At 41.9% G+C, this 256,191-nt stretch overlaps 19 protein-coding genes and 1 long non-coding RNA gene across 33 annotated transcripts in view; 11 read left to right on the top strand and 9 right to left on the bottom strand.

Moving 5' to 3' along the window:
* Positions 1-12,738: 12,738 nt before the first annotated feature.
* On the bottom strand, positions 12,739-22,715 carry nfil3-5 (nuclear factor, interleukin 3 regulated, member 5). Of its 2 annotated transcripts, none has more exons than XM_030423313.1 (2): positions 22,128-22,715; positions 12,739-16,767 (listed from the first exon to the last, which is right to left on the bottom strand). In XM_030423313.1, the coding sequence occupies exon 2, from the start codon at positions 16,213-16,215 to the stop codon at positions 14,344-14,346; it is 1,872 nt and encodes a 623-aa protein (XP_030279173.1). In that variant the 5' UTR covers positions 16,216-16,767; positions 22,128-22,715; the 3' UTR covers positions 12,739-14,343. The 2 variants fall into 2 exon arrangements, with proteins under 2 accessions (XP_030279173.1, XP_030279182.1); XM_030423322.1 differs by having other exon boundaries at positions 12,739-16,763.
* Positions 22,716-26,893: 4,178 nt separating this feature from the next.
* On the bottom strand, positions 26,894-30,759 carry LOC115595488 (nuclear factor interleukin-3-regulated protein-like). Its single transcript, XM_030440097.1, has 2 exons — positions 30,231-30,759; positions 26,894-29,538 (listed from the first exon to the last, which is right to left on the bottom strand). The coding sequence occupies exon 2, from the start codon at positions 29,457-29,459 to the stop codon at positions 28,236-28,238; it is 1,224 nt and encodes a 407-aa protein (XP_030295957.1). The 5' UTR covers positions 29,460-29,538; positions 30,231-30,759; the 3' UTR covers positions 26,894-28,235.
* An 8,967-nt stretch (positions 30,760-39,726) lies between these two features.
* klf1 (Kruppel like factor 1 (erythroid)) lies at positions 39,727-47,420 on the bottom strand. 4 transcript variants are annotated; one of them, XR_003986227.1, is made up of 5 exons: positions 47,061-47,417; positions 44,687-45,545; positions 44,327-44,556; positions 41,747-41,909; positions 39,727-40,919 (listed from the first exon to the last, which is right to left on the bottom strand). XR_003986227.1 is itself a non-coding variant. In XM_030435972.1 (3 exons), exons 1-3 carry the CDS (start codon positions 47,133-47,135, stop codon positions 44,491-44,493), a joined length of 1,041 nt encoding a protein of 346 aa, XP_030291832.1. In that variant the 5' UTR covers positions 47,136-47,420; the 3' UTR covers positions 43,935-44,490. The 4 variants fall into 4 exon arrangements, 2 of the variants coding, with proteins under 2 accessions (XP_030291832.1, XP_030291815.1); XR_003986226.1 differs by having other exon boundaries at positions 41,747-41,880; XM_030435972.1 differs by lacking the exons at positions 39,727-40,919; positions 41,747-41,909 and having other exon boundaries at positions 43,935-44,556; positions 44,646-45,545; positions 47,061-47,420.
* Positions 47,421-50,593: 3,173 nt separating this feature from the next.
* c1h22orf23 (chromosome 1 C22orf23 homolog) lies at positions 50,594-53,711 on the top strand. Its single transcript, XM_030421891.1, has 7 exons — positions 50,594-50,751; positions 51,312-51,405; positions 51,534-51,596; positions 51,789-51,965; positions 52,114-52,251; positions 53,152-53,252; positions 53,518-53,711. The coding sequence occupies exons 2-7, from the start codon at positions 51,312-51,314 to the stop codon at positions 53,659-53,661; spliced, it is 717 nt and encodes a 238-aa protein (XP_030277751.1). The 5' UTR covers positions 50,594-50,751; the 3' UTR covers positions 53,662-53,711.
* A 138-nt stretch (positions 53,712-53,849) lies between these two features.
* On the bottom strand, positions 53,850-69,654 carry micall1a (MICAL-like 1a). Of its 2 annotated transcripts, none has more exons than XM_030421831.1 (16): positions 68,628-69,654; positions 65,103-65,151; positions 61,969-62,110; positions 61,662-61,762; positions 60,316-60,464; positions 58,932-59,521; positions 58,777-58,837; positions 58,164-58,594; positions 57,002-57,393; positions 56,786-56,920; positions 56,533-56,659; positions 56,342-56,432; positions 55,966-56,039; positions 55,601-55,715; positions 55,449-55,495; positions 53,850-55,355 (listed from the first exon to the last, which is right to left on the bottom strand). In XM_030421831.1, exons 1-16 carry the CDS (start codon positions 68,771-68,773, stop codon positions 55,219-55,221), a joined length of 2,787 nt encoding a protein of 928 aa, XP_030277691.1. In that variant the 5' UTR covers positions 68,774-69,654; the 3' UTR covers positions 53,850-55,218. The 2 variants fall into 2 exon arrangements, with proteins under 2 accessions (XP_030277691.1, XP_030277698.1); XM_030421838.1 differs by having other exon boundaries at positions 57,002-57,351.
* Positions 69,630-80,359, top strand: LOC115584442 (ADP-ribosylation factor-binding protein GGA1-like). Its single transcript, XM_030421868.1, has 17 exons — positions 69,630-69,782; positions 70,544-70,628; positions 70,841-70,916; positions 71,078-71,176; positions 71,401-71,524; positions 72,308-72,408; positions 72,643-72,723; positions 73,434-73,571; positions 73,660-73,741; positions 73,860-73,970; positions 74,056-74,199; positions 74,599-74,642; positions 75,127-75,317; positions 75,404-75,651; positions 75,747-75,916; positions 76,089-76,199; positions 76,951-80,359. The coding sequence occupies exons 1-17, from the start codon at positions 69,737-69,739 to the stop codon at positions 77,059-77,061; spliced, it is 1,962 nt and encodes a 653-aa protein (XP_030277728.1). The 5' UTR covers positions 69,630-69,736; the 3' UTR covers positions 77,062-80,359.
* Positions 80,360-80,390: 31 nt separating this feature from the next.
* On the bottom strand, positions 80,391-88,626 carry LOC115584431 (probable ATP-dependent RNA helicase DDX17). Of its 2 annotated transcripts, none has more exons than XM_030421851.1 (13): positions 88,316-88,626; positions 87,030-87,189; positions 86,684-86,780; positions 86,324-86,457; positions 85,777-85,842; positions 85,518-85,659; positions 85,219-85,379; positions 84,924-85,096; positions 84,649-84,759; positions 84,471-84,532; positions 84,174-84,233; positions 81,806-82,042; positions 80,391-81,664 (listed from the first exon to the last, which is right to left on the bottom strand). In XM_030421851.1, the coding sequence occupies exons 1-13, from the start codon at positions 88,372-88,374 to the stop codon at positions 81,156-81,158; spliced, it is 1,971 nt and encodes a 656-aa protein (XP_030277711.1). In that variant the 5' UTR covers positions 88,375-88,626; the 3' UTR covers positions 80,391-81,155. The 2 variants fall into 2 exon arrangements, with proteins under 2 accessions (XP_030277711.1, XP_030277717.1); XM_030421857.1 differs by having other exon boundaries at positions 81,809-82,042.
* Positions 88,627-88,758: 132 nt separating this feature from the next.
* ntan1 (N-terminal asparagine amidase) lies at positions 88,759-93,014 on the top strand. The gene is made up of 10 exons (XM_030421880.1): positions 88,759-89,014; positions 89,894-89,996; positions 90,180-90,245; positions 90,339-90,447; positions 90,536-90,609; positions 90,703-90,756; positions 90,855-90,908; positions 90,993-91,090; positions 91,233-91,346; positions 91,652-93,014. The coding sequence occupies exons 1-10, from the start codon at positions 88,934-88,936 to the stop codon at positions 91,850-91,852; spliced, it is 954 nt and encodes a 317-aa protein (XP_030277740.1). The 5' UTR covers positions 88,759-88,933; the 3' UTR covers positions 91,853-93,014.
* Positions 93,015-93,640: 626 nt separating this feature from the next.
* On the top strand, positions 93,641-100,427 carry LOC115591188 (mpv17-like protein). Its single transcript, XM_030432948.1, has 4 exons — positions 93,641-94,299; positions 96,925-96,995; positions 97,380-97,409; positions 97,975-100,427. The coding sequence occupies exons 1-4, from the start codon at positions 93,996-93,998 to the stop codon at positions 98,215-98,217; spliced, it is 648 nt and encodes a 215-aa protein (XP_030288808.1). The 5' UTR covers positions 93,641-93,995; the 3' UTR covers positions 98,218-100,427.
* A 1,285-nt stretch (positions 100,428-101,712) lies between these two features.
* On the top strand, positions 101,713-117,044 carry bmerb1 (bMERB domain containing 1). The gene is made up of 6 exons (XM_030398061.1): positions 101,713-102,011; positions 105,849-105,969; positions 110,176-110,249; positions 113,026-113,140; positions 114,516-114,598; positions 114,725-117,044. The coding sequence occupies exons 1-6, from the start codon at positions 101,915-101,917 to the stop codon at positions 114,841-114,843; spliced, it is 609 nt and encodes a 202-aa protein (XP_030253921.1). The 5' UTR covers positions 101,713-101,914; the 3' UTR covers positions 114,844-117,044.
* Positions 117,045-117,102: 58 nt separating this feature from the next.
* Positions 117,103-132,870, bottom strand: marf1 (meiosis regulator and mRNA stability factor 1). 4 transcript variants are annotated; one of them, XM_030397698.1, is made up of 27 exons: positions 132,751-132,870; positions 131,958-132,168; positions 130,613-131,503; positions 130,272-130,428; positions 129,789-130,003; positions 129,241-129,358; positions 128,976-129,148; positions 128,112-128,630; positions 126,982-127,136; positions 126,464-126,625; positions 126,130-126,316; positions 125,823-126,001; positions 125,615-125,695; positions 125,245-125,478; positions 124,943-125,062; positions 124,664-124,842; positions 124,319-124,539; positions 124,065-124,207; positions 123,772-123,905; positions 123,488-123,690; positions 122,746-122,973; positions 121,714-121,953; positions 121,347-121,595; positions 121,110-121,176; positions 120,820-120,924; positions 120,440-120,604; positions 117,103-120,105 (listed from the first exon to the last, which is right to left on the bottom strand). In XM_030397698.1, the coding sequence occupies exons 2-27, from the start codon at positions 132,111-132,113 to the stop codon at positions 119,894-119,896; spliced, it is 5,493 nt and encodes a 1,830-aa protein (XP_030253558.1). In that variant the 5' UTR covers positions 132,114-132,168; positions 132,751-132,870; the 3' UTR covers positions 117,103-119,893. The 4 variants fall into 4 exon arrangements, with proteins under 4 accessions (XP_030253558.1, XP_030253627.1, XP_030253796.1 ...); XM_030397767.1 differs by having other exon boundaries at positions 121,116-121,176; XM_030397936.1 differs by having other exon boundaries at positions 131,291-131,503.
* Positions 132,871-134,081: 1,211 nt separating this feature from the next.
* LOC115593776 (pannexin-1) lies at positions 134,082-139,535 on the top strand. Its single transcript, XM_030437476.1, has 6 exons — positions 134,082-134,518; positions 136,358-136,479; positions 136,584-136,783; positions 137,991-138,492; positions 138,572-138,726; positions 138,826-139,535. The coding sequence occupies exons 1-5, from the start codon at positions 134,338-134,340 to the stop codon at positions 138,713-138,715; spliced, it is 1,149 nt and encodes a 382-aa protein (XP_030293336.1). The 5' UTR covers positions 134,082-134,337; the 3' UTR covers positions 138,716-138,726; positions 138,826-139,535.
* A 788-nt stretch (positions 139,536-140,323) lies between these two features.
* Positions 140,324-146,488, top strand: LOC115579626 (nuclear distribution protein nudE homolog 1-B). Its single transcript, XM_030413181.1, has 9 exons — positions 140,324-140,484; positions 140,865-140,985; positions 141,116-141,269; positions 141,741-141,889; positions 142,057-142,193; positions 143,270-143,440; positions 143,546-143,631; positions 143,744-143,898; positions 144,175-146,488. The coding sequence occupies exons 2-9, from the start codon at positions 140,900-140,902 to the stop codon at positions 144,266-144,268; spliced, it is 1,032 nt and encodes a 343-aa protein (XP_030269041.1). The 5' UTR covers positions 140,324-140,484; positions 140,865-140,899; the 3' UTR covers positions 144,269-146,488.
* A 7-nt stretch (positions 146,489-146,495) lies between these two features.
* Positions 146,496-174,837, bottom strand: myh11a (myosin, heavy chain 11a, smooth muscle). 3 transcript variants are annotated; one of them, XM_030413174.1, is made up of 43 exons: positions 174,684-174,837; positions 170,806-171,170; positions 170,382-170,538; positions 165,249-165,276; positions 161,166-161,265; positions 161,011-161,037; positions 158,881-158,973; positions 158,723-158,786; positions 158,161-158,259; positions 157,727-157,870; positions 157,529-157,624; positions 157,273-157,391; positions 157,000-157,152; positions 156,707-156,880; positions 156,373-156,546; positions 156,070-156,184; positions 155,581-155,774; positions 155,213-155,334; positions 155,051-155,120; positions 154,796-154,956; positions 154,483-154,591; positions 154,263-154,394; positions 153,838-154,044; positions 153,550-153,687; positions 153,337-153,460; positions 153,055-153,226; positions 152,717-152,929; positions 152,326-152,470; positions 151,968-152,174; positions 151,779-151,883; positions 151,473-151,625; positions 151,052-151,300; positions 150,674-150,886; positions 150,337-150,549; positions 150,079-150,240; positions 149,741-149,869; positions 149,567-149,655; positions 149,352-149,475; positions 149,055-149,263; positions 148,791-148,899; positions 148,464-148,636; positions 148,080-148,112; positions 146,496-147,602 (listed from the first exon to the last, which is right to left on the bottom strand). In XM_030413174.1, exons 2-42 carry the CDS (start codon positions 171,145-171,147, stop codon positions 148,088-148,090), a joined length of 5,832 nt encoding a protein of 1,943 aa, XP_030269034.1. In that variant the 5' UTR covers positions 171,148-171,170; positions 174,684-174,837; the 3' UTR covers positions 146,496-147,602; positions 148,080-148,087. The 3 variants fall into 3 exon arrangements, with proteins under 3 accessions (XP_030269034.1, XP_030269032.1, XP_030269033.1); XM_030413172.1 differs by lacking the exon at positions 148,080-148,112 and having other exon boundaries at positions 174,684-174,836; XM_030413173.1 differs by lacking the exons at positions 148,080-148,112; positions 161,011-161,037 and having other exon boundaries at positions 174,684-174,836.
* Positions 174,838-183,083: 8,246 nt separating this feature from the next.
* Positions 183,084-185,486, bottom strand: cep20 (centrosomal protein 20). Its single transcript, XM_030434844.1, has 4 exons — positions 185,389-185,486; positions 184,484-184,681; positions 184,053-184,137; positions 183,084-183,618 (listed from the first exon to the last, which is right to left on the bottom strand). Exons 1-4 carry the CDS (start codon positions 185,414-185,416, stop codon positions 183,492-183,494), a joined length of 438 nt encoding a protein of 145 aa, XP_030290704.1. The 5' UTR covers positions 185,417-185,486; the 3' UTR covers positions 183,084-183,491.
* A 774-nt stretch (positions 185,487-186,260) lies between these two features.
* abcc6a (ATP-binding cassette, sub-family C (CFTR/MRP), member 6a) lies at positions 186,261-213,116 on the bottom strand. The gene is made up of 31 exons (XM_030434829.1): positions 212,673-213,116; positions 209,375-209,551; positions 209,069-209,194; positions 204,094-204,231; positions 200,860-200,982; positions 199,625-199,686; positions 199,359-199,490; positions 197,656-197,862; positions 196,191-196,368; positions 195,789-195,950; positions 195,618-195,710; positions 194,865-195,068; positions 194,105-194,251; positions 193,926-194,013; positions 193,296-193,365; positions 193,085-193,211; positions 192,810-192,986; positions 192,547-192,714; positions 192,146-192,329; positions 191,914-191,998; positions 191,678-191,795; positions 190,841-191,048; positions 190,446-190,756; positions 189,979-190,178; positions 189,666-189,792; positions 189,350-189,451; positions 189,081-189,227; positions 188,810-188,968; positions 188,481-188,647; positions 188,173-188,367; positions 186,261-187,685 (listed from the first exon to the last, which is right to left on the bottom strand). The coding sequence occupies exons 1-31, from the start codon at positions 212,712-212,714 to the stop codon at positions 187,577-187,579; spliced, it is 4,533 nt and encodes a 1,510-aa protein (XP_030290689.1). The 5' UTR covers positions 212,715-213,116; the 3' UTR covers positions 186,261-187,576.
* LOC115592264 (uncharacterized) lies at positions 191,941-192,950 on the top strand. The gene is made up of 4 exons (XR_003986099.1): positions 191,941-192,078; positions 192,187-192,365; positions 192,501-192,705; positions 192,839-192,950. It is a non-coding gene; the product is annotated as an uncharacterized LOC115592264 (long non-coding RNA).
* A 16,285-nt stretch (positions 213,117-229,401) lies between the features above and the next one.
* Positions 229,402-233,075, top strand: coq7 (coenzyme Q7 homolog, ubiquinone (yeast)). The gene is made up of 6 exons (XM_030424763.1): positions 229,402-229,607; positions 230,213-230,391; positions 230,873-230,987; positions 231,316-231,455; positions 232,537-232,605; positions 232,819-233,075. The coding sequence occupies exons 1-6, from the start codon at positions 229,523-229,525 to the stop codon at positions 232,894-232,896; spliced, it is 666 nt and encodes a 221-aa protein (XP_030280623.1). The 5' UTR covers positions 229,402-229,522; the 3' UTR covers positions 232,897-233,075.
* Positions 233,076-242,847: 9,772 nt separating this feature from the next.
* On the top strand, positions 242,848-251,358 carry notum2 (notum pectinacetylesterase 2). Of its 2 annotated transcripts, none has more exons than XM_030411973.1 (13): positions 242,848-242,901; positions 244,469-244,750; positions 244,889-245,312; positions 245,497-245,549; positions 246,118-246,213; positions 246,609-246,669; positions 247,249-247,361; positions 247,505-247,607; positions 248,002-248,190; positions 248,346-248,446; positions 249,053-249,200; positions 249,502-249,549; positions 250,059-251,358. In XM_030411973.1, the coding sequence occupies exons 3-13, from the start codon at positions 244,891-244,893 to the stop codon at positions 250,360-250,362; spliced, it is 1,638 nt and encodes a 545-aa protein (XP_030267833.1). In that variant the 5' UTR covers positions 242,848-242,901; positions 244,469-244,750; positions 244,889-244,890; the 3' UTR covers positions 250,363-251,358. The 2 variants fall into 2 exon arrangements, with proteins under 2 accessions (XP_030267833.1, XP_030267843.1); XM_030411983.1 differs by having other exon boundaries at positions 242,851-242,901; positions 244,687-244,750.
* A 1,789-nt stretch (positions 251,359-253,147) lies between these two features.
* Positions 253,148-256,191, top strand: part of rps15a (ribosomal protein S15a) — a 4,358-nt gene continuing 1,314 nt past the window's right edge. Inside the window, exons 1-4 of one of the 2 annotated variants that reach the window (XM_030435534.1) lie at positions 253,148-253,280; positions 254,198-254,335; positions 254,608-254,687; positions 255,093-255,178. In XM_030435534.1, the coding sequence (XP_030291394.1) occupies positions 254,203-254,335; positions 254,608-254,687; positions 255,093-255,178 (299 nt within the window). In that variant the 5' untranslated portion in view covers positions 253,148-253,280; positions 254,198-254,202. Of the gene's footprint in view, positions 253,281-253,347; positions 253,372-254,197; positions 254,336-254,607; positions 254,688-255,092; positions 255,179-256,191 lie in introns of those variants that run through there. The other variant, XM_030435540.1, reaches the window with a different exon arrangement.

Here is a 256,191-nt window from a genome sequence, read left to right as displayed (position 1 = left end):
GGCACATTCAGGTTCAATTCAAAGACAACCGCCCAGTTTATCCTTCACTCAAACATCAAGTCTTTTCAGGAGTGTCCCACAGTTTGTTCAACATAAAGCGAGTTCAGATAAATGTATGTGGGGAAACGACACTGTCGCAGAGGTTACTGAGAATAAAACACAACTGTCACTGTGACTAATAAAGGGCAGCAGCTAGAAGTGAGTGACGAGAGAAGAGGAGGTCAACGGGTTGTTCTCCTGCCTATGCCCCCTGATGGGGGAGGTCAAAGTTCATGGTGACAGATGTGTGTGTGTGTGTGTGTGTGTGTGTGGTTGTGTGTGTCTGTCTGTCTGTTTGTGTGTGGTGGTGGGAGGTTGTGACCTGTCTGGCCATTGCTGCAGGTTGTCTGACCTCTAATTTTCTCTTAACCTTAACCTCCACTCACTAGGGGGAGGGGTTAGATTTGAACTCACTACAAAGGCTGTGTGTGTGTGTGTGTGTGTGTGTGAAAAATATAGTCCCTTATTTCCTCTTCGCTGTTTATCATTTTTACCTCTGCTAAGGAGGTTAATGTTTTCACCCATGTCCGTTTCTTGGTTGATTGGTTGGTATAACACAAAAGCTACTGAACAGATTTCTATGAAACTTCGTCGTCCATTTCGATGCAGATCCAAATAAAAATCTGGATCTAACAGATGGAATCATGATTTTATAGAAGGTAGTTGGTTTTCTACGCCACTGTACGGTAACAAATAGCATATTGGATTGACTGAGGTGAAGGGAACTGTTTAGCCATGGCGGAGGTATGCACACTACTTGGTGCCATTCAAGTTAACCGTGTTATTGATTCTTATTCTTTTCTCTACTCCCTGTCTTTGATCTGCAACTGCTCATTTACAAGCTCTGAGTGCTTCCTCCACCCACCTCCGCCTGTACAGTATGTGTGGTATGTTCACAATGCAGTGTTGAGACATAGTTTGTGTTGATTAATATATTAACATCCACTGATGAACACACCCATCTTTATGTGTGTGCTTACCTGTATAAGTTACACTTCAGGTGCGTGCTGTTATTACATTAAGGCATCCTCGCATGTTTGGTTTGCAGTTAAAAGCGGTGTTGATTTTTTTTGAAGCATCCTCTCTTTCTTTACTTGTGGTCGTTTTTTTCATGCCGTCCTCGTCCGCCCCTGGTACCTCGTGGCTAATTGAGTCTAAATGACTCCCAGTATGTGCAGGGCCAGATGAGGCCACTTTCCTGGCATGAACTTACAAACTGTTCAGTCAATCGATAGGCTGACGAACACTCAACTGGTATCATGTGAGAGCAGAGTAGAAATTAGTCTCAGTTCTGCCTGACTTGGCTCCACTCTGGGCTGCTGAAAGTAGTTTTTACATGAAATGTGTTCCTTAGAGCGTTTGTTCCTTCAAATGGCAGGAACAAGGCCTGCAGCATAAATCATCAGTAGTCTGGTTCAGTAATAGCTCGACTGCAGATATGCAAATAATAATTTGTTTGGGAACAACATTTCAGACACGTTCCACATTGAACCTAAAACCGTCTGGTGAGTGGGACCGACCAAAAACTGTAACCTCAGGGTCATTACAAATGTTCGGGGCGCAGTAACGAACATCACAGGAAGAAATAAGGCTATTTCAAATTGAGCATGTTGTTGCAGTTCCAAATATTAGTGAAATGCAAGCTGTTTATATGTTCACTAGTCGTATATATTGATTGAAAATACCTTTTTTTTGTTTTACATGTATTAACAGTGTATAATGCACTGTGATACATGTGAGAACAGCATACATGTGGAGCTGGGCTGTGCTAAAAGAAAGATGCTTTCTGATGACCCTGAAGCTGCTGAGATATGATTTTATTTACAATATATTTCCACTAAATAGGCACATCATGGGCATAGATTTTGCAGCCGGCTGCAGGACATCTTTCAGGTAGGTGGTTGAAGTGCGTACTAAAAAGCAGTTGACCTACACCCGACCCCTGCAGTATCTCCGTGCTAATGAAGAAGTTGGATTTTTTCCCCCTTGACCCCGACACATTGCACTCTTGCCCTGAGATAATTGTCAAACCACTGGGAGGAGTGAAAAACTGGAACTGGAACAAGTTTGCACTTCAGAACATTGTGGTAAACAGTGATGAAAGCTTTTTTTAAATCTGAGAAGACTGCTCCCACAACATGACCTACATCCAAAAGACCTTTTATTTCATTTGTCCTTTTGTAGCTTTTTTCTTTATTGCTAGCAGATGTCAAAACCAATTTTGGTGAAGATTGGATGGGATTTAAAGGAAGAGTGGTAGAAAAAGCGTGCCTAACTAAAAAATCTTTGTGCTAAAAAGGGTGTGGGCTATTTACAATGCAGATAAGAACCTAAATCGAGGGCATTTTGCATAATTTTGCAAACATTTGTCCCAACAAACTGAAAAATGTTCCTGACAATTAACAACAGGCTGGTTGACACCTCACAGGATGAAACAAGGATAAGTTTTTATGTAATTATATAGTTATTATTTTGTTCATTTTGAGTGAATCTTTGATAATTTTGCTGCTGAGCAGGAGATAACAAATCAGGAAAATGTGCACTCTGGTGTACAGCTTTCTTTAAAACCTTTCTTTGGGTATTGATCATCATAAGCTGAAGAAATTTGAAAAAAAAAAATCCCAGTAAAAAGATATTTATGCATTTTGATTTGTACCTTTAACAGTCAGGAGCAGGTATAGACTCAAGGTTCAAAAAAGACTTTTTATTTTGGAGTTCATTCATTACCCTGAGTAACTATTAATAATGTAGTATATTATTGCCACCAGCCAGGACTATACATTTGAGTCATGAACATTTTTTTTTTACAAATTTTACTGCATTTGTTCTGCACTTCTTCAGTACTGTGTCCAACTTCCCCCTCCCATTCAAAAGTTGCTGAACTCGCCGCTGTCAACAGTGTCACACACACAAACACACACACACACACACACACAGTGACACACTTATACATTTAGTCTAAATCCCTCTGTACAGACAGCTGTGACTGAAGTCGTGCGTCACTAACTCCACCTCATTATGTCAGTACTGTACATCGGTCGCATGTCTCCTGTTCACTCAGCTGAGAATAATAACCAACGACTAAACACACACTTTAGTATTAGTGTGTGTGTGTGTGCGCGCGCGTGCGCGTTTTCTTGCATGTGAGGCAGAGGCCACTGTGTGTGTGTGTGTGTCTACAGTAGAATGTATGTGATTGAGCAAGCTAATGATAAGTGTGTGTGTGTGTGTGTGTGTGCTTGTGGTGTCACGCAAAGATATATAGTGCAGTAGATCAGAGGGTGAAGTTCTGCTCATACGCTCTTGTGCCAATACTGTTTTGTATATATATGTATATATATTTTGTATGTATTATGTATATACAATTCTATTTCTATTTCTGCTCTAGCTCTTAATCTTACCTTCTCATCATATTATTTATTTTTAACTGTTATTATTGTTTATTGTTGTATTGAACTGTCCTTTGGCTGCTGTGACGCTCAAATTTCCTTGTTTGAGGGACTAGTAAAGGAATTTCTGATTCTAAACATACAACATCTCTGTGTGGTTGTGTGTGTGTGTGTGTGCGCGCGTGTGTGTGTGTGTGTGTGTCCTGTGGTGGTTGTACACATGCGGGTCTGTGGTGTAACAGTAGACAGATGGGAGAGATGGCTGAGACTAATCTGAAGGGGTTAATCCACTTAATAACCACCATGAAGGACTGTAGGTTACCTCACCACAGCTCCAACATGTTGTTTGTCCGTCAGTTTGCTGGAGCTCCAATAATTTCGGCTTACAGGGGAAATACCGACTGTGCAATATTCCTGATGAAGCAGCATCAGTGGTCTGTACTGCATCTGCAGGAGAGCATCGACTTAATAGAGATTTGTATGATGAAGGATAAGTTCAGATTTCTTGAAAGACTGTCCTGCTAAAATACTCACAAGCCCACGTGTGCATGTTTGTAATCAGTTGGCCTTTCCACACTGGCCCAGAGAGATCCCTTCCTAATGTCATTTTAAAAAAAATCCACAATAAAATGTATCTGATGTTAATATGAGGCTGTGTCACTTAGCAAAATCAAGTGGTTACCCTCCAAATGTAGAGGCCTTTTAGTACAAAATCACCTCTTTGGGATTGCCTTGCATGGCAGCAGACTGAAGGGATAGTAAAACAAAAATGGCATTTATTTCTGAAAAGAGTATAACTGGAAGCTTCCCACTTGTCTTGGCAAACCCAGACTGCAAGCTATGGCTGTGGAAAACAGCCACAACACATAAACTGTATGTAATTGCTTGTTAAGTTAGCTTTGCTCTGCTAAGGAAGCTCACCCCTCTCTCGTGTGTGACATCACCGGGAGTAACCCACTATCTACGCCAAACTTGCCCATTCTGCTCACTTTATTTACATATTTACGTATCAAAGATAATTATGTTATTACGTGATTAACCAAAACTATGATGTTTCCCTAAACCAAATAAAACACAAGAATACAAAACCATAGATTCAGTTACTGTGTCATCTTATGAAAATTGCAGCCTAGCACCTTCACCAAAACAGTCGTCAGACAGAGTTTCGCCCGATGAGATGACGTCAGAGATTTTTAAACATCTTTTGAGGCTCAAGGAAAGTTGAACAAATACTGAAAATATAGAAAACCTCAATGGAACAAAAAATAGAAAAAGAGTCTTAACTGGCCGTGCCACGCCTTGTGGGCTGAGGGGGAATGTTCTGCTGCAATACTGCAAGTGGCCACTGGGTAACATTGGAGGCAAGGTTGAGCAGCACCACTATATCCGGGTCCATAACGTATTCAGGGCCAAAACTCACCAGAATACGACTGTTTCATAATGTCAACAATGGGCTGTTTTTAAAACCATATAATAAAGGCCCTTTTTATCATCAGGCTTTATACTGTGTTGTTGTTGGCAACAGACAACCTGCAGACTACTGACGCCTATTAGCTCAGCTAAAATGACGACTGTGGATTTGTTCCCCATATTTCACATTACAGTTGGCTAGCAAGAGATCTCTACACGTGCCGTGTCAACAGAAGAACTATTAGTGGGCAATAACTCCTTCAATGTATATAGAGGCATGCATGGATTGTACAAGCAGCAGCTTGGAGCCAGAAATAAGTATACTGTAGTATTTTTTTGTGAAAATTCGACACGGTCACTGGGAGGTCAGAGGTCATCGTCACAATTACGGTGTATGAGGAATGTACTCAAATGGCACCTAGCAAGCTAACATTCATATAGATGCAAGCTTGATGACTCATTTGAGACAAAAAATATTCAACCCTTAAATTGCAAACTTGACAGCTTGAGTTAAAAAATTTCCTTAATGAAGGGTGGCAGGTGTTTCACTTGACATAAAAGCAAGAAACTACGTCAGCAGCAAGAGTCCACAAGTGTCCCTCCTGATCCATTAAAGAGGTGGAGCTAAAAAGATGAAGCAGTCTTATAGGCATAACCTACAACAATAAAAGCAGCACTCCACTGATATATGGCACACACCCTGGCAGCTGCATGGATGTTTATATTTGGGAATTCTAATGGCCTATTTCAGTTCAGTAGACCATTTACAAATGCTTTATTCATAATGAGCAAGTTGTCATTAGAAACAACATTTAACCCCTTATTGGCTCACTGTGAAGTGTTGCCGGAGTGTCTCATAAAGACGGGTAGTACTTCCTCTCGGTGTTTAATTAACTTTATAGGTCTCCAGTGATGTTCCACTTCAAATATTTATGGAACAATGTGGCAGCTTGGATTTGAAACTGGGCACTTGACCTGTAATGTGTTCAAAAGCTTTTAGTGTTCCTCTGATGTCAGTAAAAAGTTTGCACTGTACACACAGCTCACAAGCATGAGTCGTTTTACAGGAAAGTAGAGGACAGAGATTCATAACACCTGAGTCAGAGCTCTCCAACAGCTACGTGGGAAACTTTATCTGGAGTCTAGACTGAATCTGCACGATTATGTCACGTAGCTCTTCTTTGGCTGTGTTAAGAAATGTGAAAACTTTACTGAACATTGCATAAAAATGATTATATAAAAAAAGTATAACAGTTCCTTAGTTTTAAATGAATGTTTTGATCATTTGGAAGATGCATTTATTTGCTTTCTTACCTGAGGGTTAGATGACAGTAATGATACTGCTCCATTCAGACAATCTGCATGGTAAATATGTAGCTGGAGCCAGCAGCTTATCAGATTAGTGTAGCATAAGGACTGGGAACAGAGGGTAAACATCTATCCTGGCTCTGTCCAAGGAAAACAAATCTGCCTCCCAGCACCTCTTGAACTTACCAGTTAACGTGTTACATCTTGTTTGTTAGTTCTTACAAAGAACTAAGCGTTCAAAAGACGCATTGTGACTTTTACACTCATCCAAGATTTCTGTTTCTTGGCTGACCGCAGTGGCAACCTGGAGTCTTGTTATCACAGTGAGGTTGCCAAGCAGAAACTCCAGTGGCAGAACCCGTCTTTATGCTAAAACAGAATAACCAGCTGCTAACTGCAGCTTCAAATTCACATACAAACATGAGAGCGATATCAATCTTACCATCAAGAAAGCAAATGAGGATATAACACAAAATGTCGTACTATTCTTTTTACATTTTAAAGCAAGAATATTTATTTTATTTTTTTAACGATTGGTTTAATAAGGTTTCATATTGCACTGTTGTACGTGAACAGCTATACACAGCTGAGCATGGATAACTGACCCAACCTGTTGGGACCCATCAGGCCGGGCCGGGCTCAGACAAGAATGTTAAAATAATGTCTGGGTTTTGGGCCGGGTAGATATAAAATAATCTATATGTACTGAATCAATATCTTTATTTAAAAAAAAAAAAAAGAAATTAAAAAAAAGAAATTTCACAGTAATCTACACTGTACGTGTCAATTTTATCCTAATTTAATGCTAAACTCACAACTTCACATAACAAGTAGGTGCGAGATTCAACTCAATTCATATGGGTTTCACTCCGCTAGGCTGAAGTCCGGCTTGAGTCAGTTTTGAGTTGGGTTCAGACGTAAAAAACTGAACGCCTGTCGTGGTCGGGTCACACTCTATTCTGCTGCCCATTCCTGGAATCATTCTCCTGTGCTAGCAGTGTAAACATTAACAATCTGCTGTTGCTCCAAGCAGAAGTTTGCAGTTTCTATAGCAACAAGTAAAGCTTCTTGTCCATCAGAAAAAAATCACACAGAGTTGATGCAAAGCAGCCAGAGGACAATTTCTCCATAAAACACGGTCCAGTTTCAGCGACATAGATGTTGGTGATGTGATGCCGTAAAGACTTAAAGACTCGCCCAAATCACATCGTACAAGAAGAGGCGTTCAGGGTGCGAAGCGAAGATAAAAAAGGCCCCCTTCTCCTCGTTGCAAGTCAGTGTACCGTCAAAATGATTTTGAAGCTGTTATTCTAAGGTAATGTTGTTACATAATGTTGCTCTGACTTTCCAATTATTCCGAATAAATAAATAAATAAATGAATAAATACTTTAATCCCTTGAAGCTGTCGTGCAGAAACAGTCTGAGGACAGGTGAAGGTTCAGCAGGCTAACAAATTCATCTGGCAGATGATGAATTGTAAAAGTCTAATGCCAAAAGGTTACATAACAACACACACACACACACACACAAGCGCGCACACACACATGCACGCACACACGCGCACACATGCGCACACACGAACAGGCCACTTCCTGTAGCACGAGGGCACAAGATGTGGTAATGGGACCCAAGGGTGGTTGAGCATTGCATAACAGGGAGCTGATTCATCTCTCTCGCACACGCGCGCACACATGCACGCGCAGTTATTCCTACTGGCCTACTTTCATTTCAAAAGTGCACAACTTTCTTGTGGCCTATTTTTACGCTGTGATGTAAATGCATCGGTGTGGGTGTGTCCTAATGTGCTACTGAAGTTGGCGGTCCTTAAATCATTGTCGTACATACACATCTGTGGCAGTGCACACACACACACACACACATCCACTGACCTATTTTACAGTGCTGTGTGGGACAGAGGCAGCAGGGATTGAATGGGTCATGGTATAGGCAACATAACTCTCTCCTGAGCAGCAGCCAGCCAAGCATGTTCAACAAAAGAGTCGTTTTTCCCCCTCACTCTGTTTTCTCTCTCAGGCTTCCTGCAGGCGTGTACCCTATCCGAGCTCCATTCATGGTGGTGGAAATAAAATACATAGCTTTCATTATTTGTACAGATGCCACCCTGCCCGGTGGTAGTAGATATACTTTTATTCATCACTGGAGCTTTGGCTAGAATTGATCAAATTTGAGATTATGAAACATGCACCGCAAAATTATTAAGGTGTTTTAAATAAGAAATTGAGCACCTGGATGATTCAAATAACTATCACAGGAAATAAAGGATGAAATTCAAAGGATGTTCCTCAGGTTTAAAGATAGCTCTAATAAATCTCACTGAGGGAACTTGGGACGCTTGGGAGTCCAGTCATGCTGCAGTGTTTAGCAAATGTTTAATAATTGATTAACTGCATTCCAGAGTTATTTATTCTTTGACTGGAACACTTCTCAGTAACCATTATCCATGTGTTTAAAACCTGTGTGGGATACTATCAGCCTTTTTCATCACGATCAGCCTTGCTTTGGATGCTTTTTCTGGTTTTCGTTTTCAACAAACGCATCACAACAGGTCTCTCTCCTGACTGGTCCCAATCAAATCCAAACTTTCAAAATGTTTTCATGTTTTATTTGATATGATCAGATTAGAGAACGGTCAGAAATATTCACGTCAGCAGACACAAAAAAACGTGTCATTTAGGAGGATTGGATAGTGATCAGCAAACATTTAGCAGATACTCACTAAGTTAATTATCTGACAAAACCTGAGCACACTGGGGAGACTGAAACTTTGCACAGGATGCCAATTGTATTGTTAAGGGAATGTGGGTTCCTTGTACCATTTTGCATCTTAACAATATAGAATGATACAATACAATAATGTAAATAATGCAATAATGTTTGCTTTTGGGCCATCATTAAGGTTACATGGTTTATTTATTCATTTGTTCATTTTTCAAAAAGCAAGGGTTTCAAAAAACAAAATGCAGCACCTTGCCAGTTTGTGATGTTTCCAATAATAGTGTTTTCTATTGCTCTTCTGTAAAAGTAGACCAGAATCTGGCTCCATTTAAGTTTCAGTTTCAGAAATACAAGGAAAAAGGTTTGGGCAACCCTGGACTATGTACAGATTCAAGAGTTTTGTGTTACGCCCCTGATCTCGAGCATCCCGAATCCTTCTCAGTCTACTGTGGGTTGAGCTTCTCTGCCTGTTCACTGTATAATATAACCAGTAAAGGTGAAACTGATGGTGTGATTAACCTGGGTAAATCCTCACTTGGTGCTGTTTATTCAGTCATTAAAACTAAGAACTCTTTCTAATTTGTTTTTATGTTGTTCAGCTGATGAAGATCTTTCTTTTCTGATTAAAATGTTTTCCCCAAAACTGCAAAGTGCACCTTCATGCTCGACAGCGGTGTTATACTCTGAGGTGATTCTAGAGTTTGTTGAGGCTCAAGGCAAAAACTCCCACGCCCACAAAAAACACAAAAACGAAAGGAAGTCCAAACCTTTTTTTAATTTCCAACGTTCACATTAGTAATAGTGGTAATATTTGGATATGAGTAACATTAAAACCAGAGCAATTCAAACCTAAATTAATAACTAAACAGCTTTTATGTTGAAAGCTGGGTCAGATTTGTCTCACTGCACAATCAAGCTGCCGATGAGCAGCTTCTCCCAGATTTCTGCAGTGAGTGATGGTGTTTGTCATCTGCTCGGCATGGAATAAACTGCACATCCTATCGCTGATCAACTGGCTGAAATGACTCACACCTAAAAAACAGAGGTGTGAACACACACCAGCACGCAGTCCAACACACTCCTCAGCCACAGCCTCGTTACCCCATCCCTGCCTCTCCCTGTGCTGCTGACCTACATACTGCAGCATCCCGGTTACATAACCAGCCGAGGTTGTTGATCACCGCAGGCAGCGCAGGGCCAACACCCCCTCCTCTCTCTCTCTCACACACACACACACACACACACACAACCACTACTCGCTACGAATGCGCCAGCTTCCATTAGCTTCCACAAATTGTAGGAAGTTAAAAATCCGCTGCTGTGCTCATACCTGAGACACAGGTGGGTTGTTAAAAACAGCTGGTTACATCACAAGTCGCTGTCCTCCTCAAAAGCACAAATTTCTGCACACCAAAAATATCTCCTCAATCAATTTTCAGAAAGTGGATGAACTAAATCTGGAATAAACTTGAATCCTCGTTTATAAGAGGTCACTCAAACTCAACAGGAGCCCATAAAAAGTGTAAGAACGGTTAATGATTCATCAGTTTGTGTGTTTAGTTTAGTTTTTTTAAATGTCAACTCGATGTAAACTGATACGTCGATGTAACTCGTGTGTGTGTGTGTGTGTCCTACTGACCTGCCCCCTCAGGCAGAAACAAGAAAGAGCTTCTCTCTGACTAGTTTGCTCAAGTTTACACAGTAGAGGCATGTGACGTAACCCTCCCTCCCTCCCTCCCTCTTTCCTTCCTCCTCTCTCTCTCAGCCCTTCACTCTGAATAACCCCCCTCTCTCTCTCTCTCTCTCACCCCCTCCTCTCCTATCCCTCCTAGTTGACCTACTTTTACACTACTGGCCCGTTTTCACAAGCCTCTGCACAATACAAAGCAGCTTTTACAGCTCAAAGATGGGCAGGAAAAAAAACGAGAGAGAACAAGAGACACCGAGAAGAAGAGGGAAGGGAGGGGGTGAGGAAAGGATAGTGCACTACAAAGCACTGCGGTTTTCTCAGGAATGTCACCTTGTTATAGCTGGCTGGTGGGTGGCATGGAGGGCAGAAGTGAGAACACATTAGGAGTTTCATATTTCTGATGAAGATCAGTCGGTCTGTCTGTGGTCAGTCGCTTCCACACTCGTACACTCTTCCTCTATCAACCTGAAACAGAGATGGCGAACAAGCCAGTGTTTCTCTGTTGGGGAAGTGCAGTTGATGCATTTCATTTGCATCCACAAGTGATTTTTTGGTTGACGTTCTGGACCCAGACCTGCTGACCCCGGGATTCTTGAGAATTTGGGTGTTTCTGTAAAATTGCAACACCTCAGTATCTGATAGGCTGTCACTCCTGTAATGGCTCTTATGTAACCACTTTTCAGTGGCATGCTCACCCCATGCCAACTTGTTATTCCCATCAGCTATTGGTCCATTAAAGGCAGGGTCAGATGGAGGCTGCCACACACTCTGTACTCAAAGTCTGACGCAGTTCTCTCTCAAGACAGTTGTGTAACATGTTTTTGCTTGCTGCACTCTGATACATTCTGGGATTCATCTCTCTTCGATTGTCCAACTAAAGCACATCTGTTCAAGTAATGGGCCGTGGCATTGAGTAATACGGGACAACGCAAAACAGAGAAATAAATATGTAGCCTTGTAGACTGTTTGTAACCACTACATTATGTAACACTACTGAATATGTGTGCTTTAAAAGCTTTGTTCGAGACTGTTTTAATCAACTCCCTGATGCACTTATGTAACATTTTCAAATATGAATTTAAAAAGCTCCTGTTTTCTTCTGCTTTTTATTGATAAGTATTATTTTGTTTGATTCACTTCAGGGCTACCGAATGAGGTGTACATGCTGCATTGACATATTTTGTTGCAGAATTTGTTGCAAATGTTTTAGGAAATCTTTGCTTATTGCACATTAGGAAGATACATAGCATTCAATCAGAGTTGTGTTTCTGTCTTCTTGTCAAATTTAAGTCCAATGTGGACTCTCCTTTTGGCTCGATTTTGGTCCCAACCAACTCCTCATAGAAGTGCCTCTGCTAAATACTTGACTAGACTTGAACGCTAGAGGCTAACTTTGTCTGATGTTCAGTGCTGGGCAGGTCGTGGTCTTTTAGCTGGACGAGAGTAGTGAGAGTGAACCAAAGCAGGGAAAGTTGCGGGCCATAAAACCAAAATAATGAGCTGAAAGAGGCTAAAAGTGCTCAAGAACTAAGAAGAACTGCTGAGTTTGTGATATTTTATGTGGGTTAGATTCTACATCGACTCCTTTTATAGTGCTTATCTTAATAACATTATAGTAATCCACTGTTAGTACAAATATTGATGTAGCTTTAATTTTTTTTATTACTGTACATTAAATGTTCTACTAATGCATTTATTTGCCTCGTGCAAAGCTTTTAAAATAATCCCCTGTGCCTCTGCCGTGCTCACAACCAATTAAAGTATTTGTATTATAAATTATTATAATTATCAGTCCAGTCCCTTACTTTTTTAAGCAAACCAAATCAGTATACACATATTACATGAATCCTCAGCCTGAGGTTAAGTATAACCAAGACTCCCTCTTGTACTGCAGTAACACAGAGTCTGTGGGTTGTTCAGATTTTTTCATTTCAGTGAATCCCTGCCAGGAGGCAGCATTAAGTGATGACGTGGTGAACCAGTGAAGTTTTTCTGGCTGTGTCGGCTCCCGCTGAGCTGTACTGGCAGACTGGGATGTTGCTGTCTGTGAGGTGTGAATCAGCAAGTCGGCCTTCTGCTAGAAAAAGGCTGACCTGAATATGTCTGTGTGATTGTACCACATGCACTTCATTAGAGCGACTCAAAGAGTTCAAAAGAGACGTACATGAATTCAACAACCGTTTATTTTTTTCCCCATTTTGAATCTTTCACAATCAAAAAAAAGAGTGTTTTGTAACCATTTTGCATATCCACATGAAGTATAGCAATACATAATCACTTCTGGACAAGCCTTATTCCATTTTTTTTTTTTTTTTCAATTTTTTTGGAAAGTCTTTCGGCAAACAACAAAGGTTATACGATAACACAGAGTACAAATGGAAACTGGGGCAAAGGGCAGCATGGGTAAATACACAGCACAACTAGGAAGAGCATAGAGAAAAATGACACAACAGGATGACAGAAAAATACACATAATAATAACCAAAATAATAACAGAATATAATAGAAAATAACAATATTAATAAAATAATAATAAAATATGACAGCAGTATACAAGAGAGAGAGCGACAACTTTACATTTATACATAGTGGCCAGAGGCAGGCACCAGGAAGTGAAACAGTTAAACTTGTACAGACTACATGATCTAGCAAAAACAACTCAGTGCTGAGGTGAGTGGGATCGTTAAGACATTGGCCAAAATAGGGACGAGGGACAACACAATAAAGAGGCACCTTATGAAGAGAGAGCAGCTTTGCTGGTTGGAAAGCAATATCATTTATTAGACAGACAGTTTGTGTCTGGAAATGAAGATGTATTGATTTCTGTTGAACGGCTGGCAAACAAGGTTTGCCTTGTGCTGTCAGGTTTTGCCAACAGCAATGTGTGACTGCATAGCCTTGACTGATATGCGTATAACTGGCCTAGACTGTTTTGACAGCTTTTAGGTGTCAAAAGAGCTCAGATCACCTGAATGAGGCCCCTGATCTGATCCATAAATTCAAAAAAAGGGTACCTTTGTTTCTAACACATTGTGGCTCATAGGTTTAGTTCATAAAAAAAATCTTCTTTGAGGCATTTTCTAGACAAAAAAGGACTGTACAAGGTGTCTCAACAGGAAAAAAACTCACTTTGTTGAAGTCTACGACTTCTGTTCCCCACTGCTTTATTTTTTGTTGTTTTTGCCACATTTTTCTTCGTAAAATATATACTCCATATATGCAAATTTATATGTCACAGTAATATACAATCTAAGTGCTTCAGAAGTGAAGAGGGTTGTGTGCAGATGTTAAGAGGATGAAAGGTACAGATGTGTTCAGAGGGAGGAAGAATGTAACTCTTTGCCAAAAAGGGAGACGCTAAGGGAAGGATGTGTACTCTTTGGTAAAAGGAATGTTCCCATAATGCCACAATAGACGCTGGCCAGCCACCAAGGCAGTTGGTACAAAATGAATAATTGAATAATGTTTGAATTTTCCACAAAGGAAATATCCCAGACTCCAGCTCTGGAGAGTTTCATTCTGTCCCCTCCCTCGTAAGTGATCTATTATTTTCATTAGAGGGATAGGTGGGAGGTAGGAGTAAAGAGAGTAAAGGGATGGGGAACAGGTGACACAGTGAACTTTATGGTGGAATCACATCCTAACAACAGTTCACACAGATCACTGGCTACTTCTCTGTCTTGTAAGGTGGCGATGTGAATCATAATTGTCTGTCTGTTGTAGATGACAAAGAGGTGACAGGAAAACACTTGTGCTTCCCCAAAATGTCCTTAATCTCGCCTCTTATTGCGCCCACCTTTGCTGCTGCTGGATCCCCTCTTTCCGCCCTCCTTTTTAGCCTCTGCCCGCTCATTAACAAGATGCTTGACCTCTTCTGCATACTCATTTTCCATGTCTTTGCTCTCGCCATTGGTCTGGGCACTGTGAGGGTTGCTGGGTAGAGCTAAGTAAGGGTGTTGAGGCAAATTAGGAGAGGGGGACATGGAGGAGTTAACTGGTCTCTCCAGCTGCACTCCTGCCGCCCCATTGGACAAAGCTCTGTACTTGAGGCGCAGCTTGTGGGGCAGGGCAGTGCCTTTGACCTCAGTTTGGAATTCACTATGTAAGCCAGCAGGTCCCTCAGCCTTCTGGTGGTAACTGCTGATATCTGAGGAGGACGAGGAGGGAGACTCATCATCTGTGGAGCCCTCCTTGTCAGAGCTACGAGGGTCCCCATCACTGGATGAGGTGTCCTTATTGGAAGAGTTCTCCTGGTAAAAACCATCAGCCCGCGGGCCTCCCTCATAGGTGAGCACTGGGGGCTCTTCGTCCAGTGTGTTGAGGTAGCTGTTGTGCTGTGTGAAGGACGACTTGCCCTCCTCAGTGTTATTGATCAGATCAGGGGCAAAGGGGTTCTGGTGGCTTTCTGCATGCTGAACACTGCTTTCCTGACCCTGGTAGCTGTAGTTTTCATGATGGTTCTCACGCTGTTGTTGGGTATTGGACTTGTACCTTTGCTGCAGCTCCTCTGCCAACTCAGAATGACCATTAGAGTATTCATACTGAGGTGAGTCCATGGTCTTTGTCCTCTCTAGCTTCTCAGCGACCTCTGTGATGGTCACTGAGCAGTCAGAGAACTTGGGGGTTGAGATGTTCTGGCCTTGCAGCGGTCTGCCCTGCTGGGGCTGCTGGTCCTCCGGCCTCTGGTTCTCCATGGGATAACAGCCGCTGCTGGAGCGGTACAAGATTACACTCCTATGTGCGGAGGTTGCCTGAGGAGCGGGACTGGAGGCCTCCATGTGGCATTGCTGTTGCTGTTGGGGATGCTGGTAGTCCATGGCACTTTCAGCCAATGAGGTGTTCTGCTGGTGAGTTGAAACCAGAGCAGTGTGGTTGCCATGGTAAGCCCCACCTGGCATTCCATTGGACATCCTGTTAGCGATCCCATTGGAAATCCCATTGCTTTCCAACCTGGCCATCTCCATACTTGAGGGCTCCTTCTTTATGCTGTAACCCATGGGTTCGGGGCTGTCTCTGGAGGAGCCATCAGACATGTCAGAGATGGAGCCCCGGGGAGAGTAACCGTGAAGCATGTTGTGGCGTTCGCCACGGCTTGACTGTTCAGTTTCAGATGAGTCAGAATTCAGCATCACCTGAGATGCACTGGAGTAGCCACTGCTTGAGAGGTAGGCATTACTATTTGGGGTGCCATTGGAGATGCTCCCATTGATCGCAGCATTTGTAGCAGCAGCGCTGTTGGTGATTTGTTGACTCTTCTCCATGTAGGAGGCTGTGCTGATGAGGCCAAAACGCAACTTGAGTTGAAGAAGCTCAGTTTTAAGACGAACGTTCTCATCATTCAGCGCCATGACACGGTTCTCAAGCACCATGTCATTGAGGCGGCGCTTTTCCCTTGATCGCTTGGCTGCTTCATTGTTCTTCCTCCGTTTTTCCCAATAGCAGGCATCTTTCTTCTCATCAGAAATAAACTCTCTCTTGCGACGGCACGCTGCACTGGGCTTGGAACCTTTAGGCTGGCGGCTGACCCGCGCTCCAGCTTCAGGAGTAGGGGATGGGAGGCTTTCGTTGTAGTTAGAAAAAGTATCTATCTCCATGGCATTTTTGTTGCTGGTGGATGGGATGTGTATACTCAGACTTTCCATTTTTTTTCCAGCTGGGCCAGAGTGTAACTCTAGCAAAGGGCAAAGGGGGAGAGGGAAAAGATGCAAAACTATATGAGCCTTCTGTTTTGTCACTAAGGAGATTGACCTATGTCGCAGGATCAGCGAAAACTTCTTGATGAGGTATTTGTGCTCCTCGAAGGGACAGCCTCATTGATTTCTGTTACTTAACTTTCAAGATTAAAATGTTCAAGTGTCCATATTAGCCAAGAAGATTAAAAAGAGGTGGAACTCCACAAAAACCTCAGACATTGAAGTAGTGTTCTGAACAAAGAACCTTAAAAAAGAAACAAGTTTGTTTCTTGAGCGAAGAGTCTTCCAGCTATCTTGGTAAATAGTTCAAAGCGGTCTCTGGCGTCTCCCTCAAGGTGATTCTGAGTTTATCGCAGTCTTCCTCGATATTGAGCAGAGCTTTGATGCCTGTCAGGCCGTTGCCTTGCTTCTCTCAGTGTCTCACAGAAGATGTAGGTCAGTCCGTCTACTTCGGGGCTCCCTGAGGATCCAGCTTCAGTGCTGCGGTTTGCTGACCACTAACTGGGTGAAGAAGACAGGGAGGGAGAGAGAGAGGGAGGGGAAGAGAGGGCGAGAGAGTTAGATTATCTGGAAAACCATTGCAGTTCATTGTGGCATATACATGCATTATATTTCAGTCAGGTCAAACAAGATTTGTGAACTGTAGCACAAGCATTAATGTGGCTCTCCTGAGTGTAGTAACTAAGACTCCAGATCAATATACAGCCTGTTGATTACAATTCAACCTGTGCCAAAGATCTGTGACATAATCCTCCAAAGTTACGTAATGTTTGTCTGTCTTATCTCTGTCTCCTTGGCTTCGCAGAGAAAAGGAGGATGCATGCAGAGCATGAGTAGCTGCATGCACCATGAGTACATAAGGGCTGTGGCTGGGACTCAACATGCTGTAAGTGCTGCTGCTGCTGCTGCTACTGCAGAGCTCTTGCGTAACACCAGGGCACTGTCATAGTCACATAACGAGAACTGAAGCAGGCTGACCTGCTGCCAGCTTGGTAGAGACTGACAGATAGGGGACTGGGGGGGGGCAGAGAATGATCAGGGATTAACTTGATGTATATCACTGTAATCATAATATGGAGTGTGATGAAAAAAAATGTGTAATTATAATACATTTTTCTACATTTTGTTTTCTTTAACGCATCAATGTGGACTAAAATGAGGGAATTGAAAGTAATACATCAAACTGATTCAGGAGTGGCAGAAATGGGGAGTGGACTGTGAGTGTGTGTCCATGGGGGAGGGGGGATTTCCGTCACGACGGCAATGTCTCAGTTTCTCTGGTAGCCGTCACATTGTCTGAAATTACACAACACTTCCCTATGCAGTGTTAATGCTACAGGAAGCCTAGCACGTCCAGCTTATCTTGCACCACAAAGTTAACAACAGTGCAAAGTGCAGCTCGGACGGATGTTGACGCTGTTATGTAATAACTAGATCTGCTGTTGTTTTACGCCTGAGTCTTCTGGTTCTCTCACTGCACAGCCTTACACAGTTGATATGCAGTAATTAATAACACATCATTACACTGAGCCCCGGAGTCCACTGCAAACATGAAAACATGTTTTTATGACACACACACAGGGAATGAAATAATCTAGGTCAGTGTGCTTATAGGTAACAATGACTCCTCTGTTGTCTATTTTCACATTGCAAAACAATTTTTCCCTTGTTTTCCTTAATTTTTCAGGGCTCACAGTTTCTATATGAATATTGGAAACTGGAATCCCAGAACCACAATTAGTTTTTTGGATACTAAGTTGTGTACAGAAATTTAACTTGAATCATAAATCTTTAATAGATTGAAACTGAATTGAAATTAGAAGCAATAGTAACACTAAGAATCTAAGAGAACCAGATACATGCAGAATGTTTCCTGCATCTTTTTATTCTAAACCTTATCAACCCTTAAAATTATAAGAAAATGGTGGTGTTATTACAGTATATAGGCCAGCAGGTGTTTCAGACTGTTGCTGAAGAAATAGCAACTCCTAATACTTATTTATGTTCCTATATTAGTCTCATATTCTGTCTGTATAGTGGTGGCTGGAGTATGAGACCAGACAAGGCGCAAGCAGAGAGAGCAGACCTGAACAAAGAAGCTCCGCTGACTGTTCCCATTACTAAAGCTGTGGTGGCGAGAAGGCAAAAAAAAACGTTCACTTCCCAGGTTGAGTAGAATAAAACTGCTCTAGTTGAGCAAATTTGACTAACATCAACCTTCTTTTACTGTGCTGCAGCATATTGTTCCCATATCAAAAACCACTTGCTTCGCATTGTAGAGTCAATGCCACATAACAATTTAATCTAATGTGCAACTTCTCCAGACTGGTTACAGCATTTCTCTGCTTCCACCAGAGTCAATGAAGCTCTTACATTATCTTACATTAAAGAAAACAGGTTGTGACCTTGTGAAACAGCTTTAATTCTGATTCAAATAATATGTCTATGTCTGTTATGTTGTAACTCAGAGGCAAGTCTAGATAGGCTGCAGGCTGTTCTCCAAATGTGATTTTCCCTTCAGTGCCAAGACAAGAATTTTACCATCCCCTTTTCTCAAGAAACTGGAGTAAGGCTGCGCCAAACAGAAAAGGATTTGGACTCAACCACCAACAGATGTGGAAAAATGTGGGGTCAGCCAGCCCCCCTCTCCCCCTTCCCTGAATAATTTTCATAAAGACTTGCAGGGGAGGGGTAGGCACGAAACAAAGACGGGCGGGCGGGAAGGAAGCACGCATACGTCTGCGCTGTCCCACTGACCTAGAAACGACGCTAAGCAGTAAACACTCCTCCTGTCTTTGACGGTGCGCCATAAAATAGGTCAGTAGGACTGCAAGGGAGGGAGGGCAGGAGAGGGAAAGAGAGTATTAGAGTGCACTCTAAAAATAGAGCGACAGAAAGAGGTGAGGGAGGGAGGAAGCGGGGGGGATAGGGTGACAGGAGGAATTCAGTTTGTGGAAATGAGAGGAATTTTACAGAATCTGCAGCAATAAAAAGAGACGAACTTGAAGACGTCATCTGCTTCAAAAATCTGATCCTGAAAGCCCCAGTGACTTTCATGCAACATTAACCTTTGTTCGCTCTATAAAACCTGATGACACCATTTGCTGCACGTAACAATATGTAACAGCAGCAGAGGAAAAACAATAGTGAGGGACAGGGAGATGGCATTGACGTCAGAGCACACACCCATCGCTGCAGCCAAATCCACACATAACAGGCTCTCTCTCAGGACTGCAAGGGGAGGGGCTGCTGTTTTTGCTCGTAACGTACGTGCTCTGAATTTCTCTTGTTGCGAAGCGAAGCTTGTGTAACGCATGCATATTACATAGCAGCAGAAGCTACAGGTTAGTGGCTTTGAATGTCCTGCAATCTTCCCATTCCGTATCCTACCAGTGCAAGTTGTGCTTTGATAAAAGCAAAGACTAAATATAAATAAAAATACAAAATAAAAATATAAGTACATTGTGCAACTGGCTCTCTGAGGGAGGCTAATTTCCTATTAAAAACAAATGATTAATTGTAGCTCCTCTATCCGTTTGTTTTCAGGGTTTTTGGCTTTTGAAAACCCGACTGAGGTCTGAACTAGTTCCCAGGCACTTGCCGCTCAGGGAGGAATGTTTCACCTCTGACCTCCTCTGAGGCAAGTGTGAGTAAAACGCATGGCATCCTCTTCCCCTCCTCCATCTTTTAAGTGATCCAACACCACACACGTGGAGAGGCCCCAGCTAGGAGTCTCCATTTTGTCCTACGGCTTTTGTGTCAAGAACTAAAACTAGGAGACAGGAATCCAGACATTCCAGGTCAGTTAGTGAGACCTACAACTGAGCTCCATTTACCACTTCCTCTAAGTAATAAGTGACTAAAACACTTCGACCTTTACTAATAATTAGTGACAGAATACTTGAGCTTATAGAGAAATGCTTACTATTCAGCGAAGACTGCAAATTTGGTAAAGTGTAAATTAAATATTTGTTTCCCAAAAATATAAGCATGACCTTATCATGTAATAAGCAAAATGTGTATATGTTTAGACATTTGCATAATATTTTGTTTAGTGTTTTAAACCTTATTGGGTCAACTGCTGACTTGTGACCTACATCTTTTACCTACATCTGGTCTACATATTTTTAATTAAATCTGATTTCCTGCAACTTGTTAGCATATTTACTTAAAAGTAAATATTTAATATATCACTTAATAGTAGTGATATTACTATTAGTATCAGACAGCGTGTTCAAAGTAGTCCACAGCTTGCCCTGTACAGCTCATGTCTTTCCTTGCCCAGATACAGGTCTGACCTATATTCACAGAGCTGGCTGGGACGGAGCAATGCAGATGGCTGTGAAACCAGACCAGCTGGCAGCGGGCGGACTAAAAGCTCACCAGGACTCTGCCTGCCTTTCGCCAGACAGGGGTTTCCATGCATTGCATCACATCCTGGCTATTCATTTGTTATTCTTATTTCACAACAACCTCACGCCAAGATCTTGGCAAGTTTTTTACCAAACAAAAAGAAAAAAAAGATTATTGTGTCTGTTTCAGCCTTGTTCTGCTTTTTTTTGTTCCATGTTTTTCTTAGCGGAAAAGAACCTGAGCAATTTTAAAAATAGCTCACTGCACTGAGCAGCTGTGTTACATCACTGATGAATGCACTTTTCTAAAATACAATTCCCACCCATTCAGACTTGCTGTATATCTTTCTGCATTTAGAAATGAGGATTTGGTATTAATCTGGGTATGAAGCGCAGGGTGTGAACGGGAATCAATTACAGGCCGGTCTGTCCCAGGAGAGAGCTGCTGTTTATTGCTTCTCCCTGCTGCGTGCTGGTTATGTCATACCCTCCAACTCCCTCACAGCAAAGCTCTGTGCTTTACTTAACACATCCTACCAGCAAAAAAAGAATCAGCCAGTGACTCACTTTGAATGAAAACCAGACATATCCTGACTTTTTTTTTTCATCATTTGAACTTGAACTATCCATAATTATGAGAGTGATGTAACCTGGAAACAGGAGCAAATACTGTGCACCTCACGAGTAAATGATTTTTTTGTATAAACATTAACATGAATAGAACAGCTTGTTCATTTTTCAGCAAATTTCTGATGCAAAACTTTCATTTATATATAGATATATGTAAAATATTAACACAACGTATCCAACCAAAAAAATTTTTTTTGCATATATTATTTTTCATATTTCTCGTATTCTCCACTCTGACCTGGCTTTATTGAAAATGTGGTATTAGTAATAATATATGACAAATAGAATCCATGTTTTAATCCAGTCTCATGTTTGCATCAGCTGGACCGCCACAAAGGAATTCATATGCAACTAAGGTGATCAAGTGACCTACATACGGCCAACATACACCTACAGACGGTAGCATGCCACGTGCAGTGGCTAACATAGTACAGTGTGGGTCTGCATTAACCAGACAACACAGGGAAGCAGCTGCCCCAGTCCCTGGAAAACACCACCATGAGGGAAATAACCTCGCCTTGACATTGAGCACATAACGTGGGATACGACCGTTCCCGTTTGTTTCCCGTCCGGCTACATGTTTCTACTTAAGGTCAAAAGCGACAATCGCAACAAAACTAGCTTAAAAACTAGCTTAATAGCCCCGCGACCGCCGCGTTTAACGTGACAAAAAGCCGCAAAGCGTCTCAAAGTCACGGACGCGCGGATTAGGCGAGAGTCGCCATGTGAACAATAACCGGCCATGAGCATCATGTCCTCGCCTCAACATATTCAGCGGAGACACTTGTGTGTTACAGCACATCGAGTAAAGAACATATTGTGCCACAAATAGACAAAGACAAAGACAGAAAAGCAGCCTTCCGCTCAGTCACAACATACCTTTCCATGTCCTGGAGGAGGGGGAAAAAAGATTCAGGCTTCCCCGACACAAAAGCTGTCTCGCTCCCGTTTCCTCCTTTCCTTGTCTTTTGAGAAGAAACCTCCCAAAAAGGCGAAAAGTTTTCGTCTGCCGGTCGTGTCGGTGCTCTGCTCAGCTGTGGTTGAGTCAGTGGGTCGGGTGGATGCAGTTTCTGTCTCTTGGCTCGAGCTGCCTCTGTGTTGTGCGGCGTTGGACACTTTGCTCCAGTTTCTCCGGCTCCCTTTCTAGAAATATGTGTTAGTAGGTCAGCGGTTGCATAACAGCTCTTAGGCTGCCTAGTCACGTTTTTGTCCTCTATCCCTCCGCGCGAGAGTCTCTCTCTCTCTCTCTCTCTCTCTCTCTGTCTCTCTCTCTCTGTGTCGGTCTCTCTGTCCCTCTCCGTCACTGTGTCTCTTTCTCCTCTCTTCTCCACCCGTCCGTCTCTGCTCCACGGTGTAGTGCCATCTCCTTCACGTTGTTTATAACAAGGGCACGAATGCGTTTACGCAGACACCATGTTGCGTAGAGCTCCAGTAATAGCCGTAACATCGTGTCCTTCAACTGTGCAAGTGCAACTCACTGTTACGTGTTCTGTCATTGCACATCAGCACCGGCTCTTTATTTTCTCCTGGTAGATACTTTGTAGATGATGAAGCGAAGGTCCAAATAATCCTGTAAAAGATCTTCTTACGCCACTGCTGGCAGGTTCAACTTTGGACTTGAACCGTTGAAGGGCACGATTTCAAAAAAGAAAGATCTTTTTAAAGGGGCACTATGTAGTTCAATTCAAACTAATAAGTTTAATATTTACAAGATTAATGAGGTAAAAATACAAACAAGCTGTTCTTGGAGGAAATAAGGTCCTAAGAACACTGTTTGAAGCTTGAATGGTGGCGGGGTCCGCCACATATCAACAAAGTAAATGGTATGAAACTGTTGAGTTTTAAGGTCAGTTTGTTTATCCAGTTTATTCAGTCATGGAAACAAAGAGAGTTTGTTTATTTAGTTTGTTTAGGCATAAAAAGAATCTGTTAATGAAGATCGTTCTCATCTGATTAGAATGACTTCCTCAATACGACGTCTTTAAAAAGAATAATACTATATTTCTCAACTATATAGTCATACACAATATAGCCAAAAGAAAGATTTTTGGAAATCTCCTCAAAAGCACTTCTTGGCAACAACATCAAATATCAAGATATTTTTGTGACACTGTTGTAACAATGAATACTTTGAATACTTATCACAATATAACAAAATCCAAAACCTAACATGATATATACGCTCATATCATGATAACGATACAATATTGATATGTTGCCCAGTCCTACAGTCCTTCTCTGTAAAAGGTCATGCAACAACCCACCCATTCTTGTTCTTTGTTTGATTTTTTTAATGCCTTTGTTTTGATGCTGCCACTGTGGAGCTACACTGTGCACTGAATATTATATCAGAATTAAACAGATTTTTACATAAAACTCATAAACGGCATCTCCTGAGAGCTGCACCCCACCACTGCAATTCTCATCTCTTCAGAGCAGGAGGCAACAGGCAGCCATTCAGCTGGTCGCACAAACAACGCACACACTCCATGATTTGCTCCCACAGACACAAGCAGACAATACAAACAGACATATTGAGCAGAATCAATCTCATACACCTCAAGTGCAGAAGAAACAGGCTGCGAGCAGCAGTCATGCCCACAGCAGCCAGGTCATACAGTACAATTTGCTTCTTTGAATTTAGTGCGTGTTGTACATTGTTGTCTTCTGCCATTTTAAAATATAAGTAAGGTTAAAGGGATGTAGAAAATAGAACCCGATTTATCGGTTGGTTGATGACGTTAGTTGATACTGGCCTTTCACAGATTTATTGATACTGGCATGTTGTCCGATATGTGCTGATATGAATCCCATTTTTGTTTTTCCTTTCTTTTTTAGATATCACAATGCAGAAAAAAATACTTGATTACTTGATCATATATAATGAATAAATACCTAATGAAGTCGATGAAGTTTACTGTTTCTGTGCACTGATTTAAGACAATGAGATTTAAGGTTAAGCTGTGAAATATCCTGCCTCCTTTAGGTTTGTCACAAGTGTTTTATAACCATGTCGACTGAAATATATCGATTTCAGGTATTTTTACCCTCTAATATTGGCCCCAAAAACATCTTTGTTTCGAGTGTATAGGTTCATAAATGTGTAGTTTTATATTCTTATGATGTATCATCATGTGTAGATAAATAAATGCTAATAAACACTATGATTGCTAATTTACACAACACATTTTGTATCTGTGATAATATCAATGTAAATGAGTTATAAGGTTATGTGCTTCTTGTTCAACCATCATGTTTGGAAAAATCTAACATTATTTGGTGACAATTTACAAAAAACATCATTAACGAATAGTACATTTATAGTTAGTAAAAATGTAGTTAATACTCTCATTTATTAAGCATTTTTTTGTAGTAGAGTTGCAGCTGATGTTTATAATACAGTCCAATACTCTATGACTGTGCCAAGTGTTACTGAATGTGTATAATCCCTCTAACATCACGTTATAATGCTGATGTTTTACTATTTTGTTTATTCCAGTTTGACACACACACACACGTAAGGGTAGAAATGCATCCTAACAGGCTTCGGGCTGCCTGTGCCTATCTGTTGGATCAGACCAAGTTAACCAATTTGGGATTGCTGCAGCAGACGTCATAATTCAACCCTTTGTTTATACGTGCAATGTCTTCTTTGTGTTATTATTCTGAAAACATTTCAGGTAATCTCATTTTTATTTTCCTTTTTCCTGCTTTATATGAATTGTGCATTCATCAGGTCTTTTTTATTTCATTTAGCATAATTAACAGTAGAAATAATAGATACTGGATTCCATCTCTGAAATTGTAACCAGTTTAAAATGTGTATTCATACGAAAACAGTGAAACAGTCAAAAACCCACCAAACATTAAACCAAAAATAACCTAGAAAACCAAACATAAACACTGAAATCACTGTCCCTATCCACGGCTGATGAGATGGAGAACAGCAGGAATACAACGTACCTTTGTCACTAAAAAATAAATGTAGCATTGTACCATTATTTTTTAATTTTCACCCTCCTATATTTCTTCTGGGTTTTTTTTCTTGTTTATCTTTATAGCAAATGTGTGTCTATTATCTACTAAGGAGGTTTTCTATTATGACACAAAGCCGTTGTCCCCATCGCCACCATATTTCACAAGCGCTTACGTCAACCCTGTTTTGTATCAGACACACAACCACTTCCAGCCCACTTTCTCACTCACATCCCTTCCCCCTGCTTTGTCTCAATCCACACACGTGCATCCATCCACCACACACCCACACCCACACACACATACACACACACCCACACACATATTCATACACACACTATCATCACCACCATTAAGACCATGTTGGGGAAACGGTGGCCTTGAACTTGTCTAGCTCCTCCCCCCCACCAGTCCTCTGGTTCAACCACCAACCCCCAACACACTCCTCCATCTCTCTGCATGCAGGCATTCCCTTGGCAACTGTGGTGTGGTTGTGCCTGCCTAGCAACCAGAAGGCTCTCACTCCCTCCTATATTGCTTATATGGTGTGGGGGTTTGCAGACTGGGTTGGATAAAGATTGATTGCAGACAAAAGATCTCACGTGTATCTCAGGCTGTTGTTGCCAGGGCCAAAGTCCAAAGAAAGGAAAGCCTCTGCAGGAGCACACCTGGTTTTTCCTGTTTAGCCTCACATGTAAGCATTAACATTCATTTGTGTAAGTCAAGTAAATCCAATTTTTAAGCTCAGGCCTCATTTTTGCATTGCATTGTTTAAATAAAGATGGATAATTTGAAGGTGGGGGTGCCATCCTTCCATCTCAAAATTACATCCTAGCTTGTTGTGCATGTGCACCATGTGGTACTACAGTAAGCACAAAGGATGAGAGGACCTCTGTAGTAACACTGCTGTGAATGAATGAACGACTGAATGAGACTCATTGATCCATGCTGATGAAGGCACTTGGCGCCACCTGGTGTTGACAAAAAAAAAAGACCAACTACAGAAAATGGAACATTTCCAAAATTGTGCTGTAACAGAATGATGATATTCAGTCAAGTGAAACATATTCTCAGACAACATTAATAATTCAGTGTATGTTATGCAGCTTTCTTGCTCCCTGACCCGAATCAGAATTCATTTCACTGCAGCTCTAAGGATGTCCATCTGCAGACGTGTGCTCTCTCCAGGTGTTAATGTATTCTGAACCTGTATGCTACACTTCCATATGGGCCAATCAGTCTCCACCGCAGCTGCTTCAGTGCTAAAAATAGTCCTCATGCTGCTGACGTGATAGATGACTCATGCAGTCTCGCTCTGCTCCCTGCGTCCATACACCACCCTTCTCTCCCTGGCACTGTCCTACACCCAACTGTCCCCACTCATTTCACTAACCTTAGTTCACTGAAGGTGGACTGACACCACAGTGGTATTTCATGTTACGGGAGAGAGTGCAATGTAAATTGTGACAGATTCATACCCTTGTGCAGTGCTTCTCCTCCCTCCAGTGCCACACCTACATCAGTTCTCTCTGGACCAGAGAGGTTAATGTGTTTCACCCACCCCTGCCTGTGATGTAATGCAAAAATGCAGTTTTTTAAAAAAGCTTCAACCACTCTTCAATATTACATGTTGATGGATGCAACTATAACAAATACAAAGCAGCAACATCTTTCAGTTAAGGAGGATTTTATTACTGTAGCTGTCACAGTCATTTCATCTGATGGTTTTGTATCATTATTAGATGCAGACATATTACAGTCATATGATGTCCACAGACAGTGTATCGTGTGTGCTCTACAATTACAGTGAAAATAAATGGAGATGTTATGTAATGCAAATTGCATAACATCTCATTAAAGATAAATGAGAACAAAGATGAAACACACAGTTGTATGTATCTCGCTGTCATAAGATAAACCGCATATGGTAAACAACACATGAAGATTACAAGAACAGTACAAATGTCAAATGTAATTCTTAACAAACCTTTATATCATCTTTGGGGCAGCACATATTTGCATACTTGCCAACACTCCCTGCTTTCCTCCCCGGGTCAGAATTCTCCTGTACTATGACGCACCATTTTCCCCTCTTAGTTATCACAACCTGCTTCTGGCAAAGAACATCGTGTACTGTCCTGTTACACCTTGTTCTCCTCAGTGATGGAGAGACGGTCAGAGAAATGGAGAAGAGAAAGAAATTGACATGACATCCTGAAGAATTCCCATTTTCTGTGGAAAGTTTCAAAGGAAAGTGTCAAGCCTGGTAAATACAGCAGCGTGTAAAGACTGTCTAAGGGCACAAATGAATGAGTAAATCAATTAAATAAAAACAGATTTAAATTTTGTTTATGCCAGATATTCACACCACAGGGGCAGATTATTCTACATATTCTGTGGTATTAAATGTCAACCTGAAGTCCCAGAACGCAGAAAAAAAAAAGTTCTGGGGCTTTAATTTCAAAATCTTTTGTATGTTCCAGGTCTCAGTGTTGGCAAGTATGAATATTTGCGCTACTATTCCATACAGTATTTTTAACACAAACTAATATTGATGTACAATTTGCGGTAAAAAGCCAAAAAAATGTGTGTGTTGCGCCAGAGAAGACAGACAGTGAACATATCTGGCTCAAGTGAACATAGTGAGATTGAACTTTATAGTTTGTATTGTATGTAATATGTTCTTCCAGTGTTTCTGACAGTTCAGTCAAGTATTTAGAAATGTACAGCTTTCTTCAAATCTGAGGAAGTCAACACGATCAGAGGACATGTACTGACTCACAAAGAAATCAATTTCAGTTTGCAGTCAGTAAGCATTTTAAAACTTAAATGTGCTGGTGTTTTCTGGTAGTGGTGTGCTGACTCAAAAGACTCCTAAAACAAGCTTAAAACAAGTTTGGAACACATTGTCCTGTGGATAACAGCAGTCTGTAGGATTGATGGTTCAGAGAGATGTAGTGTGAAATCTGTCTGCTAACTTTGGTTCAGCCTCGATCCTCTTGTGCTCAGGTTTTAAGCAATCTTGGAGAGCAGCTGTTGAGAGAAGAGTCTCTTGAGCTGAGCCACTTCTTGAGACAAGCAGCTGATCTGAGACCTGAGACTGACGTCCTCTGTCGAATAGCCGGTGTCCCTGGAGTTCTGCAGAGAGGAGGAGTTTTGACATCCAGAGGATGAACTCTGATACTGCTGCCCAAATCCACCACAGGCCTCCTCCCTGGACCAAGGAGCCTGACTCTCTGTCCGACTGTCCCATCCTGCCTGCTGGTGGTTCCTCACCTGGATGTTTGGCCCCACTGTGACCACAGGTGGTGCACTATGTCTGGTATCAGAGGATGGAGACAGCTCCCCTCCCTCGCTGCAACCCCCGGGGCCTTTGAAGCGAAGCTTGTGGGGGAGGCTCCTCACAGCCTCGGGTGAGTCCTGCCTGTTTACAAACGGACTCTCGTTGACCTCCAGGGGACAGCTGTGGGAGTCACAGCCCTGCTGCTCCCCCGCCAGCTCCCTCGGAGGAGGCCCGCCACGGTCTTCAAAAAACACGGGGCTGCCCGAGGTGGAGACACCTGAGTCATCAGATACACTATGATTTGACAGAGGCCCGGCTCCCCTCGGTCCATAGATGAGACCCTGCTGCGGAGGATGAGGGTGGATGTGAGGGGTGCTGGTGCTGGGCTGTGTGTTGAGGTATCCATCAGTGTGAGACTGATAGAAATGTGTTGTCGTGGGTGTTGGGTGAGCACAGAGGGGTGCAGAGAGTGGCAGGATAGACATCTCAGACGGGTCCTTGACCAGGCCGAAGCGAAACTTCAGGGCCAACAGCTCGGCCCTGAGGCGGGCATTCTCCTCCAGCAGGCCCAGGACTCTTTGCTCCAGCACCATGTCATTGGCCCGCCGCTTTTCTCGGGACCGCTTGGCTGCCTCGTTGTTTTTTCTCCTCTTGTCCCAGTAGCCTTCATCTTTCTTCTCCTCATTGATAAACTCTCGTCTGCGGCGTGCACTGCTGCCAGTGTCTTCATCGCAGCTGCTGACTTCAGCCTTGGCAAGGCTCTCTTTGCGTTTGGCTGAATAGGTTCGACCCAGGAGGGTGCGGGCCAGCTGGCTTGTAGAGGTTAGTATGGAGACAGCCTCATCAGTGAAGGACCCGGCCCCTCCCAGAGGCCTGGATCCCGGGCCCTCCACAGCCTGAAGTAAAGGCACTGAGGCGTCCTGGATGATGCCTCCCACAGTCTGACCTGTCATGTTTTAACACCTTAGGGAGCTGTCAGGAGAACTTATTGAGCGTGGTGGGTCGGGCTTAAGTGTGCTGTAATGGCTCCACCTAGTGGTGAAAAAACACAAACACAAGTGTGAGGTGACGAATTGTTTACAAAGTTGCAAAACATTAAATTGACATTATACTGCTGCCTGTTGGATGTTGTAAAGTGTTTTACAGCAGTGAAGGTTAATCGTTTTATTAACGCTCTCGTGTTAAATGAACACTAAGAAGCACTGCAGATAAAACTACAATTATATGAGCTCATAATGTCAAAAACGTCTTCTTGACTGAATTTAACCAGTCAAGTTTGAATGTATCACATTTATGGCAATTAAAGTAGCACACAGACAATTCTTAAAGGACGGATAAGAGAAAGAGAGTCGAAATCTACATTTTTTGAGGATTCTTTTAAAACAAAGTACATTTATTTTTCAGAATTTGAGGATTATTGATCATCATTACGAACTACTTGCAACCCCAGTCATCACAAGCACGCGTTTACAATCAGTGCTCTCATTAACAAAACGTTTCCATGAACCCTTGATGATAAATGTATGACAGATGAGCCCTCAGTAGTTTGTTAACATCCAAGTAGTCTGCAGCTCAAATGGAATTCACATGCCTGTCCATCCCAAATGGCACGACAATTAGACAAATAGCTAATAAACCTGATGAAATGCATCACATTAACCTCGCAGGGCATAAAACTAATTAAATCTGCGTTGAGATTCAGGGGGAAATAAAGTCGATCTTACTTGCAGACGGAGCAGCTGCTGAATCCTCGGGTGATGAACTCGTCTGTCACAGACAGCAGAGACACGTGGAGCCTCACAGGTTGTCTGGATGGTTCTGCTCCTCAGCAGCTCCGCATCTCTCCTCGTGTCCTCCCCGCTCTTTGGTTCAGTCGAGGTCGGATCCTCACCCCGGATGACCCTCCACCCCTCCTCCTCCTCCTCCCTCTCCTCCTAATGGAAAGCCAGCTGAGAGAAACCAGCGGAGACGCGCAGAGTAAACAGCGACAAAAGCGAGCTGCTCTCTCAATAAATCCAAACAGCTTTTAAGTGAGAAGTACTGATGACTTGAACGCATTGCTCACATCTGCATCGGCGGTCCAAAAACGGCAGAACGAGGTTGAGATTAAAAAAAAAAAAAAAAAGCCAACAAATAAGTGAGTGTGTCTCTTAAGTGATAATTGAAGAAGAGAAGCACTTTGTGTCAAAGCAGAAATAGCAGACAGTGACCTGCAGTAGCACTTGTATCCCGTGATGTGTCAGTCAGACAATCAGTCAATGACTGCCTCTACAGTAAAATCCGGCTCCTGTGTAATTGGCTCTCTAAAACTTCACCTCAGGAAACCTCCGATACTTTAAACTGTAATTGTACTATGGTGTAGTGCTTTTGTCTCTGTGCGCAGCAATTACTACTCAACGTTAGAGGGAAGCAAGTAGACAGACATGTGAACATATTTAATTACTAATGTAACCAAGAGTTTACAAAACCATTCTAGTGGCTCCTTCTGGTGTGTCCAGTCCCTGGGGGCTTCTAAAAAGCCTTTTCCCCACTGACCACCATTATAAAACACATGTTTGTAAAACTGTTCACAGGACACAAACAACTGCAAACAAGCTCAAATATGCCTCTTTTATATCAGTATTAATTTTTGATCCATGGACCTTTTATATGTGTAAAACTTCCCTCAAGCTGAGAAAAGCAATTCAAGAAACTCTACTGCGCATATTCAATGGGTTACATAACCAGGAGGCAATTGCGGATATACGGCTTTCCATTTTCCTTTCAGTTGCTAATCGATCAGGGAGCGCTGAAATGATCACAATTTGTCAGATTCCCTGGCAGGAACACAGCAGTACCCCATTTTTAATCTTCCCACCCCGAGTGTGACATCAGAGAAAAATGGCCACCATGTGAATGTGGTTTATGGGAGACAGGCACAGATTCATATGATAACGAGGTACCTGAATGGCAAAGATGGCGCCCACTCAAACTAATGAGAACTGCTAGTCTAGGCATACAGCAAAAAAAAAAAAAGAAAAAAAATGTCTCTAGTTTTCACGTTCACTTCCTGGTTAAAGACTAGTAGACTTAGACCATAGTCCTTCTAATAACACATTCACAATCTGAAAAGTCATTAGTTTAATTTCCAACTTGCAATTTTCTCAAGTTTTAAACATGTAGGCCTATTTTTAACTAGTTCATTAGTTCAGCAAAACAGTGGGAGAATTCATCGACAGAGACACACACACACACACAGGCCTGAATCTGGTCAACGTGACATCACACAACATGTGAGACTCAGTTTGACAATTTAAACTGTGTCCTGAACTTTTACATCACTGCAGTAGATTAAATCATCCAGTTTATAAAAGCCTTTTGAGGACAGCAGTCATGGTGGCTTGAGTTGTCCTCATTTGCTCTTTGCTGGTGAGCACCCATGACCAGTTCAAGGTAACACAGGTAGCAGGCAAATATTTATTGTGTAGGTGTCCTCTTTGTTTCTCTACAAACACTTGCAAAAATAGAACATATGATTATGTTTATATATTTTCTTTTTTATCACAACATGAGATCACCATCAGAACAAGACACACCAGTCTTCACTGTCAAAGAGCAAGTGTGAGGATGTGCGACGTCACATAATGAGCATGTTTACTTCGTTTTTCAGAGTGCTGGACTCGCTGTGTAAGAGAAGAAGAGGAAGGAGCTGAACACAATGTGACTGCACCTCTAAGTTAATCTGTAATTCTATTACCATGTGTTGTAAATGAAGAATGTTAAGACATCAGTGAAGAGAGAGTGAGTCACTTGAATGCCAGTTGATGATTGGAATGGCAAAGAAAGCTATTATGCAATACACACACACACACACACACACAAACACGAACACACAAACACACACACACACACAGAGAGAGAGAGAGAGAGAGAGAGCATGTGAGGACTGTGCAATACTGGAAGTTCACTCGGGGTGAGGTTGAGCAGAAAAAAGGAACATTGTTCCATGAGTGATCTGCTGGACAGTGACACTTCCTCCCTGCGCATGGAAATGCTTCACACTGATCTCTGTCTCTGTGTGAGTCTCAATAGTTTGTCCAAAACAAGGCGACCATTAACTCCTCACTCATTTAGTCACAACAATGTTATCATGGACTTGTCCTCTTGACAGATCAATCTGAACATGTTGGTGCGTAGTTGTGACACGCAGTGGTTTGGAAGGATTAAGAGGGGAGGCTGGGTTGAAATTCAGTGAAACGCAAAACTATATTGCTGATCTAAGCGAGCTGCTGACGAATTATATAAGATAAAACAAAATAAACAATATATGTATACCCATATACATACGTATATATCATGTATATTCTATTATATCTATGTTTTAAAAATATCCATCCTAAGTTATTTTTGTTTCCTTAAAATCATTTTTGTCTCGAGCAAACAAAAAACGCTTCATGGCTGAGGTTATTTCATCTGTTCAGATCCAGCTCAATTTGGAATTTTCGTCAATTAAAGTGGCTCAATCTTACAATCATTTCTGTCATATTACCGAATTCAAGCTCAATCAATCCAATAGTGTTTGAGACCTCTCACTCTAAACCACAAATGGGAACCTTTTGGTGGCGCTAGCTGAAAATTAAAAAAACGTGAACGTCTGCACAATATTTCATGTCAATCCATCCAATGGCTGTTGAGATCTTTCAGCCTGGACTAAAGTGGTGGACTGACATTGCCATCCCTACAGCTGAGCTGAGATTATTGAGACACTGTGTTAATACTAGTGCAGCAATTCTGCAGTTTTCTGCTTTTTAATCAATCTTTCTTTCAGGAATACACTTCTCCATCTGGGCGAACTTGTGCGTTCACAAACTAATGGATGAATGGACACAACTGGACACAGTCCATAACAATGCTTCAGAAACAATAAGTCTCCCTAAAAACAATATGGAGAGTACTTTCTGACCACAGTGTTTGTCAGAGCACAGCATGTGATGTTATTCTCCGTCTGTCAGAAAAAAGGGGACATTGGCGCTGACGGTGTTAGGAAAGGTTATTTGTGGAGTAAAGTCATAATTTTTCTGGGGCAGTATGTTTGCACTTTACAAACACTGCACTGAGTCATCGTTGAACAGCACTTACCCTTTATGACTCTGATCATAACCCTTATGAGTTGATGCTTTGACAGTCAACGATGGCTGCATCATTGGACATGCTTCACTGACTCTGTACCATGGGTTATGTAACTGCAATACTGTGCAAAATATGAAAGCAACAGTGTGTGTTTGAGAGAGAGAGAGAGTATTGGGAACTTTCATTTAAATTGTGAAAACAAAGAAAAGGCTCCCAGTGCTTTGGACAGATATAAGGCAGAAGGGTGCATTAAAATGAGGTCGCACCTCATTTTAATGCACACCCACGTGGGTGATGTAATTACAACACATTATTCACACTTTTTTACGGATCAACGATGCGATAACGTGCCAAGAAATGCAGAAATGTGCCAACAGAGGCAGAGAAGAGGAACAATGCAAGCTAATGAACATGGATGTGATAAATTGCAGGTTTTCAAAAAAAAAATAAAACAGCCTTTCAAATGTTTTGTTAGGCAAAAGTCAACATTCAGCACATTTGTCATGACTTCAAGGAGATGGGGGAGAAACGCTGAATGTAAACAGAAACTTAGTTTACAAAGGGGTTCCATGCAAAATGTATGAAACTGTGTGTTAAATGAGCTTCATCCCTCTTATAATGTCTTTTAAGGCCACTTCGAATACACCTAGCAACTGTAAGAACACCTGTTGCAGCTTTGTTTGCAGAAGGTATCCATTTCATCGTACAATGTGTGTGTGTGTGTGTGTGTGTGTGTGTGTGTGTGTGCTAGGTTTTCATGTCTTCGAAGGGCTTTTTGAAGGTTAAAACCTAGTTCGAAAAGGGTTAGGTTGAGATTAGGGTAAGTTTTACTATACTGTTGAGAGGGGCATACCATTTTAGTGTACACATTTTCAACAGAAAGTCTGTCTTATAAATTTGGCACCTGGCGTTTGAAAGACGTCATTGAGGTTCTATCAGAACACAAAATCAAGATTTGTCTTTTGTTATGGTACCCTTTACTACCCCTAAGTTTTAACAGTAAAGGCCTAAATCGCTGAAGACCCCATTAGGGTTGAGGTTAGGTGTAGTGATTGTATTATGTCACCCAGAGTACTCAGAAGTACAGAAGTGCAAATGTTTGCGCATGTGCTTCATTAGACCCCAAAAACGAAGCCAGAAAGTAATTGACTGCCTGAACACAGAGCGGACAGTGGCCTTGTTTGACTTTGTGTGTGTACGATCAAGTTCAAATCAGGCAAATCAGCTCACCCATTCCCTCCCTCCCTCACCCTCTCTTTCTCTTTCCTTTTTACATCCCTCGATCCACTTGGACACACAGTCCCTGTCGACAGTCTCGGTAATGCTGCAGCTTTCACCGGTCTAATCCTGCTTTTGGACATCAGGCCAGGATTCATTCCTGTTATGTGAGGTTGTGTAATCGAAAAAACGAACAGAACGGTCAATAATCCCACATGCCCATACAAAGTTACTCTTAGTTAAATTAGTTCAATCAAGACTTTACTGGGAGTGAGAACAGACAATTTCGTTTTTAATCTGCATTTAGAAATCTTGCCAGTTTGTGTTTGTCCAAACGAATGTGCAACCATTACAGAATACAAATGCAACTTGACACATCCTGTAGACCTCACTTTTGAAGGCTGGCGTCAGTGAGGTCTGAAGGTAACACAGCTTAATAATGCAGAGAAAATCCATTTATAGTTGTTCAGTGGAGAGCCAGAGCTCCTAAAATATTAACGCTACAATATACTCTATAGTGAATGGTGGTGTGTGTTTCTCTGTGACTGTGTGTGTGCAGAGGCTCGATGAACTGAAGTGGCTCTGCCGCGTCACTGCTGTCCCTGCTGTCCCTGCTTCACAGTGATGCTGCTGTTCTGGTGAGTTCACACATTCACTGGTGCGTCACACAGTGTGTCTTTTCCTGCACGATTTCCTGCACAATGCAATGTGTTTGCAAAGAAATTACTTTAATGTTGAACAGCTGATGAAATGTTCTTTTCATTTTAATTCCATAATAGCTGCCGTCATTTTGTATATGGATGACATTAGCAATCTTTATGACGTCTCACCACACACAGTTCAAGGAACGGTAAACACAAAAAATTGATTAACGTTAAATCTTATGTAAAGCGTTCGTAAAATGATGAAGGCATGACAGCTGGATTATCAATATCATCTTCATTATTATATTACCATTATCGTCGTTAGTTCCTGATGTGACCGCTGACTTATCTCCGTTGACTTTCTCTTTCTGCTATTTTTTTTTTCCTGTCTCTTATATGATTAAAGTGTCCTGAAATGTCCTCTGTGCGGGGAAAAGTCTTTCTTCCTGGATTGATTAATCTGCACATCTCCATGAGGGAAAACAAGAAAGAAAGAGGGACTATAAATGCACATCTGTCCCCAGTTGACCTTCCTTCAGCTGCTCAACAGTCAAGTTGTTCTTCTGTGGACGGCACTAAATCTGTGGGAGAAGAAGAAAATGTGATGCATTTGCTCTCATGAAACAATCAAATTAAATGTTTCACTGAGCTTTTTCCATTAGTAATTGCCATCTAGCGATGAGGATTTACAGAATATGTAACTTGCAACTTAACAATGCGGTTGTAACCTGCTAATAAAAGCCGAAAAAATGTAACAAACATGGCATTACAGAAATTGTAAGACTTTAAGCTTCGATTACTACAATGGAATTTTACACCACTGACCCGTTTAGCCGTTGCCTGCAGTTTGAAAACTCAAGTCAACTCATTTCACATCTGAATGCCTACTCTAGGCGAAACCTGTGGAAAATCACTCTCTGTTAAGTCCTTCCTGCAGTTGGATCTACAGCAGAGTCTGTTGTGTCTGTCCATGGTGTCAGTCTTTTCAAACACCTCCAGCACGTCGTGGCCCCAGGTCACAGTGCCCATTTTAACACCAAAACAAGAGTTTATATGCTGGGGTTTTTAATGTCGGTAAACCTACCAAATAGAGACGGATGGAAAACTATTAATGCACCAATGTCCTTAACATATTAAGCGAATATCTGTGTGTCCAGCCGCGTGTCATATCTCCATCTGCCCATCAGATATTAACACATTTTTGCCCAATGACAGAAAAAAACACAAACTGCCTTCCTCATGGCTTTATGTTCATGCTTCTGTGCTTGTTTTCTGGACTGTTAACACTTGGATATTGCAATGAATGCACAATGCATGCATAATACCCTCTCTAGATTATAACATGATGTAAACAGGGAAGGAGGAACTAGAAAGTGGAAGTAAAAAGGGGATTTGCCGAACAGTTCGATTGTTTGTTCTCTTCGGGGCACTGCAGTTCAGAACTCTAACTCTGTCCTCGTGTTACCTCTAAATCCCAAATTACTTACCCATGAACGCGGCGCTAAAATAAACTGCACATGAATCCTCATGACTGCCTCGAATCTGTTAGTGGAGTGCTGCGGGGCTATCTGCTGATATGTAATATCTCATGAAGCAAACACAGTCCCAAAGAATAACAGACTGATAGTGGACAAGACATAGATTTGTAGCACTATAGTCTGTGTACGTGTGTGTGTGTTTGTGTGTGTGTGTGTGTGTGTGTGTGTGTGCGCGGATGTTATGGGTTGACTTCCCAGCTGATCTGCTATCAGGCCATCTTGGGTGAGCAGGTTTAAGAAGCTAATCATAGCTGTGATAGTGCACCTGAAAGCTATTTGCTGTGCCGAATAAAGGTTAATCGCTGCACCTCCAAACCAATGTGTACTTGCCAAGATGGAATAAGTTAAACCTATCAAACCATTAAACCTGCTACAATGCTTTACAAGCTATTGCTGTAAAACCTCTTGGATATTTTTAAAGGGTTACCAGCAGTGCCGTAGGAGGTCCTGTGGTGTACACATAAGGCACAAGGAGCTGCGTTCTGAGACAATAACTGACAGCACCAAAGATTCTCACATATTTGGGCAATATACCAGTCACCTGTGATTTGGTAGAAATGTTGCCCCATGCCCAGTTTTTCTTCTGGTTGTCCTTATGCCAGGCTAGTGCTGTGTTATACAAATCTGGGTACTCAGACACCAAAATTATCAGCTCCTTCATGCTTGCTTCTGACCCACCAGGTAATGCCTGGCAGTTACCACCAGGTTCAGCACAGTGAGCAAAAACTGGGCATGTCCACATGGTCGCCCTTCTCTCACTGAAAAGAGTGTAGGTGGCTGAGGTTCTGCGCCGCTGCATGACAAGGTCTTTCGTCCCAGGTATGGATAAAGCTCGATAAACATCTGGAACCTACATGTCCCGTGATGCAACACAATGGCATCTCTTCCTGCGCCATGGTCACACCACATGGCATGGCAGAGATGGGGAAAATGATCGTGGTAATGAGTTGCAAGCGTTCACTTCATTGGATAACTCAAGAAATTTGTATGATTAGTGTCCTGACATCACTGACAAAATATCCAAACATTTATCACACTTGGGTTGATGTACATTGAAAAGTAGACTCTGGCTGACATGATTGTTGTCCATGTTTCTTCGGTTTTCAGGCACGTGCGTATCAGTGCCAGGTAGCTAATATCAAAACTTTCAGAAAGGTCACAGTTCCCCGGTTGTGATACGACACGAACCCAGCATTAGGCCCCTCTGCCTCCCAAATGCCTTCAAATTAGTTAAACCTCTCACCATCAATCACCAGGCTTTCTGTTAATACAATTTAGTCACAAGCCCAATAACAGAAGACATCATGCAGCTGTATTTACAGGCTGAGTAGTTCTCTTCATGAAGAGTAAACTCAATTTAATGTGTAAAATCAGTGGAAAGCCCCTATCAACCCAATTTACTTCAAAGAAACTTCAAATGGCCCTCTAATTTTTTATCTGGTAGTAATAGTCATGATATAAATAAAATGCCGGCAATATTAAAACACTGCTGCAGGATGTCATCTAGCTTTGCCATTTCTATGAATGTCTGAAAATTTTGAGGTTAATGACTTTACTCAAATTATATTTCATACACAAAACCTCAGACCTGCGTTTTACATGCTGTGATTTGATAAATCGTTTTAAAACATCCGACACTCTGTGACACTTGTGATGTTTTGTGCAACTGAAATGACGTCACACCATGGATCACACTGGGTGTAAACAAAGCTCAAACAGAATCACTCTTTTCTATTCAGAAGGCACATGCTAATTCTCCTCTTTGTGTTATAAACGCAGACAAATTACTGTGCAGTTGTGTTTGTTTTTGTCTTTGTCTGTCCTGAGGCTCTGCATGTTTGTGCATGTGAATGTGGGGGGGGGCTTTGCACCACGATGTGATGACGACCTCCATCATCTGACATGCTGTAATCGGGATGAATCAGTGAGCGCCGGGTTATATAAGATGATTCATGTCCCAAATTCCCCTTCACCCAGATTAGAAACACTGCAGACACAACTGCCAACAGCCTGCTGATCCCATCCTGCAGGCATGAGGGCTGATGTAATAACAGGTGACTGCCATCTAGAGCCCGTAGGCTGGCACTACACTTTGTACTTGTCCATTTCTTGCCCAGCTGAAATTTGCCACTGGGAGAAGAAGAGATGAGAATTTGTGAGAATGATTCAGATGAAAATATCTGAGCCCCAGGAGCTTCAACAGGGGTTCTGCGAATATTAATATTTACATTATAATATTATTATTTATTATTTTTATTTTTTTAGAATTCAAATATGTATGAAAATACACATTAGCATGACTCCACATACAGAGTACAGAGTACTCAAAACTGCATCTATGGTAGTTCCTGCTACAAAAGGTGTCTCCAGGAACACATTATGCCAGGATGACTCAAGCATGCAAAGAGACTCATGTGGCGGGAACAAGACAACGATGTCGCATCTGGTAAAAATGCAAATTTTCTGTTCGAAGCATAGTTTTTAGTTCCAGATGTTTAGTTCCTTCTTGTGCTTAAAGTTCAAATTGAGCAAATAGATACCTGAAAACAAACTGTTGGTTGTAAAAAGCAACAAGTGATAGAAAACGTTGCTCATTTCTCTGTGAAGTTGAAAGGACAGAGACCGATGGATAAATGCTCTTCTGCTCTAAACATCGTATATTGCACTCCATCAGCTCTGTATGCTATCCTGGAATGAAGACAAGACGAAAACACTGTTCATGTTAGCTTATTCATGATGTGAACTCACACTTTGTTCAATGCTTTCATGTACAGATTCAATTCATCCACACAATCAGCAATGTTAAAGAAATCCATCATGATGTCCTTATTGATGATGAACAGGATAATTACAGTTTTATGATACCTCGTAATTTCGAGACAACAACAACATATAAACACATCTTTCCTTCTGTAGATCCAGACAAATCAAACAGGAGAAGGTTATGCGGTCCAGCTGGACTCCTTTCTGCGCCATTTCACCGTTCAGTGACGACTCTATAAGTTTCTCTTCCTGATAGCTGAATCTAGTTTGAACTGAGATGTTGGTACATTTCTCACTCAGAATGTCCTGCAGCGTGTCTCTGACCTCTGACACAGCCGTTGTCACATCCACGTGAGTCTGTAGATTCACTAAGTCCTGACAGTGAGGTGTAGTTGTTAAGAAATTGGTTGTGATCTTCTGTGTGTGAGAGCTGCTCCAGCTCAGCTCAGTGATCTCCTGCTCGAAACTTTCCTGAAGCTCTTGGACTTGATTAACTTCTGCCTCCTGCTGCGGTGTTATCTGCTTCTTCACATCAGAGCGTCTTTTTGCTAGAAGAAACATCAACTCTGTAAAGACCTTGTCACTGTCATCTACTGCTTCAGCAGCAGAGCAAATGATCGCCTCCACCTCCCGTTGAAGCACCTTCACCTCCCGTTGAAGCACCTTCACTTCTTTCTCCTTGTCCTGGATTCTCTGCAGTATGTTTTGTCGACGCACCTCGAGCTCTTTCTGCCTCTCAGTCCTTTCTGCTGCAGCTGACACTGTGTCGTGGCCTTTATGTTCACCCATTGAGCACAGAACACATGTGGACTGCTGATCAGTACGGCAGAAAATCTTCAGCAGATGCTCTCATGGAGCTTCCTCGAGGGCTCCACCAGCTTGTGTTTCTTTAATGCTTAATGAGGCTGGAGGTGTCCTTCACAGTAAGAGGCCAAACACTGCAGATAGGACTTGAGGGCTTTTAGTTTCCTCCCAGTGCAGAAATCACAGGCCACGTCTTCAGGTCCAGTGTAGCAGTGATCAGCAGGAGCAGCTTGGAGTCCAGTCTTCTTCAGTTCCTCCACTAAAACCGCTAACATGGTGCTTTTCATCAGGACAGGCCTCGGTGTAAAGGTCTGCCTGTGCTGAGGGTGCACTGCAACTGTAGATTGGAAGGGGAACAATGAGATAGAAGGTACAAAGTACAAGGTAATATAGTCATCATTATACAACACAGGGTTGGAAGTTTATAAACTGCTTCCTGCTCCATAACTTACAGAACACAGTGCTACAGTGTACAGCACAGTTGATAAATATATGGATGGAGTGACGCCTCTGGGTTTGAAAATAGGAAGAGGAGGGAGGGCTTATTGATTCGATTCGGGAGGAGGAGCGGCTCAGTGAATCCACGTTCCATGTCCAAAGGAAATAAAAACACTCCAAAACACTTCAGAATAAACAGATAGCTTACTGAAACCCTGCAGCTGCACTTCCATACACTTATCCTGTGTAGAGGAGGGCGAGCAACTAACTGGTTCTGCTCTGACAGCATTTGAGAAGAGAATTTGCTTGTAGAGGAAAAACTAAACTGAGCACATTGTCTAAACTCCTTGATTCATTACCTCGAGAAGAGGGTTGAATCACTGAAGGCTGGTAATTTTTTGTTTTTGTCTTCATTTTTAGGGTAAATATTATCCAAACTTGTCCAAGAAGTAGCTCCAGGATAAAGTCAAGCTCCAAAATGCCCCTATCTTTTTAAAAGATTTTGAAAATGTAAATGAAAGTTGTCAGGGCATAAATGGCAACAACAACTTTTGTTCAAGTCTAACAAAAGCATAGCTGCCAGTGCAACCTGAACCTGAAACAACCTGAAATGTACATAAGTATAAAAGTTAAAAGTATCCCTCTGAAGGATATTTCTACTGCGCATTTCAGTGCAAAGCTAACTGAACATCACATCATATTGATATAATTGGAAGGCTGTTAAACCTGAAGGTTGAATCAGTAGGATTTATCCAAGCTGTTCATATGCAGGAGAAAGATAGTTGATTGTCGGGTCTCATCATCAGGATGACAGATAGTGACATCTTGGGTTGGTAAACCGTCCGGAGCACAGCAACAAACTGGGAAAGTAGGAAAATACAGGCATAGGCTGCCCGAAAAATAATCAGTACTGCTGTTCAAATGCATTAAAACTAAAAGCAACAAACCTGTTTTGAAAATATAAGGATTAGAAAGTACAGATATTTGTGTTAAAATGTAGGAAGTAAAGCACAGATACCCAAAAAATTGCCTAATCATTTATATCTTGTTCTTATGGAAAAAATTACTAGCCGATGATGTCATGGCTGGTAAATGATATATTGCATCTCTGCCAATTGATCCCCTTGCACACTGGACCTTTAATTTTTCTCCACGCAGACCAGATTTATCTCAACCGAGTCCAGCACTTAAAAGGTTCAGTAGATGAAATCGTGGCGAATAATGACTTGTACATAAGACTTGAAACTCCAGAATAAATCACCTTACACTATGAGACTGTTTTACAGCATTAGAGTTCTTTATTAGAATTATGACAATTAAAACAACAATTAAAGGATTTTAGAGCACTCTTTCCAGAAATAAAAAAAACATTGTACAATAATATAACATCTTCTGCTGATATAAAAGATTATGTTAATAAATATGCTCACTTTGAGATGATTATAAACAACCGAGAAAGCTGCAGATTATTTACAGTTATACATTCTGCTTGATGAGATGGAGACAAAAGCGTATATGTTTCTTTCTTAAATTATAACTCCCCAAACAAACATATATACATAGCATCTACTGTACCGGCATGTAGCTTAGCATAAACTTTAAAGTTGGTTTCCATTGCTTTTAATATTACACATAACTAGAGCTCTCAAGGAAATTCAGACAACGATATCAGATCATCTCAGCGGTAGTACCGCAAAGCATTGTTAACTCTGTTCTGTTATGTATTGTCTTATAATCCATATTAAACACACGATTGGGTAGGTCATTTGTTAGTGTTAATGTTTGCTGCCTTCATGCCCACAGTGTGTACAGTGTTTGTCCAAGTGGCCCTTCACTGTTGTCAGCAAATTAAATTTACATCACAAGTGTTCTTGTACTGGTACTCAAAAAGTACTTTGGAAAGACCAGCATGACTTTTAGTCCTCAATTCTTTGGTGTGTTGAAGGATAAACCTTGGCATTTAGTTGTAGGGTCAGGGTTGAGGTCAGGCATGTTGCTGTGATGGTTAAGGTTAAAGGACAGGAACAGTGTGTGTGCGTCGGTATGTGTGTGTCTCTAAGCGTTTGTGTCAGGGTCAGAAAAAGAGAGAGTGCCCACTCATTCTTCGTGAAGTCCCAACATCTCACTGAGGAAGTCTGAGTCATCAAGATTATGACTTCGTGATTTCCAATCAGTTTGCGTTTGTGTAATCTAAACTACGGTTGTCACATTAAAGTGAAACTTTAGCCAAAAAGCAACCAAGGCTTTATTTGCGATTGAATATGAGTCAAACCTTCGTGTAAAAGCATATTTACGATGAAAGAGGCACTTTTTAGATTTACCGTAGTTTCGTTTTTGGGCTCACGTTAGCAGTAGCACCTCCGGCGCACCGCCGTCATGGCAGACGAAAAGTGTCGATCCCCGAGTGCGACCTAACAGGCAGGAGAGTAATGGTGGACCGCTCCTCAAGCCTGCCTGTTAGGTCGCACTCGGGGATCGCCGGAGGCGCTACTGCTAACATGATTTGTCCAAAAACCTTCTTTTAGTAAACTCTGTGTACACAAACATTATTCGCAATGCTCGTGTTCATATGTAGAGACCCTGGTGATACTACGAGCAGAGTTTCATGTTGTGTCGAGCCTTCTTAGTATTTTAAAAGTAGCGTCAGAGTGCCCCTGCACCCCACTGAAAATTAGCTTGCCCGAAAATGAAACTACGGTAAATCTTAAAAGTGCCTCTTTCGTCATAAATATGCTTTTACACGAAGGTTTGACTCATATTCAATCACAAATAAAGCCTCGGTTGCTTTTTGGTGAGAGTTTCACTTTAAAGAGGAAGACAAATGTGAGCATGGTCACAGATTTTAAAGAGGGAGCTTTGTCAAACTGCATTGTGGGTAATCAATGAGTCATTATCTTATGGTCGGTCTTCAAGCTGTGGATAACAATAATTTATTTTCAGGGCACATGTACACCTTATGATTTGACTCATGTATGAAGGCTAAAAGCCCCCAAAAAATCTTTGAAAAAGAGAGAAATGTAATATAATTAAGGCTTCTGAATTAGATTAATTGAAATCTGGTAATCCCATTGGTCTTTTGAAGTAGTAAACAAAAATGGCCAATCAAATTAAACAGCTCCCCTCCAGCTTATGGTGCCATCCTACCACTGGCTGTGTTGTTTTGTGGGTCTGTATTGTTAACCAGCCACGTAATCAACTACAGATTTGATGTTCAGATAATATCTGAGGTAACTTTGTTCCAAATTCATCTGTTCGATGTACTGATTTGGCTCAGAATACGAGTCAAATCAGGTAGAGGACTTCTACCTTTTAATTTCTTTGTTTAAGTGGCGGCGGTTTGTGTTTCAGTACGTGTGAGCATCAGGTGTGTCTCTTCATGTGCAGAGCCAGATGGTCCGAGCGCGAGAAGGCCCTCTGACACAGCATACACTCGTAGGGTTTTTGGCCAGTGTGCTTCCTGTAGTGACGCGTCAACTCATCTGAGCGGGCGAATTTCCAGCTGCAGCCCTCCCATGAGCAGTGGTAAGGCTTTTCCCCTAATGAGTAAACAATTGGACAAATGGTTAATAACAACACACGTGTGAAATCACATCCTAAGACTTCAACAGACAGACATCGAACTTACTGTGACAGACTTTTTTTGTTGTTGTTTGTGTGGTAGACTACCTGTGTGGGTTCGGAGGTGAGCCTTGAGGTGTGAGCTCTTAGTGTAGGTCTTGCTGCAGCCGGGGTATTCACAGCTGTGGATGGCGGGCCTTTTTTTCCCTGTAGGCCTTCGCCCACGCTTCCCCTCCCCCCCACCAGGTGGCAGCTGTGGTCCGACCAGCAGGGGCTGCTGGTGGAGGGGCAGATGACCAGTGGGCGGGCTGTGAGCGTAGTCACAGAAAAGGTTGACGTTGTGGTTAAAGTGAGGCATGTAGCTGTAGTGTCGGGGGTCAGGGGTCACAGTTTGAGGTGGGATGAACCTGCTGTCGGGGAAGGTCACCATGGAGGGGTGTTGCATGGGGTAGTAAGGGGTAAAGTCACATGACGGGACTTTACTGAGGTTTCCTCTAGTGTGTCTGTCCACACTGCCTCCTTGATGAAAGCCAAACTGATCCACATTATGCAGACCAGGATATGAAGTCGGACCTGTTTGGTCATCTATATAACCATGGTGGTACACCTCTGGCTGGACCGTCGTCGTGGTTTCAGCTGGGGAGAGGAGATCCGCCATGAGGGTGCCACCGTTCATCTGCGGATGCTCCTGTCCCTGCTGGTCCTTAAACACGGCCGCCTCTTGGTACGCTCTGCTTGGGTCAAACTGCGGGAGCCGTTGATTACTGTTGTCCAGAGGAGCGTTGAGGTCAGGTGATGGGTTGCTCCAATCAGACAGCAGGAACTCAATGTCCCAGGATGCCTGGCTGTCATCATCCAGGAGCTCCTCTGCCATTTGTTGAGAGACCTGCAGCTGCTCAGAGCTGCTTGGTGACAGTTTGCTGCATCGAGCGTCCAGCGGGAGAGGGCTACTCTCGGACTTCCACACCTAGATGGTGTTGGAGAGCATCGAGAAGTGATGAGCAGCAAGGAAATCGTGCTTATAAAAGGGAGATTCCACAAAACATTTCTGGAGCTTCACAGCGAGACAATGTTGCATGATTCTCCCGAAGAACTGAGGCAGATGACTTGCAAAAAAATCAACAACTAAGAAAAAACATTAAACGGCTCCGTAGAGCTTGTCCAACATAATCCAAGTTAAACAGATCTTATACTCCTCTAAACTGTAATTTCATTACCTTTATAGTAACTTATCGGGTTGGTAAAACAATTTGAAACTTCAAACATTTTTTTCTTTTAATTCGTTTCACTTCTGTTTAATGCTTTCACTGAACATAATTTGTGTAGTTAATAGCACAATGAGAACCTGGAAAAACTTGAAAATGCTTAATGAGTGTTTAAGAAAAGGGGAGTCATGATACTGGCTGTAAAGAGACCACTTCCTAATACATCCACAGTGCTGGTTTTATGTAATAAAAATTTTTAAAAAAAAGAAGAGTTAAAAAGAGGTATATATCTTCTATTTAAATGGCTACTTTATCGACTTATAACATTAATGTTACAATCCCTCCACCGTGGCTCAGCAAAGAAACCGCTGTCTGTAGAAATACAAAGAAATGTGTGCTAAAAAAGACTAACTTCTGGAGAAACCAGTTCAACATGTCCAACTTAGACTGTTGAATATTAGAGTCAGGTGAAGTTTAGAAATGATTTTGAAGAAATGAGGACTGTGTATTTTGTCCTTAGGAGGGGATTTCTTTGCAGCCAAAACGGACAGAATAATAAAAGCAGACAGGGAATCCTGGACTGCACATATGGACATAGATAGATGTAAAAAAAAATGTAAACCTGCTGTCTCCTTTAAGAAGTTAATTGAATCAATACATCAAACCCATGTTTCATCCCTGCACTGTCTTCACATTATTACATTGTACACATTGTTTTCTTACGTTACATTAGCAGGTGCTTTTGTCTAAAACAACTCACAATAACTGCATCAAACCTGCAGAAGCACAAGAGTGAGATTTCATCAAATTTGATGGGGCGTCTTTCATTAATAATAACTGGAAGCCCTTTCAATGCCACAGTTGAACCGCAAGAGTTCTCAAGAACTTTGTTACAGGACACGAAATGACTCTGATGCACATGGGTAAGAAAATACTGGATCTGCTGGTCTTTTTCTCAAACTTTTAGTGCCAAGGGAAATATACAAGACTAATGCCGTTAGCAGAAAGTTAGAAATTGGACGGGATATGGGGCAAATTACTAATTAAGCCTCACAGTGCAAGACTGACATGTGTCATTTCAATATTAAGTGAAATAAAGACTTGAAAATGCTCAGCACAATAATTTAGATCACACAAAGCAAAGGATTACATCACCCTCATTATATTCTCAGATACAGAGAACACCTTCAGGTGACACAACAATTACACAGTTCGAATCACGCGTGGCTTCTGTCCCTGTTGAGGAGACAAAAGACTGCAGTGAGCCTGACACTTACTTTCATGTTGTCACTGGGGTGAGCGAGGTTGGAGAAGGAGCTGAAGGACGGCAGCACAGCCTGTGCAACAGCCATCAAGCGCTTTGATATGACAGCGGACTGACAGTGGCGCGACAAAAGCGAGGTTTCTTTTTTTCTTTTTTTCTGTTTCTTTTTTTCTTTTTCTTTTTTCCTTTTTCACATTAGCACCAAATGATCAGAAAAAGAGAGAGTCAAACCCCGGCTCATCCCAGTTAGTGTCCACTCTGCGCTGAAAAGGCCGCAGAAACAGGTTCCTAAAGTTTGTCTCCCTCTCCTCATTCCTCCCCTGCTATCTCTCCCTCCTCTCTCTTGTCTATCTCTGTCAGCTGCCAAGTCGAACTTCAAATCTCTCTTTTTCATGTATGTTTCGACCGTTAGGAGGTGGAGCGTAAGTGTGAGTTTCTTAGCTGGCTCCGTTTCTTTACCCACTAAAGATTGTTCATTTACAATCGCTTAAGAACTCCACTGTCTCACCTGAGACTCATCGTTGTCCTCTTCTGTGGGCTTTCGAGCAAAAACTGCATTTCTACATCAACTCATTAAATGCATCATACTTGTATCCATGTCAAAACCTAAATGTTAATATTATGGACTTCATTTTCCCGGTGTCTTAAAGGTACAATATGTAGTTTGAGGTAGAATGTTTAACCAGAAGAGAAAACGTCTTTTCCAAAACTACGTATTGCACCTTTAATGTGGGCAACATACATCTTTGAAGGTAGATACGCTTCAACATTTGCTGAAACTTGGAGTGACTTTCAATGTTACATTTTAAAAGGGGATGTTGACTTTACACAATAACCACAGCAGCTGAAAGCTACTTATGCAATAATACAATTCATCTGTGGTTATTGTGAACAGTTATACATACCTATAGTTGTAACTCTGTAAGTGAAGAACATAAAATTATAACGATCGAAAGGACAGCAAGGTTACATAAAATAAATTGCAAATAATGATTTCTGTGCGTAGCTGTGTGTCCACACTGTGATTGTTGATCTTATACCTTCAGTCTGGAAATAAACTCAAATCGGTCACCCCACCTGGGTTTGTCAGTGGATGGACGTGAAAGTAAAGGCCGCTTTAGTCAAGGCACTTATCAAACATGGAGGTAATTTAATGTGCTTTACAAAAAGTAAGAAAAAAAAAGGAAAAGAAATGCAATAAAGCAACATTAAATTTCACATTTAAATTCAAAAGCTACATAAACGATGGGAAATGAGAGTGCGTTCATAATGACGTTGCCGTTTCAGTAAAAAGTCATGTAACTTGGTGATGTGTGTGGTGCAGACTTCTGCCACATTCACTCAAACAGATCATCTGAGAGATGATATATAAGTAGAATGAGAGATCATCTGGGACTAAAAAAGGAGGAGGTATTTGAAATGAAATAAAGCAAAAAGGCATTTAACATCTGACTTGTAATTTCTTAAATGTTACACATGAAATGAATATCAAAAATAAATGAAATATTTCTAAAGATTGAAAGTAACAAACAATTAGCGTACAAAATATGATGATTAAAGGCGTACTATGTAGGTTTTGGGTATACATTTTAATCAGAGAAGAAAAAAATCTTTCTTAATTGATTTTTATGTCTAAACTAACTAAATAAACAAACTCTCTTTGTTTTCATGACAGAATAATCCGAATAAACAAACTGACCTTAAAGGGCAACAGTTTCATACTCTTTTACTTTGTTTATATTTGGCGGACCCTGCCACCATTCTAGTTTGAAAAAGTGTCTTTGGGATCTTATAGTCCTCTAAGGAAAAATAGATAGGAATTTGTATTTCCTTATTAATATTGTAAATTTGACCTTTCTGTAATAGTGAATATCGTCTCCAAAACAACATAGTGCTGCTTTTAATAACGAGTAATAAAGATTGCAAGTAATACATCAGTCTTGATAAATAATTAATTTATACCACATTATCAACTACTGAATGGTATCATATTAATGTTAATTAACCATTAGTCATGCTGCTATAAAAATGCTGCTTACTGACCCTCTAACACTGTAAAGTAATGCAGAGGTCTGTGTTATTTTTCATTCACCAGTAAACAGGTCACGTGTGGCCGCTATCTAACAAAGCATGCTTTGGCACAGAGCGTAGAGCACGTTGGTGCACATTCAGTATTTGAATAAACATAAACGCTCCATTACAAAGATCTCAATGGATTTCTCTATGATCTTTTATTACTGCACTACATTACTGCACTACTCAAAGACATTCAGCATGAATACATGATAAGACAAAATATCAGTAAACTACAGTAAACGGGTAAACAGGTAGGTGGAGCTCACAAACAAACACACCGACATGCAAAACAGTTCAAGCTTCAATTTCCAATTCTGCAGTTAAAGCCTCATCCCCTTTGTCGAAGCAATGCTTCTGGTAGTTTTAACACACTCAACACATGCACGTACAGGTCGGTCATGCTCCCCTGACTTCTGGGAAGATCTGTGTGTGAAAGGTGATTATAGTCTGGCTGCTGTTTATCTGTTGACACGGGGCAGAGGCAGGCTGCTGTCTTCCCACAGATAATGGACCTCTGACTGCTGCTGATCCCCGATGACGAGCCCACCACTGATAAGGACGCTCTCTTCACTTCAGAGTGACGACCGTACGCAAAAACATCCACTACACAAGCTGAAAACTGGGGTGGCCTCAGCCTCTTTATGGCCTTAAGCACATCTCGTCACGTTCACCCGCCATCTGTTGGTCTGCCAGAAGACAGCTCTCTTCCAGAGTACCTTGTTAATTTGTGTGTGTATCATGTTAATACAAGACACCAACAGAAGAAGAGGGTAATGTGTGCTAATGCCTCAATAATGCCATATTTATCATGCCCTTTATCATATTAGGAATTTTAAGGGACATACAAACGCCCTATAATGCTTATGAAATTGTTTTAAAATTAACACTTAATTTTGATTTTTAGGCTTTTTAACAGTCTCTTACTGTAGTTCCCACTTCAATATAAAAGGCATGTGTAATTTTTCTGTACATCGAGTGGTTGACTGTTTTCATGTATTCATTGTATTATTTTTCCACATTATATTCCTCTTGAGCTGAGTGTTATCATATAAATAATGTAATGAAAGGAGCGAATGGGGAAAGTGGACATCTGTAGCTGCAAAAGAAAGGGAAAGATTACATCAGCACTGATAGGCCTTATATTCTGTTTTATAGCCTTAAAAAAATCCCCTTTACTGACTGTAAACTTGAATGTGGTGTGTGTGTGTGTGTGTGTGTGTGTGTGTGTGACCTCTTCATTCTTTTTTGGACATGACTAACTCATGTTAGTGTCAAGTATCAGCACAAACAAAACAATATGATTTTGTCTCCATCTAGTGGCCAAAGGTTGTCAACGGTGCCAACGGCTGTAGAAAAATAAAGTCAATGGCAACTTGTTTTATCGTGATTTATACAGAACGTCATATTAAAATATTCAACGTCATGTTTCAACGCTATCATCTGTTTTAAAACCGTGACAGTTCCAATCAAACAAACAAAGGCTGTTTGCAGCAGTTTCTTTAGCAAGTCTTGTAGCTGCTTGGTTGCTATAGCAACAGACTGTTGTGGTCTCGCAGCGATGAAGCGGTGATTAGCTATCGTTAGCATTAACACAGGTGCTTAAGGACGGACTAGTGATAAGAAAAGAGGTAAAGTATAAATAAGGTCTTTAAATTCCTTGTCAATCTAAATCCTTCCTTTATAAACGCTCACTTTATGTAAAGTCAAGTTCTTACCCTTCTGGCGTTCATCAGGTGTTATTGGTACTTACCTAGTTAGCTACTAGCTTAATGTAGCCCTTTAACCTAAATTAAGCTAGGCTATATTGTTCTATTTTGATGATGTTTTGGATTAAGACAGTATCTGCAATTACAAGTGTCTCTAGGCCCACAGTATGAGAAATTTAACTGCTGATAGACTTTTGAACATTGTAGCTAAGATTTTGTATTTGACATATTCCATATGTTATTTGTATGTAGGCCTGACAGTTGTGAATACAGCTGAAATCCCCCCATATCTCACGAGTTAAATTAACATCGTGTCACGTTGGAGCTGTCAGTCACTCAATGTCTATGGAGCAGCTCCAGGATTTTTTCTTAAAATAACACAAGCACCACAGTCTGTGTCTGTTAACACATGTTGTTAAAGCTGTTTCAGTATGAGAGATAACACTGAGGTAAGCCCCAGAGATTGTGTGTGTCTCTTACAGATGGAGCCCTCCTCTCAGAGCAGAGATGGTGGGGGACTGTGGAACCAATCCAGACCGATCCAATACAGCAAGGAGACTCAGGATATCGTGAGATGTGAGATGACACACTTGTTCATATTCTGGTGTGGATGGGAAACAGTTGAGTGATGATGATGTATGTATGTTCAGATACATTTTACAAGTGTGTTTGAAACTGTGATCACTCTCTCTCCTGGTGCTTAGTAATGATGCAGGAAGCTGGGCTCGACGACCTCCGGAGAAACCAGATCAACGATTGCCTCAAAAGTAAGTTTGAGACGTCTGGATGTGTGGTTCGGGGATGCAGTGTGGTGATAATTTGTGTGAGTACCGTATTGTACACAGGGATCAAGTATATATATTTTTAATGTATTGTTAAAAATATTTGAATTTGGTAGACATGTTGTTTTAGTTGTTTCCTTTGCTACTGTATAAACTTTTTCAACTTTCCCCCCTCAGATGGAACAGCTTTACCACGGACCTCTCACCCTGCAGTACCAGCTCCCCCCCCTCAGCCAAAAAGTAGTAAATCTGTCCAGAAATGCCTGGACTGTATGCTTCAGAGACGACGCAGTGCTGAATCCTGTCGTTCTGGGGACAGCTACATCAGAGAACAGTTCTGTCCTGGCCCTACAAGTATGTTCTTGAAGCTGGCACTGTTTTCTAATCTGCGTTAGTACAATCATAGACAGCATAGTGAAACTCACTACTACAACAGGATGACTTTTTTTTTATTATCTGCATCCTGAGAGATGTTCTTGTTTTTTCTCTTGTTTCATCCTAGGAGACATGGAGAAAGAGAAGAGGAGGCTTCAGAATATTTTTGCGACCGGACAGGAAGAGCCCACAGCTGCACAACGTGCGCTGATGCTCAAAAATTTTCGGAAGCCAGAGGTGGTGGAGAAGGACCGATTCCAGGAAGGTGAGGCTGACTGCACAGAAACAGATGATGTAGAAGAGTCACAATAACTGCTGTTAGATAGAGGAAACGTTCTCAGAAAACACACCATATCTGAATCAAGATGTTTTGCGTTTGAGAGCAAGACGATCACACCGAGTCTGTTTCTATTCATTTAGCCTAGATTAAAGGGATAGTATGTTTTTTTAGGGAAATTTAATAAGATACCATTACCATCCAAGCTTAGCAATGCACTGCTGTGGACGGAGGAAGCAGCAAAACGTCATTTAATCCCCCCCCCACAAAAGAAAAACACCTCAAAAAGACAAACAATTTAAGTGTGCAATGTATTTTGAATACCTCCACCGTGTTTGCCTTGCCAACAGACTGCACTTTCCAATGAGGAACTGAAGCCTTTCAATCACTCTCTCCAAAGCAACCAGACTCCTTTGACCAAACACAATAACTTCACCTTGCACAACACAGGAGTTGCTCATCTGCCGCTGCCCTGATCAGTTGACCTCGGTGAATCTGAACTGAGCCTTGAAAACACAATAAAGGTCACACAGTAACACAAATTAATCGCTCGAGGCGTCGTCAGACTCCAGCAACTCCCGTGTTCTCTGAGGAAAAAAAATACTGTTTTTGTCAAAAGAGTCTGGCAGCTTTGACAATGACATAACCGCTTCAGTTTTCAGTCTGAAAAGGCTGTCAGGTGGTTAAAAGCTAAGCAGTGAAACTATTCTTAGTATAGCATACATTTAAACTAATAGACATTATTCATTTTACAGTCAATGATGTAACCCCACTTCAAAGAAACCTGAACTATTCCTTGAAATTCTGTTCCGTGTTGCTCTTGTTTGTCTAAATTTATCCAGCGCTCTTTGAACAAGTCTAATAATAACTTGTTTGTTTCTTCTCTAGTTCTGGATGAGATCGAGGAGAGGAGACAGTTCCTGGCACATATGACTTCTCTGGGCAAGCAGAGGGATTACATCACTATCATCAACACAGAGATATCTCTGGTAAACAGCCGATGGTTTGCATATGGACTCAAATTAACTGCGTTATGGGTTTTTCATTGATTTATCATCATGAATGTTCAGTGTGATGCTCTTTTGAACAATACAAAAAAGATGGTGACAAACATCAATAGCAATGTAAAATAGATCCTGAAAATGGCATCAAAGTACCAGGCTGTATTCAAGAAATGAGGTTAAGATAAAGAGTTTACCATTTATTCTCCCTTCTGTTCAACTGCACTAAAACCTGTGCTGTGTATCAACTCAGAAAATCAGAGAACTGGAGTTGCTGGACAAGGCCCGCAGTGCCAAGAAGAATGCAGTGACATCTGAGAGGAAAGAACCGACCGCAGAACAGACGAACATGAACATGCAAGAGATGGGAGGAGGGGAGACCGCCGTCACTGACTGAACTGTTGGAAATAAAGTGCAGGCATTAAAACTTCACATTCAGATTATGAATGAATGCGTCAAGTTAATTATGATGAGTGTGGTAGTGATGTCAGAGAGTACCCAGCTGACCGGGTGCACTGTGCTTCATTTCAGTTCAGGTGCGAGGGAGACATCAGGTGTTAAAAGCATTAAATTCACCAAAACTAATTGGATTAAGTTATTTTATTCCTCTGCCTTCCAGTGTCAGTATTTTTATTATACCGCTGCCGTTTTAGGACCATGTATAGCTGACAGAAATGTGACACTACAGAAGCCCTTGGTTTCAGCTGGACAAGAGGACAGGCACAGAGCAGAAACACAGACACAACAGAGATTACCATTTAAAATGGAGGACAAACAAACAATCTAACTGACAGAACAGGAACAGAATGAGTAAACATACCGACATTTACATTAGCTTGAACAAATGACGCACATACCCATATGCAGTTAAATAAATGGCACTCGTACAAACAACATTAACATGTTTTTTTTTTTCCTATCCACTTTTAAGGCAAAACATGGAGTAACACAGAAAGGCATGGTAAAATAGAAATGAATGATTGCATACTCCTGTTCCCCCCACTAGTTAAAACTGTTACAAACTGTTTTGCTAACTATGTTAAAATACTTTTGTCTGCCTATTCTAATATCATTATTGCATGTGTGACCTTTCATGTTAATAAACTTCCGAAAAAGATGTCGAACACTTTCTGTTTCCTCCAGACCTCACGTTTTCTAAATCAATCTGATTTTGACACACTCGCTCATAAATACAATGTTTATCCATTTCTTTGATGATATGCATTTACACAAAATACACCATTGCAAAACTATGACTGAGGAAACTAAAAAACAAGGGAACCAACATTATAACGTAGCAGCTGGTAGAGCTTAGGTATCCACTGTTGATTGAGCATTTCAAGGGTAGATGTTGCGAAATTTAAAGCAGAGTTTATCTTCAAACCGTTCTCCTTTTCACTAGTACCACAGGATCAAACCAGACATGACGTGAAACCCTCTCAGATATCCATCTACTGACCTTTGGAATTAAGGAGTGTAAGTCAGGAGCAGAGTAAAATCATTACAAACTCATAGCCATCAGGGATCAGCTTGCATCCAACTGATTCACTCAAAGTGAACTCATGAATCACACCTTCGCTGAGCCTTGATAAAGGCCTACAGGGACAGACACACTGTGCAATGCAAGGATAGTGAAGCAACATACAACCAATCAGTGCAGTTATTTAAAAACCTGCTGGCTTGAGAGGTCTGAGAGCTCCAACGAACACGTCAGCTCATAAAGTGGTCGAGTCGTTACAATGTCTCTTTAAAAGACACAACTGAAAAAAGAGTCAGCAAAGTAAGATGTGAGCAGGGTGTGAATTCTGGGCTGCGCTTCAAGTCATTTTAATGACAGTTAAAGGAGATGTCATCTTTTCTTCTTGACTTGATGTTTATTTTCTCACACCCTTCTGTCTTTTCCTTAGTCTTGTTAAAAAAGTCTCATATCCTCTTGGAGGATAATGTGTCCTTTCTACGGTGTTTTCTCCTTGCGGGGGCTCTTCCCTGGCTCTGCTTTATGGCTCAGCCTCTTGAGCACCTTAATGGGTTTGAACTTTGCCCCTTTTTTCTTCTGCTGTTGCTGTTCACCCTCTGGATCCTTATGGAAGTCTTGATGAAGATGAAAATAAAAAGTAAATAATGTTAAGATACACACAAGTCAAAAAATCGTATCCAATCCTAAGAGCTTACTCTTCTTCATACCTTTTTTCTTCAGCATGGCTCCAATAAGTTTATCCTCCTCTTCTTCCCTGTGACAGAATGACTTTTAGATTGCTGGGAGTTTCAAAGTATGACTGATCAATACACTCTGGGTTAGTGCAGAGACACACGGTTCGCTGCCAGCCATTGATTACCTCTGCCTGTCCTGGTCCATGTTGTTGACAATTTGGTTGCGCTGCTCAATGATGGTTACAAGCTCAGCCATTAGTTCCTGCTCCCGACTCTTGTCCTCCTCCGTCCACTCTTTCTCTGAGGAAGGAAGATGAAAGAAGATACACAGAACAAATTCTTACACTTTTTGACTTATTGAAACAACAGCAGAGCATCAGTAAGTTTAAACATAAATGCAGATCTCAGGTGTTATTGAATCCATGTGCAACACTGTCATTTCATTTGTCAACTTAACCTGTGCTTAGATGTACAAGTGAAGTGCGTTAAGAATTACACAAACTTGGAATAAATTTGACTTTACGTTTTCTGAACATGAGGCCAAACAAACCTGGTTTGTTGAGAAGACACCGCAGCTCGTACTCCACGTCAGCTTGCCTCTCTTCCAGGTTCTGCTGCTTTGCTCTGCAATGAGCAACATTTACACAGTACATAACGTTAGACACAGATCACCTCAAATTTTCTGCTATACTTTAATGAAAAACTCTTGATTTAAAGTTGCAGTTGCAACAAAGAAAACATCTCATCTTCCTTAAATAACTGGTCCTGTTTGATGTTTTTTTCTCCAGACTGTAGTAAAAACATCAGAGGAACTTTGCTCATTAGTTAGACTGAACAAGTTGGCCATGGCTGAGGAGTTTACGACTGGGCCTGATTGGCACTGAAGTAAAAAAAGAATCCGGCCCTTGCTGCAGTGTGATACCTACGTGTAGACTAGCTCAGCTTCTCGTCGAACTAAAAGGTGTTTCTCGTGAATGAGAGTGAACCAGTCCACCAACAGGTGCTCCTCATCCTCATCTGAAAACACAACAGAGTTTTTGTTTTTTATTTAGGTTACAATCCTATACTTTTATTATTTGACCAGAATCAGCCATTTTGGTGATGTGTGATGAGTTACCATTAGGGTTGTCTCTTAGCTTCTTCTCCAGCTCCACTCCCCTCTGCTCCAGTTCATCCAGCTGCTTCTCCAGCTGACTCATCTCCCCGTGGATGTCCTCTACTGGGATGTACTGATCTGACTGCACCTGGACAGATTTTTGTATCATTTGAGTACCACTTCCTCTGTGTTTGACACTGAAGTGGAAACATCCAGTCTATACACTTTTTGAATGCTACAGCATACAGTGCATGTTTGTCTTTAGTTTTTGTACCTTGCGTTTGATAAGAGGGAAGCCATGGCCAGGGGCCGGGGGCCGGGCAGGACGAGGGCCTTTTGGTGGTCTGGTTTTGGATTTGGCAGGGGAGGGAGAGGCTTTCCTGTTGAATGGGTTCTCCTTACAGATCCGCTAAAATGAAGGAAGACATACAATGTATATTGTGCAAAATGAAGTGCTTTATATTGTTTTATTTTGAGTTTCTTTTACTACCTTATTGTGTGATTGGGTGGCTCCTGAGGCCAGTGGGCTGGGGGTTGTCGGGGGTCGCGGTGGAGGTGCCCCGGGCCCTTTGCTCCCTAAGCTGCGACCGGTCTGTGGAGTGGCTGGAGCTGAGCTGGCATTTGAAGGCATGGGCGAAGGGTAGGGGCTTGGGGTGGGATGAGGCAGAAGCTCGGTGGAGGAGGACGAAGGAGAGGCCGCCGAGTCGCACGGTGAACAGATGGATGGCTCTGAGACGCTCTTGGTGAAGGGGTGTTGCTGGTCGCTGTTGGCACTGCCACCCAACGGGGGCTGGGAGGAGCTGTGGTCTGAGCCAGAGGACAGACTCTCTGTGCTGGGAGCTGGAGAGGGAGAGCAAGAGGAGGTCTGAGAGTGAGAGAGAACTGAACGGGAAAGAAGGTTTAGTAAAAAACAAGAAAAGAATTGGGAATTAAAGTAGTTGAAATAGAAAGAGGATGGGGATAGAACAAAAACATTATGAGCATAATTCTGTATATACACAACATCCAACTTTCTTTGTACTCACTGTTTTGGTTCAACTTACACTTTAAACTGAGGGTGTTTGAATCCTCATCAAGTTAACTGTTTAGGATTTGGAGCACTTCACATATGTAAACTGTACATCAGCGTTGAAAGGGGTTTTTTGTTTCATGGTTTATGTACAAAAGCGAAAGCAAAGGGTTGGAAGCTCTTGCAAGGTGTGACTTTTGCACATTTAGTGTGTCGGTTATTGTCGCTCAATGTGAGAACGTGTCAGAGAGGAAGTGGTACTGTTAGTGAAGCAGGCTGTCTATCATGTGGCTGAACAATCAGAGACGGTCAAAGTAATCAAATCAACTGTTTGCTGCACTGTTATGAGGCAAGATTACAATATAAACTCAGCCTTTTGTAGTGGACTACAGATTGTACAAAATGTGCGAGCACAACAGAGCAAAAACACTCCACCGGATGTAGCTGACTAATGTGAAAATACGAGAGGCCATGAGGAGAACCTCAGAGGGTTACCAGAGGACACAAGACATTTCCTTTTCTGCTCAACATGCATGTCATATGCTGCAGACCAAGCTCAACTTACTTGACAAACAGCGAGGCAGAAGAAACGCATTGAAAGAACTGTCTGGTGTTAAGTAAATGTAATGCTAATTTAACTGACCTTGGCTGCCAGCAGGTGGCTGCGGAGCACGCGGTGCTGGTCGTTTCTTATTCTTGGTGCTACCCGGGCTGGCAGAGCGGGACGAGCTTCCTCCACTTGGGGGCGTGTCTCCGCCACTCGCATCAGCTGCCCGACTGATGCTGTACCATGGGTGACTAGCCGCAACTGAAGCAGGAACCGCACCTCCTTCACTTCCCTCTTCCTCCTCTACCTCGTTATTTTCATCGTCGTCGTCCTCATCGAATGGGTTGGCGGGCGGAGGGGGCGTGCTGGATCTGGAGCCATCCCCTTTGAGAGAGGACAGAGAGCCTGTATTGGGAGGTGTTGCCAGTCCAGCGGGGGGAGGGGCAGGGGCTTTCTTCTTCTTGGAATCTGATTGGACCAGGGCGAGCCAAGGTGGGTCTTTGGGTTTATGGGTGCCACTGGACAGGCTGGACAGTGAGATAGACAAATAGGGATGGAGGGTTCACAGGGGGGAAGGCGACAAAATACAGCAAAATGGAGGCACAGAGGGGCACGCAAATACAGTACATGCAGCAAACAGAGAGAGACTATGATGATATGAATAAGGTCGATGAAATGGTGCCAATGAACAGAAAAGGAGCTCAGCTACCTTCCAGGAGACTGTGATCTTTCTCGAGGTTTTGGAGGAGTCGGAGGCTTTTGGTTTTCACCTGTTGTACGAAGTAAAATTGAGGATGAACATCAACAGATCCTATTTTTATATAAAATCATTTATATTCTGCAGTGAGTATGCACCGACCGTACCGTCTGCTGTACGGAGAAGCCGAACACGAGGGGCGGGACGAGGAGGAGGGGTTGCCTCAGAAACCCTGCGTGGTGCTGGGACTGGCCGACTCGCACCTTCAAGATTAGTGACAGGTGTAGAAGGGAGGTCTCCATTTGTCGTTAATTTGGCTGGTGTTTGAGTATCTTCCTCTTTCTCTTCTTCCTCCTCTTCATCGCTCTCATCAAAAGGGTTGGGAGGAGGAGAAGAGCGTGGTTTCTCCTCTGTCTCTTCACTGCCATCCATGTCTTTAGCTTTTCCCGAAGCGTCTCCTTCATTTGTTGTAACAGCAGTCACTGTCACAGAGTCATTAGTAGGCATGTCGGTATCATTTGTTTGGCTTACTGGAGAAGGAGTTTTTGCCTGATCGCTGTCTGAGGGCGAGGCGTGAGGAACTGGGCTGCGACCAATCCTGGTGGACTGAAATCCTACCGGTCTCTTACTAAGATCTGGCCGGCCGTTCTGATTTGCTGAGGCGTGCCTTGCAAGGTGATGTGTACAGACCAACGCCCCGGAGATGCTTTCTAATTTGTAGGATCCAGGAAGTAAAGTGCTGTGACACTCTATGCACCTGAGACAACAACAACACAGGACAACATTTTCAACAGCTCAAACATTTCTGGTAAAAGTTATGAAGTCATAAAGTTGCAATCCTTAAGATGTTCTTGAAATCAAATCCAGCAATCCAATATTTATGGCCAGCGCTTTTTCTTGCTAAGTCCACTGATGTTTTTACAATCATCTTGAAATAGAAGCTTTCATTGGTAGTGGTGGGGTCCGCTATTCACACAGGTTACTGAAATTACTGTCCCTGTCCTGGAAGATTTCAATGTCCCAGACCAATGAAAGCAATTCCAGTCGAATATCATCTGTATTTAATCAACTTGAAACAATGAATGGAGAAGATAGATACAATGCATCACCAGTCCAAAGCGTTGGTATATGGCAACCTGTGAATGAGACTTAACCAATGTACTATATTTCTTCAGAATCACTTAGTGTGATTAATCCAATCAAAATAGTGTCTCAAGGGAAAAATTTTCAATGGACATTATGACCGGAGATATTTTAATGTTGGACTTCAGCAAATGTTCCCTTAAAATTTGTATTTTCCAAATAACAGAAACATTGGCAAATATTTTCTACTGCTGCTAGTTCACAAATTATTGTTTGTATGGCCGCCTGCTCTGTAAACAGATAAACCAGCTGCCCTTTTGTAATAAGAACCTTAAGGATCATCACTTTAAGAAACATTTTTTTCATTGCATTGTCAGAAATGTGTTTTTCTCCACAGGTTCACTCATAGCTTTGGGGGGGAAAAAAAGTCTATATTACACACAAGTAGACATTAGCTGCAGTATTCACCTGAAACAGTTGCGGTGGTAGAGCTTGCCGTCCACCAGAAACCTCTGCACCAGGTGGACATGTTTCTGGCAGGCGGCGCAGGTGCTGCTGAGCGTGTTGCGCTTGACCGCTGCAACCGCTTCCACACCTGTCTGCGAGGGCTGGCTCGGCTAATGCAAGCGACCGGGACGTTGTTCGCAGGGAGGGGACAGGGCGGAGACGTCAGGGGAAGGGGGGAAGATGGAGAGTAATGGGGGAGGGGGAGATCAAACACGGAGTCAGGATTTCAGGATGTGGATAGTTCATTCTGTTTAGCTAGCTAAGTCTACTGCTCATGATTTCATGTGGCTCATTACTGCATGTAATTTTCAGTTCAAAACATCATTAAAAAAAAAGTGTCTTGATCGAAAAGTTTTTATTAGTATCAAAATCCAAACAGCTCGGGTTAGTGCCTCTGGGAGTCACAGATTTCGTCTATGATTGACATTAAAGATTAATATTTTGCTTTCAGGCATTTCATTTTTGGCTCTTTTTATTAGCGTTGAGTAAAAAAGGGGTTTAGCAGCAGCATATCGCAAAAGTTGGCACACAGTGTTAGGATTGTACTACTGTTAATCTTTAATGTACAAGAGGTGGTTAAAAACACTGACCTAACCGTTTTGCTTTCACCTCCTCTAACCCACCCCCACCCCCCATCCTACTGCCTAGGCTCAGGACCAGAGAGTGGAGGGGGGATCAGATGTGAGGAGGAAGAAGAGCAGGAAGAGGAGGGAGTGGAATGGATTTCCATCTGAAGAGGGGGAGGGGGGAAGTTGAGGTGGAAGATGCCAGTACATGGGAGTATTGGGGATGGAGGAAAGAAGTTGAAGGCATGCGAAAGAGAAGAGAGACAGGATACAGAGGCTATCTTTATAGACTCTACCTCTGTTGCTTTGCTTTTCCCAGCTGTGCAACACAAAGCCCACACGAGGAAGCAGTCATTACAAAATCCTAACGTGGATATTGTACATTGTTGTGCTGCAATGGCAGGATGGGATTTGTATTGTACAGATCAGATGACTTAATACCCCCAAATAGCACATGCAGAATGATACTTAATCCAAGGCTTCAGAGACACACCAGTATACTACCAGAAAAATATGTCAGGGTTCAGAGTGCTTATCTAGGCCTCCAAAAGAACCCCATAAACAAAATATTGCTTTAAAAAATACAGCTTGATCACATGCAGCTCAAGTAGAGTATCATGCAGAGATAATGAGTTCAGTGACGCAGTTTTTCGTAAGTACAAAATCAGCCAATCAACACATGCACAGGGTAATTCCTGCTCATCTCTACGCCTTTCTCCTGGTGTCAAGTCCTGTTCTTACCTCAGACTCAACCACTTTGTCTTCCAAAGGGGTCGGGGGCCTTTTCTGGGCCGGCTCATTAAGACCAACAGAGCTCAGCCTTTTCATGCAAGGGGGGTTGGCTGCAGAAACAAAGGGAAAACATCTGTTAAATAAATGAAGAGGATGAGGATTGTGGACAGACTGGATAACAAAAATGCTGACAGCAGATTAGGTAAAAAAAAAAACCCATTAAATTAACAAAACATTAACTGTAATTTAAAAAGATTCTATATTTTTTATGTTCCCAATGCTTTAAATGAAATCTAACTTAATGTACTGTATGCACCTTGAGACTTGTTGTTGAAGAAGTTGTAGTACTGAGAGACGTATGTGATGATGCTGAGCCGGTCAGGCACTTTCATGGACACCATGTCCTCTGGATCCAACAGGGCAGGTATCCCCAGCTCTGTCTCTGCCACCTCAAATGCCTATGATGAAGCAAAGACACAGAAAAAGGGTTGGAAAGGAGGAGGTAGATGTAATAAGTAAGTATCTAAGGCCTTGTATGCACTGTTTTACATACATGTCGCTTAATTATCAAAATGACTGCCAATTGCAACCAACGGCAGTTATCTGATTATTATGACTATCATCACTTCCCCAATATTAATATTTAAACAGATTGCAACATTTTGGTCTGGTTTGCCTCAAGTGTGTTGAGTGACAGGGAGGAGGTTTGTGAAAATATTACTTTTCAGTGCTTGGAGCAGCACAAGCAAAAGTCCATTTAACTTCATTGTATTGGGTTGGCACAGAAGAATGTTATCTGAAAAAACAAAACTATGTGCATGGCTTGATAACAGTATGGGTGAGTGAGAATGTATAGTTTGCTCAGGATGTCAAGTTACGGCCCAGAATTAAAACCTTTAACTCAAACTGAAATCTGGGTATTCACAGAAATGAAGTCATTTGTTTCCGTGTAAACATGCAGAAACTGAAGATAGAATTATGTCCTCAAATGCTTGGCAAAGTAAACCAACCAGCACATGCCTTCCATGGTCCAACTCTTCTGCCAAACACCAATCATTTGCCCATAATGTAATGTTTTGTCCTTTGAGGATAACCCTCAGACTAATGAAAAATTCCACTCAAGAAATGACAGAGCGAGTAAGGTTATATAACAGAGATACAATCGTTGGCAGTCACACAACACTGAAATAATCCAGCCAACAACTGCAACACATGGACAAACAGGAACTAAACCCATATTAATCAAAATGCATTTGACTGCACTGACATTAATCACAGGTTTACAGCTAAAACAGGTCATAATCCTCCAAAACAGTCAGTGTGCTATCCTTGAAAATAACACAACAACGATCAACTTTTTTCTGACATTTTATAGACCAAACAACCAATCATTGAATCGCAAAAATAATTGACACATTAAAGGACATAGTTGCAGCTAGGGCTGTAAACTCCTAGTCGACTGGTTGATACGTTCTGGCTCGGCCAAAATTCTGATTGGTTGATTTTTGGCTTGTTAATTACATGCTGCTATGGTAGTGCATAAACACGCAGCGGGTCCTCTCCATCCAAATGCTGTGTGTCCTGCATATGGCATATTTGACTTTATCAGGAGGAAAGTACCAAGTGCTAATGGGGGTGTTTTCAGAGCACCCCTGTTTCACAGGTAACAGTGTGTTACAGTGTCTATTAGTCGATTTTTAGTCGAAATTTCACAGCTTCGGACGACCAAGGATTTCTTTGGTTGATTACAGCCCTACTTATAAGTGTGCCAAGTCTTTCTCAGTCTTTCTCAGTCTGTCCCTCTCTTATATGTAAACATTAGATTCACTACAAGAAAAGAGTCACACAATCACATTCACAACAGTCTTATAAACTTTGGTGTGTGTGCCTGTAGTGTACCTATTCTTGTGACAGTTTACATGACTGCCGGGAGTCAAATCGGCTACATTTTCAATCAATGTCGCCTTATGTTAGCTTGTTTGCTTTCTATTAGCTTGATTTTCATAATAGAGACATTTTAAACATTCTGTGAGAGTACACTGATGAATGAACAACTGAATGTGAGCAAGCGGAGGGAACTGGAAATGACACTTGTCTTCTACCTACATGATGTAACTCAACCTGTGACGGCAGTCAACAGGGTCAAACATGGGTTACTTGTGGAGAATAGACTCCTGTGAAAATGTCTCCTTTATGAAGGTGTATTGAAGTAATACCAGGACAGCGACAAGTATGACCACATTTAAGGTCACATCCGGCTTGATAGCTGTAAAATCTGACTCAGGTTTGGGTATTTTTCACATTCATAGTCATAGATGTCTCACTCAGGTTAGGCCTTATGGGAACAGGGAATTACTTGCTTTATCTATTCAAAAAAAAAAAAAAAAAAAAAAGGACATCCAGCACAGTGACAGTTGGTATCTGGTGCTACCATCAGCTACCTCGCTTTCTCTGAAGGCTGTAAGATCAAAAGAATGTAAACAGCAGCAGAGAGCTGCCAAAGCTTAGCTCAGACTGAAAAGGAGGAGACTCCCATTTCTTCCACCAATGTTCTGTTGGCTTACAGACGATGTGGAAAAACCCAACAGAGGAAATATGATTTTAAAAAACTTATTTTCTGGTTTCAGTCCACTGACTTGTAATAAACCGCAAATTCAGCACTTTTGCACTTGAAATCCTCTTTACATCCTCTCTCCACAGGCTTATGTCAGGAACTTTTTTGTGTGATCACGAATGCTCTGCCTTCCTCACTCTCCCAGTTTGCCCTCGACAGGCTCCACCAGGATTAAGTAACACTTCTCTCCATACATACAGTCAAATTCACTGAAGTCACACCCGCCACAGCTGCATGCATTCATATGGCTTAATAACTTTACAACTGAATAAAGTAAGGGTGGTGACAGATGCACCGCCTGGAGCTGAGTTAATAATATGAATGAGTTCATGGGTGACCCTCCCTTCAAGAACTGTCACACAAAATGAAACAAATATGCAACACAAGATCATAGGACCGTTAAAGCTATAATCTAAAAACTTTTGTTACATATGTTGTTGAGTTGTGTACATTATATGAAACGTAATACACTGACGTTTCCATGAACCAAGTCAGATAGATTTTCATTTTTTGGCAATGAACACAAAAACTCCCATAATGCCAAGCTACTTTACGTCATCAAATCACATGACTGGCACCGGGGCTAACCCTGATAGTGTCAGAGATGTTGGGTATTTTTTTCTTTTTCAGAGATCCTGATTAATTTGTTTGACAATTATCAACTGAATAAATAATTCAACTATCTGTCCATCTTCACTAAACCCTAACAACAATACTCCAAAACAGATAAAACAAAAATGTAATTAATTCCTGACTTAAAAATCAAAGGTCAAATCTACATGGATCTGAGAATCTTGACACCCCCACAAGACTGTAAAGCTGTAAAGCGGACTCACCAGTCGGTTATTCTCGTAGACATTCTCTTTAGACAGCGAGCTGAAGTCTCTGGAATTACAAGACAGAAAATATATGTTAAAATTCAAAACAAGACAGCACAGTTATATAACTGCAACAACTGCAAGTTATGGTATCCCCTTTTATATCAGGACTCCTGTAGAAGACCACAAAGAAATACTGTAACTGTCCAAGCCATGCTGATACAGGGCGGAACTGTATTTAGCTTGCTGACCTATTTCCACTTATGTTATGAACCATCAAAATGCTATTATTGGCTTGAGTGCATGACGGACAGAAATGGTGAGCAGTTAATCTCACTGACGGCTGACAACTGTTCCCAAACCACACATAAATGATGCCTGATGTAAAAAAAAGGACAGGCCAGGACAAAGGGAAAAGAAGCATCAAACAGGAGTGATGGGCTGATAATTACAAGGCTCTGCTTTGAAATGCCTGCAGCGGGGAACTAAAGCCAGACCTCTCACCAGCAAACATCCTGCAGTAAAACTGGAAAATGTCTGAGGTGTTCTGGGATGAAAGTGCTGTTGTGTGCACAAGTACACGAGTGTTGACACGAGTGTGTAATAGTAGGACAACAGTATGGCGGAAGAAAAACCCAGCGTGACCCTGGTGAGAGCTTGTGGAAACCATGTGGAACACTCAAGGAGGCAAAACCCTGTGAATGAGCTCCGTGTTGGAGCCACACAAAGTGACCTCTGTTCTCTCTAATCTAGTTCCCATGGCCACAAACACACCGTGCAGCAGCTCTAATGTCAAGATCATGTCAAAACAAGTCCACTATGTCAGATCTACCAACACAGATCGAACTGCAGCCACTTTCCCCAAACTGTCGTGAGTAGAGTTCTTGACACTCCCAGAGCAGACAGCACCGGCAGACACTGACATGGATGATGAAGCACAGTGTGTGATCTGAATTGCGAACCTAATCCAATGTGACTCAGAGTCTCACTCTGAGGTTTATTTTGGGAAAGAGGACTGCTGAGGACCAGTTTGTGTGTCTGTGCGTGTGAGAGGCACTTAAAATCCACATGATTAAAACCTGGGCAAACTGGTACATCTACAAAAGCTGGTTCAGAGCATACAGGATTTGGTATTTAGCTTATAAATACATCAAAATCAGTAGTTTTAGTAGAAGACTAATTTCAATGCAGAGAGGACATGGGGAAAACTCCAAATTAAAACTAAATAGATGATGAGACCGTTTGCACTCATACACTGCATGAAAAAGTCTGAACAGGAGCTGGATACATGTACACGGGCTGTGCCAGATGTCATTCTTTTACATTTGAAGCTTCTGTTGAGGTTTTGAAACAAAGATTTGAATGTCTGTCGTCATATTTTATGAAATTGTCACCCTAAATTTGTTTTTATTTTTTTTAAATCACTGTACAAAATCCTTAGATTGAATAAAATGGATTAAGTAGAGCACAGAGCACCAAGCAAATGCAGATATGTAATATTATCTTTCAGCGTTAGAGACAAAATAGTTTATTTATGTATATGTAATTTATAGTGTCGTTAGATTGCTGATAGACTGCTCTGTTAAAGGGGAGCGATTCCAGAGAAGGATAGTTGATTGTTGAGTCTCAATCCCAAAAACAGTCGTTTTGAGTTGGTGACTCGGCCCAAACCAGCATCCGTATTTGATAACCCAAGAATGAGACTCAACAATCAACTACTTTCCTCTAAAGTGACTGAATAGACGTCAAAAAACATTTTTTTCAATTAAAATGTCCACATCATACAGTTTTGAAATACTCAGTAAGGCCCTAATGCACACAAATCCCATTGTTAACAAGCTCATGAGTGATTTCTCTCAGTCATACCACTTCACTCTCCAGTGGGCTGAGTGACCTCTGGCCTTGGCTGAAACTTAGATGAGGCCATTTGCTGTGCTCACGTCTCTACTCTGCATCAGTGGGATGTATCTGGATGAGGAAGCACTGCCTGTAGAGAGCAGCGCAGTGCTACAATGGCCTGGCCCAACATTAGACCTAAATCCAGTTTGACAGGCGGAGGTCTCAGCTGCAGATTAGCCTGACTGACTGTCTGTCTGGATCAGAGCGAGTTCAGTTGGGCCACTGCAGCTTTACAGGAAGCCATGCTGGGCCACAAATTGAAGAGGTAGAGCTTGAAAGCCTGGGTGTTTAGGATTTGCCCACTCTCTTAATTTCAGCTCCACTGCTGTGCTGTGTTGGAAGATATATTCCACTTCACTGACTTGTCCTTCTGTGACTTGTCCAGTGAATGTTTGCTCTACGACCATCCAAGCGTAGTCCAATTTGTTCACAAATGTCTGAACCACCTGAGAGGTCAGCAGCATGGGCAAGATGCTTATTGCCCAAAATGATTCCATCACACCGCGGCATTTCCTCTGGGAAAAACGAGGGACATTACATGTCATTCAGTGGATACTTTTACACAACCCTCCTACAAAAACAAGGGTTGTTGACTTGTTTCTCACGGAATCAAACCACGAATCCTGATGCTGTCGACAGTATGCACTACCCACTCAGCTATGTAGTCACATTGTGCTATACAGGACCAGTGCTTTTCCACAGAGATGCATGTCCACTGTGGGTCATATGAGGGTCAGACATTCTGTGTCCATCGATAACCTGCTGGAAATGTTTTGAATCAAATGATTTACCTGTCTCGATGCTCGAGTTCCAGAAATATATCTGACTGAGACAAACAAAGGCTGGTCACTCACTTATCAAATGTAAGTCACTCAGTGAGTAAGAGATTTTCCGTTTGTGGACTCCACCAAAACAACTGCAAACCCTCGTCTCTATATTAAGTTATGTTAAGTCACCCTGCTACTGTGGTTGTGTTTTTGTGGTATTTTCTGCCCTGTGTGTGTGTAGGTGTGAAATGCAGAGAGGAGGGTTGTGTTGTTACAGACAGGACATAGCTTGTCAGCCTGAGTTAATTACAGCACATTGGCTTCTCACTGTACAATGTTCATAACAATACTTCTACTGGTGTTTCTGGCTATGATAAAATAGACCCCAAAAAACTATTTAAAACACACAACGACGACAAATAAAACGAAATAATAATGGCATGTGTTCTGTTGTCCAACCTCTAGCAATATCGTATTCAGCCATGTTACTGCAGTGTTTTGTAGAAAGCTCTCTGCTTAAAATCTATTTAAAAACAGAAAAACCTCTTATCTTTGTTTACAGGAGCCTGACATAATCCCAGTTCTTAAAAACTTCTCACGGATTAATCTGAGGTACAGATGAGTTCATGATCCGGCTTTGGGTCTGCATTTACAGTATTTGATGAATGGATTAACAAACTAATTAATAAAGTACTTGTACACAATTTCAAAGACAACAGTAAGCAGTGTTTCACTCTTAATATATGTGTCCACCTTCAGCCAGCTGAATCCTGTTTGTCACAGTAATCTATGTTACAGACAAAATAAACCATTGTGAATTGTTCTCTCACTGCATTTTAATTTAGAATATAACATATTCAGGATTCGGGTTACTTACATCAATTCCGGTCTGTAACGATGTATTATGGCACAAAAAGCCAACCCGTCGCGAAAGGACGTTGACATGTCTTTTATGTCCACATCGTTGTAATTTTCACACTGGATCCGACACCACTCCTGGAGAGCCTTCAGAGATCCCATCATACTATTATCATAGATATCCAAGTATTCCTTTCAAATAAAGTCGAGTGTTCTTTGTCCCAGGTGAGACAGGAGACAACACAAAGTATTTTCTTTAGTCATAAACGAGTCATCAGCTGCGTTTCAGTGAAGAGGCGACAGCTAACCAGGCAACACCCGATATTCCGTTGCGATACATTCATTAGCGGCCAGTGAGTCACGTTAACACTAGCATGGCTTGCGAGCTAGCTAGATGTGAGCTAACTTTTGCAACAACAAAATGCATCATGTCTCTCACTTTATCTCCTGTGCCGAGCTATTCAGATAGCGATAACTGCATCTAAACTGGTACTTTGGTCAGAAGCACCGGGCTAAAAACACGACTGATATCCACAGTTGATAACGACAGCTTGCCAACAAAGTTCTTGACGTAGTCAACTTGGCTAACTAGGTTAGCTAAGGTGGATACACGAGCCTGCTGCTAGCCTGTGTGCAGCCTTTGTAGGTTTGCTTCTTTTAAGTCAGCTCGGCAACTGTGAGGGTGGTCTTTCCCTGTTTCGGGCGATGTTATAGTTTCAGTCGAAGCAGAGGTGATAGTTTCCTCCTTGAGCGAGACCACTGCACGGTTTTTGTCTGTTGGTGCAGTGACTGCAAAGGCAGTTTAAAAACGCTGGATGGAGTCTGTCACAGCACGCGCTACTCGAGACGCCCTTCGCCGTCCACCAAATTACAGCAGCTGTAGAAAAAACATCCCGGACAGTCCCGATTAATCAAATCAGCCCAGCGCCGGTGCCAAGCCATCCCAGCCGCATTGATTGAAGCGTTGGCAGGGTTTGGCAGCCTGCCTGCCCACCCTACTCAATGTCACGTTGTTGTTCGTCTCCGCGTCCAACAGGGGGGGCTGCAGAGTCGCTCCTCCAACGTGTATCCACGCGATATGTGAGAAAAATCACGCGATAGCGGCCACTTGTTTAGAATTCCCGAAAGATGGCGGCGGCGCCTCCAGAAGAGGCTAGCCTACAGTCTCGCATCAGTAAGTCATCCCACCGTACATTATCAGATCAACTTTTGACCCTAAGGCGCCGACGCACTGCTAAGAGATACGGATATTGATTCTCCTTTAGAATTTACCGCTGTCGGCCATAGTGCTCTCCATCGGGAATAGATTATTTGGGAGTCAAGAGAGCGAATGTCATCAAATCAAAAGTGCAGTGGTCAATGAGGAGCAAACTCAGTCAGCTGATGAATCACCTTTGCTGTAATGCGCCCGTATATTCTGCTCACATTATAATTACCGTTGACATTTTTAGGTCGGTGACGGAACACGTACACGACATTTAAACTAAAGAATCCAAGTAATGTCCAGCTGAGTGCTAACAAAATGAAGTAGCTAGGTAGCTGCTGACCGTTTCCTCTTCACGGACCCAGGACAAGAGAGTTGAACAAACATAGATCCAGGAACTGCTACTGCTACTTCTGCTATAACACATGATTTCAGGCACTCAGGCTCTCTGCGCCTTCTCCAAAACAGAAAGCTGATAGTTTGCATATTGCGAACAGGCAGAGGTTACAGCAGCTGACAGGGTTCACAGGCGGTCAGGGGGACTTGAGACTTACACATCTCAGAGTGAGCTGTCAGCTGTATCTGACAATGCGAACGACACACCATCAATGTTTGTTTATGTCATGTTCTTTGTTAAATGCATGTTAAAATAAAAGTCCCTAACAAGCAGCAGTTTTAAAATGTATAGAGCAGATGCAGATTGAAGTCTGATGTGTTTCCCGTTTACACAGACAGGGCCACCAACCCTTTGAATAAGGAAATCGACTGGGACAATATCAAAGGATTTTGTGATCAGCTCAACAATGATCCAGAAGGGTGAGGAGATGATGATGATGATGATGAAGGATATCACACTATTACAGAGCAGTTATACAAAATGCAGCGACAGATTGATATAGATTCTGACAACTTGGTTGATCTTGCTTGTTTATTCAAAGAGTGTCATATTTCAAATTCATGGCTTATAGCATTGACTCCTTCCTCGTCCATCAGTAAAGTGAAAGTTAAATTTAGTCTTTGTTCATCAGCCCCCAGCTTGCGACCAGACTTCTGGCCCATAAAATCCAGTCTCCTCAGGAGTCAGAGGCGATGCAAGCGCTCACGGTAAGAGATCTCCCGTCAAAATTGCAATTCAGAGTGACAGTGCAGTGGTGTGCAAAACACAACACCTGAAGCAACTTGTCATCGTTTCTACTGTGAGGTTTTTGTTTGAGTAAAGGCTTGTCTGTACAAAAGCAAAACCAACGGCTCTAAATGATTCCCAGGTTCTTGAGACGTGCATGAAGAACTGCGGAAAGCGATTTCACAGTGAAGTGGGAAAGTTTCGCTTTCTCAATGAGCTCATCAAAGTGGTCTCACCCAAGGTAATGATCGCTATCCTTTATACTGTCATATCAGTTTACTGTAACTACACGTGCAAATAATTTTCTGTAGGGCTTTGTTAACCAGCGAAGGCAGCTTTTAAGTGGCTGTGGAAACCTCACAGGAAGACATAAAGAAACAGCTGTCTGTGTATTTATCTAGTTCTTGTACTTTTTAAAGCATAAAAACTATTTCTTTATTTGGACAAATCACTTATTCTCTGCAGTATTTGGGTGCCCGGGCTCCGGAGTCAGTGAAGAAGAAGGTGTTGGAAATGTTGTACAGCTGGACAGTGAGGCTGCCTGATGAGACCAAGATAGCAGATGCCTATCAGATGCTGAAAAAACAGGGTGAGCCGCTCCAGAAGCTTGAGAACCTGACTAACCAGCTAGATAAAGGGCCTTAAGCTTGTGTCTCATTTCCTTCATGCTAACGTGCGTGATGGACACACGGAGGTGTATGAATGTTTTTTGGTTCCCATATTTCACTGATGATGGTGTTTTGGTTCCTGATATTTTCCTCCTTTAACACACTGTGTTTTGTACAGTCGTATCACTTCCCTTTTTTACAGTGATGATCACATAAGCATGGGACCAATGTCCTTAGTCATGCTGAGTTTAATCTAGTGTGAAGTTACAGGGGCTCTATGTAACTATTTGTCCCAATTTCCAGGTGTTATTCACTTTTTGTATTTGCCACATCTGGGCAGATTGTAACATGATGAGTCTCGCCTGTCTCTCTCAGGCGGTTAATGCTGCTGGACTCAGGTTTTAGTTTCCAGGGCAGTCCAAAGGATGCACGCATTCTCAAAGGATGTGACTTTATGCACGTGCATTCAAGTGCCTCTCTCCGCTCCGCTTGCAGAGAGCACAAGTGGTTATTGTTAGTTAACATAAACCAATGACCAGCTTCCAGCACAACACTGAAGTTTTACAGAGCCCCTTTAAAGATGCCGTTTGAAGTTGAATATGAGTGTCAGGTCCAGTGTTATAGCACCGTGTGACATATGTCATGAACCGTACTGAGCACTGATGCTGAGATGACCTAGAAAAACTGAGCTCAATATACAGTGTAAATATATGAATCTGTGCTGTCGACATGTGAGGTTAATAGGTGTCCTTGTTCTCTTCCAGGCATTGTCAAGCTGGATCCCGTACTTCCTGACGACAAGCCCCTTCCACCCCCTCCACCCAGAGCCCAAAGTGCTGTCTTTGAGGATGAGGAGAAATCCAAGGTATGACGTAATGATGATGACGAAGAAGACGCACCAATGCTTTTGAACAGGTTTCCAAACGGAAGGACTTGTGTATTGCGTCGTCGTTGTGTTAGATTTCTAAAAATGTTCTAAACCCATCGAATCTTTTTTGAAGTGAGCCTCCTGGGAAAACCTTTTAAGGAGCCAGCGGTTTACAAAGTTCTCTTCCTCTTTTCTTTCCTCTCCCACTTATGTCCTATCCTGTTTTTGCAGATGCTGTCTCGCTTGTTGAACAGCTCCCACCCTGAAGACTTAAGAGCGGCAAACAAGCTCATTAAGGAAATGGTCCAGGAGGTGTGTCGTCCGTTTTGTTTACCTTATGTGCTGTACAGTTTGTGGACTTGCATGCATGTACAGCGCACCTGATAATGTAGCATAATAACATTAATGCACCTGAATAGCAGTGTCAAACTTTTCAATTGATTTGTTTGATTACTATAGTGAGCTTTGTACTCAATGTCCTCCAGCATTGACATTACATGTGGAAAGCTGAATATCCATTTAATGATCAAGAGTTTAATCGAACATCATCAGACTTTAGTTTCATGAATAACCTTTTTGTTGAATATTGTCAAAATAGTTAATATAGATAACCGTGTTTGTGTTCTATAGCATGAAGGAGTTACAAACTTTCATTTCCTTATGCATCCCTGTGTTGTATAATGGCAGATCAATCTGCTTGATCCTTGAATAAAAAAAAAGTGAATTAAATGAACATTATTTGAAACTATGATCGTATCTTGCTTAATAGATGTCAAAAGATTTAACTTTTTAAAAAAAGTGCTGCTTGTTATCGAATCGTACTCAAGCAGTAAAGGAAAATATAAACTCAATGGGTGTAATGTTTAAAACCCACTTAACCTTAAAATATTTTCATATTGTAACAAAGAATAGTCTCATAATATTGCCATGTCTCCTGTGTCATAATCACCATGATGAACAAATTCAGTCATATAATAAAGGTCCGTAAAAATGCTGCAACTCTGATATTACTCTTTTCACAGGACCAAAAGCGCGTGGAGAAGGTCTCGAAACGTGTGAACGCCATCCAGGAGGTGAAGGAGAGCGTGAGCCTGCTGAACCAGCTGCTGGAGGGCTACAGCAAGGAGAGCTGCTCCCAGAGCAACCAAGAGCTCATTAAAGTCAGCACGGCTCAGCACATAAAACTAGCTGCAGTGTCATAACTCTGCTTGCGCCGCTCGCTGATTTTTAACACGTGTCTATTTGCAGGATCTGTACCAGCGCTGTGAAAAGATGAGGCCCACGCTATTCAGATTAGCAAGTGATACAGAGGACAGTGATGAAGCTTTGGGTAAGTGTGTCATATTATTAATGGGGTAACTTATGTCCCTATCAAATTTAATAGAATTGGGCTCATTTAAAAACTTACATGAAAGGTGCTTTGCTAATGACCCTTTTTCTGCTTACAGCGGATATCTTACAGGCCAATGACAGCCTGACACAGGTCATCAACCTGTACAGACAGCTGGTAAAGGGCGAGGATGTGTCAAAGGATGGCATAACCACACCCCCAGCACCAGGTAGCTGCATGTGTGTGTTTGTTTTCAAGTTCAGAGTTGAAAATGGCAGTGAAGTGCGATTTAGCATATTTTCTGTCCAAAATAGGAAGCAGTAGCTCAGCACTCGTAGACCTGATGGGGCTCAACGCATCAGCCAACACAGCACCATCCAACCCGGAGCCCTCCAGCCTACAGACCCTGACTCAGAGCATGGGCATCAGCCTGTTGGACGATGAGCTCATGTCGCTGGGTAAGCACAAAAAACTCATCTGGCTTGTAAACACAAAGGTAGATTACTAAGCCTAACTTTTTTTTAACAAGCAAAGAAGGAGTCAAGTCAGCAATGTAAGCACAGCTCAGCCTGCACAGCACAGGTGTACCTTATTTCCATCGGCTAGTGTGCAGCCCTCCTGTCGGCTGATTGGCTGAAACCCAGCATCTTCAGAGGCAGACCACATCTGGATAGACCACAACAAAGCTACACGCACTCACAGCCTTGAATGCATTGCAGTGAACTGTTTTTCCTATTATCTATGTTCAGGATTTGTTTGAAACAGTGTTGAACAGCGTTGAACTTCAATGTGCAATAACCAGCAACATTTGAATTAAATCTGATTAACCCTTTTTTTTTCATCCTGATTTCTTTAAGGGCTGAATGTAACGGAAAACTGCGACTCTCAGAACACTTTTCAGGTGCTTTTTGTAAAAAAAATAAAAATAAAGATATATATATAAATATATTGTACTGGGTACATTAAAGCCACTATATGTAGAATATTGAACTTTGGTGCCACCAAGTGGAAGTTTCATAGCTCAGGATTTGTTGTCAACTTTAGGAAAAATGGCTTTGATTCAAATATACTATGTAAGAAATGCTTGATTTTCAACATAATTTGGTGTTTTATTTATATAGTCATTATGTAAACCTTAAATCTTCAGCATCTTAAACCTGATTAAGTTTTTTTGGTTTAAGTACCTTGAAAGTGCTCACTCAAACAGCAGTATGGACCTGAAAACAGATTCTTCTAACAACAGACACCAATGCCATGAGAATCATTTAAAAAAAAAGCTTTAATCTTATAAGAATTCCACACATATTGGCTTTAATGCTGATTTCACTTTTAAAGCATTTGACATCATCTCTGTCAAACCTCAAACTTCTGTTTGTTCCCCTCAGTCCTATGAAAGAACAGAATCATCCACTCCGTCGGTCCCTGCTGCAGTGTTGCTACCAGCTGTGGTTCAAACATCGCAGGCTCCGCCTGTAGGGGCCCCCACTGCACCATCTAAACCCATGGAAGACCTGGACTCCTTGGGGAAGACATTGTTACAGCAGTCTCTACCTCCAGAGAGCCAGCAGGTCAAATGGTAAGTATGTCTTTGTTGTTTAATATTTTACGCTTACATGCACCCAAAAACACACCAACTTGTGTTTTTCTCTCTTCTAAACGCAGGGATAAGCTACAACCTCAATCCAGAATCTCCTTACGAGATCTGCAGAAGTCCAGCACCAACTCTAGACCGACTCCAAATGCAACCACCAACTCCGCTGGTCCTGTTACGGGGCCCGCGTCCAGTCTGGCCGTCCATTCAGAGCAGCCCGACACTCTCCTCCTCTCCAATCTCACTGTCACGGCTGCGGACCCCTATGACAACATCTCTCTAGCTGACGTCACCGTGCCTCTGGAATCAATCAAACCCAGTAAGCAGAAGAAGCAGTGACACGCTGGGTGTGATCATACTGTAGCTGCAGTTTTATCCCTGTATTTCTCTACATCATTCTGTTTTGGTTTTCAGGCAGTTTATTACCAGTGACTGTATTCGACAAACACAGCCTCCGGGTTTTATTCACCTTTGCTCGTGACTGTCCTCCATCACGGCCTGATGTGTTGGTGGTGATCATCTCCATGCTGTCCTCGGCCCCCAGTCCTGTCACCAACATCCGCTTTCAGTCAGCTGTACCAAAGGTAAGGTTCATGTTTTCTGCTGTACCTGAAGGGCTTCTGGTCCGGTCCTAAAAACAGTCATTTGATTTTTCATGTAAAAATATGAACATTGTCAGGAGGAAAACCATATATTTCAACTGAAATGTTATTTGTCTTAATATGGTGTTTGTGTGGATGTGTCTCCGTTGCCCAGGTGATGAAAGTGAAGCTGCAGCCTCCCTCTAGTACAGAGCTCCCAGCCTTCAATCCCATCCTGCCTCCAGCTGCCATCACACAGATCCTGCTGTTGGCTAACCCTCACAAGGTACTATGCCACAGTGTGGCAGGCTACGCTTGACTATACGACACACATCCCTGATATGTTTTTCCTAACCTTGACCAACTGCTTTTGATACCTTAATCTAATCAATTTGAGGGTGTATCATGTAGTGCTTGTAGGTACAGGGAGTCCACAGATAGACCTACTTGAATATATCAGTTTGTACTGGGGATTTTTCTGACAATCACAAAAACAAAGAAATAATAATAATAATAATAATGATAATGATAATAATGATGATGATGATGATTAAATCTAAAGGGTCAGACCACAATTTCAGGACACCATTAATGTTTAAGTTGCATGCTGTCATGAGCATGAACCTCCTGTCCTAGGTAGGTGCACGCTTACTTCAGTTCTGTAGGAGTGTTGGCTGGGTAGTAGGAGTAGGGTAGAAATATAATAGTCCCCACATGAAACTGCCAACAGTGTGTGGTTACTTGAGTGACCATGTCACGATTTAAGTACGATTTAGCTCCATTATATTCGAGAGAGGGCAGACATCAAATATATTTCTCCAAAATAATTTTGTTTTGATTTTGGGTGAACTGACCCTTAAAGGTATTTGTAAAAAAAAAATTATTTTGCAAATGTTTTTTGAGGAAGGAAATGCATTTGACGTGTTCGTTAGACCTCAATGAAGCACACAATTTCTTTTTGGTGTGTTGTGAGTGTTCTGTTACATCAGCGCTGGTGACGTTAACACTGAACTGAGTTTTTACTTTTTGTGTTTCAGGAAAAAGTACGTCTGCGGTACAAGCTGACTTTCAACCTGGGGGACAAATCTCATGATGAGTCTGGCGATGTGGACCAGTTCCCTCCTCCAAACACCTGGGGGAACCTTTAGTGAGAGCAACCAACCTTCTGTCATCTGATCTGCTGCTTCCTTTAGATTTAGGTTGAAGTTGTCCCTCATCGCTGGCTCGAGGCAAACGGTTTCAAACTCCAGTTTGGTGCTCCAAACGGACATGAGAGACCAGCTGTGGGAACCAGCTTCTACCCTGTGCCTTCCTTCGCAGCCTTCCTGTCCTTATCCAATCATCCCTGTGTTCCTGTGTTGTGCGGCTACTTTTTCTTCTTCCAACAATCAGTTCGATGCAAACTGTCTGTAACGCTGATTTAACGCGGTGACTTTAGAGGGAACCCAGTTGAGCCTTTTATAAAAAAAACAATGTGTGCATTTGTCTGATTTACACACTGTCCAACAATCCGCTCGAATGCCCTGTGTCGTGTGAATCAGATATAACAGCTGGTGTCTCGCATTATTTCCGTTGTTAACAAAACCCTAGTGCTCAACCTCGAGCAAGTGTCTGATGCATTCCTAACTGTCAACAGCGTGAGTGAATATGTTGAGTTTTGTCGCAGTTTGTGCATCCGGAGTGTTCAGAGTAGGGTTGCAAAAAAAATCATTACAATGCTCCGGTCCTTCGATAATGCTTTTCAGCTGCACTTAAAGTCAGTTAAATGCTTAAAGTGATTTGTTATACTGTATGACCAACAGCTAGAACTCCAAGTGTATTCAACCTATGATGTGGAGTAGTGGGTGTTTTAACTGATAAATAACCTAATAATCAGATCTGAAATGTATTTCCAATCAAATGATAAATTGATTATTTGGCTAATTTCTTCAGCACTACTTCACTGTGCATTGAAGAGCACCAGTATTTAAAGGTCCAGTGTGTGGGCTTTAAGGGCAGAAGTTGAATATATTGTTGGCAGAAAATGTATATGATATTCAGAATTATGTTGTCATAAGTATTTAATCACTACTAATCCTAATAATCCTACACGCTGGACCTTTAAGAGTCAAGTGTAATCATGGTGAACTTGCCAGGAAACCACATCCACTTTACACCTTTATGAAAATTGTACTGTTAACGTATCAAACACAGACTTGTATAGGGAAACGTATGCAACTTTGAACACAGTGGTTTTCCCACTGTACCAGTATGAGGAGTTGATCTGACATGCTGTAATAACTGGAAAAGTATCAGGAGAAACCAGCTGGTGTATCCAGGGAGAATACATAACGGATTATTACATAGTAAGTACTGTCTGGTTTCAATGTTTGTGTCAAGCTTAGGGAAATTAGAGTTGGGCAGCGTGTGTGTGTGTCTATGCTGTGACAACAGGATTGTTCCACAGCACACTTGTTAGAATAGGACAAGCACAGGTGTTACTGATAACATTAACAATGGCTCTATTCTGTTCAGTGTGACGGAGAGCCAGTATGAACAATAGGAGGACCCTGAAAGTGAAGCAGCTCAACGGAATCTGGCCACTGTTCATTTACGCTTATGGTTTTCCTAAATGTCAAATTGTCTAATTTAAAAAAGAAAAAAGAAGAAATCTTATGAAGGAAGGGCACTAAATCTCCGCCCCTGTTAATTTAGCTTTTAATTTCTGCACTTTTCTTTGTTTTCAATATTTTGGGACCGTTTTTGACGTTATGTTTCTCTCAGGATTTTGATTTGGAGATTTATTTTACACACAAACTTTCATGTACTTCTTTTGTTTAAATTTTGCACACAAAACCATTCCCTATTACAGTACATTGTCTTTTCTCATTTGCTGCCTTTTCTACTGTTGATTGACCCAAAGAGGGACATGTGAAGTCCTGAGTTGACATTGCTGACATCCGGTTTGATTCTACCACATGTGCCTGGGATGAAACGTTTGATTTTCATTTGCATTGTACATATACGAATGAATAGTTTGATCTTTTGTTTTTGTTGTCAAATGTCCATGGTCCTTATCTGTAAAAAAAAACTCTGTGAAACAAATTATACATCTAATGAATCATCCTTATATCCATTGCCATTGACATGATTAGAGCACTGGTCTGTGTTCACATCTTAGGATCATAAAGACATAAATAAAGGGAGATTGGAGGCAGACTGGTTCCACCTGATATAAAACTGAAGCACATGTGAAACTTCAGATGTAAATACAATATGGATGGAGCTGGAGACTCGATAAGAATTCCTGAGTAACATCGATTTAGTATAATACTTCTACTTGAAAGCAAGTGTTTCATAGGTACATCAATAGTCATCACACAGTGCCATTAATCATTCTGCCATTAATCATTAGGCTGGTTTGTAAGACAATAAATCAGCTATTTAATTTCCATTTAGGTTTGAGCTTTTATTTGTTTACATTTAGGACTAAAAGGAAGTACGCAATAATGACACAAAATAGTAGCTTCACTTAGCATCTTTCAGTTCTTCATCATTCAAGCAGATTGTAAATAATGAGCATTTCTGCTCCCAGCATGATGTACTTAAAACTATGCATTAAGGGGAACTGACTGAGATCAGATTTGTCTTGTAAAAAGTCCACACACATGAAAATATGAGTTTACTGGAGCCTCCCACTTGTCCACAGTATCATTAATCAGTAGACTGTCAAATTATTCGTCTGGCTTTTTTAGAAGACATGGTGAAGATGACAGCGGAGACTAAGGCCTTTCCCTCTTGACTGATGTCAGGTTCAGGTTCTAACTTAGCAGGCCATCTTTGATTTGTCATCCCGTCCGCACTGGTGTTACTGGACTTACTGTGCCAGCTATTGTACCATTCCCACAACCAGAAATATTGCAATTACCTAAAACATGAGACAGGAGACCTGTGTCCTTTAGTCATGCTGTTTCATGTCTGGATATGTTATTAATTGAGGTGCATGTATGTATACACTACAAGGTCCTAGGTTATTGTGGAATTCCCTATTACAGATATAAATCTTTGTTTGGTAACCTCGGTCCTCTTTAAATAAATGTCTAAGCTTCAGTTTGCTGTACTGCAAAATGACATGATCAGGTACTGTGCATGTATTGCTGTCAAAGTGAGTTCAACTAAACTGGATCCAAATTATTAAGATTAATATAAAGATATTAAAGATTGATACACAACAAAGAAGTCCATCAAAACTAGGTGTTGCTGTGAGGCCTGTACAGATGTATTTCTGAGGGAGGGAAAGAGTCTTATCCATTTGTGCTCCTACTGTGAAATAAAAGCTTCATGCCATGATGTATAGTTATCAATAAAAGCAACAAATATGTAAATACAGCTGGGTGCAAAATGAGAATGTACTAAGAAATGTGTATTTAAGGCAAATAAAGTCATTTGTACATGAAATTCACCTGACGTGGAAGTAACTCGATAAATCTTTTGCATAGTAGAAATCACAGCTTTGAGTCATTTATTTATTAGGAAGAAACTTGGAAAAACAACACAATAAATGAAAGAAGAAACAAGTTGACTTAGTCAACCCACATGAAAATTACTCTGCATTGCTGATCTGCTTATCAAAGCAGTATGTGAAGTAACAGGTCTAAGTAAATAGAAACACAGTTTTGAGTACAGGACAGGATAAAGGAAAAGCATGCACAGCAAAATGTGTTTAGGTCTAATGTAACAGTCCATTAAACACACAAAAAAATAGCAAAGTAGTGGTTGCAACCCCAAATCAATGCAAATTTTAGAATATGCTGCCTACAAATGATTCTGGAATGTGATGATATGTTAGAAATCATTTCCCCAGCTCTCTCAACCACGTACCACTAAGGCCTCAGTGTAAGCCGGGTTTCACTCAAAATGCATCCTAAAACAGCTGATAAATGACTCTTTTTGAAATAGAGAGGGACAACAAACTGGACAATTCATCTATACACAAGAAACCTCTATGGCACATGATTGAGAACAACTTTATCAACTTAAAAGGTTGAAAAATTCTAGGGTAAACGTTCTAGGTTTTCCTTTTGTTTGGGTACATTTAAATTCCACACATTGGTTGTATTAAAGTACAAAACAAATAGAAAATATAAGCCCTTACCTTCTTGATATATAAAGCCTTTTTTAAACCCTGCCTCTTAGAGATGACAAGAGTCAGAGTAAAATCAAAGACATACTGTGAACACTCTAGTAGCACAGATTCACCTTTCTACTTTCGGGGAGGTGGGGGGCCTGGAGGAGGAGGGGGTGGAGAGGCAAAAGGGTAAGGCGGTTGCCCCATGAAGCCCATGAGTGGTGGCTGAGTTGCCGCAAACTGCTGAGCCATCAGGGGCTGCAGTCCTCCTGATGGAGGAGGGCCCGGAGGAGGAGGTTGGCCAAACTGACCCTGCGGCTGGCTAGGCTGATTCTGAACTCCTCCTCCACCAGACTGGCCTCCGCTACGGGAGTTGTAGCCCCCGCTGCTGCCGTAATTCTGGTACTGATCTGAGCCCGAGTTGTAGCTATTCCTGCGATCCCTGCTTCTGTCCCTGTAGGAGGAAGAGGAGGAGGAAGTGGAATGGTCTCCATCACGGTTGTTACGGCTGTCACGGTTGTAGCCCCCACGGCTCTCTTTGCTGCTGCCACCACCACTGCCAGGGCGCATGCGGCGATCACACTCTTCCTGATACATAAGGTTAGGGTTGTTTGAGTTGCTGCCACGGTAACGCATTCTGCCACCTGTAACAAAAAACAAATCAGCAACTGTTAATGACTACCTCTCTGCAGATCTATAATCTGAAAACTTCCCATCTTTTCTATTTTACTGTATGATTGACTTTGATGTATTAGGATGTATGAAACGGTGAGAGTCCTTCATACCTCCTCCTCCTCCACCTCGCCCTGAATCCACGAGCTGAAGCAGTTTAGGGTTGATGGCCTGCCGGGCCTCAGCCAACACCCGGACGAGGTCTCGGGCCTGTCGTAAGTTCCCTGGGGTGAAGAAGGTGTAGGCGGTGCCCTTGTTGGTACTGCGAGCTGTACGTCCAATACGATGGACGTAATCCTCAGAGGAGCTGGGATAGTCATAATTGATGACGAACTTGACATCTTCCACATCTTTTGGATAAAGAGCAATCAATTTTACATCATCTCAAGAGGGAAAATAGATTCTGTAAAAAGAAATGCTAAATCATGCTAAATACACTTTTAGAGCTGATAAAATTAAATAAATGAAATTACATATAATACTATATATATATACATATAATCAAAGCTTTTAATGTACATTAAAGAGGATAGGTAATATGTATATGTATGTTTAAATATAATATACTGAAATACATATACATATACATATATATAAAAGATATCTAATTAATACTTTTAAGTAAGAAATCTAAATAATTAGCTTACCTGCTTTGAGTAAAATTCCACACATCCAAAGATTAATTTCAGTTAACCACCATTACAACTCAGTTCTATCAAATACAGTTCAAACTGAATTTGAATTCAGGTTTTTAAGCTCACTTGATTTGTAGCGAACATGATGAGGACCAATGTGAACTGGTCAGAATGTGTGAATACAAGGAGTCTGTTTCTTATTACAAAAGAGGTGGGGCTCTGACAGCACTGCTGATAAATAATTTCCCCCTCCATCATAACAGAGGGAAGCCATTTTATCAACCGTAACCTACTGAGTAACAGAATGACGATATGCCATGATAAGGACTGCTATTTTGTTTTTACTAAAATATAAGCAGGATGGAAGTACCTGGATGTATGGTGAGCTCATGGAGGCGTTAAGAGAAAGGGGTGGTGAGGTACTTACCCCCTTCATGTTGTTTTTACAAAGGTAGTCAGTCCCCCCTGATCAGTCCTGGTTTATAGGGAGGGGCTGAGGGGGATTCATCCCACACCAGCAACGTCAGACGGGAGCAGAACCATTAAACCTCAAGAGACAAGCACACAAGGGCCGGTTCTGTTGCTCTCTCGCTGCATTGCAGGACCCTCCTCAGACCCTGGCCAGGACTGGATCCAGACGAGCCTCTCTCCCCCCTGTCTGTCTGCTTTTAGGGACGGACCGATGAGCAGACATACAGGCACCTCAGGCTGCTCCCAAGGAAGGCTCGTTGGATTTTCAAACTCTGACAAAACTGGGTAGGGGGATCTTAGTTACCCAAGGAGATAAGAGGAGCTTTAATCCCTCTAAAACTAGCAGAGCTTCTACTTTTACGTAGGGGGGCAGTGACAGCAGCGCAGACTGTTACAGCTGCCGAGTGCTGCCAAACCCTGAGAGGAGAAGAGGGGAAAAAAACAAGGATTCGGTCATAGGAATTTTAGCAAGTTATAGACACTTCACTTATCCCCCCTTCTCACAGTTATCCTGCCAACAAAGCACTAGAGATAATTCAGCTGTCAGTGTTCACTCAATGCATCTGCAAAACACATCTGTATATCATTTTGCAGAATTATATCTATGGAACAACGACATAGAGTAATTCATTATCTTCCATGTTGAGGAACATGAGCAGCATCTTCATTTAATTTGTACTGACACCATGAAGGAGAGTTAAGAAAAGGTGCGCAGGAGCATCTGCCCCACACACCCCTCCTTTCAGGCAGCAGCGTGCCAAAGAGCCCCGGTTGAAGGAAGCTTTTTAACTGCAGTAACAAGAAACAGACTATAAACCCAGTAGAGCAGAGCGCCTGAAGCCCCACAGTGGACTCAACTGTTTATTTAACTGTCATGGTATAATGGCAAGGTGCATATATCTTATGATGTACATTAAAGATTAGAGGTTAAACTGTCTTTATTATTTTCACACTTCTACCTGACAGCTATACTACATTCTCTACCAGCTGTATATTATGGAAAACAGCTTATGTGATACCTACTATATAAAAGTAACACATTGTCATAACGTCAACCTGAAAAGGGAGGACAACTCTACACTAAGTGTTATCCTAGAATTGTATTTTTTAACCCACTTATTTTACCAGACCTCACCAGATGGTCTCATCTGTAGTATACTTACCTATTACCTAACTTTACGAACAGAAGCCCCTAACAAAAAGGTGTAGTTGTACTCTTCACATCAGTGTAACTGTGGTGACTCTCAACTTGTGTAACTCATATGAAGTGCGCTTAATATAATTTGCAGAAAATATATAACTCACAGGAAAATGCAGAAAGTAACAATCATGTGAAAAAAGATGCTGTATGAACTATATTTGTGAGCACACATACCCAGACCACGAGAGGCCACATCGGTAGCGATCAGAATAGGAGCTTTACCACTCCGAAATTCTGTGGGATCAAACAAAATATTAGTAGGAATATAAGCAGACACAGACAAAGAAAAGAGCAGGATGAAATATTCAGTAACTACACACAGTAATCAGCTGTCTTTGGAGGAAGTTTTTATTTCCTGATCTGAACTGTTCCTCAGCAGAAAACCAGTTTAGGCAACAAAAACAAGAAAAGAAAAAAAAGAAAAGAAAAAGATCAGGCAGGAAAGTTGCACTACATTACAAGTCTTCTTACCTGTGAGTACCCAGTCTCTTTCTGGCTGGCTTTTGTCTCCATGGATACACATGGCTGGCCACCTACAACACAAAACCACAATGATACGGCAGGATTAGACACACTGAATAGCTTCTGCCCATCAAATATTTGCATAATCCATTCTAGAATTAATAAAATCATGTTGTGTCATTTTCACCCATCACGCCGCATCCTCCTGGTGAGATCATCACAGCGCTTCTTTGTCTCCACAAAGATGATGGTTTTGTTCTCTTTTTCAGCCATTATCTCCTCCATCAGCTGAAAAAGTCTTCAGACACGGAGAGACAATTATAGCACATCCGCAGCACTGATCTCAGTTTCAACTGTGTGAAAGGATGCGCTCACATTCTGTAACACTATTACGGCAGGTAATGAGATAATCATGACATAATGTCATTTTAGGTCAAATATGTTCCCACTGGCTCTCCTTACTTGTTGTCCTTTTCAGTCTCCATGCAGACATCGACAATCTGCAAGATGTTGTGGTTGGCACTAAGCTCCAGAGCGCCTATATTAATCTGGATGTAGTCCTTCAGGAAGTCCTCAGCGAGCTGTCGGACCTCCTTCGGCCAGGTTGCACTCCACATCAGGGTCTGTCTGTCAGGCTGACAGAGACAACGAGAGAGAAAGCTTGCAAATGGTTTCACTGAAAAATACTTGAATACATTAATAAGCCAAGGTAATCGTTTTAAAACTAGTGGTCATGCTAACTGGGCCTTTGTCCTACCCTGATTTGTTCAACTATCTTGCGAATCTGTGGCTCAAAGCCCATGTCCAGCATGCGGTCAGCCTCATCCAGCACCAGGTAGGTGCAGCGCCGCAGGTTTGTTTTCCCAGACTCCAAGAAGTCAATGAGGCGACCAGGTGTGGCGATACAGATCTCAACACCTAAAGCCACAAAAAGAGATGCTTTTTAGATGCTCAGGCTGAACAGGTATGAAGTAAAGAAGATTTCTGATATAAAGGTTTTGAATGTTGACTTTTTTGAGTAGTCCGTTGCATGTGCTGTCTTTTAACCATACCCACCTCTCTCAAGGTCTCGAATCTGTGGTCCTTTGGGTGCACCACCATAGACACAAGTGCTTTTGATACGGGAAGACTTGCCATAGTCATAAGCAACCTGTTGGACCTGCTGAGCCAGCTCTCGGGTCGGGGCAAGCACCAGACACTATGAAGAGACGAGGAAGAGGGATGAGGAAGGTTTTCTGACCGATTGCAAGCCCACACCGGGGACTTAGATCAAACACATATCAAAGATAATAACACATATAGAATTTATACTCACAATAGGACCATCCCCTCTCTCCAGATAGGGCTGGTGGTTGATGTGTACAATAGCAGGAAGAAGGTACTGCAGGGAGCAAACGCACACAACACAACAAAAACACATCTTACTGTCATGCCACAGGAAATGTTTTGTCTTCTAAACACACATGATTTAGACTCTCTTAAATTATCTTAAAATTGTCCTTCAGTTGTGATGCTTTCACCATGTTGCACGCTTCATGTTGTATTTCTTTTTTGGTTTACGTATTTATATTCTTATTTCTCAAGCGAATGTAAAAGAGCATTTTTTTTAATCCATTCATATAATTTCTGTTTTTAGAAGTAGCATAAAGGAACTAAATACTACATTTCATTGTATAACCTTGTGTTATAAAATTGAATCTTATATAATGTACTTTTATTTTTTATCTATTGACAAAATCTGCTATTTATTTATCTATTGTGAAATCTGCTACGTAAATCAGATTTGCTTTTAATAACTTTTTCAAATTAAAAGTTAAGTGTTGTCATCATCATCGTGCAGGATGATGGCCAGGCAGCCTTACAGCCAGTGTCTTTCCAGAGCCGGTCTGCGCGATCCCCACCATGTCCCTGCCGCTCAAGGCCACAGGGAAGCCCTGAGACTGGATCGCCGTCGGCTCCTTGAAGTTCTGGTGCATCAGCACATCAATTACATACTCTGCAAGAAGACACAGGGAGACAATGAGACACTTATATTGCTTTCTGTCTTTTCATCAGAACATCAAAACCCTAATAAATTCCTTTTGGTACCACTATTTCTTGTAAAACACATCAGGTATGTTTTAAATCAACTTTTTCAAATTAATGTCCAATTAAGTTTGCTAATATTTCCCAGAGACCATATGGGCAGTTACTTCAGTTTGAGTAATGTATGATTTACTAACGAGGAAACTGCGCCTGGTGAAAAGCAGCGATCGCTTTTGAACAGCCAGAGCCTCTGATGGTGATCTCCTTCTTCCTGCGATACTCTTCCATTTCATACTGGACATAACAGCCAAGGGGGGGGGAGAAAACAACCATTAGGACAAGGTGAATGTTTTTTTTCTTTCATTCCTTCTGCTGAAATTACTCTAACTTTAAAAAGAAACATGATTACAAGGTGTGACTGTACTTTATCATGTACCAGTGTTTTGTTAACAGAGCTTATGAAGGCCACCGAAAGAGTGGCTTATTGAGTGATTCCGAAAGAGACCACTTATTGTATGTGAGCGTAAGAGAATAAAGAATTACCTGGCTCATGCGTTGGATTTCAGGGTGTTCAGTGTAGAAGTTCTTCTCAAATTTTGGGAGATCGTCTAGGTTCCACCTCTTCTTGCGCAGACGCTCGCCTGGATTCCCAAACTTCATCGGTGGGGGCCCACTGCGACCGCTCATGGCCCCAAACCGTGGCCTGAGAGATAAAGGTCAAGCGATAAAGAGCACTGGGGAATCAGCAAGGCAGAGCTGTACTGTACTTTGGACATGTTTGCTTACATCATGATAATGACTATCAACAGTTGTTGTGGCAACATTGCAGATACTAGGCTGTCACGATACTAGAATTTTAATCATGACACAATACTAGTACAAAAAAACAATATGTCTTGATACCTTACAAGGTAATTATCTTAACTGTACACAGAGCTGGTAGAGAAAAGGTAACTGAACACATACCAGCATCTTTGACAACTTTCTAACCCTCACTAAAAAGGGTTATGTGATGATCATTTCTATCCGTCTTTTGGGTTTGTCTGTGTCCAATATATTTATGGCTAACATGCCCAGACCTTTTATATTTTTTATTCTACTTTTTATTGTAATTTCAGAATGATTATTCTCACTATGTCCATATTGGCAAGTGGCCAAAGCCCACAAGGTTGCTCATGTGGACTTCATGTGGGCTTCTATAATACAGAGCTCTACCAGCTCTACCACACAACTTACACAGCCTGAATGTTTTTTATTGACTCAGACATTTTTCTTACGTATCTGTCTCGTATAAGTTTTTCTATTCGTGTAATTACTATGTAATGAAATGTGGCACTGCATACATATACCTAGACCTACTAACATAATGTGTCAAATATTGCACAACCAGTGAGCATGATGAATTTCAGTGATTTCATGTGACTGTACTATTACTGGAGTTAATGCTCAGCTCAGTCTGCATTTACTTTTTTTTTTTTTTTTGCTCAGTCTGCATTTACAAACCTAATTTTGGTGACCCTGTGACCTCACCTTAGCGCCACCATCAGGCAAACATTTCAAATGTGTAGTTACTGTAAGTCCTGTCCAGTAAATGTCCTTACTCAGGTGTCTGCAGTCTTTATTAAATACATATTGTGAAATGAACAGCAGTGAGGCCTTAAGGTGGCCTGAGGTTTACTGTTGTCGTGTTGTACTTTTCGTGGCCTGCTGCTGAGAGCACTGGAGTCTCAAAACAGCCATGGCTTTGGGTCAAACTGACTGTCTAGACATTATGTAACCTGGACGCTGTAAATAAATATGTGTGTTGTTGCCTCCATATATAAACTTACCTGTCTCTTCCACGGTCCCTGTCCCTGTCCCTGTCCCCATAGGAGGAGCCCCCTCTCATACTGGCGAACAAACTGACACTAACGTTATCTTCTCCGCGGTGTTTGTAACGGCAGCTTTAGCGTTTGACAGCGGCTTGTTTACGTCGTGCGCCCTGATAAAGTGCAAAATAACGCAATAATGGAAATTAACGCTTGCAAAAATATATGTAAACGATAATTACGCGGAAATAAAGGTTTTGGTAAACAATTGTTGTATGCGTCACCTCGCTGAACGGCCGCGGAGCTTTCCCTGCCCTCTTTAGCGACGTAACTTCATCTAGTAATTCTACGTAGCTCCGTTCAGATAGAGCGGACACTACGTAAACATTTACGCTAAGTATTAATGGTGAATTTGATACGTGTGGCCCACAGTCGCGCTTTCGAACAGTTGGTGGCGATGTGAGCCTCGTTTTCGAGGTAACGGTAGAAGAAGACATCCTTCCAGGAAGTTCAAGCCAATTGAACGGTTTTCCAGTGCAGTCTCTGAGTGTTTATTATGAGATATTAAGAACATGAAGTTGCTAGTCTTTTTATTAGTGTGGTAACCTGTTGATTTTTAAGTGGATCTCGCTTAAGGAAATGCCTTTGTTTATTCAAAATAGAGAACTTGGGCGCATAAACTCGACAGCGGAACTGTTCGACAAATGTCCACATTTACAGGTTTGTTCCCAGAGAGGGTGTCTAAATATATCTTGCTGAGCTCGCCGCCGTCGCCAGTTAACGGTGCTTCTCTGTAAGACGTCACATTAAGACGGAGTAGCAGCTAATACTAAAGTGAAATTGTAATTAGTGTTATGTTTAAGGACATGACTGACCCGGACGTGGGGTCAGGCGCAAATCAGTCATGAATGAGACAGCACACTGTCCCATCATGCTTTTCTTGACACGGTAGTGAAACTAATCGTAAGTTAAAATGAAATGTTAAAAACAGCTATTAGATAAGAAAGGAATGGGAATAAAAGACACGCTATGGCTTCCTCAATTGACAACCCTGCTGAAAAAACGGCAAGACCAGCATGTTGTGTTTTGGTGCTGGTCTATGAAAACAATATACACGCCTTGTATATCAAAAATATATTTTCACAAAGACCAGTCATCAAAAGTTTGAACATTTCCCTGCTGAAAAAAACAGCATAGTGACCAGTCACCAGCAAGACCAGCATATGTTGTGTTTTGGTGCTGGTCTATGCTGTTTTTTTCGGCCGGGAAATGTTTGAAACTTTCGATGACTGGTCTTTGTGGAAAAATAATTTTTTGACATACAAGGCGTGCTTATTGTTTTCATAGATGGAGAGTCCTTTTCTTTAATTCTCAGTTGGGTTAGACTATCTTTTCCTTCTATATTCCTTCTGTAGTCAAATAGGACAAATAAAGATAAGAAGCCCAAAGGTGGAGGTTTACAGACTGTAATACCATCTGTGTGCAAAACTAATGAATATCATAGCCCGATAATGTTTTGTTTTTAAGGCGACAAATGCACAAAGCCTAGGATCAATTTTATATTTTATAACTCATTCATCTTAATATCTTTTGTCACAGGAAAATGGAAGAGCATTTCGCTCCAAGCCACTTGTTGATGTCGACCCGAAGTGCCTCCTGTATGTCCAGCAAAGAGAGTTTGCTGCAACAACACCAGCAGACAGTGAGTTAAGCCTGACGACTGATCACCGTCTGTTTCTTCAGCTCAATTAAAAAAATAAAATAAGGAGCTTTAACTTGACTGGACAGTTTGGTTTGAAATTCTACAATTACAGCATCCAAGATAGTACTCCATGTTAACCATTATGGATCATAACTATAACACATGCTTTCTCACCTTTCCCAGACTGTGTTTCCGTAATTGGATCAGATGATGCCACCACCTGCCATTTGGTCGTGCTCCGACACACTGGTAACATTCCTTTTGTCAGATTTTCTGCTGTGTGCTTTTTTTCTGCCTGTGTTCAAGGCATTTCTAACGTCGGCCACGATGGAATTTTATTAGGAAGTGGAGCTGTTTGCCTTGCCCACTGTGATGGTTCCAGCACCTGGTCTGAAGTCCCGCTCCTAGTGAAAGCTGTTACGTCACTGAGTAGCGTCTGTAAGGAGGGCAGGTATGAAACACTAACAAACACAGTTCAATTAAGTGCACATCCAATTCAGATGTTCTTTATTTCCTGTCTTTTGCTTTCTGTTATGCAGACTTGAGCTCCATCTTGTCGGGGGATTTAACGATGAGTCAAAAACATCCCATAAACTCAGCCTAAACATTCTGGGTATCGTATTTAATGATTACCTCGTGTTCATTGTAATATTATTCTGGCTGTATTTGAGCTTTGTAACTTAGGAAGACTCTTTTCACTTTACAGCAGCGTTCCATAAACAGAAAGAAGATATTCATCTGGAAACATGTTGCATCACAGGTGACTTTGTTACTTGTTTGACCTGTTTACTGTTGTTTAAAAAAACTCTACCAGTCATGCATTCTTCCAATTAACCCTTTTGTTCTCTGTTTTTGTAGAAATTAATGACGCTGTTGTTGAGGGCAATCACAGGCCTGTAGTGTATGGAATAGGTAAGTTATAAATATGCTACACAGTGAGAGTGATGCAACGCTTTCATGGCATGTGACTGCAAATATACGTGTCTTTCTGCGCAGGTGTAAATGTTAAAACGGGGGACATGTTCCCTTCATCATTTGCATATAAAGGACCAGCAGAGGAGCTGCGATCTGCAAGGACCTTCACTGGGGGACAGGTACTGCAACATATAGAATTGTTTGGTGCAAAAAAAAAAAAAAATCTTCACGATTTAATAAAAAAACTTCTGATTACACGTTTAAGTACATTGACAAAAGTACTGCAAATGCTGTTAAAATGAATGCTTTGTTGTCTTGCAGATGGCTGATGTATATGACTCAAGTCGTGGACTGGTTAAAATCGGCCCTTGCAAGTGGTCTCCCAATCTGGATATTGCCTTCTGGTTGTCACAAGATGATGACACAATTTTAAAGGTGAGAAAATGTTGAAGTAATTAGTAGACCTATAAAGGTGACCTACTTCATGCTTTGTTTTACTTGTAGTGATCAGAAGACAAGTTAGCCGGTTGGTTGTGTTCACCCGCCACTAGTGTAACAACTCATGAATGACTTGTTTAAGTGGTTCAGAAAGAAAGTCTTGTTCGTGAATCTAATGACATTTCTTTCATTTTTCACTTGCTTTTCATATGTCTCAAACACTCCCAAAGTAAGTATAAAGCACCAGCCCAGACAGTGACATAATACAGACTTTGACCCTGGCATATCTCTCTCATTCCCAGTACCTGTCCACGTCTCCGATGGCTGAACCACCTCATTTTGTCCAGCACATGAAGTCCACCATCCAGTTTCTTTTACAACACCCTGACTCCGATAGCCTGTTCCCCGGGGGTCAGCCACAGCTCTACCACAGGGCTGAATCGGGTGACTGGGAGAGGGTTGACAAGTCATATAGCTCTACCCCTATCTCTTCTCAACCTTAACGTGGAGCCTGACTGTTTTTGCCTCTCAGCTCAATGGAAACACTGTGACCCACCCACCCACCATCTGTTTTCTGTTCATCGTGTCTTAACATTGGAGGTATCCCCACAACTGGACCATGTGTATGCTGAATGGCTTTCCTGACTCATCTGGCTGGTCCAGTAGAGGGAGTAGAGAAAGTAAAAAAAAAAAAAAAGTCTGTTCATGCCTGTAACAGATCATTTTCCCACTCTTATGAGGTGGTATAAAGTCGGTACCTTAAACCATCTGCTTCGTTGCTGTCAGTCACGGTTAATGTCCCACAATGCTTTACTGTTATGATTCTTAAAGGTAATAATTAACATTGTTGTCTTATGTCAAGTTAAAAGTTAAAAACTTTTCGCTTATTTCGTATGTTTTTTTGACCTTCAACAAACTGTTTTTTTTTTCTAGCAATGTGCTACCTTTCATGCATTTATTGTTGAATATTACTACTTCTAATAATACTCCAATCAATTTCAGAATTCAAACTCCATGTTATTGCCTTTTATAATTTTGTCAATCAGTTAATGTTGCCAGGTACCAGGACCTTGCCTATGTCATGCAAATTCTAAAAAAAAACATTACATTTCTGGCAGGTTTGGAATCAATCTACAAATTGGGCATGCTTTGGAAATATAGTATATGCACAATATGTAGTTAATGGGATAAAAATATGTGTATGGTCCTTAAATGTACAGCCTGACCCACTGTTAACTGAAAAACTTTTGGCACTTGAACAGTGAAGAGAATACAAGTTGTTAAGCTCTTCGTTATTGAAAAGTTTAGAAAAGTGTATATTTCTCTACAAATGCACCTTCCTGATGAGAGTGGAATATGAAATTTCATGACGTTCTCTACATACTGCTGTATACTTGGCTCTGAATATGTATGTTTTAGCAAGCTGCATGTGTAAATGCACATAGAAATCTTTCGCAAGAGATGATCGGGATTCTTGTCAAATGCAAAAAAATATGATTTTACTAGTTGTTTTTTTGTTAAAAATTAAATCACTAACATGTACTGTACAAGGCCTTTTCATCAGTTGTGTTATTCAGAATGTTGCAAGGTGCTTAATGCATGTTTGCAATGTGTTACTGTAACATACTGTACCTGTTGATAAATAAATGTAAATGGTTAAATCTAGTTTGAAATATGTCTGTTGATTGTTCAGAGTGAAGGAAGCTGATGGGGGGGATTTAAATTGTTGAGGTTTGCGCTTCACTAGAAGAAGACAGGTTTGGCAACCGCTCGGTTCAGTGCGGTTTGACAACATTGTCATAAGTGGTATTATTACTACATATCGCAATAACCATTAACACCTAACCAAACTAGGATGGGCTGATTTCGTCAGTATTTTTGTAGCCGGTGTCTGATAAACAACAAGAAATAACCGGGGGGTTACACAAATGTCAAGATGTGTTTGAAGTGATGTAGAAACTGTGTCTCCATTAGATTGTTTGTCCACCAGGGCCCACTGAAATAGTCATTTTTCAACTGTATAATGTTTCTTTTAGAACATATCTAGATTTTATTTAAAAGGGACCCTTCTCAAAACAAAAGCGTTTTCATATAAAGAAAGGAGGGCGGGACATAGATATGGGATATGATAAAAGAAAAAGCTGAGAAGAAATCATCTCATTTAATACTGACACACTGTCCGCAGACAGATATTCAGTCATGAAATAGCACGGTTGCACAGTGTTTTCAGACCTGTGCTCCGCCCCTCAGCTGTAGCTACTGTATTTTTCTGCTACGTAAAAAGGGGCGTAGTATATTTACGTAGGATGTGCAGACCCGGCCGGTGGCAGACTCGCAGTCCCGTGCCGGGTGGTAGATGGTGCACGAAAAGCAAGTATCCTAGCTAATACTGTATTACTCTATGACGTCCATTTAACGATAAACATATAACGCCACACTCCGTCGCCGATAAGCTTTATGAGCGTTTTCCATCGAATACTGGACGGAAATGGTCAGTGTTTGTGATAGCGCGGCACGGAGATTTCTGGACAGAGATGATGTAATTTGTCACCTTTAACGTAAGCTAACGTCAGCTAACTCCAACATTAAGCTAAGTATTACATTTTCCTTATACGATATTTTGTTGAACTGGGCGAACTGTCAAATATGCGTAATTCGTTTTTGAGACATGTCCGTCGGTTCCCCTGGGTCACCAACGTGACACTGTACGGCTGTCTGTTCGCCGGAGGAGACTTCGTCCACCAGTGGTTCTCGCGGAGGGACCAGATTGACTGGAGCCACACACGGAACGTCGCCGTTATCGCGTTCAGTTTCCATGGCAACTTCAATTTCTTCTGGATGCGGTTCCTCGAGCGGACGTTCCCCGGGAATTCCGCCAGGATGGTGATGAGGAAGCTGCTGCTGGACCAGACAACAGCGGCACCCCTGGCTACCAGCGTCTTCTACACAGGTCAGCGGGGAGGCTAGTAGGACGAAAGGTCCGGGCGACACTTTACAGCTCCCCTTGGGCACACTGAGAGCCGGCCGGGCAGTTAATGGTTAACTTCAAAGCAGATCGCATGTCTGTCAATTTGTAACTTGACCCAAGTCCTCTCTTTACTCCTCTCTTGTAGTGTAAGGATCAGCAGTTGTTCATTGTCCCGTGAAACAAACCTTGACTAGCAGAGGTCAAATGAAAGGCATGAACCAACAGAAATAGTATTATACAGTCATTTATGCGAAGAGCTTGCGACACAGTTGAATGTTCACTTTATTGTTCCTATCATGTCACATGGTGCTCGTAGTGACATAGATAACGAGAGTGGGCACTCTCCTAAGAAATTACAGTGTGAATGCTGGACCTTGAATAGCTGAAGCTAAATTGCACTGCTGTCTTAAATTAGTAAGTAGAAGCAGGTGAGGGAGTATGAAGAGTAGGAAAAGTGGTAAAGGCTCTGATTAGAGATAGAAATTAAGATACACATGGTAACATGAAAGATCGGACATTTTAACAGGAAGGGCAACTGAGCGTGGGAATGAATAGATAAGAGTTGTAAAAGTATAGAAAGCAATACAAACAGGTAGAAAACTGGAAAGGGGCTTTAAAATGGAAAGATAGTGTAAACTAGGAGCTACACTGCATCGGTGAAGCATATAGTCTAGGCCTGCTCCAATTAAAAAGTATCCTAAAATAACTTGTTGTGAATTGCCACTGTATACATACACCTGACTTGGCAATGCTTGAATAATGGCTGAGAGCTAAACTGTATTGTTTACATAATGTCTCAGAGCTAAGCTTGTTGCGCTGCATTTAATATGAAGAAGCAGCTGAAGGAGTATGTATATTTGTAAAAATGGAGAACAGTATTATTTTATATAAAAAAGTATTAATAGTAATTAAAAGTTGAATTAAACTTATAATTTGAAAGAAGATATGCAAAATTTTAAGATTTTAGAAGAGTTTTTCGCTTAAGGTATAAATGATACAAAATATAGTGGATGCTGGGAGCTGAACTGCATGCAATTCTAAGTGCTGTATCGTAGGCAGCTGGACTTGTTTAAGTTTCTTAGAGATGTTTCGCCTCTCATTCAAGAGGCTTCTTCAGTTCTAACTAACTGGAGGGGAGTTGCAGGCTTCTAATCTCTGTGTGGGAGTGTCCTTACAGAGTCGTTAAGGACACGTGTGAGCTCCAGTACCCTTAGGGCCCCTTGTGGGTCGTTGACCCAATCGGCCTTCATGTGGGTTGCTAGGGTTTGATGAGCCCATGCGTGAATGGTTGTTCTCTGAACTCAGTGCTGCATTGTAGGTGGGTGATAAGTCATGTCTTAGACCACCTCCTCTGTTCAAAGAGGACTGTTCCAGTTTGAAATAAATGGATTCCTTTACTCCTCTTTCAAACCATCTGTCTCCTCTGGCCGAGATGTTGACATTGTTGTCATCAAAGGAATGATTTTTCTCTTTCAGATGTAAGTGGACAGCAGAGTCTTGACCTGAGGAGTTGGCCCTCCTGTGTTGTGCCATTCGTTTATGGAGAGGCTATTTTGTCTCTCCAGTGTACAAATCTGTGCAGTCCTGGCTGCATCAAACAGCATAAACTACATTACTCTGTTTATGCCTGGGTGTTTTGTCCTTAGGATGGACAAGTTTCTGCCTCAGTGTGTTGTTAGGTTTAAAATGAACTGCGATATGATGTTTATTGTAAATCCTCCTGAGTTTCTCAGGTGTTCCTGCAACATAGAGAATGGAGATGTTGTTATGTTTTCTTGTCTCCTCGTCTGTGCCTGCTCTGGATCTTTTAGCGGTTTTGACAAAGGTCCAATTTTGCCATAGGTTTTAAGTGCTCCCCTGATGTGCTTCTGTTCCGTCTTCTTCCCCTCAGACTTAGTGGGCATCTCAGCCCGATTGTTTAGGGTTTAGTTGACCCCCAGCTTGTGCTCCAGTGGGTGATGAGAGTCAAACAGCAAGTATTGATCTGTGTGTATAGGTTTCTCTGCACACCTCAATGTTGAGGCTTTTGTCTTCTTCAGTGTGTACTGAATAGTCCAAGAAGTACAGACTGTCTCCTCTGACATCTTCTCATTGGAACACCATGTTGTTGTCCACAGCATTTATATTTTCTGTGAAGGTGTCCACCTCCCTTGCTCTGATTTTGAACCAATCAGAGCCAGCCCAGTTGCCTACGATACAGCACTTAGAATTACCATGACCTGGATGACTGAGAACCTTCATCAATAAACTACATGCAGTTCGACTTTCAATAAAGAAGCAAATGAAGGAGACTAAAACATAGGCACATCCCATACATATACTTATATGTACATACATATACATCTAATTAATGCTTAATCAAAACAATGTACATGCTGTCATTAGACTGATAATACCAGCATTAGTGTATTAATAACACAGGTTGAGAAATTATGACATGCCATATTGCCATGGTGATTATTTTCCCTAGTCCTGTAAGACACACATTTATACTGTGTTTATGGTTTCTTCAAAGTCTGTCTTTACACCTGTTTACCTTCCACCAGTTGAATAATTTTCCAGCTGAGAGTAAGAGAACAAACTGTCACTTGTCTTTTTGTCACCCAGGTGTCAGCTTCTTGGAGGGCAAAGAGGACATCACGGAAGACTGGAGAGAAAAATTCCTCAACACATATAAGGTGAATAGGAGCAGAGACAGCCTGTCACAACATGTTCTTCCTGTTGGCACCTTGAATCTTGCCAGCATCAAGTAGCAAGTGCTTGCCACTTAAAGAATATGGTGTTAGCTGTGATATCGTGTGAAAAATAAATTGTGCCTGAACCAAAATGTGTTTTGAAGACAGTTTATGTATTGTAGTAGACCCATAGTTTTGTGTATGCAAACAGTTTTTTTTTAATCATGTTTTATTTGATTTTGTACTGTTGGCTCTCCTGATCATTAGCTAACTCTGACTCCTACAAAGTCATATGACTTTCAGTCACCAAAGTTGAAATTGAAAGTAGATGTTTTCTTTTGAACATATACAAATGTTTGTGTGCTTTCTGTTTGTCTCTCTTTTTAGACAGGGCTAATGTTCTGGCCGTTTATGCAGGTAAGAATTAATATCTCTAATGCATAACTGTTAATTTTCTAACCTTTGGAGACAATATATGGTAAAGGTAATCTAAGATCATAGGTCCACTCACTAATGATTCTGCGCTTTCAGTCACATGTCACTGCCTCACCAAAAACCTGATGTTTCTGTTAGTAAGTGGAACTTTGAGTGTGGATTCTCTTCACTATTAAAATCAAAATTTTCCTCACATTTCCATTAGTTCCATTAGCTGGTCATATATTCAAATGGACACAATATTGGTATTTTCGCAATTAATTTTGTCACGCAACCCCTGAAACATTTGATCTGTATCAAATATTTTTATAGCTGTCTGTTTGCCAGAGTAGGGGCTAAATACTGTAGTTAAAATTTCATCAGTCCTTTTTTTTTAGGTGTGGACAATAGTATCTGTTTGACATTTCATAACAATACCTTCAAAGGATTTTTTTTTATTTTTAGAAACTACCTTTCAAATAATAAATTGGAATTATTTACAGATATTTAATGTTACATCCAAGTAAATTAATATAAACACACTATCATCTTAATCTGTCTCCCTCAGTTTCTGAACTTTGCCTTTGTGCCTCTGTACGTCCGGACCACCTTCACCGGCTGTTGTGCCTTTGTCTGGGCCACCTTCCTTTGCTTCTCACGTCAGAGTGGCGACGGCACAGCTGGTGCTGCTCTTGCATGGTTGTTCCCTCCTAAAGAGGATGAAGCAGAGTCTAAGGAGAAGAAAGATGCTCCCCAAGAGGCAACAGTTGCATCAAAACCTATTGAGAAATTAAATGTGAAGAGTCAGTGATAACGGAGAGGGGGACAAAAAATCGAAAGAGAAAGATCTGTGCACTGAACAGGAGACAGCTGGTCCAGTGCAGTTCTGTCCCTGGCTGTTGTTGCACCATCACTGTCAGGGTTTGAGTTCCAAGTCTCACTGTGCTTAAACTAAAAATGTGTGTCCTCATGACGATCTATGGTGCTTTAGGAAACATTGAGCAAATGGAATGTATATACAGCATATTCTGCAATATTCATACAGCACATCATTTCCATGGGGAAATGCAATGCCAACTTTTACATTGCACAGTGAACTATCACCATGCTGCATTTGTCATCAGTTTTTGTTTTTATAAATGCAGTCTTGTCTTATGAGATTTAGAACTAGAAAAGTGCATAACTCTGCCAAGTCCCAATAGTCCCCTTAAACTCAATCAAGCCTAATCCAATATCAAAACAAACATAATTTACTACATACATTTATTTGGATCTGCATCAAATTGTACTTTCTCATAACTCAGAAATAAATTCCCAGATCTGTTCCTCTATTCAGAAAGTAATGAGGTGTAGTCTGGGCCGAGACCCTTCCTCCATCCAAGTTTCATCGAAAACCTTTCAGTAGTTTTTGTGTAATCCTGCTTACAAACCAACCAACAATAAACAAATGTACCCAGGTGTAAACATACCAACATGTAATGATACTGGGATGATTTATGAGGACTTCCCTATCTATGATGGGAGCTGTGACGATGGGAAAATGTAAGGTTGATGTTACAGAGTCCACTGCTTCACATGAAAATGAAAAACTTGAAGGCGAGGGAAAGAATAATTTCCACAATGTGGAGTGGCAGCTAATGAATTAGCTTAGACTTTGAACTTCTCAACATCATATCACTTTCTCTTTTTTAGCACATGTGCTGAGACTGTTATCTGTGAGCGTGACAGAGTGCCTGATCTCTAAGGACTGTCTGCTTTTGTTCCAGTTTACACTCTGTTACAGTGCAAGAAGTGCCAATTAATAATGCGTACAGGTACAATAATTTGTTATATTCTAAATATATTTGTTATTAATGTGTCGATACATTCTTTATACAGGACCACAACGAGCTAAGACAACACAAGATACAATTTACAATAGTTTCCCAAACAGTGCATCATTTAAGACCCAAACACTAAAACATATCTGACAATACATTTTTGAGTTCAACATTTTGACCATCATCCCTTAACATTTCTAACGCTGTAATGAATTACTACTGAAGTTTACCTCGAGTTTGTCTGATAATAATAGATGAAGGTTGTCTCAAACATCCATTTACTTGAATGTGGAAATGCTGCCTGCCTATTGTTGTACATTATGTTAATGTGATACCGCGGAGCGCACTCTGTTGTCTCTCTTTGCAACATCTCCTAACTCTTCATACTGTTTGCTCTTCTAACAATATAAATCTTACCTCTTAGTCACAATGTTATTAGGTTTCCTTGTCTGCAGTGATTCTTGAAATGTAACGTCAGATGCCTCCTTTTCATAAATAGAGTTCAGCTCAGTGCAAGGGCTGACTTTTATTCCTCTATATAGAATTCACAAAGTTTTAGGCTAACTTATCTTTTCCATCTCAGAAAGATAATTAACAAAAATATATTTTCATTCATTTGTGTTGCCATGTATTTCTGAAATTCCTGGTGTCACAGAGAGATGTGTCTTGTATTTTTCTCTTATGGTTGAGTCTCACATGTAGTTTGAATTTGAGACGCTGTGTGATTATAATCTTGATCTGTCACATCAAAGAATTAATACTATGAATAATATATTAATAACACTACAGTGTTTGAATTAGGGTACAGAAAAGCAACTGTTCATCCCTTTTATCAGACTTTAAATTGCATCTATAAGTAAAATAACTTATTATTAGTGTAGTATTAGAGTGTTTGTTTCTAATCATGATTGATATACTGATGTGTTACACTGAAACTGAAGGTTTAAATAAATGAATATTCTGTTTGTTCATATCAGCAAAGGAAGACTGGGTAATATTACTAAAGGTTGGCTTGTTACTTTAACACAGTCAGAAATTTCTCAGTGATTTTTGGACTAGTTTTGATAACACTACTGGTCAATGCTTATGACTGTAATGTACTGAAACATTGATTCGATCAAAGCTTGCACTTTAGTTGCACACTAACTGTGGTAGAGATAAATAATATATATTGTTGAATAAATTATTCCCATCCAGTTGATTCATTGTCTGAGTGTTTACTGATTATAGCGACATGAAACTGAACTCGAGTCCTTGAACACAGAATTGTTTATTTTACAAATGACCCAGTTTTATTCTTATTGCTTACAGTCTATCTGAAATATTACATGCACCTCTGGTATTTTTGTATCAAAGGTACATCCAGGGTGTGTTTTGGCTTGTGTTCAGACAGAAATATTACTCATACCTCTGTATTACTCATCGTTTAGATGCAACTGAAGCTCCAATTCCATCTCTTGTGGGAATATATTGAGCACAGCATGTACTCTGAAAGGCCTGCTGGGTGCTGCTTTGCTTTTTATCTGCAGCCTGTGTTTTTGCTCTCAGTTTTAGTTACTCAGACTATATTTCACTGCTTCTTAAGACTTCAAAAATGAAGCTTCGGGCTTCTTTTAATGAAGTTGTTTCTAAATTTATAACAGTCTGCTCAACCAGACTCCATTTGTCTAAATGTGCCACAAGCAACCAGAATCCCTCATGAGGAAACACCTGCCACTTAAAGGTGCAATATGTCAGAATTGGTCACCTTTAGGTCATACTAGTGACAAATAAGGACAGCATAACCCAGAATAAGTGTGAATTGCTGCTGGCTATTTTTTTTTTTTAACATCCTAGATCTGCAGCTACTGTTAGCTTGTTAGCTCAATTAGCAGTGTAGTTAGCCAGACTACAAGGGGAGTTTTGGTGTGCATACCACTAGGGGCACGTGGGAGAAAGAGGTTATCTGGACCGGGGCCATACAGAAGAACTAGATTCCTGACTGTCAACAGTGTTACAGATATCCCCTTTTATGATGGCGATCTATGGGGAAAATGTTTTCTGTGTCACAGGGGAATTTTTAGTTTGCTGTAATAGAGCGACATCCTCTGGGGCCAGCTGGTTAGCATGCTAACTTCAGTGGATATCTCTTCAATACATTACATCAACACTATTGCTGCTTCACATTGTGTAGATCATTCTAGTTTATTTTTTGGGGTTGTTTTAAACGACAATTCTTGCACATTTCACCTGTAACCTTTGCCTGCCAGAGGTACACTTGAGAGACAAAATGGTTAAGAGTTATTATGACCCCCTGCTGGCTCTCACATTCCTCTGTTAATAATAAATACATGAAATATATCCATGCAGAGCTTTGGCACATTTCAACAGAGGCCAACGAGAAACGCTTTCTTGGACAGGCTGACATAAGAACCCATGCCTATGGGCGCCTATTGTTTTATTTTTAACGTCATCTCGGTGCCAGTGGGTGTCTCCCAAATCCTCACATCCCTGCCCGCACTGCGCATGCTCCCCCGCATCCTCACCTCCATCCGCACGTCGAGGGACTCAAAAGCTTGAATAAAGATGCTCAACGTCTCGGGTCGCTGGAGCCTTGTCACCGGGTGAAACTGAGTTATCGGGAAGGACGCCTGCAGACAGGAGAGCCGCGTAGATTCAGCCCAGAGACTCGCACTGCATCCTGGTTACATGCGCGACATGGAACTGAAGAAATCTATTTCGGACACCGAGCGCGCGCTCAGGAGCTACGGCGCCGTGTCGGAAACTGCATGGACGACGGACAAAGGTGAGCGTCCTGCATCCACACACGATGCTGCTCCACCGCCCGGTGCTCAGGAAGAGCGAGTTGTCGTCCCAGTGTTTCCAGCGTATGTCTCACTCTGTGAACAGAAATGGTTAATATGTGACTCACAGAGGTTCGGGACGTTACCAATGCCGCTCCTCGGTGCTGAAAGGCCCGTTAATTCCACTAAATGAACACTGTGGGCATTGCGCGGTTTGTGAATGAAACTGGGCCGGGGGGTGTAGGCGACCACAGAGACAGCAGAACCTCAGCGCATCTGGAAACTTGTGCTCGTTGGATTCAGTCTGGGCTGATGCAGAAATCCTGAAGCAGGAGCAATATGTGCTATGACTCAGTACCCCGGTGTATAGGCTGTGTACTCTTGATTTCACACTCAGGGATAATTTGAGTTTGTGGCAAGATTAGTGAAAGATGGCAGTTTGAAGTCTCTTTAAATTGCACGGGGGGGGGGGGGTGTGAGCAGTAAAATGACAACACACCACAAACTACTGCCTCAAAATATAACTGTGAAGCTGGACTAACCCTGCTTTCAGTTTCAGCTCAAAATGAGCATCATAAGCTGCAGATCTATACAATGTTATAAAATAAATCTGAAAACATGAATGTGTCAGCCTACTGTCCAAAACCCAAAGATGATCAATTTACTGTATTTTTTTATATGCAACACCAGTAATTGACATTTAATTTTCTCTCAATTGACATAGCAATCTAATTGTTTCAGCTCTAAACAGTCTCAGATATGACCACAAACCTGAGCAATCATAAAATAAACATTATCAGCTGCAGAGCCATTGTATCGGATGTTTCCGTTATTTTGTCCCATTATCAAAGCCCAAGTGATAAAGGCCGATGGATGACGCATGTGTTGACGGAAGCAACCGAGTGATAACGTCCTTTAAGACGTGTCCTAGTCAGTTCCACTGAGGATAACTCATCAGGAGGGCAGGGTGTGAAGAAACTTCCAGATTAAGTCAGAGAAGACGGGGGGGAAAATGCAGAGGATATTTTTAGACACAGATCCAGTCATTGCTCTCTCTCTCTCTCTCTCTCTGTCTGTCTGTGTGTGTGTGTGTGTGTGTCTGTCTACCACAAACACACACACATCCCGACGAAAAAAACAAGACAGGTAAACCAGAGCGAACTCCCCCTCAAGTTTATCTCCTCTTATTTCCAAAGCCAAGACAAATGCTGCCTGTGTTTATATTGCATTTTCTCTTGTGTGCTCACATCTGTATTTTTTCTTCTTTTTGAAGGGTGGGGGTGGGCAAGGGTGGGGGGGGGGGGGGGGGGGGGGGGGGGTTGCGGTCCAGATGCAGCTGCCCCAGCAGCAGCAGCAGCGTGTATACAGTGTGACTGCAGGATGTGTCAGGGGCGTCTGCATTGGCTGTCAGATACAGATGCTGACATTTCCCTGTTGGCGAGCCCCATGTGGCCGCTGCACCAGGCACGATCCAGGCTCTCCTGGCTGTTTATCCCTCATCAAACCATAATCTGATGACACTGATGAGCCAGTTTGTCCTAATGAAACTGGTTTAATTGAAGCGGATGAATTGTGTGTGTGAGGACACTGGTTATGTCTGCAAGGTGTTGTGAGGTGGAAGGCCTGAGAGTTAACCTCACCTGTCCCTGGCGAACGAGCTGCTATTAATTAGGGAGCGTCAACGCGCCTCACTCCTTGTAATGTTTTTAATGCTGAGTATGTGTGTGCAGCTTGTTCAGATGAGAGGGAGCTGTTAAGAAATTATTGCGCTGGCGTGGTGCCACCAGTTCAGACTTAATGCAGCTTGGTCTTATTGATGGGCAGCACGTGGCGGTGAGAGAGCGGGAGGAGCGGGCGAAGAAGAGCAGGACAGACAGAAAAAAGGCAAATAGAGAAATAAAAACTCAGCAAACTTTAGCCCCTGCTGTGTTTTCATGCTGTGCAGCAGTGCCACGGTGTGATAAACTTTGGTTTTGCCGTCTTTTGTCAGCAGACACGTTTGGTTGATGATTCAATATCAGCGAGGCACAAACAAACCAGGGCCCGCCTGTGCAGACTTCTGTCTGCTGTGGTGAGTCAGCTCTGTCCTCAGCAAGCATCCATGAAAAGTACCACGAGCGCAGACTGCAGCTTGTGTTGCTGCAGGAGGGCGAAAAAGCTGATCCAGTCCTCTAATGTGGCAACACACGCTGTGGATGAGTGTCGTGCGTCACATTTGACAGCTCGGGATTAAAGATGCAAATAGTTTGTTTATTCAGACCTTCCAGCTCGAGGACTGGGGATGTTGTCACAGTGCAGTCATTACTAAAAGGATAACTTCACAGCCAGCATGGACAAGAGAAAGGATTACAGAAGATTAATAGATTAGTTATTGATTAATCTGCTGGTTGTTTTTAGGATTAATCAATTGTTTTGTTTAGTAATTGGCAGAGCACAAAGACAGATCCTCTGTGTATTATAGACAAAAACTAAACATAATCAGCGCATCAATCAAAAATATGAGAAAATAACTGTTGCTCGCTGCCTTAATGTTTTTTTTTTGTTTTTTTTAGGAATATGACAGTAGAGATTAGCGTCATGCATGTTTCCATTGTCACACAGTCTCACTATGGTGCATCGGCTGGCTCTGTGAAATATTCATGTTCCGCATAAAAGTTGAAGATAAATGTCAAAGAATCAAGCCTGCAGAGATACCAAGTGCAGTCTTATGTGTCCATACTTGGCAGCTTTTAAGAGACGTGTAAAAAAACACGAACACAAGTAACACAAATAACATGGGACAAAAGATGAGTTTATTCATTCACTCAAGTCTCTAATAGAGACGTGAAAGCAGACAGAAATGGTGCCAGGCTTCCAACTTGATACCTACGCATACTGATTTTTAGCCCCAGGGTTTGGGTGAAAAAGCTCTCAAACCTGCACTTCCCATAATGCAACTTGCCTGGGGAACCTCCATCTCTCACTAATGCCACGCCCCCCAGTTTGGAACACAGGTTTTGTATTGATTGATCCATGATTTGCGATGGAGGTGATTGGGAGTATTTAGTGGAAGGCGCTAACACCAATAACCGCCCTCAGCTCCACACTTCAGATATTTGTGTTGACATATCAAAATCTATACTGTTCCAATTCTGTTGTAATATGTTGGTAAAGCTGGCCAGTATGTTTGCAAGAGCCTTCATTTGCAGTGGCCAGTGCATTGATCTGTCCAGGACGTGTTTGGTCAGGGTAGGAAGTGTTTAGTGGTAGACATGGAGAATGTGAGGTCAGCCAGCCCGGCCAGGAAGGAATGACCCAATCAGCTCATTGATCCATGTCAGGAGGAGGGTATTTTCTGTGGAAAAGGTTCTCAAGGTTTCAGCATGAAATCCGTCTTTTTTCTTTGTGTCGCACGCGTTTTCACATCATCAGCAAGTGATTCTTTCGATAAGAAGTAGTCATTATCACCTGCTGTGACAGTTTAACGTGCTGCTTTCTGCCCAAATATCATGTTCTTGGATGATGTGAGCGGACACGTCACAGGGAGACGAGGTGAGAAATGTGTTTGCCAAGAGGCTGACGCAGCCAGAAAGTTTTCAGTGATAAAAGCAGAAAATTAGCAGCTCTACGATGCATTTGTCACATAAAACCATTTATGATTAACATCCTAAGTCAGATCCACGCGCAGAGAGCTTTTGTTTGTCTGAAGCAGAGCTGTCCTTGTAGAGAAAAACAATACCACTACTACGTTGTAGATGTTTGTTTGTCTCACTCTGCCCTGCTTTTAAAGTCTCCTGTTCACATACTATCTTTTTTTGTTTTTCACCCCTTATTCATTTTTACTCTGTGCTTCCTCCCAGGTCACTCAGATGTGTCTATGGCAGAGAGCACCCTGGATCCCGAGGAGATCGAGGTGGAAATGGCTCGTATCCAGCGCCTGCGAGAGGTCCTGGTGCGCCGGGAGTCCGAGCTGCGCTTCATGTGAGTTGCTGATTTGTCAGTTTTCTGTGTTTTTCTAACACCCAAATCTAACAGAGCATTAGGTTTGCTGCGTTGCCATGCTGGGTGGACGCTGGTGACGCACTGCGAAGAACACACTCGGGTGTTCTCTCCTTGTGACATAAGTTGGCTCTTTTAAGGCTGTCTGAGACCGAGGGAGCCCATTTGTCCATTGATTATGCAGAGGGCTGGACATGCCAATAGCAGCTGAGTAAGTCACCATGATGAACTGTTCAACATTAGCCTCAAGGATTATGGATCAGTGTTTGGAATGACTTACTGTATTTATTTCCTCTCTGTCTGTTCCTCGCCACCTTTACAGCAATGTGGATGTTGAAAAATTGTTCTGACAAAAGTCTAATACTGTGAGCAGCACATTTTGTAAAGTAACATCTGGTGTCTCATACAATGTTACATAGACTGGGTCTGTGTCTTAACATTATTTTCAGCATCACCATCCTCTTACAATATTAATGACCCTCTCACTGTGTTTATTTTCGATGATCTTTATTGCCATCTGCTTTACATGCAGCATGTGAGCAATCACGGATTGAAGAGTCCCGACTAAATACCATATCATCTGATTTCAAAGAGCTGGCCTATGAGCTTTGGGGCGGCTGCAGTTCAGGGGTTATCTACTAATTGGAAGGTTGCTGGTTCGATTCCAGCCCCCCCCCAGATGCGTGCCAAAGTGTCCTTGAGCAAAATACTGAACCCCAAATTGCTCCTGATGAGCAGCTGGCACCTTGCATGGCAGCCTCTGCCATCAGTGTATGAATGTGACAAGTGTTGTTAAACGCTTTGAGCATTCAGTAGACTGGAAAAGCACTATAAAAATGCAAGTCCACTTACCATTACTTGTGACATCACAGATAGGTTAGAACCTGGTCCTGGTCCAGAAGGGAAAGGAGGAGTAGGAGACTTCATGTGTCCGGCACAACTTGATTATTTTTACATCCATTCTTTTTTCTTTTTTTTCTACATAAACCAAGCTAGACATATAACAGTGGATCTTACATGTCTTTGGTGGTAATAGAACGCTAATGCATATCACTGATCGGTATGATTTTCAATACAGTGAAAAATAACAGGTTTTTTTATTTTGACGTCATTTCTGTTTTTTTTTTTTACAATGTATTGATATCAGAATATACAATCACGCATACTGTGAAAGAATGGATGGATTTCCATCGTCAGGATAATCATAAATGTCCTCAAATAAAAAAATTCAAAAAGGCTTCTTAGTTGTTAACTTTGTAGATTACCTGATGATTCTAACCCTAACCATGGCTGACGGCAGAGCTTATTCATGATATCCTCCACATAAAAAGGTAAATGTGTTGAAACATATTCAACACCCACAGTTTTTACTCCCATCTCTGTTTGCACAATATTCTTTCTTCATAACATAAGGAATAGTATTTGAGAATTTTTTAGTTCCATTGTAAGACTCGTCAGCAAAAACACTTGACGATAAATTGTGAATTGCAACTATTTTGTCCAAGATAACTGTGACATGAACATGACATTACTTTAATGTTATTGCACAGTCCTAGTACATGTGAAGAATCAAACGATTTCAGTGTAGCTTAAAAGTTCCTAAACAGTGCAGGTTTGTTGTTCAGCTGAAAAGTTTTTGACGCACAATATGCCTCTCAAAAACTGCTGGAAATGAACCGGGGAAAAACTGCACTTACATTTTAATGAAGCGTCCAATATTTCACCTATATAACACTGAATTGAAAGTGGAAATACAAGCCGCTGTTTGTTTTCCGGTGTTTCGAATTGCCTCTCCACTGTAACATATCGAGCTGAACGGCAACATTTGTGATGGCTGATGAGGCAGGAACACGTCTTAGAGAGCTCACTCAGTTGATAATGTTAGTTCACACGCCCATGTGAAAGGCTTCATTAGGCCGCCACGCTGCTTATTGCTTACGTCTCTGTTGTCAGGCTCTGTTTGACTCAAGACGGCTCATAAACACACACAAACAGACACACACACACACACACACACACACACACACACACACACACACAAACACACTTTCTAACTAGCAGATGGAGTGTCATGTGCAGAAGCTGCTGGAATCCACAGATAGCACGGAGAGAGTGAAAAACGAGGCAGGAGGAGGGAGAGAAAACAGAAGGGGAAGAAAGAAGCTGAAGGGAGGGGTCAAGGGGGAGAAAGAAAGAGAAGGGAGGTGTAAAACAGAGCAGAGGGAGGAGGAGGAGGAGGAGGAGGAGGAGGAGGAGGAAGCTATGGATGAGTCATCGGCTGATCTATCACCGGGAGAAATAATTCTGTGGTGGCTGTCACAGCTCTGCAGAGAGAGAGAGGCAGGGATTTAAGGAAGAGGGAAAGAAAATGCCGAAGCCCTGAGGTCTCAGAGTGCAGCATGGATTGATTTATGTTGTATGTTTTCCATCTGCTCGCTCTCATGGTGAGTGACACATCAGGGCCTAAAGCCGTGATGTCTAAATGACAAGTACAAGAGTGGATATTCACAGGACAGCAGAGGGATTGGTGCCAAAATGATTTCTTGATCTATCAATCATTTAATCCACGTAAGATTAATTCATAAAATTGTTATAGTTGATCAATTGATTCAGTGATTAATTAAGCAGCCAAACATTAACTTTGAGACGTGCGAATGGGAGTATTGGATGCTCTCCGTAGGAGCTGCAAATGAATTGCTAACAGTTTTAATAATTGATTAATCGTTTAATTTTTCAAACAAAAGTGTCAAACATTTGCTGGTTCCATCTTAAACAGAGAAGGATTTGCTGATTGTTCTTTATGATAGCAAATGAAGAGTCTTTATGGTTCTGACCCAAAAGCTTTGAAGATTCAACCGTTGCCATGGTAATAGACGCCCAAATCAGTATGCCATGCCCTCTGTGGTTTTTGTTTGTTTGGTTGTTTGTTTTAATGCATTGCATCAAAAATCCCAAGTAACCCAGTAATAGCAGTGCAACATTATTCATTATGCAGCAATGCTAGCAAGACGTTGAAAAAGTCAAGCGTCTGGAATAACTCTAAAAGTTGCAGAGATGACCACAAATACTGTAAGTCCAGGAAACATGGGGCATATCACAAGTCTACAGTGAGTTTGTCTTATCACACGACAACCGTAAATGACAGCTTAGCCATCTTGACATTACTTTGAATAGTCACGGGTTATTCTCTTTGAAGCTTTGAAGCCCCAGAAATGGTTGTTATTGTCATTGCTAATACTGTATGTAGATTAATTGGTAATGAAAATAATCACACGTTGCAGCCCTACATTTCTCTGATGTAGATTAACTGTAATATAATATATTTGTTTTCAGACAAGATAAGACAATTTAAAGACTTCTTGGCAACTGTTTAACTGGGATTTAATTGTTTTGTGATGAGCAGATTTAATGGATTAGATTAGATTAGCCCTTTCCGTCTGAGGTCAAAAACAGCAATTTAGCTGTACTTGTGTTCACCTGCCTCACAGAGTCTCCGATCAGTTTGTCTATTAGCTTCAAATAGAAAGAAGTTACATAGAAAACCTAACTGCACTTTGGATTTATGATAAATTACACACGTGTAGAATTTTGTTTCACTCTGGGGCAAAAAATCTGTTACAAAATGCATTTCCTGATGTGTCACATACGCTCGCCCATTAAAGAATGGACACCAGTTGATGAATTAAATCATATTATTTGTTACAGCATCCTCAACTGCACACAAGTACCACAGGTGAAAACTGAAAAAGCCTCTTTTCCCATTAAGGAGAATGCAACACAACCAAACTCTGATGTGCACGTGCTGCTCGGATCATCATAACAACAGCAACACGGAGCCATGGATTCATGTGAAAAGCTTGGAATGACACGTTTGACCGATAAACAGACACTGTGATATTTTTGAAATGTTATTTTTTCATCTGTGTCATATATAATTAAGGTAATATTTAGGTCTAAAAAAAAAAATCTCTGTGTTTTTGGCCGCTGAAAGAATTTTTTTCACGTCATCAAAACACAACATTGGTGCCTGACAGCTCGATTTTAGTTCATTTCTTTCACTGTTTCACTATTCAATATAACTTTGCCTAACGTCGTTTCAAGTGGAAGTGGATGCAGCTAATCATATCTGCTGTTCTTTAATCTGATGGAAGCCAGCGATTTACTGTTTGCCTTCTCGTGTTTTTCTAGGATGGATGACATTCAGCTCTGCAAAGACATCATGAGTTTAAAGCAGGAGCTGAGACAGATTGTCACCATACCAGGTACAGCTTAAACACGCACACACACACACACACACACACACACACACACACACACACACACACACACACACACACACACAAATATACGTTCTGTCTTCTGTCAACTTCAAGAAAATCAGCTGTAAGCATATCAGGAAATAAACCACCCAGAATTATCCCGCTGGGTGCAAAACTGCCCGCGCTCCCTGTTCAGACTCCTGGCGGAAAGTGCTTCTGTTTGCAGCTCGCCAGAGTCCCATAACCTGAGCAGGCATCACAGTGATTTATAGGAAGTGTCGTTGCGCTAAACTACGCAGGATTGATCGTAAGTCTCTCAGACGTGGTGGGGTTGCGAGGGAGAGATAATCAAACACACACATACGCGCATGCATCATCACTGTGTGGGCAATATGAGCTGAGGGGAGGCTTTCCAGGCAAGGGGTCCAAAATGAATTTCAGTAAACACTCATTTTTCTTTACTCGAGGGATGTTTTTGTGGTCCGTTTGACGGGCAGGGCGCAGAATCAAACTTTAGTTTAACTCCACGGTCCAGTGTCTGTATCTGAACTACAGTGAGAACGCGCTGAAATGATTCACTGACGTCAGCTGTGTCACACGTAGCGAGGCATACGTGGAGCTGTGCATACAGCGGACCTGGCAACAGCACTCAGTGAGTATTTACATCGGGTGTAAGTGTGTGTGAGCGGGAGAGGCTGGTGTCGTGTTCAAACCAAGGACACACATAGCAACAAGACACACGGATGTCAGTCAGCTGTTAACCGGGGAACCAGCCAGTGATCTGTCAATCACAGGTTTCTACACCACTCTCCAACCCTACGGTGTGCAGAATGAGGGTGAAATAACAGGACACCACAGCAGTCCTGGGGTAAAAACAACTGTTGTGAGTCTTTCTGTATGAATGCTCTCAGGAAGGCACTGATTAACCTCTGTGGTCATTCTTGATCCCCTCAACTGTGGTGTAGTGGATTTGATTCAGCACTGTAGCTAGGATTTTAAAAATACTGAGGCCATGACCCCCCAATCCAACCCCACAGCCCTCCTGCCTAGGTACCCAAAAAGAAAAAAACGCTGACAAGACAATCCCAAATTAAAGCGATCCTACGCAACTTTTCCTGAACAGCAGGAAATGTGTCAACACGCGGCAATTGATATTAAATGTAAACATGTAGTTGAGTCGCATAAGTAGAAAAGTGTCAGAGAAGTGACTCAGTATAATCAGATGCAAAACAAAATCTATTTTAAAGCCATTGTGTGGAGCCGTAGTAGTGCTACAGAACAGTGGGTCCCTGTTCTGTTTGGCTTGAACATGAGTGTTCACGCAAGTCATGCCTAGCCAATGGCTTACATTATTCTGCTTATGACATCTGTGCCATGTTTCATAGCAGCGCACCCAACAAAGGCAGTGAAGAAGATCGCAAGCAAGTCAACAAGGATGTTAACAATTCAGGATTTAAGGGAGCAATGTGAAAGATCGGGCCAGAATTTTAGTTTGAAATGTAAAAAAAAAAAAGCACTAACGTTATCAACAGACTGTGCAGAGATATCTACTCAAGTTAGCATGCTAGCCATTAGTTTGACAGCCCCTATTAGTTTAAACTGGGGGATCTATGCCAGCTTTTAGTGTAATAACTGAACTACATGAACAAGTCAAAAAAATTAAAATTCTCTTTTCTTCTACCTTGCTGACTAAACAGCAAAATACCACCATACACCTTCTGAATTCAAGTTTCTCTCTATACCGAACTAAAACGAGCTTAACAGCCTCGTGTGTTTCATTTGTTATATATCTGTTCGGTTCCATTTATAGTTCAGTATAGTCAAATTTGAATATATACTGAGTTTAAAGTGACTGGAACCTGCCCATGAGATATCCACCACAATGCCCAGGAAGAAAATCCTCATTGTCCTCAATGATTCAGCTTTGGTGGCATTCCAGTAAATCTTATAGCCTCCCTATATGTCGCCCGCTCCTATGCATGTGGGATTACTGGTCACACAAACGACAGCGTCACACAAAAACTGCCCCTCATTGACATTCCCATGAGCCACTGGGGCCTCATGTGTGCAGTTGTTGGGGGCTCGTTACTTAACTCCAGCACAATGAGTCACGTGACAAACGGATCCTGCTGCCTGTCCTCCTCCTTTGACATTGGGTTTGTAGCCGTGCGGGCCTCAGATTGTTCAGCCCTCGGGGGGGATCCACACTGTAGCTGCAGCGCTCCGCTTTATTTCCGGATGAGGAGAAAGAGCTGATGTTTGCAGCCGTTTTTTCAAACCCCCTCTTCCCACCTAGCCTAGATACCAGCAGTTGCAGCTACACACATATTGCAGTCACATGTGTGTGTGTGTGTACTTTGTTTGTTTATGTGTGTCTCTCTTTCTGTGCTCCGGGGTGTGAAGGTTAGGAACGTGAGGCAAAGCAGAGAGGATGTTGCGTTCGTGGCTGTCTGACCGCGTGGATGCAAATTCCTCCGTCAAATGAAACATGAAACAGAGCTCTGTAGCATTTACATAATTAAGTCAGCGCCTTATTTGTCATAAATTATACATGAGGGGGGGAGTTAAGGCTCTGTTTGGGATGTGACTCAAGTGTTCAAGAGCCAGCTGACTTTGCTGTAAGGTCAGTTTGCTCGGGTCAGTTGCAGGTGAACAAACGTATGTAGCTCTCGAGTAATACATGAGGGTTTCAGATCAGAATGCCCCAACCATCCAGTTATATACGTGTTTATCACTTTGTCTGTTTTTTTTTTAATTTTCCTGCTTCCCTTCCCCCCAGAGAAAGAAAAAACCAAGAAGCACAAGCAGCGGGAAGAGGAGCTGATCCTGAAGATCCATAAGCTGGTGCAGAAGAGGGATTTCCTGGTCGATGATGCTGAGGTGGAGAGATTAAGGTAGAGCGCTCCCGCATACAGTCACAGTTCATATCCGGGAGGACGTCTGCGGGAGCTGACAGTCTGTTTGTTTATCCAGACAGTGTTGGGTGGGACAGTTCATTTCTTCATTTGACAGAGATAAGAAACAGTAGGAGGGGGACTCATTAGAGTAAACATGTGGAGTGAATGTGAGCATGACTGAGAGCGTGAACAGGGTCACCTCATCATCGCAGCGCTGGCTGCTCGGTGTGTGTGCCTGTGGGAGGCTTGACTGATGACCGCGGCTCGGCATTGTCATTTTCTTCTTCCTCCCGCTCTGTGCCCACAGATAACCCACACAATGTGACAGAGATAACTCTGTGATATTAAATCGTGTGAAACCACCAGCATGGTTTTAGATCAATGAGAGTCACAAAGAAATCCACGGTGCAGCTTCAACAAACCGTCTAAGCGGCATTTTGATGCGCACAACTACTATGCATCATGTGCTATTTCACACACTGACATAGAGTGAACTGCGAGCAAATCGTGAGGTCTTTCTGAGCAGCTCCAAATGTCAAATTTGGAAGTGGATACAGCTCAGCTCGAAAAACAGCTGTTGCTCAAAAATAATAGCATCACCAATGTCAGTGAGATTTTATGGGAACATTGGCAACCCATCAATAGATATATAATAGTCTATATAATAGTTCAGTCTCGGCCAAAGTGCTAGACACACAGACTGACATGTCCATCTCTTAAGCTATGCAGTGGCTATTATGGATACACATTATTGTTTGCTGCATGATAAAAACGTCTGTTTTTAACAAAAGAGACAAAAAGGTCAGGAATGACATGAATCTTCACCCAATCTGTACAATGTGGGCTAGATATAATATAATGCATTTACACATTTTTTCATCTTGTCTTGTAAAAATACATCTAGGAGATATCTTACAGCTGGCTACCGTCATTTTCTGGATTACAAACACAACTTGGCAAATGGGTTACAATCATTTTTTATTGTGCAAGAGAAAGATCCAGATAACCATTGTAGTCTTATCTTAAAAAGCAACAGATGCGTATGCATGATCCAAATGTAACAGGCTGTTTATTCATGGCAGACATTTTGACGTGTCATAGGAGGAAAATGTGTAGCTAATGACATTTGACAGTGGCTCCGTAAGTCAGTAAGTCATGAAGGTGAGCCAGCCAGCACAGCACCAGGACCAGGAGAATTCAGCCCATGACTGATTTTATCATTTACACATGTGCTTTTCTGACTGCGACATGTCACAATGTCTTCTTTGATAAAGGCCCATTCAGAGACACAAACTGTGGTTAAACTAGCACGCTAAATCTATAAATCATGTGTGTTCAAGTGGCTGACTGTGTGACTGTATCCCAAACTCAGGGAGCGAGAGGAGGACAAGGAGATGGCGGAGTTCCTCAGACTGAAGCTGATCCCTCTGGAGAAGAAGCTCAAAGTCACACAAAGTGAGCGACCATGTTTGGAAACACACACACACACACAAAGTCAGAGAAGCGCAGGAGTGTTGCCCACTTTCCAGTTCCACGTTGTGATCATCTCTTCCCCCCCTCTCTCTCTTTCTTCATAACAAGGTCCTCCAAAGCCCAAAAGACAAATCCCGGAGCCGCCGCCCAACAAACCATCCATCACCAAGTCAGGAGTGGCCATCATTAAGGATTGCTGCGGAGCCACCCAGTGTGCCGTCATGTAACTGACACAGACCTCTTTATGACCCCGCCCCCGTGCCAGAAACAACACACTCACGTCACATGACATGTCAGTCATCCCCTCCTGTGATTCAGAACCTCAGTTAGCTGCGGATTCCCCCTCGAAACTGTTCAGAGATCAGGTTTGTACTCGAGTTTGAGCTCACAAGCTTTCAGCCCAGAGTTTGGGAACTGATCCCTGATCAGTACACGACGGGGGAACCTCACAGTAAGAAGCTTCTTTGAGTGAAGACACGTGTCCGCAGTGTATATGAAGGAAAGGGAAATGTAAATAAAAAAAAAAAGTCCTAAATGAGAATCAGATGGGGTCATTCTATCATGTAACAGTCCTTGAAGATGATAATATGGTCTGTGATCATGGGGTTGATAAAAAGTGAGAGCATTCACAGAACTACAAGCACAATGTCTATAAAGTGAGGTATACATGCTGGGGTTCTCTGTCCGACAGGAAAAAACATCAGTTGCATCCCGCCATGTTCGACAACGGGTACTTATCGTTCCATTTCAGCCCTTTAACACCAACCAGTGAACCTCTTTCACTTTCAGGAGACCCACAACTCAGAACAAAAGATACGGCTGCCTATTAACTGTTGGAGACGGCTGGCAGCTACCGAAGCTGAACAGTATTTTTGACTCCGTCCTTTGGCCAGTGTAGCCATTAAATTCTCCATCGGTGTCATTCAAGGCTTACACAGAAATACTTAGAGAGATCGGACATCAGTGCACACCTGACAAAAACGTACCTGCAATGCTGCTACAAAGCTGGGTCATATGACAATAAATGCCAGGAACACACCGTTTGTAATTTCTGTCACTAAGGGGTCTCTCAATCGGAACAAAATATTGGAGTAGTGTGGGATCATGGGAGTTGCTGCCTTTACTGACAAGCAACCACCACCGCTGATTAAAATCTATGTATGCGACTCGGACAGAAATCTTAACGGAAGACGTAATGTATTAAAGTTTGATCATGCCATGTTTAGTCTCGCCTGCCAGGTTACATGAAACGGACTGTTACCTTGAGTAAATATGCGGTTTCTGGAGTTTGAACTTTGCTGGAAACATTAAGGACAACTTGAGCACCTAACTCAACAAAATACTGAACGAAGGTCGAGTTGTATTTAGACATTTTAATACAGATGTGTTACGTATTAGATATTTTAAATCAATGTGTCCAAACTGCAGGTGAGCGAGATAAATAGATGATCATGTCCAAGGTGACATTCTTCAGGTGAGTCGTCATAAGATGCAACTGAACGGAATATGATGGACCTATACAATTTAGACTCCAGACTCCAGGAAGACAAGTAAAGCAGGACCATTTAAGATTTGATTTGATATGAGGATTTTGAGTTTATGATCCATTTTTGCTAAATAAAATCAAACACTTCCAAACACACCCTGTATGATAATGTGCATCATATAGAGTACTCAGTAAATGTACTGATTTTACATTAATATCTGCAATACGTTTTGAGGGCGAAACATGCAGAGTCGTCTTTATTTAGGGTTATAGAAAGTTAATGGGAATATACTCCGATACAATTATATCTTAAAGATCATTTAACACTGAAACGTGTCAAAACATTTGCGTTTCACTTTTGAGAGGTTGATGCCAACTGGCATACAACCCCATGACCCATCTTTGTAGCAGCCTCTTCACTTGTGATTCGCTGACCTTTCATTATCGTGGTCCACGCCTGTATATGCCAACACTTACACATCATTTCATTCAACATAGTGGCTGGTTTTTCCCTTCTCTCTTTCTTTTTAAATGGTCTGCCGTGTCACATCACTGACATCATCTCAGCCAACAGCTACTGGAAATTACTGACTGTGGTAGTGTGTCATCATTCATAGATATAATGGATATTGCTGACAAACAACTTGCATCCTCTGAATTAAGTCTTGCGTTTTTATGATAAAACACCAGGAAAATGAATGCAACTCTCTTGTAAATGCCTACAATAGACGGTGTATGTTTGAGTGTATTTAGGACATTAGTGACTCATGTCAAGCAAAGTGTTGCCCCCCCGTCACTTAACCTTCCCTCTGATAACTTAGCATTCTGTAGTAGTAGTAGTGAACTTATGAAGGTCCTGATGTTGAATATTGAACAAATATGCAGAAAAATACGCTGAAACTACCTGTACATACATGTTTAAATAAAGAGCATCTTTCAGGATTCTACGAGTACCTTGACTTTTTCATCAACGACCACAAAAACTGAGACGAGGCAGGAGTGATGCTTGTGAAATTTATTTACGGAAATCCTTTTGGTCCCTTCACCACATTAGACTGTTACAGCGACTTCTGGTGCAGTGAGACAGTAAAGCAGGGTGACAGAGGAGGGAGGGGGTGGGGGGCGTCAGTGAGACAATTGTTGATCAGGTAAACACAAATATAGTCACAAGGCAGGGGTTTTAAAGGACACTGCTGAATAAAGGAAACCCGTCATGCAATGTGAAAGCTGACCGAGGTCAGATAAACACAAACAGGTCAATACAAAAATGTGTTTCAATGCCTCTTTTTCTGGCCACTAATTTCAAACATGTATTTCATGAACCAAAACTATGCAAAAGTGCATATTTTGACAGGTACAGTAACTTCTCACTGATGTAACCATATAGAGGAAGCTAGACAGGGAAGTTAAATGTATTCACCTGAGTTAGTTGTCACTGCAGGGAGAGCTAGGGTTTGTTCAAATACACAAAACATAATACATTCTCACTGCCAAAGTTAAATCTACATGTCTTGAGAGCATTTTAATCCCCTTTTTTTTTTTTACCAATTCTAAATCAATAACCTTTCCAAGATGCTCATTCCTTCATCCAAGAGGTTTCCAGACAGTTAGTAAAACAATGCAGGAGGGACCTGAACCCTTTTTAAAAACATTTTCATTGACTTTCTGTTGGCAGGTGGAATGCCAGCTTTTTAAAAGGCCTTTCACACCAAGTCAGAATCAAGTCTTACAAAGAAAACTGCCTAATAACAACACTGCCTAAAGAGGTAAACACTGAAACTGGACAGAAACTGATAAAATGGGCTCTTACCCATTCGTCTAACCTTTTTTCTTAATGCAAACAACAACAACCATCCTTTGACATCAGCGGCGCCTGGATTGTGCCAAACTTCATTTGGTGGCAGTTCGGCAGCCAGCAGTCTTCTAAACACTTGAGACAGAGGAAAACGGAGAAACCAATACACACCAGTAAGTAAAAACTCCTCTACATTGAAATGTGAGGGATGGGGAGGTGCGATGGCAATTCCTTTGGCACCGTGGCAAATACAAGCCATTGTAAAAGCCCGGCAGATTCCAGAGAGCCGCACAGGGTCCTCTGTGTGTACGTCACAGTCTGATCGAGAGGCTTCCCGGAGCCCCCCGTGGTGCTCCACAAACAGCCGACCACCTCCCGTCCCCCTCTCTTATCCCTAAAAACCATTCACCTTGTAGTTAAAATCAAAAACTCAGGAGTGCTCACTGCTCCCCTCCAACTCTTCATCTCAGGCAGCGTGGACGACACCACTGACGCAGCAGCTACCAGCGACAAGGTTAACTTCAAAAACCTTGAGCGTGTAAAAGCCAACTGTGAAGGTGACGGCCAACTCTTAAGATCCTTTAAACATGGTGGAAATAAAAAGCTGATCTTAAAGAACGTCTTCCCATCATCTGTTCCTGTCTGCTCCTCCTGGGCTTACACCATGCATAAACTCATTTATGCACACCATGCACATTTCACACCACCTACTCCAGTGTAAACCACACACACAGACAAAATACAGCTAAAAGAACACAAAACACACCGGCTGCTGGCTAAAGCCAAACAATCAAAGTTAACCTCCGGTCCTGCTGCCCGAGCACACACCTGGCCAGAGTATGAAAGCACCACCTTTCCTCTTTTAGATCTTCATTAGTGGCGCCTGGAGAGACGAGTCAAAGTCTTTGCTATAAATCAAGCCAGTGTGCTACAAGAATACAAATTCCTGAGAGCAGTGCTTGGCGCAATATTAATTAAAATGTTAGCATCCATGTGTGGACTGTTCAAAGACTGTCGGCTTCTTTTAACAAAAGCATCCGTCTGAACAGTTAACAAATGTTTATCGCTTCAGTCCTTCAACATTGAATTGCCAGAAAACACACCACACATTTAGGCTAAACTCCTCCACAGACTACCAAAATACTCTGCGTTATATAAAAAGCAACTGAAAATACTGTCCTTGGGATTCTTTACAATACAAAGTCGAGAATAGACCTCAAAAGAGAAGCTACCTCTTCAGAAAGAAGACTGAAAGAATTTAACAGGCATGCGCTTAGCAGCCAGTTTGGTTGTCATGTCCACAGTTGCCCACAAAGCAAGATCTTTCCAAATTTGAAATGAGTTCAAAATTAATGTCTTAAATTAGATGCTCTGTCTTTGGGGATACAGCAAGAATGTACACATGAAGGTTTATCTATATGGTACATGAACAAAACTTCTCTAAACCTTCTGTTATTTGCCAATCTTATAAACTGAGAATGGGGGTCACTTAAGTTACTGAAGTTTACATAGAATAAATGTACTCATGCCTAGCTTTTCTTCCATCATTACCAAATGCTCTGTATACAGTGACAACTAACTTTTTTTTTTACAATTAAGCAAGCAAGTGCTCTTTGACACTAAACTGAGGATGCTCATTTATGGAAACATCATTTAACTTCCCTCTGGATGAAATCAAACAAACACAGGTTACAGTAGATGAATTTGGCAAATTAAAGAATTGCAGTAAATATGCAAGAAGAAAAATCACAGCTTGGTGAATGTCACTGGAACAACACACTGATTGCAAAAAAAGCAAGCAAAGAGAACAAAGATGGCCGCTGAGCGATCAAGAAGAAAGCAGAAGAATGCACCAGTCTGCTTGAGGGGACAATACCAATGCTCTTCAGAGGTCTCGTCTGTGAAGTGTGTGTGTTCAGTGTAGCCGGTCAACTCTTGTATTTAGAGTTACACTATTTGTAAGCCAGTATTGCTTTGTGTGCATGTGTGAAAAGGATCAGAGGCCTGCTGTGAATGAGAAGTTGGCAGCTATCTTAAATTTACTGCGCGCGGCTCTTCTGCTGGGACTGTCCATGGACAAGGGGGTCTTCGTGTTAGGGGGCGGTGGAGGTTTGGTGACTGCTGAGTCTTCAGAGCTGCCAGGCTGCTCAGGTGGCTCAGATGTGGTGTCAGCAACGGCTGCAGCTGCCGCCTCAGGCTCATCACTCACTGAAATCGCACACAAGTGTCGACTGAGCTAAAACCTCATCAAAGACAGGAGAGGTGCAAACAAAGTGTGATGTACTCATTTAAATGTATTTCTGTTTCTCTGCTCTTCACCTGAGAGCTTTTTTTGAAAACTAGACAGTATTCAATATTAGGAGGCAAAACAATCCTCCATTTCGTTTTTATAGAATTAGGAAATCAAATTTAGCAGCCACTGTCTTTAATCAGTATTTTCCCTTCGTTTATGGACGTTCAAATACTTTATTTGTCAAAAACATTGGGGGTCCTTGCATACAAAAAAAATGTCATGTTAAAACGTGATAAAATTAAAACTGACCTGTTGGTGGAATTTTCTCCTCGAAGTGAATCAGGTCGGTCTCCTGGAGGAGGACAGGGTCAGGGTGTAGCTGAGGTGAGGGGAGGCAAGAAGGCACAGGACCACACAGCAGGTCTACTGGTGATGTCAAACACAGCAACTCTGACTCTGCTGCTGCATCGCCACCTGGCACGTAAAGAACACGATTTGGTTTCATCAGTATCTTACTCGAGAAAGACGGGATGACAGCAGAGGCCATCTTTAAAAACGTGCCTCAGTCGTGAACACAATTACGATTTTCATCCTGTTATTTAATTACGTGATTAACAGTTCTGAATGTTAACTTCACTATCATTTTTTCATCACTTGACCATCTATAGAAATACTGTGACCAGTGTTACCTGGACTCTGGGCTCCAGAGGTTGCGACGCTAATTGGGCTGTCTCTTGGGCTCTCTGTGTTTTCTCCTGGCAGGGGGCTGTTGGGGGCTGAAAAGCTTCCCTTTGCTGAACAAAAACACATTCACACAGACATCGATCCATGTTATGTACTGTAGCTTCCATTCACAGAGTAGACACCATCTAATGAAATCACTTCAAGTATTCTCAGGGAGCACCCACAGTTTAGACCTCTGGGTGAAGTGATCTGTGACAGTGTGTGTGCCAATGATTTCAAGTGATGATTAGCTCACCTTTACCTTTCATATCGTTCTTCAAAACGATAATCTTCTTGCGACCGTGCCCTTTGATCCAGACCACCTGATGATAACACATCCAAAAACAATGAAAATATGCAGAGACAAGATTACAAGATATATCGCCAGATCAATGACGAGCTCTGAAAGGAATCAGGTGTTCGATAAAAGCCCCAAGCACATCAAGATCTCAAGTTCTAGATGTACTGCAGCAAAAATCACATTAATTCCCACCTGTGGTATGGCGCTGAGCAGCTCGTCTGTGCTCACGTATCCGTAGCATCGTGGTTCAAGGCTGCAGCCTGTAAATTTGTTATAAGCCCCGTGGAAGTCAGTCAGGAAGATCTGGTTGTAATGGTAGGTGTGGAGGAGGCCGCGCACGTTACGAGCAAACTGGTAAAGCTTGGTCAGCCTCACCCACTCCTCACCACGACCGCTGGTGCTGCTGCCAGCTTTGTCGTCTTCACCTTCTTCATGGTACAACTGAGGAAGAAGGAAGATTAAACACAGTCAGCCAGTTTGCATCTGTGTGGGAGTAAAGCTACACCCGAGCATATGAAGTTTTTAAGAAAATAAAAACCAAACTCCAACTTCCACTCACCTCCACAAGGTAGGGCAGGCTCTTGAGCAACTCGCTGAGGGAGAGGAACCCATATTCACATGGGTTGAGCGGGGCTCCATAGACAGTCAGGTAATGCTCACTCAGTGCCTCCACTCTGAGACCGTTGGTGACTTGCTCCTCCACTTGGGACATTAGCAGGCTCAGTATTTGGGAGGTCAGCAGGCGCAAAGACTTCCTGTTGATCAGCTGCACTTCTCGACCCTCAGTGCCATCCACCACCTTAAAATGGAAAGAAAGTGGCAGCTTGTTTATCTGTGCTGTACTAGTGTTGTGAAAAACACTAGTGAGTTACTAAATGGTTATTGCGTTGGTTTGCTTTGCAATCACTTCATAGACAATGTAATTAACTTCCCAAGACTTTACTGAAGTTTTCTTCTACAAAATTCATCAAAGTATTTTAATTCAACATTTTGCAATATTTGTTAGGACAACATTTTTTTAGATTGACATTTCATGTCAAAATGCCTGAGATTCCCCTGAGTACCACAATAGGGGGCTCGCGTACCACTGTTTGAGAATAGTTGACTGTTTTTGTCTTTTATTCCTGTGAATTTCTCAATAATGTATGATGGACAGGTTCATTAATTAGTTAATTAGACTTGTGTGTTTAATGTGTAACATCAGGAATATATAGTCTTACTGGATTCCAGATTAGATGTACATTCGAAAGCAGAATATATAGTTAATAAAGAAACAAAGCATATCAACGCCACATGAAGCCTGCATGACCATGGTGCTGTATTAAGGGATGCAGATTAATTTTGGGCATTTTGCGAAATCTAATAAACAGACTTTTTCTCTAAATCAAATAATAGTTGTTTTAACAATTAACTAGACCAAATGTAGCATACGTATTTAATGTCACTCTTCATTAGACCTTGAAGTCTCTCTCTCCAGGATAGATCGTGATCCATTTGCAGTTATCTACTGTAGTTAAGATCTACAAATGCCATTTAGAATTAATGAACAGAAGAAGTGAACAATGCATCTTTGGAGGTGGAGGCTCTTTACCTTGACAACATGGCAGAGTTTGGCGAGCAGTGCTGGCAAGGAGCTGGCATCGTAGTCCTGCAGGCGCAGACCATAACCAAATGTCTTGCTGTACTCGGTGAGCAGCTGGCTAACAGGAATGCTGGAGTTTTTCTGAGCCCGAAGCAGCTTGACCAGCTGAGCCGCCAGAGCCTTGATACGCTCCACCTCCGTCAGAGTCAGCACTTTTTCCTCACCACATTCCAACACCTGACAAAAGGTTGGGCACAGATTTTAAATGAGTGCTCAGGCAGAGACAAGGGAAGAGACATTTATGCTTGTGGATAAAACAAAACAAACAAAATAGTTGCTTATTTTACACAGAAAGTCAGTAGGTCAGTTAATATTCTGTTTTGAACAGTGACTCCTCATGGTTAAATACTTTAAAGGAACCTAAACACCTAAAATGTAGATTTCCTTGATAACAAGAGCAATCACTGCGTATTGTCACTTTGTTTATTTTACCAGCTGTTCATATTAACTTTGTATGTTTTAATCATAATTTGTCACTGCTTGCCAATTTCAACACCAGGAAACAACAAATGTGTCAACTGAATTATTTCATTTCAAACATCGTTAGATTTTTAAGTCTACATGAGTGACTGTGTAGATGAAACAATTAATTTCAAATGAAATGATTCTTACCTTGAAAACATCACCATTTTCCAAACTTACAAGACCTTGCATGGCTAAGGACCATAATAAATCCTGTACAAAAACTCACCATCAGGATGTCGGGGATCGCCTCAAAGAGCTCCATGAGCTTGGTGAAGCCATAGTAGCTGAGCTTGCACTGACGACCGAAGTGATGGTGGTAGGTGGGGATGAATTTGCTGAAGGGCATTCGGCAGTGAGGCTGGTGACGGAGAAGGTCCACCACCTCCTTTCCAAACTGCTTAGTGCGCTCCATTTCCTCCATTGTACGGTCTGTAGGTGAATAAGAAGCAGTTAAATGAAATCTGACCAAGTTTTTCTTTTAGTCCATTCTGAATTATTGCTTTAATGGACCTCTCTTTGGAACAGAGATGACTGTGTCTGTGTCTTGATGTGTAATGGTGATGGTGGTGTCTGGGATTTCCATCAGCAGGTCCATCAGGTCACATATGCCGTAGTCTATTACCCTCCAGTCTCTGGAGAAGCACCTGATATGCAAAGTATAAGAATACATCACAGACACTGACAACACTGATGATCTGCTTTTATATTTAACGCCCAGTTTTATCAGACTATGAGGGGGAAATTAGGAAAACATAAAGGCAATAGGCTGACATTATCTACAGCTCCAAGCAATGTTGACTGACCAGTGGTATGCCTGCATGAAGTCCTTGATTGACACTTGTTTGCTGGCTTGAAATTTAAGCAGTTTGAGCAGGTCTTGGGTGAAGCGTTTCACTTGAGCACGATGGGTTAGTGTTAGTAAACGCTTGGTACCCATACCCAAGATCTGGAGGAGAAGAAAATTAAAACTTAAAAAAAAAAAACACAATATGTAAAATACAAACAAACAGAACAATACGTTTTTTTTTAAATATGTACTATTTATCATCCTCAATACCTGCAGGACATGTGGCACAGCCTCCAGAAGCTCCAGCAGCTTGGAGTAGCCGTAGTCAGAGACACGGCACTGCTTGGCAAAGTGATGATGGTATGAAGGTATAAACTTGCTCATGGGCATGATGCAAGAAGGCTGACTCTTTAACAGGTCAATAATCTCTCGGCTGAACTGGATGAGCTGTGGGTTGCCAACCGGACTCTTACAGCGCTGAATCCAGGGCTCTGCATGAACAAAAGACAATTTTTTACTGTCTGAAATAGGTAAATCTGAAAGGTTGAGAAAGCACTAGGTACTATAGGAACAGGATAAAAGTAAAACAAACATTTTGATTTTGAATGCTGTTACCAGAGTTTGGTGCTGGTGGTTTGTTGTGGATCCACTTGATGACTTTGAAGCCGTTCTGAGCTGTGACTATTGTGATACTGGGAACACAGGTAATGAGGTGCTCCAGAGGAACACCGCCCTCTAGTGTCTCATTGCCCAGCTGCAGAGGGCTGAATTTTGCTGCATAGCAGTCTGGAAAACTAGAAGAAAACAGACTACATTGTAGACTTTATAGCGTGTGAAAACCTGCTCTGTTAAAATTTTAAAAAAGATTAAAAATGAAAATAAAGAGCTGGTCACCTGAGTAATGGAAGAGTTCCCTCATGTGACTGCAGCAGACTGTGCACCTCAGAGGCTAAGGTGCTCAGAGACATCGCAACAAAAGGTATTTTATAGGAGTCAGGGTCAAAGTCAGCCTCACTGGAGAAAAATAAAATAAAGGAGACACAATCAGAGATGAATAAGGGGCGACAGTCGGCTGGAACTGTTCAGTTCAGAGAACAGTGTTTATAAGAATTATAGCTGATGAATCAAAACAGTATATTCATGAAATAAGCATTTCATTAGAAATATAATCTATAAATCAAACAAATTATACTAACCTGAAGTCCTGCTGTGCATAGTGTTGTCTGCAGACAGGTTCATGGTACTCCAGCTCCTCAAACACCACAGGGCTGCCACTGGCAGAGGAGGAGCCCTCCTGGGATTGGGAAGATCCCAGAGGGCTCTGACGGCTACTTGGCAGAAGACACACCAGCCTTGAGCCTCCCTGCTCACGCACTGACACCACCTCTGGTAGCTTGTACAAATCCCCCACCACAAGCTTACGAGAATATCTAGAAAGGGGTTAAAGAAATTCAGACAGTTTGACAGCACAAAACACTTTGAAAAGCATTCTTATACTCAAAGTAGAGAGTAAATATGAATAAAGTTGCTCATATTTGAAATCCATGACCTGAGAAACACACTTACTTTTTCTCATAGATCTCAGTGAACTTGAAGAGGGGAAGGCAATTGGCAGGTGAATCCTGAAGAATGCTGATGATCTCAGTGCTGTACAATGAAAGAATATAGAAATTTACCACCACAATCCAAATCAGAGCAGTTGAATAAATAAATGTAGTTGTACCTTTAATCTGAGAATTCCATTAATTCCTGACTGAAACATGCTTGACTGTACCTGAGCATGGCAAGGGATTTGTTGTTGCCACCGGTGATTAGAGAGACCTGAATGCGCTTGCCTCCGATCTTATAACGGTGCAGGCCACTGACAGCACTTATGGCTTGTCGCAGGTATAACATCTGGATTGTGGCTTTCAGCTGATAGTCAGTGTGGGGGCTAAGCTCCACAGCTTTCACCTACACAAAACAAGCCACACAAACAAGGAGACGTTTTCAGCTGCAAAAAAAATAAAATCTTACTGAAAGTGATCACACAGGCATATTTCATTTAATCAGTGCAGTGACATCAGTGGAGTATGTCTTACCCGACCGTATCGGGAGAAGGTGTCATGCAGTGTCTGCTGCAGATCCTTGCGTGACATTCTGTAGTCCAGGTTGGCCACCTGGACCTCTGCCCCATCTGAGAAAGGCTCAGGAGGACCTTCTGGTAACGGACTACGAGGGGCAGCAAGGAGGGGCGAGGACCGGCTTGACAGGCAGGGGGACACACTCCTTTTGTTGGACATGGGAAGACATAACAACTAACATTACATTTTATTTTATGAGGGTATGAAGAATTGATATGTAGAATCAGCAGCATGTCACATCTAGAACAACTAATGCTCTAGGCCAATGGCTGATTGGGACACAAGATGTTACCTGGATGACCACGAGCCCTGGGACAGGACGAGAGGACTGAAGCTCCTGTGCAGGTTCAACTTGCTGAAGGCAGAGGGTGTGCTAATCTGGAACTCCCCTGAGCTCCTGTCCCTTTGTTCTACAGGGGACTCAGTCACACTGCGAGGACTGGAGTCATCTCGTCTATAGGACAACATGAGAATAAATAAATAGACAAATTATAAAGAGGGACACATGTAACAGCAACATACATCAATCTATTTCATCATTATTTGCTGCAGTTTCTGCAATGCTGACCAGTATGGTCATTCTTCTTGATTATTCTTTCTGTGAGAAATATTTATATTGGAAAAGTACAAATTCTATTCAACTAAAATTAGCTGGTGCAAGATTGGCTGGAAATAAACAACACCAGATATACATTCCCACTAGCAGATATTTTAGGTTACAACTAATAAGAAAAAAAGAAAGTATAGAGAATCAATCAGGCCTTTTAATCAAATGACATTCTTAGTCTAATGTCCCCTTTCTGTTTTTACCTCCTCCTGTACATGGATTCTCCGGTGAGGCCAGGCTTGGTCAACTGCTCGAGGACTCCTGTCTCACCATTACTGTGGGGGGAAGACGAAGCAGCACGTCCTTTCTCTAGGTGTTGGAGGCCCATTCTGAGCTTGCCCTCCAAACCACCCAGCTCCTGGATCACAAACACAAGCAGCAGATGTTGAATGGATGGATACCGTTGATGTGTTTGTGTACAAGCCTTAGTATATGTCGAGTTCAACTAACAAATCATGCAATGGCATAAAATTATGATCTTATGTTTAAACTTGGGATGTGCATGCCAAATAAATAAACTGACTGCAAAGCAGCACGTAATAGTTAACAACAGCTGAATACTAAAATGTATTGTGTGCATCATTGTTCTGTAGAAGGCAGTAAACTGATTTATAGAATTTGTTGAACTTGAGCAGAAATGGCAAACCGGACTGCCAATATCACAGCTGAAGAGAGTGTGACAAAAGAGAATTGTGATTGTTACTTGCCATCATGTGTTAATTTACAAGTGATGTATTTGAGAGTGCTGTACTGAAGCTCTAACTTCTCTTTACTGCCCAACCACAGAGAAAGGTTAAAATGCATATCCCTCGCTTAAGTCCACAATAACATAAATGTATTCATGGGTAATTTCTCCCAAGTCCTCACACTGGTCTTTTTGGTTACAGTCAAGAAGCAAAAGAAGAGCAGAGTTGGTCATTCCAGCCACCATAGGTCAGTTTTATCACAATGAAAAACTGCATGGGCCAAATTCAGACACTAAATATTCAGAGGGATGGATCAGACTTTGGACAAAACACACAGGCAGTATATCAGCACAAATATACTGCACAAAAACAGCAAGAAATAAAGCACAAAAGCAAGGCGCTAATTCATGCACTAATATGATGAATGACCAAACATGCACGACAACAGGCCACACATAAACACACTTTACACATGCTACATGCCAGCACAAGCACATGAAGGTTAGAAAGCAGCCACAAAGCCATTAGTCAAAGCAGCAATTAGAAGGATATTGTGGGGAAAGAAGCTACTGATTTACAAAGCAGCCCACACAAGGATATAGGGCAATGGAGGTTAAGGGGAAGCAGGCACTGACGAGTCTGCTGACCTGATGGGGCTTGGCTGGAGCACCACCCGGAGGCCCACTGCACCCCCTCCTGGGGCTGTAGGGCCTTTCAGGCACTGGGCCTGTGGTGTGGCATGGGCGCGTTGCTCGCCGTGGCCTTCTGGGTGACCTTGGCTTCTCCAGTGGCAGAAAAGAGAAGGAGGATATGGCGGGAGGAGGGGCGAACATTGAATCCTGGTTTTGATACGTTTGGGGCAGAGTCTGAGACAAGTAATAAGGCCGAGACTGAAGCTCAGGCTCAGGACTTGCATCATCTCTGGGCCGTGGGGAGAAGGAGAGGCTGATTCGGCGACCGCACACATCCTCATTTTCCATTCGCTTGCGGGCCCGTGAAGCTGCCTCAGCACTGCCAAAACGGAGGACTGCTGTGCCCTGGGACATGCCCAGCACCTTGCCCCCGCAGTTGTCTGACAGGCGGCGGAGCCTGAGCTTCACAGTGTTCCGCAGGTTCTTGTCACAGTTGACAGGGAGGTTGTGCACATAGAGGAGGTTGAAACTGGGCTGAGGGAGGGGAGGAAGAGACAGCGTGCCTGTCTGGTTTGTATGATTTACACTTATAAAATTTAAGCAGCAGTCTTCCTTGTAGTTGAAAAACTATTTGGAGAATGGCTAAGAGTGGTGAAGACTATGAAAGAAAATTCTAATATCCCCTAATATTCTCATAAGAAAAGTGCATAAATAAATAAGATGATAAAATTAAAACTCCAACGGCCTCACTCTCTGCCATCTCTTTAGTCCTAACTAAAATGAAATCTCCCTGGTTACTTTTGCCAGCACCTACTTACCTTATTTAATACAGATTAGAAAGTAATATTTAAATCCTAATGAAGCATTTTTGGGGCCTACCTGTGCTTTGACAAGCATGCGAGGTGGGAGATCAGCTGTGATCTCCTGAAAGGCCACATGGCAGTGGGCGTGCTGCAGCAGGGCTGAAGATGTATGGTTGCCGTGGACCAGGATTACCTGGAAACCGTGGCGATGACGCAGGTCACTCAGCTCACTTGCAAAGTTGACATCCGCTGTTAACATTAAAAGGATAACACCTGTTATCACAAAATCCTTTACGGTACAAAGGCTGTAACTGATCAAAGTGAATCTGAGCTGAACTCACAGGATACTAGTATGACAGTTGCAGGTGCAGTGTGGGTCTCAGCAAAGCGCCGTAGGCTCTGGCGAAGCTTGTCATCTGCAGCATTCTTGGCTGTGGCGTTGATGTGTGCAACAGTTACCTGAAAAAATATGTATACATAACTTAAGACTTGTTCCCATTTTGCTGACTTTTCTATTGCTGTCTTTTTCCTCAATCCACGCCCCTCAAGTGTTTTCAAGGACCCATATGAACCCTGTTGTTTTAGCTGGGAACTATGTGATTTAATGGACGATAATGTCTGATGTGGAAATCCCCTTGACAACATCAAAGTTGTAATATTATACACACACACACACACACACACACACTATATAATTTGTCATAAAATAAATGAAACAGCACAAAAACACATAATATTAAATTGTAATTTAATTAAAATGCACTTTTGATTTAGCTGCACATGACTGACTTCATAGAATTGAGGCTCAGTGATAGAAAACATTCATTCAGGGTTAGTTATTCAACAATAGCATAACAGTTAAAAAAAATAAACACTTTAATGTTGGTACCTGGCAGTTGTTGAGCTCTTGGATGACAGCTTTACTCTCCTTGCTGATATCACAGACGCAAATGAATTCTGCCTCTCGGTGGCCCTGAAAGAAGCGGCTACGAATACGCTGGACCACAGCTCCTGCTGAGCGTCCGCTGGGCACGCTACAGTTCTCAATGTCCCAGAAGACACCCACCGGAGGGATGTTCTCAGGACCACTATTCTCTGGAGAACCTAACAGAGAGTTGGCAAACCATCAAACACACTTAATGGTTGCAAAGCTTCTCAACAGCTTCAAATCGATAAAGTGACTCAATTGTTGTCAAAGTTAACTTGGATTAAGTAACATGTCATATCAAATTAATTTAAATCCAAAAGAGCTTGCTAATTCAAACAGTCCAAAAAAAGACAAATCCAACATAAAATTACAATACAAATTTTATAATGCCAATATCTAATATTAATATTCATGCAGAAATTCAAAATTATAGAGTCCACTAACCATACTTCTGGCCAGTCTTGCCAAGGCTTGTTGATGGCATGAGCATCATGCCATCAGAGGAAGTGCCACAGCCATTACAAATAGGGATAGGAGCAGTCTGTGGAACAGGAACATTCGGCCACACCTTGTCTGAATCTGATGGCAGACCATTCATGGGCTGCAGATCAAAAAATGTGTCAGGGAAACAAATTTAACAGCAGCAATACTACAAAATGCATTTCATAATAACAAATACATAAAAGGCAACACGTTTATGACTGATCACTGGTCACCCACACATACAGACTAAGTTATCCAGTGATCTTCATGGCACATAACTACAAATATAAGGCTCAACCAACCTTCAGCAAGCATTCCTGGCAGTAGTGCGCCCCCTTCACACACACCGTGCGTTCTACATTAAGGTGCATAGGGTTAGAGCAGAAGTGTGCTGAGGTGGTGGTAGTGGTGATGGTAGTGGTGGCTGGGTGTTCACCGAGTGTGCTTCTCTGGGATCTTCTGGCAGATGGGCAGCAGTCGACACCACAAGTGTAGAAGCCAGAAGAGGCCAGACAAGAGGTGTGCATTGGAGCGGATAGAGAGGAAACACAGGGGAGAGGGGAAGCCAGAGGGGCTGAGGAGGTACACAGGCTAGGTTGGCTGTATGGAAGAGGTACAGATGGGTAGGTGTGCAGAAGCCCTGAGCAGCAGGAGAGGTAGGGGTGTGATGAAATAGGCTGAGAGGTAGCGACTGAAGAGAGCAGCTGAGGTTTGTAAGCAAGACTGAGCAACGGATCAACAACTTCACCTCCTGTTCCACAGCTAAGGTTTTGTTTATACTGATGAACAGATGAAGCTGCAGCGCTAATACTACTGCTGCTGCTGATGATAGGGGTTCCAAGAGAGCTCGGGGCCATATAGAGTGAGACAACACCAGCAATACTGCTACTGCTACTGCTACTGCTACCAACAACGCCTCCGCCACCTAATAACCCATAACCATCTGTCCTGCAATATTCACACTGAGTGCAAATGCTTACATTGGGGCTACCCCCCTCTTGTTGTTGCTGTGGTGGTGGTTGCTGTTGTTGGGAGTCTTGTGTAAGCTGAGGAGGAGGCAAGCAGGGTGGGGGCAAAGGGACAGGGGCCAAAGAGAAGGGCTGGGATGATTGGGAAGAGGGCGTATGGTGCGGAGGTGGAGGGGGGACATCTTTCAATTCCAGCACAGCCTTTCTGTTGTCCATGTAAATGCTCTGAAATGTATTTAAACAAAAAACAAACAAAAAAAACAGCAGATTATTTTAGATCAAGTAACAATGTTCTGAGGTTTTAAGTTATGCATTATGGAAACTTGCTAAATCTTAATACAGACATGATAACATCTAAACCTGAATGGGGATGCGGTGATTTTAACAACATATTCAAAGCAGGAGATTACTGTACTGACAGTCGTCAATATTTTCATTCACATGGCTTGTTATTGCTTCAATTTAAATATAAAATAGAAATTCTGTCCCGTCTCTGCCAACACCTAAAAGCTGAATTTAAGTCTACCGCTGCATCGCCCAATCTGCTGCTGTTTGATTGATATCAGCTGTCATATCTCCAGCCTCAGTCCATTTAACTAATCCAGAGTTCACTATGAAAACTGATTCAGCTTCCTTAGCTATCCCCTAAATCTGTTTACTGCTAATGCAATATACCTACTTCTTTATCTGTGTGATGAAGGGGGGGCGTCTCATTGGTGGAGAAGCAGTCTTTGAGTTTCCATAGCAGGGTTGAGGCCTCTGTTTTGGGGTGACTGAGCCATGGATATGGTCTAGAGCTGCATATGGATCTCTCATTTCCCAGTCCTTCCATCATAAAACCCGGAGAGGTTTTTCACCATACTTTCATCTCTTTCCTCTCTCATGCTTTCCTATTCCAGAGAAACGAAAGATAACATTTTACACTAGTGAGCTCCGCTCTCAGCTCATTACAATGACCACCGTACTTAAGCATACGCCTTCGCATTATACATTTGTGTTAGTAACCTCTTCCTTACTTTCTAATCAGTGATCACGGGTCATTCGAGTGCGTCAGCATAGCTCCGGAGCGGAAGTTTAAACCAACAAAGAGGGCATGTTTGTGTACATCACGTCATTTACACGCTGGGTAAAAAGTTTGGGCTGCTTATCTGAAGCTAAATAACGTCCCCGTCAGGTTTTAACAAAGCGAAACGAGTAAAACTACCGACGTTAAGTTAGCTACAAGCTAGCTGACCTTAACACCGGTTCTCTGAGTGTATTCGTCGTTGTATATAGCGGCATTCGCTGGCTGACTAAAGTTAGCTAGACTGCTAACCCGAAATCAGCTAATTTAATGGTAGCTTTAGATTTAAGCTAACAACAGTCACCATTAGTTAGCTCGTTTTACTGACACAACGCTTGCACTGCTCCTTGTCATTATGGTACAATCAATATTTTTGGGTATTGGCGCAAATACTTGGTTATTTAGATACCTGAGAAGGTCTCGCCTATCACATCTTCCTCAAAGGACTGCTCCCCCCTATTAGTCTCCCTAGAAACCCGCACCTTTTTGTAACCTAGCTTTGCCAGAAAGCAGGCACAGCTGTCGCAAATGTTATTGTTGCGGGGTTTTTTTCTTCGTTTTTTTTTAAATCAACTTTATTTATAACCCACCACTTTCATACAATGTTTTTAAATCAACTGTGGGGTACAATTAACGTCTTCTACTTTTAAGAAATGATTAGATAATTTCTGCTGAAAAAAAAACCCCAGACATGACTAAAATGTTGAAATAGCAAATTCAAATATAAGGAATAGTTATAAAGTAAAGAAAGCAAAACCATTGAAGTCATAATTAGTAAAGATAAGAAATTGAGCACGGGGCTGGAGTTAATAAGTATATATTAAGACAAAAGAATATTGATATTTCCTCAGCCTGCTTCTCATTGTTTTGTTTTTGTTAAACAAAGGAAATTCCTTTTTTGCATTCGGTAATAAGGGGATTTGGCAAAGCAATATTTATTTTGTTATGATGACATTTAGAACGCTTGTTCTTGTAGATAACTCCTAATTTGATAGATTTGATAGAGGAGAAACATCTGTAATGTGGGAGAAATATATATTTATGGATAAGAAGTCAATCATGCAAGGATTTCCATAAGTTTTGCATGCTGTCACAAGCATACAACAGGTGCTCCATTGTTTCTACATTTGCGTTGCATAGGTGACAACTGTTTTCTACATCAGAATGTTATGTTTCATTGAGTGAAGAGCAAATGTAATTGTGTCATACTGGCTTATTGAATTGGCAGATATTCGCAATATATAATTTTAATACAGGTATCTAAATATAATATTTTCAATACACTGCTCAAATGTCAAATGTTTTTGTCAGCTTTAACAAAATTTAATGAATTTAAGTCTTGAAATAGTAATTATTGGTTACACTTACTTGATATTGGGTCACAAAATGTGAAAGTGCTAAAAGATCATGCATTTTATCAATAAACTAGCTATGATAATGTTTCTAAGCTACTGAAGTCTATTAGTACAAACTATTGTTGGACATTTCCCGTTATCCAATGTGGAGTGAAGTGGACACACTCGTATATCTTAAGATGAAAGATGCAGCATGCGCTTCTCTGTCATCTGATATGATTTCTTCTGTAGGGTTAGCTGTAGTAAAGTAGTAGTAGTACAAATAGTAGTAAAAATCCTTTCTCCTTTCACTCTCTTAAAAGAAGTCTTGGGATTGAGCAATTGGCCTCACAGGCACAGTGGCGCCCCCTGGCGGCGGGCGGGCTGGCAGGCAGCCGGTGCCCCCTTGTTGCCTCAGATGTCTGGTGTGCTCTAACGGGACAGCAGGTTCAGCCCTCAGTCCCGTGGTGAATGGAGATGGGTAAACAATAACGCCTCGCTGTGTTATACATTATTCAACGTTATTACACTGCGAGTTTAAAAAAAAAAATAATTTAAAACTCAGACGCAGTTCGCTTTCTACCAATTAAAACAAAAAAAAAAGAGAGAGAGACCGGCTCTTTCATCAATTTGACAACACCGGCTTATTGTTCCCGTCCGTCATGGCGATAGCCCACGTAGCCACCGAGTACGTTTTCTCCGACTTTCTGCTGAAGGACCCCACGGAGGCCAAGTACAGAGGGGTGCGTCTGGAGCTGGCGGTGGATAAGATAGTCACGTTACTGGCGGTGGGGCTGCCTTTGTTTCTCATCTCGCTCGCGTTTGCTCAAGAGGTGTCAGTGGGTGAGTTGTTGGATTTTGTCATCCTCTGGGGGTTATAATCCCTCCTCATGATGTGGAGTGTTAACTGAAGTGAGCTTCTTTGTCCCTGTCCCTTTCTACTATGAAGTACTGAGACACATTTGTTTCCATTAACCACAGTTATATGCAGAGTTATATGCAGTGGCGGGCGAAGTAATGTGATATGCATGCATACGTTCAGTGGTCAGAAATAGAGAGGTGTGAACTGTGCATATGGAGAAGGTGTGGCTTGTCTCCACCCTTCTGCTTCTCTTACGCCCGGACGATAAGGCAAGGCTATATTCCTGCTGCTGCTGATGGTGATGATGATGGTGATGATGATGATGATGATCGTGATGATGATGATGGTGGTGGTGATGATGGTGGTGGGAACTTTGGGCGCATGGGAATGTACAGCCTCACACATTGACAGACACTTCTAAATGTAGTGTAATGAAATAAAATAAAAAAACAACCAACATATCTAGAGCTCCACCAGCAGCCTAACGCATCTGTATACTCTTCTTAGGTGTGTTGTTATCGTGTGGACGCTGCCAGTCCTGCCACAGGCCCCTCGTACGCAAACAGGATGCTTCATTACACCGCAAGCCTGCAGAGAACTTCCATTACAACAGACAGCTTTTCTTATCATGTTACAATCACAAAGTGAATGCACATTTTGGCCCAAGTCCCACATTGATTTTCCTTATTAAATCCATAGCAGTCACAAAGGAGGAGTTGCTGTATGGACTTTACGAGGCAAATGTAGATAAGCCTTTTTCATAGCAGATATATTGACCTGTCAAGCCAGGAAAAACACAGGTGTTACTACTAACATCAAAGATGACCTAGTGATCACCAGTGTTTTTATTTGTGCTTCATGTACTCTGACATGCCAAAATGTCTTGTGGAAAGGCCTTTATGTACAAGGGGACGCTGCCTAGTTTCATACATAAGGCAATATGGAGTTAGAGTTGTGATTAAATAGTGACAAGTGAAATAAAATGATTCAACTAATCAAAATATAGTATTAGAAAATGTTTGAATAGAAACTAAATGGGTACATATCTCCGTGTCATGTAACACTTAGTAAGTCAAGCGAACTGGGGAGTGTTGAGTGGATGATGTTCTTTAAAATGGCAGTAATAAAATGACTCAATGCATAATGAACTGGCATGTCTGTAGATTATGCAGCTGGTTGTGTGGGTGGAAAAGCTACAGTCTTTAAATGATAGCTAGTTTTTAAATTTCATTTCCTGGAAATGAGTGAAATGGTATCTTACGCAGTAGAGGTACTAAAATCTCATACTTAAAATACCCAGTGTCAAAAAAGCTGCAAGTGAAGGTCTTGCACTCAAAGTTTGTAAGTAAAAGTACTTAAGTGTTAGCATCGAAATATACTTAAACTACAAAAAAAAAAAAGTTAAAGTTCTCAATGTGCAGAATGAATAATAATATTGTACACACTTCTGCGTGCAAAAAGATGAGTTGTCACACCATTATGTGGAAGCCCACTGCTTCACCAATGAGAAGTCTGTAGTGAGGATGTGCTCAGTTTGTTTAAAGGATTCGTCTGTAATATTAATTGGCTGTGCTTCCACTCTGTTGACCATGTGGGTCATTTGCAAATTGTACATGCCCGATTGAACTTCCCATTGTACATCCACCATAAAAGGAGACAGCATAATTATTGACACAAAGTATGCTGAAAACAGCCCGCAAACACATGAGGCCATACGTGCAGAGAATCGAAGACTGACACTTGTTGCGGTGTTTGTTTGTCTGTACTGAATCATCAAAGTTCCTGTCAACTCTGACAGTGTCTCCATTTTTGTCATCCAGGTACCCAGATCAGCTGTTTTGCTCCCACGAACTTCACCTTAAGACAGGCAGTATATATGGACTCATTTTGTTGGGCGACAGTACACCAACAATCTGACAGTTCACCACTGTGGCTGCACAAGGTACGGACGTCCCCCCAGCATGCATTATGTGTTGTTTTATCAAAGTTGGATTTTTGTCTTCTTTCTCTAAGTTAGCCTTCTCTCTTCTCTCTTTCTTCACTCAGTTCTTTCCATACATCCTGCTCTTGCTGGCCATCCTCTTGTATATCCCGGCCCTGTTCTGGCGTTTCACTGCAGCTCCTCACCTCTCCTCTGACCTCAACTTCATCATGGAGGAGCTGGACCGCTTTTATAATCGCTCCATCAAGCTGGCCAAGAATCTAGCATCCTTCGACAGCAAGGATGGCCCAGAGGAGTCCCAGAGGTAAACACCTTGTTATCAGCTGCTACTGGATCTACACTACTCGCTAATTTACTCTTATGTTGTTTTTAGCAGGAGTGACATACATTTGTTTTTAAAGCCTATTTCATGTTTCACGAGTGTGTTGTTGGTAGAGATAGGAGATAAAATAAGGCTGCACATGTTTTTATAAAAAGTAGTATGGGCCATCATTTGACCATTAACGGTTGGAAAAAAATGGCAGTACATATAGGTAAAACTTGCATGAATTCATATTTTATCCACCTGGGGGCAGTACAAAAACATAGCATTTAAATATTATCACCCCATGAAGCTCTTACAGCTACTTGTTAGCAAACAGTTGCTAATTTACACGTCCAACAGATCTGACATTAGAATTTATTGTCAACTGTGTTTCTGGCCCTTCGACAAAAATGTCCGATATTTGCTCCGCGTCTAAAGAGAGACGGTTTTTATCTCAAAGAAGCTCCTTTAAAAAACTCTCAGGAGTTTTTGGTCTCCACCAACTCCTAAGAGAAATATTTTGCCCTTAGTTTACCCTCTAGTTGGGCCATGAAACCAAAACAATGAGCTAAAAAATACTAAAATGCTCCATAGAGCTGATTTCTATGGACGATATTCACACAGTGGCTGTTTTTCCTGGGACGTCACACACAGGTTAGGAAGCTCAAATGTTATGCTGTCGAGCTGTAGATTGTATGAACACTTGAGCTTCCCACCCTGAGCCTGATGTCAGAGGAGAATGGTCATTGTGTGAAGGTGAGTCAATGAGTGACATTTACACATAGTTTACCTTACACATAGTCATTTAATCTATTGTTCATATACAAAAAAATTATAAGTGCAACTTGAGGGTGCAGTAACTTTACATAAATTGGAAATGTTCTTTCTTTGGTGCCCCCAAAGTGGCTGTGTCACAGAGATATTATGGCAGGAACAAATGCATGCACCTGCGATCCTGATGAGTGGGCTTGAAACGCAGTTACTTATAAAGCACTTTATAACATTAAAAATCTACACAAACTGGCTTTAATTTGGATTATAAAACAGCAAAACCGCATTGATTAGGCTTAGGAGAATGTTTTTGTTTCATAGGCGAGTAAAAGAAAAAGAAAACTGCATGTTTCTTCATGTATTACCGTGGAAAACTGTATTTCTTGCTTATTTTCACATACATACTTTGGTCTTCTCACCTCTTTTTCTACAACAGTGCTTTGGACCTGACGGAGGGTTGCTTCAAATACCCTTTGGTGGAGCAGTACCTGAAGACCAAGCGCTTCTCCCGCAGCCTCGTGGTCAAGTATCTCACATGTCGGGTCCTGACTCTGCTGATCCTCCTGCTGGCCTGCCTCTACCTCGGCTACTACATCCAGCTGGCCTCTCTTACTGATGAGTTCCCCTGTGACCTGCGGACAGGCGTGCTGCAGAACGACACCCGGGTGCCGTCGGCGGTCCAGTGTAAGCTTGTGGCAGTGGGTGTCTTCAGGCTGCTCAGCTACATCAACTTGGCGGTGTATGTGCTTCTTGCTCCTCTTGTGGTGTACGCTGCTCTTGGACCAGCTCACCAGGGCTCCGGCTTCCTCCGGCCTTACGAGATGCTGCCAGGCTTCGGTGCTCTGGGTGTGGTCACACCCTTCTACAATGACCTCAGCATCTATCTGTTGTTCCTGCAGGAGAACCTGAGCGAGCTAAAATCTTTCAAGTGTCTGCAGGTGGGTCGCAGTACAAATACTAAATGTCCAGTATGGAAGTTAAGATTTGTCATTCGTGTTTGCTTTTGCTTTTTTACAGGTGCTTGAATTGTTGCAAGAGGCTGGTGAGGGGTTTGACACCATGTGCCTCCTGCGAACTCTGGGTCAGGTGAAGACTGATGTGTTAGACAGTAAGAAGACGTGCTCACGCAAGAACAGAGAAGTTAAAAAAGTTGAAGAATGATTCCCTAGGAGGTAAGGGAGAACCTTTAGTCTTCTGATGGAGGCTGTGTAACTTTAGTGGAACTAACCAATGGGTGGATTTAATCTTTAACTTGTTTTATTTTCCTTCAGGGCTGTCTGCCTTTTTACTGAATGATTGACCTGATGAGGGGAATCCAGGCTGTGTTGGAAAAAAAGAACTAGACTGGAAGAAAAACCTGTGCACTTACCTCTATCTGAATTTCTGGTGTGATATTCTACATTAAAAGCAGATTCACACAGTCTGTTGTTTAGCCGACAGACATTTAACCTCTCAGATTTTAAAAAATGTGAATGCTCTAAGAACAATTGTCTCAGGTCTGAGGTGATTTGTAGCTGACTGCTGACCCTTTTTCTGAAATGAAATTCATATGTTTACATTTTTTTCTGGAGTAGATACTACTTTTCTCAGGATTGTAAAATGCCTTCCAATCATAATTTATATTATAATATAAGCCATGTTCCTTGTACTGCCCTTTATGTCAGAATAGGAAATGTTTCTGAACAAAGATTTTAGATGTATTTATAGTATAGTATTGTAAGAAAAACTGGACTAACTATATTTGGAGTCTGGACTGTTAAACATGTGATTATTTGTACTTATTGTGCTGTCAACAACAGGTGGTACACTGTATTTGCATGTTGGGAGTAAAACAAGCCTCTGGCTTGTTTAAACTGATAGAATTTTGCATGAAAGATGTATAGATATTCTTTGGGTGAATGAAACATCAGTGTTAATTATTGTCAACTTTTCTGGCTTTCATGTGCCCTTATGCAATTAAAGGATGTTATTCTCAATGATATCATTACGTTTTTTTTATTTATTTACTAACTATTAGATATTAGAACATAATAAATTATATAATTAATTTTACATAAATATGATATCCGCATAGTGCCACATATTAACATTACAATTTGAGTTTTCCCCAAATAATCTTTTAATGGGAACGATGAAATGAAATTCGTTTCACAAGGAATCTACAGCCTCACTGGTGTACTGATTACCCAGAGTGAAATCATTTAAACTGTGGAGAGCACTGTCAAGTGCGACCCCCTCGATGCCTCCAATAGTTCCCCATCACTTTCATCTAATCATCAGCCATTCCCCGCCACAGACAAGTGGTGAATGACATTTCCCTCTCCCTCTCTTTGTCAGCAATACATGTGACCAGACAATTAGAAAGCCCTGTACGAGTCAATATAATGCAAACAGTTCAGTTTAGTTGAGACTATTCAGTTGTTTGTGTGCTGATCTTTGTCTTAAGTTAATTGAAGCTTTACTTTGTGGGACTGTTGTATTTGGTTGCATTATATAGTGCATCTATTATGCGCCCGCATATATGTACATAAACACCTTACAACAACATGTGCATATTACCACAGAATAGTAATAGCAGCCAACAAACACAATTCTACTTTTCACTTCTTCATCACTTCATTGCACAGTCACAAGTCAACAGGGTGAGACAGGCAGAGCTCAGTGTCATGTGCTGCTGGGGCGCCGCCTTCCACAGCTGCAAGTTCGTTGAGCAACGTGATTGGATTGTTTTTGAGAGCGTCATCTCCACTGTCCAATCACGTTGGAGAACCAAAGCTTCGTTTGTATTTGGTTGGTGAGTCAGGCGCCGTCCTAACGTAATAGGAGATTAGTTTGTACAATAATAATACGGTTGTTGCCCAGATCCGGAAAAAAATTGCCTTTCCTCGAATTACATTCATATCATGTTTTAATCGTCCCCTTATATGCAGGTGAGTCTGTCTGGTTTTTGTTTGTCATTATGTTTGAATAACACAGTCTGGCTAAGTCGCCTAGCAAGCGACATTAGCTTAGCGGAAAAGCTTAGCTGTGGCATATGCACTTTCCAACTCGGCTATTTGCTCTAAAAAGTAGCTAACGCGTTCACCTTACATTTTCACCTCTTCGCGTATGAGAGACATAATTACAATAACACATTTCTGCATTTTTTACTCCCGAGTATACCAGTACAAAAAGCACAGCGCTGTAGTATATAGCTAGCTAACCTAGTTAGCATTTGCTAACCGTAACAGTTGTGTGGTTTGAATGAGGAGTGTCTGTGCTCTTGTGGCAGATAAGGACAGTCTTAAAAGCTACACTCTATGTCTTTTAGAGTCGGGTATATAATCCCTACCATAAGCAGCAGACATGGTAGAGCCATCAACACACAAGTTTGCATCCATGGCAGAGGAGCTGGGCTTCTGGAAGGAGCAGGCAGAGAGACATCAGCAGAGGTTTGACTCTAACATTAAGAACATCCTACTCCACAGAGGTCCTCTAAAAGGCAACTTAAATGATAACCATGCGTTATATGGCTATACACATGTGAGTTATCTTTGAAGGCAAACATTGTGTTGTCATCAGGGCTGATGAGGCTCAGGCGGAGCTGCAGGAGTTTCAGCAGATGAGTCGAGACTATGAGGCTGAACTGGAGACCGAGCTGAAGCAGTGTGAGGGTCGAAACAAAGAGCTGCTTCTGGACAACAACCGACTTCGCATGGAACTGGAAAACATAAAGGTAGAGCACCTTGATTATAAATAGGCCTGGGCCTCTGCAGAGCTGGACTGGCTCTGGTGCTCCAGTTATAGTGAGCAGTGTGATGAAGAAGATGCTACAGTTCCCTCACTCAGGCAGACAGAGACACACCCACACAAAGATGGCCTTCAGCAAACCCAAATTCAGCATATCATTGCCACTGTCACTAGGAAAATTGCTGCCTAGCTGTAAGGCAGCTGACTGCTATTTTTGTTCAGTGGTCCACGGGGAAGAGAAGGTTAATGGGTGAAGTGAATGCAGGATTGTGCTAAAAAACCCTGACGGCTTGAGAGTTTTTTTTTCTCAAACAAGGAGAAAGAACATTCAAAGAGAAATAAATACACAGATCCTCTTATTAAAATATGCTGGCAGCTGTACTGATTAATCTGTGGTGACACTACAAAGCTGGCATCGCCTGTGTCAATTAACTTGATGTCTGTGTCCTGTTTGCAGGAGAAATTTGAGGCTCAGCACTCTGATGCATTTAGGCTCATATCAACCCTGGAGCAAGACCTGGCACAAACCAAAGCAGTGAGGGACCACCTGCAGAAATACATCCGAGAGCTCGAACAGTCCAATGATGACCTGGAGAGGACCAAAAGGTCAGCGTCTCAGATGTCTTACGTTATTATATCACCAAACGGCTTCATCATCGAAGAAAACTGGCTACCTTGCTCTTAAAAAACAAAGAGTTCACTGTAGCACGCTAAGCTGATATGCACAATAAGTCCAGTATTGTTAACCAGCCCGTCCCCGCCTCTTGTCTCAGGGCTACCATCATGTCTCTGGAGGACTTTGAGCAGCGGATGAACCACGTCATTGAGAGGAACGCCTTTCTCGAGAGCGAGTTGGATGAGAAAGAGAACCTGCTCGAGTCTGTTCAGAGGCTCAAGGATGAGGCCAGAGGTATGCACACACACACACACACACACACACACACACACACACACACACACACACACTGACATGCACTCCCTGATGCTTCTCAAGTTTAAAAGAACTGCTGATTTCAACTCTTATGCCTAACTCAGGGAATTTTGATAGCTAGATTAATTTCCAAAACCCTGTGTGTATTTATATCTAGTCTTCCTCTTTTCCCTGTGCCTGATCATACGTGTAGTTGCATCCTAGTATACTGTATATTTGTACAGTCGAACCCCACTAGAAGTATTTTAGGGGCCGTACCTGTGTATTTTCATATTTGAGCTAATAATTCAATAATGATCAGACAAGCATATATTTTTTCCCGCCTTTTGGAGAACCACTGTTTTGTGTTAATACCATAGCTGCTTTTATTGTAATTGTTAGAGCCCTGACACGCCCAAGCCAGGCGTCAACAATCAGGTTCTTTTGAATTTAATTTTTTAATTCTTTTTTTTAGATTTTTTTTTATCTTTTTGGTTTTTTGATGTGCGCCTGTTGCTCTTGGTACTAATCAACTTTTATCAGCCCATTAGGTTGATTAAGCAAGTTAAATTGGTCGCAGAGGCATCAGTAATGAGAGCTGACAGACTTGTTTTGACCTTGCAATTACACATTGGACATATTAATTTGTATTTTGAAGGTTTGAGGAGAATCAGATTCAGACTATGATGGGAATTGTTAGTTTGTCTTCCATGATGATTTTTGGATTAGAAATACTACAAACAGCAGATTTTTTTCATGCATGGGCAGAATATGCATGCGGGCAGCCAGCTTGCTGTCGGCTGCATAGTTTTTTCTCTCAGTTTGCATCTTTGAGAGAAAACGTAGTCTTTGTCCATGCTTGGTCTTTGATTCTGGTTTGGTGGTCGTATTTTGTGGAAATGCAGTTTCTGGTTTGGATTGATTGATTTTGAAGCTGACTTCATAGATTAGATTGCAGTTGATCTTGTTCTACATTATGGATCTTATTGGAAGCTGATGTTGTACCTAAAGCATGTGGTACAGGAATCTTTGTTATTTCACAAAAAGCTGACCTGCAGTGTATCTGTTTGTGCCAGACCTTCGCCAGGAGCTGGCTGTACGTCATAAGGAAAGACGGCCGTCGAGCAGTCTAGGCAAAGATTCCGATCGAGCGGATGTGCCGGGTGCTGGTAACCCTTCCATCCCTGTCACACCCTCCAAACCCATCAGCTCATTCGCAACACCCCCTGCTTCTAGCATCCGACGAGGTAAATATAATAGCTGTGTTACTGGTAATAACTACAGTGATGTTGATTATACCAACTTTGTACTAACATATTATGTGTTGACCTGCTTTTGTCTGCTTGTTTTAGGTGATGGTCTAACGGGGACTCCTCTGACTACGTCGGCTAGAATATCTGCACTCAACATTGTCGGCGAGCTGCTGAGAAAAGTTGGAGTAAGAGATTTCAAAATTGTACCACAGCAGTCATCAATGAATACACTGTTATGTCACTGAAAAAAGTAATAAGCACTCGGCTTGAATGACAATTTCTTGCTTTTCCTGCCAGAATCTGGAGTCGAAGTTGGCGTCCTGTCGAGACTTTGTGTACGACACGTCTGTCAGCAGACCAGCACTTCCGGCTGGCCCTGGTAGCCCTCCTGGTTTAGAAAGAGGGTCTGAGCTCCAAGCTGCTAGCATGAGCCCCCCTCCTCAGTATGACAGGTGAGGAAAACAACAGCAGTGCAGTAGAAAGTCTTAAGGACTGGCAAACTTAAGTTCTTGTGGTTTAATCAATTATTACAGAGCTCAGTTTTTCTGGTCAAGGTGCATCACTCGTGCACCCAACCTCAAAAACTAAACCTCTACACCTGTCAACAAAAAGACAACAAAAAGATTGTAATCCACACAGTCAATGTCTTCTAAAAGGAAATATTGTGTAAGAAATATCTGACTTTTTCTTAAATCTCACAAGTGTATGTATTACGTCTTGTCTTGCAGTTTAGTGAAGCGGTTAGAATTTGGACCAGCTCCTCCGAGAGGAGTCTCCCAGGGCGCCCAGTCTCCTCAGGGAGGGGTCAAGATTCTGCTATGAGAGGAAAAAGATGTCGAACCAGCCCCCATTCTTCAATATCCCGACACCCCCCAATTTATCCCCTCTCCCTCCTTAATAAACTGCAGCAATGGGACTTTGAACTGAGCCGTCTTCCCTTGTCGCCACGTGTCCTGCTGAACTATTTGAACAAAGCCACTCTCCTTGCTCCATGCCCCACATAAACAGTGCATGGACTTGCTGCCTCGGCCTAGTATCACACCATACCTATCATAGGAAGCAGCACTGCAGCTTGTGTAAAATCAAAGAACCTACTGCTCACAGTCTTCTACTTTTCTCTGACACTGTGATGGGAAGCATCTCAAAACCATCCTTCTGTGGTGTATCAGGCTCGGCAGGGCTGTTGAAACACGCTGAGGTTGATGGTTGCTTCGATCATTTACAAGAGCCACTGGATGTGACTCTGATAAAGGGACCAATAACCTGGAGTGTCATTTCTAAGAAGGTTTGATCATATAAATATTGTTCATGACCAAGTTCAAACCAAAGCGTTGATAAATGGAAAAACTACTCAAACATAAAAGTAGCGGGATAGTTTTTTCTTCTGTTAAAATATTTTGCGTGAAACACATGGTTAAACTTTAACAAGTATGTTTTTGTTCTTTTTTCTTTGAGCTATGGGCTCAAACAGTGTAGCACTGAACAACCCTGACATGAATTAACATGTGGAGGAGCAATATTTTTTTTTTTACTTTCAAGCCCCCCCCCCCCCCCAATATTCTTTCTAGAAGAGATTTAATATTGAAAAGATGAGAATGCATTAGTCTCTGCCACAAACTGGCATTAGTATTTTAGCCATCGCTGCCTTCATCAATATTATTACCTCTTCAGTTTTTAGGCCTCGCTTTGCTGTAAGAGTTTCCATTTCTCATGCCATCAGGTTTCTAGAAATGAGATAATATCACCTTTTCTTCAGGCTAGTTTAATCTCACATGGTAGAGTTTAAAGCCATTTTTTTCCTCTTATATCACCGCCCTCCTGCCATTGCACAAACTTGTTTTAGCAGACTAATAATTTTCTGGTATGAAAGGCTTATAAAAGTCAAGTTTTTGAGACGTTACGCCTCAGATGAGATGATGATTAATTTGTCCTGCTGCAGATTATGATTTTGTGTTACTGATAACTTTTATACTGATTAGAGATGACTGAAGAAGATGGATCAGCACATGTTTACTACTGAATGTACAGTAATAATTCCCTAACAGGTGTGAGACCTCCTGTCTGCCATCAGGGATTATATGGTGGGTGAAGGAGGTAAAGTACCAAGCAATAATAGATATTGATGACAGGTCAATGATAAGCACAGTTCATAGTATATTTGTGTAGGTATATAGAGCCTATATTAAATACCCTTTTCCTGCCTTTTTAGTAAGAGATGTTACGAATGGAGAAATGGAGTGAATAACAGTTTTGTGATATCTGTTTTCCTGAAATGTTTCTGGTTAATCTTGAGTTTTCACGATCAGCAGCAGATGCCATCCAGCAGCCCATTTAGCAAATATCACAGTGCATATCTGAATATCATGTTTATACAGTGGTCGCCGCTAGAGCTGCAACGGTTTATCGATTTGTTTGCAGCTATTAAATTGATCACCAATTATTTTGATAATTGATGAATCAATTTGAGTATATATTTTTTTTATAATTAAAAAATGGTTTTAGCTTCTTAAATGTGAATCTCTTCGGTTTTCTCTACCCTTCTTTGACAGTAAACATAATAGGCTTGTGGATGTCACCTTGGACATCGGGGAAACAAACAAAATTTTTCACAATTTTTCAAATTGACCACAAAAAAACGAACCGAGAAATGAGAACATCAACAATGAGAATTATCACTGGTTGCAGCACTAGTTGTCTCTGTATACTGAATTGTAGCCTGCGTGTACAAATTAACGTGTGGTTATCGGAACAGGTTTTCCTGCTTCTCTTCACTGTTTAACCTTCCTTGGACTACCACAAGCTGACTGTAATTGTGATCCACGACCACTGTGTACTGGTTGTCTTTTGGTATGCAGCACCTCTGCGACTGCTTCTGTAAACTGTATGTGCCTGAGGTACTATACCCAACTACTCTGATCCTGTTGGTTTGCAGTTGTATTTTTCTATTGAACTGATCATAGTAATCTGTTGTGATGATCTGGTTTGATCTTTGAAGTTACTGAGTGACCAAGACAGAAACATTAAAAGGAAAAAAAAATCAAAGTTCTTGTTTTTTTGTTGTTTTTTTTAAAGATCTTTATTTCTTGTGCAGGTGGTTCAACAATGACTAGATATGATTGGTGTTTTGTAAACATCTGTTGGTTACATATAACATTATCAATGAGAATGAGTTGGTTTAGGGTGATCAAGGGTCTTCTGAACATTTACAGTAAATAAAAAAATAAAAAATAGAAAAGATTCCATTGTTTCTAAAGGCCTAATACTGAAATGGGGCTCGTGCTTTTATCGTTGGGGTTACCCTAAACCTTGTCTGACCTAACATATTTTGACATTACTGATCTTGAGTAAAAGTATTCTAAACATATCTGGGCACGAGAGAGGTGCAAATAATATAAAACGGTGACAAAAGAAAATGTTAAAACAGCTAAATATTTGTTTGTTGGGGTACAAACGGCAGCACTGACTGGGTGCAGACTGAGTATAGAAATATATCTGCATATCCAATCTGCTGTCCCACTCCAGTGCTGCTCTGAAACACTAACAGCAGTCACAGGCAACAGGACGACAGTCACTGACAATAGTTACAGATCCACAGATTTACAGGATGCCTCTTCTTTAAGTTCGAAGGTGACTCAATGTGGAGACCCGAGGCTTTGCTGGCAGCTTAGCGTGCTAATTAGAGGCGCCTATTGTTGTGTACAAAACCTGGCGTAAGAATCAGTCATTCAGTGCAGTACAAAACAGTGTAAATTTAGAAAAAAAAAATGAAAGGAACAGCAAATCACACATCGGCAGAGCCACCAAAACAACTCCTCTTGGTGATATCAGGTCTGTCTGATTATTGTGTGTCGAGAAAAGGTGCTCTGAGACAAGAAGATAGATCAGTACACTATTGCAATGGGAAATGAGAGACATATAGTGATATGAAAGAATTAGATAGCACAACAGACTACACAAGTTATTCTCTGTTGAAGTGGAAGACCTTGCCCTGGTAGTTATTTCTGATATCTTGTTATCTGATGTCTATTACTCTGCGGACTTGGTTCCATTGAAGTCGCCCTGGGAGTCAGCCTCCTCCTCTGAGGCATCCTCGACCACTCTTCGGCCTCCGCCCATACGTCGAGGTGTGCTGCCAAAGGAGGGTTCATTTCCACGCCTAAAATGCCACAGAGACACAAACATGATGGAGACACAAACACAAAAAACATTGCCAGAGTGAGAGGGGTGGCTATATGACAAGATACATTTCTGAGCTGGTTAAGGTTGTTTGAAAACCACTCGGGGTGTTGAAACACAGATGAAATACAGAATGTACAGGTTGTGCTTTGGATACAGGTTAAGCACGCCGGTTATCTTTAACTCATTTGAGTCCTGGCTCAGGAAAATGAGTTTGGTTTATGGCAATTAAACCAAGCACTGAGAGGAATATGACCACCAGGCAGAAATTGGTGTAATGGAAAAGTTGCCTGTTGTCAAATATTTTAGATTTGTAAATCATGGCAGCTGATCAGTCATATTTCTCTCAGTAAGGCTAAATGGAAGAAACAGCATTAAGAGTGTGCACAGTGGAATGAAAAGTTATGTTAAGTTAATAAGAAATGGTGATAGGGGTAACTTTTAAGCGCAGAGGTACCTGCTGCGTTACTCCTTGGGTTCAGGGTTGCCTCTGGAATAGAGATGGACACCATTGTTTTGTGTGTGCTTTGTCAGACCTCCTTACTGAATCTATTTGAATACTTTCAATGTGTGTTTACAACCCTCTGAAGATGAATGTTGTGACAATGTGCCCTTCAGTACTCAGATGTAGCTGACCTGAGAACTGTTCACACTATCTGAGTTGGCTTGTTTTGCATGAAAAGACGTATAATACCCATATTTTACTCACATCAAAACGTCCTCCGTATCCTGTTGTAGCGTCACATCAATAAAAAGATCAGCAAAACAAACAAATACAAACAAAGCCACAAAGACAGACAGACAGACAGACAGATTCTTTGTCTTTGACACTTGGTCCTACCTGAGTTTGCTCTTGAGAGAGTTGACCTCGCGGCTCAAGGCGTCGCTGGATTCGGTGGCTTCATCCAGCTCGCGCTGAAGCTTCCTGCGGGCAGCTGTAGCGCGCTGCGACTCCTCCTCTGATTCCTCGAGCTGCCGCTTCAGCTGCTTCATGCGAGTATTCGCCTTTTCCGCCTGGTCAGCGAACAGAGTAAATATATAAACTGTACTCTTTTGATAAGCCATGCCTGTGCACAGGACTCCAAATATCAACCAACTCACAAATGTGGACAAACTTCCTTTTGTACAGAGACTTGTGTTTGAGGATGGGTGCATTAAGTAAGTCTACCTGGTCTTTGTACTGCTCTCCCTGTTTCCTTTCGTCTTCCACCTGCATAATCAGGTCCTTGAGCTTCTTGTCCTTCTGGCGTATACTCTTGGCAGATGCCTGCTTCTCCCTAAAAACAAAAAAACAAAAGGGGAGTTCAGGGAGGAATTCTGGAAAAAGTTACTTGTAGAAAACTTTCTCAGGTGAACTATAACATTGGAACCTAAAAGTACTGTTCTGCAGAGAAAAAATACATTTTTATCAGACATAATGTTTGACCCTGACCTGTTCTCCTGCTCCAGCTGCTCCTCCAGCTGTGCCACTTTAGCCTCCAAAGCAGAGATGGAGGATTTGAACTTGGACTTGACCTGGTTCTCCATCTCCTGGAGCTTGGCCTTCAGCTCCTTGTTCTGGCGCTCCATCTGCTGCCGGGCGCTCTCGTTCTTCTGGGAGGTGGTGCGCTCTGCCTGCAGCTCGGTCGTCAGCTGATCCACCTGTGGACGCAAAGCATGCGGAAAGAGGGATGTTTGCTGCTGCTTTTCAGCCATCTAACGACTCAAGCAGCCGCCACTGTCCACTCACCTGCTGCGTGCTCTTCCTCAGCCTGTCGTTGATGATCTCCATGTTGCTTTGCTCTTCCTCCAGCTCTTCCTCCAGCTGGGAGATCTTAGCTTCCAGACGACGTTTCTCATCCGCCAAGGCTGACCTGCAGGTGTGTAGCACAGCAGCAAACAAATGTAACCTCTTCTTCTGCATTCATTACATAGATAACGCAACAGAGTGAAAGCTCCACTCACTTTCCAGAGGAGTTGCTGGCCAGCTCATCGGACAGCTCATCTCTCTCGGCCTCTGCCTGCTTTCGTGCCCTCTCAGCTGCTGCCAGGTCCTAGAAACACATTGGTGATGAATCCTTTATTTCAAGCCTCTGCTCTCAAACAAGTTGTCACCTTGTTAGGAATCAAAAGTGTTACCTCCTGTAACTGCATGAGCTCAGCCTCCAGAGTCTTGGCCTTCTTCTCACTCTCCTTTGCGGTGGTCAGCACCTCCTCTCTGGCAGCGCGGGCGTCCTCCAGCTCCCTCTGATAGTCCTTCATCTGGGCCTAGTGAGAGGAAGACAAATAGGGATGATTAAACATTCTGCGTGTGAATTATCTACCAGGTATATTTACGATCCAGTCCATTATTGATCCTTTTAATGACTAAAGCGGCTCAAGGTACAAAATCATCCGTAGTAAAATTGCAGTTTTAAGAAAAATGACCATGCTGTGCTGAACCTGCTGCTCTAGTTCCTCCATTCCTTCACTCTCACCTGGAGCTTGCGGAGCTGTTTGATGGCCTCATCCCGTCCCTTACTGGCCGTCTCAATCTGTCCCTCTAGATCTTTCATGTCAGTCTCCAGCTTCTTCTTGGCTGCTGTCGCCACGGCCCTCTGCTTACGTTCATCCTCCAACTCCGTCTCCAGCTCACGAACCTGCGGTCAATAAGCATCATTGCTTAGACTCATGTCTCATTCTCTGATGGTTTATCAGATCACATGAGGAGAATGAGATATTCCGTGACTCTTTACCTGCTTGATGAGCTGTCTCTTCTTCTCCTCTCCCATCTCATCTCGTCCCTGGAGGTCCCTCTCGAACTGCGCCTTCAGGGCCTGCATATTGACCTCCAGTCGCAGTTTGGCATCCTCAGCTGCCTGCAGTTCATCCTCTAGCTCCTCCAGCTGTGTCTTCATCTCTTCCACCTGGGCCTCCAGACCTCGCTTGGACTTCTCCAGCTCGTGAACCTGCAATCAAGATATTGCCAAATTCACTACTATATAACAGAGAAATGAGACTAGTCGACCATGGACTTTGAGGTCAGTCCTCCACTCTCATGTGTGACACATTCTGTAATATTTCAGCACTAACATTTTTTCCAACATCATCCTTGGAGCTGATCAGGTCTTCCATCTCCAATCTCAGGGTCTTGTTGGCTCTTTCCAGCTCCTCTCTGGACTCCTGGGCCTCATCCAGGGCTCTCGCCAGAGACAAAGCCTTGGTCTCCTTCTCTCTGGCCTCGGCTTCAGCCCGGTCTCTCTCATCTGCATATTTACTAGAGATACTCTTCTCCTCAGCAAGCATCTGGACACCAGAGAGGACAGAAAACCATCAGAAAGCCAGTTCCATGAAATGTCCTTTTTTAAATGTCTTATATAGACGGTGTACGGTCTGTTGTGAAAAGTGTTACATCTTAGTTTTCTTATGGCAGTTATCTTTTAGCGTTATCAGTATTCTGAGTCAACTGACCTGGTCAAACTTCTTCTGCTTCTTCTCCAGGTTTGACACAATCTGTCTCTGGCTGTCCAGGTCCATCAGCGTGTCCTCGAGCTCCTGCTGCAGACGGTTCTTGGTCTTCTCCAACTTGTCATATGCAGAGGCCTTCTCCTCAAACTGAGTGTTCGCTGCCTCCAAATCCCTCTGCAGACGCTTCTTTCCTTCTTCAAGCAGCTCAACATTACCTACCAATTCCTCTAGCTTCTTCTTGGAATCTGATAACTGTGGACAGAGGAAGACAATAAATCTAGCTTTTGTTTTAGGGTTTGTTCATCCTACAGCATCTATGCTTACTCCTGCTTACATCCCACCTAGAGTAATATGTCACTGACATGTCTCTCCAATGACTTTCAGATTAACCTGCAAATTAGTGACCCCTAGTTTGAACTCTGACCTGGATGTTGAGCGAGGACACGTGTCTCTCCACATTCCTCTTGGCCTCCACCTCCTCCTCAAGCTGCTCCTGCAAGCTGTTCTTGTCATCTTCTGCTTGCCGAAGCTTTGTAGAGAACTGCAGTTTCTGACGTGTCTCTTCAGCCAGGAGTTCCTGTAGAAACAGAATGAAGTGAAGCTCAATGCTTTAAATATTTACCTATTACAAACAAACGTTATTCAGTGTAAGTTATTGTCACAGAAAATATTACATGTGGACTGTTTTTTACTGTTTCAACTCTAAAAGTCGTTCTTAACGTCCAGTTACCTGTGAGTCTTGGAGCTGGGAGGTGAGGCTGCTAACATCTTTGCTTAGTTTGATGTTCTTGCTCTCTGCCTCATTCAGTAGGTTTGTCACACTCTCCAATTCAACCTGTAAGACAACAAAGATGTGAATTCAGGGACTTTTCTATACATCAGTATGGCAAACTTTTAATGGACACTGATCGATATTTACAGTGATCTTAGAACAGCGTTCTCCCAACTCGGCCTTCTGCTTCTCACTGTCCGTGAAGCGCGATTGCAGATCTGCAACCTGCCCTTCCAACTTCTTCCTCTTGTGCTCCCCGTCTTGTTTGGCCTGGCTGAGTGAGCGCACCTCCATGGTTAATTCTGATGTCTCCTTCTCCAGAGCTTGTTTAGCCTTCTCCAGGTTTGACTTGACCTGTGTGGAGAGAAGATAGAAGATCACTATCCTATGTTTTAAAAAGGAAAAAAAGGGGGAAGTTTGTCTTTCAGAATCTCCATCAACTTAAATTAACAAGTGAAATGAAATGTGAGTATTTATAATGTTGAATAAAATGATTCAGGCCTACTCGTTTGGACTGCTCCAGCTGCTCTGTAAGCTCCTCCACTGCCTGGGTGTGTTTCTGTCTCATCTCCTGTATCTGGGACTCATGGGTCCGGTTCTCATCGTCGATGGCTCTCTTCAGCAGGGTCACCTCCTGCTCACGTTTGGCCCTGGAAGGATGGATCATGTACATTTTTGTCTTATTATATTTTGCACATATGCTATCATCTTTGTCTCATAACATGACTGTTTACAAGCTTTCTAGGAACAAAGGAATATAAATGTTCTTAGTTCGCTGCGGTGTTGGTCATCTTTTCTCAAATATGATTGTGCCTTATCCAAAAATTCCTGATAGGCAGTCACTTGATGAAATCTCATGGATACATTTTTGTATATGTCACTCTTGTTTGACTGACCTTAGTTCCTGCTGTGTGGCAGTGGTGTCCAAGGTGTCCTCTAGCTCAGACTTGAGGGCCTCCAGCTCCTCCCCAAGGTCCCGTTTAATCTTCTCGGCCTTGTTCCTCGCCGCCCGCTCAGAGTCGAGGTCCTCTTGCAGGTCGGATATGTGTCCCTCCAGCTCTCTGATCTTCTTCAGAGCGTTGTTTTTCTGAGCTGTCTCATCTTCTAACCTGATAGGAAGACAAGTGCATAAAGCTGACATTATGGAAACAGCATCTAAGAAGTTAAAAGTTGATGTGGTATACAGGTGTTCAATGGTATTGGGTGCTATTTGTGTAACTTCTCATGATTTTACCTGGCCAAGGCATTCTGTAACTCCTCCTCCTTCTTTGCGAGCTGGGCTTTGAGGTCAGCGATCTGGGCCTGCAGGTCTGCTATCTGCTCTTGCATGTCATTCGACTCTGCTTCCAGCTTGCGTTTAGCCTTATCAAGCTCCTGTCGACCTTTCTCTTCTTTTTTCAAGCGGACTACATAACAGAGGAGACAATTGGCATAAATGCTTTCCAAAAACAAACTTAGTTTGTGATATAAAAAGGAGGTGACAATTACTGCATGATGGCCTATAACAGTTGATTACCTTCTAGTTCAGAGATCATTGACTCATGTTTATTTTTGAGCTTGGTGAGGTTCTTTGACTTCTCTTCTTCCTCTGCCAGGTTGGTACTGAAGTCTGCAATCCTCTCCTCCATCAGTTTCCTTTCCTACAAAACACCAAACAGATCGTCTTTCAATACGGTAACTCTTTAAATGAGGGACTGAACAATGGAAGGGCCTGTTTGTCTGTATGTACCTTCAGCAGCTTGGTGTTCTGGTCTTCCATCACCAGGATGTCGTCCTCCAGCTTTTTGATCTTCCCCTCACAGGTGACCTTCTCCAGCTGCAGCTTTTGGCGAGCATCTTCCTCCTCCTCCAAGTGTTCTTCCAATTCCTACATGAGGATTACAGAAGCCTCAGTATTTGTTGTTATTTCGCTACATTATCAGAGCTTACACAGTTCAGCATAGAAAAAATGAAGGTAAACTTTCTTAGCTATATAACAGAAACAAGAAACTATAACTTAAGAATGAGATGTGCAGACCTGCATCTGCTGTTGCATCTTCTTCTTATCCACTAACAGCGTCTGAGCACGTTCTTCCTCATCATCCAGTCTCGCCTCCATCTCATGAAGGATTTCCTCCAACTCCTGCTTCTTCGCTGCCAGTCTGACTCTCATCTCCTCTGCCTCAGCATACAGCTCTGTCTCTGCTTGAAGCTGCTCCTGCAGTGCATTTCTCTCCTCCAAAACCTGAAGAAGATTGACAGAAAAGCATTGGAATCAGCTTCATTTTCAATACATTTCTGGTCAACCTTTACAGGAGCTTATTTTTATTGACTTGGTTTAACTTATATATCAAATAACCAGTAAAAAGGGACATACACGTGTTACTTCCACACAAGTATGAAATGAAAGTGAAGAAAGTAAGAAGCAAAAAAAGTTGCATTGTTGCAGATTTCATTGTTTACCGCTGTGTGTTTCAAGGTGATCTCCTTCAGCTCTGATTCAACCTTTACAGCAACTTCTTTGGCTTTCTGCAGCTCCTCCTCCTTCAGACCCATTTCCTCCTCCTGTCGGGTCACTTGCAGCAGAGGCTTGACCTGTGGCGCAGGAGGACGGGCAACATCACATATTTAAACTGGGCAAAGAGTGGTTTTGTTGCTTTCCTATGCAGAATTATTGGCTGACCTTTGTAAAGAGCCTCCACCACTGCCAGTTCCTGAGTTTGAGGTAGGCAGCACAGTTCCTCTGGATCACTTTCATCGCAGTGAGTTGCTGTTGTCTCTTGGCAAATGCCCTTTAAAAACACAGCAGTGAAGCAAATCATGTATGATGTGTTTTGTATTTTATGAAGATACAAACAGCAGAAAAGCCCCCCTCGACAGTAAAACATAAAGGGCAAAACACAGTCTTGAAAAGATTAGATATACTGACTGCATCAAGAGCACAATTTCTTTACGGCTAAACTAGAGAAAGTGAGAGAAAGCTTGCATATTCATACTTTCTGGCCAAGAAGCCTCTCGCCTGGGCCTGGAAAGCAATGATGACCACAGTGATCTTCAGATCTCTCTCCTCCTCCAGCTGAGCGAGCACTCCTGTGCGGAAGAAGATCTTACTCTGTCCGATCCTGTAGAGGTTGGGGTCCAAATCCAGGTGCTTAATCTACACAGGCAGTAAGAAGAAGAAGGCTCACACATGGTATGAAAACACCTGAAAGAATGTCAGTTTCATTGGAACTTTGATCTTATGTCATTACCATGAGGCAGCAGGCTTGTTTGCCATCCATGAAACCTTTGGGGATAGCGTTGGCAGCCAGGATCTCATAACTACCAGACAGGAAAGAGACAGAGATGTCAAGAAATGTTTAAAGAGATATTATAAACTCTAGTAGTTAGTGAGTCTCCTTAGACACGCTGACCGTTGGCGGAACTCCTGGAAGACGATTCTGTTGGGAAATCCTTGTCGGCAGATACGGATCCCCTCCAACACACCGTTACACCTGAGCTGCTCCAGGACCAGGTGAGCATCCAGCTTCCCTGCCTGAGGACATCAGGTTTTTAGCTTAAATACAGTGGATTTTAGAAAAGAAAAACATATACATACTTGATAAAGGCAGCTGGAGAGACTACGCAAGTGAGAGTTGGCCTCATCTAAAACAACTGCTCAAATTTATAATTTTGTCACCAAAGATACTGACTTTTTTCTCACTGTGTCAAATAGACAGCATCTTGAAAGTAGCTCATCCATAAAAGACACTGATGTTAATGACATTGCACTTGTGTTTACCCTCTTCTCGTGGTTGGGAATGATACATCTGACAAAGTTGGGCTGAGTGTTGTGCAGTGTGGTCATAAGTTTGGCCAGAGACTCCTTGTAGAGCTGTCCCACTGTGCGGAACATCCCCTTCTTGGTCTTTGAGGCGCTCGGCATGGAGCTGTCTGTCATCTTGGCTAGTGTGTCCAGACCCACCACTCTGTCCGCTGAAACAGGCAACACATTGTTACATTAATGGGAAAAATGGTGTGTTCACTCAAATTCAAATGTTTGAAGAGCGTGCTGGATCAAATGTTTTTGGATTCCATTGTAAATGTAAGACCCATATGCGTATGATCATTTTTCAAACGACTTTGATGGCACAATGTTTTGTTTGTGGGAAAATTAGGGAATCCAGGTGCAATTTAAATTTTTTCATGTGTAAAATGGTTTTAACTGATCCTCACTGATAAATGCTTTCTTTATAGATGTAACATTGTTAGTAAGTTATGTTTGTCTCACTGTCTTTCCAGAGGTCTTGCACAAACTGGCTGGAGGAGTTGCTGAGCAGGGACGTGACGTTGTCATTCAGAGGATCCATGTTCTTTGTCAACCAGGATGTGGCGTTGTAGTCCACCTACAAACAAAGCAAGCTCCGTGTTGTTAGAGCTTAGCTGCTTTTTTTGTTTTTACAATCAGCAGTCTTCACAGCAACACTGTTTTGAATTAAAATTAAAAATTATAAAATTATCAATGTACGATCTGATCTCAACAGAGGGCACCATATGATAGTTTATCGTAGTATACACATCCCCTTATACTCACCTTTCCAGCATAATGTAATATAGAAAACTCAGTCTTGTCTTTGAGCTGTTTCGGTTTAGCGAATTTAATGTGGTTCCCTTGTGTGTTCATGAGTTTCTCCACAAAGGAGACATCTGTGGCTTTGGGGAACCAGCACTCCTCATCCAGCAGGGCCAGGATGCCTGGAGGGTTGTTCTGCAGACAATATGCAGTGATTAATCATACTAAAATGTACTGTTTGTGAATTTACTGAATCACAAAACATCTGCGCTAGGCAGGAGAACGTACTTGGCATGACATAGGAACCAACCGGATTTAAATGACATTGTGCTTTAATTGTGTCATGGCCACTCACTGGTCTTTCGATGAGCTCAATGCAGGGCTGCAGGTCCAGGCCAAAGTCGATGAAGTTCCACTCGATACCCTCCCTCTGGTATTCCTCCTGCTCCAGGATGAACATGGTGTGGTTGAAGAGCTGCTGCAGCTTCTCATTGGTGTAGTTGATGCACAGCTGCTCAAAGGAGTTGTCCTACAATTGCAACAACCAAACAGAATAGAACTGAAGAACACAAATCATACATGAACACATTTGTGTTTAATAAGCTACACAACAGCATATATTAGCCTGATTCATCAGCATGTCCATACCTCAAAGATCTCAAAGCCAGCAATGTCGAGGATTCCCAGGAAAGAGGCTCCTTGGCGTTTGGTTTTGTCTAGGGCCTTGTTGACTCTGCCCAGGATCCAGCGGAACAGTCGCTCAAACACAGCTTTAGCCAGGGCTTCGATAGCAAAGTCAGCCTAACAAATACACACAGAGAATATGTCTTATGAGAGATCAGAGTGATGGGAAGTGTTCATTAAATGCAGTAGTTTTTTCATCGTGCTTATCTATTTCACATCATGCTCTTTCTAATGTACCTGCTCTTTGGTCTGTGCCTTCTGCACCACCTCTCTGCCCACTTTGATTCGAGGGGTGAGGATGGCACGGGTGAAGTCTGTCACATTGATGCCCTGCAGGTGACAAACCTTCTGGGCCGCTAGATGGAGAGAATTGCCGATATTTTGTTACACTGATATAAATAACTGAAACTAAAATTTATTTTAGTTTGTGAATTTGGTAAAAGCTGATTAACATGTGAAGAAGTTTCTAATGGTGGAACCATTGCTGTCTAACCAGTGTTGTCTGGCATGGTGGCCTGTTCCTGGTTCCTCTCTTTCTTGAACTCAATGTTTCCCAGCTGCATGACTGTGGAGCACACCTTCAGGATATCTGATACACAAAGAAATTACACTTAAGATGCAGCAACTTCCTTAATCACACTCAAAACAGTTTCCTAATGTCGCCAAGCTGGGGCGTTATGATCACTGATACCGGTTCTCTCCTCTTCGGTGAGGCCCATAATATTCATGGCCTCCATGGTCTCTTCATACAACTCATCGTCTTGCTGGCCAGGGATCTGAACGTTCCCCGCACTGAGGAAGCGGTAATTACTGAAGGACTCAAGAAGAAGCTCCTCTGAAAATATGACACACAAAAAGAAACAGTTCAAGCACCTTTCTCAGATTTGACTTCATTATCATGGTTCCACATCAGTAGGAGGAATATCTCTATGATCTTAGGAAATTCTACAACCTTATGGCCTTTGAAATATTTTTAAAATGTGCGACAGTCAAGCTGAAACCAACACTGACTTCCTTTTTCTCTTTGTACGTTTTAATTTGAGAAACTTGAGACGCTCACATGACAGTAGAATGTGAAATTTCTAATGATATGGAAGAGAGAAAAGCAGTGTTTTCTTTACTGACCACGCAGTTTGTCCTTGGCACCAGCAATCATGTAGTAGAAGATGTGAAAAGCTCTTTCTGTCTTTGCTTGTCTGATACAGCGAGACTTCTCCAGCAGGTCTGAGAGGTTCAGCTGTTAAAGAAATTCATACTGCCCTCTGGGTTCAGGCAAGGTTTGCGTTCAAAGCCACTGTTTGTCTAATTTGCCTCCCTGTCTTCCATTATGTGTATGAGACAAAAAAAGGCACACCAATCAGAATGATTATATACATGAAATTGGCAGCACTGGCAGGACACTTTTTAAAAATGTAGTACTTCAGCTTTGAATTTCATATCTGAAAATACTTTTTTATAAAGACCTTAGATAGTGGAGTGTTGTAAATTCAAGATAAAATTCAAATTCAACAACTAAAGCCGACATTTTTTTAGAAACCTCATTAAATCCTATATTTGATTAGAACTGATACAAAGAATAAGATTTCTGTTATCTTTGTGGTATTTTTCCAAACAAATGTAACTTTTGCCTTTGCCAAAAAAAAAAGCCATTATCCCAGAGTGAAAAAGGCCACACATGAAAGGATACAAGTCTCAATATTGGCTCCAACAATGTAGCCGGTCACATCAAAGTTGATTCGGATGAATTTACCCTGAGATAAGGAAAGAAGATGTTATAGGATTCATTTTTTAATGGAAGTTGTAAAAAAGTTATTCTGGTACTATGATCAAAAACTGCATACTCACAAATCGGGAGGAGTTGTCATTTTTGATGGTCTTGGCGTTACCGAAGGCCTCTAGGATGGGATTGGCCTGCAGGAGCTGCTTCTCCAGCTCCCCCTAGTGAAAACATTCATATACAGAAACGTCACTATTACACACTGACTGGTTGCTGGGGGCGGGGTGCAGTAGGTGGTGGATGGTGGAGATGAAGTAGTTCAGGGTGGGTTTGGGCAGGGGAATATTATCACTGATGATGGACTTAAATTGATGAAAAATGAGTGATGAATACCTTTTCTGATGAGTAAATCAATAAACAGATGTTACATGACAATATAATTATTTGCTTCATCGTTTCTGACTTCCTTCAGAATTTTACATAACACGGACACATGACTGAAAGACTTCTCCATTAGTTTTAAGAGATGTCGTTAAAATGAGAAGAAGCTGCTGATGTTGATGATGTGGAAACAGACGGAGATGGAAGACCGAGGTTCTGTTGGGTCAAGCGAGGCATCTGAAATGACGTAATAACTTTACAAAACCTTTGATGAATCCTGCCACAGTCTTTGCATTCAACGTGTCGGCAAATTAAAATGATTCACAAACAGCTGTGATTTGCTTCCAGCGTGACTGCCGACTGATGGGTGGAGCTGGGCGATGGTCGGTAAACCAAGCAGACAGCCCGTCAGTCTGCATGGAGCTAATCCATTTGATCAAAGGGGTCTGTGTCAGCCTAGCATCAAGGTCAGGTGCTGCAGACCTCCACCTTAAATACTCTCCAGCTTAAAAACACTCCCTTCAGCTATCCTGTAAACGAGCTAAAGCCACCCAGAGGAGAAGGGCACTACTTGTGTTCATAATGGTGGCATGAAAACAATGATGACCATTTGGTAACCTCAAACTTGATTTTCAGTACTTTAAAGATACATTTAAGAAAAAAGGCAGTAATTTCACAAAAAAAGTTTAGTAGTGTGATCAAAAGTCAATCTGTTTAATTGTGGAAGCAAAATCAGGAACATACAGACCAGCTGAAGAGGTGCAGTTCAGAGTTGGCAGAGCAGAGAGGAGGGTCGTGTTCATGAAAGTCACTGTGGGAAAGAAAGGAGAGAAAAGAAGAAGAGAAATAGAGTGCAGCAAAATGGCAAGAAAGTGACAGCTGATGGGAAGGATTGCTCTTAAGACACTTTAAATACAATGCTCAAGCAGATAACTTAGGAGCAGTTGTCTAAGTCAAAAGAGTGCCAGAGAAAGTGAGAGCAGAGAAAAGAGAGTGACCCAGTGCTATTTCTGTTCAAGCGAGATCTGTGAGAGTCTCGAGGACAACATACTGTAGGGCATTATCTCAGGGTTAAAGACTCTAAGGGTGAGTGAGGTCAATGGCAAAGGGAATCATAGCTTTGACCCACAATTTAGTCCTTTCGATAGAGACAACAACGCCAGAGCATCAGCACAATCATCGCCATTTAGTCAGGAGCTGGGACACCATCTTACTCAGGCACGATCCTGTCTGAAGAGCTGTTTTAAAAGGGCGACCAAGCTCGTTTCAGCCGAGTCAGGGCGTTCACAAGTCACTCTAACAACATGGGTGTTTTTCCCCCTGGCACCCTTCGCACCTCAGGGTAAATAGCAGGTAGGAGGATGAGGAAGAAGGGGAGGGAAGGGAAGGGCAGGGGGGAGTAGGTAGTTGTGTTTGATAAAAACAGGAGATGGGCATGCTCACACTGTGCTCGTTGATCTGTGAGAGACCCTTTCACTGCCAGCGAGGCTCTGATTTGCTCTCAGCTGACAGTGAGAGGGTGTTCATAAGAAGACGACACAAAACTCAACATTATACACCACTTTAGGAGTAGACAGCACTAGACGTCCTTCACTAAACATTCGAGTGTCTTCGATTGAGTACTATGATGATGATCATGCAGTCTAAGTCTTGGGTAAGATACAGAAAGGACGAATGTTAGGGTAAAACACCTTCTAACTCAAGAACAGTAAGATTTGGGATCTTGACCCTTGGTGTAAGACAAAACAACTAAAAATAGAGAAGAAAAATATTCTGGCTATCTCAGTGAAACTTTCTCCATGCATTTTTCTAACCTAAGGAAGAAACACACACAAACACTACACACAAAAACACTCCGGGCATTCCCCTTTACTCACGTAGGCAAACTGTGTTCCTGATTGTTGCTATTTGGAGGAAATGGCGATATACAGGATTAAACTGGGCAGATTCCTACACATGGTGAAGAGTGAGGGAACTGGCTGACAGAACCGAAACTCTGAATACAACGTGACCTCTTCGCACAGATACTTACAGCACTACTGTCCTTCTTGCCTTTATGTGAGGAGGCCACAACAGCCAGATACTGGATGACCTTCTTGGTGTTCTCCGTCTTGCCAGCACCAGACTCTCCACTAGAGAGGAAAACAGAGAGAAGAGGGATTAAAAGATGCATTAGAGATAGTGAAAAGGAGAGAACAAGAAGATAAGCAGCACTGACAGGTAGTCTGTTCACAGTTCAACAACAGTTCAACACTTTAATTGAATGAAAATCATGTGCAGCAGACATACTGCAACAACATCTGACACAAACCATAATGTTATTGTTTAGGCTATCACACACACACACACACACACACACACACACACACACACACACACACACACACACACACACACACACACACACACACACACACACACTTGTTAGCTGGCATTTGACTGACATTACTGTAGCTAATTTAAGATGTGAATATACAGTATGTCAGTTGATCAGGTCCTCCAGCAACATATTTTAACCACCTTTAAAATTTGTTTTTCATTTTTACAGAGACAAACCTAACACATAGCTTATGTAAGAACACTTGTGTATCTCACAAACTATTGATTTATTCCTTGAAATAAATGACCACCTGTAAGTGACACAGAACTAATGGCCTCACACTTCAGAAAATCAGTGTGTGTATATAGCTGGAAGAATGTGTATATGTGTAAGGAATGTACAAAATTATTAGAAGTCATGATTGATGACCTTAACCTAGTACAAACAGAAAAAAATCTGTTCAAATATATTTACAACTCAAAGTTTTTCAAACAGGAGCAGGAGCACATTCTTTCCAGAAAATGATCTCAGACACCTAGAAAGAACGAGTTGAACGATACCAGAGACACCAGCCGGCAGTCCAACACACAGACACATGCTCAGACATGGGTCCATAAAAGGCATGGGATGCTCCCTGTGTTAGAGCTCTCAGAGGAATCTAATTACTCTGTCCTGCTCAGGTTTGTTAAGGATTTGCGACATCCAGGCTCCTACTGTAGGCAGCTGTTAGTGTAAAACAAATGCAGAAGGGAGTTTTTCCCCCACATGGTCCATCAAAATGTCTCTTCCTGCGTGTTCTGCTTGCCATCAGTACAGGTTTCAATAATGAGAATTAGATTATTTGAAGGGGCAGAATGGATTACATCATATTTCAACAGAGAGACTGAAGTTCTTATATTCAGATGTGTAATAATGTTTTATTATGATTATTTAATTATTTTTTTTAAATAAAGGTTTCTCTGCTGAAAAAAATTTGATGCATTCATCTCCCCAATGGGATCACGGAAGCAAAGCTGAGCCACTTTATGGCCACTATGTCTATTCCATCAGTCGATTTTTTCACACACACACACACACACACACAATAAATATGAAACCCAGGAAACTGGTGACCCGGCTGGGATGAAATGTCAACATGGATTTAGTCAGCTCCAAGCTGTTTCCCATGGCAAATCTTTGCTACTGTGTGGAGGAATTTTAGGAATATGATGACAGAATGCCAAAATCATTAGAATAAACCCAGTGACCAAAAGTACAATAGAGACTCCTAGAAAATGAGTCAAACAGTAGACAGCCCTGCAATGTATGCTGCATTTTTACATTCTTTATGATTATGTATAAGAGAGGTGTAATAGAAATAGGTGTTATTTAGTTATTTAGTGTTGCTGCAGTTTTCAGTAAGGATGTCAGAAATCCCTCAACAGCCTTGCAGCCAGCTTGGCCAGCATACATGGCTGATTATATGTTTGTTTGTTTTTGTCTATACAGAAGCTATGTCTATGTAATCCTTATAAGTAAAGTTTAAACAGGAATTCCCCAAAATGAGTCTGCTGTGAAAACAAATTAACAAATTCCCACAAACTTCTTATAAACTATAGAGATGTGCCGCCTCTATGATTGACAACTGTGAAAACATAAACAATACAGCTTAAGTACATATGGTGCGGAGGGATCAAACACATGTGTACACATGCAGGAAGAGAATGTCATACATGACATTCCATGTGTCACAGCAGAACCATTTCTCCCATATATGGCTCCGGGCCTAGACCAGCAGGAGCTCAAACTGAAATCCTAAAGTGACTGTGTGGACCCAACTTATGATCCACAGAGAGCCAGGGTCTGCATTTCTGCTCTGTTGTGTTACATCACTTCCAATTTATCACTTAAAAAAACAACCCTTTTCTTTAAAACATGGGACAGTTTTTCTGACACCAGTATTATGTAATGGCCATTTTAATTGCTACCAGCGAGTCCTTTATGATGTAAGCATTATAATTACTTGAAAGGAATATGTCCAAGACAGAGGAATCAGAATACTGTACTTGTGTTAAAACCACATTTGTTGTTGCCATTTCTTTCCAGAAAGTCTGAATAGGGGAGGTAGTTGCTGGAGGACGATTGTGTTATCCAGGCATTCAGCCACTTTAGTTATTTCAATGTACAACTCTTTTTCCCATCATTGTTTCACATAGTGTCTAGAGTCCTTATCAGTGATGTGATGCAACAGTATAACTTGCAGATAAGACCTTTGATGCTTCCTGAGTTCTGGAAACAAAAAACATATGAATAACAATTGGTGGCTCTCTTGGATTACAACCTTGTCTGAAATAGACTATCAAAACTACAATGCACACATTTATCAACAATCCTGCATATAGAAGTGATACCAGAATAGACCAATTGTCTTTACCAATTATCTTGTCACATGCAAGCTATCTAAGCATCTCTTTGGAGTTGGAACAGTTTATCACTTTAACCAATTTCAAAAAAATTCTTCATATATATTTCCTCACGACAGCATTAGACAGTCTTCATTAACTTCACAACTGCTTTTACATCACAGTAAACCATAACCTTCCTGCTGCTAGCAACATTTTCCAAAGTTTCCAGCTGATAAAGAAAGCTTGATAGTTAAGGAAATGGTCTGATGTGACTGAAGAATTTGCTGCATCCTGGCATCGAGGCTATAAATTTAGAGTAGAAATAGCCCTGAGGGGGCAAGCCCTTCCTTCCATTTCCTTAACTGGGACCACTGGATCTGAGCAGCTATGGTGCTACTGTTAACTCGAAGCTAATAAAGATAATACCGCAACATGTATGTGAAGCTGTACCAGCTCATAACCAATAACTTTAAATCACTGCAGTGGACTGAAAGAATGTCCAATTAGAGTTTCTTCTGTTTTTCTTGTTCATATTCAGCCTTTCTATATTTTTATAATTTAATGCATAAAAGTCCTCCCTCTCCTAAGTTGTCCTTCTGATGATGTCAGATGTGTGTGTGGTACAAGTTTAATGGAAATGGACAGTGGATTAACGTAGAATACGAGCATATTAGAAGTAAGGCATGTGAGAGTAAAAATTAGTGGAGATCATACTAAGTGGCTTGATAAAAAGAAAGCAATAGCGAGAATATGAAGTGAATCATGGCCTGGGCATAAATACAAAAGAGGTATCTAAAAGAGGAAAGGGAAAATAAAATTTGTTGGTTCATTAACTTTGTTTTCTATGAATTACAGTCAAGTTCAGGCCAGTTGAAAGATCAGGCTGTTCCTGCCAGACAAAAGAATATCATTTGTCCCTGAATGTCCGATGCCCCAGTCAAAGTTCTCAATAATTAGTTTGAAAGAAAAATAAATAAACAAAAAGGAGGCCAAACATTTGGAGAGCTAATCTGCTGCTCTCATCAGGATGCAGGGCATGCTTCCTGACCAAGGATCTGAGAGGGGAGCGAGGCCACAGCCCTCAGGGAGCGACATTCATCCAGCTTGGTTCCATTTGAATACATTGCACGCTTTATACAACATAATCTAACAAAACCAAAACTTTCTGCATCCAGCCAGGAACAACCTTTATCAGTTATATCATGAAGGATTTCTGCTGGTTTAGGCTGGGTTCTGAGAGAGCAGAGAGGCATCTCATTTGTTTAACTCTGTGTTTACACAAGCATTATGTAACTGTTCTTCAACACATGCACACACACAGTCTTACTTCAAGCATTAATGTGACGTCTAGGAGAAAAGGTTAAAGACAGACGACAAAGGGTGAGTTTGGAGGTGACAGATTTTCACTCACGTGCAGAGAATGGACTGGTCCTCACGATCTGTAGAAACAACAGAAGTTTGTAGTGTTAGACATGTTTTATGACAAGTCATTCACAAATATTCACAATGTTAGTGCCCAGATCACTTATAAAGGTGTTAAAATTATGTGGTATACCCAAAAAATCTGAAATACCCAAAGCATAAATATGTACTACACTGTATTACACTTTATTTGGCATGAGAATATGTGTACCACATGTAAAACCACAGCCCTTTCTTCAGAGATGAAGATCAATCTCGTGTTAAACTTAATACGCCAGCTGGGACTCAGTTCAAGGCTCAGCGGAGGCTGAAGAAACATTGAACTTCCACAAATACTTTTATTTGTAACCATGAAATTCAATTCTGAATGTGCTGAGCAATGAGTCATTATACTGTCTCCAAGAATACTCCTGGGAGAATAGGCTAAGTCCTTGTAAGGCCATTGTGTAACTGTATCCTCAATACAACCCCCCTGCGGGAGTACAGCTAAAAGAAACGATAACTTTGCTAGCATTTTTTAAAAATGAAAACTCTCAGTTAATGTTACCTTGAAGCTGTACTGCAAACATGTGGGAACATGAAAAGTGCAGATCATTCATTTATGTGCAGTGTCATCATTTTCATACATTTTCATTTGAATAGTTTGTGTGTAACAGTGCAACACAGACTATCCTGAACTGTAAAATAGCACTGACTCTGACACTGGCTGCTGTTCCACTGCTTCCCATTCCTCACATACACAAAATGCAACCCGTTCCCTCTCTGCACTACCTAATTAAGGCAGATGGAGAGAGAGAGAGAGAAAGAGAGAGACAGAGAGAGAAAGAGAGAGAGACCCAGACCCAGACCCAGACCCAGAGAGAGGGACCAAGGGAGATAAAGAGAGCCGGCCAGAATTGTGAGCTTTTGTAAAACATCCAAAAACAACACTTAAAGAACAGGGCCAGTTTTTCAATGTAAAATATTTAGGAAGACTTCAAAAGATTGAAAATCTGATGTGTCACTGTCTTCGCACCTGTCTGGCATGTACTGGAAACACACTGGAAACACAGAAAGCAACACATCAGTCATCTCCTGCAAGGCGACAGCAAACTCTCTGCGGGAATTTCACATTTTTATCTCCTGGACATCAAAGACTTAAGCACAATTTCTGAAGAACGGGATCTCAGCCAAGACTGCAGGAAGAATGCTTAAAAGCTTAGACAGTGTTATCTGGATTTACTGCAGTTATGCACCACTTCCACTCTAACATGTAAACTTTTGATATTATAGCACTCAGTGTGTAACATCCTACATCATTAGTCCTGATTTCATGGGAAACCCCACTTATGTATCAACAATAACAAACTCTCTGCCAACCACAATGTATACGGTAAAGGCTAAAATGGGATTCATAGACGTGCAGCTTTGCTCTCACACTTTTGGTATTTGTGGGTCTGTGAAAGCACTTTACTATATCATGACTGTAAGACTATCCCGAAGCTTTACTGCTCTTTGATATACAATATTCTTTAAAAGAGCTTCAAGACTCAAAAACAAGCTTCCCTGTTTTGATCACAATAGGAAACTAGCAAATTTATCTTTGAGCCAGGCATCCCTAAATTTGTCTTAAGAAGTCATTTCGGTTATATCTCTTGCACATTTGAAGTCACATCTGAAAAAAAGTCCTTTTAAAAGATTTACTTTTATGTGAAGGATTTTTATTAAGTGTTAGTACCTCTCTTTTAGAGTTTATGTTTCTTCTTTTGCATGTACAACTCGGAATCCAAACTGCGTTAAACACAAATTAAAGCAGAAAGTTATATTTTTCTTATCCTTTTTGACATACACTTAATTGAAAAGACAGTATATTTAATGTTATATTTAATCAACCTCACTGATTTGTGTAATTATATGCCGATTCTGAATTTGATGCCAGCAGCAAAAGACCTGGAAAGTTCATTCCATAGGTGAATTTGCAACAGGTGAGAATATCATGACTGGGTATGAAAAGGGCATTGTTGAAAGGCTCGCTTGTTCACAAGCAAGGGGGGGATGACTTTCCACCATTTTGTCAAACACATAATCATATAAAGGATTTTGCTACATAGGCTGAGAAACACTTCATAAAACCATTGTCAGTGAACACAGTTTCCTTGCATTCAGCTTTTATTTACATTTTACACAGCGTTCACTTTTGGGAATGTGGGTTGTATTAAGTGGCGATACTGACATTGCTTTTGCTGCAGACTTCACTCTCTTACTTTGTTGTAACAGGCCATGTTTTAAACTTGAAAACTGAATGGGTGGTCCACAAGCTTTACTGTCAATTGTCATTTCATATATCATAGTCTAAGTAAACATCTGATTTGTTTAGTCTAAAATAACTGCAGCAAATCAAGAGACACCTATTTTAACTCACACAGTGTCCTGAATGGTTACAAGTGTAAGTTTCTCCCGTAAACTGAAATGCTCTCCAAGTTGCAGCTGTACGGATTCCTCTGCAGGGATGATCTGACGAAGTGTAATCTAAACACTCACACAAACACAGATCCATCTTCCCCCTTATTGTTTACTTTTGACAACTTGTTTACAAGCAACGGCTGGAGCAGTAAATACAATCATTTCCTGTGTACCAGCCTGGTTGAACTGAAAATCCTCCAATGTAGAAATATTAGTGGCAATTGCATTCTTGAAATCAGGGAGTGCATTAAGCATTAATCCACATTGTAAAAGACCTAAAGCTGATACTGGATATTTATATAGACAATGGCGAAATAATTTTCCGAACTGAGCAGAATCTAAACATTCACTCTGATGTTATAGTATATCCATCAACTGATTGGAGCTGGATGTTGTTGCAGCTACATTTCTTAGTCTCCTGCTTTTCATCTATCAAGAGCTTTGTTTGATATCATTTTAGCACCACAATTCCCTATAATTTATACACAACACATGACCACAACAGAAATGGAACAATTGCTTTTATAATGTGTCTGAATACACTTGCATAGCTTCCGTATGCTGTAGCTTTAATGTTTAAATTGATTCCCTTTAAACTTTGCTTTAACTATGCTGTTAGGTCCTCTATTGGTCAAATCTCTTTAAAAAAAGAGGGCTGACTGGTGAGCTAGTCAATCACTTGGAGAATGACCAGGATGTGACAACATCAGTACAGCAGGTGGCAGCAATATGTTCTAATATATCAGATCAATGATCAGTGTGGAGATAATCATGTATTTTATCAGACCTGAAATACAAATGACATGAAATGCTAGCACGCGGGAACTGAGTTTCCTATACATTAAATATATAAATGATTTTATCCTGACTGGGTGACATAAATGAGTGAGGAATTATATCAGTAACAGTACTGTCCATTTGATTAAAAAAACAAAAACATTTCAAAGATACTTCTACATCTAGATCCCTTCTACATCACTTCTTCTGAAAAAAAAATACATCCAGTACATGTTTTCTTCGCTCTGGAGTAAAATCTCTTCTGTTATATCCATTTGTAGCTGGTTAGCTGGAAGTACCAGTACTATCATCTGTTTAAGGTGTGTATTCAACCTACAACTACAAACCCATCAGCTCGGGCAGCTCTCTCCGCAGCCACAGCGGTTGGGTGGTTTGGTTTCGGAAGATTGGATAATTCCACTTTCTTTTGAGCTCTCTAAACAATGACTTCCTAGCTTTGCTGTAAATCCTGTCCAAACATCCTGCTTCATTGGGAAACTCATCAAACCAAAGGAGAGAAGTACAGTCTACAACCAATTTAATAGGACCTTTAAATGCAAAATTTCTCTTACAAGAAAAAGAATCTTTGGTTTTAAACTGACCAAAGGAGAAAAAACTACAGTTATAAAGTTTGAATGAAGAAGGAGAGCCTGCTGAAACAGGAAACATTTTACTGCCCTCCACCCATCTCTCAATCCAGATGTCAACTCCTCTGAGAGAACATCCTCACGTCAACATGAAGTCCAGTGGGCACGACCCCAAGGAAACATGAGAAAATGAGTCTATGGGAAACCAGTTGATCTGAAGTCGTACCACTCAAAGAGCCATTTACAGTAAGCACGACTCTGCCAAGGACACTATCGTCACCTCCACAAGACACTGACTCTCAAATAGACCATAAAATACTCTTTTGTACTTGTTTCTGTAGCCAATTTACTTTGTAATGAGCTGACAACAGACAGGCTGATTTTGGACTGTACGCAATAACTTACACAGTTCTGCATTTGAAACTATCGAGCCTGACGACGTCGGCCAGTTTGTGGTTTTTACTAAGCACTTTGTCAACATGACAGAGCTAAATGCTGGCGGATGTCATCACTCTGACAGAGGCGAGACTTTTCACAGCTGATACCACAGTTCACCCTCAGCAAGCTCTTAAAGATACTAGCCAACAATTCAATTTGAAAACAGAGGAAAACAATAGGAAAACAGAGGAGGCTTAGTTATTTTCCAAAACTGATTATGTTTTATTTATACTTTCATTTGGTTTGATCAATTTTAGCGGGAGGTTGCTGGACCAGTAGGCTACCGTCAGAAGACAATTTAGACAATTTAATGTATACCATCCCTCGTCCTTGTGCTCGTCTTTGTTTGCAATCTGATTATCAACTTGAGACACGAGAATGGAGTTTGTATTGTTACCAGATTGTTTCACATGTGTTGCAAGTTTCACAATGAAATATAATAGAAAGCTTAATTGTCATCAGACAATAGCCTGTATGTTGTGAAACTGCATTTTAGCCAACCTGTTCTGCCTCTTGCTCTCAACACAAACTGCAACCAAAGTCAATGCTCAATACTAATTGGACTACAAATGGAAACCAGAACCATTTTGATACTTAAATCCTGCCCTTTGCCTACATACTCTACATTCATGCAGATGTTTGTTTTGAGATTGTTGTGAGATTAAGCTGAGAGTAACTCTGAGATTGTTACCTGCACACCACAGAGCTAATGCAGCTAGAAACATACAACTCTAGACAATGTCTTTATGGTTCCAGTTGATGTGATTTGCGCTAAAACCCCACAAAGAGGGGACCTAAAATGATACTGATGCTTCCTCAGAGGAAAATGAGTGTGAGGTAGATTTAACAGAGAGATGGGAGCGGTGGAAACCTCTTACCTTGCATCATGTTTCTGTAGGCATTATCAGCAATGGAGTAGATGTGAGGGGGGACCTCATGTCGTTTCTTCCCTTTGTACATGTCAATGATCTTCTCTGAGTAAATCGGCAGCATTTTGTAGGGGTTCACCACCACACAGAACAGGCCTGAGTATGTCTGAGGGACAGGAGCATTAAAAAATTAGTATGTTTGAGGACATGATTAGTAGCACTTAAACAAAGAAAGCTTGAAATACTGTAAAACCTCATGGAAATCAGGACATTTGGCTGTTTGTGTTGTTTTTAAAGAGTTGCATTTAGGTGTATTTGCATTTATTTTTACACAAGAATTAACACGAGAGGATTAGGTTTAAGGGTAAACATCTGTGTACAGTTACAGATTTTTAGGGTGTGAGGGAATGATTGTGGGGTACTGTATACTTACATAAATAAGGCCAGAGAAGTACCTCTCGCGGATATTGTGCAACACAGAGGCTTCGTTCAGGCAGGTGAGCTCCGCCATGTCCTCCACCTTGCTGAACTTGGGTGGGTTCATCTTCTGGATGTCATCCTTGTTAACCGTCACCTTCTTGGCATTGTCGGCCAGCTCCACCAGCACCTCGTCGCCGTGCTCCTCCTTGATGCTGGCCGCCTCGAAGCCATGCCTCTCTGATGGGATCCATACCAGCTTCTTGGCCGACCAGTCGGCCTGAGCCATGGGGCTGTTCAGGAAGTCTTTGTCGACAAAGAGGAACTTCTCGTCCTCGGTTGGGGCCTTCTTGGACATCTTGGGTTAAGGTGGAGGACCAACTGTTGGATGGAACAGAAGAATTGGATGTTGGAAAAGAGTGAACAATAATGGAAGCAAATGCGGAGGGGACGTGGAAAGGAAGGAAGGAAGGAAGGAAGGAATTCAGTTAGGAAGGAAAAGAAGCATGAAGGAACAAAGCCAAACAGTAAGGCAGGAAATTAGGTTTCAACAGAAGGTCAACAGTTACAGGGCATGATTTTGCAATGATGCATGAATTACAGTATCTTACAGAAACATTTCACAACTCAACCTCTATATGACACATCACAGATAAACAAAAACCCTGCTGCTAGTGTCGTGTTTTTGAGTAAAATGAGAGTTTGTGCATGGGCTTAACTAAACACTGCACAAAGTGAAGACTCCTTGGTATAGGAGACGTGTGACTGAAGTTGCCTTCTGCCTTTGATTGTAAATCAAAGAGTGAAAATGTTTCGCCCACTGGGGAGTTCCAGTGCACAGTCATTCTCACAGACCTCCACCCCCTCTCGACCCTACACTTTCACACATGCCACAGGGGAGACGCACAAACTATTCCCCTCCCTACTTTAGACAGGAAGATTGAGGCTGGGAAATTGATTTCAATTAACTTGAAAAAAAGAACACTACATTTTTCTCATCAGCTTTATCGTAAATATCTCCAAACCATTAATGACTGCTGGAATTAACTCATACCCAATCATTAAGTCACTGCTTAATTGACAACATCCATTTTTTCCCTGTCTTTCCCCTCCATCTCTCTCTCTCTCTCTCCCTCTGTCTCTGTGCTCCGAGGCTTCAGTCTCGTGCTGTGATGACCATATATGGGCCCCTTCTCTGAAGCAGGACTCTTTTTCTGCGGACCTAAACAGCAAGGCAAGTGAACTCCCAAACAAAGCCCATATAGGGAATAGTATGTCTCTGGCTGGCCTCGTCGTTTACTCCAAAATGATAACAGCGAGGCAGAGAGCCTGAGGGGGGCCCGGGCTTTAACAATCATGCTTCTTATGGGTGCTAAGCGGCATTCATTTTTAAATGCAACAGGCGGTGGCTGAATTGAGAACAAGTGTCTGGGACTCAGCCATGTCTGGGAGTGGTGCCTGCAGAGGGAGGCACTGTGAAATGCCAACAGGGGTAGGTGCAGGCATTGTACCTGGACGTAACTTATATAACTAGATTAATTAAGAAATACAGTTTAACCATTTCAGTCATTTTTCAAGCAAAAATATTAAACATTTAAACAGAGTTTTTTTTTTTTTTTTGCCGTTGGTCGGAGAGAAGAAGCAATCTGAAGACGTCACTTTGAACTCTGGGAAACTGTGATGAGCATTCTTTAAATTTTTAGTAATTCAATAGACAAACGTTTATTTGATCAATCGTGAAAATGGTCGTCAGGTTAATTGATAATGAAAATAGTCCTTAGTTGAAGCCTTTCTAGGAAATATTTCAAATGTATCACAATGTTCTGCATCATTTGTCTGAGTCTGCCATTAGTGAGTCAAATATATCACTTAAACCATATCATAACTAATGAATAGAAAGATTTGGTGTTACAACGAGCCTCTCCACTCCACAGGCTTTTGCTTGACCCCCCGTCCTCCTCCTCTTCCTCCATCCCTCTGTACACTGAGGTTGGCACACACTTTAATTGAGTGGGAACTATGTGAGACTCTGCCACTGAGCCTCCTGAGAAAGCCTATAAATGTACCCCAGGGAGCAGCCAAACCAAACCACCCAGAAACTACTGAAAGATATTGCATAAATATTACCTGCAGACAGAGACAAGCACTTCCTATCAGTCAAAAACTGCAGAGCCTGCAGATACGCCCAGTGTGCTGAGGAAAAAAGGAAGGAACCAGCTGATGCTTTGATGATCGATTAAAGTAAACAGGCTTTTCCTGACACCCCCCTTGTGTCAAAGTGAGCGCAGCCAATCAATGTCTTCCCCTTCAGCCCCTTTAACTTTCCTCACCGCTGTGGCTTAATACCTCTAAAGACTCCCCTCTCTCTCTCTATTGTGTCAACACAGCTTTGTACTCAGCCAGCACATCTTGAAGACAGGAGTCTGAGGTGGGGTTCACAGGATAACAGGTTGATACAGGCTGACTGGAAATCTAAAGGATGACAAGGGCTCACATGAGACTAAAAAATCCATACTGCATGATAAAGAATCTGCTCACAGTTCAACCACAAATTCCTGAGAATAATATTAATTGAAACCTACAAATGCAGCACACAAACTGACTTCCCTGCTTAGTTCATTGCAAGCCACTGACTTCACTTCACTAAATGTTTGCCACGATTCTTAAACATATCACAGACTGAGAAGGAGAAAAACAAATCAAATCTATGATGTGTCATATAATATTAATTACTTTGTTTTAGAATCTCTATTCCATATAATAATAAACTAGTGAAACTGTCACCCCAGAGACTGAGTGACCTTTCTATTTGTAGCTGAAAGAGGTTGACCTACAGGGCCTGTGAATGATTTTACTCATTTCCTCTCTTGGCTGCTTCACAAACATCCTTGCTGTTATCATCTTGTTAATAAACCCTGACACATTAGGATTCCCATGCCTTTGTATGATGATTAGTATTACAGCATGTAAATAATTAGATCACAAAGACTAAAGTGAACTCATGACACTTTATTTGTCCCATTAGAGGAAAAGTTCTACTTTGGTTTTGCCTGTGGAAATGTCCATTGAAATACAAATATGACAACCGAATACACTCTGAGCACATGATTTCCTCCTTTAAGCACTGCCTGGATGTTCAATCACAGGTCAAACGTGCAGGCATAATGATTGTGGATATTGCTGAAATAGTCACTAATGTGTATAATCATGCACAGAACAAACGAGAAAGGTTAAATAAACACCTTCAAAGCCAGTACTGATACTGGTTTCACTGGTGATGTGACAACTGTCAGGACTCAGTTCTCACTGCTGTGTTTGCATCTTCAACCACAACAGCTTGTCAGACGAGCAGCTTTATACAACCATATTTGGGAAACAGGAAACTCCACGATCAGAGGCATGCCTGTGTCTTAACGGAGATATTCAGACACAACTTCCCCTTTCATCCTTGCTGCAGCGTGGTGCAGTGAATGCAGCATCACTTTTACAGCGTTAAGAGCCAGTTCACTGTCGAAAACACTTTAGGTAACATGCAAATGTAGTCCTCCTTGGATGACACGTTTTAATAAACTCAATACGTGATGTAAAATACGTATGAGCACCTGTCATTTTCTTCATAGAGCAACTTACAGATGGGACAGAAATTGCAAACAAGGACACCCTGTCAAAAAATTAAGCTAGTAAGCTAACGCTATTTTTAAACGTAAAGAATAATACAGTTCTGCGTCAATTATGGTCCATGTTTTCATATATTATCCGAACACACACACATAAAATAACATACATTCCTCTTCCTCGAACGCAATTAAAGATAACGAAGTGTGAGAGGGATGACAAGTGCACCACAGCATCACTACTCGTGGGAGGAAACTCCAAAGTGAATAAAATACTCACATAATGTGAAGAAATTTGTGTTCAGGGGAGCTTTTGGAGAGTCAGGGTCTGGAGCGGCCGGCGTTGACGACGAGGTACTCCAATAAACGAACAGTCCAAATGACCCCCGTCTCATTCACAGCTTTAGCATTTAAACTGCGCACTGCTGCGCGAGGGAGGAGCCGCACGAGCCGGACCTCCTCCTCCAGCATCGCCTCGCGGCAGGCAGGCACACAGGCAGCATCCAGGAGGCAGCGGACATGCGCAGTGACAGCAGCAGCTGTACAGCAGGTATGATGTGAATGAGGAGCTGCTGACGTTGATAACAATATAAAGTCAGGATAAGTAAATATGAAGGTATTTACACTTTATTTTCCATTTTATGTTACTTTATATTTCTACTGCACAACACCCTCAAGATTTGACTTGCGAGCAGGGACACAGGAAGCAGAGGGTGCTGAGGGGGCTGCAGCGCAGTAGTAAACTGCGCATTATAAAGACAATCACGCTACACTCTTTATGTAAATAGGCCACAGCATACAGCTCTGGGACAAAAAGACACAACGGTTTTTATCTTGGTCATTGAAATCAATAGAAAAAACGTGTATGTGGCGCACCATTTACTATGACATCATTGAATAGGGTGATCTCATAGCACCCCCAAGTGTGACTGACTTCCAGCGTCCCTGCATGAAAAGTGTATCATATATGTCAAAATATGATGTATTTCCATAAATTAAATGGATTCACTCTGCTGCTTAATGGACTTTTGGTACTTCAGATGCTAATATTACTGTACCTTTGGTAAAATTTGATTACAGGAACACAGGACTTGTAGCCTGATGGCATGTTTTTTTTTTTGCAGACATTAAGCATTGTCATGGCAGCACAGGTGTTACTAATAACATTAACAATGGCAACAATCTATTGAAGTGTCCCATTGAGATATGTATGCACACTGGAATTCAGCCATCGTAAATGTTATTATGTGCACCTGTGCTTTAACTACTTTGACATGTCAAAAAGTATTCTGTGAAAAGGGCCTAATGACAATTTCTTTTTCCTCACAGGTGAGGTTGTACATTGTATAATGATGAGGTGCATACTGTATTTGCAGTTTCAGCGTTTATCGTCTTTTTTTTGCTTTGCTCGGGTATGTAGTACATCACATCATGATGTGAAATGTCAAAAAATGTAAAAAGTGCTCATCACAGTTTTGCCAGAGCCCAAAGAGCCTCAAAACAGTCCAAAACCCAAATAATCTTCATTTACTACCATAAATGATGAAGAAAAGCACCAAATCTTTACGTTTAAAAAGTTGGAATCAGCAAATATTTGACATTCGTGCTTGAAAAAAACGAGTACAAGGTAAATTTATTGTCATCTTTAAAAACCAAGGGTTTACAAAACCAACTGCTGTTGGAGTCCTTGAGTCTTGCTATCTCTATTTTAGACAATGGAGTGTTTAGGATGAGTTCAGGAATCTCACAGCTTGGGGAATGAAGCTTCTCCGTAGGCTGGTGGTACGACAGTGGATACCTCTATATCTTTTGTCAGATTAAAGCAGGGTGAACAGACTGTGGCTAGGGTGGGTGTTGTCCTTTATATCCTTTGGGCTCTCCTGAAAAATGACACATTAATCAATTATCAAAATATTTGCTGGTTAATTTTGTAATGAATAACCAATCAAGTAATTGTCCAATAGTTGCAGCCCTACAACAACACAGATTCAATATTGGGTAAAAAAAAAAGATCTAATGACTGATATGATATGATGGAAACACAACCACTAAAACATGTAGTAACTGCCTGCTACAATCCCCACACCCTGTAGTTTTATTTTTTTTTTACATTATGCAATCGGCTCCTACTCCTCATAAGGCAAGCTGTCCCCAGCACAGGAATCCCCCTTTACTGTAACTGGTCCAAGAGGTTCCCCCCCGAATACATAACTCATAATTCACACAACGAATGTGAGTCTTTCTGTGTGTACATCCCACACAAGTCTCCTACCATTACGCACATCACATTCCACTATCCCAAATGGCCCGACCCTCCTCCATCCCTCCCCTGCTGCATCCCTCCTGTTTCCAGCTTCCTTCCAATGGAACTTCCTATATAAGGACACCGATCTATTTGCTCCAATAAATCAAGCAGCGGGTTGATAGCCGGGGCCTGTTTTGTTCCAGACAAGCACAACACTGTGTGTGTGTGTGTGTGTGTGTGTGTGTGTGTGTGTGTAACCTGATGACAGACCAAAGACCAACATCAAGGACCTCAGGGCTCCCTCTGGCCAACATCAAGGAGGCGGGGTGGCGTTAACGAAGGAGAAACCGGGGTGGAAATACTCAGGGAGACAGGGTGAGAGGCAAGGCAGAGGGAGGGATGAAGAAGGAGATGAGGAGGAGGAGGAGGAGGAGGAGAGAGGGAGGGAGACAAAGCAGCAGATACAGTGAACAGAGAGGTTGCAGTGTGTGCCATATAAGGACAGTGGGGTCTGTGTGGAATCTCGGCAGCTTTCTGTGTTACTTTCAAAGTCTAGCACAGGCAAGCACCCCGAGCCCCAGTGACTAAATATGGTCCAGCAGCAATATCATTGCTCAAACAAACAAAGCTGTTAACTTACCTGTAGTTAGCTGTGACAGACAAATGGCTTATGGTTTTACGGTGTATGGTTTTGTGCAGCACAACGAGGCATTTAAGGGCTATGTTATCAGCCCAAGAGGGAGACTACACTGTTTATACCGTATTTCCGATGAATTTTCGCATTGCACTTAACTTTGTTTCCATGCTTTGCTCCTCATTCTAACCCCCACAGGCATATTACAGCGTCATTCCCCTCTGACTGCTGTCAGAGAAAAGGTCTCTTCTGTATTTCTCTTTAAAGTGATGTAAGTATGATTGTATGTGCCAGGGGAAGGGAGGACAACAACAATAAAAACCCTAAGTGGAACTATGGGGGCACTGTGTGCTGACAGAATGACTCTGCTCTAGACTTTGGCCAAAGCGTTCGTCCTCCCCCGGTTGTGTGAGACAGAGAATAACCTCTAAGTGATTCCTCAGGGCAATGAATAAAACCGATGAAAAGCTGACAGTGACAGGGAGGAGAGGAGGCGAAGGGAGTGAACATGTATAGAATGTCTGTGTGAAGGATGGTTAAATCAAATGTAGTTAATATGATTTGAGGGGAATCACTTAGAAACATACTGGATAATCTAATTTAGGTCTTACCTTATACTTAAAAAAAAACATGATAGCAACAACATCTGCAATGACGGACTCACAGCGCTCACAACTGAACAGCTGACTGGGGATTGTTCTTCAACACATGGTGGTGGATAAAAGCATGAAGTGTAATGTACAGATCTCTTACATACATACACTATGTTTAATGTTTTTCTTCACCCTCATGTCCATAGAAGGCCATCTATCTGAGAGAAAATATGTTTATGGATATGTTTGACCCTGCTGGAATGCAATAGCATTCTAATTCGAGCCCAGGGGCAAACATCAGTTCGCTCAGCTGCAGTCAAACGACCACTGCATTCATTAGTATTTATACAGCTGTCTCTTTAACACACAACTCATTTACACAGCGAGGGAGAAATGCTACCTATTATAGGGCAAACTGCCAATTCGAGTAATCATGTGCCATTGTCTAACTTCCTCCACTTATATAGCCAGTTTTGAGAGAAAGCTCATATCTGGTGCCAACGAACTGGGAGCCTCAGGGCCACAGCCTTTAAGGGCAAAAAGAGGTTTGTTCCAAGGAAATGCTGTAAATTCACACACCAAATGTCCCACATGAGGCCCGCTGTGCTGCTTTTTTTAGCAGCACGTGCGTTAAACAACACATTAGCCCTGCTGATGGGAATAAGAATCAATAAATCAGGACACTGTATAGAGTTAAGTGTGCATTACATCTGAATTAAGTTTACACTACATCTTGTTGCTCTGGCTGCGCTGATGGTAAATGGTCACATTTCATCTTTACAGCTACTTGCCACCAGAGGCTCGGTCAAGATGCATTTTGAAAGTTTGGATTTGAAAGTTATACTATGGAAAGTTATTGACAGTTAACGTGAATGCCTAAAATGCCTGTTTTTCTGTGATTCCTGAAAACATTTATGGCTCTTCCATGCAGATCTGGCAAAACGCAGAAACTACAAACAGGCTTGGTTTAAATTGAAATATAACCAGCCTGGTCGCGGGGTTAAAATGTTGGCATTTAACGTTTTTGCCAACAACGGATACGATCCAAATTGCACAAGTCATAGGCTGCGTACCATACTGACAAGTCTACATAATGTGTCCTATCACATTGACATTACATGTTTATTACCTGACTTTAATGTGCAGCTGGAGGGGATGGAGGCAGGGTTAGGGGCCACAAGGCTGCCAAGGGAGTGGCTGTGGGTCGAGTCTGGGTTTTAACATTTGTAACTGTGACACCACTGGATATTTTTCGGAATCTGAGTTTCTGACATCTACGCCTGTGCCTCTCTCCCTGCCTGCATGTATGCATTCTCTTGTGTCTGTGTGGGTGCATGTTATGAGAGAAGCACAAATTATGAGCCTTCGTGCATGAGCTCAGGATCATTCGCAAGTGGTCCAAAATAAAGGTCACATGTGACGTCCATTTTGATTGCTCTCCATTGGCTCCACATCTAATACAGAATCCAGTTTAAAGTTTTAGTAATTATCAATAGAGCTCTGTATATCATGCCTCCATAAGGTAAGATCTACTACAGCCCTATGTCAACATTATTTACTCTCAGAGCATCATCAGGCTGTTTTCAGCAAAAGAACTCTAAAAAGACACTGTACACTCTCTGCTCAGCGATAATTGCAGATGAAGTCAGCAGTTAGTTCATAACATGTAGAGTTAAAGAGGGTGAGCGTGAATAATGAAGAACAAAATCCACATAATTGCAGGTAAACACAACGTAAATATAGAAGCTTCTATTATTTCATATTGGACTTAAAATTTCTAGTACTTAAAATCACAGGTCCTTCTTACTTTAAGTCTTTTGACTTGAAATGATGATTGGTATAAATACACTCTACAGAGTTGAATCGACTCATTAAAATGTATATCTAAATAAACATGATGGCAATATTGGCAGACTTTCCAGCACGCATTGTTTGAGAGTTAAAACTCTCTTAAGAGTCCCTTTATTCATAGTTTAAAGAAAACATACAATGGAAACGTGCTGTGTGTCTTTAATACATTTTAAGATAATTCGTGATTGTCTGAACCAAGCATGGTTGGTTGGTTCACAATTTCTACAATAAAGAAAAAATCTCTAACCATGATAAAGGTTATTTAATTCAGTTGAGCTTACACTTTTAAACAACACACTGTGAATTGTTACATTTTGGTACCAAAGCAGGAACACACATGCTCCAACAGCAGTAGCTAGCTGTTATTTACAGCTGTAAAATGTCATAACTAAGACAGACATACTTGATATTTTAGGTCGACACCAGCTTTGGAATTCCAGTTAAAAGAAATTATAATATCATATTTCTATCAAGTAGAGATTTATAGAGGCCCTGAAATGTATAATTGATCTACTGTATTACTGTATAACTGAATAAATATCAAGGATTTTATGATGCTGATTTGTTTTGAATCACTACAAACTTACCTCAACTTGTCTTCTCAAATGTAGTCAAGTTAAATATTTCAGGCAGCCTGGACACAGCCTGGTTTTCACAGTGTGCGTGTGAGGTGATAGGATCAGTTATATACACATCCCAAATCAGTGATAGCAAGTGTTCATTCCCATGGTCCCAGTCCAAAACCAATGCAACTAATTTAAATGATATACATGTTTGCATTCTGTATGCAGTAACAATATGAGCATTGTGTGTACTTTTTCCTCTTCTTTAAACTTTCATCCTGTCAAAGCAATTCCCTCTACAAATACTAATATGTGGGTGCATTTAATGGAGGTTCTTAAGTTTACTGTACTTAGGAAGGTCATTTAGACAGACAGTGAATATAAACAGATAAATACTGAAGTGATTAAATACAGTGTGGGAGGACTTTTCACATGTTTTAAGATAGATAAGTGGTTTGGCTCTAAGGATGGCGGTGTCAGCCAATTGTGCGTTCCACCACTATGATATCTCAACAAACAGCGGATGGACTGTCAGTGACTTTTGTGCGGCCATTCATGTTCCCCAGAGGATTCATCTTCCTGTATTAAGTGACTGTACAGACGTGCATATTAACGTGCTGTACAGACAGTCATGGTTCCCAGAGGATGTATCCTAACAACTGTAGTGATCCTCTAACCTCACCTCTCGCCATAAGTGTTGTTATTTGTGATATTTGGCATCTGTGGTAACTTTGAACTCAGCAAGAGCCCACATGGAGCCCACCCTCGACCTGCTGGCTCTGACAGAACAAGATCTGAAGAGGAGTGAAGAGCAGGCAAGGAGCGGAGGTGACGCTCAGTAAAGCCTCATCCCCAACACTAACCAGCTGCAGGTACGCTGCATCAGTTCATCACTTTACTTCACAATAACTACCTGTTGGAGACTAGTAGCTTGTGTTGGACTGGCTCAGAATCAGCTTTTCTGTGTAAAGTGACAGGTGAGGATAGGTGAGGATAAACAGCTCCAAGAGGAGCTTAGAGAAAAAAAAAGATGGACTCCCCGAAAGAGAAATTAAGAAAAAGGTGGGCCAGATGCAGCGCTCACACCCTGTGCCAGCTGTCCATGATGGAAATACAGCTGAAAAGAAGTCAATAGCAGCTGCAGATACGCTGCCTCAGATCATCACATTACTTCACAATAATCACTTGTTGGAATCAAACAGCTTGTGTTAGACTGCTTCAGAATCAGCTTTTTAGGTTGAATGCGCTGGGTATATTAAACATTGAGAATCAACTAGCACAGCTGAACCCAGAGAAAAATTTGAAGGTTTTGGCAGTGCTTTAAGATCAGGGGCATAGAACTCTGCACAGAGACCCCCAAACCCCCTTTTTTGTCCTTGTATAGCTCAAACTGAAACTTAATGATGTTAAAGGGGATGCAGTTTCGGGAGGAATTTCAAACTCATAACTAAATAAACAAGCTGTTCTCAGAGGAAAATAAGGTCCCCAGAAGACCGTTTGAAGCTAGAAAGGTGGCGGGGTCCGCCAAATATAAACAAAGTAAAACAGCATGAAATTGTGTTGTCCTTTAAGGTCACTTTGTTTAGGCATAAAAAAAATCATTCACTGAAGCTCTTTCCATTCTTATTAAAATTTTCTTGCCCAACACTACAAAGTGCACCTTTAAATTCAGCGAAACACACTGCGTGCTAACTCTCATGACCTCATTCTTTCAGGGAACTAATTTGAGAGCTATGATCTCATCTATCAGAGCCACAACAGTCAAGAATGAGAGATGCAGATATGGTAGAAAAGACAGGATAAATACGCCTAAAACTATTTAGAAATGGATTAAGCTACAGGTGACAGAGGCAGTGCAACTCAGTGGCTACCAACATCAGTACAGATCAGGCTGCGAAATAAATGTCCGTCCCTGTAGATGATCATCTCCAGAAACTCTGGGTTTAAGACGTATGAGATAAGAAAGTCAAGTTCCCTTAAATGGTGAGGGAGGAAGTGAGTTGCAAAGAGTACAGGCTTGTTGAAGAGGAAGTTTGTGTGTCCTGAAGGTGTTGGTGCATCTTCTGGGACGGACTGTCTTTCTTTTCCTGTGCAGTTAGTGAAATTGTAATACTGCTGTCATGGCTATTATGGAGGTCATTCGGTCCCAGTTCCTAAGCTGCAGATAAGACGGCAAAAGAGGTGAACAAACAGAAGAGAAGCTACATAAATAAATCTGGAGAACTTCCCATTCAACTCAGCAGCACGTGGATTATCAGCTATGCGAGACGAAGATCTTCATAATCGTGAGGTATTACTAATGAAAACATTGCAGCCCAGCACAAATGAAAGGGCGCAGGGGTACCGTGGGTGGGTTTGGCAGCTCAGACCAACACAATGAGCGCCAGAGATGTTAAGACAATCACAGGAAAGTAACTGAGTAAATTTAGAAGTTCAGGTGGAGGTTATTTAGCACTATTTAAACTGTGCTGCGTGGTTTAAACTGCATGAAGCAAATGCTCAATGTAGAAATGAATACAGGCTAAAAGCAGTAAAAGCAGTTAAAAGGTTATCTCCTAAACTTTAAATTGTTGAACTGACATGTTAGTAAAACATAATTTTGACAATATTAATGCAATTAGTGGACCCTGTTTTTATACACAATGTCATATGTAAGAGATGAACAGATGGTGGTGAGGACACAAGCAAGTGTCACTCCTCTGTGATCAGTCAGCAGCAGTCTTCTTCTTTGGTGAGGCCGCCACCATGTGGTCGCTGTTTTAGTGGCACTTCCACAAACAATTTTGAGTCAATGTAACCGATAAATATAAAACATTTATTTTTGAACAGCTAGAAGACAATATAAAAAGCATCAAACCTGAATTATTGAGCAAACAAACGTTTGAATTACTGCACTGCCCCCTTGACTGGTGCCACACGTAAAACCATATATACAAAAAAAAGAGGCCATCAGGGATCATTGGCATTTTACAGTAAACAACAATACAAAGGCTTTAAGGATTTTTATCAGCTGAGCAGAATTCACAGAATCTATGCTGTAATCCCTGTAGATTACACTCAGGTGAAAACAGTGTGAAAAAAAACAAGGAGCAGGAGATTATATCTCTAAAATCCAACAAGATGTTGCAACGTTTTTGTCATCTTTTGGAGTGTAAAAGGGTCTTTTAAGTCCATGCTGTCCAAGTGATCAGTGCATCGACTATTAGGCATCAGATCCAGGCACTGTGCTGCTGGCAGTAGCACCAGCTGGCAGAGAGGCTCCCCGGACAAACGCCTTCCCACCCTTATCACTGTTGACAAAGTGGCTCACTAAGCCATAGAGAAGAGGTCTGGAAAATAAAATGTGAAAACCTGTGATTACAATTTTGGCAACAATTTAAAAAACATTTTTTGTTTTCAAAAGAAAAACAGGCTTACTGAGCAAGAAGAAATTGGGTGAAAGGTCCTGGGCCGGAATCAGACCCAGGTCCTTGGTACAGACTCATTTAAATTGATAATTGTGTTTTTTTTGGTTGTGTGCTAACCTAAGACACCCCAGAGAAATGTGGAATTTCACATAAAAAAAAAAACTAACAGTTGTGTTTTTCCAAAGCAATGGTGGGGACAAGCTGAAGAGATTAAACATCTCTGGACATTTTAAGATGAAGCTATGACGACGGTGATGATGATTACGCTGATCTTATAACTCTATCCCAGAATTGATCATAACCCCAGAGAGTGCAGTAAATATTTGGACATGTGTTGGACAGCAGGCCGGACTTACACAGACTTGGAGCCTGCGTCCTCTGTGACTTTCAGCTCATTTGCCAGGAACTGTCTGTCCAAGGGAACTTCAGGTTGGCCTGACTCTGAGAAAACAAACAGAGCTGAGTTTAGAAGTGGTACATTTTGTTACAATACAAAAAGTGATTGGTTAAGTTCCCCAGACAGCAGCTGGAATAATACTGCTGCTTTCGCGTAAAAGTGTTTCCTAACTTTGGAAAGCAGATTTTACACATTAACCATAACGTGATAAATCCCATGAGCCTCGTTAAAGCCAGAACAAACACAGCTCATCATAGTTTTGAACACATAGTGTATCAAGTAAAACATATCACAATCATTTACTGGACACTACGCATGCAGTAAATGGGGTGAATCACGAATATCTGGATATCTGTGTTATTGTTTGTTACAATCACTGCTTTCTCCCACCTGCTGTCAGCACTGACGCCGTGTATCTGTACTTGTTGAACTCCAGGTACTCCCGGATGAGCTCGTTGATGAGCAGGTTTTCGTGCGACAGCGGCGGACGAGGTTCACGCTGGTCATCCAGGGCGCTGAACACCTCTGCCCGGATACGAGCCTTCAGCTGGCCCAGCACACCGCGGGACTCCAGCGTCTCCCTCACGGCTGAAAATATGCAGGTTTCATTGCATTAAAAAAAATATTGGTTTGTTAACTGACCCTCCGACTACAAACAAACGACCGGAAGTTCGTTTATGCTCTTTTCAAATGTCGTGCTCTACTCATTAATTTGCGAATTGAATGGTTCCTCGCGTATTGTCAAAAACACACACCTCTTCTAACATGACTCAATATCGTGTCAGAATCACTTGGAACTACTCTTGAAATCTGGATACATGTGGTTATTCAAACTGACTCTAACAAATACACCTCACCTTGTCCCTACAATCATCTCTGGCCGGAGGTAACCCAGCTAACCTAAGGTTGTGAACCTCGCTAGCTTTCTACCGTTAACTTATTGCAATAGGTGAGCAGTGTGAAATAAAAGAAAACCTTGATTTTTGTGGTAACTGGGTTGTGTTAACATATGCCGAACTGAAATACAGATTTCAGCATTAGAGGAACCCTTTAATCACTTAAAGAACTCAATTTCCTTAAGACGAGGGACACTTGGCTTTCAAAATTGTTGGATTTTTGAATGGAGGCACGCACATGATGGCGTCCTGTTGTTGTTTAAGCTAACTTAGCTAACCAATGTCACCGGCATTTTTATAAACGTATCCAGTTACGTTACGAGTCGTGTATGTATTCGGGTTTGATATAAGGATGTTGTAGTAAGTTAGACAAAAACACGAATGAAAGTGAGCGCTTACCGCACTTGAGTTCAGTGATGGTCGCCATTGCAACAAGTGTAAACAAACGACTGCCTGCCTCTGTTCATAGCGCAGACTTCCGCCATCTTGTGACTGAGTTGTGTAACTACAACTAACTTGTTCATCACTTTGTTTCTATCTTTGTGTGCAGTCCCTACACAGTGCATCTCCCACCACGTTGAAACTACATATTAGATCAAGATAATGTGCATTACTATTAAAATAAAATCCCTCCTTTAAATCCCTTAAAAATGAGCATCAACACTGATGATTTACATTTGATTGAATTGTTAGATAACAGAAAACGTAACTTAATGTAGCTGGTTTCAGTGTTGGTCACATCCCAGGTGGCATGCATGGAAATATGGCCACTCATACTTCTATTGACATTGACATCTCACACTATACATATTTAGTTAACAGGCATATGCATGTCCATTAATGGAGACCTGAGAGTCTTGCGTCTTGACTTGAAGTGGCTTGTAAAGAGTCTTTCATCCGGCAGACTCAAGACTCAATTAACTGTGTTATAGTCTCTAAAACTATTCAGTTACCCATCTGTGCCATTATTTAATTGCGTAATACTCTAGTATATTGTACATTTCAATTATTATTTAAAATTGTATTTACAGTGTAGTTATATATTGTAGCATAATACACATATTTCTATCCAAGAGGAAGGATCTATAATGTGACCTAATTCCTGATCAATGAAGTATTTCTGATTCTGATCGCGACAGTTGACAGCTGTCATTTGAACTAAAGATCCTCGAGGAAAATTTGGATTTGTGTTACTGTTGACTGAAAGGATAAACGTAATGGTCTGGTCCCCGCACTCAATCACAAAGACATGAATTCAAGCATAACAATACTAAAGTTTAAAATAAACTTTATTATCCAGCATGAAGTATGGATCAAGACAGTACATTAACAGTAAATGGTCAGTGAAAAATGAACAAGCTTGTTATAAAAAGTATAAATATAGTACAATCCTCAGAACTTTAAGGACACTTTGACATTTTGTCATATGACATAAATAAACTATAGGGTTTCTCTTATATTGTCTAAACCAGTAAGACAAAAACAGTAAATGCCTCTTCTCTTTTGAAAAGTTCATCAGGTTCTTTCTTTGAATTGAGATTGAAGGTCAACGTGGACTATTTACAGTCTGTCATGTCAGCACCAAAAGAACAATACTGATTTTTTTTTAATCCTCTGCATATGTGTGTATGGCCTGAGTTGTGTGGTGGTGGCAGAGCGACAATCACACAAAGATTTATCACTATTGTTTGGAGGCATTCTCCTCATTCGTGGTGGTTTTACACTACCGGCGTTCAGGTTAAATCTGACCAGCAAGGTCTGTATTGACTTTTTATGTGTTTACTTAGACAGAAATAAACAACAGCCACAACATAGTTGGACGATTGCTTATGTCTTGGCTCACTTCAATGTTTCCCTCTTTCTCCCCGACATATAAAAAACTCCAAATTGGCTGCTTCCAGCTCCGATTCTGAAGGCTGTAAAAGCCTCACTTCCCCTGCGTTTGCCAGGGTGAACCTTTTGAAGGTTAGTGTGTCAGAGTATTTCCTGTCCCAGTTTCTGGGACAAGAAGACAGAATAGATTTTTATCAATTTACAGTTACAAAACAGCTTCTTTTTTTCGTATACAAGGCTAAAAAAAATATGAGTAAACATCAACATTTAAGCCTGAGACAACATCAAAAAATATGTCATGTGCTTTATAACACGTACAAAAACTACAAAAATAATAGCTCTCATTCAAAAAGAGAATGAAAGCCTTAAGATTTGTGGCACCCTTTCATTCCAGCTCTTGGCTTAATCCTTTTACGGAATAAACTGACCCCGCTGCTCTATATACAATATTTATAGCTTGAAGACTCAGCAATCCACCGTATCTTTCCCTTGAATGTTCATCATCTGAGGTTAACAATGTCTTTTTTCCTGACACATGACAGCGTGGCTGTGTGTGCTAAAAAAACAACAAATATGGACTTCGTCAGCAGCCGCATCTCTTGAGATTCATTGGCAATGCCTTCATGGGGAGATGAGTTTTGAGCTGCCACAAAGCTTGGAATGGTCCGGTTTAACGTTTTCGAGAGCCACGCAAATAAGGTGCCACGTCTGTACGCCAGGACACCAGCTCCATGGTACGAAACCCGATGAAGAACTAGACCAGCCCAGCTTCCCTGCACATTCGGTAGAACTGTCCCCGCTGTGCGATGAGATTGGCTGGAGATTCCATCTCAACAATGTGGCCTCGGTCCATGACGATCACTCTGTGAAGCAGCAAGGAAAGAAGAAGACTGGTTTTAGACCCAGCAATTTTTATTTCACCTGATCTAACATAATAATTTGTTACTGAGCTTAAAAATTGAAAGTAGACTCGAGAGCTGGAACTAAGAAGTAATTCCTTAAGAAATAATATCATTGATTTTTAGTCTCTTAAATGACAAAAATAATAACACATTTTGCAGTAACTGTAAAGTGACTGTAAAGTTGTGACATCACAACCTTGCAGAAGTCCTGATGGCTCGTTTAAAGGCACACTTTCTGAATATTGAATATGGGCTGTGTGCATAGCCTCCGTGGATTGAGCGTTTTGATACTTTAACAGTATTTATATAGCATCTAGCCTGGCTTTATAATGAAAAAAAAAAATTATACAATATGAGACCTTTAAAATTGATCCATATTATCATTAGTTTCCCTTCAGTTCACAGCACACAAAAAATTAACTACTGAGTGGATTGTAATGTATTGTACCTGGTGTAATCCATGATGGTGTTCAGGCGGTGAGCAATGGTGAGGACAGTGCAGTCTTCAAACTGTGTGCGGATCGTTGACTGGATGAGCGTGTCTGTCTCGAGGTCCACAGCAGCTGTTGCCTCGTCCAGAACCAGGATCTTGGTTTTCCTCAGCAAAGCCCTGGCCAGGCACACTAGCTGGCGCTGACCCAAACTGCGCAGACAAAGAGTTGGAGAGAGATGAGGGGAAATAATTGAATGTTAGATTCTGTCCTATGTGGGTGGATATCCTCATAATAATATATTAGATTTAAGACTCGTGTGTACCTGAGGTTTTCTCCTCCCTCTGAGCATTCATGGTTGAGTTTGTCGGGCAGATTAGAGATGAAGTTCTTGAGGTGGGCGAGCTCCAGCGAACGCCACACCTCCTCATCAGTGTAGGTGTCAAAGGGGTCGAGGTTCATCCGGAGGGAGCCTGAGAACAGCACGGGGTCCTGGGGGAGAGGACAGCAGATGTTATTCATCACCAAACTGTCCATATTTGAAACAGGATTACTACAGCTTAGACAGGCTTATTCAGCATTGGATCGCAGTCATTGCAAACAGTTTATGTAATGAAAGCCAGGCCTCGCTTTCTGTTATTTCTACAGCCGTACCTGAGGAATGATAGTAATGCGTGATCTGAGGTCGTGGAGTCCGATCTCTGCAATGTCAACTCCATCTATGAAGATCTTTCCCTTTGCCGCCTCTAAGATCCTGAAGATTCCCAGGGCAAGTGAGGACTTCCCCGCTCCTGTTCTACCCACAATTCCTACCTAGAAAAGATAGAGAATTCATTTTTTTTACGACATAATTTTACAATAGAAGCAATTAAAGTGATCCAGGAATTAAGACTGCAAACTGTTTATATTTTACAAGATGACTTACCCTTTCTCTTTCATGAATATTCAAGGTAATGCCCTTCAGAGCCAACTCAAGGCCTTTACGGTACTGCAGCCCATAGTCCAGGAACTCCAGAGTTCCTCTGTTGGGCCAGGCCGGTGGCAAGGAGCTGCCCTCTATACTCCAACTGGCCTGAATGAGACAATAACACAGGGTAAGTAGAGAACAAAAAGGCCCTCTTGTTGTATTGGGTTGGATTAAGTCTCCTCAGCAAGGATCTGTTACTGACTTCAGTGAACGGTGGAAACACTTACTTCTTTAGCAGTATCAGCGTACTCGTTGACTCTCTCCACAGACACAATGTTGTTTTCCACATCAGTCCAGGATCTGACGATCCAACTCAGGATTCCAGTCACCTGCAATATCAAAAGCAATGATTTATTTTCGTGCTGACAGAGCAAAGCCATGCCTTCATATTCCACTTTTTAAAGTTTAGCCTCTAATTGCCACATGCAGCACGCAACTGGATCAACTCCCACAGTGCTGCGTGGTGTGTGAAACAGTCTGTCTTTCATTTTGTGTTATGAGCATGTGTTTGAGTATGCATGCGAGCAGAGCCTCTAACTGTACCTGGAGGGAGTGTGACACAGCCAAACCAACGATGCCTGGGCTCAGGGTGCTTTTTCCCATCACAGACAGAATGGCAGCAGCTAAGACCACACCATTACCCACAAACTCCAGATTGACTGCCAACCACCTGTGGATGTAACATTGATTTAGCTGTGTGCAGGCGAGCTCCAAGATGTGCCCTCATTGCTAAAGCCAGGAGTTCTTTTGTTTAACCATGTAACATAAAGCAATCGTGGGAACCTCTTGGTGCTATGAATCATCACCGTCCGTCATGAGCGGAGAAAATGGATGCATAAGTCCAACACTGTCTTACCTAGTGGCCACAAATCGGGGGAAGTAGGAGGTCTGATTGAAGTCCACCCTCTGATTGGCCTGCAAAATGAACCTGGGCTGCTCTCCAAAGGCCCGGATGACACTGGCGCCTTGCACCGTTTCGTTGAAGTGGGTGTAGATGGGTGAGCGGCTCACAGCTTCCAGCCTCCGCAGCTGACAGGATGTGGCGACGTAGAAGCTCTGTAGCCCACAGTGGAAAAGTAAAACACTGGCTTTAATGAGCGAAACCATCGGGGAGCGCTGAGGGCTTTCCCATAATTCAAAGTGAATGTGTGTCAAATCTGTGTCAGCAGGTGGAGAGCAAAACACAAGTGAACGTCAAAATCAGCAGGGTTGGTTTTGGAGCACAGAGCTTTCCAATAACACGCTGAAATGGAACCAAGCTTTTGCTCTCAAAGAAAACAAAGTTTCAAAGTCCTTAGTTGTGAGTTTTAGGAGAAAGTGTACCTGGACAAAGGCGTATAGGAAAGCCAGAGGCAGGATGATGACAGCCGCGAAAGGTGTCGCCATCAGCACGATGATGCAGACCTCCATGAGTTTAAAGACATAGCTCAGCATCATCTTCAAGCCCTCGGGGACCATGCAGTCGATGGCGTCGATCTCTTTGGCGAAGCGGTTGAGTAGGTTGCCGCTGGGCGTGCACTCGAAGAAAGACATCGGAGAGCGAAGCACGTTGATCAGCAGGTCCATGTGCAGCTGGCGAGAAGCTATGATGCCGCAGATGGAGATGGCGACAGTCGTACCGAAGATGGCAACTCCTGAAGAGCGAGGAAAGACACAAGTTACATAAGTCCCTTGTCTTTTATTTTATTTATGCTTCTTCAAGTATGAAACTAACTGACCTTGTACAAAGCCCAGTGCGCCAAACACGGTTAGTTTCAGGTCGGTATCAATCTGGGTGCCGTTCACAACGGGGTCGTCAGCCCACATGCTGAGCCAGTAGTTGTAGGCCAGTGAGGCGCCCTGCTGGAAGGCGTACAGGAAGACGATGGGAATGATGATGGACAAGCCGATGGTCTTGAAGTACTTCTTGTACATCTCCAACCTCACCTGTTGTAAAAAGACAGTCACAAGAAATTTTGGTTTAGTAAAGCTGCACTAACTGAGTTTTTTGCCAATTGGTGGCAGCAGCAACACTGATACCTTTTAAAGTTTATATGCTGGCTTGGTAGGAAACACTATCATTAATTAAGAGTTGCCATTTTGTGAATGCAGGTCCAATGTGCACTCTCTTTTGGCTCTGTTTTTGGTCTCCGCCAACTCCTGAGGAAAATATCTTGCCTGTTAGCTGCTTGAACTCCACTATGCTCACCAGCAAAATTTTGTTTGCAACTTTCTGCTGAGCAGGTAGACAAAAACCAGCCGCCTGCATCAGCCAAAACAAACATGCTATTAGAGTGGCGTGAGTGAACAAAAACCCCACAGTTGTTGGCAGAATAACCAAAACAATGAGCTGAAAGGTGCTCATAAGCTCAGAAGAGGTAAGGAGACCTGCAATGATAATTATGTGTGGTTCCTATTTATACATACAAGTAGTCACTTGATCCTATATTAATATAATTAAATAATAATGAGTACAGCGTTAAAGATGTGAATCATTTTTTAGCACAAAGGGGAGTGCAGCTAAGCTCCAGTCTCACACAATTAGAGGTGAAGTCATAAAACATTTTCAGACTCACCCTTCCAGTGCGGGCCTTATCAACCTCAGTCAGTTTGCCCAAGTCCTCTGGTATTTGATCCTCATCAGTCTCTGACACAGGCTCCATATTCTGCAGGTTGGTATTAGTGGTGTCACCCCTGGAGGTCATGGAGAGGCAAGAAGTCAGTAAGGTAAAAAAAAAAGAAAAAAAAAAAGATGCCTGGGATGCCAGACATGTTCGTGACAGTTTTACAATTCAAAAGCTTGTTTACGTACCCGATGAGCTGCTCCTGTGACAGGTCTCTGGAGAACGGCATGAAGTCCACCATGCTGAGACGAGCATTGGACCTCCTGGAGCCGGCTATGAGAAAAGCACAATTTTTCGCTTTTTCAATTCTAACTCTTCATTTTTGGACATATCGATCCTTCTTACCGCACACAGTAAGACCCGACAAAGACACAAATGACCAGAACATTGTCTTTATTTATTTTGTAATTTTTTCCTCACCTCTCTGTATGGCACTCTCTTTTCGCTCCGTGTTGGCAAAGGTGTGGATGAAGTCAGCAAAGGCGCCGTGGCGGCTGAGCAGCTCCTGGTAGGAGCCACTCTCTGTGATTTCTCCATCTACCAGCACGAGGATATGGTCAGCCTGCGGCAGGAAGCTCATCCCGTGGGTCACCAGGATGCGGGTCTGTAAAGCAAGCCACACAAGTCCGAAAAATAGGATGTAAGCACAATCCAACACTAAATTAAGGCTTTCTTGAAAACAAAAATGTCAGCAAAGTGGCGGTTTCCATATTATGACAACAATAGCGCAGGTCAAGCGGTTTAGGTGTTGTAAAACCATGTTTTGTCCCTGCAGCTAATTTGAACAGGCTGGATTGCACAGTGCAGGTTACACGGTTTACCTTGTCTCTAAGGACTCCTTTTGGCCCGATGACTTTGTCAAAGATGTGTTGGCCCACATGTGAATCAACGGCAGACAGCGGATCATCCAGGAGGTAGACATCAGCCTTTCTGTAGACCGCCCTGGCCAGGCTCACCCTCTGCTTCTGCCCACCTGAGAGGTTCAGTCCCTGCATGAACACAATTATTATTAAGTTTAGTTAAAACTTGTTAAGAGACTCTAATACAAGAGACAATCTCATGCATTGACATAAATCTTTATTACCTTCTCTCCAATTTCTGTGGCATCTCCAGCTGGTAGGATGTCCAGGTCGGGCAGCAGTGCACAGGCCTCCAGCACTCGATGGTACCACGTCTTCAGTTTCTCCCGGCCAAATATGACATTGTCTTGGACTGTGGCGTTCTGGATCCAGGCCTGCTGTGGCACATACGCCACCGAGCCCTGTGAAGACACAATGTCAGGAGGGAGACTGTCAATATTTATTAAATGAAAACCCGCAACTGTGAATAGAGCTTGCACGTGGAACATGAGCTCAGCACCTTAACAGAGACGCGGCCGCTTCTTTTTTCTGTTTCACCAAGCATGGCGGACAACAAAGAGGACTTTCCACTGCCCACATGTCCGACCACAGCAACGAGGGAGCCCCGCGGCACATGGATGTTGATCCTGTCAACAGGGAGGGGAATTGTTGCTGTAAGACTCCATTTGTTTTTATTGCGGATTTAGTCCTTCGTCTGTCCTAACTCCTACCTTTTCAGACACGGAGGGCCCTCTGAGGACCAGCTGAAAGTGCCGTCCTCTATCGCCACGTCTTCCCCGTCTAAATGAGAAAGAAAGCTTGAGTAAAACGAACCAAACCTGCAATAAACACTGAAGAAAGGACGTGTTCTTTCAACCTTAGTGACAAACAAACTTTCAAAACAAAATTTCCCCCTTGAAGTTACTCGTCAGAGTGCAGCCTGGGCGTAATTACAAGTGAATTTGCTTAATCATACAAATTACAGAGCCGTTGCCTTTTCACAAGCTGTCTTAGGAAGTGTTGACAGATAACAGACAGAAGAGTGCAGTGTTTTTTTTTTTCATTTCTCTCTGAATCATATGTCTGAATTCATGCTGTGATTTATGTTCGACCACTAAATGGAAACATCCTATAATTACCCTGTCTACCAGTCAGCCAGGGACCCAGGAAGTGACAGTGCACATGATCCATACACGGCTGTGGTACTTCACAGATATAAACAACAAAATCTTGTGGTCTGCTTTTATTGATTATGACAGCCTGTACTTTTCAGGCAGTATGGGGAACAAATTGTGGAAATTGGTGAAATTGAACAGCGCTGTATAGTAGTTTATTCATTTATTCATGGGTGGGGTTCTTACCAGAGCTCAATGGAGCCTTTGAGACATTGTCCGCTTTGAGTTCCTCTGAGCACAGGTACTTTCCCAGACGTCTCAGTGAAACCATAGCCTGAAACAGAGTCCGTGGTTAGCTAACCTATATGCATCATATGGGACCATGAAAATATAACTTGTGCGAATGAAATTAAAGTGTCACGTACCTGCATCGTCGTGCTTATAGCAAATGGAAGCTGACTGAGCGGGGTCTTCAGAATGTTGATCAGCGCCATGGAGACAAAGACTTTCTGTGCGTCCAGGACGTTCCTGTCATCGAGCGTCACGTAGACTCCAAACATGGCGAAAGCAATCTTGAAGGAGGGGGAAAAAGATGCTAAATATGAACTTTACAGGCAAAGACTTGTGTGATGGGTGATATTTAGAGACACAATTTAAAGGATGAGGCTGGTGTTACTCTCAATTTCTTTAATTGTCAATAAAACCCATGAAAAGACGAAAATCAACAGCATTGCATTAGACTGTCTCTTGGTGCTCTTTGACTTCCCCGCCCTGTCTGTGGCACTCAGCCCCGAGCCCATTCCGATTGAAGACAGGAATCTTTGAAAACAGGTCACAAGTGTATCATTTCATTTTCTGTTTCATTGCCACGCTCGCAGCATGGCTCTTGGGATTGCAAAGTCGGTCTGTTGGTCTGTTGGTTTGGTCCAGACACAAAATAAGTATTGGACAGACAACTGTTTGATACTTCTCTTCTACCGCCACCATGAGGTTCACCAAGCTAGCATAGCTGTGTGGTATGGAAGGGCAGTCGGCCCAGAGTAAAAGGATTTATCAGGTTTTGGTTAGCGGAATCAATTAATCACTCACTTTGGTCTTCTCATTGAATTTTATTTGAAGTTAGACAAATATTAGACATTACCAGCCTCCTTCAAGCCAAAAATGTTTTTTGTTTAGTGCTCTTACCAGGAAGGAAGAGGAGTTGAAGGATGCGATGGAGATGGAATACAGGATCTGAGACTTCTTCAGGGCTTTGAGCTCCTTTCTCCTGTGGCCCAAAACCTGCTCCAGGAAGGCTTTCTCCCAGGCGTAGAACTTCAGGATCTTTATTCCGTTCAGGATCTCATTCATTAGCCGGATGCGACTGTCCATGAACTTCATTTGAATCTCCTGTTGAGCAGACAAAGAGGTTTTAACATGTAAAATAATATTTTTAAAAAACCACAATGTTGAAACTAGGGCGCAATTACCAGACCACAGCAAATACATGCATTTGTGAACATGGGTTTGTCTGCCCTTGTTACAGCTGTAGCAGTTTTCCTGAACATTGTGGAACTTGTTTAATTCTGTAAGAATTTATAGCTTGTTACATTTTCGTTATTTTTATGACAAGGAAACAACAAAGGGCCCGGCGTGTGGTCACCGTACTCAAGACTAAGTTCGATTAAATTGGCATCCAAATTTACAGAACCCTCTGTTGTTTTTCCAAAGAAATGAAAAAAATATGTCTTCCTACTGCCCACTCTTTCCTTTCATTGTTTTTCAAACAAGTTATATGGGGCAGACATCAAAAGGACAAGAGAGAATGTACCATCCAGGCCAAACACCCACACGGCTCCTCAGCCACTATCTAAACCAGCTGTGGCATCCCTGACCTGACGTGCCAGATGTCAGGGCTACTGGAGCGAAAGTGTGAAGGATTCCTGTAACGGCCTTTACCTGCAGCTTGCTTCTTTTCTTCGCTATGATTCCGTTGAGTGGAAAGATGAGGATGACAGTGGCGATCCCAGCCAAAGCCGACGGCCCGAGATGCTAAAAGAAAGAGACTGTTGTCAAGGGCTTTTCAGTTGGAACGCGGTCGTGTTGCGAAAACACTACATTTCGACATACCTGCCAGAGGAAGAAGAGACAGAGAGCAATCTCGATGGGAGCCAGCCAGACAGCGTTGAAGTAAACCACAAAGTCCATGAGCTTCTGAGTGTCTGCTGAAACCAGATTCACAATCTCGCCCACAGTGCAAGTCCTCCTGGCTGCGCTGTTTATCACCAGCGACTGGATTGACAACAAAGGAGACAGAGACGTTTTAGCCCACAGTGCAGCGTGTCCACTGTAAATTTACACCCCTGTGAAACCCTTCAGACAATCATTCATCTTAGTAGAAGCTGTTCATCATCTGTGTGTACCATTTTCCTGTCTGGAAGGAGGGACGCTTTTGTTTTTGCTACTTAAAGCGTAATTTATGTCGTGTCTGGAGGTTAGCGGCTACACGGCCACAGATACAGATTTACCCACCTTCCTGTAAACCAAGCCCATAACGGCCGTCTTCACCCTCATCCCCACAGTGAAGCAAGTGTACATGTACTGATGGTTGAAGAGGGACTGGAGGCAGGACAGCAGGAACATGAGAGTGGCATAGAAGTAGCCTTTCCACAGCGGAGCATCCTCGTCTCTCATGAAATCCAGAAGAAGACTGTGGAGGAAGAGAAGTGTTTGGATCTTAGGCCGTTTTTTTTGTTGGAACTTGAGTGCACTTAAGGGTCATGACTCAAAACCTCATCGCTACGTATGAGTTTCCCTGGAAAGTAGTGAATGATGCAAATCAAAAGTGGACACAGACAGGCTTTTACCCTGTCAACATGATTGTTTTTTATTCAATCTGGTAATATTGGACTTCCATTGTGTGCCCCAAACCAATGGCCTTGGAGCACTGCTGTGGCTGCCGGCCGACTAGGTTGCACAACAGTGCTCAGCTTGTGGCCGGACTGCCCTAACACTTGGCCAGCGGCTCTCTTATTGTGGTCCGACGACATTTCTGCCATTTAGAGCCTCCTCTCCCTCTCGCTCACCGCCCGTCCTCCTCTCCTCACTGGAGCACAGAGGGCTGAGGCCTCGTCTAACTTTTTCTTGCTTACAGCTCCCCGACCGTAATTAACACTTCCACTGATTCTGTGCTGTGCATCAACAACAACATTCCAGTCTGGCGAGTGGGATGGTGCGGCGGGTGGCGGGTGAAGCCATGACCTGTTTTCGCTGCTGCCAGCTTCTGTTGTTGTTGGGTTGTCAGTGTCACACTTCATTGAAAATTGGACAATGAAGGTGATATCTGAGGTGATAACGGAGGAGTGGTTTCTACAATTGCGACTGTGGTATTTTTGTTTTTCCCACATTCAGCTTAACCCATTTTCCTTTAAACTGTCTTCCGAGGAATATATCATCTTTTTCACCCAAAGCTTGAAATTGATTTGGACAGTTCAACCCAAAAAACACAATAAAAGCTATTTTTTTACTATCGCCCGGATTGCAGTCCATCCAGGTATTTTCAGTCCGAGCTGAGGTTTGGGAATATTGGCTGCTGCTCCCCTTAATACAGTGTGCTCGATGCCATTTGGTTTGTGGGACTCCGAGCGCTGAAAAAGTTATATTTGAAAAAACTCAACAACAACTCTTCTCTTTCCAAACATACTGACACAGTTTCTTGTAATAGTAACCGTCTTTTGAGCAGCTTTATTGGGACCTCTTGTTATGAAAGCACAGCGGCCTGATTTCTGTCTTCATGCAGAGTGAGCACACACAAGGGCATTTGTGGGTTATCTTGTTATTTTGGGGGCTGTCTGCACCACAAACCAAATACCCCTGAGCCTTCTGGGTTGAGATACAGCTAATATCTCTCAGCACTGGCAAATCACACCACAGCTTCTTGTCGCAGTCATGTTGAGAGCAGATTTAGGTCTCGGCACACTCGTCCTTCAAGTCTCACCTGAGCACCTGGGGGATGGCGAACATGAAGGCATCATGGAAGATGATACACAGGGTGCCGGTCAGAAAGTATGGGCCAAACTTGCGTGCCAGTGTCCTGAGCAGGAAGAAGCCGGAGCTCTGCTCCTTCTGCAGCTTCCTGAGGAGCTGAGCCTGGTCTTGCAGTCGGCTCCCCAGCGCCACACCCGATGCCAAGGCCTTCTCCTGCCTGCCAGAGGGAGAGAATGCAGTTATAGACAAGACAGCTGTGTCAGTGATGCCCCAACATGGTGCTGGCGCCTTTCAAGTTGTTTAATGTAAAACAGACTGTAAAGAAAGAAAAAAAACTGTTGTTGATGGACTCAAGAATTTGCCAGCGGCAGTAAAAAGCATTATTCGCTGACATAATTATTGGACTTAACGAAGGCTCTTCAAAGCGCTGGATCATGTTAACAAGCTTTGAAAATGACACAGGGCTATTGTCTACGGCATTACGGTACCGTATGTCCTCAAGAGACTCCTTTGGATTAGACGTCCTGAATTTCAATTTACCTCAGTGATGGCTAAGTAGTGCTCTGCTCCAGCAATCAATTCAACAGCGCCATGCTGCAATAAAATGGAATTGATTCTTTGGCTGTTAAGCTGTGACAATAGTCAGAGCTGTATTGTGGATCAAAATAGAAAGCCGCGTGAGTCAGGGGAAACATGAAAGACAACATACGCATGCCCTGCACATGTGTTTTCCCTGTGAGGATCAGTCTTCTGCTGCACAGTTCTTCACACAGCTACTAGTTAGCTCAGTAAAGGAGAACTTCACAAATTTTGAGTCTTCTGTGGACTTACATGGAGCTTTCTTAAGTTTACCAAAATAACACTGATGATGTAATTCAGATTATGGTAATCTAGGTTTGGGTTTGGACACAAAGAATTCATTACATAAAATCTGGGGGGGGGGGCTTGGAGTTTGAAAGATAAGTATATAAATCAGGCTGTGGTTGCATTATGGGAAATGAAGGACCCAGTGTTCCTGGAACTCGACCCACATGTGGGACTAAAAGTCAGGATGTCTCGAGTTCTGTTTTGCTCATTCTTTTTAGCCAAACTAGCAAAATTGCTAGAGATATTGCCGATGGTGGTCTGTCAATCAGTTGGTCCATCACTTGGGTCAAGTTTTCATAGTTCCCAGATTGTGAACCCTAGTGATTTTGTCGCCCCTAGTGCCACCACGAGGTTGACATTAATGTATTATTTATGCCATGAAATCTGATGCAAACATTCATGTTCCCCAGAGGATGAATCCTACTGACATTGGTAATGCTCTGAGTTTTCCTCTTGTGCCATCATTGGGTTGAATTTCATCTTTGTGTACTACTTTTGGATCAGTCTCTAATCAGCAAACGTAACATAAATGTTCTGACTAACTTAACTTGGATTGTGAACAAGTAAACATTATGCCTACTTAAAGGGGCGCTGTGTAGTTTTGAAGAAGACATTGAAACTCAGAATTGTAACATTTACAATATGAATGAGGTAATAAACCAAACTCAGGAATATTTGTTTTTTCGAGACATACACGGCTTCACAGAGGCTGCCCTTTGATGGTTGATTGGCTCACTTGCGGAGAGTGTGTTTAAGAATGTTAATGTGTGTAAACAGCGGTGTACAGTCGGGTGGTCCATTGTGGAGTCCTGTTCAAGCTGCCATATGTTAATTGTCAGTTCTCACTTTTGAATTTTGGCACATTCAGCTGTCCAGTCCTGTTGCAGCTCAGACATGATCTTGTTTGACTGGTCCTCCTCCCTCAGGGTCCACAGGTCCTCCGCTGCCAACGGGGTGCGATATCCTTTCACAACAAGCCTGAGGAGATGATTCATACACACACACACATAATCGTCAACAAAACACACAAATTGTTGTAAACAAGTACAAACTGTTGCTACAGTGAGTCAGCCGAAGACTAAAAATTAGTAGGTATTGAAGAACCATCTTACCCGGTGAACCACCAGAAGAGAATCTTTGACAGGAAGGAGGCATCCTTGACGGGACAGGGATTCTGCAACAGATTAAAGACCAGACTCACTGTTGTTTTCGCAGTAAATCTCTCAACGCTTACAGGCTTTCGAGAAATACGCGGCTTCACAGAGGCCGCCCTTTGATGGTTGAAAGGTGCATTTGTGAGGAGTGTGTTTAAGACTGTTAATATGTGTAAACAGCGGTATACAGTCAGGTGGTCCATTGTGGAGAGCAGAGGCCATGAACTCCCACAGGACGGAATAAATAGAGTGTCAGTGTTAGCACAGGGTGAGGATGACGTTCTGAGGTCTAGCGCAGACAGAGCGGAAATGTGTCATCAAAAACCCGTCCGACAAGGGGAAACACACACACACACACACACACAAGCACACACACACACCCACACAGACACACGCACACTTTGTCCTCTCACGCATTCTTAATGGCTTCTTTCCACCCTGCCACCCCCTCACCAGGGTGTTTGCTGTCTTCATTACCAGCTCTCTCGCTCCTCATCCTCTTTTCCTGTGAGTAACTCTGACCAGAGCGTGGGGCGCAGGGAAGGAGGAGGAGGTGGTGGAGGAAGAAGAGGAGGACACACCAAGGAACGACCAATGGGTGTGTCCACCACGCCAGACTGCGGCTTCTGCACCCTCAGCCTCCTCACCGCCGGCCAAGAGTTTGTTAGGGACTTTTCCAGCTATTTTGATTGTTTGTCACCAGGGAAATATTACATCACACGTCTGTTTGATCGATCGGATGCTTATTCTCATTCACCTGTCAGCTGACCTGCGGAAAAAAAAAACCCGTTCTATTTTGGGCTTGAAATCGCTTCCATCTAACTCATGTTTGATGGGACAGTGAGATCTGTATTAGGTGTTGCTTGTGCTGTTGTGTGGTCGCGCGCTCTGAGCAGCGGTCGCGATGATATCCAACGCTGACGTGAGTGAGTTGCGTCGAAGGTATGCAGGGAGAACAACGAGAAACACACACACACGCTCATTCACACTGCCCTCATAGGAAGCCAAAAGCGGTGAAGTGAGAGTGGGAGAGGAAGGAGGGAGGGAGGTGAATCACATCATTTCCTCCAAAAGGGAAAAGTGTCTGAACAACAAAAGTTGAAAACCACAAGATAGCTGCTCAGGCATTTTCTTTCCTGGGTACTGGATTGGAGTGTTTTTGACGGAAGTGGGATACATTCTCCTCTGCCTACCTTTTCCAAGACGGTTTTTCCCTCTGGAGGCTGGTCAGCGAAACAGCACAGGAAAAGTTGGGCGAGTTGGATTGTGAAGTAGGAGAAAAAGGCGAGGTATCGTACGATATCAGACGCAATACCCTGTGGAATGAGAAAGCACAGATTAAGGACGCTGCTACATGGATGAAAAAACCAGAATCTTCTGGTTAGAGATCGTCATCTTATTTGTTTTAAACCGCTCCAGACGAGTTGCGTGAGTTCGACTTTTATTTTAAACCGGCGACAAAATTAATTGGCTTCGTGGCCGAGCACATGCCGCAGAAAAATAACATTGTTGTTGCATCAGGACATAAGGTTCCTCAACAGGATCAACATGTTTTTTGGTTGTTTCATCTCTTCCAGTGTTACTTAACAAATCACATCCTGTGGTAGGCAGTGTTATTTTATCTTCACTGTGGCTTTGTGTGCAGTTTCACAACAACACTAAATTCATTACATGGCTTTTCCCATGCTTACACATTGTATAGCAGAGGATATGGTTTATACGCCGAGATCTCAGACACTATAAAGAGTATTTTGGACCTTTAAGCTAAATCAGGGCGAAAACCCAAAGTATTTAATGAGTAACTTTTATACAAATGAAGCGATGGTTACAGCTGCCTCTCAGTCACGCTAAGAGCCCGTATCTGTAAATAGGGAGATTGTGGTTTTACAAACCAGCACCCTTACTTTCAATCAAGGGAGCAGCTGTGATATTAACCACTCTGAGACTTTTGTGAAATGTAGGACTCGCATGTTATTCTTGACGTACAGAATTTGTGGGTTTTGGCAGAGGCATTGTTTACAAGTGGGTCAACGCCACTGCCACAGCCAGCCTGTTGTGCAGCAGCATGGGTATGCGTGAAAATCAGAGCCATGGTAAACAGTAAAAATGACTTTCTCTGAAAAGTGTGGTGCTGTGCCCAGAAAGTAGATATGAAGGAGCCAAACGGATCCGGCCACACAGTGAAAAAACAGGGTCAGGATGGTTGGAGAGTGGGTGGGAAAAAAGTAGGTCAAGCAACTAAGAATGGCCAAGGGTCCACAAACATGATGAACTCTATCAACTCATGCCATCAACGCTGAGATGTGAATTAGACACTTTCTTTATAAATATTTAGAAAATGTGTCACATATACTTAAACTGTAAATGTAAATGTGAGCTGACAAAGTTGACAGGGAAACAGGGCTGAGCTGTGCTGCTCCACTTTGGTCCTTTCACCTCTCACATTAATCACAAGAAAAGAAGACTTTCTCAGAGAGCAAATGGTCTGCAGTGGTGCAGGTATCAGCATTTATGGTATTACATTGTAAAAGACATAAACACGTACAAAAACACCTTCCAACGGTTCAGTTTTAAAGTTCTGTTTTAGAAAACTGATACTCCCTGGGGTTAACTAGGGAAAGAATGAAATTGGGCATACGTTTTTAACTTGTGACCAGAGTTGAAGAGACTGCACCGACCCATACCAGCCATGGAATAAAAAAAAACATTATTAATATGTAGATTTATTCATCTATTTCATTGAAAAGGAATTTCATACCGATATGTTTGCAGGGATTATTTGTTTTTGATGTTCCTTCTTCTTCTCCTGTGCTTTATATTTTTCAAGTTCAGTTTTGAATTGAAGAGAGGAGGTATCTGAAATCCAAAGACTGGAAATGGGGGAACTATTGGCCTGGCTCTCCCCAAATGCAACAAGTCCACCTACCACCACCTCCTTATGTATTCATTATCATCTATATTTTTTTATCCTAATCCTACTTATTATTTCTCCTGTGTTTCATTTACTTTTCACGTTAATGCATCTGGCTAAAAAATAGACATAGCCTAGACTCACAGTATAACGTTAATGTCAGTGCATAAAATCACAAAATATTGTCATCACACCTTCTTTTTGTGCACATGATCTTTTACTACTTAAACACATAACACACAATAGTGTATGACATGTTAATTAATGAGTTATAAAGGTGCTTTTGGCAGAGTCAGCCCTGCCTTTTCCTCTGTTTCCAGTCTTTGTGCTAAGTTCAGCTAATTGGCTTATTTAGCTAGCTGCAGCTTCATATTTACCTTACAGACAGGCGAGTGGTAGCCTGTGATTCTTGTTTGCTAGCTGTTGTTAAGAAAGCCAATAGGTCTATTTAAGTCTATTTTATTCTTTCTACTGGAATTGCATTGTTAGCTTTTGAGTAAAAAGTCAATGGCAACTGAGGAAACTTTGTTGTTATTGTTTTTAAGGTGCAGTGGTCCATTCTCTGTCTTATTAACTTTTTTTTTAAGTTGTCTTTATTAGTGCCAGTCTGACTTTTGACTTTCATGGTACCGTTGACTTCCGTGACAAGCAAGATGCGCTGGATGGTATTTAATCTTGAGAGACATTGATGAAAAGGAACCCGGGCGTATGAATTTGGTTAATTAAGATGAAGATATATGATAGGGTGGATAGATATATGGGTGGTCACGTGTTTATCCTATGTGCACGAGTGTGGTTGTATGAAATGAAACCATCTGTGACTAAATTCTAAATGGCCTCGCATTATGTGCGGATGCATAGATTTCCATCTGGCTGTGTTTACAGCAGTGTAGGCCCATAAACACAGCGCTGACGTTCCTCTGGTCTGACCCTGGGCTGCCATGTCTCACCAGCATTTATCCCAGGGCCGTCATTACTCTCCCCCAAGCAGTGTGGGAATGTCACACTGAGGACGATGAAACAGAAATATGGATGTGTGTGTTTGTGTGTTTTTATAGAAATGCAAATGCGACAGCCCCACGGCTACGTGTGCCTAAATAGAAACTTAGCCCGTACAACAATGATTGCAGTGTCTGACAGGAGACACAGGAAGAAAAAGAAAACTTAAACACACACGGGCCTGACCAGAATTGGCAGTGTCATCCTCCAACACTTGGTTAACTTTAGGTTACCTTGGTTAAAATTGGGGGATGAAATAGAAACACTTTGCTGACACAGGGTATATCTCAAGCTGTGCTGCTGGAGCTGTGTCTAGACTATGGCTAGGATCAGACCTGATTAGATATCTCTGCTTTCACACTGCAGGTTCAGCGAGTTCAAACGTGACCAACACATTCACTTCAGCTCTGAGAGTATTGTTGAAAGGTTTCTGGATGCTTGGAATATGCCACATCATATAGCAGGACACGGTGATGATGTTTCTATTAAATTGCAGATTAAAAGGCTGAAGACAAACCTCATCCATGGCCAGCTGGATCTTAGCTCTGAGAGGCACCAGGGAACAGACAACAGCCAAGACCCAGAACAGGAAGAGGAACACGGAGGAGCGACAGCCTCTTACTCGTTCCAACTGGATGATGCACAAGGCCAAGATCTAGAGAGAGACAAACACAGCGGTACAGGACGACTTAATTTAAGAATTCACATGCAGTTCTTGCAGCACAACAGAAGAAGCAACTTTGCTCAAAAGCTAGAAAGCAGAGAGCCAAAACTCAAATCTGTGATGCCACGTTTTATGAACAGCCAGACATGGAATACATCATTTCCAAGTTTGAATTCATTTTTAACTCAAACAAATGAAACTTGGATCATAGTTACTATCAGTTCTAAGCCACAAACCAAACTCTTTTCTTTCTGTGGTGCATGTTAAGTAAAGAGACACGTTTTTTTTTTTTTTACATTCTTATCAATTAAATTACCATTTGGTACTACTCCACTTTAAAGGGTGCAACATGTATGAATTAGCCACTTGTTTAATTCATACTCAAACGAGCCTGCTAATCACCAGAATAAGCAGTAACTGATGTTAACTATAGCTGCCGTTTGCGCAATGAGCAACAGGCTGTTGCTAACTTGTTAGCATGCTAACTTCAGTGGATATCTCTGCAACACAGTACCTAGATGTCAGCGCTGTTATTTCTTCATACTCTGTTGATAGTTTTAGCTTATTGTTTAATGTTTTCAACCAAACATCTTACATATTGCACCTTTAATAGAGTTGAAGAAAGAAAAAACAGTCCCCCTCCCGTATTAGCTAGTGATGTCACTTTCAGCAGAGCATAGAGAGTATAATCGGTATGATCTAATGCAGCTGATGGTGGTTTTGAGAAATAACTTAAGCTTCTGGGATTTCCCTGCCCACAGGCACAGATGGGCTCTGGCTGACGTCCGCCTATAAAAAAAATGACACATGTATGGTATGCCACATGCCATACACACATTGCTTATTGCTGCTATATATTTTTTTCTTGAAAACAAACTATACGGTTATATTTTCTCAGAAATAGGACTGATTCAGTGGTTGGACTCATCTCTTTTTCCTCAGAGGAGTCACGTATCTGCTGTTGAACCACTCTAATTGGTCCCTCTTTGAGTGGTTGGCCAAGTGAGACGTCACTTCGTCATGCCAGCTCATCACCAAGTGGGGAGAAAGCGGTTGTAGATCCCATTCTAAGTACCACATTGGTTACTCTGGGATGAGCCACAGCACTGTCCTGCTATAAACTTTAGCGGTCAGGTAATTATGTAAGATTTTCCCATCAACACACTGATATGGCCAAGAAGGTGAACATGTGTGTTCTGGTTGATGTAAACAACATCCAGGGTTGTCATTTTTCTGTTGGTGGTGATTATTTATTCTATTTGTTCTGATACTCACCAATCTATTCAAGGAGGAATACAAACAGACAGGCACTTACAATCATACCTATGGGGAATTTAGAGTCTCCAGTCCTCTTCAGGATGTTGGAGGCAAAGAGGGGATGTGAATACAGGGACAATGTGTGAACTCAAAGCACATGGACAGTCAAGAATGTGATGTGCTTTAGGCCTGAAAATATGAATGAAAGTACTCTAGCTAGTAACAATGCAGCTCTTGAAATGCATACATATTGACTGTTGTTCAACCCAAGCTGAATTAACTGATTTTTAACCACTTGGGTGTAACACAACAAGCTGTAAACAAAATATCAACTTTTCATCAACTTTCAAAGTTGATATGGTAAACGTGTTAGGAAAATGTTGCTTAGTTACACAATCAGCCCACAAGAAGCAACATTGGCGTGCATTTAGAGTTGTGTGTAAGTCCTTATTGAATCTCCTTTTAGCTCTAATTTGGTCTCCATTTTCCCCAGGGAAATGTCTGCCTCTTCAAATGCATAATGCTACGCTATATTTATCAGCAAGTTGCTACCATCGTCCATCTGCTGAGCAGGAGGATGGATCCTTGAGTTATCTTTCTAAAACCAGCTACCAATAGCTTTGTCAAATGGTGAACTGAAAAGCAAAGCTGTTGATCGTAAAACCAAAACAACCATCTGAAAGATGCTAAAATGCTCCACAGAGCTCAGGGGACTGAAGAGTCTGACGGTAATTCTCTTTTTTGTCATCACTATGAGTGATATCTGTTACATTACCTATACCCATGATCCATTGTCTATTTGAAAATATTGATGACTGCCTCTTTAAGTGATGTTTAAATCAAATAAAACAGCACTTAATGAGTACTGAAATAAAGTTTTCACAAGCTAAATATATTCCAACACTGTACCCTAGTTTTGCTCAACTCAATGAAAAGATGTAAAGCCTTCTGTGAGGCATATCTCCCACACATATCAGACCCACAGTCAGTAGTACCAAGCCCACGGCTAGAACTTTATGTCCCAAACTGCTGGTACTTCATGTCCTAGACTAATGAGGCTGAGGCTGCATCAGCCCCAATCCCAAACCTTAACATATGTGGGGAGAACGTAAAGCTGACCTCGGGAAAGGACCCTTCTATTCCGAGCCTTCCGGCCTGACTTGCCATATTGCTGCTAACCATCAGCCCATCTGTTTGTGCGAGTCAGTGGGTGGAACTAAGTCCATCACTCTGGAATCAAAACCTTATAATTACATGGGAAGTGTGCAGTGCTAGGGAAGGAATAGGAGTTTTTACGTCATGGTATTGCCGATTATAGTCAGTGTGGAGTGGGTACTTTTCATCAATAGTGACCACGGTTTGTTCGTGGGCTGACGGAGTCGGGCAGAACTGTTCCCATACATCAATTTGAGTTGAAGGGCAACAAAACAGGTTGGTAAGAGCAACAAGAGCACAGTGTTCCAGGCCTGCACCCAGGGAACGGGTGGTGGGTGGCTACAATCAGCATCAGGAAAATTACATCTTTTGACAAAGATAGATTTAAAGACGAGCATGTAATATGATTTAGTAGCTGTTTTTTGCCTGTCTCTCCCCCCCTGTTGTGATAAACGATATCCTCAAATATCCCTCGATACAAGAGACGTCTCAGTGTATTTTTACCCAAACACGTGCTGGTATTTACTCAGGAGTCTGAGGAGACCACAGGTGGGAAAGGCTGTCTGACTTTGAGAGAGTGAGACTGTGCAGGACCTTTACAAGGCTGCACAGAGAGGAAGCTTTGTGAGTAAACCTATACGACTCTGTGCGTCAGCTTTAGAGACCCACTGGGATACAGCAACCCTTCCTATATGAACTCAACACCCTCGTAGTCCATTGTATTTCTTACACAACTTCTGCTGAGGATAAACAACATTTTGAGCTTGCCATGCCACCCATGTTGCGAGCTGCGCCCCTCTTCTTTTTGCTCCTACTCATCATTTAAGTATCATTTAAAATCTGCCGAAAATGAGTGGGAGTGAGAAACATTCAGGGTTGTTTCCATCAACACCAGCCACTGAAAACAAATCTTTGATTGCACACTAGGCCTTATCTTCTATAAATACTGCACTGCCGCCCACCTTATATGCCAAACTAATCCAGGTAGAGGGAGCATTATAGTTTAATTCAAGAGATTTGGATGGAGAAGAGACAAACAGCAATTGTACAGATTAAAATCTGCACAGGTCTTGGACTGATTTGGATTGAAGCATTGAGTTATTTGTGGTGTTTTTCTTCAGACCTGAGGAAATCAATGTGCATACTTTGGATATGGCTTTGTTTATGCAAAACCTCAGGTTCTTATTGCGATGAAAAATGAATGACTGGTTTGTCCTTTATCTTTTCTCTGCCTTTCAGCAGATGCATTGCAATTAAACACGTTGCACCTTAAATACAGTTTTGGTCAGAACAATGGCGCTCAAAAAAGAAGTTGGCGTCAAATCCTCTTGTCCAACAGCACACCTGTAGCCTATATAAAGACCGGACCTTTCTGTGTAATTATGTTTAAAATAGACTACAATTGTGTATCTTCACCTTTGTATTCAGCGGTTTGGTTTTTTTTTTTACGGATGAACCAAAAGGTTGAGAGAGATTCAAATGAACTTCATTTAGAGCATATGATTTGTCAAAGTGCTGCCACCAGTGAACAGCTCATTTGGATGTGAGCATCAACAATAAACCTGATTCAATAAGCTTGAGTGGAGAAAGCACTATAAGTGCACACAGTTTATGAGTGACTTGCCTGTGATCTGTGAGACTAGGCCTATAAAAACTTCTGTAATGCTTTTTTATATGCATTTTTTCTTTATGACATACAGTCTCTCGCTTGCACAGCACCTACTGATCACATTTTTTCATCGTATTGAAACTTTCCACGTATGTACGTGCACTGATTCCACATCAAATAGTAACTGATGTCATTACATATGTACTGTGCACTCTGATGAAGGATGGTCAAATACAGACTGTGTTTACAGGGTAATGTAATATTTGCACTGCCTGCAGCACGATAAATCTATTTCTGGTTGTGCATCTTTGCACCTCAGTGTCTGGCCAACATATTGTAGCTTCACTATATATCCTTTCATTTGTCTGCACTTTGACATGTGAGCCAGCAGGACACATGCTGAACCGTTCCCAAAAACTTCTCTGTTACCCAGAGCAACGCAGGAGGGGTTTCAGATGTGTGATTACGGCTACAAATCAGTGGCATTGCTCAATAGTTAAGGCTTTTTCCTACATAAATCATGGGTGCACTGGGAGTCTGTAGAACTCATGATTCCTTGGCAGCCTATAGGTCTAAAAGGGCATACATACAGATTTCATTGGTCTGTATGAAAAGCACTTTTGTCTTTTGTGTTATACTCGAGAGTAAATGCATTAGTCATATATTACAATGTTTCAGATGAATGAGTCCTCAAAGCCACAGAAGCCAATATCCATGTTGAAAAGGTACTTTAAAGGTGGAAGCATTTACGGCTCAAAGAATGGGGTAAAGCGAGTAGAAAAATTAGGAAAGAGCAACTGTATTTACCACAGTCATACTGCGAATAATGGGGCTGAGTAGGAAGACCATGTGCTGCTGGATCTCCTGGCTCCTCTCCAGCAGGATGTAGAAGAACTCCACGAAGCCAAAGGAGGCCAGCAGGAAACCCAACACCTGAAAAGGACAGGAAAGAAATGATTGGAGGAACTTTCTGGGATCTACAGTCACATTTGCCAGTATGTTTTTGTTGATATCTGTGATCTGGCAGAAATGTTGCTTTTGTGTCTGACTTAAGTCATGGGAAAGCCCTGAACAATAGAGTAAAGACTGGCCAAAGTCTGTGTGAAGTCTCACCATCTTGGCGGTGCAGAGGCAGGACATTCGAATGCGTCCGCGGTCATGGCAGTAGAGATGAAGGCAGTAGAAGGGGGCCAGCAGCCACAGATAGATACAGGGGACCCACACGAGTACTGTGTTCTGGAAGCACTGGGTCAGATCAGGGTTGGCTGTGTACCACGTACGGTTCCAGTCCTACAAAAGGGAGTAAGAAGTCAAAAGTTCAGATCAAGACAATATGCCCGAGAGTCAAAAAACTGAGGTAAAACTGTGAGACTGTATCCATCATCTGAGAGACATAGCAGGAGAGGGCCAAGTCTTGAGAATCCAGACTTGGTGCAGGTCCTACTTTTCATCCATCAAGGCAGTGGTGAGTGAAACCACAGCCAAGTCAACAGAAACTGTGTCTGTGCCCAATCCTGAGAGAGTGTGAGTTGGAAGAGGCCTTTTTTTGCTAAAAAGCTGAGTCAGTTTTGTAATTTGTCTTACGACATCTCTGGCTTGTTTGCTCATTTTAATCGAACAACGCAAAGCTGTCAGCACGTTAAAATATGAGGTCGAGGATTATACTCATAATGTAGCCTATAAACACGAATAGTAAAAGCCCATGCAGACGATGTGTGTTGTGCAAGAGCTACCAAGCATTTGTCATTATGTAATAGTGCCAGGGGCAGGATAGGTCGTCTTCGGTTAAAAAACAAGACCAGAAGCTAAGTGGCTTGTTGTTGTCTTGCTTCCCCTTGTTTATCACCTCACTGGCCTAATGAGGGGCAGGGTGTCTGGCTGTGCTAACGAGGCTGCCCTGCGGAGTCACCACAGGAAGTGGTTTAAAAGCTTCTAGCATGGCGGAGCAGTCTGGCCCGGCTGGTAGACTCCCAAGTGGGATAAGTGACAGAGAGAGAGAGAGAGAGAGAGAGAGAGAGAGAGAGAGAGGCCACAATTGGTGGCAGCTGCAGGATCATTACGCAACGACTGTCCACCCAGAGCCCTTTGCCTGGCGAACCATGGCAGGTGAGACGTTCTTTGCACGAATAGATGCTGCTGCTGCTCGGGAGGAGGCATGTCCCGGCATGTGCAGTGATTAATTTCAAGTTTACCATCAATCGCTAGTGTTTGCCGCCGCTGGAGCCACAAAGGTTCTGAATCACAGTCTGACTGTAGGATACCTATTCCCATCAGAGCTGGCACATAAGAGCCTGGCTCACCACAGGATCGCTAAGAAATCCTCACATAAATCCTCATAACATAGGTGTTCTTGGTTATGTAATGAGCGCGCCATTTTGGACAGAGTATACCAGTGTTCTCTGTGAGCACTGATGTATCAAAATCCATTTAAGTGATAAATCTCTTGAGCGGCAGTGAGTGGGAGGCTACTTTCGCAGACTCTTCTGACTTCTGCGGTCAATGGCAAGTGGATGAACGGACCACTTTTATGTATGAATTCCATCTCGCCAAGCACTTTCTTGTGCATTTTGCTCAATACTTATCCTGTTTCTCACCCCTGGCTGAAGGAGTTGCAGTAAACTAGTAGATGCCAACAGCATGGGCGATGCTAGGTGTCTATTTTTACCTGACAAACACAACGATGTGAAAGTAAATCTGCTCAATGTCCCATTTCACTGGGTTAGGGTAAGAGTCCTGGTTTAGGGTTAAGGGTTAGAGGGCCATGATCAGGGTTATAGTTATGTAGATTTGAAAGAGTAATTCAGTGCCTAATAACCCCTTTTTGAAATTAAATTCATTCTGCTAATAGGTTCTATGTATACAATCTTGCACTGGTTTGTGAGCAAAACAGCAGTATGCGTCTAATGTGAGTATGTGGCATGTGTGATCTAACGACAATAATTTTAGAGGGCATCAATCACTCCTGACAGTGTCACCTAGACTTGGTCCTGTTTGGCAAATTACAGGATGGCTCGATTTAAAAATAACGAAACTCAATACACTCCTGGTTCCTAAATTGTCACTTTTCAAATTTGTCCACCCTGAAAAAAGTTGCATACACGTCTGTGTTTCTGGATCAAACCTCTTCTGCTGATCTGGTTGTGCACGTTCAGCTCAGTCGTGCAGCCAAATAAATCCTCAATGATACCCTAGGGCTGTGAGTAAGCAATGACGCCATCCTAAAAGTATGTGAAAGGTTGATTACTACGTTTAACAACTGAAAGTAGTTTTCAGCCAGCATGAGACAAAAAAACAAACATCCTCTGTCCTTTGTGATGGATGTAATGTGAGGCTGAGAACACCGCATCTGTTCTTTGAACTTTCATGGCAATGAGCGTTGCATGGAAAACAAGTTCACTTTCACTTTCTCACCACAAGTTCGATGGCCATTGTTTTGAGGTTTTGCAGGAGCAAAAAAAGTGAAAGGGCCATAATGAGAAACAGAAACAGAGAGGGACAGAGAGGAAGAGGGGGAAACAGGCATGTTGAAAGCGAGTGCATTCAATAATTTTGGCATTCCAGCTGGACTGGGGCCACTCTCCCACTTTCGAGCCGGAATTCAGAATGTGGAGGCTTGCTAATGTACAAGACTAAAAAGCCTCTCCAAGAAACAGCAGTTCACTCAGTGTGACGCAGCTCTCAGCATCTCACTGTGCTGAATCACAGAGCAGAGTGACGGCAACTCTGACACGCATCAAATGTAAACTGTCCCATTCATACTTGCTTTAGGTTAGATTTCTGGTGCACTGCTGCACTGTACAGGCTGCAAGCCGAGAAGGTCAGGGTATACTATGGGGATTTTCTTCCCCGACTGCTGAGCGCTGCCAGCTAACATTTTAGGTTAACCCTTCCCCCCTCTTCCTCCCCTAGACACAAGCTTATTATTTTTCATTCTGTTATTCTGTTATGAAGCAATGCACAGCTAAGTCCAGTCTAATGCGAATGAGTTGCATAGTTGATAGCCAATGACACAAGGATGACTTGCTAATGTGGCTAATGCTAATGGTATTAATCACTTAATCCCATCAATGGTAAGGATTTAACAGGTTAACAATAGAGAGTACGCAAAAGATCACAATGATCCCATTGTGTTATGAATTTAAAATAGGTAACTAACAGGGGATGCTCATAATTCAGGCTCAGAGAGACAAAACTAACTTTTACATTATAGCTTGCCAATTGAAGTTGGCTCACGTCAGATAAGTGTGAAATTTGTGACAATAAAAACTCGCTGACATACCCACAATATCAAACTCTTTACAGCTGAACTGAATGTGGTCAATACATTATCTGTTCTTGGCAAGACAAAAAAACACACAATGAATAAAATAAAAATGTGAGTTCAGGGTCAGTGAACACATCGCAGACTCACCCACAGGGGGTCCAGGCCACTGAGTCTGCAAAAGGCATCCATCCACACGCTGGCTTCTTCCTCCCTGATGCTCCACTTGTTGGGGTCGAACAGCCCTGCTCCTCGCGCTGCGTAGCGCACACTCAGCAGCAGCACCGGCACGCGTGTGTGTGTGTGTGTCTGACGTAGGGAGAGAGAGCTGAGGTGTGTGTGTCCTTATTAGACTTTTCCTCTCTAGCTAATGGTAGTATTTCTTGTGTTCAGCCTGTCCCTGCCTGCCTGTCTGGGTGGAACACTGTGTTTATTAGTGTGTGTATGTTGGAGTGTGTCTATGTGACTTTTCCTCCCCTTTAATAAACCATCTTCTCTCAGTGAAACTCTGTGTCTGTCTCCCTCGCTGTTTGAACTGCTGCTGCCCTGAGATCCTGTGTCTTTCTGACTCTCGCTCCGACTGTCTGCTGTTTATGAGTGTGTCTCCTTGTTGGGTGGGTGGAAATCTCTCTCTCTCTCTCTTTCTCTCTCTCTCTTTCTCTCTCTTTCTCTCTCTCTCTCTCTCTCACACCCCTCTCTTTTCTCCCACATCTGCTGGATTTCGATCAAAACACCACAGCTACACCCCTCAATGGGATGACAGTCCCACACCCAGACACACTCCTCCTACTTTCTCTCTCTGCCCCTTACCTCCTTTTCTCGTTCCCTCTTTTCCCCCTTTCCCCACATCCCAAACCACCAGTCGTCTGACCACACAGTGTCTGTTTGTGCACTAACATACCTTTTAAACTGAGACCAGCAGCACTTGCCACGATTTAAAGACCTTCACTTCACTTGAAATCCAAGATTTCAGCAACCTTAGTCACTGCTGTGTGACTTCTATTCATACTGTATGTATCACAAGTGTGCGACACTTAAGATATTAGCATGTGCATGTGGAAACCCTTGAGTGAGTGGACATTATTACTAACATACCGGATGAGTCACAAAATTATGTTTTTCAATTTAATTTATTTTTGTTGAGTTGAAAATGTAGAGAAACCTCCTCAGTACCACAAAGCATCTCATGTATTGGCAAGTATTGCAAAAAAGTTGCTGATACGGGAAAAAAAGCAGACTATGTCTGGTTAATTAGTCATCTTATTGCACTGAAACTTGCACTGCAAGTGGAAAATGTAATGTCATTACACAACTTTGTCACAAAGTGTGACATCTCTCTTATGTGGAATTAAAGAGGGGTTCATTTTGAAACATTTTGGGAACAAAGTAACATTGACGGAAACAAAAGAACCCAGAGAAGTGTTGAAAAGCTGATGCTGTTAAAATAAATCTGCAATAATTTAGAACTGAAGGAAGGAGATTGGAATCAGCTCAAAGTCCATCCATTGTATGTAATCACTTTATCCTTTTTTTTTGTGGGGGGGGGGGGGGGGGGGGGCTGGAGCCAATCCCAGCTGCCTGTGGGCGAGGGCAGGGCACACCCTGGACAAGTCACCAGCTCATCACAGGCCCTCACTGATGGCAGAGGCCGCCATGCAAGATGTCAACTGCACGTCAGGAGCAATTTAGGGTTCAGTATCTTGCTCAAGGACACTTCAACATGCAGCTCAGCTTATCCCAGAGCTGAGATTTGAACCAGCGACCTTCTGATCAATAGCTGACCTGCTCTACCCTCTGAGCCACAGCCGTCCCAGCTCAAAGTTCAACAAGGTTTAATCTTGTACAAGAGGAGCATTCACAGAGCAACACGCAGGTCTGTTACAAAGTGATGACTTAATTTATGAGGAGGAAAACTTGGTATTTATCTGTCTCTTTGGGTGTGTTTTCACTCTGACAGCAACTAATTCATTTCCTCCCGGACTTTAAGAAATAATTCACAGAGAAGGAAGTGATAACCTTCAGTGATTACTCAGTACCTTACATGGGTCATAAAACAAGGTCACCGGTCACGTTATACAGTTACATTGAACATACCTGTGTAAGACTTAAATTGACATGTCTCTACATGAAGTACACAATTTCCATCAGAGATGCTGTATTGCATTGATGTCTTTATTTTGTATATAGGAGTAGTTGAAAGAGTACAAAGAGTTGGATTAGTGGGGGAAAGTCTAATAAGTATGAATGGGATTCTGAAGTTGAGTAATACCCAATGGACAATATCGCTCAACTGCATAGTTTGAATATCTGGCGGGAGCTAAACTGCATTGCTAACTCAACTTTATATAATGAAGCAGCTGTAGGAGTATAGATTTGGCAAGTGGGACTAATTATTCCGAATATTTTTAAAAAGTATTAATTAGAATTTCAATAAAAACATTTATTAAACATTTATAAGACCTGAAAAAGGGTGAGAATAACTAGGTGTTGGTGTCCATGTGGCATTTCCTTTCTGGCCTCAAAGTTCCTAGCTGATGAGCTCACGAGAAGTGTAAAAAATGTGGAAATGTGTCAATTTTAAACATTTGGTCCATTTTTATGAATGAGAAATTTTCCTGAAAAATAATGAATATTTCAGAAAAATCAGAATAATAGCTGGAATGTCCCAGTTGAGCAGTTAGATGACAAAAAACGTGGCAAAATATTAAAAGTAAAAATTCTTTTTGCATAGAAGAACATATGCCTTCAGCACTTTTAACTGTAAAGGGGAAGTGATGGTTCAGCGGACGAGGGAGCACAGTGACGTTAACAGTACGTTTCTGTTTATGTGCATAAAAGAATGTGTGCAAGTCTGAGGGATTTACAGAGACATGGTTTCATCACTGAATGAAATTAATGTACTGTACAAACAAGAGTATGTCTTCTTAAGCTCTTTGTAGTCTGCTGAACGGCATCATCGAGTGCTGTTATGATGGCCACTCTGGTAAAGTCACAGAGGAAAACTTCAGCTGAACAGCTGCGCAGGAAAGTATGACACTGTCTCGACTGGGACTAACACCACCATCATCACCGCAGGGAAGAAACATGGAAAGTTCGGCAGAGAGGCAGACCACCACCAGGTCCTGTGTCTCGCCATGTGCAAATATGAGATTATTATTCTTTCAAAAATGAGTCATCACTTTATGTTTTCTCCTCCGGCTAGTGCTTTTTATGCAGCCCTTCAGTTAGCTTCTAGTGCAAAACGATGAGAATTATGTAACATGACACGTGTGAATTCATTTGAATGTGAAATTCTTTGAAAGGTTGGAATTGAATGCGTTGTTCTGTGGCGCAATCGGAGTTGACAGTAGGACAGGAAAGTGGGGCTATAATTGTGGTGAAGATATTAGTCAGAAATAAATATTTTGAACTGATGTGTTTTAGGTGTGGTGTGTTATGACGTGTGGACCGAAGGTCAGAAAGTTCAAAATGACGTTTTGTCGTCCCCACAGTTTACCCTGCTGGCTTCAACGTTAACCAATGTCAGATTAAGAAAAAATTAGTGTGACAAAGGCTAATGTAGCTGCCAGACAGATCTAAACAAAGAAGATATCCATGGTCTAACCGACTGTTGTGTTATGTCTCAGTCCCCCAGAGTTTTGCTACCACCAAGAAATGGTCCGAAACACCTCAGGCAGTGTACCACAACCAGTGGGGTGGGCGGTGTGTGTATGTGTGTGTCACTGTAGCACAGGCTGCAGTGTTTACAGTACACCTTTTTGTCCCAAATAATACCCAGAGGCCAAACACTGAGAAAGAGACCTAGTATGTCCTCGCTTTCTGTTTTTACTCACATTATGGACTGCTTGAATCGCTGTGGCCGGCTGTGTTTGTGTTTTCTAATCAACAGTAGACGGATGACAACATCTGGTTCTTGGCTGTAGCGGGACATTTTTAGGAGTGTGTGAGAACTTTTCTGGAAAAAGGGGCCCATGTGGTCTCCCCAATACAAGGTCTACATATGTTGGCCTGAAATTGCCGTGTTGTTTGCTTGTAAACTTCCATAGAGGTTGTTAATAAATGTGCAGTTTCTAGGGGTTCTCTGATTGGAGGCTAACAGGCTTAATATCTCCTCTGTTGCGCCCAGAATAAACTTCACAGCAGCATCTGAGCCAAGACTCTTCAGCTGATGAGGCTTGAGGTTGGATGTGTTGCAACTTATGGAGAAAAACTAGCACAAAAAAAAACAACCCGCACACAGAGTCGTGCGTATATAATGAAGACCAAGAGCTGTGAAAACTGCTGTTCCGGGCCCAAGATGGGTTAATGTACACAAACATACACACGTTTGGCCTGTAAATAAGACCCAAATGAGCTCCGTGCCAGACGATGGCCAGACTGTTTACACCAATGGATGGAGAGAGAGAGAGAGAGAGAGCACCCAGCAAGGACCCGATGGGAGGCTGGCACTGGAGCGGGGCCACTCGCGGTCATGCCGTGTAGTAGTAGTAATGTGGACCTGGCATGCGGTGGATGCAGAGGGTGGCTACGCTGCGGGGGTGGCAGTGCCCCAGCCAACCCGTGGTAAAGCGGTGGTTAACCAGTCTAGGTCACCTACACTTCCTCTGGCCTCTCTCCCTGGGAGGAAAAACAGTCTAGTCAAAATAATGGTGTCATTTTGGCTTCTTACGTTTGAGCAAGGGGGACAAATTTAGCAACAGCAAAGCAAAGGGAGGGGCTTAAAACAGATTAAGAAACAAGTGAACAAAATATCTGCTCTGTATTTTTTTTTCTCTCTTTGCTCTTAAATAAGCATCTTAAATGAGTGGCGCAGCTCCAGCGCAGCCTGTAAATTCAGATGTGTCAGCCTACGCAAGCAATTATAACTGGGCTCTGTCTTCCGCTGCGCTCCCCCTCCCGCTTTTACCCAAAGTCCCATCTTGTTCTGTCCTCGCTGCTCCGCTCCGCAGTTGAGATTAACCTCTGACTCTTACCAGCATTCTGTGTGTCAGGGCTGCTGTGAAGTGCAGGGATAGTGGATACGATGAGGACCATGCTGTGTTTGTGCTTTATCTGTGCGTGTCAGACCTGTTTCGTCAGTCTCTGGACTCTGGACCAGTCTCGCATGCCTCTGTGAGTGATTTGAGCCTAAAAGTATTTACCACCTTACTGCCTTGGCACCTGCTGAGGAGTCATTCATAAGAAGTCCAAATACTCACAGCTTGATTATTCACCCACTGTCAAAGAAGTAGCTTGACACAAATAAGTGTATTTTGGGGAAATACACTAATTAAGCGCATTTTGGGAGCAGACTTGTTTGCCTTCTTGCCAAGATTTTAGATGAGAACATGGATACCACGGCAGGTGCCCCGTTAGCTTAGCTTAGCTTAGCATAAAAACAGGAAGCAGAGGGAAACAGCTGCCTGTGTTAGAGAATTTTCCAACTCCCACCGCAGAAGTCCCCATTGAAATATGTTTACTGGAAGGAGTCTTACCACCTGGGTTCACTGCAGGATGAATGAATAATGAAAGAATAGTAAACTGGCAAGGAGACAGTTTTATGAGGGATTTCATTTGTCAAGTTTGCCCAGACGAAATCAGGTCCCCTCTTAGTTTATAATATACAATTCTGAATATTATATAATATAAACCAAAAAGTATTATAACATAAAAAAAATATCTGTGAAACTTTTTTATTATTAACAGAGGAAAGAGGGTTTTGCTACCTTGCAGCGAGCTTGCTAGCTAGCTGTCTAGCTCCCCCTGCCTCAAGTTTTTTATGCTAAGCTAAGCTAACAGGCTGCTGGCTGTAGTTGTATTTATACCAGATAAATACAAGAAAAGTCTTGATCTTCTTATCTTTCTTTATCAGCATACGGAGACAAGACGAAAAAGGATTTTGTTACGTTTGGACAGAGCTTGGCTAACTGCCCCCCTGCTTATAGTCTTTATGCTAAGCTAAGCTGGCTGTTGTCGTATATTTACCTGACATGAATGACAGTGGTCTTGCTCTTTGCATCTATCTTTATCAGCATACAGAGATAGGATGAAAAACCCTTTTTGTTTCCTTTGGACAGAACTTGTTAGCTAGCTGTTTCCCCCTGCTTCCAGTCTTTATGTCAAGCTAAGCTAACAGGCTTCTGGTTGAAGTTGTATATTTACCGGACAGACATGAGAGTGGTCTTCATCTTGTCATCTAACTCTCGGCAATGAAGCAAATAATTCCCACATATCTTACTTTGATGCCACATGGAGGACCAGGCCCTTCATAAAAGCTCTGAGCCTGGCCCTCACCAGCTTTTTCTCTATGCAAATTACCTTTAATCTGAATTTCACTCTCTATTAAGAGACACTTCAGTTACATAACCCATTCAGAATTAGCAGGGCAATTGCTGCGCCACAGGTTTTTTTTTTTTTTTGGGTGACTCTAATCTCAACCCGACATCTCCAAACCTCAGACACAGTAAAGATGCTCTTTTTCTTCTCAGACAGCAGATGGTTTCCCATCATTTTCTCAACTGCCCTGGAACCAGAAGGTGTCTGAATGAGTCTGTGCTGTGATTACCCTTCAGAGGAAAACCACGCGGGATGATGGCCAGCTGGAGAAAATGGCAGAGGTGGCGTAGGATTGCTTTGGAGCGCCCTCTCTCAAACAAACAATGTAAATAAACAATTCAATGTCAGTTACTGTTTGTCATTCATTGTGCTTGCTTAAATCTTTAAAAACTACCCACCAAGCAGATGATTCAGTTTCCTATAAAATAACTCTCAAATTATTATAAGACAGTATAGGTCTCTGAGCATGATTTTGTTGTTGTGTTGGCTGCTTGGTTATACGTCTCATGGCTTCTTTTGACAATGTCACTGTAAAGAGGAAACACAAAGAAACACAATTGGGAATGTTCTCCAAAAATAACAGTTTTCCACTTCCTCAAGTTTCATAACGGAATCACAATGTGTCACATGATTTAAGAAATCTTAAGATGAGTTCATTTTATAGCTCTAAAGGTCGTCTCTGCTTCCTCTTATGCTGCAAAGACAGTGTTTAATTGTGATGTCAGGTCTGTCTAAAAGAATACATTGATTGTGAGAGTTTGAGCTTATCTGATACATTTTCTTCTAAAATCTGTTGTTTTGTCAGTGTAATATCTCGGCTACTTAACAATGAAATGCCTGAAGCACGCGAAAACCTAATAATGAAGGGATGTGAGCTATTTAATTTCTCTGTAATGACCAATTATCTCTATTAGTTTTGCAGCTTGTCTCCATGATATGATTTCACTATCAGCCACGTCTCACATGTAATCAACATTTGAATTGACATAAATTGTACAGGAATGAGACAGATTGCTTTAGTTAAATCTAATTGGGTTTAGAAAAAAAACGATTGTGAAATGTTATGTAATCAGTCAGTCATCTGCATTTACTCTGTGAAAAGAATAACAAAATGACACATAGAAATTGCACACTCTTTGAAAGACTAAATTCAAGCCACAGGCACAACACTGGGTAACTGTGCTTTATGTGTCAGTTAGTGGTGAGTTTTGGTTGGGTCTGACCTGCGTGTGCCTCACAGCTGACCAAGCCGCAGTCCGTCCAAACAAAGTGGAGACGCTGGACGTCAGCCAGAAGGCCACAACATGGCTGAACTCTTGCAGCTGCAGGCAAAGAGTCAGACCTCTCATACTGCTTCATTTCTGGTGTGATTGTGTGCCTTCAGTTGAATAATAGGCTTTTGGCTAACTGGCACATTTACACCTTAAATATGTCTATTAAAGGGGCACTATGTAGTGTGGAGAAGAAATTAAAACTCAGAATTATAATGTTCACAATATTAATGAGGTAATAATACAAACTCAGAAGTATTTATTTTTTCCAAAGAACACATTAGTAAACTGTTCTTAGAAGAAAAATAAGGTCACCAGAACACTGTTTGAAGCTAGAAAGGTGGCAGTATGAAATGTTGTTGTCCTTTAAGGTCAGTTTGTTTATTCAGTTCATTCAGTCATGAAAATGTAAGTGAAGAACTTTCCTCTCGGATTATAATGTCTTCCCCCCAAACTACATAGTGCACCTTTAATGTGTATTGTCTAGAAGAAAATTCACTCTTTGCGGTCGAGTTGAAAAGATATGAAACTATGTTAAGCACAGACATTTAAAAAAGGTGTGTACGGACATAGTGAGTGGGTGTAAGTTGTAGCTTGATATATTTCCATCTATCTATCCGTCCATCCACGCTCTTAATCCGTCTCACGTAGCATCTGCAGAGACTCAGGAGCCTCAGTTTAAACAGGCAGGCCCTCTGAGTAAACACTGCCCAATTACTTTAACAATGCTTAATAGGATATCGTGGTTTCACTCTAAACTCAAAACAGACCTGCAGCTACCCTAAAATAGCAGCGAGTGGAAATCCGCGGGACGGTCCCCCGTCACTCGTTGCCCAATAACCTGGGCGACTGGCTCCCCCCTTAATAGAGCGCGGAGCCTGACTCCCACTCACTCTGGCCTCTTGTGACGTATGGAGGCACCAGCTCATCACGAGTCACCGCACTGAAGTGGTAAGACAAGGATCAACAAAAACAATTCCTCGCCTTTTCACTTGTGGATTGCGGCCCCTTCTAAAAATATCACCGGGAAGAACTGAGGGGGAGGCCGAGATGGTGGTTGTGACATTTATTAGGGAATCATCCACTCCCTGCGTTCTCTAAAAACATTGTCTTTTTCAAGGGTGGAAAACAAATGGGTTGACTACAGTGTGGTGAAATGGTGAAGTGATGACCGGCAGATTTGCTACTACTGGCTGCTGTTGTTGTAATATCATATTTTTATGTTCTGACTACCACAGAGAGCAGCCACAGTCTGGTCTGTTTCGCTTCTTACTTTATGTCTTTTGGACTGCTGCCATCTGTTTAGCACTCATTTGAGTCCCGGCTGTTGACAATTAGAGCATAAAAGGCAGTTAACATGTGCTTTCTGACAGTCCTAGCAGCACCTAAGACACAAAATTACCCTGAAATGTACAAATTGTTTTCGGATTTGTGCTCGAACTTAAACAACCTGAAAACCAGCTAAACTAGTTAACGCCGCCTTAATGCGTTTTGAAAACTCAAACAACGTCTATCCATCCGTTCATTCTATCCATCGCTTTTTCTTCTTCTATTTAAATCAAGTCATAAAAATGCTGGGGAAAAAAGAAGAAGCACCGTACGCTACAGTAAATCATGTATCTGCCCACATGGCGTACCCAAAATTCAGCAGCAGCGCTCATCACTCAACTTCCTATTGCGAGGCCATTTGTACTACAGTGTGTACTCAAACACTGGAAACCCGCAGTTTGCACTCTGTAAATCAAAGAGCACAAACACGACTTCCGGAAAACCATATAGGACAGCAAAAGGCCGGGATGGCAAAGCAGAAGAGAGCCACATCCTGTGGCTAACGGGAAATGCTGGTTAAATGACAGGTTTCATAAATGAAGGGCTGCTCGGCTTGCCATCACACCCTTTAAATGGATTGTTTCCCTAAATGTATCTGCCTCTGTGTTTAAAAATGAGAGTAAATGTGAAAACCATGATGACTCTTACCAGGATAGTATAACAGAACAATGCACATTTTTATTCAAAAAAGGAGCACAGTTTGTCTCCACCTGTTTTGGTCGATTCCCACAGTGAGCACACCTTCTTTATATAAACCATCCAATGTGCCCCAGCTTGTCATTGAGGTACATCTAATTTTTGTTGACTAGGCTGTAGGCTGCTTCTTGACTCATTTACCCAAGCTTGTTTACATGCTTCTTTAAACAGTCCTGCGTCGGGCTGGCTATAAATGTGTTTTTCTCTGCTGGCTTCCGATCCGAAATGGTGGTTATTATCCAACTGGTTCATTCAGAAATCTCTTTGCCTGAACACGCATGGGTTTTCAATTCCCCCACAATAAGGAGCAGATTTAAACATTTATCTCTCATCCCAGTGGTGTAAAAAAAAAAAAATAATATATATATATCACTGGAAGGAATAGTGCCAGACAAACAAGGGCCATTTAACTTGTACCAGACGTAGCTAAATACACTCTCCAGTGTCCATGAAAACGGGCGGTTTAGAGTGTGATTTAACTAGGCCTGTATGGTGCACAAGATAGATTTTTGAGTGTAAACAATTCAATAATGGAAGAGAAATCACTTTCCTCTGGTTTCAGTCTTGTACAGCCATCTATAAAAAGGGTGAGGTGGTGGCTTTGAGCAGACTTGGTGAATTTAAATCCGAAAACGAATGTCCTTTTTGGTAGTATTTTATGAGACATCTTGCCCTTTTCCAGAGGGATACCACCAAACCATAAAATGGTTGGCTTTTTTAAACAATGTTGCATAACTTTAATTTCTCTCTCAACCTAGTTTTGTCACAGTTTGGAATAACGAACTGTTGTTTTCAAGGGGAATACCATGCAGTTAAAGAATTTATATTTCAAGAGCAGCCCAACCAATATTTGTGAGCAACAACAGCACTCCATCAAAGGTCATAAAAAAGTGGCATGTGACTCTAAACAGGCTCTAGGGGCCATCTGAGGACACTTTCTGGTGCTGCGCTCTTGAGGACAACTTGACATGAATGAAGACTGAAGTGCACTGCTTGGAGATCAGTGCACCAGTGATGAAGCAACATTAAAGTACACCTCAAGAAAGCATATTGACATTGTATCATAAACGACATGAACATAAGTATACTTTTAATAACAAGGCTACACTAAATAACAACTAGCATAACTAAGTACTAAGTTTGAAATTCATTTGAAATGAAAACTTCAGGATATCGAAATGTGTGTTCTCAAGATATGAAGTGAGTGTATGGTTAGAATTACAATTTTAAGCATACGTTGTTGAATGTACAACACAGCACCGCCCATCTGCCCCCACAAGTAGCTGCCAGTTTGCGTACTTGCTAACGTTGCAAACGCTAGATAAAATCACAATGATAGAAGGTCACCTCACAGCAAGTTTGGCCCCCAGAATGCGTGTTTTTTTTTTCTTCAAATATTTCTATCTTCTGTTTCAATTGTGATATTCATCCTTAGTGTTTCCTAACTACTAAGAAGCAGAGAGCAACCACCACCCAGACCGGGGGCCTTCGGAAAGTGAAATGGCAGGAGTATCTGTAACAGCATGCCTCCTTGATGTCACAGCGAAAAAGTACCTGGAAAATGGGAAGAATGCCCAAATCCCTGCAGATAAAACCGATAAGTGAATACAGGTAACTGGGTTAGTGTGTCACCACCCTATGGGCCACGGTTCCTCTCTTGTTTCCAAGTGCTCCACGCACAGCCTAAAAAAACATGCAGGTTTGGTCAACTGGAGCCTTTTCCTGTGGTGTGAGAGGGAATATATGTTTATCCTGGGATAGGAGCCAACCCCGACTATAGGAGGATATAGAATATTTATGAATCAAGTATTTAACTGTACTCATGGGCATGGCAGTCCCATGGCGCAAGTAAACAACAAACCCTGCTGGGCCTCAAGAGTGAGGCTCTGCACCCTTGTGTAATAAAGCTTAGTCTCCTAGTAAAGACGGTCAAACTTTATCAACTCCAGTAAGATCTAAAACTCTATATATGTGTTTTTTAAGTCTTTACTGGCTTGGTGTGGTAATTTATTTTAGGCCAAGAACTGGTAAACAAAGCTTTTACAAGGATTTTGGATAATACTCTCATTCTTAAGTAGGAGGGGAAACTTACAGACAATTCATCCTAGTCAAGCATCTATTTAATCTCAAAGTTTGGCCTTATTTTCAGCATTCACTGTTTGCTGAAAAGGGAATCCCCCCCTCTATTATACACGATGACGTTTAACCTTCTTATCATGCAGAGAGAACTTCCAGGAACTAAACCTGATAATGCCAGCTTCAGCGGCAGCAGCCGTGTCAGGACACACTGAGCAGGTCGAGCCGAGAAGGAAGTCAGACAGCGGAATGGTATAGTGCAATCCAATCAATTTTCAAAATAAAACACCTTGTGCTTTGGAAGAACAATGCTAAGTGCAATGCTTAATCGCTAGAATACCCCTTTAGATATTTGCATTCCCCCCGAGCCTTCTTTAAACAATTAAGATTCTCATTACTTTCGTCACTGTAGAGCTTTACATAACTATGAGAGAACAATTCCCTCCACTACGCCTGACCAATCCCACAAAGACTTTTGAAAGTTTCCAGTTTGAGGTGATGGAGATGATGATCCTGCAGTAAAAATATCACCCAGGACTCAAAAGACTCATAAAGCTTTAAACCAAATTCATTCTTTTTAAATTTATTTGAGGGGAGGGTTGTCCAAAACAATATTACGTGCGTAAGCGCAGACACTGACGCATGTCGCCGTCATATATTCTGCATCTGAGTAAATAACTAATTTTACTTAAAATCATGCACGCAACACACACACACACATCCACACACACACACGCACACACACACACACACACACACACACACACACACACAAGCTTTGGGTGTCCCGCCACACCAGTCAGGGACCAAACGAGACAAGACCTATCATGTCTCCTCTCAGTGAGAGCAGACATTGTTGACTCACTGTAGTCTAGAGGCACTTAGCCTGGGTCCCACCACAGCTATGCACTGTCTGACCAGAGCCTCGGAGCAAGGGTGTGCAGACTCACACACGTCCATGGATGCATGCAAACATTACACAAACACAGTCATACATACAGGTATATAGACGCTTACATATACCGCTCTCACTGTTTCTCGTGCTCTGTGGTTTGCTCTTTAATCCCCTCATCAGTCTCAACAAACTCGAGGGCAGGAAAACATGACCCACCAAATGTGTCTGTTAAACCATAATCTGAGAATCAGTGTTTGCTCTTTGGGGATAGACGTTACACCTGTGAGACACCTTTCCAAAACCTTTCTGAGAACCGCTTGTGTTGAAAGGCTCAGGCCTTTCCCTCCACAAATCCTCCAAAGTGTCCCAAGTGTGCCAGACACACTCCAGTCTGTCCACAGACATCAAGCCCCCGTCTCAAGCTTCACTTCAAGACCCACTGGACCTGACATCATCGTGAACCAAGTGATGTCGAGGTATTCATCCCCTGGCTCCCCACACCCAGGCCTGTTGAGTCAACACTGGCCCGCGACGTCTCTTCTGCTTTGCTCTCTGCATGTCCTCTTTTGCTTTCATTAATTACAGTGCACACATTAGATTATTTAAGGGTAACTCCACCAATTTTACACATTAAAGTTTGCGTACATGTCTTTGGGAGTACTACTGGATGTGTTAAATGATATTATAAAGCCTTTTGTGGCTCACGAGGAAGCTGCGTGTAATCTGATAAATACCTCCAGTGATGTCACTCAATGGCTAAGTTGCGTTGTGGGTAACAGGAACAAAAAAGGAAGAAGAATATGTGGAATAAAAAGGAGACATCTCTGGTTCTGCTGCATTGATTTTGATCATTTGTTTTTAAACTGTCCATAACAGTGTTTTAGGAGTGCAATGAGACCCGTGGACCGCGTTTAGTATCCTGGCGACGACATTAGCAACACAATTCAGGTCCTTAGTGACATCACTGGAAGTAATATATCAGATTACATGAAGCTTCCTCTAGAGCAACAGAAGGCTTTATACTACTTTATTTAACATATGCAGTAGTTTTCCCCAAGTCCTGTAAACACACTTAACATCCGAAATTGGTGGAATTACCCTTTAACGAAACTTTCACCATAAGCCAAGATACCCAAAACAACTATTCTTAGCCTGGAACAATACTACTGGGCACCTGGTTTTCTGTGTGTAAATCTGGGATAAAGATTAATTGAACACAGTTTTATTTAGGAATGTACACCACGGGAATACATTTGGAGCCCAAGAAAGGACACTTTAAAGTACTAGAAAAGCAACATATGGAAATGTGAAAACAATGTGAAATGAATCACTTATCACCTGAAACTGCAGCTCCCCTCAGCTATAGGGATCTTTACAGAGAGTTCAACCTCATTGTTTATCCGTCTGGCCCACAACTTCACTGTTTTGCTTCACTCTCACAGCACTCTCATTTTCAGATGCAGCATGCGGCTGTTTTCGGTGAGAAAGCTCTGCACAGCACCAGACAGCAGGCAAACACAGTTACGGACTAGCTGGTGGACAAGTCAAGCAGCAAGGACTGAGATATCTCCGCATTCAGGACCTTATATGTCAAGCTCGAAAAATGCTGGATTCTACATTTACTATAATGCAACTGTATAACTCTATAAGACATCATCAGGGTTCTTCATCACACCTATTCAACTGGTGATTGAAGGCCAAATGTTGCCCTTTAATAACCTCATTCTGGCCCTTTTATGTTAGTATTCTAATCAGCCCAGTTTATTGCTAAGCACAAAAGCACTCATGCTGTTTAAGCAGAGGGAATTTATAAGAATCGAACCGACAACCTACTTCTAAGATTAGATAAACGCTTACATTTTTTCCTGTCCTTTTATACATACGATGTTCCTTTTTGTTAAAACTAATTAACAAACAAGAAATAAGGACTGTTTTTTTTTTACCTTTACAGGTCAGAGATAGGTATTGTAAAAGTCAGGCCCGTTGGCACTCTGATCCCTTTTGAGCCACAGGAGTGGAATTTGGTGGGGTGCGCCTTTAAAATTAAATAAGAAAGGCCTCTTTACAAGATCTGGCCACAAGATTTGATAATAATGCAGGACACACCTTAGTTTATATTGTGCTTTTAAGGAACACATTCTCAAACAAATTAGCAAAACCCAGTGACACATAGGAGATTGAGCTTCTGGGGCCCAAGGGGTTATAAATCCCCAGAGCAGTTACTTGCTTTACCCTGTTCTTAATCCAGCTTTGCTCGCACCTGTAACCACACACACACTCACGCGGAGAGGACAAAGGCAACCCACACGTACCGATGTACAGCCACACATGCGTAGCCACCCACAGTCAGACAGACAGATAGGGAAGCACATAACCGGCGTCTCACCGCAAACACACAAACACACACACACAGAAAACCGACACACCCCGCCATTCACTGTCTTGGCCTTGTTTACTCATGACCATCACAGCTCTGCAGCAGTCAACCCCACCATTCCACAGATTCCTGCGTCCCAGCACTATTTTATGTGCTTTGTAGAAACGCTTGTGTTTTTTTTCTGCTCTTTCAAGACAGGAGTCAAACAGGCAATAATAAATAACGCTGACTAATATTGTGAAACTGAGAGATAACACAGAAGCTCAGAGCAAACACATTACATTTTTAGAATTAATTGATTAAAGTTGGGTTTGTGCATTTGAAATCTAATTGTTCTACATGCTTTGAGGGCCACACTGCAGTAACACATGCTTTTACTGAAACTGAAGTGATATTGAAAACTGGGTACGGCTGGAGTTTACAAAGTAAAAACTGGCCTGAGAAGGCCTTTATCTGTGCAACACTGCCATCTGTAGACCATCAACAATGACACTGATCGCTCCATAGACTCTGTTGTTTTCCTTGCTTAATTGTCTTATTGTCAGACTTACATAACACGCCCAGACAAAAGATGCACTCATGATTAGTTTGACACAGAAAACCAGACAGTGTCTGGCCAAAAGATGATTTTCTATATTTACTTTATTTTTTTAAAGTGTGTGGTTTCCTACCACAGGCCAAAGATATGTAGGTCAGGTGGACTACATGAACTCTAAATTGCCCGTTAAGTGTGGATTTGTTTATGTTGTGCTACCGCCATGTGTGACAGCCTGGTGACCTGTCCAGGAGACTGACCCTGCACAGCAATAAGCAGCTATAGAGCCTAGATGGATGGTTATACAGTAGATCTGAGTGTTTCTGATTTACACCATGCATATAAAAAAATAAACAATACTGGATCCATGACTTTTAAAAGCTATCTTAGGTAGTTCGTGTCTCAGTTTCCTTTAACCTTGCTCCCGTGATGACCTGCATGGGCCTCCACACTGAATATTTTAGGCCCACTGATTCCTTATTTGACATGTTACCTCCAAAGAATAATATCAGGCCTCCACAGCTAAGTTTATTTGTGAATAAAAACGATTAAAAAACCCAAGTGTTATAGCGGAACAATGAACATTAAAGAAACATAATGCCATCTAGTGAAAAACCCCGGAGTTGCATAGACAAATTGTGAAAAATGAATCACTGCCACAGTATGACAGCAGACGTGGTGACTTTATTAGACGAGAAGAGTTTCTGTAGACAGTCGTGCTTCACGGACTAAAATAATGCCAATGACATAATGCAAATCTGTTCAGATTTGACATTCCATCGGAAGTAGCTGAAGCACTTATGTTGTGACTGTCTGAATATTGTCGTAAATGTCTAAATATTTTGCATAGGTCTGCATATCAGAGATATTTTAACCTAGAACCAAAGAGGGCTTTAACCAGTCTTGTATAGAGTATCAAAAAGCCATACTTGAGTAAAAGTCAAGCTATTGTGTTAAAATATTACTTTGGTAAAAGTAAAACTCACCCATATGACACGTACTTGAGTAAAAGTCTTAAAGTATCTGATATTAACTGCAATTTATGAACTGCAATAAATGTACTTAAATATCAACTACTGTTTTTTTTTGTTTTTTGTTCTTGTGGTTACTGGATTTGGAATTTCTGATTATTAATTACATTAAAAAGTGTACAACTGTGGCTCTGGTGCAGGCAGTAATCTGCAAATAATTTGCCTCTACAATCTAGTGAAGTGGAGTTATAAAGAAAATGGAAATACTCAAGTGAAGTGAAAGAATCCGAAAATTGTACTTAAGTGCAGTTCTTGAGTAAATGTACTTAGTTACAACAACCCATCACTGCTTTTAACACACATTTATAGCAGTGCGCTCTCGGAAGGCAGTGTGGTGCAAGTCGTTACGCGCTTACGTCATACGCATGCGACACCCACGTCCACCCTCTGACATTTTCAATGACAGTTTGCATAATTTTTTCTACGTGCCTTTGATAACACAGGTACCTGGTACCTGAACTAAAACGTGGCTACTATGCAAAGAGCCGCACACACAGCTATGTATGGCTGGTCTAATATTGTCGGTCCAGCGATGATTCGTCAGTGTTTAAAACACAGAGGTAAGCTGTAGGTCTGTAGTTTACTTTAGTAGCGACAGCTAAGAGCTTAAGTGCTAAAAATGCTAAAAACACTTTAGGACTCATATGTATCTACCGGGTTATTTCAGATATTTTCTTTTCGAAGTACTGTTCTTTTGACATGCTTTTGCTGAGTCATGAGCCGCAGGGTAACAGGAGCTCAACTGGACATAATGTCCAACAGCCGACTTGTTAGCTAACAGATGGCAAACACTGTTGAGATTGTGTGTTTTGTCATTTCTGTAATACAGGAGAACATAATTTACCAGCTAGCTCCGTAGCTACAACACATTTATACCCGTAAGCGTTTATCCAAATACTTGTGAAATTATAATTTTTTAAGTGACCAGTGACCATTTAGTGACCAGTCACTAGCAAGACCAGCATATGTTGTTTTGGTGCTGGTCTATGCTGTTTTTTTTACATAAGGGAACACATTTTTGGGGTAGCTTATTACGAGTTAAGGACACGCTTTGAGCCTTGAGGTCCTTAAAAGCACTCAAAATAATTTCCTTAAGGCTTCATTGTCGTTATGTGTTTGTCAGTGTGTTGTGAGCTGTTAGCTAACCATGGACTGTATGTGACAGTGCCCGTGCAGCTGAGCTCACGTGCTTACAGTGTGGTCCCGCCCCCACGCGACAGTGAGGAGAAGGAGATGTTGGACCGCATCCTGCGCGTGGACCATGCGGGTGAATACGGGGCCAACTGCATCTACGCCGGCCAGATGGCAGTGTTGGGCCGATCAAGAACTGGACCTCTTATCCAGGTACGGACGGAGCTTTGAAGTAGGGCTGAAGCCTGTCAACTGGCATCACTGTGTACCTGATTTATAAAATGCGTTACTGTTCTTTAATCTGCAGAAGACAGATCATACTGATGCTCCAAATGTCATTTGACACCGAACATTATTTCCTTTGTGGCAGGTTTGAGATAAAGGAATCCTAATGGATTAATCTTAACTTATCCTAAAGAGGGGTTGCCATTTCGTAGAAATATGGAATCACCTCTTAAACTAAGATTGCTCCATTCACTTATACTGATAAATGAGTAGATCTTACACCAGAATATGATTTGGGCAATAAAGCCGAATCTGGAAAGTTGTATTGATCTTGCCTCAGTGTTTCATCCAAAATCATTATTGTTGTTGTTCTTCTAAGTTACGCTCAAACATAGAAAAACTGTACCTTGCTTCATTGCTGTATTGTGATTCAAAGATAGAATTAATTGTGTTTTATTGTTTTTTTCAGGAAATGTGGGACCAAGAAAAGAAACACCTTGAGAAGTTCAATGAAATCCTGGCTGAGAACAGAGTTCGTCCCACAGCACTGTTACCCCTCTGGAACATTGCTGGTTTTGTATTAGGTCGGTACAGCTCAAAAGCATACATCAGAATGTGGATAAGTTGGACATTGTTTGAAGAACAAACAAGTGTACAAATGGTTTTGGTCACAGTTGGGGATTTCTTGTGTTATAGCTTGGTTTGACTTGGGTTGTTATCGTACTTCAAACGTACAGAAATTTTAAGTTTTACATACTAAAGGACACAGTCAGACACGTAAGTGTATAATAAAAAAAAATACAGGATGTGTAGCTTGAACCCTGTTTTACTAGTTGCAGTCTTAGCTAATATGGTGTTGATTTGTTTTTTACGTCTGAACTGTCTACTTCTCCTTTTTAAAATCTACACCAGGTGCGTCCTCAGCACTGCTGGGCAAAGAAGGGGCCATGGCCTGCACTGTGGCGGTGGAGGAGAGTATTTCAGAGCATTACAACAGCCAGATAAGAACTCTGATGGAGAAGGACCCCGACAGATACACTGAACTGTTACATGTAAGTCAGCCGCTGTCTTCTCTGCAACTCTGACATGACCTCACCTGTTTGTGGTGATGTAAAAGGATTTTAAGACAATTTATTGTGGATTTTCTACTTACGGTATAGTATTAAACAGAAACAAACAGGCATTTGAACAAAACAAAGAATATGTTTCGAACATTGATGTCTTTCAAGGGCCAAAGAAAACAAACAAGACGAGAGGGAAGATTTATTTTCTGAAAGTTAGCATGTAAGTGCCCAAACATTTGAAGGGACTGTAAATATGAGTGTAAAACATTATGTTTTTTCAAAGACATTGACACGAGAGTCATATGGTTTAATGCCTATTGAGATTGTATATTCAAACGGAGTAGCTGAAGGTAGGAAGTGTTCTCCAGACCACTCTACAGTATTTATTTATATGGAGCTGGTCCAGGTTTATTTTCTGGAGTTATACTGGTTTTACTGTTTTTTCCTGAAGTGGTCCAAGGTTAAAAAATGTAAGTTGTGATATTTTGTCTGCAGCATTTTTTCCTTAACTTACATCAACAGGTGCTTAGTAATATTAGTCGCTGGTCACAGTTTATGTCTTTCCAAGTTTGGACAGATTCCTCAAGCCACAAAAGAGTCCAGAGAGTGCTACACATAATAGCACATGACTTATTCTCTATTAAAATGGGTTAATTCGACAAGGAAAGCCAAAGCCTTTGCACTCGTCTTTTCCAGATGGGTTACACGAGCCCTCAGCACATGGAGATAGATCTCCTGCAGAAAGGGGCCTTTAAGGAATGATTTTTTCTGTTATTATGTCTGATTGTACAAGATAAAATACTAGGGCTCCATGGTTGATTTGTGCAGCTAGTTTTTAATGGATATAATGTCTTCAGTGTGACCAGCTGTTAAGGGCAACATTCACAGGTGAACCATGAAAATGAGACCATTTAAAAAAGAGATTAAACTTCATTGTTGCCATCAGAATAGATTGACATATATTTCTACTTATAAGAGATACAACTTTAGATAACACCAGAGCTAACATTGCTTATGAACTGAAACCTGAAGTTCACTGACTTCATGGTGTTGGGGTGTATTCAATTAGGTCATAAAGGAATTCAGAGACGACGAGATGGAGCATCACGACACGGGGCTGGAGCATGATGCTGAAAGCGTAAGTATATTTCATTATCCTGGTCTGAATCTTGGCTGGTTGATAATGTTTGTGTTGCTGTGATTAATGTGCCAGATGTTTTTGGAGGTCTTTTGAGTTTAGCTTACTGAGCTCTAATATATCAAGGACATTTTACTGTGTCATTGGATGTCATTGAAAGTACTGCACTCAAGTGTTTAATTTGTTTTTTGTTTTTTTGTTTTTTTGTTTTAGGTACCTGGATACTGGCTACTAAAAAATGCAATACAGCTAGGCTGCAAAGCTGCAATATATGTCTCTGAACGTGTCTGACGTGTGTAAAATCATGAAAAATCTTGACTAATGTTTGTTTTGATATGTGTCTCAGTTTGTGTAAATACATTTATTTGACTTTTCACTTCAGTAAAAATTCTGCTCGATTGTCCTTGAAGCACCTGGTCACGCATCCCTTTGTTTTACTATTTCGAGATTAAAAGTATTGTTTACAGACATTCATGATTATCTACATGAACCCACATTTTACCTTGTGTAAGATACATGTTTGTCCTGTTTCATTTCTTCTTGTAATGCTCGCCTTGAGTGGCAGCTTGTCTGATAAGTGAAGTTGGTGAGAAAATTGGTGCAGAAGACAAACTCTGAATAGTCAATATAAGAAATCCAATGGCAGTTTACCTGAATAATCTTGTACCTGCCGGTTTTGGACAATGGACATTAGACTAAGATCCTGTGTTCAACGAAAGATGAATACATGTAAAGAGGACATATTCTTACTAGCATACACAGCCATCATGCCTTTCAACAAACTCTCCTGTTTCACATGTAATAGTTCATATATCAAGCTGAGCAATGACTTGTCATCCCGGCCTTAGTGCTGAGCGCCCTCACACAGCTGCTCTGGGTACATTAGGTCACTGAGAAAGAGGGAATGACAGGAGGCTTGTCCAGGGACCCCTAATCTATTAGGCCTTTCAACAGTTTGAGCAAAGTGTTCATTCCCCTCCGAGTTCGTATAAGTTTGACCTCACTGTACAGTCAATACAGAATATTGAACCAAAGCTTTTTTTTTTTTTTACTATGCTTTAGCCTTATGAACCGGAGATGGTGCAGTGAATTATGGTCAGTGGTGGGCCCTTTGATGGTAATCTTTCTCTTGGCTCTAGCAGGCAGTGATTGGTCATATTGAAAATCCTATACTGGCATTAATCAAAATATACGAGCACAGATGGGTGACAAATGAAAGGGAAGACGGACATAATGTATAGTGTCCTGGCAAGAGGCGGGCCTCATGAACAACTTTAATCTATAGGTCTGTGAAACTCTGGGAAACCATTATTCCTCTTTCCCATTTAGTCCATGTATCCAGGAGGTCAAGAGGACGGTTTGGAACATCTCACACCCCTTATATTCTCCCCAAATTATAGTAGTGTAGATTTTATGTGGTGATGTAAAAGGATGTTAAGACATTTTATTGTGGATGTTCTACTTATGGTATAGTATTAAACAAAAACAAACGAAGCATTTGAACAAAAGGGAAGATAGAAAATGACACTTTGGCAAGCCTTTCTGAGATAGAATAGAGTCTGGGCCCAACACAGGTTCTGTTGCGGTCCACTGTGCATCTCCAAGAGCAAAAGTTCTCCACGTTTGGATGTGGCATCAGTTGGAAAAAGGGATTGACCAGTCCGGTCATCGCTTGCCCTTTGCCTTGTATCAAAACCCCCAGCTGACTTGAGGTCAACCAACTCATCAGCCAAGGACTCTGCAGCGGTTTGACGGTTCTGCAGGAGGTTGTCGAGATAAAAAGACTCCTCAAGATCTCACATTATGCCCTTATTTTCATTTACGTGGTCCCAGTAACCAGTTACATGGTTCTGCATTTCAAATTGTGAGCAGCAGGGGCTCTTTGAGGACCCTGCCACTGGTACGTGTGAAATAAAATGCAATGTATTGCAAGTGTAGTTCAGCGATTGTAAGCTATTCTTAGCATTTCTGCACGGCATAAAATGGTGAACATCTAATCCGAACCTGTCAGTTTAGCTGTATGAGGACTGCCACGGGACCAGCTGATACAACCTCCTTCATGTGTACTAAGAATGTCTTTGTTTAATTAACAGTGAGCTATATGAGTCCCTATTTTCATTTGTTTGCCATGGATAAACAAGAATGATGTTTTCTTGTTTACATATGACTAAAACAAATAGGTGCAAAAGTCACAGTAGAGGTGACACGAGGTCACCCGCTATACGTGAGTAACGTGAGACAGTGCGCGGCTTTGCAAATGAAAGGTAGATCACCGTCATTAATCTATGCCCCAGATTAATAGTGCTGACAGCTTTATAGCAAGGTACAACGTTTAAATAAAGCCACAAATGTACAGCTCCATCTGTAGCACCATTTTGGGTGATGAAATTACTGGTAAATAAAAACGGGAGTGATGACTGTGTCACGGCGCAGGTGTTAATGACAGCGAACCATCAGCTTCACATCTAAATTAGCTGCCGTCGTTTAACCATAGACATCATACTTTTAACACCACTTTCATTATTCATTTCACAAAAATCAGAAAGCTGCTTTCTGCATCTGTCTGTGGCCATCAGAAGTCCATGTGAATTGTTTAGGTTCTCAGAATCGCATCCAAAGGAATCTGCTGAAGCACTGACTGAGAGATTGGCAACAAGATTTTGAAAAGGGCAATAAAACTCAACTAAACTGGGACTGTCTTGCTACCCGTGAATAATTGTGGTTGTAAATTTTCGGCAGTACGAATAATAGAAGAATAGTCATGAAAGCTTTCGGATACAGATTGTATTGCTTCTTGGCTTCGATGTTAGCAGACCTGTCTGGGGTTTATGGTAACTAAAACCATAAGGTCAATCTGTAGTATTGAGCAGCCACAGGAGACTGAGTAGACTTTGTTTTACTTTAGAATCACTTTCGATGTCACCCTCTCTGACAATCTTTAACACGTTTTCTTACAGATTTTGTAAATGCCTTTATATACAAGGTTTCCATCTCACAGTAGTCCCTTGGAATATACCGAATCATCCTTTAGACAAACATCTCCTGGGCTGTGATGATGAGATAAAAGCACTCCTTTTGGGAATGTCAAATATGAGCTGTAAGAGCAAAACCATTATCTTAAACATCATTTCTGACACATGCACAGCCCTTTCAGACAGAGTGTCCGCTGCAACGTAAACAGCTTTCTGAATGTTAGACCATAATGTTAAATCAGGTTTTAAGCAGTTGCCCTGTCTGGCAGGATTTAATGGAATCGTCAGACATTGTGGTTAATACACTTATTTTTTTTCTTGCTGAGAGTAAGATGAAAATGATTGATTCCACTCTCTGAAATGTGATTGGTATCAATCTTTTTTTTCGTATTATTCTCTACACAGCAACAAATAAGTGTGATTTAAATCTTTACTATCGTTTTAATGTGCTGGCTTACATCTGCTTGTATTTTCCCGGCTCTCCCTTAACACAGAAAATAATTATCTTCACCAGTTCATGTCCAAATCCACTTCATCCATTTAATTACTGTACTTTAAACCTATCATGCTGCCAAGTCTGTCCACCTTGGAGAAGTCTAACTTTGCATCCTTACATGATTATGTCTGAACATGGATGCGGGGAACATAATAATCTGGCGACATAATGATATTATGTTTTGTCTGATGAGCTCAGCCCAGTTGACTGCCCGAGGTGATAAAGCTAACACAGATGCTGACTGTCATGTCACCATAAATTTAATGTACAAATCATGTGCATGCTTATTAGAGTATGCCTCGCCGTGACCCTGTAACAAGGCGGTTCTCAGAAGTGAGGGACCATTAACTTGAAGTGACTCAGTAGAGCTTTTCATATACTTCTGCTTATTCAGGTCAACTATTTGCATACAGCAACGTGGGCTGAAAAACAGACGTGCTCAGAGAGACAGCTCTATAAATAGTAAACATTTTTACTACTCTGTGGTATGTCTGTACATATAAATACCTGTCGAGTGATGTCACTTTGCTTTACATTACTGTGCTGGACATAGTGATAATGCATTCATGGTTCTATATTGCTTTTCCTCTGTTCTGTTTGCTCTGAAATGTAAGTAAATACTTGTTACGCAATTACGGTGCTGAAAGATATATATATATATACGCATATGTTCATGTTCTCGTGCAGTTGACTACTTGGCCCCACGATACATTTTTGGGTGACTGAGGGGTGTGTGGCCTGAAGGAGCTGTGACCACGTGCCCACATGTCTCCGCAGTGTGCAGCGACAACACATGATGCAAAGGGCTGACATCACGCCAGCTGGAATCTCTGATTTACGGCCTGTCACACAGTGCCACCCACCGATCACTTTGGAGGAAGAAAAAACACACCAAGGTCAATCTCTGAGGAGGGTTTATCAGTGTAAAATAAAAAAAATAATATTTCACCATGACAAATGATGTCGCTCTATTTTCATTATATCAACACAAACCTTTTTCAACAATCGGGCAAGAGGATACCCAAAGCCACAATAGTTATAATGGAACCCTGATCATGACAAATGAATGTATTTATTCATTTAAAACCAAGGACTTACTTTAAATTCAGTTGCACCTCAAAGGTATGTATGTATGTACAAATCAGCTAATAGAACAGATTTTTGGAACATCCATAGTATGTATAAAAGTTCTAAAGGGTGTGAATGTTATTTTTAATGTAACTTGAAATCAATAAATTGATGTGACAAACAAAATGAAATTTTCTGCCTGATCATGTCACTAGCCCGCGACTTTGTGTTTTGAGTATTGTTTAACCACGTCTGCCAGGCTTTGGTTGCATGCATATACTGTGTGGAGGGCAAAAGAGACAGAACGCATTGACCAAAATACAATCTTGGAGCTTTGCTGATTGTCTGGCGACAATGTAGGTTTTTCTTTGCCCTTTGTATCTGCAATTCAGTTTTTGCATCTCGAGTTGCTAACTGGACTGTAAGCAAAGCCTGGCAGAAGGACGAAGAATGTTGTCCCTTATCAATATATCTACTCGCTACACCGGAAGGCCCAAAACATTGGCCTTTTCCCTCACCGGCTAAATCGTTGGTAGCCTATTGGTTCCAATATTGCTCTCAGCCCTGCCGATTGCTTGCTAATTGGACTGTAAACAATGACTGGGACACAGAAGGTCTGGATATCCTTTATCAGGACATCCTTAGGCTACATTGGAAGCTCGGACACATTGGCTCAGAGGCTAATCCTTCGTCAGATGATAGCCAGTGGGTTCCAATATTAATTAAGACTACAGACATTCACTGCTGACAGAATTGGTGATCCTGATTAGTCTTGTAGCACCAATAGCAGGTAGGTAAGGTTTTACTTTCACTCAGTGAAGTATCTCAGTAACTACTGGATGGATTGACATAGGACTTTGTATGACATTTATGGTCCCCAGAAGATGAATGCTGATCAAATTTGGTGCTCTCTTTATTATTAATTTTTTTACCCTCAGGTCGAAGTTTTAATTCATCCAGTACCCTGGTTTATGACATACACTCACTATCAGTTGTACTTTGAGCTTAGTGCCAAATCAAAAATGTTACTTGCTATCATGCTAAACTGCGAAAATATAACATAATAAGCATGTTAGCATTGTGAGCATGTTAATATTTAGCTCAAAGCACAGCCTTTGACCATACAGCTCAGTTGGCAAACTGATTTCTGGGTCATATGGCGTTTTAGGGTGTATGATTTATTTTTACAAAGACCTGAGGTAAATTCAATTGAACCATGATATTACAGTTTTTCTCGATTGTTTACACACATTTTCTAAAAGCATGCCTCATGCTCTCAGATCAAAAATCACACTCACAGTGGGCAAAACCCCTCAATTCTCCTGCAAAATTAAACTTTACATTCAAAACAATGTTATTTCTTCTCAAAATGGTATTTTGTTTTCAAATGACACACACAAACCATCAAATGAATAGACATTTATAAGAACCAGTTGAACACTGATGTGCTCAGTGTTAAACACTATGATGAATGGACAACACTTCTTCTTCATTCATCATATTGACTTAGGCCTTTTTTGTTCAGTTACACTTACTACAGTCAGTACATACTGTAAAATATTGTGCTGTAAAATATTTGAGAATATTGTTTTTATACTCAGGACACACAGATACACGGTAACAGATATATTTTATTTTTCCCACAAAAATATGTACACAGTGTTCATCCCAACCAACACAAAGTTGCATATACAACAATATACGGTCTACATACAAAACAACAGAAGAATTTACTGAACACAGTTACAGTAAAAAAAACAAACAACAAACAACAAAAAAAAAAAACTGTGCAGCATGCATGAAAAGCACCAACTGCTATATATCCACATGCGTCTTCCATAGCTGGGATAAGGGGTATACGCATTTGTGGATTTTGGTCATACACTTTCCATCTCCAGGCAGAAAAAAAATTCTCAATAGGATTGAGGAAAGAAGAATATGGAGGGAGATAAACAACTATAAAGCTTGGGTGGGCAGTGAACCAGTTACGAACCAGCACAGCCCAGTGGGAACTTACGTTGTCCCAAATGACAACGTACCTGAGCTGATCTGGTGGAATGAGTGTGTTGTGTAGGGTGTCCAGGTGTTTGCCCATGTGATGAGTCAGTACGCATAGTAGGGCATTAACTTTAGAATTTTGAATGACCGTGTGTTCCTTGTGAAAACAAGAGACTTTCTTTATGAAAATTGTGCCAAATGCAGAGAATTGTGTGTAGTGTTTTGAAAAAAGTGTGTTTTAGAACTGCAATTTGAGTGTAAAGCAGGAATTGTGCTTGTAGTTTAGCAGAATAGGTTCAGGGGGTTGGTGCATGAGTTACATGTTGTGGTCATTTTGTCTCAAGTACCAGTTTTTGTGTGTAAACAATTGAGAAAAACTGTAAATGGACGATGAAACATCAAGGTGACATTTGTCTGTATCTCTCCATATCGGATGGCGCTTGTGTAACTGTTTCCACTCTGTGTTGATATGATAGTCGTCGATCGGGTGTTAGGACTTATGCAAAGGACCCATTGTCGAGTGCCAGAGTTGAGCATGGCGTGACCCCAGCGATGGTATCCATCACTGCACTGACAGGTCTGCTGGTTCATCCAGCATGACTCCAAGGCCATGTTGCTGCTCCATTGTGTCCAGAGTCCCAAAGACACTTCAGGCTGCTCACTCAAGCTCCCCACACCCCACCAGAAGCAGTGGCCCACTTAGACAAGCGAACAGTATTACAGGCTGCCGGATGAGGCCTGCACACCCTGAGTGAAATGAATGAATCATTTCCCATATAATATGTCACTTACATATAGGTTAGCAGCGAACATGGTATGTATTTCCCTTGTAGAAATTTAAACATGCTAACTTTTGTGAGCTGATGCTTTTAGTTCTTTAATCTCCCAATTTGTCCTTTACACACCTTTGACTTTCTAGTGTTGTGGTTGTGGCATTCATGCAAGAGGCTCAACGTGTTTTGCCTGTATGAAGGTGCGTCTGGCACGCCAATACGGTGGACAGAACGAATAGCTGGTTGTGAGGGGCTCAGCAGAGCGAGCTGCAGCTTCTCCCAGCACTCAAAACTTACTCACTTGTCAGCTATCCTTTTTAATGCCTGTTACATCACCCCAGTCCTCCTGAAACCAACACCTTGTATCCCTGCCATCGACCCCTCCTCCATCTATCACACTGATGCATTGGCAGTCTGCAGAAGGTTACCACGCAAGGCCTCTTAACACCTGGTTTTAGGGATTGTTTAGCCCGCTACCACCTGCTTGCCTCCTGCCGTGGCCTAGCAGTTTACACCGAATCCGCTAAGACCCCGTCTGTCATCCTCACTGATTGAATGGAGAACTCTGGTAGTGTTGCTCTGGCCAGGTCTCATGCCTCTGGCCTGAGGCTTGTTTTCATGTGGCTTGTAAGGATGCCAGTCTTATCTCCTATTAATCATGGGCCTCTTTCCCGAGCTATGCCCTCCACTGCTGGTGACAACATAGATTCAGAGTGATGTTGTTGCAGATTGTCAAATTACACGCAACATGGCAAGAGGAGCCTCGAGGCATGATGGTGGTTTGGATCACAACCCTATAGAAGGTTTTGTTGTTTCATTTTTGATCCACACATTTTGTTTTGGGTTCCGTTATATGGAACCACTCTACTCTATGGTTTGTATCTGTAGTTCAAACGGTGGGATTTTGGGGCTGTTGGGTTCGGAGTCCCAACCTTTCTTCGCTGGTCATAAGAATCCAGCTTATGACCGCTGTCTATGGCTCGTTGTTCTTTGAAGCTATCAGCCGACAAACATTCTAGCTCGCGGCCGGGCCCTCAGCTCTTGAGGCCCGTGATGACACACATGCTCAGCAGACAAAGTGCCCGGACCACCCGGGCTTTAGGTGTCCTGACCTTGGAGTTTGGCTGTGAAAAATAACAACACAAGGGGAGAAAGAATGTCCCCTATGCTGCACATAGGGTCAAGCTGTTGCCCTGGTCAGGGTGAAGTTTAACATGTCTCATGAGCCCATGTTGGGTTATACAAAATGTTTGTTTTTTCAAAGGTAAAGAGATAAAATGTAATAGACTCCAGAAGAGTGTCAGGTCTCACTTTTTGTGTGTAGGAGTATGTGAGTGTATTTGACAATGTCTGAGCCATGATAAGTAGTAGGAGTTGAATCACTGGAGGTGTAGAACACAAATTCCCTTGAATCCACTGATCTGAAGCCTGCTGTGAAAAACGTATCATTCTGTCCAATCCCATATCAAAGAAAAACTAAATAGCAGCAATGCCATCTCTCTGTTCGTGACATTCTAGCGAAACAGTGATAGATTTACAGTTACTTCTTTTGCTTTTCAGCTATTTGAGGTATCTGTTAAACAGATTGTTGCATTGATTTCTGGGAAGACAGATGGTGGTGTGCATGCTTCAAGACAACTGAAGGAATGAAGAATTGTTCAGCTCGGTAGATCAAATTCAGTATAGTGATGTCCTTAGGGTACAGTTTTATTGCGCTTAGGCGCATACGATCTCACGGACATATTTCTGAGTAGCTTTGTTTTCTTTCTGGCCATAGTTGAAAGTAGCTAAAATGGCATGAAATGCTTGAAAATGATACAAAAATACCATTTCCCCCCTGCCAAAGCAATAAGACAAACTTTGATAAATCTGTCTGCCTTGTTTAAAAGTATTTAAATGGTAAGGTGATTATTCCAGACAATGAACTGTATGATCGTGATTTTCATTTTCCAAAAGAGAATCATAATCCTTAACATATCCCAAATAAAGACAGACTTTGTACAACCAATTTTATAGTCCACCTTTGACATCATAATGTTTTTATGTGTGCCTTTAAAACTGAAGTCATTACATGGCTCTTCATCTGTTTCATATGTCAAGTTTGATTGTGGAGTGTGTATATGCTGTTGGTTATTCAGTTCAGTCTCCTTAAGGGGACATGAACTTCAGATTTATTGCATTTATTATAATCAATGTATTCTTTTCTTCTGTGCCTAACTCATTCTCAGATCTCCTGCCACCCTTCAACCCCTTTAGCCCCAGCAGCCCCATGATCAGGAACACGATCAGCCTCTGGCCTTTCAAGCGATCATTATTTGCTGTGATTGACATGTTGGGATGGTTTGCATTTCACTGATGAGTATTTCAGAGCCTTCAGCGATCGGTGGTGTGTCACCCAACAGCCATCCCAGTAGGACAAGGCTGGATTACCAAAGCAGCAACTGCCCAGAGTCCAAATATCATCAGAGTAAAATTTGATCATTCAAAATGTTGTTTGAATTGATATATGATATATAAATATGATAAGTCCTCCAACCATCTTTACCAAATAAATATATAGTTAACATATTCAGCTTCATTTTGTTTTCAACCAACAAGCTAAAACAGAAAGGTGCAGAATTTTGTACCATAGAAAATTAGGAAAAACAGCTCTCACAATTAAGAGGCTGGTACCAACTGATCATCAAACTTTTTAATAATCATTTTAGTTTCAATCAACCAGTTTGAATATCAAATAAAAAGTTGTGCTCTAGAGTAGTAGTGGTGTTTTGGGCAAATAATGAGCCTGCCATGTACATTAGTGGCCAAAAGGGGCCCGCCAACATTTATCTGCCCTGGGTCTTCTCGGGAGGTTTAACTGGCCATGCAGGGGGACAGTCACAGATCCATTTCAAATACTCTGTCCCTTTCTTCACCAAAGGCAAACTCCCCCAACCTGACACCCAGGAGTCTGCAGAGGTTGTGGACCTGAACGGGGACCCAGCAGAAGGTATGGACACCTTATCACAGACACTGCACCTAACCTTTCAGTCTGCAGGACGGAATAATTTGAACTTGATCGATATGTAATCTATTGGAACTATTGAGTTAATATGCTAGTGTAGTCAGTGTTTGGAGCACACTTTTTTTTTATATCAAGTGATTAACTTAATGACTCTAATGGTTAACAGGAGGCTTAAGAGTGGAGGGAGCAGCATATCTGTAACATCTCATCAACAATCCTCATTCCGATGTTATCTTTGTCATTTGATCTCAGGAACTGCATTTTTATTTACATTATGTTCTAGTTTAGGGTTAATAAAAGTCTAATGTAATCACATCACAGAATAACTGTTGCTTGAAGGCTGATCAAACTGAGTCAGTGACAGAGAATAAGATAGCATCATCTGCGTAAAAATATATTTGACATTTGTTCATGTATGTTTCCAAATTCGTTGTTCACATAGTGAGTAAAATAGTACACTCTGCAGTCATATTTCTCATGATGAAACTGATATTTAAAAGTCATAGCCTCACACCAACCACTACCGTGTACTTGAGTACAATTTTCAATTTTTAAGTACTTTGAGTACTTCACTTTGTACTTGAGTATTTTCCTCTTCTGTTACTTACTTCAGAACATTCACTGGATAACTTTAGTTCCAAATTACTTTGGAGATGGCTTGCTGCATCAGAACCAAGTAGCGTATTTGTTACATTTATTTATCTTATTGGGAACCAGATTAAAAACACTGATTCGTACAATCTGAAAACTGTAGATGGGATCCAAATGTAAGCCAGGCCGATAATCGATCCATGATATGTACAGTTATTTTGAGTACATTTAACGCCTGAAGATTATTTTCGATACTTAAATACATTTAATATCAGATGCTATGAGACTTTTACTCAAGTACTTTTTGTCATAACAAATGATATGTTTTTCTGTTGTGGGATAAAGATAATTCTATCGTGTCAGATGAAAGAAAAGTGATCTATATTTGAATTTTAATCAATGGTTATGAATCAAAAAATGTGTTTGGATTTTTTTGTTATTTCTTTTTTTAATGAGAAACAAAATTAAAATCATGTACTTGTTATGTAAGGACCTTTCTCCAGTATATTAACCCATAAGGACTGTTATTGTCATTGTAACAATAATACTGGGGCTTGTTTAAGAAATTTTGGGACCATGCTCAGTGTGTTAACTAGAGTGTCCACCACCTGTGCCTTGAGAGGTGTCGACTAAGTTGTTGGCTACACGTGAACCTTGCGCTACTATTCATTCCAGTGTCGGAAAGTGTTTGAGGTGTGTGATCCAATGACCTCGGGGTCACATACCATGCAAAAGGGGCAACGCAGTTATGCTAACCATGTAGATGTTTAAATCAAAACCCTGGCGATCAGAGGTGCAAGGTGGGAGGGAGTAGAAGAGAGACGATGGGAGGAAGGAGAGCTCGTTCTTGAGCTATGGTCCCATCAGATGAGAGAGAGCTAGGTGGTGGGTGTGTGTGAGGACTTGAAATATGTTCAGGAGATACGTGTGTTATCTTTTCTCTTCGCCACTGGCCATCCAGTACCTCCCTAGCCGTGTGTCGTCAGCAGTTAATCTCGGGCCCTGACAGGATCTGCAAGGGAAAATGGGAGGAAATCTGATCCATATGGTGGCACTATAAAGCTCACCGCTGATTTGCAGGCTTCATCAAAACCTGCTCAAGGCTTCATCACTGCTCACTTCTGGCATCCTGCTCTCCCACCTGCTCACTGTGCCCTGAAATTCTCCCTCCCTCATCAGCAGCACCAGTTATCTGCCTGATCCCAGTGTGCCTCAGCACTGATCTTCACAGCAGATTAGAGAGGTAAGTTAATTTCCAGGATGAAAAGTGATGGATTTAATTTTGACAAGTTATCGACAATCAAGATAAGAAGATGTAGAAGGCGATCCTTCGTGTTAAGCAGTGAGTAATCCTGCGTCTTTTTTTCTTTTGTTGCCTCAGATATGAAGATCCTGGGCCAGGTTGCTTTCCTGCTTTTGCTCGGGGGGATCTGGTGTCAGAACAACCGTAATGCTAAAGCCAGCAAACCCAGCAAGAAGTCTGGTGGTAACCAAGGGGGAGATTCTGGCCAGTCTCCCCCCACTGCTGATCTGACTCCTGGAAACACCAGGAGCACCAGAGGCGGTGGAGGCTCAGCTGAAACCGGACGAGAAGGTGCTTCAGGAGCTTCAGGAGCTTCAGGAGCTGCAGGAGCTTCAAGAGCTGCAGGAGCTTCAGGTGCTTCAGGAGCTTCAAGAGCTGCAGGAGCTGCAGGAGCTTCAGGAGCTGCAGGAGCTGCCCGAGCAGCTGGACAACAGACAGATGAAATGAGGCTGCACTTCCTCAGGAACACCCAAGTTACATGCAATGATGGAACAGCAGCAGGGTGAGATGTTCTGGATCACTTGTTTTTCTGAAACTCTTGGCAAGAAATTAAATTGTGACATGTTTGCCATTTGGTGTCCGTTTGCTGATTGAGGCGTTGATCGTAGAAGCTACATCAGTGTGTCCATACATGGCTGCTATATCTTCACCATCTCCTCAAATCCCGTTTATTTGTGGTTGTACAGGTTTTACCTAAAGGAGTTCAGAGGAAGCCGCCGATGGCTGTTATTTCTGGAAGGTGAGTATTTAAAAACCCAACAGGTTAATTTGGTCCTGAAAGGTCAGCTTGTTTTGGCATGATGCCCCCGCTGGAATTTTGATGGGGATGTCATCTTGTCCCGTCATCTTCTGTTTTTCTCCTTTTTTGGTTGCTGCCTGTCACTTTGATAGACTTAGGATTGGGGAAACTTATGTGGATTGTCTTCCACCTTGACTCATGAGAGCACAGAAGAGGCGTGCGTCATGTTTCCCAAACACGGACATCTCACCTGGCCGGAGTGACTTCATCTAACAGGATTTAGGATTCACGTATGCATTGTTCTGACAAGTTGAGCTGGAACACATTTTCTTTCCTCTCATACCTTTAGATGTCAGACTGTTGTGGTATTAGTAGGAGAAAACTATCACATGAGCTGAGAGGCAATCAACAAATCAGGCGCTGACAGTAAAATAAAAGACTCGTTTCTCATTTTTCAACGAGTCTCAGGCTACAGGTGCATTCCCCACAGGCCTGTGTGATGGGCTAACGAGGGTCTCCCTCGCTGTGCCTGATGTGAACGTCTAATATTAGTCTCTATTATTTTTAGGTGGTTGGTGCTGCCACAGCAGGGAGAGTTGTGATTCCAGGTACCAAAATATACGCCGGCTAATGAGCTCATCAGGGTGGCCCCAGACAAAAAGAGGTAGGTCCGTTGGCCTTGTTTTTAAACGCATGACATCAAGGGACTCACTGTGTCCTGAAACGCTGTGAGGACATAAGAGATCAGATGGAGAAAAAAGAAAGACAATGTAATGTAATGAGAGGATCATATGAAGTAAAAGTAGATTATTACAGTGGGGAACAAATTGCAGAATGACTCATGGAAATTAATTTTATCTCATTAATTTATAACTGATTATGCTCTTTTTACAAGTGATAGAGATGAAATTGGCCATTTCTAAAAGTCCCTGTCCCCAGTGTGCCCAGTGTCAAAGTCACCTATGCATGTCAAGCATGATCCCCACACGTTACTTGTTTTACGCGACCCTTAGTGAAACAAAAGGACGTCTGTCTGATCTCTGGTTGTTGGATTTACAGGAACTGGAATATTGTCTCCTCAAGCAGAGGAAAACCCACACTGGCACAATGCAAACGTTGTGTAAGTACTTCTATATTCTCATCGACATCCTATAATGTCATTTTATGGCGTACATACTCAAAGAGCAGGCGATCTGGTAGTTGTTTTCATATTTTAACTTGAGGCTGCATTAAATACCGCCTGTGAGAATGTCTGCTGGTATTGTTTTTGTGTATTGTGTGTGCCATCAAAGCAAAATGTGGTCCTGGAGACACCTACAGTAGGAACTACCACTTAGGCCTTTCTTAGTGCTTTACCAGGTTTTTATATTGTCACAACTGTGCAAGGTGCACTCATGAAACTTTAAAGGTGTGAACTTGAGATCACAATGAAGGTGCTTTAAAAATATTGATGAGAGCTGCTTTAAAGCAAGACTGCCTCTTAAATAAATTACACAAAGTTCCTCTGTCCACAAGCAATAAAATGCTCCCTCGCTCTCTTCTTTCCTGCTTTAGCCTTACTTGGTCTGGTTTGACCTGTACCATACAGTGGTGAATACGGGTCTGAATTGTGACTGACAACTGCAGTCTGAGTTGATAGTCATTGTCTTGATGGCCTCAAGCCTCAGTCTAACAAAAGTAATTGCCTCCTGTTCCGCAGATTCATCCCGTACTGTTCCAGCGATGTATGGAGTGGCACTGGGCCCACTCCGGCCCCTCCTCCAAGGCAACGACAAGGCAGGGAAAAGGAGAGAGAAACAAATACAAATACAAGTACGTTTTCTTCAGATCTTTCAAGGGTTTCCCTCATTAGAATGACAAACCTGCGCCTGCTTCATTTACAAGAAAACATGATTAATGTAACTTCCTGTTCAGTTCACTGCTCCCAATCATTTGATGCCTGCATTTGTTATCAGCTGAGTACACCTTCATGGGATCCCTGATCATCCGCGAGGTCATCAAAGACCTCGTCCCCAAAGGAATCAAGCAGGCCAAGGTTGTCATGCTGTCTGGCACAAGGTGAGTTTGTTTTACCGCTCACGCTCTGATGCTGACACCAGCTATTGGACGAGAGCCTGCATCCTTTGTAAAATCTGGACCATCTCCATGCCCAACAATAAACAAGAGAGTCCCTATTTTGGCTGCATCCTCTTGTCAACAAGGAAGATGTTTATAGTCAACTGTGAACAATGACATAATGTCTATTAAAGGGCCTTGCCCTGTAATGGTGAACATTCTTCCCAGGTTAGCAACATAGTTGTTGGGACAACCCCGGCCCCTAAAACAGGAACCACTGACTGAATGCAAAGCTGCTATATTTTGACTTCATTGCTCTCAGCTGGAACGCTGTGTCATTTGAAAAATCATGCCCTCAAAGCTGGACTATTTATTGTTTATCTTGGCTCCCCTGCAGCGCTGGTGGGACAGGTGTTTTGCTAAATATTGAGAGGGTGGCCAGTCAGCTGCAGCAGCTCGGTGCAGAGGCACAGGTCCGAGGCCTCGTGGACTCCGGGTGGTTTCTAGAGAGTAAACAGCAGAGATCACCCAACTGCCCCGAGACTATTTCCTGCTCACCTGAAGATGCTATCAGGATAGGACTCAGGTAAGGTCGCGCAGTCTTCACTCAACCTGTATAGATTTTCTGTGAGGAAACACGTTCATAGGCCTGATGCAGAAAGTGAAATGATCTCTGTTTGCTATACAGTGTTGTTCTATCTGACTGTGATGTGTGACAATAGATTTGTGTTGTTTGCCCAGGCTGTGGAACGGGGTTGTACCTGAAAGATGTCGGCAGCTCTATAAGAGAGGAGAGGAGTGGCAGTGCTTCTTTGGCCACAAACTCTACTCCACCTTGACCTGTGAGTGCTTGGCTGGTGCCTAAACTCATCATGACATTGGATGTGTACGCTACATAACTGACGTAGGCTGTTTTATTTTTATTTTTTTTTCCTGAATCTGCTCAAAAGAATTGTGCACTGAACTGTACAATATGAGAAGCACACGTTTTATTGGAAGTGGAAAAGTGAATGGACTCCAGTGTTATCCAGTGTTGATCATTTTCATGAATTTGCTTCAGCAGAAGCAGTATATGGTATTTGATCCAAAACCTGTGTGGAAAAAAAACCCTAACACAGCAACTTACCATGACCAGAGTATCATCACAGTAAAACATTATTTATTGTGTACGACTTGCACAAAAAAGAAACAACGCATACAAACAAAACTTTTGCAAATCTGCAGTTACCATCTTGCCTTGTCGCAAATTTCAACACAAGACTATCCCCCTGCTGTGGCCACCTATCAAATTCACAGTCACAACAAATAGGGGGCAGCATAATACTACAGTACCTGGTTACTATAGCTACTGTGAGCTGTGACCATTTTCAACTAGAACTCTTACATGTTGCCCCTACAATATATCTTTTCTATCATCTTTGATATTGGACCCTTTGCTTTCCCTGCAGCCCCTCTGTTTGTCGTGCAGTGGCTGTTTGACGAGGAGCAGCTGAGAGTGGAGAACATCTACATGGGAGGACAGAGTCTGTCCGAGGAGCAGTGGCAGTACATACAGAACCTGGGCAGGGAGCTCAAGAACTCGCTGAGAGATGTCACGTAAGTTCCCCTCCCCCCAAAAAACCTAAATCAAATCAGCACCAGGCGATTCACTTAAAAAAACTCAATCCTGAGGCGCCGTCTAGCTCAGTGGGTAGAGCGGGTGTCCCATGTACAGAGGCTTTGTCCTCGCTGCAGCGGCCCAGGGTACGAGTCCCGGCCTGGGGACCTTTTCTGCGTGTCACTCCCCCTCTCTCTCAACCTGTTTCCTGGAAAGGAATAAAAAAAAGAAAAGAATAAAAAACTTTTTAAAAAACTCAATCCTGTGATAACTGTATTCTTCCTCTGTGTGTGTTTTCAGGGCTGTGTTTGCTCCGTCCTGCCTCTCCCACACATCGATCACCAGAAGGTAAGACTGGATATCTGACTCCTGTGGTGGTAATTTGCTTTTTACGCCCACCGCCCCTCATTTGACTCTCGCCTCTCTCTACCAGTAGTCATCCCTACCCAGTGAGCTCATGCTGCTGTTTTTGTTTGCCCGTTCATCATTCTGCATACTTCGTGTCACCAAATACCATTTCACACTTTCCCCAACCCCTTGGTCCCTCTTGAACTCATAATTTTGCTGTAGGGATGGACATTGATGGGCCGGTGCAGTCTTAGGTTTATAGAGTCGGGCTAGGTTAGGTGTATATTTGAGAGTGATGATTCTTTATGAGTGGAGCTGAAGGTCCAAGGTCAGTGTTTGTAATTTTGCAGCGGCAGTTTTGGCGTGCTGCACAAAGATTATGAGCCAAAAGTGGGAAAAGCAAATTGCCATCAGACCTGCGATCAGACCGTGACGTCACTCATCCTATCATCTTACCTATTCCCTGTTCATTCCCAACCAGTCACTTCCGTGTCTTGTTGTTCTTCTAGTAACTGGATGAGTTTCCAAGTCAAAGGCACCTCTCTGCCGCGGGCCCTGCAGTGCTGGGACAGGAGTCTGGAGGCGACTCGCAACAACAGAACCCCCGCCAAAGGCTGTCCTTTCCACCTGGTGGACACCTGCCAGTGGCCCCAGTGCAACCCTACCTGCCCAGCCTTGGTGGACCAGGCCACCCAGCAGGAGCTCACCCTGCCCCAGATGCTGGTAGCCATGGGGCTTGACCCCCAGAAGCTGGGCCTGGATCCCCAGGGAGATGCAGATTCTCTGGCCAGCATGGTCAGCAATGGTGGCTAAATGTCAAAGTTGATGGCAGCTTTTTAGGTAGCCATGCAAAAGCTTACTAAAGTAAAGCAATGTGTTGAAATTTTAACAGAAGTAGTACAGAAATCTGGTTACTATGTCTTGTGCTGCTCAGCATTCCATTATGCTTCATGTGTCTGTTCAATTAGTGACTTGACTGGTGGCTATGTCACTGTGTCTCTGTGCCTCTACTGGACAACAGCAGAAAGACATTTGGTTCTAAACCGAAGGTGGTCGAATAGCTTTGAGTTTTTAGCAGATTACTGGACATACAGTACCCACTACAACACCCGATCACATGAGCAAATAAACTTCAAGAGTATGCTAGTATAATTTAATACCTTAATCCAACAGGGTCTCCTGCAAAAAGTCAGAGGCAAACACATGTTGCTCAGACAGGACAGAAAATAAAAACAATATCTGCACAACATATACTTTACTTGTTCGCATTTGAATCAACTTTAATTAAAGGTGCAATATGTAAGAATTTTGGTAGAAAATAGTAAAATCAGATTAGCAACAGAATGTGAAGCAATTACAGTTTTGACCCAGGATGTCCATGTATTATGTTGCAGAAGTTAGCGTTCACTCTTGTGATGAGCATGACTATGACAGATCTTACATTCTGCTCCTTTAAAGGTTTTTTTCATGCTCTTTCTTCCCGACAATCATACTTGTCATATATTAGCAGTTACTCATATGGCGTGCCAAACTTTGATAATCTGATTCTCACGTAATAAAACACTCCACAGAAACAAAAACTGAACTCACTCTAACTCAAAATGGGTTTTTTTTGCACACACAGTTCCAAAAGACACTGACTGTGATTTATTTGTTTTGTTTGTGGCTCCTGATGCTATGCTAACTTATATACATAATATATAAACTGATTTAATGTGCATGTAAGACAAAAAAGTGTGATTAGTTATTGATGTTTTTTTTTTCTGTGTAGGCCAGCAGGAGTTTATCTATTTGACATGTGAAATCTGAAATAATAAAACAACTCCTTGAAAAGTATTAGCAGTCCTGTGGTTATTCACTGCCCCGTTGTCGGGTCTTTGTATCGCAATCCTTCACTGATGTCAGCATTTGAAACTCGTGCTTTCATCACAATGCCTTGCTAGTTTTTGCAAGACACTATACATTTTATTTCTCATCTGCTGTAATAACTGTGTTGACTAATAAGGATTCAACATCAGTTGTTGTTCCCTCTATTAATGAGTACCAGACTGAGTTGTTGCACATGTTGAAACTGAAAGTAAAGACAGTTATTGGCTCTGCCAACATGACTGTTGAGGTTTATCCAATTCTGTTTGCATGTACATGTGAGGAGTTTCAATCAGAAGATACATCTGCCATATTCTTTGTCTCTGCCCCCCGGCCTGGTTTTCTTTCATAATAAAATATCGATGCAGATTTCCTAACAGGCCACTGGCACTACAGTGAGAGAGTGGGAGTGGGAGAGCATTTGCATTCCAGTACTTCCTCTTAATTCATGCTAAGTGGAAATTGCATTACTCGGCACCAATTGGATGTTAATATTCTTCTTATCTTGTGTTGGTGGGCCTAATGAGAGCAACATACCGGCCGCTTGATCATGGCTTCTCACTTCAAAACTCTTATTCCTACATTTGATCATTTGCTAATCTCAGTGTGTTTTAAAATATGCACATTCTGCTCAAACGGTACGTACAGGAAATTCTACTGCACAGTAGGAATGCATTTTTAAAAGCAGAGTCCACAAGCTACACAAGTGAGCACCGTGCCGTCCGGACCTGCTGCATATTTCAAAACAATGACACTCTAATCTGAATAGATAGATAGATAGATATAGATCATCTTCTGAAACCCAACTATCATCCTCTTTTTATCAGCGATAGACTGATACACCCCAAGTGTGTGAAGGAGAGGTATAGCAGTTCCTTCCTTCCTGCTGCTGTCAGACTCTAAATCAGCACTGCTCCCAGTAGACCTCACTATGCGCTGTGCAATAAAAACTCTACATATGACTAATTTCTCATTTTGGTTTGCACTAACTGGGCAATTTTCATACCCATATTTATTATTCATTAATAACTTTATACTGCCACACTGTTTACAATTACACTGTTTATATTTGTACAGAATACATATATTAGAGTCTATATCTATTTCTTACGTTTTTATTCTATTGTTTATTTTTTAGTATTTTTTTTACTATTATTGTTTATTGTGTTATTGCTGTCCTTTGGCTGCTGTGATACTCAAATTTCCCGGTTTGCGGTACTAATAAAGGAATTCTGACTCTGATTCTGATTTACTCCATGTACATATTGACATGTCCTCCCCTTCTTGCACCTAAAATGTGTTGTGCACAAAGTAATAAATCTAGGCTTTCTTGTTGATCACAAAAACAATTTTGTATTTAATGTGAGCCGTCAACAAGTAATTGCCCCTCAGTAACTGCACTGCTCTGAAAACTGGACAGCATTGGTGCAGTTATTCATCCTTGTCACTAGATGGCGCTGCTTTAAATCTAATACAGAGGCTATTTACAAAGCTCCGACGAAGTGACAACTGGTTCAATGAATACTTCAATAATGTCAATAATAAAGTCAAGTGCGTTTGCTTCTTTTACAGATGAATGCAGGCTTCCAATGTATTAGTATACAAAATGTAATTACATGTGACCAGATCACATAAACACTTACTGATTAAATTCATGCCACATTACCAAAAAAAGTTTTTAAATGTGCTGAAAACGGTCGTTTTACACTTTTTTCTTCCATTAAGCCGCAGCGGAGAAACTGTACATTTACAGACACATATTTCGTGTTGGCGCGGATCATCTCGATTTTTAAACATCTTGGATTTTTTCCCATATTGCATTGCGGGTCCTTTCTACTTCCTCTTTCCGCCATATTGCAGAACCGGTAAGGAGCCTTTTTCACTGCCACCTTCAATCTAACAAGTATCTAAAGCATCAAAACGTTAAATTCTCCATTTATGTGATCATCTTGAAGCGTAAGCACATATTAATCTTCTGGGGTGATTATCGTCTCTGTTGGTAAAACGAGTGAGACATACTTTGGCTTCAAATCTGATCAGCCAGTCCCTCTGTCTGGCCCTGGGTATCGGTGCGTTCAGTGCGCCCTGATAGCTGATAGCTTTGTGAACAGAGAAGTGTGTTTATACCTGTAATAATTTGCCTCTGTACACTTTCCGTTTGATGCCCGTGTCTTTAAAGTTTAATATGAGGTCGACACGTTAGCTGACCACCGTCTCTGTGAATATTGGGAGATGCTTCGCTAGTACAGCAGGATGTGCTAGGTGGCTAGCCACTGTGGGAGCTCATGAAGGACCATGCTTTGGTGGGAGTCTGGCATCTACGCGTTATGTGTAACTGAAAAGCAACGTTGTGTACGGCGAGAAAACCCCAGCTGGTAGCAGAAAAATGATTACTTAACGTTACCCGCCGACATTAGCTTAGGTGCTAACGTCGTGACTGAATTAGAGCTAGTCAGACTTTGCTAAATGTGTTTCTGTCTGTGGACCGTCATTGTAGTATTCCCTGGTCGTTACGTGCGGAGTCAGTTTGTGTCCTTATCAGAGGATGATCCAACTTGCACTGAAAAAATGACTTTCCTCATCCAACCTGATGGATGAGGAAGATCATTCGATGACAAGTTAAGCCTATCGTCTGTAGTGCACTGACTGGATTGTGATGGGAAGGGGACACTAATATTAAAAGCCCCGGAGCAGGATATGAAGCCAGACACAGCGTATTTTCTTTTAGTTGATGCTAGCATGTTACTCCAGTTGTCTAACACTTGTCTTTTTGTGTTTGCAGGCATCATGGTGCGCATGAACGTTCTCGCAGATGCTCTGAAAAGCATCAACAATGCTGAGAAGCGTGGGAAACGCCAGGTCCTCATCAGGCCCTGCTCCAAGGTTATTGTGCGCTTCCTAACCGTCATGATGAAGCACGGTGAGTGGTCATGAGTACTCTGGGTTATGTGAGTGATGGAGAGCATGAAATATTAAGCTGTTGATTTGGTTCATGCAGCACTGGCAGTGCATAAATGTCATATTGATTTGTGCTGTTTTGAGCTACTGGGAGAAGATGCTGACTGGGAGTAGTGGTGACTCTTGAGCTGGGTGTCTCAGTTGGGTCAAACCTGAGCCACTTGGCTCATCAGGTGAAGAGTGCAATAGTCCCAAGCGATCGTTTTTTAATAATGTTGTCATTTGTACCTCCAGGTTACATTGGTGAGTTTGAGATTATTGATGACCACAGAGCCGGAAAAATCGTCGTCAATCTCACAGGCAGGCTGAACAAGGTAAACTTTGTTTTAGTTGACCAAGCTTGACCTTAACCTTTATGTCTCTGCTTGTAAGACAGTTTCAGGCGAATGCGCACAATGTTTGAATTAGTTGTGTTGGCATTAATCATGAGTTATCATGAATGAAACTGGAAATTTATATTTTTCCTATCATGTCTTTCAAATGTTGAGAGACAAAATGTGTTTTTCAATCGGCTTTTATGAAATTTATGGCATTTTTTTCTTTTAAAGAACGCTTTTGTTTGAAAAGGTGGTAAATGTGACAGCCTGTTAACAGATGATGGTAATACTATATGTAACACAGGTGGGACATTGTACAATAAGCATACTGTGGCTTTTTCTTCCTGCTTTTTACTTTGTGTGGATGTGGAGTTTAAACCAGTGTGTTTTCTTTTCTTTCAGTGTGGCGTGATCAGTCCACGTTTTGATCTCCAGCTCAAGGACTTGGAGAAGTGGCAGAACAACCTGCTGCCCTCAAGACAGTTCGGGTGAGAATCAAATTTACTGATTTTTGAATTAAACTGTGGCAGTGATGTTGTGTTGAACCCACTGGACATACATTTTGTCTTTGCCACACCACATTATTTTTAAAGTTGTCTGATCACTGAGCTTTTCACACTAGTTATCTGGTGTATTGCACCATATGACTGATCAGAAACGGGGGGTCACACATATGACCACGGGCATGAGATGTGACAAATTGTTTGTGCCCTGAGTTTTAGTGAAAATACAGAAGAAAATAATATGGGTGAGAAGATGGATTATGGTACGGGCGCAATAAGGATTATTTTTGCACTGAAAACGTGAAATGGCCTGCTCACATTGCATAATAGACTGGGTCGTGTAGAGAAAGAGGATAGATGGACAAAGGGGGCGAGCTTGGCCGTAGCTCATTTCTGGCTCCTTGACCTGTCTGACCCAACCAGATATTTAGCCTGCTAGATATCTGGCGGATGTTGGTGAGCTCCATGTTCTTTGGAGCATGAGCAAATCTACCTCTGATCTGGGTTTTTTTTTTGTTGGCAGGGTTAGGGTTTCAATGAAAATAAGATCATGGTTAAAATCCTGTAGTGTACACCTGACATTGGTCCTAAAGGTGTCCAGTCTTGTTCAGCTACTTACTGCAGTGGTTTTATGGCTAAACTGGCTGCTGTGGTATTTGTTTGTTTGGCTGTCCTTTGTGGTTGTGAGAAAAATGATTTTGTTTTTATTCAAGAGATTCAAAGAAAGTGCCTTGAGTACAGTTTTATACAGTGTGTAATGGTGTCTCGAGTCATTTTATAATTCTTTTTGTCAGCAGTTGTTTGACATTATCATTAAGTCAGAGGAGCAGAGTTGTCACTACAGGATCATAGCCCTGATTTTCCATTTACCGACAGACTTCCATTTGCTTATAGCCTGAGAGCTGTTCTTGTTCAGTGCTTGTTCCTGTGAGCGGTGATCACTGTTTGAACTGTCCAGATGTGATCTGAGAGCTCGGCAGTGCCTCGTAGATGCTCAA

This window comes from Sparus aurata, chromosome 1, assembly GCF_900880675.1.
Source record: "Sparus aurata chromosome 1, fSpaAur1.1, whole genome shotgun sequence".
Taxonomy (NCBI): Eukaryota; Metazoa; Chordata; class Actinopteri; order Spariformes; family Sparidae; genus Sparus; species Sparus aurata.
This window is presented reverse-complemented; position numbering and strand designations above follow the sequence as displayed.

Bases quoted from the DNA above. Each gene is read 5' to 3' on its own strand.
- nfil3-5 (XM_030423313.1), bottom strand. From the start codon at position 16,215: ATGGAAAGTCTGAGTATACACATCCCATCCACCAGCAACAAAAATGCC.
- LOC115595488 (XM_030440097.1), bottom strand. From the start codon at position 29,459: ATGACAGGTCAGACTGTGGGAGGCATCATCCAGGACGCCTCAGTGCCT.
- klf1 (XM_030435955.1), bottom strand. From the start codon at position 47,135: ATGGCTGTTGCACAGGCTGTGCTGCCGTCCTTCAGCTCCTTCTCCAAC. The intron at 45,546-47,060 runs GTAAGTGTCAGG...AACACCATCTAG, and splicing joins ACCCCAGTGACAACATGAAA to GTGTGGAAGTCCGAGAGTAG. The intron at 44,557-44,686 runs GTAGTCTACCAC...TTTACTCATTAG, and splicing joins TCACCTCCGAACCCACACAG to GGGAAAAGCCTTACCACTGC.
- c1h22orf23 (XM_030421891.1), top strand. From the start codon at position 51,312: ATGGAGCCCTCCTCTCAGAGCAGAGATGGTGGGGGACTGTGGAACCAA. The intron at 52,252-53,151 runs GTGAGGCTGACT...TTTCTTCTCTAG, and splicing joins GAAGGACCGATTCCAGGAAG to TTCTGGATGAGATCGAGGAG. The intron at 53,253-53,517 runs GTAAACAGCCGA...GTATCAACTCAG, and splicing joins TCAACACAGAGATATCTCTG to AAAATCAGAGAACTGGAGTT.
- micall1a (XM_030421831.1), bottom strand. From the start codon at position 68,773: ATGATGGGATCTCTGAAGGCTCTCCAGGAGTGGTGTCGGATCCAGTGT. The intron at 61,763-61,968 runs GTGCATACAGTA...TTGTTTCTGCAG, and splicing joins CTTCAACAACAAGTCTCAAG to CCAACCCCCCTTGCATGAAA. The intron at 56,660-56,785 runs GTACAAAAACTA...AAATCTGTCCAG, and splicing joins TCCCTCTTATCAAACGCAAG to GTGCAGTCAGATCAGTACAT.
- LOC115584442 (XM_030421868.1), top strand. From the start codon at position 69,737: ATGGCGGCGGCGCCTCCAGAAGAGGCTAGCCTACAGTCTCGCATCA. The intron at 71,177-71,400 runs GTAATGATCGCT...TATTCTCTGCAG, and splicing joins TCAAAGTGGTCTCACCCAAG to TATTTGGGTGCCCGGGCTCC. The intron at 72,409-72,642 runs GTATGACGTAAT...CTGTTTTTGCAG, and splicing joins AGGATGAGGAGAAATCCAAG to ATGCTGTCTCGCTTGTTGAA.
- LOC115584431 (XM_030421851.1), bottom strand. From the start codon at position 88,374: ATGAGAGGGGGCTCCTCCTATGGGGACAGGGACAGGGACAGGGACCGT. The intron at 85,843-86,323 runs GTAAGGCTGCCT...TGCTCCCTGCAG, and splicing joins GCTCTGGAAAGACACTGGCT to TACCTTCTTCCTGCTATTGT. The intron at 84,234-84,470 runs GTAAGAAGACTT...TTGATCCCACAG, and splicing joins AAGAGACTGGGTACTCACAG to AATTTCGGAGTGGTAAAGCT.
- ntan1 (XM_030421880.1), top strand. From the start codon at position 88,934: ATGCCTTTGTTTATTCAAAATAGAGAACTTGGGCGCATAAACTCGACA. The intron at 90,246-90,338 runs GTAACATTCCTT...GAATTTTATTAG, and splicing joins GGTCGTGCTCCGACACACTG to GAAGTGGAGCTGTTTGCCTT. The intron at 90,448-90,535 runs GTATGAAACACT...TCTGTTATGCAG, and splicing joins AGCGTCTGTAAGGAGGGCAG to ACTTGAGCTCCATCTTGTCG.
- LOC115591188 (XM_030432948.1), top strand. From the start codon at position 93,996: ATGCGTAATTCGTTTTTGAGACATGTCCGTCGGTTCCCCTGGGTCACC. The intron at 94,300-96,924 runs GTCAGCGGGGAG...TTTGTCACCCAG, and splicing joins TACCAGCGTCTTCTACACAG to GTGTCAGCTTCTTGGAGGGC. The intron at 97,410-97,974 runs GTAAGAATTAAT...TGTCTCCCTCAG, and splicing joins TGTTCTGGCCGTTTATGCAG to TTTCTGAACTTTGCCTTTGT.
- bmerb1 (XM_030398061.1), top strand. From the start codon at position 101,915: ATGCGCGACATGGAACTGAAGAAATCTATTTCGGACACCGAGCGCGCG. The intron at 105,970-110,175 runs GTGAGTTGCTGA...GTGTTTTTCTAG, and splicing joins GAGTCCGAGCTGCGCTTCAT to GATGGATGACATTCAGCTCT. The intron at 110,250-113,025 runs GTACAGCTTAAA...CCTTCCCCCCAG, and splicing joins ACAGATTGTCACCATACCAG to AGAAAGAAAAAACCAAGAAG.
- marf1 (XM_030397698.1), bottom strand. From the start codon at position 132,113: ATGATGGAAGGACTGGGAAATGAGAGATCCATATGCAGCTCTAGACCA. The intron at 127,137-128,111 runs GTCAGCAGACTC...TTTGTGATCCAG, and splicing joins CTCCAGCCAAGCCCCATCAG to GAGCTGGGTGGTTTGGAGGG. The intron at 123,691-123,771 runs GTCCATTAAAGC...ATTCACCTACAG, and splicing joins CATCTCTGTTCCAAAGAGAG to ACCGTACAATGGAGGAAATG.
- LOC115593776 (XM_030437476.1), top strand. From the start codon at position 134,338: ATGGCGATAGCCCACGTAGCCACCGAGTACGTTTTCTCCGACTTTCTG. The intron at 134,519-136,357 runs GTGAGTTGTTGG...TTTGTCATCCAG, and splicing joins TGCTCAAGAGGTGTCAGTGG to GTACCCAGATCAGCTGTTTT. The intron at 138,493-138,571 runs GTGGGTCGCAGT...GCTTTTTTACAG, and splicing joins AATCTTTCAAGTGTCTGCAG to GTGCTTGAATTGTTGCAAGA.
- LOC115579626 (XM_030413181.1), top strand. From the start codon at position 140,900: ATGGTAGAGCCATCAACACACAAGTTTGCATCCATGGCAGAGGAGCTG. The intron at 142,194-143,269 runs GTATGCACACAC...TGTTTGTGCCAG, and splicing joins GCTCAAGGATGAGGCCAGAG to ACCTTCGCCAGGAGCTGGCT. The intron at 143,441-143,545 runs GTAAATATAATA...TGCTTGTTTTAG, and splicing joins TGCTTCTAGCATCCGACGAG to GTGATGGTCTAACGGGGACT.
- myh11a (XM_030413172.1), bottom strand. From the start codon at position 171,147: ATGTCCAAGAAGGCCCCAACCGAGGACGAGAAGTTCCTCTTTGTCGAC. The intron at 153,688-153,837 runs GTCTGCACATCT...ATCCTCATGTAG, and splicing joins AGATGCAACAGCAGATGCAG to GAATTGGAAGAACACTTGGA. The intron at 148,900-149,054 runs GTCAGGGTCAAA...TTTTGTTTTTAG, and splicing joins CAGCTGGAGCAGGAGAACAG to GGAGAAGCAGGCATCTGCCA.
- cep20 (XM_030434844.1), bottom strand. From the start codon at position 185,416: ATGGCGACCATCACTGAACTCAAGTGCG. The intron at 184,682-185,388 runs GTAAGCGCTCAC...GCATATTTTCAG, and splicing joins CATCACTGAACTCAAGTGCG to CCGTGAGGGAGACGCTGGAG. The intron at 183,619-184,052 runs GTAAGTCCGGCC...TTTATTTTCCAG, and splicing joins GACGCAGGCTCCAAGTCTGT to ACCTCTTCTCTATGGCTTAG.
- abcc6a (XM_030434829.1), bottom strand. From the start codon at position 212,714: ATGGATGCCTTTTGCAGACTCAGTGGCCTGGACCCCCTGTGG. The intron at 192,330-192,546 runs GTAAACCGTGTA...CTTGCTTTACAG, and splicing joins AAGGAGTCCTTAGAGACAAG to ACCCGCATCCTGGTGACCCA. The intron at 187,686-188,172 runs GTACAATACATT...GCTGCTTCACAG, and splicing joins ACCATCATGGATTACACCAG to AGTGATCGTCATGGACCGAG.
- coq7 (XM_030424763.1), top strand. From the start codon at position 229,523: ATGCAAAGAGCCGCACACACAGCTATGTATGGCTGGTCTAATATTGTC. The intron at 229,608-230,212 runs GTAAGCTGTAGG...TGTATGTGACAG, and splicing joins TCAGTGTTTAAAACACAGAG to TGCCCGTGCAGCTGAGCTCA. The intron at 231,456-232,536 runs GTAAGTCAGCCG...GTATTCAATTAG, and splicing joins GATACACTGAACTGTTACAT to GTCATAAAGGAATTCAGAGA.
- notum2 (XM_030411973.1), top strand. From the start codon at position 244,891: ATGAAGATCCTGGGCCAGGTTGCTTTCCTGCTTTTGCTCGGGGGGATC. The intron at 246,670-247,248 runs GTAAGTACTTCT...CCTGTTCCGCAG, and splicing joins TGGCACAATGCAAACGTTGT to ATTCATCCCGTACTGTTCCA. The intron at 247,608-248,001 runs GTGAGTTTGTTT...GCTCCCCTGCAG, and splicing joins GTCATGCTGTCTGGCACAAG to CGCTGGTGGGACAGGTGTTT.